Raw genomic sequence first — 214,148 nt, 5'->3', positions numbered from 1 at the left:
TTTCCTTACATCATTCTCTTCCCATATCACTTATTTGGGAACAAGTAGGAAAATCATCAGCTACAGCGTCGTGGACTTTTTAGAATCCATAACTCCTAGAACCAATGCCTCCGGACGATGGGACTGGAAGGACAGGACTAGTTTGAGGAAAATGTGGGGAGACAACCAGATGAAGGGTAAGCATTAAGGGTTTGTGAGACAGGAGCCAGGACAATGGAGGTTTGTTTTCATTTCTTTGGGTTTTCCAGCCCTCCCTCCATGCCCTGGGAACATCATTCGACAAGATAAAGGCAAGACAGAACAAGAGGCCTGAGGTATCAATTACTTTATTATTCTGCAGGGACAGCCCCAGGGCCCAGGGCTCTGCTACTCTTTGTGGATGTCTTCGTGGGCGGCCACACCCACCTTTATCACCAGTATGAGGAACTCCTCGAAGTTAATTGCACCATCACTATTGACGTCCAACTCTTTGAACCAGGTATCTGCATCCTTTTTCTGTCAAGATGAAGGAGAAAGAAGCCGGAGTGTAAAGACCTTGGCAAAAGCCGAGCCATGGCTGTCTACATAGGGTGGTGTGGGGGACCAGGGACCCAGGGCTTCATCAGCCAGGCAGAAAACCCCGACCGCACCCAGCCCCCTCCTCACCTTCATGTAGCGAGGACACTCTGTCTCTAACAATTTCTTCAAGTCATCCCTGTAGAGGGCGTGGTAATTCCCCTTCTCCAGGGAGTACTTGTGGTAAACATCAATGAGGGAGTTCATGGCACTCTCCAGTTCCGTCAGCATGGTGCCCAAGGATCTGTTCCACCTGGAACACGGGGCACATTGGAAATCCCAGGATGGGGGTGGTGCCTCTGCCCCCAGCAGAGTGAAGACTGGAGGGATACTCATTACCCCAAGTAACGGCTTTGTCCTGGCCTGCACCATTCAAAGAGCTAAGCCCAGTGGGTGGCTATGGGTTTCCGAAGGCTACGATGGAAAGGGGTGTGGGAGGGGAAGGGTCCACACACACACAGTGCCTGCCAACTCTCCCTGTGCCCTCAGCCAAACAACAGTGTTAGAGGACCCGGCTCTGTCTTTAGCCCTGTCTCACCGTCTTCCTCCAGGAGCTCTGGATCTTGCTCCAGACTTCCCTGAGCTTTCTCTCCCCTCTCTGCTCCACTTCCAGCCTTCCCCACTGGGGGCCCAGCCCCAAAGCATGGGGCAGACTCAGGCAGTCCTACTTACCAGGTCTCCCCGAAACAGAGTTGACAGAGGACATGCAGGGTTCAGTGTCGGCTCCCTTTTATAGCAAGTCAGGCTTTGGCCAGCTGCCATGGCCCTAGGTCGTGCAGAGACAGCTCCTCCCTTCCCAAGTTGCCACAGTCTCTGGTTTCCCAACCAGATGAATGGGGCAATCACTGCACAGAATGAAAATTTCTGATGGGACATGGAGGGGTAGGAAAGGTGGAAGGAGGAAGGCATTTGCCAGGCAGTAATGCCCAGAAGGAGAAACCAGGCAAAGACCATGGAGAAGACTGCTTTGGTGAGAGCCACTGGCATCATCTGGCTTGGCCAACCAGGATGCCCACTCTTGAGTCCTCCTCACCATTGCTGCTGCTAATCCCATGCACTGAAGCCTATCCGTGCGTCTCTGAAACGGAGCTGAGTTGAAAGCATCATTTTGAGCGTTTGCGTAAATAAGCACATTTCTGCATGGCTTTCATCAGATCCTTGGAAGGGTCCAAAGGCCCCTAAAAGGTTAAGAAGACTTGTCCTAGCTGCTGGATTTTAGTAGAGAAAGCTGGGCTATTTCTACAATGGCTGTTGTTTGTGTGTGGTTGGACTCTGTGGGACATGTGCTGCTGTATCAGGCTCTCTCCCGCAGCCCACACCCCTACCCAGCTCTCTTGCTCCGGAAGCTGGGGGTGCACTGTGCCCTGGGACATGGAGGCTGGCTTGGGGTCCTTCTGCATGCAGGAGGGACTGCGTAAACACGGCAGGGACGCTTCAGCCCTTCCTGGCGGGAGTGTGAGCCTCTGACCCCAGAAGTCTGGGCTGAAGAGGAACCCAACTCTGTGGGGGTCAGCTGGGGAAGAGGGGGTTCTTTGGAGAAGTCAGAAGTGCTTTGTGGCCAAGGGGAGAAGAGGAGGTGGCCAATTCCCCCAGGATTTCAGGAGGAGCAAGTACTCCCTTCCCCCAACAAGATACCACTCAGATTAACTGGCTTCCAGTGCTCAAGATTTGTGGTGTATCTCTATTGTTACAAAACACGAGAGTCTCCGTACATGCCTATCAGAAAGGCAGTGCACAGAACCCACCTAGTCTGTGACAGGGAAGCAGACACCCAGGAGGGTGAAGCAGTTCACCCAGAGTTTCCCAGTGCACAAGTGTCAGGGCCCAGAGCATCATGAGCCAGAACATGACCTGACAAGTACATGACTCTGCTGAGAAAACTCTCTTCTCTGCCTCATTCCTGCATTCAACAGATGCTTACCTGTGCCTCTGCAGGATGTAGGCCATCATCGCCTCCTGGGGGAAGTGGATGGGATTAGCTTCCTTCTCCTTCATGTTTCCACAGCCCTTTGGGCTTCATTAGATCATGACCTTTATAGCTGTGTGACTTTGAGCCAATTACCCTCTCCTTGCCTTAGTTACCTCAATTATTCAGAAGAGATTAAAAATAGAGTCTACCTGCAACCCACAGAATGGGAGAAGATATTTGCAAATCATACATCTGATAAGGGATTAGTATCCAGAATATATAAAGAACTCCTACAACTCAACAACAAAATTATCCCAATTGAAAAATGGGCAAGGGACTTGAATAGACCTTTCTCCAAAGAGGATATACAATTAAGCAAATGAAAAGATGCTCCATATCACTAATTATTATGGAAATCAAATCAAAACCACAGTGAGTTATCACCTCAGACTCATGAGATCGGGTGCTATCAACAAAAAGCAGAAATTGGGACGCTTGTACACTGTTGGTGGGAACGTAAAATGGTGCAGCTGCTTTGGAAAACAGTGTGATGGTTCCTCAAAAAGTTAGAAACAATTACTATATGATCCAGTAATTCCACCTCTGGGTCTATATCCAAAATAATTGAAAGCAGGGTCTCAAATAGATATTTGTACATCCATGTTCACTGCAGCATTATTCACAGTAGCTGAAATGTAGAAACAACCCAAGTGTCCATCCAAGGATGAATGAATGAATAGAATGTGGTATATTCACATAATGGAATATTATCAGCCTTTAAAAAGGAAGGAAACTCTGACACTTGCTACAACACAGATGAATCTTGAAGACATCATGCTACGTGAAATAGACCAGTCACCAAAAGACAACTACCATTTGATTCCACTTACATGAGGTCCCTAGGGTAGTCAAATTCGTAGAGACAGAAAGTAGAACGGTGGGTGTCAGGCCTGGGGGAGGGATAATGGAGAGTTAGTGTCTGTTGGGTCTAGGGTTTCAGCTGCAAGATGAAAAGATTCTGGAGATCAGTTGCCCGGCAACGCGAATGTAGTTAACACAGCTGAACGCTTAGATGGTGAATTTTGTGTTATATATTTTTTGCCACAATTAAAAATTTAAAACTTTTTAAATGCTTCCACCCAAAAAATAAATAGAATCTACCTTACATGTTCTTGTAAGGATTAATTATAGATGAAAAATATTTCAGATTTGTGAACTTTTCTTAATATGTATTATACTTTAATAAAAAGTTTACACAAAGAACGTGTGAAGTACTTAGGGCAGTACAGAGTACCCGAGCGAGTGAGCACTGGGTGAGCGTGTACCCTGACGACTGCCCTGTGAGTGCCTGACTGTCCAGCCAGACTGTGAGCCCTCGAGGAACCAGGCTGGACCTTCCATCTCTGCCTCCCCAGGACCCAGCACAGTGCCTGGCAGACACAGTAACAGCAACAACGATCAGTAATAAGAACAAGTAATAGCAAACCAACATGGAGCGGGCTTCCACCATGTGCCAGGAACTGTTGTAAGCGCTATACCTATGTCAACCCGCTTAGTACTCACTATAACCCGAGAGGTAGGTGTTGTCATAATCCCCATTTTACAGATGAGGGACTGAGGCCCACAGAGAGACACAGCAAAGTGGCTTTTCTGAGACTCTCCTTAGGATTTGTTCATCAACCTGGGATGGGGCTCCTGCCGACCTGTCTCAATGGGGGTGAGGATGAGGTTGACGCAGATGACATCATCCCAGACCCCTGACCCTTCAAGAGATGCCTCCCTCAGGACGCCTGGATCACTCAGTTGGTTAAGCGTCTGCCTTCAGTTCAGGTCATGATCCCAGGGTCCCGGGATGGAGTCCCACAACGGGCTCCCTGCTCAGCGGGGAGCCTGACTCTCCCTCTGCTGCTAACCCCACTTCTGCTGGTGCTTGCTCTCTCTCTCTTTCACAAATAAATAAAATCGTTTAAAAAGAGAGTGAGAGGGGTGCCTGGGTGGCGCAGTCGTTAAGCGTCTGCCTTTGGCTCAGGGCGTGATCCCGGCGTTCCAGGATCGAGCCCCACATCAGGCTCCTCCGCTATGAGCCTGCTTCTTCCTCTCCCACTCCCCCTGCTTGTGTTCCCTCTCTCACTGGCTGTCTCTGTCAAATAAATAAATAAAATCTTTAAAAAAAATAAAAATAAAAGGAGAGTGAGAGAGAGATGCCTCCCTTGAAGTCAGTCCCCTGAGAACACTCCCAGTGGAGACAGCTTTCTTTATCCAGAAATTAAGAAAACCATGCCCCAGGTCCAATGGGGCAGACCCAAGGCAGACATAAGCCACGACCTCCTCCTAGCATCACGTGCTTATCAGTGGAACTTGCTGACCAGCGAGACCCTGAAAGTTGCCCCAGAGTTGCTCTCCCTGGACCAACAGCCCCGGGGCTTCAGGGAGAGCAGCCACCAGGCTGAGCGACCTGGCAGAAGAAGGTGTCAAGAATTGGGTAAGCCCATCAGGGAACAGGCAGAGCCTGTAATCAGACCGAAGGACATGGGGAAACCCAGGGGGAGCGGAACCTTACAGGAAGGAGTTCAGGCCTGGGTGTGTGTCCCAATAGCCCAACCAAGCCTGTGCCTGAGGCTGAGGAAATGAGGACACAGCAGCAGAGCCAGTGTAGAAACCCCTGCCCCCACCCCAGGAAAGGGCAGGAGATCTAGGCTGAGCCGCACCCTTAGCACTCAGGGTCTGTGGAACCCAGCAGTCCAGTGAGACAGGCAGGAGGACTCTTCCCTTGGGCCTGGGGAGGTAGGTAGCCTGGCTCACCCGGCCATCCATGCCTCTGGTCGTGACTAAGAGGCCCAGAGGAAGCAGCGCAGACTGGGGAATCGGATTCCAACACACAAGGCCCAACCCACAGGTGCAGCAGGACATGCACCTCCGAGGAGCAGTGCCGACCCGTGGAGCTCGCAGGAAGGTCCCGCGGGAGATGGCACGGAGCGTCAAGCACTGGCAGGTTGGCAAATGTGCAAGGGGTGCCAGCGGCAGGCCAGGCCCAGGGAGCAGGGGGGGCAACACGGTGCTTCAGAGCTTCACTGGTCAGAAACAAAGGCCCCGGTTCAGACCACAGGGCACTGCCCCTCCTGTGGCATTCAGACCCAGCTGCGGGAGGGAACCAAACCAAGTCCTGTAAATGACCCCCCCCAGGTCATTGGCATAGGGGCAGTGATGGTTGCCCATTGTTCTTGGAAAACTCTTCATTGCTATCACAATACACTCAGGGCGTGGGTTCCCAGACAACCCTCTGAGAAGAAACCCACCACGATGGGCCCTACCAGGCCCTAAAGGCAGAGAAGACTGACCCAGAGAGATGCCGTATCAGATTCCCGGGCTCCCAGGGAGAGAGAGAAAACCAAACATGGAGACGGGCAGGGGCAGGTCCCTGCTGGGAGGGGTCAGAGACCTCAGGAGGGCTTGGGTGGTGAGTCACAGTAGCCCCAAGGGGAGTAATGCCCTCTTCAGTCTCTATTAGTAAAACCCAGACCCAACCCTTCTCCCCTCCCGGAAGCCCTCCCTGATTGACAGTAGCCTCGGTTCCACCCATCCCTCTCACCACACAGGCCAGAATGTTGCCCTTTGCCCTGACTTAGCGTGTGCAAAATGCACCTCACAACCTCTGCTCTCAGACTGGCTCTGACACCAGCCAGCCTACGCCAATTACACACGTGACCCTGCCGGGGTCTCAGGCCCAAGCCTCCTTTGTATACTTTGTACACTGATTCCTTGGCTCTCCTCAGCGTGGGCCCCTGTCTGGCGTGCATTCGTCCTCCCGGCCCCCGTCGCTCGTGCACGTGCATAGCCTGAGTGGTCAGAACATCACAGGTGAAACCCGTCTTCCATGTCAGAGAGCCGGTTCCCCAAGAGAAGAGACGCCCCCTCAGACTGGGGCTCCCGGAGTCTGGGGGCCGTGTCCCCCCCAGACAGGGGCTGGACTGGGTGAGCCCCCAGGGAGCAGCAAAGCTCCTCTCCGGACCCTCAGCGGATACCCAGAACCATGAATAAGGAATTCCCAGCACATCTGTGGGATTGCTTTATTCTCTTCCCTCACAGCTGTGCGTTGCACACGCGTGTGCCCAGAGCCCTGCAGCCGCGCGGGGGCAGGTGCGGGCGGAGGCCCCCTAGTGCAGGCTGTGCCGGGTGCAGTAGCTGGCGCACAGCTGCCGGCGGTACAGCAGGTGGTAGTGCGTCAGCAGCCGCCCCAGCACCAACAGGAACTCCTCGAAGCCGATCTGGTTGTCCTTGTTCTTGTCTGCAGCCCGGAACAGCTCCGAGACGTAGTAGGGCTCCTTCCGGCCCTGAGGAGGGGCAGGGGGTCGGTCACCTGCCCAGGCCCCCAACCCCACAGCCCGTGGCCGGGCCTCTGCCACCTTGCAGGACTCAGCCACTCCCTCAGGCAGAGGCCAGGACACCGCACGGGGCAGAATCAGGCTCCGAGGGGGAGATGTGGCGGGTACGCCTACAGCTAGACCTGGGGCTGCGTGGGCACGGCTGGCCCGCTGCTCTGGCAGCGCTGAGTGGCCTGGTGCCTCCTGACACATCTGTCCACCATTGGTGGCTGCTTAAGCCTGTCTTCCCAGCTGTGCTGAGAGCTAGCCAGCAGTGACAGCCTGGCCCAGGGGCTTCTGGACGGAAGGCCGTGCCCCCTCCTTCACACTGGCAGCTGCCCAGGGCACAGCCCACCTGCCCCTCTGGCCTGCATCCCCAGTACTGTTGCAGGGACACCAAGGAGGGGGACCGATGCCTGCATGCTATGCTGCCCAGGGATTGTTTGTGACACCGAGCCTGTGGCACCTGCGCAAAGTGCAGAAGGAGGGGAAAGTCAAGGTCATGGGCGCTGGCACCATCCCGCACGTCCCAGAGCAGGCGACCGGGAGGGCCGAGGGTCAGGGATGCTACGGGGGAGGAACAAAAACACTTGAGATGGAAGGGACAGCCAGAAAGAAGGCCAGGGTCAGCATGCAGCCCAGGGAGGAGAAGGCACGGGCGGGGTCATGGCAGGAGCCCCAGGCAGGGCCTCAGAGCCGGTTTCGGCAGGATTTGGCAGATGAGTGTGGGGACCCAGACTGGAGTCCTCTGAAAGCCTCCGGGGAAGAAAGTTGTTGCATGGTCAGCAGCTGGGGGCCTGGAGGGTGGCCCTCATCCCTGTGGGCCGATTTGCAACATGTTTCCCCCCACTGCCCACCACCATTAATTCACCTGATCTTATCTCCTCCGCAAAACTGGTTTATCTGAGACCCTGGGGCTTCCTGCGTGGGCAGGCTCTCCCTAGCTCCCCTCAGCTCAGCCCCCCTGGCCCAGGCTGCTATCTGTCTGCCCTGTGCCTGCTGTCTGTCCCTAAGGGCCCTGTTCCCCGGGCCGGGCTGTGAGCCCCAAAGAGCAGGGTCTAGCCATCCTTGCCTAGCCCCACGCTACAGGTGATTGACCCTGAAAAGAAAGTCACCCTGGTCCCCTCTGTCACCCTCAAGACGACACTCCAGTAAGCTAAGGACAAAGCTCTCCTCTGATGTTTCCCAAAGGTAGGTAAGGGAACAGGCCAGGTGAAGGAGGAGGTGCTCCTGGAAGGGGGTGACCTCCAGTCAGGGCACGGACCTGAAGCCCTCTGGAGGTCATGGTCCAGAGACCCCCTCAGGCATAGCACTGAGGGCAGAGGGCAGCACCCCAGACATTTCTGCCAGCCTTGCAGTCCCCAAGGTGCCTGGTAATTATAGGGCCTGATAATGGAGAAGATATGCAGGTCTGAGGCGGTTTCTGAGCTCCCAAACTGGTCCAAGAACCTCTCTTAGCCCTTCAGGCGGCAGCTAGAAGGGGACACTGCCTGTCCTACCCACCTGACTTCTGCCCAAACTGTTCTCACCCAGGCACAGTGACAGGAAGGTTTGTACTGGTCCCAGGAGAGTGGGCCTGGGGCTAAAAGGGTAGGCTTGGGGCAGGATCGCTGACTGAACTGGGCTGAGCATAGAGGGAAGACTTAGGACCTATTCTCTCAGGAAACAGGATGAGCAGAGGAATAAACAGGTTGGAGTCAGGACTAAGTCTCAGGGATGAGCTACACTGGGGCTGCAGTGGGGCCCGGCAGGGAGTTTCAGGAGAGGAAAGGAGGAGAAATAAAGCTGGGCCAGATCCACCCTCCCTCTGCCACAGTCCCTCCTGTCCCAACTCCCTCTCCCCTCCTCACTTAAGTAGGAATTCTCTTGGGAGATAGCTCCCCATACCTACACCCTCACCACTCGCTTCCAACCCCACAACCCACCCTATACTTCACCCCCACCTGACCCCAGACCCCACACACCAGGCTCTCCATGAAGCGGGGTACATTGTCCAGAAGCAGAGCCTTCAACTCCTCCAGGGACAGGGTCTCCACATCCCCCTCCCGGGCCGCGTACTGACAGTAGCAGCGGATGATTTGGAAGAGGGATTCCTCCACTGGCGTGTGTGTCATGGCGGCTGGGCCCTGGCCGGGACAGGAAGCAACTCGAGAAGTGTCACTGGAGCACCTGGGGACAGTGGTGAAGCTGAGGGGAGAGCAGCACCTTGGCTAGGCCAACCCACAGCAGATGGGCGCTTCCTCCAAGAACCTTCTGCCCTCTTGTTCAGCCCACCTTCCCGCACCTTGTCTCAGGTCCCCTCCCTACACTCCATCTGACCCCTTGCAAACATGGCTCAGAGGCCCTGCCCTACAAGACTGCTTTGCTGTGAGCGCTCTGGACAGGGCTCTGGCCCTTCCCGGAGACCATGGGCTTCCTGAGGACAGGAGATGTGCTCTCTGCTCCTAGACCCTACTCTCAACCTAAGAGACACCAGAAATCAAGAATAAGAAGAATCCAGACTCCTTGGTGCAAGACAGCACTTTCCAAAGGAAATACTTTTAAACCCTTGAGAAGTCAAGATCCCTACTACTAGACTACTTCATACCACAAATGTCATATTGAAATAATTAAGCCACCCAGAAACCCCAACCCTGCTCAAGTGCTGTTTTCCTTTTTCAATCGAATGTACAGACAACACAAAGCTGCCCACCTTGTCCTGACCACTGCCTCGCTGCATGACCCTCTAAAGGAGTCTACTTGCCATTCATACGGTCCCTGCAGTCCTGAGTTGGGCTGGCCAGCTTTGGGGCAAACAGGGGCACCTACAGCCTCTTGTGGTCGCCCCACAGCACCAACCCCAGTGCTCTGCACACAGATGAAGTGCTGATGTCCCCACCTCCTCCTCCCCACATCCTGCAGAGATGAGATCCCTGTTTTCAGGAGGCAGGGTTACCCTATCAGCTCAGCAGTCTCCTCCAAATTCTGTACAGGTAAGAATCATAGCAACTGCTGGTTCCGACTCTATGGAGCCAGCCGAGCACTGGATAAAGCCTTTTATACAGAGTATAAATGTAATGTAATGTAATCCTCATAGTGACCTTATAAGGTAGACATTATCTCCCCATTTTCCTGAGGAAGAAATGAAATCCAGAGAGGTTAAGTAAATTTCCCAGAATCACACAAATGCTCCACCTGGAGCTAGATTCGAACCAACTGGGAGACCACAATTACCCTACTGGGACATCCATCACAGCACACATTCTCAAGAACAGGTAAGCCGCCCACCTCCGCTTTCTTGGATCTGCACAGACTCAGCACTCTCCCCCCACCTCCACTACTCTCAGAAGTGCTGACCTGTGCTGTTGGGACAAGGTTGCTCCAAATCCACAGTGCTGGCCTATGGTTTGTCCTAGAGATTCCCCAGCGCTCAGGCAGGAGGTATTGGTGCAAGCAGGGGCCCAACCACCAGGTCCTACATCCTGCCCATCCTTGGTGCTTCTAATTACGGCAGCCAGTGTCGTGACTCTTCACAGGTTCTCCAGGAGCACGACCCACCGAGCCTTAATTGCACTCCTGAGATGACATCACATGACACTTGCTTCCTACAATTAACTCAACCAGTTTCAGGGACCCACCTTCCCTCAGAGCCTGATCTGAAGCATCTCAGAACCGCAGGACGTCACACTGTCCGTCTCCCTACCTCTGAGTTCATCCTCCCAGCTCCAGGGGTTGGGTGGGGTCAGACCCACAAAGTAAATACATCTTCCTCCAATGTCCTCCCTCAATTACTGAGCCCCCAGACTCTATACTCACAAAGCACATTAATTCATCCAACAAATATTTCTGGAGTCCCCACAGTGTGCGAGGACCTCGTTAAGGAATGTGAGTATGACGTGGGGTCAGCTCATAGGGTGGGGATGAGTGGAGGGGACAGCATTGCCCACTGGCACGATCTGTGAACACTACTGGCTTGGTGGCATGAACAGGGTACGCTGGTGCCCAGCAAGGAACACTTTCTACCTGGAGAAGAGTTGAAGATTTCCTTAGGGAGATGATATTTGAGTTGGAACTTGAAGAAAGGGTTAATTGCAGGGAGAAGCCTGGAGAAGGCTGGAGAGGCAGGAAGGAGACAGAGCATGAATGGGCCTGTGTGCCAAGCCAGGGCTGCACTTTATCCCAAGCACAGAAAGAAGCTGAAAGAGGGTTTTAATGGACTGGGTGATGGGCGGGATGTGAGAAAGAAGTGGTAGGAATAGCTTTGTTGTAAGAAAATAACTAACGGCAATTGTAAGTGACCCTACCCTGAGCGCGCCCCTTATCTCAGGCCAGCTCAGCCCTGAGTCTCCCCTGGTAGAGGCCACACGGGCTAGTGAGTACATCTCCCAGAAGGGGGCGCCAAAGGACAGGTAATTGAATCCCTGAATGTTGGCGGGAGGTTAGGGGAAGACCTAAACCAAAGACTTTTTCAGTTTGCAGGGTGAGCCTTCATCTACCAGACATAGTGATTTCTCCAGGAAATAAGTGGCTCACCAATACACATTTATGTTTCCAGAATAAAAACAGAGCTCAAATTTCTAAAATGTAACACAATTTGGCAATGCCAATCTACAGTCACAGAGATTTTTATTGAATACCTTTAATTTAGCCATCACTGTCCTGGGAATAAATTCACAAGAAAATAATTAAACAGATATTCAAAAGCAATAGGTAGTAAAATGTTCACCACTGCATTTTCTGTAGCCAAGAAACAAAAATAAAAATAAAAACCTTGAAACCACCTAATTAACAAATTTGATATACCAACATGTCCTTGGACCATCACTGGATAATGATCTGTCGTTCAAAAGGAACTCCACTTTTAACCCATACTTGTTTGGGGGGAGGAGCCCATACTGCACCCCTCTTCACCCTGACTTCTGCCCAACCTGGACAAAACAACTCCCTACACCGTCCCAATGCACAATGATGACCTCCTTCCCCAGCTCTGCTATGATCACTCTTCTCGCTTAATGCTAGACTGTGGGCAGCTTCCCACCCACTTCATCAAGGCTAGCCTGATTTTTTATGAATGCCTAGTGATTATTTGTTTGCATGTATCAAAAATTATTTGATTAATCCATTACTGGAAGACATTTAAACTACTTTAAATTTCTACATTTCAACCAACTCTTCCTTAATATTGACATTTCTTAAGAATTTTGCCATCTATGTTAGGTGCTGGAGAGAAGGGGGACAGAAATGGATTTACACCCCCTTCCCCAGCCAGAGCTGCCCCTCGTGTGCACTGAACCCCAACCCCAGACCAGAGCTGCCACCCACCTTCCAAATGCAAGCCCCTGAACCCCCAGCTCCATAGCTGCCCCCCCCCACACCCACGTCTAGACACAGGTGTGACTGCTACACCACGTACAGCTATATGCAGACCCATGAGAGGTCCTCTTAGCCATGACTTCCTTCTCTAGGGGAAAAGAACAGGAGTACGCCAACAACTTTCCCCACCCTAATCTAAAAGTCAATAGACACCTTTACGGTGTTACATTAATTTGTATATGTCCATATATTTACCTTTACCTATGAGATTTATGCTTTCCTGTGCTTCCACATTGCTTTTTCATGAGTTTTCATTTCAATTTTAAGAAATGTCTTAGGCATTTCTTGTAAGTCTAATGATGAGCTCCCTGTTTTGTCCGGAAAACAAAAAAGAAAAACCCAGGACCTATGGCTGCATGGGTGAGTTCTACCAAACATTCAAAGAAGAATTAATACCAATGCTTCTTAAACTCTTAAAAAAAAAAAAAAATAGAAGAGGAACACTTCCAAACTCATTTAATGAGGCCAACATCTCCAGATACCAAAACTAGGCAAAGACACTACAAGAAAGAACTACAGGCCAATAGCCTTGATGAACATACATGCAAAAATCCTTAACAAAATCCTAGCAAACTGAATTCGGCTGCACATTAAATGGATCATACACCATGACTAAGTGGGATTTATCCCAGGGATTCAAGGACAGTTCAATATATGGAAATTGAAGTTATAACATGTAAACATAATGAAAGAAAAAATACATAATTATCTGAATAGATGCAGAAAAGGCAGTTGACAAAGTTCAACACCCTTTCCCAATTAAAACTCAACAAAATAAGTACAGAAGGACCTTAACACCATATATGAAAAACTTCTAAGTAACTTCATAATCAATGGGGGAAGCAAACTGAAAGCTTTCCTTCCAGGATCTAGCACAAGCCGAAGGTGTCCACTCTTGCCACTTCTTTTAAACATGATATTGAAACTCCTGGTAGAGAAATTAGACAAGAAAAAGAAATAAAAGGCTTCCATAGAGAAGAAGAAATAAATTTATCTCTATTTGCAGATGACATGATCATACAAAGAAAACTCTGAAGACTAAACAACAATAAACATATTATAAATAATAAACAAATTCAATAAGGTTGTAGGATACAAAATAAACATGCAAAATCAATGTATTTTACACAAACAACAAACTATCCAAAAGATAAATTTTTAAAAAAACTCATTCACAATAGCAAGAAACAGAACAAAATGCATAGGAAATAACTTACTCAAAGAGTTGAAAGACCTTCACACTGAACATTATGAAAATATTGATGAAGGAAATTTTAAAAGACACAGATAAATGGAAAAACACCCTATGTCCATAGATATTAACAATTAATACTGTTAAAGTGTCCATACCAAATGATCTACAGATTCAATGCAATCCCTATCAAAATCCCAATGGCATTTCTTATGGAAATAGAAAACAATGCTAAAATTCATATGGAACCACAAAAGACCCTGAATAGCCAAAGCAATCTTGGGCAAAAAGAACAAAGCTAGGGGTATCACACTTGCTGATTTCACAACTCATTACAAAACTATGGTAATCAAAACAGTATGGTACTGGCATAAAAACAGAAATGAAGACCAATGGAATAGCATAGAGAACCCAGAAATAAGTCCACACGTACGTAGGTCAACCAATCTTTGACAAGAGTGCTGAAATGAGAAAAGGGTAGTCTCTTCAGTAAATGGTGTTGGGAAAACTGGATGCAGAAGAATGAAGTTGGACCCTGATCCCACATCGTACACAAAAATCAACTCAAAATGGAGTAAAGACTTGAATATAAGACCTGAAACCATGAAACTACTAGAGAAGAACATAGGAAAAAAGCTTCCTGACATTGGTCTGAGCAATAATTTTTTTGGATGTGGAGACCAAAATCACAGCCAACAAAAGCAAAAATAGACAAATGGGATTACCTTAAATTAGACGCTCTGCACGGCAAAGGAGACGTCCAACGAAGTGAAAAGGCAAACAACAGAATAGGAGAAAATATTTGCAAACCATATATTTGATATCCAAAATATATAAGGAAGGCATACAACTCGATAACAAAACAAAAAATATTTTTTAATTTAATTTTTTTTATAATCCAACAAAAATATTTTTAATGGGCAAAAAATCGGAACAGACATTTCTCAAAAGAAGACATACAATGGGACACCTGGGTGGCTCAGTGGGTTAAGCATCTTCCTTTGGCTTGGGTCATGATCCCAGGGTCCTGGGATGTCAGGTTCCCTGCTCAGTGGGGAGTCTGTTTCTCCCTCTCCCTCTACCCCTCCTCCCACTCGTGCGCATGCATGCGGGCGCCCTCTCTCTCTCTCTCTCAAATAAATAAATAAAATCTTTAAAGAAGAAGAAGAGGAAGGAGAAGGAGACACACAAATAGCCAACAGGTAAGTGAAAACATGTTCAACTTCACTAATCAAAACCACAAGGATATATCATCTCATACCTGTTAGAATGGCTATATTCAGAAAGACAATAAATAACAAATGTTGGCAAGGATATGGAGAAAAGTGAATACCTGTATACTGTTGGTAGGAATGTAAACTGGTAAAGCATTATGGAAAATAGTATGGAGGGTCTTCAAAAAACTAAAAATAGAACTACCTTATGATCCCACAATCCCACTTCTGGGTATACATCCAAAAGAGATGAAATCAGGATCTCAAAGAAATAATCTGCCCTCCTATGTTCATTTCAACATGATTTGAAAATAGCCAAGATATGGAAAAAACCTAAATGCCCATTGGAGAACAAATGGATAAAGAAAATGTGGCACGCATATTCAATGGAATATTATTAGCCAAAAAAGAAGGAAATCCTGCCATTTTCAACGTGGGTGAACCTGGAGGACATTATGCGAAGTGAAATAAGGCGGACACAGAAAGACAAACACTGCATGATCTCACTATACATGGAATCTAAAGAAGTCGAACTCATAGAAATAGTAGAAAAGTGTTACCAGGGGCTGCAGGGAGGGGGAAATGGGGAAATGTTGGTCAAGGGTTACCAAGTTGCAGGGGCGCCTGGGTGGCACAGCAGTTAAGCGTCTGCCTTCGGCTCAGGGAGTGATCCCGGTGTTATGGGATCGATCCCCACATCAGGCTCCTCCGCTATGAGCCTGTTTCTTCCTCTCCCACTCCCCCTGCTTGTGTTCCCTCTCTCGCTGGCTGTCTCTATCTCTGTCGAATAAATAAATAAAATCTTTAAAAAAAAAAAAGGGTTACCAAGTTTCAGTTATGCAAAATGAATAAATTCTGAAGCTCTAATGTAAAACGACGTGACCATACTTAATACTTTCTTGTATACTTGAAATTTGCTAAAGGAGTAGATTGTAAGTGTTCTCACCACACAAAAAATGTAATTATATAAGGTGACTAGTATGTTAATTAGCTTGAATGTGGTCATTATTTCACAATGTCTTACGTATATCACATCATCAAATTGTACACCTTAAATATATGCAGTTATTAACAGTCAAATATTTCTCAACTTAAAAGAAGAACAACACCTTATCTTCTAGAAGATTATGTTCTGGAGGGGGAAGTAGACACCTAGACAAAACTCTAGGTAGTGTGCTTAGAAAAGAACCACAGGCTTAGTGCCAAGCAGACATCCCCACAGCAGCCAGGGCACAGTCCTAGCCTTCACCGCTGTCCAGTTGTGAAAACCGGTCATTGAAAGTGACACCTTGCCATGGCCGCAAGCCACCACAGCAAAGAACTCGCTCTCTAGTTAGCTCGAGAAAGACTCACTCAAAACTGGCCCTGAAGCCCAAGACCTCAACAGAATATGGGGGGGGGGGGTTCAAACAATTATTTTAAAAAGTAAAGAAATATGGCCACTTTGACACCAAAGATGATGAGTCAGGTTATAATGGTTAAATACTGAGGCTCCATTTGGGATTTTTACCAGTTCTCATCAGTGTTTATCTATTTTCTATTTTATAGACCCATTTTTTAAAAAGATTTTATTTATTTATTTGACAGAGGGGGACACAGCCAGCGAGAGAGGGAACACAAGCAGGGGGAGTGGGAGAGGAAGAAGCAGGCTCATAGCGGAGGAGCCTGATGTGGGGCTCGATCCCAAAACGCCAGGATCATACCCTGAGCTGAACGCAGACACTTTAACAACTGAGCCACGCAGGGGCCCCTTATAGACCCGTTTTATCTTTACAGTTAGAACCAACTGATATTGTAGTCGATGGCCTCGTTGGTATCTGGAACTACTAGTGATGGTCTATGGTTGAGAGGGGTTACTAGATGCTTTAGAACACTTAGGGAGAATGTTTGAGATGAAAGAGAAAGGGTGGGGGCGCCTGGGTGGCACAGCGGTTGAGCGTCCGCCTTCGGCTCAGGGCGTGATCCCGGCGTTATGGGATCGAGCCCCACATCAGGCTCCTCCGCTATGAGCCTGCTTCTTCCTCTCCCACTCCCCCTGCTTGTGTTCCCTCTCTCGCTGGCTGTCTCTATCCTGTCGAATAAATAAATAAAAATCTTTAAAAAAAAAAAAAAAGAAAGAGAAAGGGTGACATTATTGCATTTTCTGAGTAACTTAATTTCTTTGCCATGTAGAAAATTAGAAGAGTATCGGCGTTTGGAAAGAGCCTGGACTGCTTCTGTCGGGTGGGGAGGCTTCTGGAAACTGAGGAGATTACTAAATATATAGAAATAACTAAATGAGCACTTCCTCTGTGTGGAGCACAGACTTCACACCTACCCATTCATCTCACCTGCCTAAGGGCTGCTGATAAACAGCCCAAGAAACAACTTGAGGAATATGCTCGAGGCAACAAACTACTAAATGCAGAGGTGCAGTTCATACCTCGGCTGTCTGCCTCCATGGCACCTGTTTCTTTTCTCCTTTCTTAACAGCTCTATTGAGATTATCATTGACGTATAAAAATTACATATATTTAAGGTGTACAACTAGGTTTGATAAATGTGTACATTGTGAAATGATCACCACTATTGAGCCAATTAATATATCCATCACTTCATATCATTACCAGTGTGTGTGTGTGTGTGTGTGTGTGTGTGTGTGTGTGTGTGTGTGTGTGTTGGGAGGATTTAAGATTTATCCTTTCAGCAGACGACAGTTCTGTCAACTCTCATCACCATGTTGTACATGAACCATGTTATCTTGCCTCTGAATAACCGCGGACCCGGCCGGGGGAGGACTCCTACAACTTGAAAAGATTGCTGATACAAGGGCACACACAGGTGGGAGCCAGGCTGATACGTTCAAGAGGCGGAGGGGAGACGGCATAAAGTAAAGGAAGCAGAGAGAGAGGTAGGAGCTGGGGTACCTTTGTGAAGGGAGCAGAGGCCAGACCAAGAAAGACTTTGCAAATGTGCAGTTTCCTCTAAATGGGATGGGAAGCTATTAAAAGATACGCCGTGTTCATGAACCGGAAGACTCTGCTATTGCAAAGCTGTCAGTTCTCCCCGAAGTTACCCATAGATGCAGGACAATCCCTATCAAAACCCCTGCCAGGATTTTTGTGGAAATTGACAAGCTGATTCTAAAAAGTATATGGAATTCAAAAGGCTAAGAACAGCGGATGATTATGAAGCAGAGTTGGAGGAGTCACAGTGCTAGACGGTAGGGTTTATTACAACAGCTACCACAGGGGCTGAGGGCAGGCCACAGAGACAAGAGCAACACACCCCGGAGCCAGAGCCTGCCAATCACCATGCCTCTTGGCATCCCACCACCCACTAAACTAGGTGCTCACATCTCTGGTCTGCAGTGGATGGTCAGAACGGAACCAGAATCCCGGGAGACCTCTCCTCCCCACTCAGGGGCTGATATCAACGTGCAGTGGCGTCCAAGGCTCCACAATGAACGGGACATAATGTCAGGGACCTGCTCTGCCCAGACCTCGGTATGAAAACATCAATGAACTACACTGATTTTAACAGAAAGCAAGCAGGCAGCGGCACCTTCCTCTTGCTCCAATCCCTGGATACAAAGTTTCAAGATGGAAGAGAGAGAGAGAAGAATGATTGGTTGGAGAACAGAGGCTCTGGCAGCAGATGGGCGGAAAGCAAAGGGGCTTTGGCACAGGCTGCTATTATCAGCCTGGGCAAAAGCACTTGAAGGACAGGACTGCTGGCCTTCAGTTTGGGGACTTAAATCAAAACACAGAATAAAAAAGGCAACCTATGGAATGGGAGAAGATATTTGCAAATGACATATTTGATAAAGGGTTATTATCCAAAATATACAAAGAACTTACACAACTCAACACCCAAAAACCAAATAATCCAATTTAAAAATAGGCAGAAGAAATAAACAGACATTTCTCTAAAGAAGACATGCAACAGACACATGAAAACACGCTCAGCACCACCCTCATCAGGGAAATGCAAGTCAAAACTACAATGAGACATCACCTCACACCTGCCAGAATGGCTAAAACCAAGAACACAAGAAACGGCAAGTGCTGGCGAGGACGAGGAGAGAAAGGAGCCTTCATGCACCGTTGGTGGGAATGCAGACTAGCGCAGCCACTGTGGAAAACAGCATGGAGGCTCCTCAAAAAGTTAAAAATAGAACTACCCTACAATCTAGTAATCACACTATTGGGTATTCACCCAAAGCATACGAAGACACTAATTCAAAGGGATACATGCACCCCGATGTTTATAGCAGCAGTATTTACAACAGCCAAGTTATGGCAGCAGCCCAAGTGTCCGCGAACTGGTGAACAGATAGAGAAGGTGTGGTGTGTACTCGAGGAATATTACTGAGCCATACCAAAGAATGAAATCTTGCCATTTGCAATGACCTGGATGGAGCTAGAGAGTATGGTGCTAAGTGAGATAAGCCAGTCAGAGAAAGACAAACACCACACGGTTTCACTCATATGTGGAATTTAAGAACCAAAACAAATGGGCAAAGAGGGAAAAAAAGAGAGAGGGGGGCAAACCAAGAAACAGACGCTTAACTACAGAAACACAGAAAACACGGTGATGTTTCTCCCCAGACGGGAGGAGGTGGGGAGATGGGGGAAAACGGGTGAGGAGGACGAAGGGGAGCACTTGGCCTGCTGAGCACCAGGTGATGTATGGAAGGGCTGAATCACTACATTGTACACCTGAAACTAATATAACACTGTATGTTAACTATACTAAATTTAAAATTAAATTGAGGGGCGCCTGGGTGGCACAGAGGTTAAGCGTCTGCCTTCGGCTCAGGGCGTGATCCCGGCGTTATGGGATCGAGCCCCACGTCAGGCTCCTCCGCTATGAGCCTGCTTCTTCCTCTCCCACTCCCCCTGCTTGTGTTCCCTCTCTCGCTGGCTGTCTCTATCTCTGTCGAATAAATAAATAAAATCTTTAAAAAAAAATTAAATTAAATTAAATTAAAATTTCAAAAAAAAAAAAAAAAGAAAACACACCAAAAAACAAAAAATATAACCGATCGGTTTTTACTCTGTCCCATGCCACTCCACCCCCACCCACCAGAGTGAATGATTCAGAGGTGTGTGTTCCTCGGAGCTGGAAGATAACAGAAAATATATCATTGGTTTCTGCTCCCAGTGCTTGGCACAAGCTCCTGAAACCCTTGTCATTTCCTGGGTGATGAGAGCGCTAGGAACATCTTTTGTTCTAATATTTGGTCTTTGACCCCAGTCCCCGACACCGTGCTCTCGAAAACCTTGTAATTTCCCGGATGACAGGGGCGCCTTTTGTTCTAACGAAGGGCATCTGGGTGGGCGCCTGGATGGCTCCCAGGTGAGGGCTGGTCATCAGTCAGATCAAGGGTTGATCGGAAGCTTGAAACTTTCACTCTTCATCCCCATCCTCCAGACAGGGGAGAGGGGCTGGAAATGGAGTTAAGGATCCGTCAAGCCTATGTGACGGGGCCTCCGTAAAATCCAAAAAATATGGGTGCAGGAGCTTCCAGGTTGGGGGACAGTTAGAGGGACTGGGACAGGGGCGTGCCTGGACGGAGCATGAAAACTCCACGGCCCTTCCCACCTACTTCACCCAACACATCTCTTCCACCTGGATATTCATCTGTATCTTTATCATTGCCTTTAATAAAGGGCAAATGTAAGTGTTTCCCTAAGTTCTGTGAGCTGCTCTAGCAAATTAGTCAAATTCAAAGTGTAGGAGTTCAGGGGAAACTCCGATTTGCAGCCAACTTGGACAGAAATTGTGAGTAACCCAGGGGCCTACTATTTGTGATTGGCATCCGAAGTGGAGGTGGGGGGCAGTGTGGTGGGACTGAGCCCTTAACCTGTGGGATCTGATGCTGTCTCCAGGTCGGTAGTGTCAGAATTGAGTTAAATTGTAAGACACCCAGCTGGTGTCACAGAGAGTTGCTGAGTGTGGGGTTTCCCCACACTCTTGGTGACCAGAAGTGTCAGAAGTAGAGTGTGCTGTGTGAGTGTGGTAGTCATGAGAGAGTAAAGAAGGTGAGCAGGAAGGGAACCCACAGCAGGGAAGAACTGGGGTTTCTGATTCAGGAGGCAGGATTATGGGTTTTACAAATTTAGCTCACCTGAGAAGGAATGCCAGGAAAATAAAAAACTCTCTATAGTTTTAGGGGTGCATTTATGATTTCTATTGTGTTACTTCTCCTCTTAGAGGCACATGAAGAGAGGCTTTCAGAAGCAGCAGCTGAACCCAGAAAGGTGAGTCTAGAGGGGAAAATTGGGGACACTGAGTGGCTCAGTCGGGTAAGCATCTGCCTTTGGCTCAGGTCATGGATTACTGACTAATAATGATTGTTAACATCTCTACCCCTCGTTGCACTTTCCAAAGCACGCTCACACACATCACCTCACTTATTGCTCAGAACGACCCGGGACATAAGAGCCATTGTCCCTGTTTTACATCTAAGGTAACTGTGGCTCAAGGGGCAGGTGATGTGAGCAAATTTGTAACAACGTACAAACCCCTCTATCTGTGGTTTCGCCTTCCCTAGTTCTAGTTACGCACTGTCAGCCACATTCACGTAACTGTTATTACGCTTGTTGCCACAATTATTCTATTTCATTGTTATTCTTGTTAATGTCTTACTAATTTTTAAATTGGTATAAATTAGTGCCTAATTTATAAATTAAGCTTTACCATAGGGAGGTATAGGGCACTGCTGTAGTGTATATAGGGTATCATAGTGTATCTGTGGTTTCAGGCATCCACCGTGGGTCTTCGGCCACATGCCCCATGGATGAGTGGGGGTTACTCAAGAATAAATGTCATTGCTACGCAGGAACCTGGTCATCCGACCCCTACCCTGGATGCAGTCTAACACCTGCTGGATGCTGGGGAAGGTGGGAAATGCTTAGCAGCCTGATGGTGTTGGCCAACTGGGGTCCTTAAGCAAACAGGGTCATGGGTCCTGCCCCCTCCTGCCCCACTGCCAGCCAGGCCCCGTTAGACCCCTCCTCACCCCCAGTCGATGGGAAGGGGCGGGGAGGGGGGTGGAAACCCTCCTTCACCATCTTCTCCAAGCCAGATTTGTCCGTGACATCTGAATCTCCCAGGTTTTAGAGGTAGGCTGGATGGCCGTCAACATCTCTCTTCACTGTTTGTCTTCTTTGTTTTCCAGTAAAGCTGCAGGAAGGAAGATGATCACCCAGCTTTACCTTCCCATGTGTGAGACTGGGGAACTGGCCCAGGCTGGGATGGTGTGAGGGCAGAGCCACGGAGAGGGGTGGTGGGCAGGGCTGAATGGCCCTGAGAGGATTGGGTATTCCTTGGGTCCAGGTAGAGTTCAGGGAAGGGAATAAAGTTTTGAGGAGAGGGCGGGGAAAGTTCCGGAGATTCCAAGGACTGGGAGGAGACGTGTGAGCAGAAGTTGGTGGGCTGTGCAGGGTAGTGTGAGGTCCTAGAGTTTGACGGACCCTGAATTCAAGGTGCAGGGAAAGATAACAGTCAAACCTTATGTCCGTTAGCACTGAGAGCAGGGCTAACACTCCCCGTCAAAAACACTGCCAAAAAGAAAGGCACAGAGCTCTGTGTCCCTGAGTCTGACAGAAAGAAGAGAGTAGAGCCCCATCAGCACAGAGCTGCCACAGGCCAACAGTCACCTTCCAAGGGGAAGCCTTCGCCCTCCACATTCTGTGTGACCTCCCAGGCCTCTGGGCTCAGGTCTGCTGTGGGCTCCCAGAAAGGCACCAAAGAGCTCAGTCAATCCTGCATGTTTATAATATTCCCTGGCCCCCAGCCTCAGGACCCCCATTATTTAGGGCACCTTCTGAGGCCCAGCCAGAAGAGCCCTCCGGAGCCCACTGAAGTTCTCAAGGTCAGGGGATGCAAGGGAAGCCAGAGGATAATGAGGCATTCGCTCTTGGGACTTGTAGGCTGGACTGTCCTTTTCCAGACCTACACAGGGTGAGGCCAGAATAGTGATGAGTAGGAGTCCCGGGGCTGGGACAAGGGGGATATTACAAACATGCAGGCATTGGCTGTGAGCCCCCCTGGTGTCTCTGAGCATCTTGAAGAGACCAGAGCCCCGAACGCCAGGGGATGCCACAAACCACGGATTAAGTAGGATTCAGGGCTGAAAAGATAGAGAAGGCTCTGGAAACCCTACACTTGGATCTGTCCTCAGTTGCCTATAAAGACATTCTCCCCGGTAGTTCTGTGAATCTCTCTGGATGTCACAGAGCCACCAAAAGTTGGGGAACAGGGGCGCCTGGGTGGCACAGTGGTTAAGCGTCTGCCTTCGGCTCAGGGCGTGATCCCAGCGTTATGGGATCGAGCCCCACATCAGGCTCTTCTGCTATGAGCCTGCTTCTTCCTCTCCCACTCCCCCTGCTTGTGTTCCCTCTCTCACTGGCTGTCTCTATCTCTGTCGAATAAATAAATAAAATCTTTAAAAAAAAAAAAAAGTTGGGGAACAAACGACATGAGAGATTTTCTAGTCCAGCCCCTCAGAAGATGCTGAAGCCTGGAGGAAGAAAAGAAATTACTCCCTCCTGACTCCTGGCCCAGGGTGCTTCCCTGGGGAGAGCAGAAGGCAAACCTGGGGCACCATGCCTTTAATCTGGAAGAAGCAAAGAGGCCAACGGGCAGCCACCAGACCCCGAGGAAGAAGCGGGGAAGAAGGGACACATGAGAGGTGCACATGGGGTGAAGAATAGTCCCTTTTATGGTTCTCGCAGCTGGGCCTGTCCCATCGACTGCCCATGTGACACTGCTCTGGGTGGGGACTCACACCCAGGACTCTGCCCAACCCCGGCCCCCCTGGGAGCCCTGTGGGGCTGGACTGGCAGATGGTGACAGAGGGAAGGTACATGGCTGCTGTGCCCCAGGAAAGAGAGTATTTGGGGATTTGCAGGTGGAACCAGAGTCTTTGATTACATATCCAGTGACTCATTTGATTAACTTTCATTCACAGTCAACAGTGTAAGAGTTCCTGCCTGCATGCCAGGTGGTATGCTAAAAGCTTTGAATGCATTATCTCATTGAATCCTCAGGAAAACACCTGTGTGGTAGGTATCATTATCCCATTTCACAGATGTGGAGCCAAGGGCTTAGATAAATTTCCCAAAAGTACCCTCCTGGTAAATGGCAAAGCCAGGATTCTACCCCAAGTCCTGCTGACTCTGAAGGCTGGCTTCCAGAACTCTGCGGGACTCTCAAGTCTGTCCATCACTAGGCTGAGTGAGCGGGATCACCCCAAGGCCTGCCCCACAGGAGCCACCATCCAGGGCAGATGCTGTGCACACAGACGTGTGGCCAGGAGCGTGACAGCAGAGCCACCAGGGCTCTGACAAAGGCAGGGCCCGGGGCCTCGATCCTGGCTGCTCTGTGGACTCCACGGCTCAAGCAGCAGGGTGGGGCTCCTGTGGTCTCTGTAGCGTGGCCCTCACACTCCTGTCGGTCACAGGCCGAGCCACAGGAAACAGCTGCAAAGGGAGCGCTTGTGCATTCTGAGGAAAACCCCTTTGACTGGAGCATCTTGCCAGATCCTCTCCCCAGAGGCCCAGAAAGGTAACTGGTATGTCCGCCTCACTCTACAGCGAAAGGAACAGGGGACAAGAAACACGTTGGCTGGGCCAGAGTCACAGAGTCAGGGGTCAGGACCAGGAGTCCCAGCTCCCAGTGAACATCATTATTGCTTGGGCACAGAGCCCCACAGGGTTCTGGATCATGCCAGGAGAACGATGTCTCCCAGTCACCCATGGGAACTGCAGAATCGCTGGGTTCAACTACCTGCTCTGTGCTATGAGTCAACCCCCAAGTAAGGGGAGCCTAGAGTATTCAGTGAGCACCCACGCAAGCACCCTGAATCTCCTCAGAACTGCTGCTCATGCCCCCCTGGGGCCCTTTCTATTCCCCCTAAACTGCTCTGCCCGGCTCTCGGGGTCTATCAGGAGCACTGGGGGAATCTGTGATATCAAGGCTTCCTGGCTCTACTCTTCTTCCAACTGCCCCTCAACACACACACACACACACACACACACACACACACACACACACACACCCTCTGCCTCACACACGTGCACACATGAACACAAACCCACCCTGAATATATCTGCATTTTGTTCTTCGGAAACATCTCCGCGTCCTCTGCACGGCCTCCAATCTCCCCTCCTCCAGTCAGACCCTCCCTCTGCAGGGTTTCCAAATGATTTTATTCCACGATATTTTCTGCAAATAAAATTGTATGCAGGAGCTAGAGATATTGCTAACGTTAAAAATAAAACCTAAAGAATAAAAATCAAAAATATTTCACCAGCGAAAGATGCACTTATCTGGGAACAGCAGAGGTGGCAATCGTGAACAAGCAAGCTACAGCAAAACCCAAGGCAGGTCTGCAGAACTGAGGAGAGAACTGCTCATTTAGAAGAAATGGGGGGGTTAGGACCGACCCTTGTAAAAAGTCCACGTAAAATAGGGATTTCTCACTGGCAGGGTTGTGAGAGTCTCTCTCTGGCTGGGCTGTGGCCGTCTCTCTCTGGCTGGGCTGTGGCAGTCTCTCTCTGGCTGGGCTGTGGCAGTCTCTGGTTGGGCTGTGACAGTCTCTGGCTGGGCTGTGGCAGTCTCTCAGTGTCTGGGCTGTGGCAGTCTCTGGCTGAGCTGTGACAGTCTCTGGCTGGGTTGTGACAGTCTCTCCCTGGCTGGGCTGTGACAGTCTCTGGCTGGCTGGGCTGTTGCGGGGTGGGGGAAGAGGGAGATGGAATCTTCTTCATCCTGTAGAGATAATGAAGTAGTTTCTACCTACAAAGTGCAAGGGACCAGGAGCGTGCTGGGGGTAAGAGCTCCCCCTGCCGGCCTTCCAACTCCGTGCTGAAGGAGATACCTGGTTATGAATTTTCACGATATCGGACTGTAAAATGAGAGGTGCTTTGGGACAGGGTGGGAATGGAGCCCACCACAGCAGCCCCCAAAGCACTTCCCAAACATCCTGGTTCAAGCCAACTCTAGCCCCAGGCTACTGTGGGTCTCTTCTCTGTGCCTCAGTGTCCTCATCAGTAAAAGGGAGTGACAAGAGTAGTATGGGCGTCCTCTGGTGTAAAGATTAAAGTTTATGTGTCATTAAAGATTATGTTCTTAAAGAATAAAAGTTCAGTCGAGTAAATTTGAAGATCTAATTGGCTTTATTAGGGGATTCATGAATCAAGCAGCAGTTGAACAAAATGGAAGGTTTTTAAAGGAAAGTTGTGGGGCAAGGAAATTATTAGGAAAAGAAAAGAAAGGATTGTCTCAAGCCAGGTTATCTTTGGGGGGGAACGGTTAATGTTATGGTGACAGGAGTACCTTTTATTCTAAGGAGGCAAATCTGGGTGGGCACTTGAATTGTTCCCAGGTGGGGGTCGGTCACCAGTAAGACCAAGTGCTGATTAGAAGCTTGAAACTTTTACTCTCCACTAACCACATGGTCAGTCGACCATAGAGTTTCAGTAAAAATTCTGGACACTCAAGACTTGGTTGAGCTTCCCTTGTTGGCAAAGTATATTGTCCAAGAGTATTGCCACACATCGTTGTCTGGAGAGTAACGGTCTCCATGACTCCAGGGGAAGCCCCATGCTTGGACCTTTCCTGAACTCTGCCCTATAGGATTTCCTATGTGGATGATTGTAATACATTTCCTTTCCCTGTGATAAACTGTAACCATGAGTATAAGAGCTTCCACTGAGTTCCATGAGTCCCTCCAGTGAATTATCAAAGTTCAGGATGGTGTCAGAGACCCACAAACTTGCAGTTGAAGTGAGGGAAGTCTTGTGAATTGTGTTCCTTCTAACTCTGAAGCAGCCAGAAGGATATTGGGGAATATATATAATCAAAAGAAATCAAGAATAGGTAAGCAGAAGGCTGAAATCAGCCACTCAATGGAAAGGTACTATGTCTTGCCCAGTTTCCACTGGGCCAGTTCTCAGACCCAGAAACCATCAATTGAAATAGAGACTTGGCCCCATCAAGAAAAGCCCTGTAACACCACAGCAAGTAGATATAGTAATGATTCCCACAGTCTCTTCCCAGAGGGACCTGTGACCATTTATTCCCGCCTGAGCACTAGGACTCCCTGTGCCAGTACTCCAGCAGGCAAAATAGGCATAACTTTATTGGAAGGGTAGTTGATCCTGATCCCCATATGGGACGGCCACTAAATAACCGGGGCAGGTGGAATCTTTCTGGCCCTCAGGTGATCCACTGGGATATCTGTTGTTATTCCTACGTCCAGTTTTAACTGTAAATAGGTAAATAACAGCAACCAAAGCCTGATAAGGACATGGGAGCCAGGAGCCCTCATCTCTTAGAAATGACAGTCTGGGTCACCCCACCAGGCAAGCCACCTAGACTAGCAGAAGCGCTGGTCCCTGGGAAGGAAATCTGGAAAGGACAGAGGAAGATGATGAGTGTCACTTGTGGCCCTAGTAACAACAAAGGCAGTGAGGGCTGCAGTAACCCACAAACCCTCCTCTCATAAATCGCCCAGAAATCATAGCTGACTGGAACCGGACAAGCTGTTCCTAGATGGGACGAACTTCATGTGAGAACCAGACGGATTTGAGTGCATACAAGGGGCGGACTGCAGCAGATGCTCTGGTCCCCCACCCGCTCAGCAAGGTGGGCAGAGGAACGCCTGGTTCCAGGTGCTGTTACCTGGCCAGTGTGCCCATGGCCCAGCTCCTGTCAGCGTTGGCTGCTAATAGGACACAACTGCTCCTTCCCCTAAGACTTGCTCTTGCTCCAAAGGAGCCTCCAGGCCCAGGAGTGCCTAGAAGGCTCTGCCTCCCCTGAAGTGGCCTGTAGTCAGTGGGTAACTGACACAGGGGTACAAAAGGTGAGCCTCTTTGCCTCAAGGGGGGACAACTCTAGGGCTCCATTCGTGCCCAGAGTCCCCCCCAAGCTGAAGCTGATCTTTCTGTAGCTTCTTCCCGTCCCCCGCTGCCCCCTCACTTCCCTCAATAAATCACTCACACAGATCCCCACCTTAGTCTCTACTTCTGGGAAATCTGTCCCCAGACTGTGAACTCGCTCCGTATATGTGCCCCTGGTAAGATAGGAAGGGCTATGTGAGTCAAGTCTGCTCCCTCTGTGGGTCAGGAAGGGGTGAGAGTCTATAGGGAAGGAAGACATCTGATGGCAGCAGGACATGAGCCTCAAGGACGCGATGAGGTGTGAGGAATAATGGGGAAATGGTCTGAGAATGAGCAGCTGGCTCTGTCCCCTGGCTTGAAGGCTTTGAAGAACTTAAAACTGGGAAGAATTAGCAAATCCCAATGGAGAGGCCACAAGAAAATGGGCGTTTTTCTGGGAAGGAGCAGCCACTGCACTGTATTCATATCTACCTCTTTTTCTCCACAGCACCTGACTCAGGAACAAGCATCACCAACTGTCTGCTGCCTGCCCCTTCCTCTGGCGCGTGACTGTTGCCCAACGCATCAGTGACAACCCGACATATAGACCTGAACCCAGTAGACTTGTTACTAGTTTCATGTGTGTTACGAGGACTCCCAGTAGCCCTCCTGTGCGTCCCCAGCACCCAGCTGGATGTGCAGCACTTAGCAGACCACATCTGAGAGCAAGATGACAGTGTCTGCTCACACTGACCCAAACATGCAGACACAGGAGCAAGGGCACATGGCAGGGCTCCAGCCACAGCAGAGAGGTCTAGTGCTCAGGCCCCTGCTGTCCATCTCTCGGTCTAGAGAACAAGCAGGAGTTGCAGTCTGCACTCTCAACAAGCTGAGCAGAACACCTGGTTCCAGAGCAGGGAGGCACACGTGAACCTCGAGATCCAACAGAAAGGGTGACCCAAGCAGGTCTCAGGGCACTGGGGGGAGCGCTCTGGGACTAGGCATCTGCTACAGAGAAACTCTGGTGGGAAATCTACAAAGCAGGTAACCGACAGTTGCCTACTCTAAGATACTCACTGTCAGAGAAAAGGAGAAAGGAATGCAAGTTTCTGGTGGAAACGGGCACTTTATTGTTTCTTGGGGTCTCTGGAGGCCTCAGGCAGGACTGGTCACTGGCTTCCCGTAGAACAGGAGGCTGCTCCGTGGCTCTGTTTGTGGAAGTCCATGGTTATTTCCCCCAGCAAGGATAAAAACTTGGAAAACTCAATCTTCTTATCCCCATTCTTGCCCTTTTTCTCAAAGATATTGGCCCAGTAAGCTGTGCCCTTTTTGTCCTGTGGGGAGGAAAATACAAACAAGACAAATCCCGTCACACATGAGATTTGGGCTAGAGGAAAAGAGGCGCCCTGTAGTGGGGACCTGGCAAGAGCATGTGGGGGACAGGAGCACTGTAAGCAGAGCCACGATCCTGGGGCTGTTCCCTGGAGACCCCTGGATGAGAAACCCCCAGTGGGCATCACTGGGATTCTGAGCAGTCTGTGCCACTAGCGACACTGGTGAGGGGGCGAGGGGACCTTCATCAGCCCCAGACCCCCCACTGTCCGCACTCTCCTCCAGGGCCCAGGGCAGGCTGACCTTTGTTTCCTTATGCTTCTACTCTCCCCCCATTCGACTCCTTTCCCACCCAAACTTGGAAGTTCTGGGTTCCCTTCCCTCAGGGCCCAGCTGTCTGCTACATTTTGTTCCTAAGTTCCCCGCGTTCTAATAGCACGATAAAACCCTGTGTAGAATAAACTTAGCCTAATGTAAAGGGTTATGCTCATGTCAACAAAGTTATGATTTCCACTGAGTTCCATCGTGATGAGGCTCCACCCTAACCAGAAGAATGAGTCCGCTGGAGGAAGGAATTATGTTTACCGGAAGGACTATCTGCTACCCCTGAAATCACAGTAGTTCAACTGATCATCTGTTGGGAACCCTTCGTATCTATACCACATGTTGCTATTTTTAAATTATTTCCACTTACATAATCTCATTTATTCTCACACTAGCCAAGAAAAGGAAAGTCTATCATACCCTCTTTAGATGGGAAGAAAGGGAATATCAGAGCGTGTGTAACTCGTCCGGAGTCACGCAGCAGGGAAGCCCCAGTGGCAGGACAGGAGTCCAGGGCTTCTGAGCCCAAGCTCCAGACACCTTGTCCTACATGCTTTGTCTCCCCAAAGGGTGGCCCTGTCTGGGGCTGGAAGGGAGCGATCAACGAGGCAGAATCAGGCTCAAGATCATCCAAAAACAAAAAGCAAAACAAGAGTCCTCGAATATGTCAGAACCCACGGGACTTGCCCGCCCATCGCAGCCCCTCCACACACATATTAAGGCCTCTCCCTGCCCCAGACAAGCCAGACCCCGACTCACACAGGCGCTGAGGAACTTGGGGAAATCCTCCTGGAGCGTCTTCAGCAATGCCGGCTTGTCCGTGGTGTCATGGTGCCTGGTGTCATTGTGAAACAGCTCGAGGATGCCCACCACGAACTTCTCAGCTCGTGTGCTGCTCATCTTGGCTTTCGAAAAGCTGCCGGAAAGAAAGAATCTGACTCTTTTTTCCTTCCCCGGGTGAGGAGGGTCTCTCTGTTTAGGATGATGGGATGGGAACTGGGGAGAAAGTGAAGAAGGCCCAGGTGGAGCAGAAGAAACTATTTCTCTATGTGGTGGGACACGTGGCTCAAAAGGAGGGTGAGACCATGTTTGGGGCTGGGCCACACAGGTCAGGGTCCAAGAGGAGATGAAGGAGAACACAGAAGTCCAGTTGTGGGTAGAGCCACAGACTGGGGAAGCAGGGAGGCAGGGGTCAACCACCTAGAAGGGTGGTGCCCTGAGCCAAACACAGCATTTGGGTGACCTCACACTTCAAACAGCACCAAATGCATCTCCTCCAGCATCAACATCGGGGTGAGAGTCATGGGGGAGAACCGTGTCACTGTTGATCTGTCTTGGACCCTCCTGGGCTGCTTTGGGAATAAGACCCCCTGGAGGCCCACCATGACCTGCATGAAATGGGCTGTGGGGGCTCCAGGGCATGAGTGTGAGCAGAGGAACACAGCACTGTCCTGAGCCCCAGTGGAGGTTTTCCTGGACCATCCCTGGGAGCAAGAAAGAGGGACTATGGAACAGAGTCAGCCTCAGATTTAAAATACACAGAAAGACCTGCCCTGGTGGTTCTTAGGTGGAATGGGAGGAGGTGGGCTCCTGGAGATCATCTGTTGTTGAGGATGACCTGCCCTTTGACCTTGCTGCTGTCTGGACCTCCAAGGTTAGACCATGTTTAAATAAAGAGAAGGTCTGACTTCCTGAAGCAGGTTCTCCTGCCAACAGTCAGAGGTCTGGGCTGGATGGGACCCCAAGCCAGAGAAATTGGACTGTGTGGCCTTCACATTCCAGAATTACCAAAGCACCAAAGAAATAACCTTAGCTCATACAGGTGAGCATCTAATACAAACCCCCATCAACTCCTGATGTGGGAGAAAGATGCAGGAGAAAGCTGTTATGTCACTAAGGAATGGTCCAAGACAGGAGCTGAGCCCTATACCCAGACAGTCCCCAGGACGGAGTGGAAGTGGGAGGGCTTTGTCCATGCAAGAGCAGGACATCTCACCAAGGCAATCAGGAGTGGGGGTCTCGGGCCTGAGGTTAGGAGAACCTTCATGGCTTTGGCAGGGGCACCCACTCTTCCCCAAAATTGGGGTGCAGAGTGGGTCTCCACCAACCCAGGACATCAAGAGAGGAAGGAAGACAAGGAAGAGAGGGAGAGTCATGTCCTCAGTTCCCCCTGGGGATGTCTCCACAAGAGTTGTCACAGAGAAGCCAAAAGGAACCGGGGGAGTGTTTGGCCCAGCTGCCTTGTGCAGACAAAAACCTCAAGCCAGGGGGAGGCCACACAGGCCCTCTGGTGGCCACGCTACTACTGGACCCAGGCTCCTGAGTGCTCTCCCACAGCTGCTTTCCCTGTTCCCACAGGCCCTGAGCACTCCTTCTAGAAAAGGCAAAGAATGGGGTGCCTGGGTGGCTCAGTTGTTAAGCGTCTGCCTTCAGCTCAGGGCCTGATCCCCGGGTCTTGGGATCGAGCCCCACATCGGGCTCCCTGCTCCACTGGGAAGCCTGCTTCTTCCTCTCCCACTCCTCCTGCTTGTGTTCCCTCTCTCAATGCCTGTCTCTCTCTCTCTGTCAAATAAATAAATAAAATCTTTAAAAAAAAAAAAAGGAAAGAAAAGAAAAGAAAGAAAAGAAAAGAAAGAAAAGAAAAGAAAGAAAAGAAAAGAAAAGAAAAGAAAAGAAAAGAAAAGAAAAGAAAAGAAAAGAAAAAGAAAAGGCAAAGAAGCAAGTGCAGACTTACCAGAGCTGAGGAGGTGTCACTGAGGAGAAGGATGAGTGAGATGTGTGCACCCAGGCAAAGACTGGTCCCTTTATGGGGCTCAGCCTGGCTCTTCCCAGGGGCTGGGGGCCCTGGGGCCATATTTGCTATCTGCATCCTGGAGCATTGACCCACTCAGATGGGTGGGACATACCCGGGAGGGTGTGTTCAGCATTTTGCAGAATCCCAGGCCATCAGGTCTTGTGCCTCCCAAGGGACCTCCCACAGAGCCTCTCCTGCCCCCGAATTGATCTGGGGCTGGGAGGCCAACGGGATATGTCACAGCAGGACAGAAAACAGGGTGGAATTTCAGACTCTGGAGGCAGCATGGTTTGTATTTGCTCATCACCCGTCCTTCTACAGATTTGCTCTGACAGCTAACACTAATGACCACCACTACTTATTGAGCCCTTAAATGTGTCAGGCATTAAGGTACCTGCTGTACCCACCTTCCTCCTTAACCCTTACCACTCTATAAGGTAGGTCAGTCAAATTCACAAAATACACAGACAAGAGAAAGACAAGGGAAGAATCTGAAAGCAGCAAGAGAAAAAAAGTCCTTAACCTACGAGGAAAGACAGATCAGATTTGCAGCAGATCTGTCCACAGAAACTTGACAGGCCAGACGAAAGTGGCAGGATACAGTCAATGTGCTGAATGGGGAAAATATGCAGCCAAGAATACTTGATCCAGAAAGACTGTCATTCAGAATAAAAGGAGAGATAAACAATTCTCCAGACAAACAAAAACTACAGGAGTTTATGACCACTAAACCAGCCCTACAAGAAATATTAAAGGGGACTCTCTTCGGGGCCGGGGTGGCAGGGGGGAGACCAAAAGCAACAAAGATAAGAAAGGAACAGAGAAAATCACCAGAAACACCAAATTTACAGGCAATACAATAGCACTAAATTCATATCTAGCAATAATCACTCTGAATGTAAATGGACTAAACGCTTCAATCAAAAGATATAAGGTATCAGAACGGATTAAAAAAAAAAACAATACCCATCTATAGGCTGCTTATAAGAGACTCATTTTAGACCTAAAGACACCTGGCAGATTGAAAGTGAGGGGATGGAGAACGTCCATCATGCTAAAGGACAACCAAAAGAAAGCCAGGATAGGGGCACCTGGGTGGCACAGTGCTTAAGCGTCTGCCTTCGGCTCAGGGCGTGATCCCAGCGTTCTGGGATCGAGCCCCACATCAGGCTCCTCCGCTGGGAGCCTGCTTCTTCCTCTCCCATTCCCCCTGCTTGTGTTCCCTCTCTCACTGGCTGTCTCTATCTCTGTCAAATAAATAAATAAAATCTTAAAAAAAAAAAAAGAAAGAAAGCCAGGATAGCCGTACTTATATCAGACAAGCTAGACTTTAAAGACTGTAACAAGAGATGAAGAAGGGCATTATATCAAAATTAAGAGGTCTATCCATCAAGAATATCTAACAATTGTAAATATTTATGCCCCCAACTTGGGAGCAACCAAATATATAAATCAACCCCCCCCCCAAAAAAAAACTTTAAGATCATACCCTGGGAGCACCTGGCTGCCTCAGTCAGTAGAGCCTGGGACTCTTGGTCTCAGGATTGTGAGTTCGAGACCCAAGTTGGGTGTAGAGATTACTTAAAAATAAAATCTTCAAAAAAAAAAATCATACTCTCAAAGCAAACAAAAAGATTTGCTATTTATTTGGGTTTGTTTAATTTTTTTTAAAGATTTTATTTATTTATTTGACAGAGACAGCCAGCGAGAGAGGGAACACAAGCAGGGGGAGTGGGAGAGGAAGAAGCAGGCTCCCAGCGGAGGAGCCTGATGTGGGGCTCGATCCCAGAACGCTGAGATCACGCCCTGAGCTAAAGGCAGACGCTTAACGACTCCGCCACCCAGGCACCCGTTTTATTATTTTTTTTAATCCGTGTTCCCGTTCCCCTTCACTACTGTGGAGAAGTAGAAGCTTAAGGACAAGCCTGTTTATTTAGCAGGTGGGCTGTGCACGTTTGTAAACTCACTTCAGCCTCCAGAGCTCCCCAGAAATGTGGGGCTGAGCCTGGCCAAAGCAGCTCCTCCTTTGGTGGAAGGGGAGGGGGTCTTCACCTGCTGAGACAGCTCCTCCTCCCTCTTTGCACCAAGGTCTTCTCGCCCCCAAAGAGGGGAAGAGGCTCAAACTCTAAATGTCTTTGCAAACTCCCTTCCTTTCATTGACTCACTCACGCAGGTGCGTCTTAGACAAAGTTGAGTTGCTTTCCGCAGGGATTGATTGCTGGAGGCAAAAGATCCCCCTGCTGACATTCCCTGGGCGAGCAAATCCTGTCTCCCTCTTCATAAGAAGAGCTCCCTGAGAGCCAGAGCCCAGGGTCCCATCAACACAGGCCCCTCCCCAAGGGTTCAAGAGCACCAATGCCATTCTCCTCCCAGCATCCTGCTCTCTGCCCACACGAGGGCGCACGTTCCACGTCCCAAACCTCCCGCCACTGTAGGCGGGGAAGGTACTTTGCCAGAGGAAGTTCAATAGAGCCAACCAAAGCTTGGACAAGGCTCTTCAGCCTGGGAGCAGGGAGCCCTGGGTCTCTCCTGCTTCCCATCAGTGCCTGCGGGGCAGGAGGGGCAACCAGAGGAACTGGTTGCCCTTTCTCTACTGTTCTCTCTTCACAGCCCCATGGAGAAGGAAGACAATTCCACAAAGTTGGACCCCCAGGAAGTGGGGAAGAAAGACGGGAAGGAGGATATGGTCTCCTTCTGAGGTCCCCAGAACCTACAGAGGAGCTTGCCTGGCTCAGACTAGGCCTGGAGGGGAGAGAACAGTGACAAATGCCCCATTGCCCTGAGATACAGGTTATCCCAATGCCCCGCACCCTAAAACCACAAATGCAAACAGTGGATTCCGACAGTAATTCAATTAGTCATCCTCCCTGATGGGGGCTGAGAGCCAGGCTTGGTTCCCATGAAATAACTGGGGTGATTCATTCTGAGGCTGCAGGGATGGGCCAGCTCAATACTGACCGAAAGGCTTGAAGCTATGGTTGGCCCAGCCCCAGGGACCCCACCCTGCCCCCATCATGAGCACCCCATGAGTCTCACTTTCCTGCAGCTGCCAGCTACTCAGACCGCCACCCCCAACACAAAATACAGAGATAGACTCCTAAAGTAGGCCCCCCACCTTCGACTGGGCCATGGACAGCTGCTGTGGACTCAGCCCTACAGCAGCCTCAGAACACTCTCCAACCAGGCTTTGGGCATGCCAGGTGTGCCCTCTCTGCCTCCACTTCACGGCAGGAAGAAAGTGGACCCACCCCGCCCCGCGGCCCTTCTGTCAGCACAGCTAGAGCAAAACAGTTGTCTTCAGGGACCCTGCCGATGATGTGGGAAACATAGGCAGAAGGAGATGTAAATACAATTAAACGCCCTCATCGTCTGCAGCCCGTTGACAAAATACTTGAGGCAGGCAGAGTGTAACCTTCCTCCAGGAAGCTCCCAACTGTCTTAATGTAAATGCATTGCTAGAGGGAAAAACCTTAGCTAGACAATAGCAAGGCCTCTAGTATCCTGAGAGTCTGCTCTAGCAGACTTGAACATCCTTCTGGAACTTCCCTCATCGTTACTTCCCCAACCCAAAGGTATATAATCTGTTGCTCCTCACAATCCCAGGACAGCCAGCTTTCTGCCCACAGGTCCTGTCCGTGTGCTATAAGAAAACCACCTTTTTGCACCAAAGACATTCAAGAATTCTTTCTCAGCCATCGGCTACGGCCCTCACCAACCTCACCAACATTCAAAAACATCACCAGGACCATCTCTGCCCCACTCTGGACCCATCACAGCCTGGCTCAGGCACCATTTCCTTCCCCACCCCCATCCCAGAACCCTCCTTCCAGGGGACCACGTGAGCCTTCCCTAAGATGCCTTTGTCCCAGGCAAGACACTTTCCTAATTCCTGTAAAGGCACCTTAGGAGCTTGCAGCTGCCTGTCAGTGTTGCCCCAGGCGTGGGGCTCCGCTGAGTCACTCCCAGAGGTGACCACGAGCAAAGTCTGACGGCTGTGCCCCAACAAGAAGAGGAGGGAACAGAAATCACTAGGAAGCCAGGACACGGAGGCAGACTTGACCAAAAAAAGATATTTATTGAACAATTACCCACCACTGGATTTTACTTGGGCAGGCCCGATAGAGGGTGTCTCCACCTTTCCGATTTATTTTCAGCCCTTCAGGGCATCATTGTAGATCAGAGCCAAGGCCCCCAGGAAGGTGACATATTCCTGGAAGTTCACCACCTGGTCCTTGTTCCGGTCCAGGTCGTCCATCAGCTTTGCAATGTCAGCATCCTGCAGCTTCTAACATGTCAGAATGGGAAATACAGACTCAATGTGATGAGAACCTAGGGTTCTCTCCCTTTCCCCCTCCAGGCCGCCCTCCCTCTTACAAGTGGCTCTGCTCGCTCCTTGTCACTTGGGTTCACTCGGCTTTACCTCTCCGCCCCGGCTCCTCACTCGGGGAGAGTACTAGGCTGAGAGTATCGGGAATTGACCGATGGTCCCAGCAAGCTAGTGGACTCGGGCCCCAGGAGGTGGATAATTGTGAGTCAGACGCACCTGGCCCCTCTCCCTCTCCTCATCCTGCTTCTAAAGGGCAGAGGAAGAGGGGCCTTACTCACGGGGCCAATGGTGAGCTCTTTCTGGATCAGCTCCTTCAGCTCCTTCTTGCTCAAGGTGTTCTTGTCACCTTCCCTGCCCGAGTACTTATGGAAAATGGCCACGAGGAGGCCAATAGCCTGATCCAGGGGGCACGCCATGGCTGGGCACTGGGCTCAGAGCTGGGAGTAGAAAGGCTGGTCAGTGCCGAAGGGCCTCCCCACCCACCCACATTCACATTCCCCAAGAGCTCTGTCCCCACCCGCATCTGTGGCACCATCAGGAGTCAGCCCAGGGCTGGAGGGGGAGGGAGAGGCAGACCTGAAGGCCCAGGGGAGAGAGGTGGTCAAGGAGCAAATAGGACCACAGCTGAGAGCTAGCCTCCAGGGGCTCCAGAAGTTGGGGAGTATGAGGGGGCCCGCACGCAGAGGGCGCTGACACACTCGGGGCACACCTCCCGCAGCCCGGGGTACACTCGGGGGAGCCACCCGCCGGCCGGGGGCCGATTCACCTCGGGGCGGGCGGCCCCAGGAGCCCGGCGGCCCCGCAAGGACTCACCGCTTGGCCGGGAGAGCGTCCAGGGACCGGCGGGGCGGTGGCCAGCGCGCCTTTTAGCCGCCGCGGAGCGGAGGCCGGGCGAGCCAGAGCCCACCCCTCCCGCTGCCGGGCCCCCAACCCCGCCCCGCATGCCCCCCCAGCCAACTTCCCCCCCAGGCCAGCCCCACCCGACCTCGCCCCGCCCTCAGGCCCGCCCCGTCCTGGCCCGCTGGGCGCCCGCGCCCTCACTACACACCCTGGGGGCCCCCAGCCCTCGTGCCTCCTGCCCCGGGCTGTTCCGGGTTCCCGGGTTGGAACGGGGATCCCAGGGGAGACCTCTGCAAGCCAGTGACGTCGAGCTCCCGGCCAGCTCCCTGGCCCAGGGTGGGGGCGGGGGGTGTCCCCAGAGGGTGTTCAGGGTCAACCCTAGATGAAAGAGGGGGAGCAGCCAGTGGTCTATAGGATACGATTTAAAAGACATCTGGAACACCCACCCCTCAGCAAAAACAAATTCCCACCACCACCCTCACAACCCTTCCTCCCCAGCCGCACCCCTCCCTCTCCCTCTCTCTCCCTCCCCACCCACACCCCCACACCCCAGCCTGGAATTCCGCCTGCGGCCTCTTTCCCAGCACTGTGCACACTCGCGCTTGTCTTAGTTTGTACCCTCCAGTGAAAAGGTTTTCCAGACCTTTGACTGAGAAAGGATTTTCATAGGGGGAAGTGGAGACAGCAGGAAGCACTGGACCCCACAGGTGACTGGGGTGGGGTGGGTAGAGCTAGCTGTCTCGGGGGCAATGGGGGAGAGGGAAAGGGGGCTGGCATGGGGTGTTGTCAGGGTGGCCTCCTGTGGCCTCAGACGGGCTTGGGGCTTGTCCACCACTGCCCTCAGAAGCCTCCCGTAGCTCCCTCATTGCCTGTGCTCAGTCAAAGCACTTCCTCTTAGCTTTCTCTGGGAGGCAAGTGAAAGCCTGGCCCAACTTCCCCATTTTCTGGAAGGGCAAAACTAAACCCAGTAAGCTCTGTGACATCCACACTGAAGAAGGGCAGGAAGTGGGGTGGAAGCCCAGGGCCCTAACTCCCAGAGGCTCTCAACCCACTCAAGGAGAAGTTCTGCCTTGCCCCACCCACCCCCAGGCGAGGTGGACAAGGCATCTTCAAAACCAGCCAGGAATGGAAAATCTTTATTTCCCCCCTGGAAGGGAAGGCTGAAGCAGGGAGCGCAGAAGGGAGAGAAGGGCAAGGGTCCAGAGAGCTGCAGAGACCAGGGGGAAGGGGCTAAGCCCTGGTCATTTACTGTCCTCCAGGAAGAAGTCGTTGTAGGCCATGCACAGCGTGGTCAGGAACACCGAGTACTCCTTGAAGTCGATCTCCTGGTCACTGTTCTTGTCCAAGCTCTTCATCAGGACGTCGATGCTGCTCTCCTTCATCTTCTTCAAGGGCCCAGCAAGAGGGACAAGTCAGCCACCCCACCTAGCCCTGCCTTACCCCTGCACAGTGCCACCCACGCCCTGGAAAGGCAGCCTCAGCTGGGTCAGCTATACTCTGAGCCTCTCGATGCCCAGCATCTCCCCCAGCCCACGCCCAGCGTGGGGCCCGGCACCTGCAGTGCCCTGACTGGTGACTCTAAGCAGGTGTCCGTAGGAAAGCTGGTGCAGCCGCCCCTTTCCCCTGCACTTTCCACTGTTCGAGGAAATAATCATCTAGATGTTATGCAATGTCCAACAGAACCGCCTTGGCAACTGTGGGGCACTGAGCGTGATCCAGACTTCTTCTGTCCTTACAGAGGCTAGTTGAGAACTGACCCAGACAACACGCCATGAGAGCAGTATGTCAGAGCCCAGAAGCCACCACAGCCTTCCCTTCCTGGGACAGCTTACAGCACAGCTGTATGGCGGGGAGGCCCTAGCTCAGTCATACTCTGTCTGTCCCCTGCTCTCCCAGCCCAGCACCACCAAGAAGATGGAAACAGGGCCCTCAGGGGGAACCATGTTCTGCCCTCCCCTCCTCACTGCCCTCAGCTCCCACTTTTCCACAGAAGGCAGTTGTCAGGACAAATGGAGATGGATACAGCCTCTGTGTGATGTGGTCCTTGCCCCCAGTCTGGGCTCCTGTTAAAAGTCAGGCCTTCCCCAGGGCCTCTGTCCCCCTATAATTAACCCCTAGGGGATCTGCTGCCCCTCCCTTTGCCCTCATTAACTCCAGGATGCAGAGAGCCTGGCAGGAAAACCAGAGGGCAGGCTTGGTGAAACCCATACCCGCTCCAGTCTGCTGCCCAAAGAGAGGTTCTCTCTGGGGAGGCCCACCAAGGTTCACAATGTGACTGGAGAGGCCCCATGACTGGATTTTCAAGAAAAAGGAAGGACTCAACCTCTTACTAGCTGGGTGTCTTTAGACAAGTTAGATAATGTTTCTGAGCCTCTGTTTTTTTGAACTGTAAAAACAATATAATTTCCTCATAGGCCTTCCCCTCAGTCAGCTGCCTCCCACCTTCTCCGTTTGGCAAGAAGCAGTCTGTCTCCTTCCAGCCTTGTGTTCACAAACTACCAGAATGATCCTTTTTGTCCCCATGTCATTGCCAGCTGAGAGCCCTGGGTGTACCAGGCATACAGGTGAAGCCCCTGCCCTTGAGCTGGGCACAGCTCGAGCTGGGCACCCTGGTGCCTTGTCCCCCACGGTTCCTTACACAGGCTCTTCCATGGCTGCGTGGGCCTGGCTTCTACACAGAAGGCTCCCTGACCTCTAAACCTGCACGTGGCTGTAATTCACCGTCTGGATGCTGCCCTTCCTCCTTCCCGGGGAAACCCAACTCATCCCCCATCACAGAGGTCTCGCATCTGAAGAAGATGTCCACCTTCTTCACTAGGTCTCTGTCAGGTCCTTTTGGCCATCCCGCTCCTGGCTGAGGCCAGAGCACTCAAAGGGCGGATGTGAGTCCCCTGTGCTGGGCCTCTACAGATGCAGAACCGGGGCTTCCTACCTCACAGAAGGGGAGCCCCTGACAGTGGTGTGGTGCTTGCTCTATTTTCCTCCTCCCCCATGGTGTACTCAGGCTTTGGGGTGGGGGTGACCGTCACCTACCTCTCCGAGACACAGCTCCTTCGTGATTAGCTCCTTTAGTTCCCTCCTGCTCAGGGTCAGTTTGCTGCCTTCTCTCCCCGAATATTTATGGAAGGTGGTGACCATAGTGGCCAGGGCCTTCTCAAGAGGTGTCTCCATCAGTGCCTGGCTCTGGAGGGGTAGGGGGAGGGAGGGTCACCATCCCCGGGAAACCAGACCTTCTGCTTCCCCTATCATTAGCCCAGCCCAAGGCTCTCTCTCAAGGACCAGGAACTAGAACCCAGGATGAAACAGAAGCTACCAACAAGTGGCCCCAAATGTGCCAGAACAGGTTGTAGTAAGACCCAAGGCAAATGTGGAACAGCCAGAGCCATGAGACCAGCCAGCCCCCAAAGGAGCTCTCCCCTGCTTAGGAGATGCTGGAAAAGGGCTCTAGGGGCAGATGACAAGATGACCTCCCCGAAAGATGAACTGGTGGCAAATGATGGAGCCAAGAAAGGGCCTCTGGCCCATCCAACTTGGGCACTCATTTCCCAGAGGCAGCCCTCACCCTAATCACCCTCCTTTGCCCAGGTGCCTGAATCACTTGATAGCAGGGAGTGTCCCATTATAGAAATGGAGGGCAGGGCAAAGAGAGAGTCCAGGGTTTGGAGGGGAACGGGCCTGGAACTGGGAGATAAGGTCTCAGCAAGAAACACGGCAGAGGTTGCTGGACTTGTCCAGCTGGTCTCAGTCTCTGGCCCAGAGAACTGCACACAACTGACACCAAGAGGGGTGGGCCTATCGAAATCCCCAGGACCCCTGTGAGAGCTGGATCCAGAGGTTGGGTTTGAATGTGGCCCTCCACGTCCATCAGCACAGCCACACCCACCCAAGGGAAGAGGCAGCTCCCATGACTCAGACTTGAAAACCACTTCCCCTTAGGAAGGGGGCAACACCCAAGAAACTTGGGGGCTCCAGGTTAATCTGCATGGAGTCCAGAACAAGAAGGAAAAAGCCGCTGGCTCTCACTTTCAGCCCAAAGCCCACCTTGTGATTCTTGAACTGGATCTGTCATTCACCTCTCACCACCTCAAAACCTCAGCATCACCACCACACACACTCCAGGAGACCCAGCCAGGACCACAGGGGAGGGAAGGGCCTCTGGGCGTCTCCAACAGCATCCTGGCTGGTTCTAATCACAACCCCATGCCCAGAACCACTTCTCAAAAATTCTGATAATCACAGCTCCACACTCTGCCCTCCTTCCTGAGTGTATCCCCTCTCATGACGGTGGAGGTCCCCAAGGCTTGTCACAGTCTGGCCTTATATCACCTCATTTGCCCCACCGTATAGATGAGCAGGGAAGTGAGAAGGAAGGACTCACCAGGGAAGGAGCCAGCAGACAACCCACACAGCAGAAACAGGCTCCCTCCCACCACTCCTTGTCTTTATTCCCTTGCTCTGGTCCCCAGGAAACCAGGGGAGGGAAAGAGCCAATGAGAAGGGCAGGGACCTGAGAAGGCCCAAGTCAGAGCCTCCCGGGATGGAACTGGGGATAAACCCCTCTGCCAATCTTGCCTTTCTTGTTTCCAAACAGAGGAGAAGGGGGCACATTGAATTCATTGTGGCACACACATCTTCAGTTTCAGAAGCTTTATTTTCCCAACCAAAAACCAGCACTCAATCTGATGGGACAACAGGATGGAAGAGAAACCAGCCGCCCTGGAAAAAAGACCCAGGAAATGTGGGCCAAACACAGGGTCTTTCCTCACACCCTAGGCCACTCTCCACACTGGGGCCCTCCCATCCATGCCAAGAGCAGAGCAAACACACCCTGAGATGGGAATCCATGAGGGAAGATGTTTCCGGCCAAGGGCATGGAAGTCAAGGTCAAGATCGTTAGCAAGTATGGAGCCTCAGGTTTTTAAAGGGCTTTTAAATTAGTGATTTCTTCTAAGCTTCATTCATCTTCGTGGGAAAGAAGTGTCAGAAACTTCGAAAGGAAGCCTGGGAATAAGGGACCGGAACGGGCCCAGGAAGGGTAGGGCCAGGTGATGGGGTAGAGGTCACGGACTGGGGAAGCTGGCTCAGAGTGCAGGAAGGAGTGGGACAGGGGACAGGGAAATCCGCCTGAACCCCAGGAGACACATTGTTCTACCACCAACCAGTTCAAGCATGAGAACAGAGCTGAGTCAGGGGCTTGCACCTGTGGGTGCTGCAGCCCCACCTGGCCTGCTTGGACACTCCCCCCTGCTCCCACTCTGCCCCACCCCCCGCTGGCAAGGCTGGAGAGGCAGCAGGGACTGGTCGCTGAGCAACAGGAGTTTCCGAGGCAGAGTGATGCAGGAGCAGTCCCTGGGGGAGGGCACTCCCTTAGAAGATGGGCGCCAGGGGCCAGACAGAGGGGGAGGAGCCAGGCTTTTTCCTGGACCAAAATCCTACCCAGGCCTCTGCAGTCACACTCGGAGGGAACATCTGAGTCACCTGTCCCACTGCTCTGAACTTGAGAGGAAAACAGGATGTAATGAGAAGGAAGGGAGAAAGCTTGAAAGGTCAAGGGGACCAAACCCCCTGCTGCTGGGCACCACCTTTACTCACCTCCTTGTTAAAGGCCCCCACACCACCGGGCCTGGCCTGACAATCTAACTTCTTATCACCCACCAGCCTTTAACCTGAAGGGATATGACATCATGCCCGATATTTTCTGGGGGAAGAAAAATCTCAATTTCATTTATCAGATCATGTGTCTGGAATTTCATCTCCAAAATTATGGCCATCTCCCTCACTTCTACCCCAGCTACTATCCTCCACTCAGCCCTTTGAGGTCCTTTTGTCCTTCTCTGAAGGACCATGACCCTAACTGATAAGAGCCCTCATCCCAGGGTCTCTGGGGCAGGGACAAAGGTTGAGAGGGTGATAATCTCAGGCTGCTGCAATGGTGTGGCCCCCTCCCACACGGCCTCCCTGACCTAACATGGACAGGATGGACTCATCCATCCTGGGTTGGAAATCAGGGCACTGGAATGGGCCCGCAGGGCAGGGCTCTCCTAATTCAGCTCCCTGCCCCAGGGCACCCAAACTCCATTCCAGACCCCAGCCAGGAGCAGATGCGAACTTCAATCCCTCCAAAGGCAAGGCTGAGGTGGGAGGGATGAGTCTGCTGTCAAAGACCCCACAGCTGGGGCGTTCCAAGCCTTTGGGGGTTCTTTTCCCTTCCCTCAAGCCCCATCAGTCACCTCCATCATGCACACACACAGTCTTCCATTCACCCCTTCCCCCTTCACTAGTGTGCTCTCCACAAAACTGCTGCCCACTGCCTACGCTCCCTACCCCCACGCGTCCCTCAGCCCCCACCCCAGACCCAGAGTCTCTCAGACCATCAGCCTCAAAGCTTCCAAGAATCTTTATTGAACTTGGTCCACATTGCGCACACATCTGGTGGAGTCAGGGTGAGGTCCTGTGCCCCCTACCAACAGGTAAGCTTCCCCCCCACACCCACACGGGGGCCTTCACTTCTTCCGGGGCTGCTTATCGGGGAACCCTTCAAAGAACTCATTGCACATCATGGCGACACAGGACAGGAAGACACAGTACTCCTGGAAGTCCACCTCGTTGTCCTTGTTGCTGTCCAAGTTGCTCATTAGCTTCTGGAAGGCAGCTTCATCCGTCCTTTTCTGCAGGGAAGAGGCTACAGGTCGAACCACAAAGTCTGGCGATGGAGCCAAGACTAGACCAGGTTTCCGTCTCCAGATGGGAGCTCAGGAAGGCACAGCCAGTCCCTGGGGGCCTGGCCGGGGGGCCCTGCTTTGGAACCCCAGCTCTCAGGGGCTAAGGTGGGGCCACAGAATTCACCCCAAGGGGTGAGGAAGCCTGAGTACCCGCTCACAGCTGGAGAAGGGGACCACAGTGCCTTCCCCCAAGGTTGTTCCAAGAATCCAAGTAGACAATGGTCATGAAGGTAACATATAAACTGCGTATAGTTTGATATAAATGGGAGCTGTGAATGCTCAGGGGGTAGGCCTGTGTCTCCATAACTATTTCTTCACAGCCACAGAGACTCAAAAATTATTCGTGGCTGGACCGATGGCAACATCCCGGCTTGTGGATCACAGCTTTGCACTTTCACTACCCTAGGAAGTTCCTTAGCCTCTCTGAACTTTTGTTCCCCTTCAGTTAAGTTGTGCGAAGCACCTGGCAGGGTCTGGCCTGCGCCCCACCTGTTCGTGCCCAGCCCTCTTCCTGCTGGGCTCCAGGAAATGAGTGCAGTTGCTCACTGTGTTTCCAACCAGAGCAAGCCCTCTGCCCGGACGTCCCCATCTCGGTGACGGATGCCGGCTGCAGGTACGGCTCTGCCGAAGCACTGGTGCCTGCCCCCTAGCCAGGCCTTGCCCCTCCTCTGCGGAGAAGGGGGCACACAGGGGCATACTCCCAGGCAGTAGCGACTTACCCCCAAGAAGCTGGGCAGCTCCCGGGTCAGCAGCTCCTTTAGCTCTGACCTGTTGAGCTTGAACTTGTCACCCTCCTTGCCCGAGTACTTGTGGAAGGTGGACACCATCACATCCAGAGCCTTCTCCAGGGGGCATGCCATGGTGACCGTCAGGATCTGAGGACAGGGTCCCGAGACACCCTTATCTTCCCCAGCCCCACCCTCAGAATGCCCCACCCCACTCCCATCCCTCAGGGACCACTTGGTGAGACTCTGCTCTCACCAGAGGGGGACCCCAGAAATGTGGGGGCTCAGCTCCTGGTGGGAAGTGTGAGCTTCGGGTCACCAACACTGGCCAGGACCGTGGCAGAAGCCCTGGATTGCAGGCAGCCTCGCTCAGGCTGGGCCTCACCAACTGTCCTCCCCCAGTGCTCCCACGACCACAGCAGCCCCGCCCTGCCCCATTCTCCCCCTCGCAGGGCTGCTGGAGCTCTGCCCAGGGGCCTGCAGCGGAAAAAACCAGCGGCCTAGCCCTGGAGTAGGGAGGGGCAGGGTGAGGTGGCAGAGGCAGGGATACAAGGGAGGGGTGGGGAGGCAAGCTCCCTTTGGCTGGGCTGCTGGCAGCGGAGCAGAGGCCCCTAGGACACAACCAGACAAAAGGCCAGGTGCCTTCAGTTTGCTTCCCACACCCGAGTGTGCACACACAGGCTTGTGCAACCCAGCAAACACAAGCCAATGTGCAGAACCACAGGTCACACACACAGCAACACACACACAGCAACAGCGTGTGCAAAGCCCAGCATCTCAGTACCACCCAGCTAGGTCAAATCCAGCCACCTGCACACTTCCTATTTTGTCGTTTTTTTTTTCTTGCACGTGCATGCATGCAGGCTTGCATGCACGCGCGCACGCACACACACACACCTCACCCCACCCCAGGGCCTCCACATCAGAATCTCACGCTGGACCCAGTTAGCACATCTGGCCTCCACTAGCCGCTCCTTCCTCTGCCCCGAGCCTGACACCCCTTGTGTGCTAGTCAGGAGACCACGACTCACCAGGCCAAGAGGGAGCGCAAGATGAGGAAAGAGGGTGCGAAGAGAGGAAGAGTGGGGAAAACTCAGCGGTCTGTCCTATTTATACTCTGGCCAGGCCCTGCCCATAGCAGGGGTTGGGGAAGAGTGAGAGACAGTCCTCCTGTGGGCCCCTCCACCAGCCCAGCTGGAAACCCAGCTTTCTGCCCTGGGTAGGCACACTGGACAAGGGGAGAGCCCACACAGGCAGGGGTCTCAGGGGGGGTGGGCACTCTCCAGTGGGCACAGCTCAGCCTGAATTCTAGGGAGCTAGAGGAAGTCTGTGCCTTGGGAATGGGGAACAGGGAGGAAGTGGTCCCACTGGGTAGCTAGAAAAGGGGATACAGGGGAGGTGAGTGATGGGTGAGAAACACCCCCGGAAATGCTCGTGGCTGGCTTAGTCAGTAAAGCATGCGACTCTTGATCTCTGGATTGTGAGTTCAAGCCCCACATTGGGCATGGAGCCTACTTAAAAAATAATGTAAAATAAAATCTTGAAAAAAAGAAATTGCCCTGGAAATGTGGCTGCCCAGGCACTAAGGACGGGACCCCAGGCTCAGTGTTGTGATACAGCTTTCGCTGCCTTTTCCCCTCCCTAAAGGGAGCTCTGCTATGCGGAGTGAGGTCCGGGGCAGGAGCTGGGGTCTGGAGGAGGAGCAGACCAACGCCCACAGTTGATGCTAGGACCACCCCAGGCATATCAGTGGACAAAGGTCCTGGGTGCAGCAGTGATGGAGTAGGGAGTAGGAGTCAAGTGTGGGGCTCCGGGATGGGCAGCAGGGTACCCGGAGGACTGGGGAGAGGGAGGGTATCAGGAGGCGGTATCTAGAGTTGGGATAGTATTAGATCGAATGCAGATTGGGGTGGAAAGTTAGAGGAGAAATGGCACAAAATGGGCAAGGCAGGGATCAGGGTCACCTTCTCAGAGTGAGGTATGAGCTCAGGTTGACTGAGGATCAGAGGAGGGGGGCTAAGGCCCTCAGCTGGTTATGGCTTCAGGGATGGGGTCTGGCTCAAGGTGTCCCCTTCCCCCTCCAATGCAGGGCACCACTCCCTGGCCAGGAGCAATACCCTAGTCAGACCTCAGACACCCTAATCCCATTAGTTCTGCTCTCTGGGCTCCCACAGCTAGGCCAACAAGCCCGCCGCACCCCTACACCCCACCCTCCTCCTCAGAACAGCCTTGCTGAGGACTGAGCACCATCTGAAGGGAATCTCTGGCTGCCCTGGTGTCCTCCTTGACGGCCCAGCGGAGCTTCTTCTTCAAAGACCCCAGAGAGAGAACGAGACAGAGCCCCCCAAAGCCCCCAGACGCGGTGCTCGTATTGACCCCACCCCTCCCGTTGGAGGTGGAGACCGTATGTTTCTGCTGGGTTGACACTGCCCTCAGCCCCTTGCTCTCCAGCACTAAAGCCCAAAGAGGAGGGAAGACTCTGCCCCAAGACCCAGACTATCCTCTCAAAAGAAGCAAGCCAAACCGAGGGACACCAGTTCTTTATTAGGAGTTAAATGGGCCCCTCCCCATCATGGTCTCCCTCGTGCACGGCTCTGCTGGGCCTTGGCACCCTCCCCCCCCCCCACGGCCAGGGAGGCGGAGCTGGCTGCTCTGTGCATCTTCCAGCTGTGACCCGGGGAGGGCCCCTCACATCTGTCTCCGGCCTCGGGTAGACCTGGCCCACCTATCAGGTCCTGCCCCAGCAGACCCTGCCGGTGGGAGCAGAGCCTACTGGGAGCAGGGGGGCTCAGGGGGACAGTCCTTGAAGTAGTCGTGACAGTAGGTGCAGAGGCAGGCGAGGGAGCGCACGTACTCCACGAAGTCCACCTCGCAGTCCTTGTTGGTGTCCAGGACACTCATGAATTTATTGTAGTCACACTCTCGCAGCTCCGTCTGTGCAGGGGAGGGGGAGGGGCGGGTTGAGGGGGGAGCGTGCCCCTTCCCACCCTACCCTCCTGGGCGGTCCATGCCTCCTGCGCCCTTCTGGGGGCCAGCCTCAGCCTGCCTGTTCTGGTCATTCGCCCATGTCCGTGCCCCTGAGCCCTCCCACTGCTTGCTGAGTGCCTACTATGTGCTGCCATTCGTCCTCCCAGTAGCCCTGCGTGCCAGCAGGTGTGGCGACTCTCCTTCTGCTCTCGCAGATGAGGACACCGGGCCTCCTGCCATGTCCACTCCCTTTCTGGTGTCCCCTCCTCACAGCCTCGCCTGTACCCCACTTGCTCAGAGCTTGTGCCCAGCTCTGTCTGCAGACTCCAGGCAGTTCCTCCCTGCAGACTGGCCGCCCAGGTGCTCACCGGGGTCCAGGTGGGCAGCTCCTTCTGCAGCAGCTCCTTGAGCTCTGCCTGGCAGAGCCTGTGCTTGTCCCCGCAGCGCCCGGAATATTCCTGGAAGGTGCACACGATGGCAGCCACCGCCTGCTCCAGAGGCCGGGCCATCCTCACTGTCAGAGAACAAGGGTGTGAGACTCATGCCAGAGGCCCAGGGCGTCTCCCAGGGACTGCTCCCAGAACTTAGTCTCCCGGCTTTTGGCCCCACAAGCTCCCCCTCCTCTGAGCAGCCCTCCCTAACCACTCCAGCCCCTTCTAATTTATTTCCCTACTACCCCATCGTTATTTTCCTGGACGGAGGTTTTCTTTCCCTAACATCATTGCAAACTCCTCAGGGAGGGTGCCCCACCCCCCAACTACACCCCCACACTGGGGATCCTTGAGGACTTCCCGTCTACCTTCTCTCATCCCTGACACCCGGGAAGGGCTCAATCCCACTCTGCACCACCATGAGATCCAGCCTCCTGACCTTTAGGACCCAAACTCCTTCTGTAGGAAATAGCACAAGGAGACCCTTGCCCTGTGCCCCCCATCCTCAGGCCCTTGGAGAAGCTGGGCATTCTCAGGGAGGGGTCAGATATGAGAGGAACCCCCACCACCTCACCACCCCCACCCATCCCTTCTCCCGCGAACTGTGACTGGGATCCCCTGTGCATCGAACTAGCCACGCAACCTCAGATGAGCCATTGACACTGGGTGTCGGGGGTCTTATCTGTAAGCTGGGGTTCATTCCACCTCTCAGGCCTACTCAGGGACCTGAACCGGCAGTCCACAGAGAGAGACGGCTCAGGTATTTACCAGTCTGAGATTCGCCCCACCTGAAGCTGTCCCCCTGCGCCCTAGGGTCTTGAGATAGAAGGCTCTGCGTAAGAATGCCTGTTCTGTCGGAGGGTCAGGCTTTCCTGGAAGTGCCCGCCTCCCCCCAACCCCACCGCCTTGGGGGAGGATGCCTCCAGCCTGGGGAAACCTGGAGGCAGTGGGAAGGCAGTATCGCCCTCTGAGTCCACGGCCTTGTTCCCCCAGGGGACAGGAGTGCGCAGCAAGGCGGCCAGGCCAAGGCTCTCTCCGATTCCCCTCTGCTGGGCCCTGTGGAGCAGAAGGCCGGCAGGGCTGGGGACAGGGCCGATGGGGAAAAGCAGTGCCTGCGGTCTCTTTGTGACAGCCCAGCGTTGGAGCAAGTTGTCTGAGGTCCCAGTAGAGGAAAGGGCCACACACTCAGGGAATAAGTCACCTCCGAGGTGCTCAGCGGCCTTTCCGGGCTCCTGCCCTGCGGTGGCTTTTTCAGAAGCTGGGTGCCTGGAGACTGGAGAGAATCCTCTCTTCCCTTGAAGCCCCCACCCCTGCCAGACCTCAGCACTGCACACCCCTAACCCAAACTTCCAGACAACCCTTCACTGTACAAAGGACCCCTGAGCCCACCATTTCTGACTTCCCTCAGAAGGGAAGTGGTGGAGACAGCCAGAGAGCTCATGGTACCTTGACTTCCCTGGCCAGTCCCTGCTGTGCTCAGCCCTCCGCCCCCATCCCCAGACCCTGAGCTAACCCAACTCCCAATCCAGGGCAGAACCCAAGCAGCCGGCGCTCACCACTGGTGTTGGTTTCAGCTGTAGGAGGCTGGAGACAGAGCATCTCTATTTATGCCTCTCGATGAAGGAAGGGGACAATTATGGGGGCCCAAGTAGGTCAAGCTGAGGATGCCCCCAGGGGCTTCCCTGCCTCCTTCCCTGGCGGCCCTTATTATAGGCCCCAGCGGCCCACCTACCCATGCATACATCAAAGGCCCATTCGGGGCCACAGACACAACCCCCTTATTGCCTGCCCCCAGAGCTGGGAACTGGGCACAGCAACCCCCCATCCCCTTCCAGCCCAGCTGGTAGAGACAGGCCAATCCATCACGTCCACCCCCACCTCTTCATTCTAGAAGCACATAGAGCTTCACCCCTAGAGAACCCCTGTACCAGAGGGGATCTTGGAGAGCATCTGTGAGCCCCCATTTGCAGGTGAGAACACTGAGGTCTGAGACATCCTCCCTGCTTGACCAGGTCAATGGTTCTTGGTCACTTTGGGCTGTGGACTGCTCTAACCCCTGAGGAGACCACCTGCAGGTGTCCAAAAGAATAGGAGGAAGGCAAGCCGCTCCGGGGGCCCTTCCACAGTCAGGCTGACTTCTCTGCCGCCTGCACCCCACTGCCCTAAGCGCTGTGAGTGGGCTGCAGCCCCTGCGTCTTCCCCATGCATGCAGCCCCAACCTCTGTGTCCTGTCCTCTGCTCCTTGAAGTCTGATGGGATGGGGGCTGGGTTTCCTCTGGCTTTTAGCTGGAGTATACAGCCCTTTGGGGCCCCAGCATTATGGGGGCTCTCCCCCTTGTCTCCCCTCCTCAATGAGTCCTGGGCTTCAGCTTCTGTCTTCCTCACTTCACAGAACATGAAAGCTAAAGGACGTTTTGGCTCAGCACGGCCAATGCTCTCAGGGCATGAGGGGCCCTGGTGTCCTGCTCACCTCCTGGAGTTGCTTTTCTCTTAGATTTTGGTCTCCTCATTCCTTACTGCCCTGTGAGCTCCTCATTGCTTTGAAACATGTTTTTTAATTCTTCCCAGCATTTTTTGTTGTTTTTAGTGGGGACAGGCAGAGACCACCATAATACCAGAAGTGGAAACCCCTCCATATCACTATGACTCTATTCCCTCTGTCATGCCACCCAGCCTGAGAGACCCTTCCCCATTTCATAGCAGGGTAACCCAAGCCCCAGCAGAGTATGTGGAAAGGGGAAGAGGAGGTCAACACCCAGGCCTCTGAGGAAGCCTGTTGCTGGTGGAGGCAGCCAAAGAGCTCATGGTACCTTGACCCCACTCCCTCCCTTGCACCCAAATCTTGCCTCTGCATCATCTCCATGAGGACTCAGCCCCCATGGGTGAGGGGAGCGAGCAGGGGGCGGGTAGGGAGAGGAGAGCTGTGATTAGCCCTGTTTTATAGGCAAGGTTACAAGGAAGAGGGGACAGAAGCGGGGGCCAGCAGTTACTTCAGTTCTAAGCCAAGCACCTGTTCCGGCCTGTGATTTCATGGCCCTGCTACCAGCCACCTCCCTGCCACAGGTCACCCCACCGTCTGGGCCTCACTTCCCTCATCTGTCAATGATCAGGGATAATAATGGTGACCACTTCATAGGGTTGCTGTGGGGTTTAGACGAGTTAATATATATAAAGCTCACACATAAATAGTGCCCGGCACGTAGTAAGGTCATAAACGTTAGCTGAGAGGTAGGTAACTTGTCCGAGGTTGCACAACTAATAAGTGACCGGCCTAAGAACCACTCATTATTCCTGTAGATATTTAAAGGCAACCGTCCGAGGCCTTGCGGGCATAGTCATAAGCAAGACACATGAGTCCGGCTCTGTGGAGATGACCACCTAGTGGGGGACACAGGGGTGACAAATAAATGGGTCCTAGGCTGGCGTGTCAGTGCCGGCCAGAGCCACAGAGCGGGGCCAGGGAAAGAGGGTGGTGGCGGGCTGCTACTGTACGTGGAGGTCTGGGGAGTGGCAGGCCGCTTCTCAGAGGTCCCTCACACTCCTCGTGCGCCTTTCCAGAAGGATGCTGCCCTTTTGTCTGCGTGCTGCGGGGTGGGGGCAGGGGCTCACCCAGGAGAGACAGGCACTTTGGGGTTGGAGGACCGTCATGGGAAGAGCCTTCACCGGACCTCCACTGCAAGCTCCGCCACCCTCTTGCCGCCTGACCTCGAACTCATCCTGTGCCTTGTTTGGGCCTTAATTTCCTTGCCTCCAAACTCAGTTTGGAAGATTCCTTCCCTGAGACCCCCACGAGAAGGTGTTTTATGTCACTCACTGTTACAGCCTTCCAGACCACTGAGACCCCCCAGTGGAGGCGGCAAGGAGGGAGGAGTTGGAGGGAGGGAACAAGGCCCTCCTCACCAGGTCATTTTGTGCGGCCTGCTTTGGCCTCCACATGGGGCGCAGGTAAAGCTGCAACCCCTCCTCCCTTGCTTCCCCAAGTTCTTGCCGTGACGGGAATCTGCCTCCTGTGGGAAGGCCTTCCCAAGCAGTTGCCCTGAATCCCCGTTTCTAAGGTGGTTCCAGATGGACCTCACACTGACGGTCCCTCGAGGCCAGTCAGGGCCGCCCCCCTCCTTTCGCACCCTGTGCTGTCCGCTGCCTACTCCTGCTCCTCTCCCCTCGGGCTCTCATCAGAGTCCCCTTGCCGCGGGTGCCGGGGCTGACTGCTGAGGTTCGCCCCGCGTCTGGAAGGTGAGGCTGTCTCCCTGGCCTGTGGATGTGAGGGTGGGAGCGGATGCAGTCTGACTTGGCGGGGCTTCCACACTACTGACCCCCCCTCGCCTGCCCCTCTCCCTCTCCTTCCTGCCCCTCCTCTCCCCACTGCCCCCACCGTCACTACCATGACCTTTGAAAGGCTCCTGGGAAGCTGTGTTGCCGTCTGAAGGTCAGTGTCTTGTTCTGCACCTCAGGGAGAGATAAAATGAAGTGTCCTAGAGCACCTGGACGTTCACGTGCTTGTTCCAAAGGGACCTGGGCCCAGGGGTCAGGGTGAGCACCCCCAATCCCATAGCCCCATGGGGCCAATGACTGCTGTGAGACTGATCCGCCTTCCTTCTCATCATCTAAACCCCATAAGGGGAGGTGAGGAGGGGTATTTGATTACTGGGGCTGGAGCCAGGGAGGCCTTTGCTGAGAGAGGGTCTGAACTGAGACCAAGGAGAGCCTGTGGAGTTTAGAATGCTAATTCTTTCGATGGCTGAGCCAGTTGTGCCCATTTCCCAGAGGGGATCGGTGAGTCAGTGGAGAGCTCATGTGACCCGAAGACAGGAGCACAGGGAGCCCTAGTTCAGTCCTTCCCCCGTCTCGGAAACCACCTTTGACATCAGTGTCTCCTCTCTTGGGGGTTAATAGGCTGCCGAGGGTGGACGCTAAAGAGCAAAGGCCAAGGGGACAGCAGGGCATGATGGGAGGGGTGACGGTCCTGAGGAGGGCCTCCCAGCCGCAGCTCCAGGAGGAGGAAGAAGCAACCTGGCCAACACTCTTTTGAGTGCCGTTTTCTGGACTCTTCTGCTCTCTGCCTCAGCAGAGATTTTGTGGGAGGACTGTTACGACCGGCTAGGTAAGTCGGTGTTTGTTAGTCTGTCAAATGCTCAGAAGGAAAAGAAATTAGCCCCATTCAGGAGCGCTTGGGTGGCTCAGTCAGTTGGGTGTCTGCCTTCAGCTCAGGTCATTATCCCAGGGTCCTGGGATCGAGCATTGGGCTCCCTGCTCAACAGGGAGTCTGCTTCTCCCTCTCCCTCTGCTGCTTGCCCTGCTTGTATGATCTCTCTCTCTCTGTCAAAAATATATATCTTTTTAAATTAGTCCCATTCAGTGCCCAGTCAGTTGAGGCCAGTCTCCACCAGCCAAAACAGTCCAAGAATGGGGAGCTGAGCCCCAGCCGAAGCCAGGATCCATTGTGAGCAACCAGACCGCCAGCAAGTGAGCTGGGTTTCCCCGTGATTCATCAAGAGACCAAGAACATCTGGACTCTGCTCACCCAGGCCACCTTCCCTTCCCGCAAAGCCTAAGGGTTTGGAGGTGACCAGGAGAAGACGAGGAAGGCCCAGACTGCTCCTCCGTATCTCATGTCCCATAGAGGTGAGGGTTTTTCTTTCTTTCTTTTTTTTTTTTAAGATTTTATTTTATTTATTTATTTGACAGAGAGAGAGAGACAGCAAGAGAGGGAACACAATCAGGGGGAGTGGGAGAGGGAGAAGCAGGCTCCCCACAGAGTGGGGAGCCCGACATGGGGCTCGATTCCGGAACCCTGGGATCATGACCTGAGCCGAAGGCAGACACTTAATGACTGAGCCCCCCAGGCACCCCGAGGTGAGGGGTTTTCTTACAGACCTGGGTCAAGTCCCAACACGCCTCCTTATTCAACCTCTCCCAGCCCCTGTTTCCTCCTCCGTGAACGGCAGTTACCACCAGCTCACCCATCATCCAATCCATCCAATCGTTCTGAGGATTCAAGAAGTCACTGCTCCAACAGGCCCAGCAGAGAGCCGGGACAGAGGGAGACATCCAGCAGCGGCAGATGCTGCTTCCTCCCCGTTCTCTCATCTGGGAAGAGGGTCTAACGATAGAGCCTCTCCAGGGAACCCAGAGGCCACGGTGACAACTGCATGAGCGTTGCTGTGAGAGCTGCTTTGGGCATGTCAGTGTACCACCACTCCCTGACCTATTGTTTCCTGGCCATGTCAGCTACAGGACACTGGGGAGGTGGGCTTCTCTCATTGCTTGGCCTGCCCAGCCTGCCTTTCCAGCGGCAGATGTGCGGTTAAGGAGAACAGTGAGAACAAGCAGGTTCTGCAGGCACCTCACACTCGGGTCCTGTCCATGTCTGGGGAGCTCCAGTCTGAGGGGCTCTCGAGGTGGTTGCCAAGCATCAGAGTTTCCCAGGGAAGTAAGAAAAGTGAGAAAACAATTCAGGAAAACACTGTCTATTGCTTGTCTACTATCCATCCCCTCTTGCCTTATTATTAAAACCCATTTTAGGGGCGCCTGGGTGCTCAGTAGGTTGAGTGGTCAGCTCTTGGTCTCAGCTCAGGTCATGATCTCAGGGTCCTGAGATCGAGCCCCGCATTGGGCTCTGTGCTCAGTGCAGGGTCAGCTTGTCCCTCTCCCCCAAACTCTGCTCCACCCTCTGTTCCTGCACACACGCGTTTGCGCGCTCTCTCTCTTTCTGTCTCAAATACATAAATAGGGGCGCCTGGGTGGCACAGCAGTTAAGCGTCTGCCTTCGGCTCAGGGCGTGATCCCAGCGTTATGGGATCGAGCCCCACGTCAGGCTCCTCCGCTATGAGCCTGCTTCTCCCTCTCCCACTCCCCCTGCTTGTGTTCCCTCTCTTGCTGGCTGTCTCTATCTCTGTCTAATAAATAAATAAAATCTTTTAAAAAAATACATAAATAAATAGAATCTTAAAAAGTTTTTTTCTTTCAAAGTATCAACGTGCCCAGGTAAAAATACTTTGTTGCAGCTAGGACCAGCCATATTACACCCTCAAGACCAAGGAGATGCAAGTGGAAATCCCTGGAGGGAGTACTTTTTGCATAATAAAAAGGGAAAGTCTGACGGAAAGCTTTTTGCACCTTCCAGACTGGAACACGGACAGTGAAACCTGGAGATAGAGCAGCCATGCTGTGATCATGAAGCAGCATGCATGAGGGGAAGCATGTATATTATAGGTTCCAGAGTAAAAAAAAATTGAAAAAGCACTTGGTGTCATATGGCATCTCTGCACCCCTGAACCAACCCCGAACTGCCCACCCAGACTTCTTGTTATGTAAGACAGTTAAAGACCATGGAAATAACCTTATCTGCAACTCATAGCTGAGTATATTTCAAACTGGTAGAGAATTTTACATCTGAAAGTGGAGTCCTCAAATAAAAGAAACTAAAACATACAATTGGCTAAGTGGAAGAGGGGAGGCAGCAAGATAGGAAAGCCAAAAACGTCCAGTCTGGAAAGCCAAGGAAGGACCATTGCTATGAAATGATAAAATATTTGGTTGAACTGTCCATTGATGTATCTTGGGTTGCAGGCCAAACAGAGCCCTAAATGTGATGATAGAGGAGGTGGTAGGAAAAGTTTAGAAAGTTAGCATGAGCTGGCTCCTTGCACTTGGGGGTTGCTACTATTACAAAAACCAAGCAGGTGCCATTGGCTTTGGGACCAGGTACTAAGTGCAGCTAGAAGGACCGCAAGGAGGTTAGCAGTAATAATATGGAGGGCAGTGAGGAAATTGTTACTGAAGGCTGAAGAAAAGGTGACCCCCAGTATACAGTCGTGGAATGTCTGGGAACATTACAGTCAATGGTAATAGGAAAATAGAAAGAGTACGTAAGAACTCATGGATCCGGCTCAAGAGATGTTTAGACAGAATACTGAAAGTGCCTACTTCTTCTGACACCCATGATAAAATATGAGAAGAAAGAGATGACCTAGGAAGGAACTGCTCAGGTTTTTTAGAGGCAATATAGAGGGCCCAGAACAGTCTTTACCGCCAGCACATGGCTCTCAAACTAACAAATGGCTTCAGGGCGAAGGTCACATCTAGGGCCTTGCCAACAGAGGGGAACTAGGGATAAAAACAAAGTCAAAGGTAGAGACTTGGAAAGATTTAAGGACAAGTGTCACAGATCTTCTCAGATAAACAAGTTGGCTTCTAATAATTTTAGAAGTGTGCCTCTCAGATGCTTTCTGACAAGAGGGCCTGTCTCCCAGCTCCCTGATTCTCAGTCTAAGGTAGGGAGGGGCCAGTCTCAGAGAGATTTGTAAGTGTGGCATTTGTCTAATTAAGTGAATTATAAGTTGATGCACAGGAAGCCCACAACATTTTTTTTAGATTTTTTTTAAGATTTTATTTATTTATTTATTTATTTGAAAGAGAGAGAGCCCACAACATTTTTAAAGGAATTACATAATCTTGGGCTGAAAGGGATAGAGACAGTTCAAACAAAAAAAAAGCTTTGGGTTGTCAACTTCCTTTGGGCAAGGGACAGCTGAGAAAGCTACAAACACAGACATTTCTTACGGAAAATAGTGAAAAAGAATGAAACCAACATCCTAGATTGTGGACCCAAGAGGAACAATTTATAGGGAGCAGAACTGGGCCCTAATCAAGAATCTGGTGGCATGGGGCGCCTGGGTGGCACAGCGGTTAAGCGTCTGCCTTCGGCTCAGGGCGTGATCCCGGCGTTCTGGGATCGAGCCCCACATCAGGCTCCTCTGCTATGAGCCTGCTTCTTCCTCTCCCACTCCCCCTGCCTGTGTTCCCTCTCTCGCTGGCTGTCTCTGTCTCTGTCAAATAAATAAATAAAATCTTTAAAAAAAAAAAAAAAAAGAATCTGGCGGCATGTGTCTGACCCAATTTCAGATTTGCTATGGACCAAAGACACTTTGTATGTTATGCTATGCTCACCACATGTGCACCTACCATCTGTCACCACACAACGCTATTACAACACCGTTATTATATCCCCGTGCTGTGCCTTTCATTCCTATGACTTATTCATTTAATAACCAGAAGCCCATAATTCCCACTCCCTTTCACCCATTTGCCTATCCCCCCATCTCCCTTCCCTGTTTATTTTCTGTATTTACGGGTCTCTCTCTGTTTGTTTGTTTGTTCATTTGTTTTGTTTTTCTAGGTTCCACGTATAAGTGAAATCATACATTTGTCCTTCCCTGACGGACCTATTTCACTTAGCATAATACCCTCTAGGTCCACCCATGTTGTCACCAATAGTATGACTTCATTCTTTTTTATGGCTGAGTAATATTCTCTCTGGTGTGTGAGATATGTGTGTATAGCACATCTTCGCTGACCATTCATCGATGGATGGACACGGGTTGTTTGCATATCTTGGCTATTGTAAATAATGCTGCATTAAAATAGGGGTGCATGTATCTTTTTCAGGTAAGTGTTTTCCTTTTCTTTGGATTCATAACCAGGAGTGAAATTACTGAATCGTATGCTAGTTCTATTTTAATTTCTTGAACAACTTCCATACTTTTTTCCACCACAACCCCTTTTTGACTAGGAGTGTTTATTACCTGTCTGGCTCGTCTTTGTGCATTGAGTGTATCATTCGTAGATCTTCGGGCCAAGGGAATTGTTCTTGAGCAGCTGTACTCAGTGACACCCAGACTGGGGCCTGACATAGATAACAAGACCCTGGACCTCATGTCAATGCCTTAACAGGGCGAGACATGGTGGGTGCTGGGAAGGAGGTGGCTGCATTCTGCACTTGGTTGCTAGAAGTCAGATTGTGGTATACAGTCTCCAAAGATGGTCACTGTCAATGCTGTGCCCCTGGTCCCCACAGAAAAGATGGAGGCTAATTCTCTTCCCCTTGAACGTGGGCCAGCCTAATGACTTGCTTGATCATGAGAATGCAACAGAAGTGATGTTCTTGGATTTCTGAGATCAATCCCTTAAGATTTAAGCCTCACAGCCCCCATTGGGACCTCTTGGAATGCTCACTTGGGGCCACTCCCTATCAGAACCTAGCTGCCATGCTCTGAGAAGCCCAGGCTACATAAAGAGGTCGGGGTAGGCATTCCCGATGATAACGCCGGCTGACCTCCCAACTTAGAACTGGCGCCAGTTGCCAGGCATACTGAGTAAGCTACCTTGGAAGTTGAATTGATTTGAACTTTCAGATGACTCCAGCTCCAACATCCGTCTGCAACCGCATGAGAAATCCCAAATGAGAACCCCATTGACCGATTGCAGTCTCCTTGCAGAAATTAGCAGATAATAAATGTGTTTAAATTGTTGGGTGGTTTGTAATGCAACGATAGGTAACCAGAACAGCATCTCTAAGTCACTGAACCAAACCTGAGTTGCATATCTCAGACTTATTTTATAAGGCATTTAAATCCCAATGTAGTTACGCCATTCTTAGTCGGGTTTCCTGTGCCTTACAACTGAATACATTCCTAACTGGTAGAGAATTTGGTAACTAGAAGTGGAATCCGTTAAAGAGAGAGGGAGAGAGAGAGAACCTAACATGTGTAATTAATTGAAGAGGGAAAAGAACAAAATATGACGACCTCACCTTTGCCGGCTGGAAAATCAGTGACCTTGTCAGGAGGTGGCAAAGCGTTAGGTCAGGCTGTCACCTGATTGACCATAGGGTGCAGAACAGATGGCAAACTCGTTATAAGTTTGGGGAAAATGGTAGAAAATAATCAGGATGCTGATATGAACTAGCGCCTGGCAGCTTTCAGCAGAGACCAACAGGAGAAGAATGAACTCAGACTAGAGCCCATCTGAAAGCAGGTATCAAAAGAAATATAACTTTGCTAAAACAGGGCCACTGCCTGTGGCCTGCAACCTGATACGAAGTCTTTAATGAGGAGGTCTGCTGGGTTGGCTAGACTGCCTTCTGTCTCTTGAGCAGGTCCAAGTACAGCTCATTGCTCTCGCGGTATTGAACATCCAGGTCTGTCCTTCACTCTGAGCATAGCCTTCCTTCTTTGTTGGAATTTTCGCTTTTTATGAAATGACAGTGATGGTGGATAGTATTTGCCATTTTTAATATCTTTATTTGGCAAAAAAAAAAAGAAGAAGAAGAAGTTAGCAAACTATCTCAAATTTTTACTGGTATTTGAAATCCCAAAGTCCAGGACTTAAGGCACAGCTCTGGCCTTGGGGAGGTTTCCAGAAGAAGAGTCAGGGCCCAGAGGGAGTGGAATCTAAGGAGGCTGTCATCTTCCGGGACCCTAACTGAGCCAGCTAGGGCGTGGGGCACCACTGAGCAATTAAAATATGATCAACGGAAAATTTTATTCATTACGAAAAGGATAGTTAGAGTCCTCGTGGGTCCAGGAGGCCCATGGCAGAGCAAGAGTTCTGCTTCAGGGCGCATCTGAGGAGTCCTGGAAGAATTCATTGCACATGATAGTGACCAGGGCCAGGAAAACAGCATACTCTTGGAAGTCCACCTGCTGGTCACTGTTCTCATCCAGATCACCCATCAGCTTCTTTAGGCCCTCCTCATCGACCTTCTCCTGAAAGTGAGAGAGAATGGCTCAGCAGGCTGCTCTCCACCCACCCCCACACCGAGCACACACCTACTGGTCAGAGCCCAGCCCTCTCTCCGCACTGGGCAGTGGGTAAGTGGTGGGCAGGGAGCTCCTGGGAGCTTCAAAGAGGCCCTGTGAGTGAGGACAGGTAGATGTTCACTGGGTAGGGTCTCCAGCTCTCCCTGCTGGGAAGGAGGAGCACCCGGCTACTCCCTGAGCCCAGCAAGGTGGGCTCACTACCCCCACTTTGCTGATGAAGAAACTAAAAATTTCTGAATTCAGGAAAAGGCAAACTTTTTAATACCAGCCAAAATGAAGCCAAATTAGAAAAGCTTAACCAAAAAAAAATTTTAAAGGTATGAAGGACATGCCCCATGAGTTCAAAGCCTGAACCTGACTTTGAATTCTTCAGACTCAATATGGGGCAGGTGAGGGGCAAACTGAAAGTTGGCTGCATTTTTCTGCCCACTGTCCCAGTGCACATGTGTTAGTTGGGCTTTTCTCTCCCTACATACTTTCTTAGTTTGACATATAACATGGAAACTAAGCGAGAGCTGTGTGCTCTTGGGCCGGTCACTTCCCCTCTCTGGGCTTTGGTTTGCTCAACTCAGTGAGGGGATTGGACAGATGGACACTGAGGGCCCTGACAGCCATCCACCCTCTGGAGAGCCGCAGGGACAGCAGTGACAGGGCACTCACACATGGGTGGGCCTCAGCCCCCTCTGTGAGGCTGCGCCCTGGGTCTGCATCAGCCGGCACCCCCCACGCACCCCCACGCCAGCCAGCCCCACTCACCCCAACAAAGCTGGGCAGCTCCTTGTGCAGAAGTGCCTTCATCTCGCCCTTACTCAGCTTGAACTTGTCACCCTCTTGGCCAGAGTACTTGTGGAAGGTGGTGACCATCACAGCCAGCGCCTGCTCCAGGGGACTGGACATCTTGGATCTAGGGCCACAGGGGTGGTAGGTGACGGAGACACTTCAGCCAGCCCACAGGACACTCTGGCCTTGTGCCCCAAAGTGCCTCTCCAAACCCCTCTCTGCATCTCCCCTGAGACTTTTCCTCCCTGAGGAGTCATCTCCCATAGACGAGGGACCCCTAAGGCCAGAGGAATTGCCCTTGGGCAAGTATGTTTCCACCACTGGACTAAGGACTCTCAGAGGCTAGCGGTGGGTCTTCCCTCATCCTAGAAACCTCTGAGCTGGGAGCGGGGTGGTGCTGTCTCTAACAGACGGGGCACAGGTAAAGGCCACTGAACAAACCTCCCCACCAGGAAGGACCCTACTGGGATTGGTACTAAAGGAATGACTGTGCCCTGGAAACAGTAGGACAGAACTCAGAGCCCATCTTTGGCTCTGCCTCTGAGAATGCTCTGAGCAGCCCCGGGAGGCTTAGCGGGGAGTCTTGGGGTGAGGTCCCAGTACCTGGTGTCAGTGGCACATAAAGTCCTGGGCCCATCCTGCTAGTTCTGCCTTCTCCAGGGGGAGGAGGAGGGAAGGGGCAGAGGGCAGGGCCCCGGGCAGGCCCACGCACTTGAGATGACTGGCTCCTGCCCCTTAGTCCTGTTAGAATCCAGGACTTTGGAACAACAACCACCAAACAAACTCAAGGCTCTCCTTAAAGCGTCACCCTCCACACCTCCTATTCCTAGGCCTAGGCCCCCAAGAAGGGTCTCTAGACTGAGATGCCCACACTGTGAGACCCAAGAGAAGGCCTCAGAGCAACCCCTAAACTGAGACCTCACACAGGAGCCTGGAAAAAACCCTCAGTTGGATGCTTCACACAAGGTCCCCCAAAGGGAGAGACCCAGAATGAGGAAACTACGGAGACAAAGATTAAGACAGAAGAATAAGGCAGAGACCCACAGGGTCCCCCCAACTAGCCCTCAGCAAGACAGAGGCACTCACCAGACCAGATGACAGAGAGGCTCTGGAAGGAAAGCAAAGGGCCCGGTGCCCGCACTGGGGTTTATATGCCTGCCCCACTGGCCCCCAACCTGGCATTTTAAGAAATCAAACCTGCCCTAACCTGATCCCGCCAAAGCCTGGCCTCCTGCCACCCCCACCCACTCCCTGCCAGCCCCCTCCCTCCCAGAGACTGCCGGCTCCCCCAGCGGCTGGAAGGCCCCACCTAGCCACGGAGGGGAGCAGGAGGTATCATGGAGAAGGGGTGGCCTGGGCCCAAGGTGAGGGGCGGTAGCCCCTGTTTGTGGGCCTAGAGTCTCATGCCAGGCTTTGCTTATATGACACATACTTGAGAACCACAGCTCACTTGTGAGTCAGAGGATGCAGGCACCCAGGGACTTCCCAGGCCTCTGTGTGTGTGTGTGTGTGTGTGTGTGTGTGTGTGCGCGCGCGCTAGCTGACTTTAGAGACTCACTGGGGGGAAGCTTCCTAGCTGGCAGCAGAATTCCTCTTGGTAAGATAATGAGGGAAACAGGTGCCCAAAAACACCTTGAGAGGCTCCTGTGGGTAGGAAGGCGTCTGGAAGGAGGCAGGGCAGTGGTGAGAGACAGCAGTGGCTCTGCTCACCCTACGGTCAGGGTGAATGAGTCAGTGTGGACTGTAGGAAGCCCCCGGAGGTTCAAAACAGAGAAAGGAAGGCTTGGGGAGTGGGCAAGTGAGGAGGGGCTGGACAGCTTCCCAGGTGGAGGCCAGGGCTGGGGCAAGCTGCAGCCATGGCCCTCATCACCTCATCCCTCCAGGCTCCTCCCCATACCCAGAGAAAGGCCAACACCGCAGCCATTCAGGACCGAGCCCAGGGGCGGGGTTTTCATAGAAGAGCAGGCTTCGTGCTGCCCCCTCCCAGGCGCCCCTGCCTCCCGCTCTTTGTCTGCCCTCACCAGCCTGGGCACCGCCCTTCCTGCCCGCCAAGCTCCCCTCCCCCTTCCAGATGTCCAGCGGCTTCTCTCCCCTCCCCCAACGCCCCAGTCCTAGGTGACTCACCCACTGTTCCCGGCCCAGATGCCCAGGCAGTGACTCAGCGGCACCCGCCTCCTCCCTGAAGGCCAGAGCAGCACTTGGAAACCCCAGCCCAGCCTGGGAGGAGAGGGTGCTGGCGTGGAGACCCTTCGTGGTCCCCCTCCCTGGGAGCTTTGAGTTAGACACCTCAGAGGAGCTGGACTGAGAACTGACAGCGTCAGATGGAAGCCAGGCTGCTCTCTCCTGCTGTCACCGCAGGACTCGGGCAGCCTGAACAGTGCAGGTGGAGTCCGGCCTTGGAGCCCACGGTGTCCCCTCCTTTCCAAGGCACATGGACCCCTCATGCCACCGCTCCTATCAAACCCTACTTCAAGTAGAGCTTGAGATACAAACCCTTCACCCTGAGGGTAAAGCCCAAGGGGTGCAATGCCTTGCCTTTCGAAGCACTTCTTCCATTTTGCCTCCAGACTCGAGGGAAGGCCTCTCGGGCTCCGATATCGCAGTGGTGCCCACGGCTGCTCCACAAAGCCTGGCAGCGAGGTGCTCGGGCTCTGGCCCCCACCTGCTTTCCAACCGCCTCTACACATACCCTAGCTGCCTGGCTCACAGCGCCTCGAGCACACCACACATGCACCTGGAGCGCCGAGACCCACTGCTTGTGCGGACCCCTGCTCCCCACATCCCCTCCTGCTGAAATCCCAACTGTCCTTCGAAGGCCGGGTCAATGCCACAGATCCCATGGAGCCTGCCCCAGGCCCAGCCAGGTTCCACCTCTACCTGCTCTGCCCCGTACAAGGGCTCCCGTTGTCCTTGGGCACTAGAGTGTCTGCCCTGGGCTAAGTCATTCCAGCGCCTGTCTTCTCTTGCCCTCACCCCCACACGGTGAGCTCACCCGGCAGGTACTGGGTCTTACTCATTTCTGCATGAACGAAGGGTCTCCCACACCCCGCGCCAACCATTGTTTATGGCTACTGAGTGCACTGGGGGCCCTGGGACAGTGTTTAGGGGCCAAGGGACCTTCTAGCCTCCCAAACCACAACACGGGTTCTGTTACCAAATCATGACTTCTCCACATCCCAGGAGTGGCACTTAGACACGGGGCTGGAAAACAGCTTCCGGAAGCCGCAAACCCCTGAGGAAACACCCGCTCCAGCCCTGGGGCCCAGGGAGGGAGGGAGCTGAGCGAGTACCCCAGCAGCCGATGGAGAGCGCGGAAACTGGGAGAAAAGGTCAGAGAGCCGCAGAAACAGGACTGTGAAGGCAGTGAGGGAGCGGAGGGAGAGCCACTGATTACCAGGGGCAGCACCGGGAGACCCGGCCCTCATTGGGAACTGAGGCCCGGATGGTGCCCGTCGAGTGGCCATATTCCTGGGACTGGTGAAAATCACATTAACTTGCCAGTAACTCACAGTGTGAGCTGAACAACGCCCTCCCAGTCAGCGGAACAGGAGGGTTGGACAGAATGAACCCAGCATCCAATCCTGGTCCACATTCTCCACTTGGCCATGAAGGCAGAGAAGCCAGGGCACAGCTGGGCCGTGGGCACGTCCCTGGCAGTGACTCTGCCCATACCCAGCGTGAGAAGGGGGCACGGCTCTCCGTCCACCCCGCTGCTGGGGCCGGAGGCCTGCGGCCCAGGTGGCTCCTGCCCCCTGGTGGTTGAGCCCTGTGGTTGCCGGCTGGTCCCCCCCCCCCCCCCCCCACGTCCTCCCTACTGCCTTTCCCGGTCCCCAGCCCTGGACCCGCCCTGCGCCTGACTCAGGAAGGAGGCAGTGCTGACTCACCTCCAAGGGGCCTTCCCACACCCACACCTCACACCTGCCTGACACATAAGGTGTTTCCTGGACAGTCCCTTGCTGAGCGGCTCAAGCAGACTTCTGAGATGGAAGCTGATGTCTAGAAGCTGTTAAGAGCCTTAAGGGCAGGGGCAGGAGGGAGCAAGGTGGCTGAAGTGAGCGACTGAAACTGCCAAGCTCTGCCCACACACCTCTTTCCCCAGGGCAATTCGGCAGAAAGAGAAATGGCCCCAGTGTTGGGGCCCTAGGCTGACGCCCTCACCATGCAACCCCGGCCAGTTGCACCGCACCCTTGACTTTGCACTTTTCACCACAAGGACTCCTTTTATTAGTCGTCTACCCCCCCCCCCAGGTATGCTTTGAAATATTTTCTCTTTTTTTTAAGATTTTATTTATTTATTTGAGAGAGTGAGCGAGCAAGAGAGAGAACACAAGCTGGGGGTTGTGGGCAAAGGGAGAGGGAGAAGCAGACTCCCTGCCGAGCAGGGAGCCCAGCTTGGGGCTCGATCCCAGGACCCCGGGATTAGACGCTTAACCAACTGAGCCACGCAGGCGCCCCACTTTGAAATATTTTCTCGTAACAAGCTGCATGAAATAATTGATCTAACTATTCCCTGAGAGCATGATCAGTGCAAGAAAACCTGATGATGTCACCCTGCAACGAGCCATGCGTTCCCAGTGCTGGAGGGCGACGAGGCCAGCATTACGGAGCATCTTCTCTGTGCTGGGTGATTTCTGTATATTGTTCCATTTAATTTACACAACTATCCCAGGAAGTTGGTACAACCTCACCCCACTTTACAGAGGAGGAAATCGAGGCTCAGGCAAGTTTGCTCAAGTTCACACAGTTAACGAGGCATGACAAACATAGGTAGTCACAATGGTAAACCGCCTCTCGAAGCCCCAATCCCTGCAAATCCCTGAGAGCTCTAACCTTCCCACTCAGGCCATGACGCTCTGCCATTCTCTCCCCACACCCACACCTGGGCTCTTGGACTCATTTCTCAGCCTCACCAGTGCCTGGGGGAGCATCTCCTCCATGGGCTCTGCTCAACCACCATCCCCTTTCCTCTTGCCTTCCAACTGCATCTTGGCCTGCATTTAAAGCAGGCTTAAAAGGAACCTTCCTCGATCTTCCACCTCCCTTAGTACCCCTCTCTGCCACAAATAACACCATTATCCACCTCCTGACCCAACCAGAAACTCGGCTGTCCTCCTGCCTCCTGCTTCCCCATCACTGCCCTCCACCTGCCTTCTCAATACCGCTCATCTCGGCCATACCGCCTGAGCTTCTGCCGCGTCCCTGTGCTCCGGGGTGCTTGTAAACACAGCTGGACTCTTCTCCCACCTTAACCTTGCCCCCCTCCGACCCCTCCTCAGCTCTGCCATGGGAGTGGTCTTCCTAAACCCAGATCTGAGCATGTCAGATCTCAGTCACCGCCACGTCTCATTACTTGGAGGAGAAGGCTGCCAAGCATGACGCACGTTCCCAGGCACCAACCTCACTGACGCGCAGGCCACGGCCTCGCATGCCTCAAAACCCCTACCTAAGCCATTTGTTCTCTCTGAGAGCCCTTCCTCCGTTTGTTCCCTATTGATCTCCTAATCACCCTTAAACACAGACCATCTCCTTTGTGCCGCACCCTGAAGCTACTCCCCAGCCCCCCACATGCTAGAGCACACACACACACGTGGTTAGGTGCTCCTTCTATGTACCTCACTAGCCCCCTGCCCTACAACAGCAACTCTCATGAGACTATTTCCTTATGTGTCTCCCCCGCTAGACTGGGCTGCTGAGAAATGAACACCGAGTATTGTTCACTCCCAGTGTCCCCAGTGCCTGACACAGAGCAGGTGTTTGGCAAATGGCCAGCGCTGTCCCTCATCACCACCATGCTCCCCCCTCCCTTCAACACCACGTTTCCAAACCAGGCTCAACCCCCACCCCAAACCTTCTAGAAGCTGACTTGCTACCATTGCATCCACCCAACTCTCTCCAGCATCACCAGATGCTTCCTTCTTGCCCGTGCCAGTGTGCGGAGGAGGCAATTTAACACCCCACTCCCCAGAAGGGCTTCTGGGGGGGCGGAGCCCTTCCACTCCTCTTTCTGTCAACAAGGAAGAGGTGAGAGTCCACGCTATGGTTCTCTCTCAACCAGCTGGCTGCACCCTCCTCACCTCCCCGGTGAGCCCACGCCCCGGGGGCAGGGGGCAGTGGGCAGCTGCTGTCTGTGATAAGGCAGGGAAGGTCAGTTTGGGAAGCAGCAGGAGAAGAACACACCGTTAACTAGGGTCATTCCTCAAGGGATGTGGTCCGGAACAAACCACTCCTTGTACCCCCGACCTCCCTCCGCCCTTCCAGCATCCAGGTCCTCGTGAAGAAAGCAGGCCAGCCCCTGGGCCTGCTGGGCTTCAGGTCTGGGGACTTGCTTCCCCTAACCCACACCTCATTACAGAGCCCTGTACTTCCTGAGGTCTGTTGTCCGACTCAGAAGCCTGAGACACTCCCCCCGCCCTGCAGGTGCCTCACGGCCTTGCTCAGTCTGGAGGCCCCCTGCTGTCCCAGCAAGCACCCAGGCCTGGGTAGCAGGTTTCTACCATTAGCCAGAATGGAGGTTCTAAGGATGGAAGATGTCATTTGGTAAGACCGGTGCCAACGGGAATCAACATAAGGCAGAAAGAATAGCCGTCTTCCCAGAAACACCCAACATGAGAGATGCATTCTGATGTGCTTTGATAAACCCAAGGAACTTCCCAAATCTCAGAAAGGGACTAAGGGCAGCTTCAAGAAAAGAAAGTTGACTCAGGAAGGTGAGCAGTGATTTAAAAAATTAAAGGGTGGGGGCGCCTGGGTAGCATAGCAGTTAAGCGTCTGCCTTCGGCTCAGGGCGTGATCCCGGCATTCTGGGATCGAGCCCCACATCAGGCTCCTCCGCTGGGAGCCTGCTTCTTCCTCTCCCACTCCCCCTGCTTGTGTTCCCTCTCTCGCTGGCTGTCTCTATCTCCGTCGAATAAATAAATAAAATCTTTAAAAAAAAAATTAAAGGGTGAAGATAACATAATAAAAAAATTTTTTTTAATAAAAAAATACAGGGTGTTGCTCATGAGGAAGTGGTTTAAAGAGATGTTTTAAGAGATCGATGTGTAATACTAGGAAATGGTGACAGCAGAGAAGAAGGATTCTGGGTTTTAACCTTGACCTCACCACATTCTCATTCTATCAGTCAGGATCTTCCAGCTGTAAGAAGCTCCACACAACTGACTGAAGCAAAGAAGGGAATGTGTTGTGTTACCTAACTGGGAATCTCACTGAGATAATTCAAAGGATCAATGAACCATAGCCTTGGGGCTAGAAAGGGGAACTCAACACCATCCATCCATTCATCCATCCATCCATCCCTCCATCCATCCAAGCATCTGTCCATCCTTGTCTCATCACTGTTCATCTCTCTGCATGCTGTATTTACTCTTACCACAGCAGGAACAAGGAACATGGCCATGGGCTGTCCTAGCTTTGTAAACCCAGTGCCCATCTATCCCAGGAAGAGCCCTGATTAGCTCTACTTGTTTCACACACTCAACCATGAACCAATCCCTGTGTCCAGGGAGTCAGGGCACTATGACTGGCCATGTGGGTCAGGTTCCCAGTCCTATGGTCAAGGGACTCTTACCAGAAGAAGGAAGCTATCACAGTCACTACACTAGCCATATGACCTTACAGATGGTCCTTAATCTCCCCCTAAACATCAGTTTCCTCTTCTGTATTGTGAGGATGCTATCGCCCCCCCCCCCCCCGCAGATCAAATGAGATGATACACGTAAAGCATAGAGTGAGGACTCGGTGAATGTTTTAGATTAAGCAGTAGAAGAAACCATGACATCCAGTAAGAACCAACTTCATTGCCGAGATGGGGTTGTCTGACCTCTCAGCAACATGAAAGTATAATCAAACTCCATACAGCCCCCCAAACACAAGAACAATAATTTATTCCTGGTTTCCTTGTCAATATTTATTTGTCCTTTGACGCTTCATTTGGTCATCTGCTAGTATCAGATGTCAACAGTTTAGGAAAAAATAATAAAGTAAATCTTCAAATTGAGAAAAACCTGTTCATTTGCTTGATTCTTTCTCCTAGCTTGGAAATGGTCATATTTGCCCATTATAATTGGTAAAACAGCCAGGTCTGGCTTAAAAATAGTGGAGCTCTGTGACAGCCTAACCTGATCCAGTTCAATGCCTTCCTATGCCCTGTGTCATAGACAAGGAGATTGATTCCATGCATAGGGGTAGACACTCACACCACCACGCCAGCTTACTCATGTGACCTGCTAAGATCATCCACTTCCGTGTACCCTGGCTCTCTATCCACCAACCAGCCTCTGGTTTGCATCTGGAGTCTCAAAGGGACTTTCCTCCTGGGAAGAAATTGAGCTGATTTCTGGAATGTCTGGGTTTGCCACGCAGTCATAAGAATGAAGAAGAATTAATCTCTCAGAACAAGATCATCACGAAGTGAAGTGATCAAGAATGCCTTTCTGGGGGCGCCTGGGTGGCGCAGTCGTTAAGTGTCTGCCTTCGGCTCAGGGCGTGATCCTGGCATTCCGGGATCGAGTCCCACATCGGGCTCCTCCGCTGGGAGCCTGCTTCTTCCTCTCCCACTCCCCTGCTGTGTTCCCTCTCTCGCTGGCTGTCTCTCTGTCACATAAATAAATAAAATCTTAAAAAAAAAAAAAAAAGAGTGCCTTTCTGAACCTGCGCAGCTTTGGGCTAGATAAACATCTGCTCTTAAGAAGGAGAGAGGGCAGCAGGCCAGTAGGAGGGAAGAAACTAAAGTTTACTGAATGCTTACTCTTTGTAGACATTGTTTTAAGCACAATGCGTACCCCATCTAATTCAATCCTCCCAACCACCCTGTAATGTGGGCAACGTCTATGACTAATGGATCAGGAAACAGAAGCTCAGGAAATTGGGTATAGAGCCAGGATTTGAACTCAGGAGCCCTGCTGCTGAGCACCACTCCTCAGTCACCCTCCCTGCCACCTCTCCACCCCAAGTTCCTGCCCTGGCCACTTCCTGGTTCCTCTTCCTATCCCTATGCCTACTGGTGGGGCTGTCATTAGTCTCTACCCTTTTCTCTTGCTTGCTTCCAGTTATCCCTTTTCTGTCTCCCCCTCTTTCTCATAGCATCATCATCTTTCAGTTTAGACAGCTCCTAAAATGAAAGGGTTTGAATCTGCACTCAGGCAGCCTCACCAGCCCAGCCCCAGGCTCTGGCTGCTATCCCAGGTGTCCCAGCCCCAACGTGAGCGTCGTCTCTGCTTGCTCTGCAGAACTTTAGGCCCAGCCAGGCAGCCTTGCCAATCACAGGGGCTGCCAGGCTTTCCTGGGGAGCCCTGCCTCGCCAACCCTTCCTCTCTGTGCCCAAAGCTGCTGCCTCGTCCCGGCTGTCCTGAGGCAGCAAGTCCCTGACCAGTCTCTTCCTGGACTCCCTTCTTCATCATTCTGATCACAGCTGTCCACTCTGTCACTCACTCGCTCGAAAACCTTCTGAGTCTCACTACTAACCACCACATTTTTTTAAAGAGTTATTTATTTATTTTAGAGCGAGAGAGAGAATGAGCGGGGGGGAGGGGGACAGAAAGAGAGAGCATCCAAAGCAGGCCCCCCACTGAGTGCAGAGCCCAATGCAGGGCTTGATCTCAAGACCCTGAGATCACGACCAGAGCCAAAACCAAGAGAAGGACGCTTAACTGACTGTGCCACCCAGGTGCCCCAACCACCACATCATTTAAACTCTTCAGCGTGGCTCTCAGGGATCCGACTCTCCAGCTCTTCCTTTATGCACGCAGTCAGCAAGTATTTATTCAGTAGTGACACTGCACTAGGCCCTAGGGATACACTGGTGAGCAAGACAGGCACAGCCCTCGCCCTGGTGGAGCATGTAATCAAATGGGGAAGACGGGACATAAATGTAAAGTACAGGCAGTAGTAAGGCTATGAACAAAAAAGAACAGGTATAATGACGGAATCGTCACCTGGGCAGGTGGTCAGGGAAGGACTCACTAAGGAAGAGGTCTGAAGGATGAGGAGTCGCCCACACAGGGAGCGGTGGGTATGTTCCAGGCATGGCCCAGGGGTGGGAAGGAGTTTGCGGTGTCAAAGGAGAAAAGAGCAGTGTGGGTGGACCATGGATGGTGAGGGTGAGAAGGGCATGAGATGGAATTAGGAAGGTCAGGAGGGGTCAAATAGTGCAGGGCATTGTAAGGCCGGTGTAAGGAGTTTGGATTTCATTCTAATACAACAGGAAGCCATTGGAAGAGGGCGGGAGATGCCTGGCTGGCTCAGTCAGAAGAGTACGACCCCAACTCGGGGTCATGAGTTCAAGCTCCACGCTGGGCACAGAGACTACTTAAATAATTTTCTAGGGGCGCCTGGGTGGCACAGCAGTTAAGCGTCTGCCTTCGGCTCAGGGCGTGATCCCAGCGTTATGGGATCGAGCCCCACATCAGGCTCCTCCACTATGAGCCTGCTTCTTCCTCTCCCACTCCCCCTGCTTGTGTTCCCTCTCTCGCTGGCTGTCTCTATCTCTGTTGAATAAATAAATAAAATCTTTAAAAAAAATAATTTTCTAGGGGTGTGTGGGTGGTGTAGTCAGCTAAGCGTCCAACTCTTGATTTTGGCTCAGGTCATGATCTCAGGGTCGTGAGATCAAGCCCCGTGTTGGGCTCCATGCTCAGCAGGGACTCTGCTTGCCCCTCTTCCTCCCCCTCTGCCAGTCCATCCCCCACCCCCACTCTCTCTCACTCTCTCTCTCTCAAATAAATAAATAAATAAAATCTTTTAAAATAATAATAATTTTTTTACAAAGATGATTCTGGGGAATTCTCAGTGAAAGATGGCAAAGTAAAGGTATTTTTTGCGTCTCCACTTCAGAGCCTCACTAAGAATAAGCAAACACAACAAAATGTAAAGAGAAGAAAAGACCATGTTCAGTGAAACTTGTATAACTCCAAGCCACGAATCACGACAGGCACCTGCCAAATGTAGTTACGTGTGGATCTAAGCAAGGGCATTACATGAAAGCAGAAACATGCTGCCCAAACCCTTGGGTATGACACCCCCTTGAAGAGGTATCCCGTGTTCCTCTGACTGAAGCAGTGATATTGCGGTTGACAACAGGCTGAGGAGAGGTTTCCCCAGAGACCTAGTTTGACACCTCAGGACAGCAGGGAAGGGGTACCTTAAGAAGAAACCATGCTGGGATAACCTTCCTATCGCTTTGTGACATGGCCTTTTAGTCAAGGATGAAGCCAGCTGGAGCAGGACAACATGCAGAGAATGTCAGACTGTATGCTGCCACGTTGTACTGTGACATGACCCCATTTCCCAAATGCCAAACCCTGAGAGGAGATGTGCCCCTCCACACACCCTCAGGTACCGTCTGAACCCACTACACTCCCACCCCATTCTACAGCACACCACCCCTCAGGCGATAACCAGCTCATTCAAAGTAAATAATAATCAAAAAGGATCATCTCAGGGCGCCTGGGTGGCTCAGTCAGTTAAGCATCTGTCTTCGGCTCTGGTCATGATCCCAGGGTCCTGGGATCAAGACCTGCATTGGGCTCCCTGCTTGGCGGAGAGCCTGCTTCTCCCTCTCCCACTCCCCCTGCTTCTCCCTCTGCCTGCTTGTGCTCTCTCTCTCTCTGTCAAATTAATAAATAAATAAAATATTAAAAAAAAAAGAAGGATCATCCCTTTTTTTTTAAGATTTTATTTTTAAGTAATGTCTATACCCAACATAGGGCTGGAGCTTACACCCTGGGATCAAGAGTCCCATCCTCCACCAACTAAGCCCGCCAGGCGTCCCAGAGAGGATCATCTTTTAAAAAATTCATATAACACAACCTCTTTCTTAAAAATAAGTTTTAAAAAGACATATGAAGGGGGTACCTAGGAGGCTCAGTCAGTTAAGTGTCTGACTCTTGGTTTCGACTCAGGTCAGGGTCTCGGGTCATGGGATCCAGCCCCATGGCAGGCTCCAACTCAGAGGGAGTCTGCTGGAGATTCTCTCTCTCCCTCTGCCCATCCCCCCCCCCACAGAAGCATGCACTCGCTCGCTCGCTCTCTCTTTCTCTAAAATTAATAAATAAATCAATAAATATTTTTAAAAAGAGAGAGAGAGATACAAAGCTTCAGAGAAAAGATACGGCAAAAGAAGGTGGAGAGGGGAGAATTAGAAGAATTCGGAAACAATATAAAAGGGAAAGATTAAAACATCACAGGGGGGGCACCTGGGGGGCTCAGTCAGTTAAGTATCTGCCTTTGGCTCAGGTCATGATCCCAGAGTGCTGGGATCCAGCCCCATGTCAGGCTCCCTGCTCAGTGGGGAGCCTGCTTCTCCCTCTCCCTCTGCAGCTCCCCCTGCTTGTGCGCTCTCTCTCTCTGTCTGATGAGTAAATAAAGTCTTTTTTAAAATAATAATAAAACAGTCACAAATGAATAAATAAAATATTTTTTAAAAATATGAAGGAGGGACGCCTGGGTGGCTCAGTGAGTTAAGCATCTGCCTTTGGCTCAGGTCATGATCCCAGGGGCCTGGGATAGAGTCCCACATCAGGCTCCCTGCTCAGTGGGAAGCCTGCTGCTCCCTCTGCCTGCTGCTCCCCTGCTTGTGCTCTCTCGCTCTCTCTCTGTGTCAAATAAATAAATAAAATCTTTTTAAAAATTTAAAAATTAAAAAAAATAAAACAGAGATGTTTCTATGGGCAAGTTTATCAAATAATCAAGAAAAAAAAAACTTACACAAATTTACATTTCCAGAACATAGAAAATGAGGAAATACTGTCCAACTTTATGTGGCAGATATGCATAACCTTTATGGTAAAGACTACCGGTTGTCCTATTACCTATTCTCCTCTTGCTTCCCGTAGCAAAAGAACCCTTACTTTTAATTTCAAATAAGGGCCACACTCCCCAGCCTGCCTCATAGCTAGGGGTAGCCACATGACTAAGCTCCGGCCAAGAGAAGAAGACAGATGTATGCAACTTCTGATTCATGCCCTTTATGGCAAAGAACATGCCATTCTTTCATGCTGCTGCTTAGAAAGATGAGCAATTAGGACCATGCAAACAGGGACAGCTGAGCAGAACCACCAGACCAGCCTGAGACCACCAACCTCCAGACAGCACATGACAAAGAAATAAACTTCCTCCTCCTCCAAGCCACTGCTATTTGTAGTGTCTGTTACACACAGCCAAATCTATGTACTGAGTAGGTCACCCTAGATACCAGAAATGTATCATGTAAGAAAGGAAAATTGAAGGCCATCTCAATTGTGCTTAAAGATGCAAAACTACTATTAGCAAATGGAATCTGGTATTATACTTCAAAAAATACAACATGACTAAGTTGAGTTTATGTCATGAATGCAGGGATGGTTTAACATTAGAAAATACATTAATGGGCACCTGGGTGGCTCAGTCGGTTGAGTGTCTGCCTTCAGCTCAAGTCATGATCTCAGGGTCCTGAGATGGAGCTCCGAGTTGGGCTCCTTGCTCAGCAGGAAGCCTGCTTCTCCCTCTCCCTCTGACTGCCACTCCCCCTGCTTGTGCTCTCTCTTTCTCTATCTCTGTCAAATAAATAAATAAAATCTTCCAAAAAAAAAAAAAAAGAAGTGTTAATATCAGGATAATAGGGTTCCCCAAAGAGATGGGTGAAAGAGGGAGAGGAGAAAACAGTTGAAGAAACAGCAGTGACAAATTTCTCAGAATTTCAGATGAAAGACTCAGAGTGCAAAATGGGGTAACTGAGAGGGAAACTCATCCAGATTCATTATATGGAAGTCTAAGAACATCAAAGTCAGATAAAATTCTGAACACCTCCAAAAGCAATGCACATGGACAAGAATCAAATTGACATCAGACTTCTCAGCAGAAACACTAGACACAAGAAGACAAAGTAGCAAATGTTTTTAAATACTGAAAGAAACCGTGCCTATAGCCAGAGTCACTCAAATGTGAAGGTATAAAAAAATATCGTCAGATACAGTAGGCGGCAGGTTTACCACACAAAGACCTACATTAAAAACACTTGGGCGTGGGGGGCGCCTGACAGGTGCGGTCAGCTAAGCATCCAAATCTTGATTTCGGCTCAGGTCATGGTCTCAGGTTCATGAGATTGAGCCCCACGTCAGGCTCCATGCTCGGCACAGAGTCTGCTTGAGATTCTCTCTTCCTCTCCTTCTACCCCTCCCCCCCCCACCCCCCATCATGCTCTCTCTCTCTCTCAAATAAATAAATAAAACTTAAAAACAAACACTCTGAGAGAAGGTACTCAAATAAGAAGAGAAATAAACCCAAGAGAAATAAATCAGGATGATTCCTGAGATATGAGAAGCAAAATTGGCGAAATATAATAAAACTGATTATCTAGGGGCTCCTGGGTGGCTCAGTCTAAGTGTCTGCTTTTGGCTCGGGTCATGATCCCAGGGTCCTGGAACTGAGTCCCACATCGGGCTCCCTGCTTGCCAGGGAGTTTTTCTCCCTCTCCCTCTTCGTACAGCTCCCCCTGCTTGTGCTCTCTCTCTGTCAAATAAATAAATAAAATCTTTAAAAAATATATCAGGGAAGTAATTTTGATATTTGATAAAGGAGAATTCAAGATGAAAAAAAGAGGCAAATAGAAGCATAATACAAGAAAATATAAATATCATAAATACAAAAGGACCAATAATACAGCCTCAAAATATAAAAAGCAACAACTATCAAACCTTTTGGAAGAAGTAAATAAATAATGGTTAGAGATTTTAACACACTCTTCTCAGAAACTGAATGATCAAGGAGATAAGAATAGAGATGTCTGAATAATCTTATTGATAAATTCAAGTTACTGGCAAATACAGACTTCTACACCCAAGAAAGAGAAAATACACATTCTTTTCTAACACGTGGCGCACGTAATATTGACTATGCTCTAGGACACTGGGGAAGTCTCAATAAATCCCAAAGAACCATTAGTATATGGACTATATAATTATAATTACGCTTTCTTACTCTTATGTAATACAAATTTCTAATCTATTAAAAATTTCTAATCTATCTAATCTAAAAACATCTATTAGATGTTTTAAAAGAAGGAGAAAAAAACTGAAATAGTCCTAATGTCTATCAACAGGTGTATGGGTAAATAAATGAGAGCATATTCAAACATTGAACGATAGTGAAAATTAATGAACTCCATCAATACGGATAAATCTCTTATTTAAGCAAGAAAAGAATTTGCAGAAGAACATATACATTATGATATCACGTAAAGTGCAAAAGCATTCGATACTAAATAACACATTGCTTAGGAATTTATACATATGTGACCAAAATTAATTTTTTCAATTGAGGGAATCATAAACACACAATTCAAGATGGTGGCTACGGCTATCGAGGGGGCCAGTGCAATATAGGGTTGCACATGGAGGCCTTTAACTAGATCTGTCAGTTTTATATGTTTTATTTTAAGTGATCTGAAGCAAATATTTTTTAAATGGTCAACTTCAACAAAACTTAGAGTTCGATATTGTGCTATTTTCTATACTTTTCTGTACACTTGAAATGTTTCACTATTAAAATAGTAGGAAAAGAAAAAGACAGGGGAAAAAAGGGAAGAGAGAGCATCCATGCAGAAAAAGCAAGCCACACAGAAGGTAGGAAAACCCAGTTTGCCTGAGACTTTCCCACGGCCTCGCAAGGGCACTGCCAGTGGGGCTGTCTCCACGGCTCAGAGAGAATGCCAAGCAGCAGCGACCTCAAGCTGAAAGAACTCGGGGCACAAAAGCCCAGAGCCCTTTGAAATTCCACCAACCAAAGGAATCAAATAAAGGCCGCGGGGACGAAGCCGCCGTGCCAAAACGTCTGTGTGCGAGCACTGGACTCAGAGTGAAGACTAAGCCCGCGCTGGAGATCGCCGGCACAAAACAGCGCGCAAACACCGTCCACATCCGCATTTTAAATTAACTAGTGTAACCATCAGAAATGGGTAGATTGGGGCGGATTGGGGACTCTCCTTCCAGCAGAGTCCAAAGATGTTGTCTCAAATGAAAATGTGGCAGTTCTGTTTTAATCTCTAAAATCTTTTACAAATTAATATTTCTCATGATGAAAAATATTTATCTGAAGTTCCTTCGGTCTTTCCGTTTGACATTTTTCCCTTCTGTCATCTCCGAGTAAAACGTAAATAATACTTTTTATTATAAATAACGTGTGCCATGGTCCATTTTTGTGGCTTTTTCCCTGCAAGTCCCTCTCGCAGTCTTCCTGGCTGTATGTATCGTGAGAGAGCCAAACGGTGCTTACCCAGCGCTCGTGCTTATTTCTGGGGGTGGATCGTGATGGCTCTGCTGCGTCAGCCTTCGCTGCATTGCTTAATCTCTTGTTGTTGCTGTTGGGCTAACGGATATGGGTCGGGGACACTCTAAGAAAGAACCAGAAAAGATGAAACTAGCAGTTGTTTCTGAGAAGAGGCTGAAGCAGGACCAGTGGGGAGCAGGAGACTGGCCCTCGTGGGGTGGGAGTGGTGGGGTCTGACATGATGGGAGGAGCATTAGAGAGGGAAAGTAGCACAGAGACTGGAAACTGATTTTTGAGGTAGAACTTGCTGATGAACTGGCTATGGGGAGTGAGGGGAGGAAGACGTCCAGAATTGACCTGAGGTCCTGAGTAGATGGTGGCACCATTACTATGTGGGGGCTAGTGTGGATTTTAAGGGAAAACCAGGAGTTTGTTTTTGGACTTGGTCGGTTTCAGATCCTGCGAGACATACTGCACCCTTTCTGTGCGCTGGGCCCTGAGGACGTCCCCAGAGGACAGGACAGACAGTGCGACCTTCCCTCCTGGTGTTTGGCTGGTGGTGAGGAAAAGCTAGACAGCATGAGGGAAGCACACGGTATTTCAGAAGGTACAAGGGTGAGGCAGGGGGGAAGGCCAGAAGGAGGAAGAGCCTGCAGGGAGGCTCGATTTAAAGGAAAGTGGCCACCGGGCTCTGCAGGAACAGCCACATTAAAGCAAAGGCCTCAAGTGGAAGAGGTGGGTCGCAGGGAAGAATGCGGTGAGGCGGGAGGCAGTTTCCAAGGCTAGCGAGGGCCTCAGAGCCACTGGAAGACTTTGCCTTTCACTCTGAGGCAAATGGGGAGCCACTGGGAGATTTTGAGCCTAAGAGGGAAATGATCTGATTGACATTTTAAAAGAATCCCTCTGGCTGCTGTAGGAGTATGTAAGATGAAGATGTAATGCAGTCATCCCCCCACCTGTGCGGGGTGTTTCCAGACCCCCAAGGGATGGCCGAAACTGCCATATAGAGTAACCGACCCCATACATACTGTTCTCTCCTAGACACGCATAATTTACGGTAAAGGCTAATTTACGAACCAGGATCAGTAAGAGATGAACGTGGCGCCATGAAGGAGGTGGATGACGTGGACACGGGACCCACCACGAGGCTGCCACTGACCTTCTGAACACACACATTTTGGACATGAGTTGAGCACAGGTAAGGGGGACTGCTGTTTACGTCCCTCTAAAGGGGCAGGTGGAGATGCTGGGAAATAATTAGAAAACGACTACAGGGGCACCTGAGTGGCTCAGTTGGTGAAGTGGCTCAGTTGGTGAAGTGTCTTCCGTTGGCTCAGGTCATGATCCCAGGGTCCTGGGATTGAGCCCCACATCAGGCTCCCTGCTCAGCCTGGAGCCTGCTTCTCCCTCTCCCTCTGCCTGCCACTCCCCCTGCTTGTGCTCTCTCTGTGTCAAACAAATAAATAAAATCTTTAAAAAAAAATGGCCAAGTGAGAGATGACAGGGTTCCGATGGATGTGGCAGCAGTGGTGGGGGAGAGATGCCAGTGATTCTGAACGTGTTTTGAAGGTAGAACTGGCAAGATTTGAAGACAGACTAGATGTGCTATGTGAGGTATGAAAGGGGGCAAGAACACTGCATGCTTCTGTCCTGAGAAGCCAGGAGAACAGGGGAGCAGGGGAGGGGCAGGAGGAGTGTAGAGGGAGGCCGTCAGGCGTGCGCATTTGGACATGGGAAGCTTGAGCTGCCGTTTAGACAGGCCTCTTCTCTTCTTGTTCCAGCTCGACCCCTTGGCTAGCTCGTGAGTACCCAGCCCCTTACGGCTCCCACACCCCGCTCCCAGAACTCACAGTTCCTCCTCTCTGCTTAAGGCTTTCTTTATATGCCACATGAGTTCCTGTTTGTTTGCTGATGGTGCATCCCCAGCCAGGTGGACCACACGCTCCATGAAGGCAGAGCAGGAGAGCGCCTGGCGCACAGTGGGCACGCAATACGTACGCACTGGCCACATGAATGAGTCTCCGCTGTCGCCACCCCCGTTCAGGAGACAATCGCAGTGAAGAGCAGCAGCCCGGTTTCAGGCCACCTGGGTGCCACGGCTTGCCAGTTCTAGGGTCTTCAGCAAGTTGTGTAGCTTCTCTGTGCCTTGGTTTCCTCATCTGCAAAATGGAGATAACAGAACGACTAACTTCATTGGGTTGTGGGGATTAGGGGTTAGTGCATGCAAAATACTCAGAACACCTGGATGGCACGGGAGGTTGGGCACCCAATTCTTGGTTTCCACTCAGGTCATGATCTCAGGGTCATGAGATCCAGCCCTGCGTGGGGCTCTGCACTCAGCACGGAGTCTGCTTGGGACTCCCTCCCCCTCTGCCCCTGCCCCCACACACACACACACTCTCTCTCTCCCTCTCTTTCTCAAAACAACAAATAATCTTAAAAAAATAAATAGAACAGCGCCTGGTATAGAGTAAGTACTTGGTAAAATTCAGCTGTTATTTGCTATTGCTTGTTAAAAATTACCTCCTCACTGGTCTCCCTGCATCCACTCTGCCCTTCTTCTCTCAACCGTTTCCATATTGCAGACTGAGATTATTCAAAATGCAACTCTGATCACATCACATGCACAAGTGCACACACACGCATACTCACATTGCTCAAAAACACCATTCAGGAGCACCTGGGTGGCTCAGGCGGGTAAGTGTCTGCCTCTTGATTTCCACTGGGATCGTGATCTCAGGGTGGTAAGATCAAGCCCCAGGTCGATCTCTGTGCACCACGTGGCGTCTGCTTGGGATTCTCTCTCTCCCTCTCCTTCTGCCCTTCCCACCTCTAAAAAAAAACCCCATTCAGTGGTTACCAGTCTTTACCATGCCCCTCAAGTCCTGCCCGCCTCTCCAGCCTCACCTTTCATCTCTGTCCACCTTGTCCTTGAGCTTCAGCCACACCCACTTTCCCTCCGAAACTCGGGCTCACCAGGCTCCCTCTTGCCTCCGGGCCTTTGCACGTCGGGGAAGCCATTCTCCCTCGGCTCCGCCTTTTCCTGTCCTGCCCATCTTGCACATCTCAGCCCCAGCATGGCTTCCACAAAGGTGTTCCCCAATCCTAGACTAAGTTACATTTCTTTGTTAGAAATCACCACAAGCGTGGGGCACCTGAGGGGCTCAGCCAGTTAAGCATCTGCCTCAGGTCATGATCCTGGGGTCCTGGGATAGAGCCCCACGTCGGGTTCCCTGCTCAGCGGGGAGCCTGCTTCTCCCTCTGCCGGCCGCTCCCCCTGCTTGTGCTCTCTCTCTGTCAAATAAATAAATAAAATCTTTAAAGAAAAAATATTACCACAAATGTGATGCTTCAAAAGTTACCCCACTTGTAATTATCCATTTGTTTGTGTGATCATGTGGTTATTTGCTGTCCTCCCCTCTACACTGAAAGCCCAGTAAGATCAGGAAACATATATGTTCTTACTGTTTTTGTGGCAACATCTACCTTGTCTGGCACATGCAAGTACTATATTCTGAATGAATGAATGAATGAATGAATGAATGAGTCTGCCGCACAAGCAACTGTACAGGGTCCATAAGGGGGCACTCTTGGCCTCATAGTTACTGGAGCCCAGCCACTGACTTTGGACCGTCCACACAGTTAGTGAAAGACCTCTGGGCTGCAGGTACACGGTGACCAGCGTGTGTCCTGTCACCACACAAGCCTCCATGTCTTCATCTGTAAAATGTGGATCATGATTCCTACATCACAGGGTTGTCAGGACGACCAAATGAGCCTAGGGTTAGATAGTGGTTTTTTAAACTTTTAATGTGAAACAAGGTGAAAAGTTGTTTAGTTTTTCAACAGGAACTTTGAATCTAAATGGAAAGAAAAACCAAATATACCGGAAGTACATAGGCTGACACAGGCAGTTTCAGGCCCCTTACCCCAACGAGACACTTAAGGCAGGTTCTCACCCTGGACAGTGACAAGTCGGGCTACAGATAGGCTTGATGGGAACGATTTGTTGGGACCACCTCAGTGTCACGTGGTTTAGACACAAGGCCAGGCCACTGTGAGACCCTAGACAGACCCATCTCCGCCCAACTCCGGGGCCCTCAAAGAAACCCGCTTCTGCCCCCCTCCCCAGGGCAGCTCAGGTCCTGCTCAGGCTGTGTCCTGCAGTCCCTGGACCTCTGGGTGAGGGAGGAAGCACTCCCCAAACCCAGCCCACCCCCCTACCCCACCCCAACCCACCTCAGCCTGACACTCCCTGGGGAGCCTCCCCCCCGAGCTGTCTGCCCCTGCAGTGGCTGCTCTCGCCCTCGGGGCCTCGCTGGCTGTCCAATCCCCCACTGTCCTTGAGGTTCTCTGGCCTCCACGGAAGCTCAGCGTCCACTTCAGAGCTCTGGAGTGTTTTAGACCTGGAGAAACAGGCCTCTAGCTGGGGTCACACACATAATTTCCCCACCAGCTATCCTGAAGTCTGGGGGGGAGTGGTCTCCAGACACAAGTCACGGGCAGTGAAGGAAGCATAGCCCCTTCTCTCAACGAAGCAAGAGTAGGTCCTGAGGAACAGGGGTGGGATTGGCCCCCAGAACCCAGGCTCTGACACGGAGATAACAGTTCCCTCCCTCCCAGTTTTCCTCTCCGTTTGGAAGGAAGGATGGAAATACTAAGGGGGTGGGAGGGAACAGGCACAGCACAGAAAGTGGGAAATGACCGAGGAGCCAGTTGTTGGAAGAGAAGAGGCAGGAAGGGCTGTTCTATTCTAAACTGCCTAGGGTTGGGGCGCCTGGGGGGCTCAGTCAGTTGAGCGTCTGCCTTTGGCTCAGGTTGTGATTTTGGGGTCCTGGGATGGAGCCCCACATCAGGCTCCCTGCTCAGGGGGAGTCTGCTTCTCCCTCTGCCTCTGCTACTCTCTCTCTCTCTCTGTGTCAGGTAAATAAATAAAATCTTTTTTAAAAATTGCCTAGGGTTATTCATGCCAAAACCTTGGGCTTCGACTCACAGCACACCTGACCATCTCTTCTCCCAGAGGCCCTGTGCCCCTGTCCCTGCCCAGTAGGTCTGCCGTCTCCTGCCTCCAGGACAGCTCAGCCCACCTCCCCTCCAGAGCTTCCTCAAGCAGCACACACTGCACACCCCACCCCAGGCGGCACTCTTCCTGGAGCAGCCATCTGTCTTCGTGGGCTTCACCTCTGTGCTACCTACAAAATTCTGAAAAACTATGCACTCCAGCATGTACTTTAAGTCGACAGCTAAAATTGTTTTGTCATCAGTTTAAATCACTACAGAGGTATTTCTGATGTTGTGACCTTTTTTATTTTATTTTTTTGAAGTAGGCTCCATACCCAGAGTGAAGCCTAACGGCGGATCTTAAACTCACGACCCTGAGATCAAGACCTGAGCTGAGATCCCCCAGGTGCCCCTAGATGTTGTAACATTTTTTAAAATTTTCTTTTAAAGATTGTGTTTATTGGGGCGCCTGGGTGGCACAGTGGTTGGGCGTCTGCCTTCGGCTCAGGGCGTGATCCTGGCATTATGGGATCGAGCCCCACATCAGGCTCTTCTGCTATGAGCCTGCTTCTTCCTCTCCCACTCCCCCTGCTTGTGTTCCCTCTCTCGCTGGCTGTCTCTACCTCTGTCGAATAAATAAATAAAATCTTTAAAAAAAAAATAAATAAAGATTGTGTTTATTTACTTGTCAGAGAGAGAGAGCACAAGCAGGGGGAGCAGCAGAGGGAGAGGGAGAAGCAGGCTCCCCGCTGAGCAGGGAGCCCGATGAGGGGCTCAATCCCAGGACCCTGGGATCACGACCTGGTCTGAAGACAGACACTTCACCAACTGAGCCACCCAGGTGGCTGTAATGTTGTAACATTTTTAAATAAAACCATTAAGACTGGTTTATCTTCTTTTTTTTTTTTTAAGATTCATTTATTTGAGGCGGGGGGAGACAGAGAGAAAGCACTTCGTAGGGGGGAGAGAGAGATCAGCAAGCTGGGGGGAGGGACAGAGGGAGAGGGAAATGCTGAATGTGGAGCCTGACATAGGGGCTGGATCCCATGACCCCAAGACCATGACCTGAGCCAGATGCTCAACCGACTGAGCCACCCAGGCGCCCCCATTAAGGCTGTTTTAAATGTGTGTTCAGTGAAGTCTAAACCTCACAGCAGTTTGATACCATCCCTTGTCTCTCTCTACACACAGACTAGAACAACTAGACAGAGGGTCAGTAAGGACACGGACACTTGGACAGCACTACACACCAGTGGACCATCAGACACACACAGACTACTCCACACGACAGCAGCAGGACACACATTCTTCTCAAGCGCACACAGAACATTCTTCAGGGCAGATCACATGTTAGGCCAAAAACAAGTCTTAAAAAAGTTAAGAAGATTGGAATCATACCAAATGTCTTTTCTAATCACAGTGGAATGAAACTAGAAATCAATAGCAATGGGAAATCAAGAAAATTCAAAAATATGTAGAAACTGAGCCACCAATGGACCAAAGAAAAAATCACAAGGGAAATTAGAAACTGCCTCGAGACAGATAAAATGAAAACACAGGGACACCTGGCTGCCTCAGTCAGTAGACCACGCGACTCTTGATCTCGGAGTGGTGAGCTCAAGCCCCACGTTGGGCATAGGGATTGCTTTAAAAAAATTTAGAATGAAAATAAAAAATAACGGGGCCCCTGGGTGGCTCCGTTGGTTGGGCATCTGCCTTCAGCTCAAGTCATGATCTCAGAGTCCCGGAATCAAGACCCATGTCAGGCTCCCTGCTCATTGGGAACCTACTTCTCCCTTTCCTCCCCACTCATGCTCCCTCACTCTATCTCTCTCTTAAATAAATAAATATATATTTTTTAAAATAAAAATAGAAAGGGGCACCTGGGCGGCTCAGTCACTTAAGTGTCTGCCTCTTGATCTTGGCTCAGGTCTTGATCTCAGGGTTGTAAGTTCAAGTCCCGCACTAAGTTCTACACGGGGCGTGGAGCCTACTCTAATAATTGGTAATAATAATAATTAATAATAATAATCATAAAATAAAAATGAAAACACAGCACACCAAACCATGGGATGCAGGAAAAAGCAACGCCAAGAGGGAAGTTTACAGCAGGAAGCATCGACATTAAAAAAGAAGAAAGAGGATTTGTAAGGCAGTGAAAATACTCTGCATCATATTATAATGATGGATATATGTCCTTACACGTTTGTCCAAACCCATAGAAGGCACAACAGCGACAGTGAACCGAAACGTAAACTGCGGACTTTGTGTGGTCGTGAGATGTCAGTGGAGCTCCGTCAGTTCTAACAAGCACAGCTCTGACCCAGGATCTCACTAATGGGGGAAGCTGTGTGTGGGTGGGTTCAGTTTTGCTGAACATAAAAGTACTCTAAAAAAAATCAAGTCTTAACAAGAATAAAAAATAAAAAGAAATAATTTCAAAGAAAAATAAACGAGGGGTGCCTGGATGGCTCAGGTAGTTAAGCGTCTGCCTTGGGTTCAGGTCATGACCCAAGGTCCTGAGATCGAGTCCTGTGTCGGGATCCCTGCTCAGTGGAAGCCTGCTTCTCCCCCTCCCTCTGCCTGCCGCTCTCCCCCTGCTTGTGCTCTCTCTCTCTGTCAAATAAATAAATAAAATCTTTTTAAAAAAATCCTCAACAAAATACTAGCAAATTGAATTCAATAGCACATTAAAAGACCTATACACTATGACCAAATGGGACTTATCCCCAGGACACAAGGAAAGTTCCACATAAAAAAGCAATAAACAGGGTCACCTGGGTGGCTCAGTCAGTTGCACGTCTGCCTTGAGCTTGGGTCATGATCCCAGGGTCCTGGGACCGAGCCCCCCATTGGGCTCCCTGCTCAGTGGGGAGTGTGCTTCTCCCTCTCCCTCTGCCTGCCACTCCCCCTACTTGTGCTCTCTCTCTGTGTCAAATAAATAAATAAAATCTAAAAAAAAAAGCAATAAACATAACACACAACGTTAACAGAATAAAAGAAAAAAACACATGCTCATCATAATTGATGTAGAAAAAACATTTGACAAAATTCAACACCCTTTCATGATAAACACCCAACGAACTAGGAAAAGAAGGAACATACCTCAACACAGTAAAGGCCGTATGTGAAAACCCACAGCTAACATCAGACTCAACAGTGAAAAAGTGAGAGCTTTTCCTCTAAGACCAGGGCCAGGACATCCCCTCTCATCACTTCTGTTCAACAAAGTTCTGGAAGTTCCAGCCACAGTAAGTAGGCAATGAAAAGAAATAAAAGACATCTAAATGGGAAAGGAAGAAGTAAAGTTACTTCTGTTTCCAGGCCACATGATCTTATACGTATAAAACCCTAAAGAAACTAATAAATTCAGCAAAGTTGCAGGCAGAGAATCAACACTCAAAAATCTGTTGTGTTTCTATTCACTAGCACTGAACCGTCCAAAGAGGAAATTAAGAAAATAATATCATTTACAGCAGCATCAAAAATCATAATATAATTAGGAATTAACCAAGCAGCCCAAAGACTCGTCTGCTGAAAGCTACAGAACACACTGCTGAAAGGAAGAAGAGATGAATAGAAAGAAGCCCTATGTTCATGGATCGGAAGACTTCGTATTGTCGAAATGCCAGTCTTACCCAAAGTGATCTACAGATTAAATGCGAGCCCTATCAAAATCGTAAAGGCGGGGGGTTTTTTTATGTTTTTGTTTGCAGAAATAGAAAAAAAAAAACTATCCTAAATTTCATATGGAATCGCAAAGGAACCCCAGGTAGCCAAAAAATTCTTGAGGAAGAGGAACAAAGCTAGAGGCCTCATACATTCTGTTTCAAAACATATCACAAAACTACAGTAATCAAAACAGTATGGAAGTGGCATAAAGACAGACGTATAGACCAACGGAATGGAACGAAGAGCCCAAAACTAAAGCCTCACTTATATGGCCAAATGATTTTCCACAAGGGTGCCGAGACTACACAATGGGGAAGGGCAGTCTCTTCAACAAATGGTACTAGGAAAACTGGACATCCACATGTAGAGAATGAAGTAGGACCCAGACCTTACACCACAAACAAGAATTAATGCAAAATGGGTTAAAATCCTAAACAGAAGACCTGAAACCATAAAACTAGAAGAGGACACAGGGGGAAATCTTCATGACATTGTAATGCGCGATGATTTCTCGAATATGACACCAAAAGCAGCTAGCTAACAAAAGCAAAAATAGACAAATGGGACTACATCAGACTTCAAAACTTCTGCAGAGCAGAGGAAACAACAGGGTGAAAACGTAGCCTACAAGAGGCGAGAAATACTTGCAAACCATACGTTGGACAAGAGGTTAATATTAAGAGTACATAAAGGGGCACCCAGCTGTTTCAGTCGTTGGCGCGTGCAACTCTTCATCTCAGGGTTGTGAGTTCAAGCCCCACACTGGGTGTAGCGATTACTTAAAAAAAAAGTTTTAAAATTTAAACAATAAAATTTTTTAAAAATCTTTAAAAAAATAATACATAAAGAACTGCTACAACCCAATATTAACAACAAGGCACAAATCACCCAATTTAAAAACGAGCAAATAAGGACGCCTGAATGACTCAGTTGGTTACGCGTCTCTTGACCTCAGCTCAGGTCATGATCTCAGGGTTGTGAGTTCAAGCCCCATGTTGGGCTCCACGCCCAGCATGGAGCCTACTCAAAAAACAAAACAAAACAAAAAAAAAAGAGTAAATGGACATTGAATAGACATTTATGCAAAGCAGATATGCAAACGGTTCACAGCACATGAAAAGGTGCTCAACATCAGGGGAATGCAAATCAAAACCACTAGCTATGACCTCACACCTGTTAGGATGGCCACTATCAAAACAACAGAACACAGCAAGTGTTGGCAAGAATGTGGAGAAATCCAAACCCTCGTGCGCTGTCAGTGGGAAAGCAAACTGGTGCAGCCGCTGTGGAGGTTCCGCAAAAATTTAAAAATAGAACTACGAGCAATCCCGCTTCTGCGTGTATCTCGAAAGCACTGAAAATAGAATCTTGAAGAGATGTTAGTGCTCCCAAGAAGTGGAAGCAAATTACAGGTCTGCCAACAGGTGAATGACACAGAAAATGCGGTATACATAGAATGGAATATTATCCAGCCTTTTTTTTTTTTTTTAAGATTTTATTTATTCATTTGACAGAGAGAGAGAGACAGCCAGGGAGAGAGGGAACACAAGCAGGGGGAGTGGGAGAGGAAGAAGCGGGCTTCCCGCTGAGCAGGGAGCCCGATGCGGGGCTCGATCGCAGGATCCTGGGATCATGACCTGAGCCAAAGGCAGACACCTAATGACTGAGCCACCCAGGCGCCCCTTATCCAGCCTTTAAAAAGAAGGAAATGGTGTTGTATGCAACAAGAGGGATAAATCGTGAACAGCATATCACTTGATATAAGCCAACCCTAAGACAAATACGGCATGATTCCACTTATCTGAGAATCTAAAGTCATCAAACTCATAGAAACACACAGAAGAGTGGTTGCCCGGGGCTGAGGGGTCTGCTGTTTGATGGATACAGGGTCTCAGTCATGCAAGATGAAAAAGTTTTCGAGATCTGCGGTACGACAAAGTACATGTAGGTAACAACCATAATACACACTCAGAAGTTCTTGGGGGGGGCCGCCTGGGGGGCTCAGTCGGATAAGCGTCTGCCTTCGGCTCAGGTCATGATCCCAGGGTCTTGGGATCCAGCCAGCATCGGGCTCCCTGCTCAGCGGGGAGCCTGCCTCTCCCTCTGTGCTCTCTCTCTGCCCCAACCCTGCTTGTTCTCTCTCTCTCGAATAAATAAAATCTTGGGAAAAAAAAAAAAGGTGTTGAGGGTAAAATTATGTTACATGTTTTTTACCACAATTAGAGAGAGAGAGACGACCCCCCCCCAAGAAAAATGTGAGCAGGCTCGCCCCCACTTAAGGCAGCACAGTGACCCTCAGGACAGGCACAGGGTAACTGGGGCGGGGTTACTGTGAAGGGGCGTTGAGGAAGGAGACTGCTCGCCACCGTGACTACAGGTCTGTCCTGAGCAGATGATCTTAAAAGCTTGAGGATCTGTAAATGGGGTTCGATAAAACCGTCTGTGCCTGTGCACCTTCTGAAAAATCTGGAACTTTGGGGTACACGACCCCAGGTTCGAAACCCCTGATCTGGAGCCCGCCGGCTGGGTTTCCTGCCTTTCTGCTGGTCTACCAGAGGGCCAGGGTGCAGGGGCTCACTCAGGGCAAGAACAGGGAGAAGCCAGCATTGTCCCCCTCACAGTTCGGCTCTGGCCTCCCACATCCCTTTCCTTCACCCCTACCTTCCCGTCCCACGAACTTCTCTGGGTATTGGAAGAATCTGATGATGAGGACTCAGGACGTCAGCACTGCTCATGAGTCAAGCCAGAGGGCTGCGGCTGCTCTCTCAGGGAACTGGAAAGGGGCCTAACGGGACGCACTGTGTGCCCAGAAGTGGAATAGGAGTCTGAGTGGGGGCTCGGAGGGACCAGGGATGGTGACACATGGCTTTCGGCACTTCACGGAGCCGGGTGGGGATTGCTGCTGGCCCAGGGCTAACAGCACCTGCCAGGACGCAGGCATTCTGGCTTCTTTCTGTGGTGAGATTCCCCCTTGCCTCAGGGCCCAGGGCAAAGACCACCAAGGAATGAGGAGGTTCCAGGGAGCAGAAAGGCTTTAATGAGCGTCACAACGGGACTGGGTGAGGGGTACAGACTCCAAATCCAGCCTTCACTGCCATCGCTTCAGTGAGTAGGAGAGTGGGGGCCCAGCCCTGCTCAGCTGTTCCCTGACCCAGAGGCAGCTGGAGGGGAGTCCCTGGGAATCTTCTCCACCCAGCAAAAGGGCTGAGAGAAAGGGGAGAGGTCTGCTGCTGCTGCCAGGAGCAGGAAGACCTCAAGCAGCAAGCTGACCTCCAGAGGTCAGGAGAGACCCGGAATCAGGCAGAACATCAGACGTTGGAAGGGTTGATGGGCTAAGCAGGCGAGGAAACCCCTGGGATCCCCAAACAGCACTGAAAACTCAGAGGGGGCCCCACAGCCTAATGGCTCCAGGGACTAAGACCCCTAGGGAGTCACCCCCAGACTGAGACATCACAAAGGGGCCCTTTCCCCCGTTCAGCAACGGCCAGCAGAAGGTCTGGAGGGAGACGCGAGGATGGGGCCTGGGAGGGTAGAGGAGGCGGAGGGGAGCCTGGGAAGTGCACCAGGGACTGGGCGGCGGGCAGCGCCATGATGGGATGGTGGGAGGGGTCCTTTAGCTGCTGTTCTGCTGCTCCTGTTGGCGGACAAGGTTGGCAATGGGGCTGGTGATGCCTCCTATCAAGGTCCAGTACTCATCGAAGCTGATGCGCCCATCGTGGTTGGCATCCAGGCTCTGGATGAGCTTGTCAGCAGCCTTCCGGTTTCCCGTGTCCTGGAGACAAATGGGGGTCAGCAGTGTGGAAGGCGGTGGCCCCACCGAGCCCCAGGCAGGACTGTTGGCTCCCCTGGGAAGATGCAAACCAAGCCCTCCCTGGTCAGGTCTGGGTACCCTGAGAGGACAGGGGCCGGGAAGGGGGGTGCGCTGAGACCCTGGTTTGGGGGGTCCCTCTGAAAAGACAGAACCACAGTGAGGGAGGTACCATGTGAGGACAAGGGCTTGGGGGGCTGGGGGGAAGACAAGGCCCTCGGGTGGGTAGACCTCACCGTCAGCATATGGTTGAGCTCCTTCTGAAGCATCTTCCGGAAGCTACTCTTGCTGATCTTGTTCTTGACCAGGCTGTGTTTAGACACGTATTTGTAGAAGTTTTCCACCAGGACCACGACCGCCCTCTCCAGCTCCGTGTAGCTGTCTGCCATCTCACCGCCTCACTCCTCGGGGGACCTGGGCACCATGAACAGGGGAGGTGAGGAGACCCCACAGTCCGAAACCCCTGCGGCCCCCTGGGCCCCCAGGCTGGCAGGTCCTCCACAGGAGGGATGAGGCGGGGGAAAGGGGGGGCACCAGGCTGGGCCTGGAATGGGAGCTGTGTGGTTGCTGTAATCCAGACGCTCACCAGCCCAACCGCCCCAGCAGGTCCCCCAGCAGGTTCACCAGGCCCTGCCCCAGCCCCAGGCACTGGGCCTGTCGGAGTCCCAGTGAGATCAGGAGGGTCCCGTGGGAAGGGGTAGAGTAAGTGCCCATCCCTAACCCTCTCCACACCTGACCCACCCAGGGCCTCTGCCCCTGCAGCAAGCACAGCTGGAGACTGCTAGTAGGAGCCAAAGGGGCTGGGAGGCCAGAAGCCATATCCCCCCAGCAGCAGGATTGGTGGAGACCCTAGCCCGGGCAACAAAGTAAGGGGGCAGGGATCTAGGCCCTCACCAGTCCCTTCAGCCAGGCATCAGGACAGTGACTGCAGGAGCCCAGGGAGGGTTGCCCCTCTCTGGGAAAGGATGATGTCCTTATCCATTGAGTCAGACTTTCTGCAGACCCCCAGCCACACCCTGCTAGGCTGCTCTCCCTCATATCCACCCCAAAATACACAGAAGGACCCAAAGACCCTCCACCCCGTTACCTAAGAAGGAGCTAGGCCTGGTTCTGCCCCAGCTGGAGACAGAGCTGCAGCCAGTCAGAGGCCACATGCATCACCCCCTCACCCCAGGACAAAAGGCACTCACAGTCCAGCGGATACAGCCTTCTGAATAACAGGATATGAGGGGAACAGGCGGGCCTACTCTGTGAGTCGCCGCCCATGCCCAGAGCCCCCCCAAGTGAACCCAGGCAAATGAGCGTCCCTTCCCGCCCCCAAGTTCAGGAATGAGCTACAGCCACCCTGCCCACTGGGTCCTGGCAAGGGAAGGTGGACACAGCCACCATCCCATCCTGAGCGTCCTGTAGCCCAAGTTGGATGAGAGGTCTCCCTGGCCAGGTCTCACCACAGCCCTATCCCCTGCCCTTGGCACCCTGCCTCCCCGGCTCCCAGACTCCCAGGCGCCATTGGCAGGGGCTACCATCTCTTCTGGGGTCAGGTCTCCCCAGATACCCGGCATTCCTTGAGGCAAGGATAGAGTTTCTTACATGCAGCCATTGTGTTTTCTGAACCAAAGAGCATGACTCATAGACTTTAGGACCATTTAAAACCCTGGGTACATAAGGTCCCTGCTTTTAATTTCTGCACCCCCCTCACCTGCATCATCTGGCCCAGGGGCTCACAGGTACTTGAGGTACAGGTTCCATAAATAGTCTATCTCCTTCCAGCCCTGGTACCAGGTATCCAAAGCCCCTGACCACCCTTCTAAGATATTTCCCTTACGAAACTCTTTATGAAGGAAGGATGTGACCCAGAGGGACTAGGCCCTAACAGAGAGAGGAAGGGGGGTTGAGACAGAGGAGTGTCTCTGACCAGGGATCCTGCCTTCTGTCCCTGCCTCGCCCACCTGACCACTCTGGTCTGTGGCTAGAGGATGGAGAATGGAACTGGGACTACAGGAAACCACATTCTTTCCCCATGCTCTTTGTTTAGTAAGTGTGTGACTGGGGCACCTGGGTGGTTCAGTCAATGAAGCATCTGCCTTCAGCTCAGGTCATGATCCCAGGGTCCTGGGATTGAGCCCCATGTCTGGCTCCCTGCTCAGAGGAGAGTCTGCTTCTCCCTCTCCTGCTCCCCCTGCTTCTGCTCCCTCTTCCTCTCTCTCTCTCTCTGTCAAATAAATAAATAAAATCTTTAAAAAAAAAAAAAGGTGTGTGACTGTGAGGTCCAATGTTTCCACCTTTGTAAGACTTTCACACAAACACCCTAACACTCACAAATGAGGAGGGAGAAAAGTTTCGATCCACAGACGGCCGCTCTGCTGCCCCGGAGTGGGGAGTGGCCCAGGCCCATGGCCAGCATTCCTGGGGATGCTGAAAGCTGTACCCACCTCAGCAAGGACTGTGCCAAGCCTACTCCCAACCAAGCTTTGGGAGTAGGAAGAGAGCTCAGAGACCCCCCCAAACCTTAACCAGTCCAGAACTCGTTCCCTAAGTGAGGAACCCTGTGGGCACTAGTCAGGGAGAGGAAAGAGGCAGAAGTCAGCTTCGGGGTGCTGTGCCTCTGCCCTCCCCCTGGCCCACCCACCCTTCACCACCTTTCTTAGAGTCTCGTTTCTTGGACTCCTCCTGCCCTTCCTCGATACCACGTCCCAGCCCCTACCTGGCCAGACACAGCTGAGCACCTGGGACAGTCCGTGCGTGCCTCAGCAGCCCTGGTTTCCGGTCCCCACTAGTCCACCCCCACCTTCTAGTCAAACGGGAAGGCTGGAGATAGCCACCTGGAGAAGCGCTTCGCTGAAGCTTTTTCTGAAGGAGGGTATCAGAGTGGGATAGTCAGGTGTCGTTACCCCCTCCTCCCTCCCTTCCCTGGGGGCCAGGAGGCAGGCTCCACCACCACACCCACTCACAGGCACCTGCTCCTCCCACCTGTCCCATTCAGCCACCAGCCAAGGTGGAGTCAGGCTGGAGGGACAAGCTGTCCCATCAGCCCCTCCTAGGAAGGGCTGGCAAGAGGTGGGTCCAGGCCTGAGAGCCGGCGGGGGGGGGGGGGGGGGGGGGGGGGGGGACACATGTACGTCAGAGCCCTCCCAAAAAGTAGGAGTGGGGGGACCACTTGTCCTCCAAAGGGCCCTCTCACCCAGAGCCCCCAAGCCTCCCCCACCCTTATCCTGGTCCCTTCCTTGGCTGATTCATTCTTGAGCAACCAAGAGGCCCCACCCCCATCCCCGCCCACCTCAGTCCCGCCTTCTGACTTCTCCCAGAGCCTATGGGCACTCTGACACTTGCCCATGGGCCCTGGCCACAGCAGCCCTGCCTCCCACCCCCAGGGTCTAGGCCTCACCCCTCCAAGGACCTCCTAACCACCCCCAGTCCCCTTCAGTCTCGAGCCCTGAACAATCACCACACACAATCCACCCTCTCTTCCCACCTCACGTACTCTTCTTCAGTCTCGGATGGTCTCCAGGTGTCGGGAGACGTCCCTGAACTTCTATGCCTCCTGGTCACCGTCCCCTCTAGAGCCTGGTCCCCTCTCAAGCCTGAATTTGGCCTTTCCTGTGTCCCTTCCATACACCTCAAATTCGTTTACTCATTTCTCATCACTTATTCCCTTCTTCCTCCATCAACTCATTTGTTCACTCATTCATTCACATGCTGGTTCTCTTGTTCGCTCACTCATTCATTTCCTTCTTCATTCATTCCTGCCCCAAGTGCCTTCAGCACACAGGGAAGGTGGGATCCAGACCGGCGGGTAACTTGTCACTCTATTTACAAGGCCGTTTCAAATGAGTGTCTCCAGCCTCAACGGCCCCATTCTGTGCTCCATCTTCTCACTCCTTTCCCGGGTCCAGAGGCTAATGTCTGACACGAGTGCCCCTGCCTCACCCTCCCCACCCTCTCAGGACTCCCCGCATCTAGTTCACACACCCGTACCCAGAGCCCCCACGCACCGTCCACCCACTTCTGCTTCAGAGCATGTCTCTGGAGGAAGAAGCCCGCTCCTCTGGAGCATGTTGCAGGCGAGTGGAGCTGGACTATGGTGCGGACACTCACACCCCCCGCTCCTGGTCTCACCAGCAGCCAGAGAGCTCTCTACTAGTTGGCAAGGAAGGCCGAGCCCGGCCCACCACCGCTTCTAGCTCTCCCTCTCGAAGCACCCCTGCCCTCACCCCGACCCCGCAGGGCTGGGCACGGGAAGGGCCCAACAGTGCAGGTGGCTCCGCCGCGCAGAGCCGGTCAAGCCGCAACCTGCCTGGGTCCTGAAGTGGAAGCAAGCCACCTCAGAGCCTGCCTCCTCCGCTCAGGCTCTCGGGCCCGTGGGGCCCTTCCTGGTCCCTCCTGGACCCCGTCACCCCGTCACCTCTCCCAGGACACAGCTCCCAGAGCCTGGTGAGGCCTGTGTCCAGGTCTGGCCACCTTCCCAACCCCCAGCCCCACGCATTTGTCCTTCTTCTGTGAAGGGAGGACCGGAGCAGCTGCGACAAAGCTCCTGAGCACTCTGCCTTGTGGCACAGGCCCTGGAGAAGAGCCCCGTCAGCCTCTGGGCTGGGGCCGGGGTCTCCCCACCCCATTCACTGCTCTGGAGGCCTCTCCAGCCCCCAGCCCCACCAGAAGTCTCCATTCCCAAGGCAGCCTGTGGGAAAATTAACAATTAACCGAACCTTCCTGCCCCGTCTCCAGCAGGCCCCCTCCCCAGGCTCCCTTCCCTGCCCCTTCTCCTGGCCCCAAACGCTCGCAGGGCCTCTCCAACAGCCGCAGACCTCCCAGGATGGGCTGGGGGTGCTCACCTGCCTCCTCGGACTGCCTCCTCTCCAGCAGGGCTCTGGGGCCTGGGCTCTGGCACTGCCAAGCAGCTCCCCCCGCTCAGCTCGGCCAGGACTCCTCCCCGCTCGCTCCCAGAATCTGTCCCACTCCCTCCAGCCGTGCCTGGCTGAGCGGGCTCGGTGGGGAGGTAGTGACTGAGCTCCCTCTTGACTTAGCCCTGGGTTGGGCCCTTGTTAAAGGGATACACACCTTTTTTAACACCCCTCCACCCCCACCCCAAAGGGAGTGGTGGAAGCTGGCACCCCCCCCAACTCCACCCTCCTCACCCTGCAGCGCCTGAGCAGAAGGAATCTAGTCAGAGAAGAAGGAAAGGGAAGGGCTGTCACCTGCCTGATCACCTGGGTCACTGGGAGCCCAGTCTCAGGGTCTCCCAACAGACAAGTTCAGTGAGCATTCCAGGCCAGCCTGGCTGGCCACAGAAACTTCTGTGCTATTAGGGTTTCAGGAGTAGTGCCTGATTTCTGTGGGCCCCAGGCAGAAGGCAGCGGCAGAGCCTGGCCCCTGGTCTTCCGACTCCCATTCCGACCACCAGGAGCTGACACCCATTCCTAGGAGCTGTCATGCGCAACAGAGGACTCTTCTGGGAACACCCCTCATGCTTTCCCCAGGACACCCAAGGGAATTGGCCAGGTGACAGCACAAACCCCAACAGCAGAGACTTCAGCTCTGGGCACTTGCTCTGAGTCAGGCTCTTTGCTAAGGACTTTTGTGATGTGTCCATTATCCTCCTAACAAATCTGTGAGAGATATGGAGACCCCATTTTACAAATGAGGAAACTGACACTCTGGGAGCATGCCCAAAGCTCCAGAGATAATCAGCGGCAGAGCTGGGTGCAAACCCAGGCTGCTCCGCCTGTTTCTCAGCCCTGCCTTTCCCTTGCTGCCTGTCAGCCAGGCTCAAGCACACCTGGGTTTATAACCTTTTCCCCAGGTGAGCACACGTGGCCTCCTCTCCTGTCAGAGGACCAGCCCCTTGGCAAAGAGAAGCCTATCCTTCAGAGAGAACCGGGTCTCCCAGTTTTGGGGCCTGGTACCCATCCTCAAGCCAAATCCATGGGGAAAAGTGAGTCCCCATTCACTCCACTGCAACCACCGCAGCCCCACATGTCCCATGCCACCAAGGACTCTGCCATTCACCCCAAACCACCCATGGACCGGGGGGGTGGGGTGTCCAGTCAAGACAACATCTTTCACTTTTTCCATTTTTTTATTAATCAAATAATACAAAACAACCATCATTCTTTAAATGCCCAAGCACCCAGCTGGTCCTCTCCCAAAGTCACACCCCCTCAGCCTCTCCCGCAGCCTGCTCTCTCTTCCCCTGCCCTAGCCCAGAGACAGTCCTGGGAGGAGGCTGGGGCAGAGCGGGAGCCAGGAAGGCGTAGCACTGGACAGACAGCTACTGTTTGGGTTGGGGAAGAGGTTAGGAAGGGTAGGTTCTCAGAGACCCTTTTTAGTACCAAATACCAGCCTCATTCCCAGCCCCCTTCTTCAAATCATTTCCAGTAGCCCACCTCCTCTCTGCCCTTCCCCCAACCAAATTATTTGGCCCTTACACCATCCTTATCCCTCTAGCATCTCGCCACATCCATCCCTGGCCCCACCCACCCCCTGAGCCTCCCTCTGGTGGGGACTCCTGGACCCCTTAGCTCCATGGGGGTCCCAGGGATGAAATGCACAGAGAGCCCCGGAAAGGGTCACTGAGGACTTGACCCTTGCAGAGGTGAGGCAGGTGCAGACTGGGGAATCGTGTGGTGGTGGCGGACAGGACTTTTATTTCTAGGCCCCAACATCCCCCCAAGAATTCCAGGAGAAGGTTCTTAGCTGGCCCGGACAGGGCTCTCCAACTTCACACTCCTGGCTGCTTCTCCAATCAGCTCCCAGAAACTCCCAAATTCCAGCTTAGAGTCGTTACAGCTGCCCAAGTTGGCGATTTTCTCTTCCAGCCCACAGTTGCTCTGAGGGAGGGGAGATACCACCGCTCAGCCGGCAGGGCCTCCGATTGTCCTGCCCCACCCTGCCCAGGGGCAGGAAGCAGGACCTGGGCCTACCTGGCACTGGCAAGGGGAAGGGCTAGGGCTTGCTAGGGCCTGGGGCCGTGGCAGTATGGGTGGGGTCTCGGAGACCTTGCCAGGGAAGTCAGGGTGCTGCCTGGGGCGGGGCCCACTCAGTACCGGCATGAGGTGGGGCAGCTGCTGGGTGACCAGGTCCTGCAGTTCGGCGGGGGTCAGCGTCTCCTTCCCACCCTCCACAGAGTACTGGTGGAAGTTCTTGATGAGGGTCTCGATGGCCCTCTCCACGTCGCTGAATTCCTGAGCATCCTGAAGGCGGGGACATCACCCATGTCAGGGAGGCTCCACACACCCACCCACACCCTACCTCCCCAAGCCCCCCAAGGCCAACAGGGTAGAAGACAGCTGGAAGGCACGGGGGCTCCCACACACTCCAAAGCCCAGCATCTAGAGCCCCTTGCCCCCACTGGCCTCTGCCCTAAGCCATAGGCCGAGCAAGGCTTCCTCCCTGTCACTCGCAGCCCCCACTCAGGATGGGCCCTAGCCTGAGGCGCAGACACCTCTTCCCAGGAGAGCTCCTTGGGTGGACACATCACCCTGTGTGGACACCAGAGAGGAATTTGGGTCTTCTGGGCAAGGTCTAGGGTACAAGGCAAGGCCAAGGAAAGGGGACAGAAGTCAGTGGGGACACAGACCCTCAGGGTGGAGGAGAGGAGCATGGGAACAGAAAGGCCAGGTGTGAATGGGCCCACCTCAGCATTGGCTGACCGACACTGTCCCATGGTGCCCGGTGCGCTTGTCCTGGTGAGAGTTGTGTCGTCCTACAGCTGGCCCCAAGGGAGCTGACGGCTCATGATCTGCCTAGAGAAGGAGGGAGACGGAGGGGAGGGGAGGGCAGGGCTCAGCATTTCTTTCCCAACTATCCCCTCTCGCTGTACCCCAGACATTCTGTGCCTCACTCAGGAGGTCAGACCCAACTCCACACAAGGCCCGGTCCCTGAGAAGGATCCAGGCAGGAGCTAAGGTCACAGCCCCCAGACCCACCCATCTAGAGGGAATCTTTGGGCCTCACCCTGGATCAATCCCCCACTTCTTCCCACCACTCACCTCTGCTACACACACACACACACACACCCCAGCCTCCAAGACCTGGCTCCCAGCCCTTCCTCTGGCAGGCTAGGGTAGGATAGCCAAGTGTTGCCCTTTGGACAGGGGGCAGCCGATTTAGGTGAGAAGCCCTGAGTCTCCTTACCTGCTGGGACCGCTGGGACAGGATGCTAGGAGTCTAGGAGTCGGCTCACCTGAGCTCAGCTCTTATACCTGGGGGCAGGGAGGGAAGGCAGGGGGCTGGGCCTCCTCGCTAAGCCACCCCTGCTATTACTGTCGTCTGGGCTGTGAGCCAGCTGTGTGGGCCCCACCCTCCATTGGCCAGAGCTCCAAGAGCCCGCCCACCCTGCCACTGGAGAAAACCACGAGGCTAGGGCTGGATTACCCCTGGCCCCAGACCAGCAGGCAGAGTCAAGGCAAGAGAAAGGGAAGGGAAGAGTGGGGACTTGGCAACACTTCGGGGTCAAGCCTGGGAGGAAAATCCTGGAGGAATTGTAGGGCAGGAAAGTGGAGGGGCTTTGAGTCAATAACCAGGAAAGAAGGAGAATCAGAAGCTGATAGAGGCAGGGCTTGTGTCCAGAGGGAATGAGGGGCATGTGAGTTGAGACAGGTCCCAAAGTACAAGGACCACTCTGTACCTTGCTGTGTCACACACACGCACTCACACTCCTCCCACCAGGGCCAGTTTGGGTAGTGACACTCAAACCTGCAGTCCCCATGGCTGAGAGGTGGGAAAGGAGCCACAGAAGGGCAGCCTGGTAGAGGGGGCCGGAATGAGTGTTGTCCCAACTCCCCTTCCGCTCCCCTCAGCCAGCACACATGCGTGAGAGAGACCCAGATGGGTTTCCTGGCAGTTAACAACCTCTCCAAACAGGTTGGGCTGCCTACTCCTCCCTCCCTCAGAACCCCAGGCCTTCCCTAACCACCTTCCCCAATCCAGTGTCCAGGAAGCCTAGAATGACCCCAGTGGACCTCCTCACCTGATGGGGAGGGGGAAGGGAGAAGGGCCGGCGAGTTGGTGTGGGTCAAGGCAAAGATGGGGTGGGGCCCAAAGCCTGAACTCTGAGGTCGGGATCCCAAGCCTCTCCCAGCCCCTCTCTGTGTCTCCTAGGGCTCCCCTGTACCTCTGGAATTGTCTCCATGAAAAGGCCCTCCCAAGAGTGTCTCATCATCCTGTGTTCCTCTGAGGGGCTCAATCTGAGGGCTTCTCCCAGACTGCCTCAAACTTGGATCCCTCTGAGGGGCTCAATCTGAGGGCTTCTCCCAGACTGCCTCAAACTTGGATCCCTCTGAGGAGTCTCAGTCTGGCGGACCCTCCTAGGGTCTCTCGCTGTGGGGAAGCCCCCTGTGAGATCCCCTCTGGAATGTCTTCAGCCACACAACCCCTCAAGGAGTCCCAGCCTGGGGCTCCTTCTGGAGTCTCTTGGTCTGAGGGCACTCAGATGGAAGGTTCAATGTAGGATCCTTTTTGGTGTGTGGTAGGGAGGTTGTCTCAGCCTAAATGGAGTAATGGACACCAGACCCCAGCCGTGACAGCAGCTAGAGGCCTCACCCACTGGGCTGCCCTGCCTCTGCTCCCTCTGGTGGCTGGCAGTGCAAACCATATGCCCCTCAAGCCAAGAAGGATGGAGAGAGGGGCACCACCCCCCATCCCACAGTCTTCATACCAGAACCTTGTGTCCATTCTTCTGCTTCACCCCTGCTATGCAAGGAGGAGGGAGAGGAGGGCCTAGTGTTTCCCAGCTGCCCATCCAGAGAGAATCCTAGTTCATCACAGACATTATGGAACATCAACCCAGTTTCACCTATTCTTGTCTTTGTGAGCTCAGCCTTTCCAAAATCTGTCTCCTCATCTCTAATACAGGATTTAAAAATAGCACCTCTCTGGAAGGAAGTGGGCAGGGGGTGGGCTAAACGGGGGACAGGCAGGATGGAGAGCACCTGTTGTGATGAGCACTGGGTGGTGTATGCAAGTGGTGAATCACTGAAGTTTACTCCTGAAATCAATACCACACTATATGTTAACTAACTAAAATTTAAATAAAAATGTGAAAATAAAAGTACCTCCCTCAAAGTGCTGAGAGAATTAACTAACTTAACACAGGAAAAGTGTTTAGTACTGTGCTCGGCACACAGCAAGCCCTCAACACGAGTTTCCTGCTGTCATTATCATCACGACACAAACCCCAGGAATGAGAAAAGTGGGAGCTGTGACCATGCCCCTGAGTCCCAGGAGGCACCTGGCAGAATAGGACTCACTGCACCTGCCCCGGAGACCTGCTCCCTTCCTTCCATATCCTCGCCCACCGGCTACTCACTTATTGAGCACCTACCCTGTACAAGACCTGGTGCGAGATGCTGCAGAATTCAAAGACGACTAACATTCCTGGTCCTTAAAGAGCTCATAATTTTTTTTAGTATTTATTTATTTATTTGACAGAGAGCACAAGCAGGGGGAGCTGCAGAGGGAGAGGGAGAGGGAGAAGCAGTCTCCCCGCTGAGCAGGGAGCCCAACACAGAGCTCGATCCCAGGAACCCCGAGATCATGACCTGAGCCGAAGGCGTAGACGCTTAACCGACTGAGCCCCTCAGGCGCCCCAAGACCTCATAATTCTTGGATCTACTCTCGGGTCGGCACAGAAATTTCCCACTGCCTACTCTCAAAAGAAGAAAGAGGGGTAGGGTGGGAAGAAGAGGCTTTATTTGGGGGGAGTGGGGTTCTGCCTGGCCAGCACCCCCCAGCACCATCCTGGTCAGAGGCTTTACTTCTTCCGGATCTCCAGGGCCCTCTCCTTCCGGATCTCCTTGGCCAGCTCCCCTATCAGTCTCCAGTACTCGTGGAACTTGAGCTCGGAGTCCTGATTCACATCCAAGCTCTTCATCTTCTCATCTAAGGAGCCCACATCCTGAGGAGACACCAAAGGAAAGGGTGGGGTTAGAAGTGAGAGTTCTCAAGACAGGGAGAGAGGAAGGAACTGCTAATCTCCATTCTCTTCATGAAGGACAGCGCTGCCATGCTGTCGGCAATGACAACCTCTCCAAACTGGTCGGTCCGACGGTGGCGGCAGAAGGAGGCAGGGGACCTGACTTGTAGTGTTTGCCAGTGTGTAAATACTCCCACCGTGGCTGATAATGAACCACAAACATGGTGCCCCTGAACTCAGAGCTAAAGAGATGCACACAGTGGGCTCCTGCCTACAGGTAAGGTGGGCTCCAGCACACCACTGCACCTGCGGTTTGCTCAAGGATGCTCGGGGAGCCCGTGTAGCCATGGACCCACTCTGGCCATCCTCAGAGCCTTCTCAGGCCACCTTCCTCCTTCACAGAAAGCTGGACAAATTCACAACCCTAAGCTGCTCATTTGCATAACTCCAGTGTAGTCTCTTTTTTGCCAGTAGCCTGGTTGATCAGAGGAATGGCAAAGACATGGGGTATCTGATTTTGTCCTTGACAAAGTCTCTCATGACAGGCCTGTGAAATCAAAGGATACTGTAAACTGGACCCATGATCAAAGGATCTGTTACTAGACAAACAATCACAACCAAAACATAATCTATGGAACAACGGAGCAATGTCCAGCTAGAGAAGGGTGCCGCGGGCAGAGCCCCATGCCCAATATTTGAGTCAACCTTGCACGAAGGCAGAGAAGGCACGCCGGATCCACAGAGGGGGCAAAGCTAAAGCTAACTCATAGAAAAGCTAAGCAAGGCTTTTGTAAAAGCCACAATCGTGTTTGCTTTCTTTTTAAGATTTTATATATTTACTTGAAAGAGAGAGAGAGCAAGCACAAGTTGGGGGAGAGGCAGAGGGAGAAGCAGACTCCCGCTGAGCAGGGATTCCCAATGTGGGGTTCGAACCCAGGACCCCGGGATCATGACCTGAGCCAAAAGCAGACACTTAACTGACTGAGCCACCCAGGTGCCCCCACAATCATGCTTCATTGTAAAACACTGTAAGCATCGTCAGCGGAAGGCAAAGATGCCCAGCGTAACATTATATGGGGAGGGGAGAAAACACAATTAATCAAGAGAAAGAAATAAAAGGTGTAAGTACTAGGAAAGAAGCAAATTCACCTCTTACTGTATTAGCAATTATATATTGCATACCTAGGAAAAACCAAGAGTGATAATGACTAACCTTTCAACAATCGTAAGCACTTAATAGTGCTGACTGTTCCGAGGCTTCTGCTAAACACAGGACATGCCTTACTCCATTTAACTTCATAATCTGCTGGCACGACGGGGACCTTGCCCACCTTGTTCACCACTGTAATCCCAGTGCCAGGAAGAATGTCTGGCACATAGCAGATGCTTGTTTATCACTGTAACCCAAAGCCTAGGACGGTGTCAGGACAGGACATAGCAGGTGCTCAATAAATACTGACTGACTAAATACAGGACCAATCCAACAAGGAAGGTATTATTATGAGTCTATTTCACAGATAAGAAATTAAGGCTCAGAAAGAGTAAATGACCAGGGATGACAAGCTAGAATCTGCATTTGAACCTAGATTTTTTGACTCAAAGCTTATGCTCTTATCTACTACTCTGCATTCCCCCCCCAAAAAAAACCTATTAGAAATTGTAAGCGTCTGGTTACAATATTAACACACAAACCCAATGCTTTTTAGTTGTATGAATATTAACCAGTCAGAAAGTATAAGAAAGATCCTGTTTAAAATAGTAACAATGGGGGCACCTGGGTGGCTCAGTCGGTTAAGCATCTGCCTTCAGCTCAGGTCATGACCTCAGGGTCTTGGGATCAAGCCCCACATCAGGCTCCCTGCTCGGCAGAGAGCCTGCTTCTCCCTCTGCCTCTGCCCTTCCCCCTGCTTGTGCTCTCTCTCCCTCTCTCTCTCTCCTCTCTCTCTCTCGATCTCTGTCAAATGAATAAAATCTTAAAAAAAAAATAGTAACAAATGAAATAAAGCACTTAGTCATAAATTAAGAAATCTATTAAGCTTTCGTGAAGAAAAATGAACTGAAGAATATGAGAAAACATGAATAGAAAAATGTACCTTTTTTGGGGGAGAAACACTCAATAGCATAAAGATGTCAATTTTCCCTGAAATATAATTTTATATGATCCTAATTAAATATCTACAGGATTCTTTTTTTTTAAGTTTTATTTAATTTTACTTTTTTTTAGTAACCTGTATACCCAACGTGGGGCTCAAACTCACAACCCTGAGTTCAAGAGTCACACGCTCTTCTGACTAAGCCACCCAGGCATCCCTCTACAGGGTTCTGTTTAACATGATTCAATGTTTCTAAAATTCCTGAGAAACAAACTGTGAGATCCACCAAAAATTCTGAAAAATAAGAATAATAAGAGAGAACCAACCCTACAGGTAACTAAGGCATATTAAAACTACAGTAATTAAATAAAATTGTTACTCAATAAATAATAAACAGATTAATGAAACACAATAAAGAGACCCAAAATACATATGGGAATTGAATAAGTAATAGAGGTGGTATTTCACATCAGCAGGAATATTTTAATAATAACATAAATTGGTTTTTTTAATATATTAAACTGAGGAAGACCTTTCCAAACTTGGAATAAAACACAGAAGCCATTCACTAAAAGTCTGATAGATCTAACTACATAAAAATTTTTTATATTCTGCATGGCAAAAACTACTAAAAATCAAGTCAAAGGACAAACACAGGACAAGTTAGGAGAAAATGTCTGCAATACGTAATAGTCAAAAGGCAAATTTCCTTATTATATAAAGAGCTATAGTAAATCAATATGAAAATCTCTCGAATAAGAGAAATAAGCAAGCAGTTCACAGAGGATTATACACGTCCATCAAAAAAAATTTTAATGTGCCATTTCATTGAGAATTAAAGAAGTGTAAATCAGAAAAAAGTATCATTTTCACACATTAGATTAGCAAAAACCAAGTCTGATAAGACCTGATTCGGGCAAGGACGCAGGGAAACAGGCTTTGTATTCAGTGTTGGCCTTGCAACCTTGCTGGGGAGGCAAACTGGCAATATCCATAAAAATGAAAAATACACATGCCTTTTGACCTAATATTTCTTTTTTTTTTTTTTAAGATTTTATTTATTTATTTGACAGAGACAGCCAGCGAGAGAGGGAACACAAGCAGGGGGAGTGGGAGAGGAAGAAGCAGGCTCCCAGCGGAGGAGCCTGATGTGGGGCTCGATCCCATAACGCCGGGATCACGCCCTGAGCCGAAGGCAGATGCTTAACCGCTGTGCCACCCAGGCGCCCCCCGACCTAATATTTCTACTGCCACACATTTACCCTAGATATTTTCCTCAAGTATGTAAAGATACATAAACAAGAATGTTTGCGAAAGAGAGAAAATGGATATGAAAAACATTCTTCGATAGAAACTTAGCTACATAAATTTGTTAACCTATATACCATATGTATACTGCATCATCTTCTTAAAATAGGAAGTATCCTATACGCATGGTTCCACCTTTTGTTAAGATTTTATTTGTTTATTTGACAGAGAGCATACGCACATGCACGGAAGCAGGGGGAGCAGCAGAGGGAGAGGGAGAAGCAGGCTCCCCGCGGAGCAGGAGCCCCCAGCAGGGGCTGGACCCCAGGACCCCGGGATCATGACCCGAGCTGAAGGCAGACACTCAACCGACTGAACCACCCAGGCGCCCCATGGTTCCATTTTTAAAAAGGTATTTGTAGAACAGTCGGTAAGATGCATTTATTCATTCACGCGCTCAAGAATTCTTACTCTTTTTTCAAACTTTTTTTGTTTTACAGTTTCACTCACTCGATACCTGCTGTAAGTGCTGGAGATAAAACAGTGAGCAGACCGCTTCCCTTCGTGGGGTTCACATTCTTGGTGACATGCAAGTGTGTACGGAAGTAGGTTGTGATGGGAGTGCTGTGGAAGAAACTAAAGGGGGTAAAGGAATAGAGGACAAGGGAGGTGATCTTCGCATTCTGAGGTGAAGGAAGGCAATGCTGAGGATTTGCCATTTGGGCAGAAATCTGAGTTCAGTGAGGAGCAAGCCTAGCCAATACCTAAGAAGTGGGCATTTTGGACCAGGAGAGCAAGTAAGGTTCAGTGTCTTTGCTGCATTTGAGTTTTGCTATAGAGGGGAGCAGAGACGCAAGACACAGCTGGAGCGAGGTGTAGAGCCAAGAGAGAGGGTTGGTTTTTTTCTTTTTTTAAGATGGGAGATATTACAGTATATTGGGAAACTGATCAGAACAATCCAGTGGAGAAGGAAAATTGATGATGCAAGAGAAAGCAGGAGGAACTGCAAGAGTCCAGATTTTAAGTGGTGAGGAAGCGCGGAGTCAGGCAGCAGAGGAGGGACTGCCTCGGGGCAGAGACGGATGCTTCAGGCAACAGGCAGGCAGGGCAAATGCTGCTCTTCTTAGATCTGGGGAGACAGTACATAGGAGTTTCCTAATTGCTCTTATTTTCTCTGAGAAAATTTCTCAGTGAGAGGGAGAATGTGGAAAGAGGGACTGGAGTTTGAGGAGAGAGGAAAAGTTGTAAAATTATCAGCTCAAAGAGCTGGTAAATGAACCAAACTGGGAAATGGGGCAGACTGGCAGGCTGTGCCAAGGACCCCCTTGGAGTTTGTGGTCACAGACTTAAGGAGAGACAAGTCAACACTGTGTATCAACTTCAATAAGAAAAATAATAACAATAAAAATAATAAAGTGGGACGAGTCAAGACGACAGCACCTTCTTCTGCGGCCAGATGCAGCCATTGTCACAAGTGCAGAGGCAGAATGGTCCTTGGATTGATTGATTGCGTTGCTGGGTTTTTTTCTTGAGAATGGAAATTTTTGCTTTATTTTGGATCTGAGAAAGAATGGTAGATTTAATCCTCAAGTTAATGGAGGTGGAATATTGGACTTAACCTGGGTTGAGATTCTGTCAACCAGCACAGGGAGAAACAGAATCCAGGGAGTTGAGGGACTGATTGCGTTGCCGAGCCTTAGAACCCAGCTGAGTGAGAAGAGAACTGAGGACGCGAGGGGATAACACGGGAGAGAACACGTGACAGGGTCAGGACATGGATGGTCCCCATGGAGTCAAGGCAATACCAGAGTGGAGAAACCGAACTGGAAAGGCAGGAAGTGATACTCAGGGAAAAGGAGGCTTGAAACTGAGATTTCGCAGGTGGTACATCAATTTGGTAATGACAAGATCTGAAGCAAGAACAGAGGAGTGGGCTGCTCAGAAGCAGGACAGACTCTCTGCAAGCGAGGGTTTGAAGAAGTTGAGAGCCCCAGGTGTTGGATGAATTTTCTGCGCGCAGACTGAGGACCCCTACGAAAGCAGTGATGAGAAACAGTAAGGCAGGAGCTGAGCTTATAAGGAATGCAAGAAGAAGGGGGGCAGGCTCCAAGGAGCTGTGCATTGTAGGAAGAAGTAACTAAGATCTGGAAGTAGTGACAAAAAGCTAAGAGATCACCTTCTGCATTTCCAGGCCCGGAGGGAGTTGGATTTGGAGGAAAAACCAGTTACTATGTGGCAAGGCTACAGGGAGACTTAAGACTCCATGGGAGTCTCTCGAGTCTCCTGAGAGAAGAAGGGAAAAGTCTGAGAAGTCTAAGAATGCAGGGGATTTTGCAGATGATAGATTGAGTTTCCAATACTTGTTTGTGTGGGGTTTTTTTTTTAATCCATATCCACACACTTTTCACTTGCCTGTCAATTCTCAGAAAGGATATAAAAGAAACTGTTAACAGCCTGGTACGATCGGGCAGCTCGGAGGGGATGAACTCTGAACTCCTGCTCTGTCCGGCAAGCAGGAGAGGAGGAATGACGTTGTCTGGCACATGACTGAGCGGACTCCCAGAGGGGGTGAGAAGTAGTCAAAGATTACTTACAGCTGCTTCCTTCACTGAGGTTCTGTCGCTCCATGAACTGGGCTACGTTTTTCTTTTGACATACCCCTTTCTACAACTGGGCCTCCGTTTCTATACGTGTCAAGTGAGGAGTTTGGGCTGTGTTTTCTCGTGGCCTCCTTCTAGTGCTGATGGTCTGCAGCTCTCTGGAAGCCACTCTGGGCCCACTCCCATGCTGGGGAGATGAGACCAGAGAGGCACAGAGCAGACACAAACACCCAACAGCACTGCCTGAGGGGAGCACAGAGCCCAGTAACACACCTGCACTCTCACCAACACCTGTCACCAAGCCACATGCATAGTCACCCACGCCCTTCTCCACCACACAGCTGGGCTCATACTACTGTGCCCAGAAACACCACCTCACATCCACAGTGTCCCGCAGCCGCTGCGCTCCAGAATCTCAGGCCCAGAGACCCCCACCTACCTTGAGCAAGTGAGGCAACTGCTGCGTGGCCAGCTCCCTAAACTCACTGACGCTGAGGCTGCCCTTCCGGCCTTCCTGCCCTGCAAAGGTGAAGAAGGTGGTGACCACTGTCTCGATGGCCATCTCCAGCTCAGTCAGTGGCTCTGCTGCCATCAGGACTCCTGGGGCTGTAGGACAGGGAAGGAGAGGAAGGGAGAATCAGAATAGACCAGAGTGCCCCCGCCCTGGCACTGCCACCTCAGGTCCCTGCCTGGAAGAAGCATTATGGGGAAGGAAGGAGGGGACAGGGATGGAACCTGGGGCACCAGGCAACAGCAGCTCGGTGCAGGTGGGGGAAGGGGTGTTTGCTTCCCGAAACCCCATCCTCTCCAGGTCTGAGCCTGGTGGTCCTTTCCAAGCCTCGGTGTCTTAGGGACCCCTCTGTGGTGGTCCTTCGGTCTGGAGACCCCTCTGACAGGAGGCACTTGGGAGCGGCCCCTCCGCGGCCTTCGGTCCCAAGGGCCCATTCTTGGAGGCTCATCCGGCCCCAGGGGATCATGAGGTTGCTTGTCCCCGAAGCTTGTTTGTGCAGGGACCCCGCCCGCCCACACGCGCCGGGCCGCCCCTCCCAGCGGAGAAGCCGGGGTCAGACAAACTGCCGGCTGCGGTCGGCCTGCGGTCAGGCGGCAGAGACCCGGGGCGGCCGGCTCAGGGTCGAGCCCGCTCCTCCCGCCCCTTCCCGCCGCACCCCTCCACGAGGACAGCGGCCGAGACCCCCAACCTCCCGAACCCCAGTCCGAGCTGGCTCGGGGAGGCGCCCGGGGCGGAGGGAGGGGAGGGGAGGGAAGGCCGGGGGACTCACCGCCGCCGGGGGCGGTGGGCGGTGAGTGCAGGAGCCTGGGGGCAGGAGCGAGCAGAGCCCCAGCCCCGCCCGAAGGTGTCCAGCTTCGGCCTGGATGCCGGAGGAAGCAGACCGCCCAGGCCCGCCTCTCGCCCGCCTCCTGCCCCCCAGCATCCGGGCGGGGCGCCCGGGTCCCCCCGCCCGGCCCGGCCCACGCGCGCCCCTCTGCGGGGGGGGGGGGGGCGGGAAGGCGCCTCCGGGGCAGACCCCCTCCGGGCACCGGGAGCCTGCCGCCCCGGTCCGCTCTGCATCCCAGCGGCCAGCGAGGGAGCCCTGCCCGGGAGTTAGTCCGAGAAGCACCGCAGACAGGCCCTCGGAATGAGACCCTGAAAAGCACCCTGCAGCCCAAGACCCCCAAGAGGCTCCCACACACAGAGGGGGGTCCCGCTGAGACCTCAGCGGAGGAGGACGTCCCGGAGTGAAATCTCTCAGCGGGGTGTCAGACTACAACTCCCCAGTGAGACTCCCAAGATTAAGGGATTCACTGAGAGGTCCCCCCCACTGAGACCCCTCAGCAGAGACCCTTCCCCCTTCCTGCCAGTGCTGGGTGCGGGTGGGGCAAAGCCTCTCCGTGTCCCTCCCAGGACCTTTCCCACCTCCCTTCCTCCTGGGCCTTGCCTGCTGGGGCTCAGCAGGGAGGGGGGAGGCAACTGAGGCTGGACAAGAGGACACAGGGCAGCCTGTTCTAGCCCAGGAGACAGAGGGCGCCTCTGTCCACTCCTGGCCCCTTGCCCCACTGGGTGTCTGTCTGTGAAGGGGTGGAGCCGGTGGGAAGGGGGGTCAGTGGGGGAAGGACTGAAGACAGGTCTCACCACACAGCTCCCCCCCGCTACATTTGCAGACTCTCATCTGTCTGTCCAGAACCAGCTCCTGCCTCAGGTCCAGGCTGACAGTGAGTACCGTGGGCCATCTGTGCTAGGTCTCTGCGGTGGCCAGCTTGGGGGAAAGGGGACTTCGGCGGGGCTCCAAAAGTCTGGGAACAATAGCATCGTGCTGCACTGAGGGTCTGGGAGGAGTTCGAGTGACAGCAGTTTGGGATTTGGGGGAGACAAGGTTTGGACAGTAGTGTAGGGAAACAAGAGAAGGTCAGAGGGAGGTCTGTGGTGTTCCTCCGAGAAAGAAGAAGCCAGTGGGGAGCCCAGCCACCAAGCTTCCAGGAGATCAAGCCCTCCTCCCACAGAGCCCTCAGGGTACCCTCCCGAGGCTCCCTCAATCTCCCAGGTGCTGAGGAAGGGAACCAGCTCCCACCTTGCTTTCAGCTGGGTAAGACTAAGAAAACAAATGGAACTGTTGCTTCTGTCCCCACCCCCACCACCACCCAGTGTTGCCAAGAGCTCAGGTCCCAAGGAAGTCTGGGGGTGGCAGAGCATGGACCATATGAGATCAAGAGGAGGGGGCATTAGGGTACTGTACCCACTCCCAACTCTCCTTTCACGTGCCCTTCCCTTTCTCCTCCCTTTCTTGGCCCAGACTTCCAGACTCCTCTTTCCTTCAAGTCTTTCCCTTTGTTTTCCTGTCTGCCCCATTCCTGACGAAGTCCTCTCCAAACGGCTGCTCAAGGGCTCCAGGCAACGTCTAAGTGCCCCTCCTGGATGGAACCAATAATGGAGCCACCAACAGCCCTTCCTCACAAACACCCTTATCCCTTCCATCAGCCCCGGCTTGGGTTCCATCTCCCCATGTCTCTGTGACAACAGCTTCTCATGTCCAGAGTTCAGGTGACACTCACAAGGTTCCCATTGTAAAGGTGGAATGTCATTTGATCAGGGCCCATTGTTCGGCCCCCCAGGCCTGGGGAAGGACAAGGACACCTGATCTAAGACACCTGAGCTGTCCCCTGAGGCTGTGGAGGGGATAACCATCCCAAGGCCAAAAGAGAGAGGCCTGCTGGCTTGGCAGTCCCCTCTCCTCAACAAACCCCTCCATTTTTCTCTTCTTCTCTCCAGCCCCTTGAATTCAGAGGACATCCTCAGCCTTTTATCTCCAACACATATCAGACCCATTCTCTCACTGCCACTGTCCTCACATCATCCAGGCTGGGCCTAGGCGGGGGAGTGGGCAGCGGCAGGGACAAGGCCCCAGAGCTCTCCTCTCCCCCTCGCTGGGAGCCCTGGCTCTGGGGAAAGGCTCGGTCATTCCTTTCACCCTTCCCACCATCACCCAATGGAAGGCCTGATTCTGCAGAGAAGTAAGAGGAACCACACTAGAGGTAACGGAGGTGTACCCCAGGGAAGCTGAAGTGACCTGTTCAGGAGAGAGCAGAGTTGAAGGACCAAAAGAGGCCCCAGTCTGCTGACGGGAAGCTCAGAGGCAGTTCAATCCCCCTCCCCAGGAAGCCTTGGGCCAGCCACTCTGGCTGCCACTCTCTCCATCAGGCTGGCTGAGGGCACCAGACTGACTCCTTGCTACGGGTAGACAGCAGAGTCACGGCTCTGGAGAATGCAGCCCTCCATGCTCAGCAGCAGAGCTTAGCTGTGCTAGGCAGGCAAGGCAGGGTAAAAATAGAGTCAGCGGAAGCTTGGCAGGGTCCTGTGACCATCCCCGCCTGCCTGCCCCACCCTCCTCAGTGTCCACCCAGGCAGCCAGGAGCCTGCAGAGTCCACTGCAGGCCTCTAGAGCCAGCCCGGCTTCAGCTGCTCTACCTCCATGGCCCCAATTCCTGACTCCCTCTGGCTGGGCTATGGATTGAGCGACACAGAGAACAAGCCTGGATTTAGGCCTGTTTGGGTTCCCACATCATAAAGTCTCAGCGAGAGACAAACTGCAATGTGGCTCTGGTCTCATGGCGATTTCAGGTGAGGGACCAGGGCCAGGTCTGAGGGCTCCCCTCTCCCCAACCCCAGATACCCTGAGCATGGTGCCCAACTTACTTCCATGGTGGGGGGCGGGTAGGTGAGCTGCGCGATGGGCTCTGAGCTGGAGACAGCGATGGAGACGCTCATCAATGTGTTCCATGCCCACTCGGGCAAGGAGGGAGACAAGTACAAGCTGAGCAAGAAGGAGCTAAAAGAGCTGCTGCAGACTGAGCTCTCCGGCTTCCTGGACGTGAGCACAGAGTGGGGGTACAGGGTGGAATGGGTGAGGGGTGGAGGAACAACCGGGGACCTCTCTACCATCTTCCTACCCCACCCCAGCTCAGTCAAATCATTTTCTTCTCTCAGACTTCTCTCCTGGATTTTTCTGGGCTCCCCTACTTCTCCTGGTTCAAGACAAAAATACCCTAATTTGTTAATCACCTGTTAAGTGCCAGGACCCATGCAGATGCATCATTAAAGAAGGCTCACAGTCTAGAAGGGAAAGACTGACACACGAAAGTGAACTATGAACACCAGGAAGTGACCTGTTCAGGAGAGAGCAGAGTTGAAGGACCAAAAGAGGCCCCAGTCTGCTGACGGGAAGCTCAGAGGCAGTTCGATCCCCCTCCCCAGGAAGCCTTGGGCCAGCCACTTAGGAACTACCCAGAGCTTTAACAGGATTGCCGGGAAGGACGTTGGACAGCGGACAGCGCTAACCTAACTGAAGTGGGCTTCTCCAAAGAGGTGGCACTCGAGCCGTGCATTTCCATTGGAATATTATTAGGGTCAGTGTAGACATTTTAGGAGGTATCTGCATGAACAAAAGCCTGGAAGAAAGAACATGGAGCACGCTCAGTAGTTTTGACCAGACTGAAGGATGCAGAAAAGTAGGCTGCAAATGCTGACAGGGGCCCTATAATAAAGAAGCCAGTAGAAAGTACACAAGCTTTGAGGTTTCACCAGGCCTGGGCTCCAGTTCTGACCCTGCCGCTTTCCAGCTGTGTGACTTGGGCACATGATTAGGCACCAACTGTTAATTTACTTATTCTCTAGTATGGGAATAATGAAACCTAACTCATACTATATGTGTTAGAATTAACAGTTTTACAAGCCAATCCCTGTAAAGCTTCTGTAGGCACTCGACACATGGTAATCGATGCTGTTATTACTTGGCCTTGTTAAGGGGTTTATTCTGTAGGTGACAGGAGGCCACAAGTGTTAGTTTTAAGGAGGGCCTCACAACAGTCCCATAATTAGCTGTAGTTCTGCCTCTTGCTCATCGCTGCCTCCTTCCTCCCACTCGACCATCCCCTTGCCCCTGATTCAGTACTATTCATTTCCCTATATACCCACCCCTCCATCTCCTCCCTCCACAGGCCCAGAAGGATGCAGATGCTGTGGACAAGGTGATGAAAGAGCTAGACGAGAATGGAGATGGGGAAGTGGACTTCCAGGAGTATGTGGTGCTGGTGGCTGCTCTCACAGTGGCCTGTAACAACTTTTTCTGGGAGAACAGTTGAGCAGACAGCCCCAGTGGGCAGCGCCCTTCCCCTTCCCCCTGCTTCCCCCTCACCCCACTTTTCCTTCCCTACACTCCTACCCTTGTCCACCCTCCACCAAGGGCGCAAGAGTAGTGGGCCAAGCCTGCAACTCATCTTTCATTAAAGGCTCTTCTCTGACCAGCTGCTGTCTGTCTCCTTTGGGGTCTGGAACTGAGTGAGAAAGTCAAGGTTCCTCACTCCCAATTCAGGAATGCTCAAGGCCCAGAAAAGTAGGTGTTCAAAGTTCCAGCTGCAAAGACAGAAGAATTTCCCTTCAGTCTGCAAAGAATATTTAATGAGGACCTACCATGTGCTGGATATTGTGTAGGAACTGGGGGTGTAGCGGTGCACAAAACAAACACGACCCTTACCCTCACACAGGTAAAGTCCAGTAAAGACGCCAGACCATTAAACACGCACATACAGACCCACGCACACACAAATTCTAGGAAGAAAACGCAAGGATCGTGGTGCACGTGTATGCAGAAGGGTTGAAGATGTGTTCATTCACTCATTCCTCAAACATCTGAGTATTTTTATGCGTACCCAGGTATAAGAAAAATCCTCTGTAGGTCTGCATCAAAACGCACATGACTTGCAGATGGGGAGGACATGGAAGGGGGAGCAGGGACACAAAGACACCCCCATAGGGATTTAACAATATTCAGGACGAGAAAAATAGGCACAGGCATTGGTGACTGGCGCAGGACCAGTCACCCAGGCCTTGGCTGGGGCGTCTAGGGCTTTCCACAACTCGGAGAGAGCCCGCGTCCAGCATCGGGGCCCAGGTCCTAGGGAAGAAGCACCGAGGCAAATCCAGCGTACAGAGCTGTAGATGGTCGCCCTTAGCCTGGGCGGGGCGCCGCGAGGAAAGACAAACATCTTTCTCCCCGAGATCGAAATGTTCTCTGCGGTCCAGGTTACAACCACCCTGTCTAGACCGAGAACATCCACGAGCACTAACCGCGCGCACTGGCCACGCCCCCCCGCGGGCGGGGCGGAGTGTAACGCAGCCCCCACCTTTGCTAAGGCCCCGCCTTCTCCCTAGGGCTCCGCCCCAAACCCCGCGCAGGCGTAGCGCTCGTCTTCTCCCCCACCCAGCTGTGCGCGGATCTGACGTCTGACGTAATTGCGTCGACGCCATTTTAGCCGGTCCCACTCGGCTCTGGGCGTGTCGGCCATTTTGTTTTGGGCACCAAGCGGGAGGAGGAGGCGGCGGCGGCGGCTGTGGTGGCACCGACGCAGGGCAGGAAAGGGCAGTCCGGGCGAGCAGGCGCACCGGCCGACCAGACAGCCGGCCGGCAACAACGAGCTAACCTAGCAACCTACCGCTTACACCTTTGACCAACCGCCCACCAAGTCAACTCAGGTTCCGCCGGGCCCCGGCCCGCGCGCCGCAGCCGTGGTGGCAGCCCCGGGAGGCGCCCTGGCGTCCGTTTCCTTCGGTGCGTTTCCGTGGCGAGGGGGAGTGGCGGGGCGGCACGGCGGGCTCCGGGGGGCGGAGCCGGCGGCGGCGGCGGGGCGGCGGGCCTGACGGGGATGTGGCGGCGTCCGGGTGGGGTCCTCCGGTCGCCCGGCGCTCGCCGAGGCCTCCCCCTCGGTGGTGGCGCCGAAAGTCGCTTTTGACATGGTCCTGCCTGCATCTCGTGTCTCGGTCAGGGGCCCTCGGTGCTGGCTGCGCGGGAGGAGCCGCGGGCCTTCGTCCCGCCCCCTCGGCTGACCCGCAGGCCTCGCCGCGGAGATTGGGGTTCGCTTGGGGGAGGGGTGGATCCGGGTGTCCGTGTGTTTTTGAAAACCCCTCGCAGCCAAGGCTGAAAAGGACGACTCCGAATTACAGGCCAGGTCTGCCATTTTAGGGTTAGGGTAGGTGTTTTCGGCCCTGCGGCCTAGAAGTCGGTTAGTTTGCGGTAACGGTGCTATGAACGTAGGTACCCAGACGGGGTTTAGTGGGACCTTCAGTAGTCACCGATACAGGCCTTTTGTTTTCATTCATTGCTGGGCCGGGCGTTCGATGCCTGTAGAAACGAGGGGTCCTTGCTCTGATTTGCTCATTCTGCTTATTGTCCTTTGTAGATTCTCGGGATTTGAAGATGGCTGCACAGTCAGCGCCGAAAGTTGTGCTAAAAAGCACCACCAAGATGTCTCTAAATGAGCGGTGAGGCAGCCAACAGCAACTTCAGCTCGTTCATAAGAAAACATTACTTAACTTGGCCCTGGGGTCCAATGCACAAAAACCAGTTTTAAACTAAATACCAACAGAAGGCTACAGACCTCTGTTCTTAGTTGCATCTTATGTGGTACGCAAAACAAATTGGGCGGTTGTTTCAAAACCCCTTATCAGTAGATTTTTATGTTAAGCTGTCTGAAATATTTGTCTGGTGGGATGTATTTTAAAAAAGACTCCTCACACCCTCCCTCTTCTTCACATTTTTTTACATTGATACAGGGGTGGTGCAGCGCGGTAGCATGGTACCTTGGCTGCAGTAGGCTTGCTGCCCAGTCCAAGGCCAGCAGTGTTGTGTCTGGCCTGTAAGAGGCAGGTAGCAAGCTGTGAATATGTCCGAAGGCCCTTGAATGCCATTCTTGGGCCTTGTAAGAGGCACTTGCTTTGCTCCATTTCTCTTTCTTTCAATTCTGCTTTTAGTTTGTTTTTGTGTTAGATTCTTTTGCAGTTAAGTGTTTTTCTTTTTTGCGCCATTAAGCTTATTTGACAGGAATAACAGAGGAGTGTCTTCACAAGCTGTTAAGTGATGAAAGTAATCTGATTTTCTCAGAAGTAATCACTTGGAGTTAGGAAAAGTAGTCATTTAAAACTAAGAAGAGTTAAGGTACTTAAAGCAGTTTCTATCTCTGAGAGCTCTTTATTGAGAGCCTTTGACCAGTGATTTTATTTAGTTGATGTTAGACCCCTAAAAGATTCACTTGATATTTTTGCCTTTTCTGAAGCATATGTGCTTCTTACCTCTTAGGGTGTGATATACCGATTCTCCATATTTACATGTTAGTAAGTGAACAAATACATCAGAAAGTAAGACACACTCGTGTAATTTACGTGGGTGTGCTATTTCCACGGGCTGTGAAGGTGCTCCAGTCCTTCCTTATATTTGCCCTACAACGCACCCTCAGTTTCCCCCAAGATTTTGGCTTTCTTTGTTTGTCTTTGAAACTACATTTTCTGTCTTTTGTTGTCATCATATCTGCTTACTGCGTGTTTTTCATACTTTCCACCTCTTAAAAGCCATTACCTGAGCCCTTGTTACCACTTTTGATTGAATGTGCTGCACTTAGCTGCGTTTCTAAGTTTCTGATTCTTGCAAGTTTGTGGAAGCAGAGGAGTCTTTAACCCACATCAGCCTTGATCTAAGTGTACCACTTTACTTAAAGTTCGTGGGATCTGGAGCTCCTGGTCTAGCAAGCCATGAAAATGCCAATAAATGTTTTGTAATAAAGCTTTTATTTAAACATCCATTCTGTTCGACCTTGAAGCTTTACTAATATGCTGAAGAACAAACAGCCGATGCCAGTGAATATTCGGGCTTCGATGCAGCAACAACAGCAGCTAGCCAGTGCCAGAAACAGAAGACTGGCCCAGCAGATGGAGAATAGACCCTCTGTCCAGGCAGCATTAAAACTTAAGCAGGTGAGAGGATGGGTCTTAATGCTCCAGAAGCAGCTGGTGATCTCTATCAGACAGTCCACTGAGGCTGTCAGGACGTGAAGGATGATTGCAAGGTGGCTCAGGGCAAAAGCAGAAACTTCTCTGGAGGAAAGAGAAGTTCAGAGAATTCCCATTTTAGCAGGTACCAATAAGTAACTTTTTGTTGTCTTTCTCTTTTAGGTAGCTTGCCATCAATGTAGCCTGTTTCTCTGTTATTGTCAATGAGTATTAATCTCTTTTTTTCCTGATCCTTTGCCCGTAAAGTAGATTCACTGGAGTTTACCACAAAGAAATTTTGGATGACCTTCGGAAAATCCTTTATTTATTCCGTGTTAAATGCCTTAAAAATGAGGGAAATAATTTTATTCTTTCTCCCCCAGCGCAGGAAACCTGAACAGCCTTAGCCAGAGATTTCCAGTGCTAAAATACAGAAAGAGTAGGGTGATCTTCATCTCCACAACACCTAAGTTTTGTCAGTAAAATAGAGTGAGAGCATTGAATAATTAATTTAAGAATTAGTGTGTTCTCTTTCAAACTTCCAGTAAGAGATAATCCTTCTTCAGACCTGAAATAAAACCTGCTCTTTATTATCCATAGACTTTATATGCAAGTCCGGACAGTGGCTGTGGAAGGATATGTCCAAGCTGTGGCTGGGCGTCTGGAGGGCGATGCCATGCAACTGTAAGGACTTTAACTGGTAGCACTGCATGGCTGTGCATAAATTCAGCAGTTAAATATAACACCCTCCCACCCCCACCCTGAACTGTTGGGCTCACTGACCAAAAATAAACAAGGCCTTCTGCTTCAGCTACCTTAAGCCTTGGAGTTCTGTATTTGTCCCTGACTCTGGAAAGCAGTAAAAAGGGCCCCATCATTTTCCAAGAGTAGCTGTTATAAATTGCTGAGGATAAGTCTCTGACACGTCATTCCAAAGGACCTTTCTAGAAGAAGCTTTCAATATAGGCTGGGTAGAAAGTAGCCTCTGGAGTGGAACTGCCTGATAGAACTTTCCACAGTGAAGGAAGTACTCTCTATCTGTTCTCCAGATAATGGTAGCCACTATCCATGAGTGACTATTGAGCACTCAGAATGTGGCTAGTGTGATTGAGGAGCTTTTAAAATTTTATTTACTTGTAATTTAAATAGCCACATGTGGCTAGTGGCTACCTTAGCATACAGCACAGCTCTAGAGTGAAAACTAGATGGTATCGTGACATCTTTAAGCTTGCCAACTGCGTTAGAGACCACTGTTGCTGGCAACAAAGGATTAGGAGGGGAGAACTGAGCACTGTGCATTCTTCTCTGAAGCCTGGATTTTGGGAGAATATACTCAGGATCATCGAACAGAAGGGATTTGTAGAAGGAAGTTCTGACCTAATTGTGTGCTGTCAGGGGAGTAATGCGACAGGCCTTTAAGGTTGGTTATGCGAAGACGCATAATGTTCAGAGCCTGTCCCTCTGATCGGAAGCAGTTTATTCTCTTGTGCTAGAAAGCTAATAATAATAACTCACAGCATGTGGTTGCAAAAAAAAAAAAAAAAAGTCACTGGTAGCCAATTACAGGTGAAGCCTGGGGATACACAGAGTTTATTTTCATTCATATTGACTGATGACTTTATAGGAAAATGGGTTTGCTGGGGCCTTGATTGTGTTCAAGGCTACACAGTCACCTTTTCCTTTGAAGCAATTTAATTCGCTGAGATGTGGTCTTAATAGTTTCTCTTTGAGGGACAGATTATTGAAAATCTCCATTAGTGGAATATCCTTAATACGGCCCTGAGTTTTGTGATTGTAGGTCACCTGTCTAAATTCTAACGCAAGTTAGCTTTCTCTCTGGAAATATATTTGAGTGTTTTGAATTAAAGGTTATTGTACTGGCTTAATGGAGCTCTTTGCAAGGAGAGACGTGGAATGAATAGTGATTTAAGAAATGTAAGGAAAGGAGGTTTGACTTTTTTGTGTTTATTTACATCTTAAGGTAAAAAGTGGACCGTCTGGAGATAGATACTCAGAGGAAAAATGGAACACACTGGACTCTTTGACTGAAAAATCAGATCTTGTTTTTAAGTGACAAGAATTCAAATGAACTTATAATTTAAAATATTTCCCAGAGTGTGATGAACTTCCTATGGTGTTTGAGTAAGCCTTTGAAGACAGTGGTAGTCCTTGGGCAAGTATGATCAAATCGTATCATTGTCAACCTGTGGTTCAAAAACAGCAGAATCCAGGATTCGAAACGGAGTCCTTACTAAAACCTAAGTTCCAAGGAGTGGTGTATGGCTTCTGTAGCCAAACTAGTGAGGTAATTTGTATTGATGCCAATGTCACGGGACCGTATTTAGCTTTCGTAATGGCTCTGGATCAGAATTCTGCTTTTTATATACCATGTCCTGAGGCAAAGGCTAGTTTCTGGTTTAGGATCTTTGTGACCCGTACGGCAGGTTTATCTCCCTACACACAGCCATCTCACTTGCTTCTTTTTCTCTGCACTGTGAGTTGTTGAATCCCGCCGGAATGCTTTTTTGATCTCAATCCCCCAACACCTTTTCTTCCAGAAGAGCTTAAAGCAGCGCCTGGGTAAGAGTAACATCCAGGCACGGTTAGGCCGACCCATAGGGACCCTGGCCAGGGGAGCAATCGGAGGACGAGGCCTGCCCATAATCCAGAGAGGCTTACCCCGAGGAGGACTACGTGGGGGACGTGCCACCAGAACCCTGCTTAGGGGCGGGATGTCGCTCCGAGGTCAGTGCCGTGTACCTGATAATTACCGGGCCTACCCCTCCCTTTTCTCTTGGGCTGCTTATGGACATATTTGTTTTAACATCTTGAAGCTTGAATTTGTATTAATATAATTAATAACTTTTGAAATCACATATTTTTAATAGTGCTGCATGTCTTTTCTCGATACCATTCCCTTTCTGATAATGTGCAATGGTGAGAGGCTATGACCTGCGTAATGACAGGTAATTCATGTCATCTCCATTCCGTCTAAACACCCTGCTGCTGCTTGAATCAAAGCACATGCAAGTTCTAGAAATAAGTCAGATCTAAGAAATATTTGGTCCCTTGGCCTGTATCTTAACGAACCATCTCTTTGCTAGTGAAACACACAGTTATATTTGGAAAAGAGAAGACAAGTTGACCCATAGCTACATGTTACATTTTGGGCACTGTTACACTGTTCCCTGTGTTGTTCTTGTCCCTTGTAAGAATGTATTGAGAGCAGGAACCCTGTCATTTATTTTTAAATCTACCGTAATGCTAGGCACTTAACTGATTATTCAATAGATATTTATTGTATGTACTTACTAATTGATTTAATTCCCAGCTTTTTCCAAAAATGGGTTTGTGGTCAGATTTGTTGAATTGATTGAATAAAGAGCAGTTTGATCTGTTCACACTTGCTGTACAGCTTGCCCCACCCAACCTAAAAATTAACTGAATTAACTCTCATTTAACCCTCACCGCCTTCCTTTGGTTAGAGTCTACTTTGTCTCTCTTGGATTTACCTGCATATACATTGTATGCCTCCTCTCCAAGGTCAAAACCTGCTCCGAGGTGGACGAGCCGTAGCTCCCCGAATGGGCTTAAGAAGAGGTGGTGTTCGAGGTCGTGGAGGTCCTGGGAGAGGGGGCCTAGGGCGTGGAGCTATGGGTCGTGGCGGAATCGGTGGTAGAGGTTAGTCAGCTACCAACTTCAGAGAATAGCTCCCCCTTATTTCTCTCCCTTCAAAACTCAGAGCCACCTTCCTGCACAGCTTCAAGTCATAGACAGGCTTATTTGTTTGTCTTGTTTTGTTTTTTGAAACTGGCTTATTTTCTAAATTCACATGCTGGTAGTGCAAAAAGTCTGTCATGGGTTGTCTAAGAGCCAGTCAGGTACATGTCAGAGCCAGATTATATTCAGTCTTTTTCCAGGTTCCTTGACATTTAAATCGTATTGTTAAAATGACAGGATGGTCAGTTTGAGGTTTTACCTTTCTCTGTCCCTGCCCCACCACCACCACACACCCCATCCCATAGCTCAGAACCCCACTTTGAGTGTAAGAATAAAGAAGAGGGAGATGTACAGAAGTACAGAAATAAAGCTGAGTTAAAAAGGATGATGAGATTGGAGCTGGATATTGACTTTGAAGCCAAGTAAAGTTAAGGTAAAGTTGTGTCTACAGGAAATCAGAGATGACATTTTTTTTTTTAATCAAGGTAGAAAGCAAGAAGGTACCGAGTCAGTTAACTGACAGACTCTTGTTGATAATGTTACCTTTGAGACTTAGTGATACTTGTCTTGTGACCTCATGACCCAGATGGAAAAGAATTTAATGGTGTTGCTGTCGTTAATCCAAATTTCATGGGAGTTTTCTGATTTTAGAACTTAGTGGAAAACTCTCAACAACACCTGTCCAGGGGGTAGAAAATCTATTCCTGTAGCCCTGTGTATATCTGCTTTGGTCCTTTTATTAGTGTGTGGCGGGTCTTCCATAATTTATGACCTTGAAGTTGCCAAAGGATAATAACTCAGGAAATCTGATAGCCAAGGACTTGTTTTCTTCTCTCCCATTATATTGTTGGCTTAATAAGTGAAGTACAGCTAGTTTGGGTTTCAGGATGAAATAGCACATTTCCAAATTATCTCGACCTGGTTTCTGAGAGAGCATCACAGGGCTGGGGGAGTCTAAAGTAGCTTTTCAGAAAGCTGCATAAGTTTTATTACATGAATTGAAACCGCCTCTCAGATCACCAGAATTATAAGGTGACTAGATTCTGAGATAGAATTGGCTGGGACTACTCTAAATATATTCCCTGTATTCTCACTTTGTTTCTATGTCATGATAATTCCTCAGTCTCCCGATGTGGACTCAGCTCATTAGGTTTAATAAGTTTGAGGAGAGATGAGCTAATTTTCCAGAAAGATCTTCAGTTTAAAAACTTACTTTAAAAACTGTCTAGCCCTACACCCCCGTTCTCTGTGCCCTTGTTACTTCCTCCCTTTCTTACTAAGTGGGGTTATCTATAATGTATTTTAATTATGAACTTACAGCGGGTCTCAGACTTGAGATATTTTCTTTGTTTTAGGAGAGGTTAAGATTGTCAGTTATTTTCCCTTTGTCAAGAGAATAAGTCTTTAGCAGTTAGAGATGAGCATGTAAACAGGGATTCATTATGTGTGCTTTCCATGTGTTGCTTTCTACCCAGTGTGTTTCCTGTTTTTCCAGATTTCTCCTCTTTGCCCTGCCCTTTCAGCCTTTCTCAGCTAGGCCCCGCTGCTCTGAGGGGCATTTGCCATAACACCCATTAAACCTACTTGTAACTGTCTCCTTTTTTTCCCCTTGGGCCAGGTCGGGGTATGATAGGTCGGGGAAGAGGGGGCTTTGGAGGTCGAGGCCGAGGCCGTGGACGAGGGAGAGGTGCCCTCACTCGCCCTGTACTGACCAAGGAGCAGCTGGACAACCAGTTGGATGCGTACATGTCGAAAACAAAAGGACACCTGGATGCCGAGTTGGATGCCTACATGGCACAAACAGACCCAGAAACCAATGAGTGAAATCTGCCCACCGTTCTGTGAGAGACTCTTGTTCAGAAGTCACCACATCTGTAAATAACCTCGAGATAACAGACGGAGAAGCAACCCGATTGATGCTGGAAGGACCTGTCGCGATAGGCTGCGGACTGACTCGCCGCCAGTGTGTGCATTTAGTGTGTTCCTTTTACTTTTTTGATACTGTGTTGTATGAAACCCTTTTTTCCTCTGACTTGGGATTTGTTTTGTTGTGTTGGGGTCCGTCCCCCCCCATCGCTCTGACTTCTCTTTGAATGTGAATGTGGTGGCCTTGTGGCTGGTGTTCCCTCATCCCACCTGTGCCTCCCTTCATCTGTCATATGCTCTGATGTTCTAACATTTCCTCTCGTCATCTCTGTGTCCCCGTGCAAAAAGCTCTAGAAAGAGCCCATCAGTGTTCCTTCCTGATGCCTAGGTTTCTGAGAGATGGTTTAGTTCTACATGATCTTTAATAGCCTCTTAGAAGTGTTTAGAAAACATGGAGCTCAAAAATGAGTTCTGCCACATTGATACATTAGTGTAGTAAATTAGGGACACTGACATCGCCACAGGGCCACATAACAGGTTACACGGAGCACTTCTGATTTGATTAAACTTACTTCTGTGTACACTGACACCACATAACGAGTGTGCTGGGTTGGGTGTCTGCACTTTCTACCCTGAAATGAGATGTATAAACTTTGCTCTTGGCTTTTATCATGTCCAAAGAGCTATTGGGTTGTCTTACACCTGCAGTAGAGAGGAAATTGCAGTTTGGTTTGGCAGATGCTTCAGAGAGAGGGACAGAATGATGGCAGATACCTTTTACCAGTCAGAAGATACCCGTGCTGGAATGCTATTGTCCTTACATTCATCCCAGACCAGTCCTGGCCTTCTCCATTGACTTTGTTTGGCCCTCTTATTTCCCTTTGAAGGTTTCAGTTCAACCATATTGTGTCAACTGTTCAGTTTTCAGTAGAATCTTGTATTTCTGGTTCATCATAACAAGAAATCGTTCTCAAATCTAGTCAGGACTTTTTCTTTTGTTGGGTTCCTTGAAATGCTATCGTCACTATAACAATATCTTGACCTTCCCCTTGTGGAATTCAGAGTCCTTTTCTTCATAGGTGTATTAAAATCAGGGTGGGGGGCAGGCAGAGATGGGGCTTTGAGCCAGAAAGTGAAGAATTTGCCCTCTGAGTAAGCCTGGCAAAGAGGAGACTAATCACACAGAGTAATGTTCTGGCCCGTTGGGCCCATAGGAAGCTCCAGCGTAATGATCTTTGGCAATATTCTGGGCCCTGGCACTGGTTTCTCTTTTCCCCTGTGCTGTGGGAAAGAACCACCTCCAACCAAACCAGTTGCCAGATACATGGTACCCTAAATTGTTTGGTGGTGTGTGTGGCATGCTGGGAAGGAATTTGGTTAAGACGGCCTGGACTTGAATCCTATCTGTATGATTGGGCTTAGCCTCTGGATTGATTGTGAGGCAAGCGGTTTAGTGCTGAGAAAAGTGACATTGAAAAGACCAGGTGGTGGTAGAGGACAGAACCATGCTTTCTAAAAAGCCACCTGATCTGGTTTCTGTGCTATAATCACTTGTCTATTAAAAATGGAATATGAGGCCATGTGATTGGAAGGGGTTTTTATTTGGGCAAGGCCAGTTGTAAGGATAGTCCCTTAGGTAGACTGCAGACTCTGGTCAGCCCCCAAGACTTGTTTGTTTTTGTTTTTTTTTTTTTAAGATTTTATTTATTTATTTGACAAAGATAGAGACAGCCAGCGAGAGAGGGAACACAAGCAGGGGGAGTGGGAGAGGAAGAAGCAGGCTCATAGCGGAGGAGCCTGATGTGGGGCTTGATCCCATAACGCCAGGATCACACCCTGAGCCGAAGGCAGACGCTTAACTGCGCCACCCAGGCCCCCAGCCCCCAAGACTTGTGAGGGAGGTGCTGTTTGGCAATGGACCATGTACCCTTTGCAAACACATGACTGGTTACAACAGGCACTTGCCAGGACACCTTTGGGAAGAAGGAAAGGAAAGTGCGTGGTGAGTAGGTCCCTCACCCTCTAAACTCAGCTTCGGATGACCCATCTCTCTTAGGTTATTCCCCAGTCCTCTCCCTGAGTGGCAGGTGCATGCCCCCAAATTGGACATTCATTTTAGAGCACAAGCGGGGGTGGAGAACCCCAAGCACACACCCCACGGTGGAGCCCAATGCCAGCCTCCGATTCCAGGACCCTGAGATTACGACCTGAGCTGAAACCGAGTTGGAGGCGTAACCAACTGAGCCACCCAGGTGCCCCGATCTGGTGGCTTTTGAACCACTTCCCTTGCCCCACCCCCAACCCCCACCTTTAATCCACTGAGATCCTCTTAAGATTTACAGAGGGTTTTGAGGCCTATGTGAGGAAAAGAATATGGCCCGGTGGAGGGGAGGGGGCTGCAATGCCCCACACACCTCTATACCCATGTCACCCCTTCTTTTACTTGCAGATAGCCCCACATACTTTGGGCAAGGTTTCAGGTTAAAAAAATGTTGAGGGAGTTGGGAAATGGGAGAGCAGGACACTGGAATGGTGGCATTGAGCTTCACCGCACTGCCCTCCAGTTCATTGAAGGAATTCACTTGGGAGGTTGATTTCAGGACAGAGTCCTGAATGTTTCCACCCCCTGGGCAAGAGAAGGGGGTTGCTCTGCTGAGTGCTGAGTGTGGTTCAGCTTCTCCCTCATAGGGCAGCCTCGTCTAGCCCAGACACACATCCCCTGTCCCAGGGTTCTTCCAGCCCCACTGTCCTGCTCCTTTTGCCCATCAGGAGGACCTGCCCCATGTCCTCTACACGCATCTCTTACATGGGCCCAACCTGCAGTGGGGTGAGCTAATAAGACCAGGTTGGGGCTGCCATTTTCAGCATCTGTGTGAATCTGTGAACCCTGAAGCAGTTGGAGGGCGGAGGGCTGCTTTGAAGGTCCCAGTGGACCCTCCACTATAACCGTCCTACCTCATGAAGGAGTTCATTCCCAGTGGTGGGCACAAGGAACACCCGTACCAGCCTCAGGCCCTCCAGGCCTCCCTGCTGCTCACTGCAGTTTTCAGCATGTCCTGAGCCCTGTGCCCACTTCTGCCACCCTCGGTCCCAGCTGAGTGTCCAGGGTAGAGGAGACAAGGAGATCGAGCCCAGTTTCTGGGTCAGCCTTTCACTCATTCAACCACCATCTGCCAAGGGCTTGCCAAGCAGACACTGACAAGGTGTGGTTTGTTAGGAGGGTTAGGGCCCCAGCTGGCTCAGTGGAACGTGTGACTCTTGATCTCAGGGTTGTAAGTTCAAGCCCCACTTTGGGTGTAGAGATTATTTTTTAAAAAATTTTAAAAGGGAGTCTTGGGACTGCAGAGAAGAAATTGGTGAGCTGGACTGTGAAAGTCAAGGGACAGTTTGGGGTGCCTGGGTGGTTCAGTGGGTTAAGCATCTGACTTTTTTTTTTTTTTTTTAAGATTTTATTTATTTGACAGCGCAAGCAGGGGGAGTGGCAGGCAGAGGGAGAAGCAGGCTCTCTGCTGAGCAGGGAGCCTGATGCGGGGCTCAATCCCAGAACCCTGAAATCATGATCCCAGCCGAAGACAGACGCCTAACTGACTGAGCTACCCAGGTGCCCCAAGCATCTGACTTTTGATCTCAGCGCAGGTCTCAATCAGGATGCTGCGTTCAAGCCCCGCATTGGGCTCCACTCTGGGCCTGGAGCCTACTTAAAAGTCAAGGGTAAGTTTGACAGAGAAGGAGGAAGAATCTCCCAAGTACAGGGAACAACAAATGTAAAGGTACAGAGGCCTAAATGTGCGTTGCCTGCTGGGGAGTGAGTGTTCAGTGGGCCTCCAAGCTAGGGTGGGAGACACACCTGACAAGATCAGGTACCCCAGAGCCTGTCTGCTAAAGAGCTTGGGCTTCATGCTTCGGGTGGTGGGGAGTCACTGAGGATTTTCAAGGCAGCCCATGGGGTGATAGCACAGAATGCTGGTGGGAGGTGCAGACGGGTTAGCAGGAGCAATGGCGGAGGCTGGGAGATCCTCAGGGCTGTTGGGTTAGTGCAATCACCGGAGTGGGCCTGAACCTGGGTAGTGGCAGGGTGTCTGGGGAGAAGCCCACACCCTCAGCAGTTTCCACGCTATCTGTTGTCTGGGTGTGTGTCAAATGCGAGAAGGCAGTTGGGGCAGCGTGAGCAAGCTGCCAGAAGTAGGGCGTGTGTGACTCCCTGTCCCCCCGTGATGACCCCATGACGTCTGATCTGGAACCAATGGCAGCGTTGCTGCCCGCCATCCAGTCCAGTCTCCGTCATGCCTCCCACTCCCCAAAGTTCCAGGCCTCCAGGCCAGAGGGGCTGGCTGAGGATAGGGCCCCTGCCTCTGTAAGCCCAAACAGCAGCACCTTCCTCCCCTCCTGGGGCTTCCTGGAGTCTCATCACATAGCTCCAGCAGCAGGGCTATGCTCGGACCAGCACTGTAAGTGGGGCCTGAGAGGCTGGGACCTGGAACGAGGTCCTGGCTTGGCCTCTGTATCCCCTCCTCTTCCCATGGGCTGTCCCATCCATCCCTCTGAAGCCCGATACCTTTCCCACTGATTCCCCAGGCAATGTGGGAAGAGCAAGTGTGCCCTGGCCTCCATTTCCCTGGGCTCTGGGGACCTCTTAAGGATTCACTCCCTCCCCACAAACACAAAGTTGCCGCAATGGGGCTGTATCATCTGATTTCTGACCCAGGACCATCTTCAGACACCATCTCCAGCCTCTTAATAGGAATCTCCACGCCCCCAGGCTCCTGATACTCTATCTCCCATTTTTACCTGGTCATGCCAGCAGGAGAGATGTTCCAGGTGCCACCTGGCTGCCCTATACTCCTGCCTGGGTGGGCTCTCCAACCTGCACTGCACCCTGACCAGTGAGGGCCCTGACTGACCACATGGTCTAGGTGCAAAGGACAGCAGGACAGGGGGACCCCTGAGGGTGGAGACAGAGGCCGGGACAGCTCTAGGGCATGTGATGGTGATAGCAGTCCTCAGTCATGGCCCGTTTACTGTGTAGGGCAGGCTGGCCCACAGGCCTGGTGTAGATAAGGCCCCAGGAAACCTCTTTAAAAGATTCACTTGATTCTCTATTTAGGTTCGATTTATTGGATTTCTTTACCCTTTAGTGTAAGATGACTATCGGCTTAAGATTTAAACATATCCATGGTGTGATCGTGTGGCTTATAATAAGAGATGTATTTAGCTCGCCTGGGTAGCTCAGCTGGTTAAGCTCCCGCCTTCCACTCCCGTCATGATCCCAGCCAGCGTCCTGGGATCCAGCCCAGCATTGGACTGGGAGGGAGGGGCGAAGGAAGGAAGGAAGGAAGGAAGGAAGGAAGGACAGAAGGAAGGAAGGAAGGAAGGAAGGAAGGAAGGAAGGAAGGAAGGAAGGAAGGAAGGACAGAAGGAAGGAAGGAAGGAAGGAAGGAAGGAAGGAAGGAAGGAAGGAGGGATGAAAGAAATCCTTATTTAGTCTGGTCCTGGCACAGAACTCCTAAAACCTGGAAAATTCCTGTGATGCAAGAGCAATAAAGGGCCTTTTGTTGTGTTAATGTTGACTTTCCAAAATCCTCTAGTAGCGAAGGATGGAGGCTGGTTGCTAGGGGAACCAACCCCGTGTTGGGGGGGTTAGAACTTCAGTCCCACCCACCTCCCCAACCTCCCGGGGACAAGGGCTAGAGTTTCAATCCGTCACCAGTGGCTAAGGAAGCAATCGTGCCTGGGTAAGAAAGGATGGGGTTCGGGGAGCCTCATGGTTGGTGGGCACATGGAGATTTGGGGAGAGTGGTGCACCTGGAAGGCTTGGAAGCTCTGTGCTCCTTCCCCCACATGTTTACCCTCTGCATCTCTTCCAGCTGGCTGTTCCTGAGTTCTGTTCTTTCATAATAAACCGGCATTGTAGTAAGGAAGATGCTTCTCTGTGATCCGAGAGCCACTGTAGCAAATTAACTGAACCCAAGGAGGGCTGGTGGGAATCTCCCATCTATACTCGGTCAGCCAGAAGCACAGGTGACAAGCTGGGCTTGCAACTGGTGTTTGAAGGGGGGCGGCCATCAGGTACTTAACGTGTGGGATCTGATGCTATCTCCGGGGAGATAATGCCAGAATTGAGTTGAATTCTCAGAACCCAAAAGACACAGGGTTGGGAGGTACGCACAGTTGAAAAGCTATCTGGAAGTCTTAGGTGAAATGAGTTTTTCTAAAATGCCCTAAACCTTTATCCTTTGCATTTTAACCTCTTAAATTCTGCTTAAAACTGTTTAACGCACAGGCCCAAATGAAGTCACTTGCGCCAAGTCACCAAACCTGGGCTTCATACCAAACCTAACTGCAGTTTCAACCTCCCCCAGAAACGTAGTCTTATCAGTCAGGAATTTTCTGGTCAGCACCAATAAGGCAATTTGTCACAAGGGCCCTCTCCAAGGAAGGTGAGGTTGTCTGCGGGATAAGACCCCTCTGCCTTTCCCCCAAGGGAAGGTGACCTTGCCTGGAGCAATCCTTTCCTTTCTTTTACTAATTTTTTGCCCCACCCTCCTTCCTACAAAACCCTTCCATTTTGTGCAACTCCTCAGTGTTCCCCTCTCCTTGCTTGATTTGTGAATTACTTAATAAAGCCAATTAGATCTCGATTTATTTAGTTGAATTTTGTTTTTTAACAGGTTTTACAAAAACTCTGAAATTTGGTAACAGCTTGAAGGCCAGTGCTGGCTCTATTCATTCTTTAAATGTTATCAAATTCCAGGCATCATGGCACAAGTTCTTCAGTGAAGAAACCCCATCCCCCCTGCTTGCACTCTGTAACATAGCAGTGGCCCTCCAGTTCTTGGCTTTTCCATAGAGGCTGTAGGAGATGTAGGTCGTAAGAAGTGCCCTGTTCTCGGGGGCACCTGGGTGGCTCAATCCGTTAAACGTCTGCCTTCGGCTCAGATCAGAATCCCAGGGTCCTGGGATCAAGCCCCATGTTGTCAGGTTCCCTACTGGGGGGGGGGGGGCTGCTTCTCCCTCTCTCTCTCTGCCCCTCTCCCTGCTCATGTGCACTCTCTCTCTCAAATAAATTTTTAAAAAAAGAAAAGAAAACCTGTCCGCTCTCCTCGGTTACCTGAGCGGTGCTTGGGTTGACCTGCCCCGTCCCTGCTGGTCCTGAGGCGGCTCTGCAAGGAGGAGCTGTGCGGGCTCAGGTGGTAAACCCCACCAGGCCCTTTGCCCAGCAGGCTAGATGGGTGGGACAGGGGGGTGGTCAGAGTTTTCAGAGGGTCCCACTTGGGGGAGGGGAGACTACAACTGGGAAGGGGGCCCTGAGAGTCAGGCCCAGGTAAGGGACAGGGATTTCCTCATCCTCCCAGTTTCTGTGAGTTCAGAACTTGGTTTAGGGACACCTAAATGCTTCAATGGCAGAGCCTAAGAGGGCAGCACTGGGATGGGTGTGGAAAGGAGTAGAGGAAACAGTGAGGCCTGAGATTCCAGCCTTTTTTTTTTCCCAACTGGTGCTTCTAGAGAGTTGCTGTCCCCACATGTCCCATGGGTGGGCTCCCTGGTCAGACCCTGATCTGGTTAGACTCCAGGACTCCTGCTTATCACAAAGGAGTCAGAAGCCGAAGGTGGAGCGCTGGCCTTGGCAGAGCTGAGGAGCGTGAGAAGGCCCCAGAGACCTGCCCTTTTATCTTTCTAGTTTTCCCCCCATCTCCTCTCTCCTCTGTGGTTGCTACCTGGCTTTCCCCTTAGAGGATGTGCTTTCAGTTTGTTAAAGAGCAAAAACTCCAATGAGTAAATTTGAAGATCTAATTGGCTTTATTAAGTAATTCACAAATCAAGCAAGGAGAGGGGAACACTGAGGAGTTGCACAAAATGGAAGGGTTTTGTAGGAAGGAGGGTGGGGCAAAAACATAATAGTAAAAGAAAGGAAAGGATTGCTCCAGGCAAGGTCACCTTCCCTTGGGGGAAAGGCAGAGGGGGGGTCCTTTCCTGCAAATGACCTCGCCTTCCTTGGGGAGGGGTGGGGAGATGGAGAGGGCCCTTGTGACAAACTGCCTTATTGGTGCTGACCAGAAAATTCCTGACTGACCAGTTAAGACTACATTGCTGGGGGAGGCTGAAACTGCAATTAGGTTTGGCATAAAGCCCAGATCTGCTGACTTGGCCTGACATCAGTGACCCCATCTTGGGTTGTTGGTTTTCTTTCAACAGACCCTTGCCTGGTCTCTCTTACAGAGGTATCCAAGAAACTATGGAAAGATGAATTCTAAAGTCCCTTTCTGGAAAAAAAATAAAATCTTTCAGGGGTGCCTGGCTGACTCAGTTGGTGGAGCATGAGACTCTCGATCTCCGGGTGGTGAGTTCAAGACCCACGTTGGAGGTAGAGTGTACTTTAAAAATAAATAAATAAATAGAGGCACCTTGGTGGCTCAGTTAAGTGTCTGCCTTCGCTCAGGTCATGATCCCAGGGTCCTGGGATCCAGTTCTGCTCAGCGGGGAGCCTGCTTCTCCCTCTGCCTGCCACTCCCTATGCTTGTGCTCTCTGTCAAATAAATAAATAAAATCTTAAAAACAAAACAAAAAACACTTCCTCTTTTATTCCTGAAGATGAAGCTCAAGGCCGAACATTCTGGTGCCATTTATCTCGGGGGACCCCTTTGCCCTCAGGAGAAATTCTACATGCACCTTACCCGACGGTGTAAAGTCACAGGACTGCGAGCCGCTGGAACACTCTAGAGCTTAAGAGACTGTACTTTGTGTTGAGAATTAAACAAGACATGTAAACTCTGGAAAGCAATGAAAAACACAAAACTAAGGAAACTTTTTGAAGGAATGAAAATATGGAAACATATGTAGGTTTTAAATGTTGCTTTACTGTGGCAAACTACACATAACATTTACCACTTCAACTATTTTTAAGTGTACAGTTAAGTGACATTAAGTAAATTCACATTACCGTGTCATCATTACTCATCTCTAGAACTTTTTAGTCATCCCATACTGAAACTCTGCCCATTAAACAGTAATTCCCCGGGCAACCCTGTTCTGATAGAGACCTAGACCACATTTCATCTCCATGAATTTGACTGCTCTAATAACCAGACATAATCTGTCCTTCTGCTCCGCTTATTTCACTCAGCATAGTCTCCAAGCCTCATCCACATGGTGGCATGTATCAGAATTTCATTCCCTTTTAAGACAATAATATTCCTATGAAGTTTTGTAGACACTATAGTGACATTAAAAAGTACTCTCTCAAAGTCAGAAATACGAGACTACATATATTATAAATACAATCTGGTTAGCACGGGAGGGCGAAGCGCAACCGGCGAGACAAGCATTTTTCACCTTTGCAGAACACCAAAGATAACCGCCCCCAAAATAGCGCCTCCCAGCCCCGCGGAGGTCTGGAGACGCCCCCCAAACACCGCCTCTCCGGGGGCCTCCGAGGAACTGCAGCTCGGCTCCGCCCGGCCCGGCCCGCCCCCGGTCGCTGAGACTCTGGGTCCAGTCGGCAGCTCCCGGGCGTCCCCTGGTGGCGCACTTCAGCGCGACTCCAGTTCCCGGCGGCCCGCGCGGCACGCTCCCGGCGGAAGGGCTGCTCGTGATGGCGGCGGCTGGTTCCGCCGCTGTGTCCGGGGCAGGGACGCCAGTGGCGGGTCCCGCAGGCCGCGACCTCTTCGCCGAGGGGCTTCTCGAGTTCCTGCGACCCGCTGTGCAGCAGCTGGACTCTCACGTCCACGCGGTCAGGTCCGAGAGAGAGGGGCGAGGCGGGGCCGCTCCTCGGGGGAGAGCGGACCTGTGCCGGAAGGGGCGGGGCCTGTGCCGGAAGGGGCGGCCGGCCGGGTGGGTGAGCTGGAAGCCGGGCGTAGTAGGCCTTTCTCCCGGCATTTGGGGGATCCCTGGGGGAGTGGGGTTTTCGAGTCCCATTAACTAACAGTGTGTGCCTCTTACCTCTTTGCAGAGAGAGCCAGGTAGAGCTACGAGAACAAATTGACAACCTAGCTACTGGTGAGTAAGCACCCCGTAGACCAGCGACCCTGCAACGCACTTTTAGGGCCTCATGTTTAGCGGAGCTCGGCGTACGTTTCGGTCGTTTGCTTGCAGGGCTGCAGGGCTGCAGTGGATTCCTGCTTTCATGAGTTTTTAGTGGCCGGCCCATGCGAGTGCAGGCGTGTTTGCATCCTTCACCAGCCTGCTCTTCCTACGAACATGAAGGGAACCATTAGGTGTTAGCTGCTCCTTCCTTCCATCCCCCAGAACTATGCCGAATCAATGAGGATCAGAAAGTGGCCCTGGACCTCGACCCCTACGTGAAGAAGCTACTTAATGCCCGGCGGCGGGTTGTCTTGGTCAACAACATTCTACAGAATGCGCAGGTAAAATAATTCCCCGCCAGCAGTGATTCTTTACAGGTCCTCAGGGACATCCCGAAGTCCCCAGTGCACTGAAAGAAAGGGAGTTGTCAGCTAGTGTCGGGCGTAATAGAACTTTGTATTCAGTACATTCTTAAATTCCTTAGAAGACTGACATTGAGACGGAACAAGCCCAAGGTATCTTCCCGCAACTAGTCGACAGGGAGTGCTGAAGCCTTTCAAAAAGTTATGATTCCATATCTTGTCTTGTAGGAACGGCTGAGGCGACTAAACCACAGCGTGGCCAAGGAAACAGCCCGCAGGAGGGCAATGCTCGATTCCGGAGTTTACCCTCCTGGTTCCCCCAGCAAGTAACAGGCCAAGAGATGGGACCCGTATGTGGCCTCAGAGTAGCACAAGTACTGTTCCGCAGCTGCCTCGTTTCCTCCGGGACTCCCTGTAGACCTTGGAATATCAAAAAGGCAGCCCAGCTGTTTCTGTTTGAAGCACTTAAGTCTTACCCGTTTATATGGGGGCCCAAAGAAACCTGTGTACAGCAGGACTAATGATCCCAAAGGATTTATTATGGCTCTTGCTTCCAAGAATGAGCTGAGGCCTCTACACACTCAAGACCCAACTCCTCTACCTTCAGGCCTAGTTCTGTTCTTCTGTTGCATGTCCGCTACTTGTGACTTTGTGTACAGAGGATTTGGAGAAGAGGGCAAAGTCAAGGTAATGACTCCTATCTACCTTTTGTTGATTGCACTTGGCTTGAATATAGTAGCAGTACTGCTAGAACCATTTAATTCAATAAATGCTTAAACGGTGTTCTAGTTTACTCTGGTAAATGGAAAGGTTCCAAGAGTCTTTGTACTTTAATTCAAATATAGCTTCAAATTGTGATCTAGTGTTTACAATGAAAAGACTCAAGTATCATTTTCACTGAGAGTACAGAAAGCAAAAAAGGTTGTCAGATGCCAAGGAAAAACAAGACCAGGAGCCCTACTAGGAAGTACTTTAATAATTTTTCTTAGAAAAAAAAAAAAAAAATCCAGACATTACAGTTCACAACATTTCAACAACAAAGTACTGGTTGAGAGAGGTTTCCAGGAACTGGGTTCTCTGAAGTCTTAGGAAGAAAAGCTCGTCTCCTGCTTCACTATAGATGAATGGCATAGGTCATAAAAGGGAGACTTCTGGCTACTAAGCCAATGAGAACCTAGTGGAATGACACTTCTTCTATAGAGTTTATTTTCCTTCCTGTCTCCCTTATCCCTCAGAAGTGCCACCACATAAAGCCTGGTAGCAGTTAGCTTAGGCTGCAGTCTTCCCCCTGGACAAGAAAGGCGGCGAAGAGAAAGGAAAGTCACTCCTGAGTCTCCATGCTTTCCTCTTCCTCTCCTTGAGGCGGTTCTTCTGTATTCTCTTCCTCTTCCTCTCCTTCCTTCTTCTCTGGTGGCTTCTCATAAGCCTTTTCTGAAGGTGTCACTATCACCCCATCCCAGGTAGATATTTCAGAAGCAAGATCTAAAAAGAAAAGTGATTTCAGGCCAAGTAGCCCAGCATACAAGTCATGACCTACACAGTAGAAATATTAAGACATCTGAGTAGTGCAGTGCTTCTTTGCAGACCACAGAGCAGCATAAAAAACCCTGACCCACAGGGATCACTCACAGCTGGCATCACCCTCCTGGCCAAGAATCTTCCGAAAACCACCATGTGAGAGGATTCGGACCAGAGTCTGAGCTGTGTAGCATACCATGTCCTAAAGGAGAGCAAAGTGAGGGTAAACTAGCAGGATGGATTAAAGAAACTTATCTGATGAACATTCTCATAAAAATAAAAATGAAGATAACTTTAATTTCAAGACCAAAGTCTGTGAGAACCCCTAAATCCGGACCCCTAAAGACCACATTCCCTTTGCCTTCTGAGCTGGGAGTATTCAAGAGTGGGGCACAACAGACCATATCAAAGCTGTCCCAATACCTGTTGTTCCAGAGTCATGACTGTGTGTACTCTGAAGTTGCCACTCTCACAGGGGTCAGTGATACCCACTGACCCTGGAAGGAACAGTCCTGCAGCCAGAATCTGTAAGCAACGCCTGAAACACACAAGAACATTACAAGAACACAAAAGGCCACTTACATCCAGCCCCAAACCCAAAGCAGCATGTCATACCTGTATGCCACGTTTAGGGCCAAAGGCTGTCTGGTGGGATTGTTCATCACAGCATAGTGCCCCTGAAAAATAAACAATCTGGTAGGTGTGCCGTAAACTTGGCATGTCTAGCCAAACAAACTTCAAACCATCAAAGAGAAAACTGGTTATCAAGGCCTAGCTACAATGTTCAGAAGCAATTCTGAAATGGCTGTTCATTCAGTAACTTCCTTCTGTTACTGAAATGACACCAGTAACAAAAAGGCATAGGAGCAGAGGCGCCTGAGTGGCGCAGTCGTTATGCGTCTGCCTTTGGCTCAGGGCGTGATCCCGGCGTTATGGGGTCGAGCCCCACATCAGGCTCCTCCGCTGGGAGCCTGCTTCTTCCTCTCCCACTCCCCCTGCCTGTGTTCCCTCTCTCGCTGGCTGTCTCTATCTCTGTTAAATAAATTAATAAAATCTTAAAAAAAAAAAAAAAGGCATAGGAGCAGCCAATTACTCATTCAAATGAATACTCCAAAAGCCCAAGGAAGTAATAAACCTTGAGTATTTACTGGATTACTTGCCCACCATGAAATTTATTTTCAGCTTCACCAAACTTCAGACCCTGATAGGTTTCAAAATAACTACTATTAAATAGCGATGAACAGGAACTCCCAATTGCCCTTCTTACGAGTAGGTCAAGGATCCAGGGTGTGAGGGGCTCAAAGCCAGGAAAACGAATCCTCAGGTCTTTCAGCAGTCTGATGAGAACTTTAACTCTGAAGGTAAGAGGGACCCAGAGATTAAAGGTAATAAGATCATGTATTTCTATCCCTGAAGTACAGAGCTGATGCTATTTCCAAAACTACACATTCTGTTTCAATCTAAATTTGTTTACTTGAGGTTAAACCCCCTCCACACACACACACCAAAAAACAACCCTGACAAATTATAACCAAAAAAGTTCTAACAGAGGAAGTATGGGGGATCCAGCTACTCACTGTTAATTAGAAGGATTAAATTATTTTAACTCAAATAGTGAGTGACTCACGTGGACTGAGAAGCATTTTCCTCAAACCAACGGGCATGTCTGATGGCTGCTAAGGCGCTCTGTAACACTTTGATATCCACTAGAAAACAAGCACAACAGGCCACGATGAAACACTCCATTAAGCAATTCAACCTGGTTGCTATAGCCCACGAACTCGGAAGGAAGACAGGGTAACTTCCTAATTTCTTAAACCACCCCATGTTCCTTGTATCAGAAAATCATTCACCCAAAAATCCCTATTCCTCCCCCAAATCAAATCTATAAGCATGCAAGATCCACCGCTTTCTCCAAAAGCCTACCCCCCTCCATAAATATTTCCTCAGTACTTAAGTCCTCCCCTCCAGTTGCTTTCTTAGCCATCCCATGTGACAATTTCACTAGCAAGCTGGTAAAACTCTCCAAATTACAGAGGAAGACAGCTAAGTCTGGCTGTCAGCTTAGGTTCAGAAGGTTTCATGTGGAACAGCAACAAGCTAATAAGTAAACTCAACAGCAACCTTATACCATGTTTTGATTTCCCCCCCAACTATCCCAGCAATAGAAAAAAAACTAACAATGGAGTTCTGGGTCCAGTTTTCGGAGATTGGGTGGCACTGTTGTAATGAGAATCTTCACTGTAGCATCAGAAGAACTGATCTCAAAGCCAGTTTCATTGGTCAGCATGGTCAAAACTGAAAGAAAATCAAAAACTGTAACTTTCCCATTTCCTTTAGATGACCAGAGGTAAATCTACAGTGGGAGTAGGGGAACAGATGGGTTTTTAAAAAAAGCTAGAGTCCAGTGGTGCCTGGGTACCTCAGTCCACTGGGTGTCTGACTGTCGGTTTTGGCTCGGGTCCTAATGTCAGGGTCGTGAGATCAAGCCCCATGTTGGCCCTGCACTGGGCGCAGAGTCTGTTTGTCCCTTTCCCTCCCCCTCTGCCCCTTCTTCCCTGCGACCGAGTACTCTTATCTCTCTAATAAATAAAATCTTAAAAAAATATATTCAGATGGGCTCCTCGGTGGCGCAGTCGTTAAGCGTTTGCCTTCAGGTCAGGGCGTGATCCCAGCGTTCTGGGATCGAGCCCCACATCAGGCTCCTCCGCTGGGAGCCTGCTTCTTCCTCTCCCACTCCCCCTGCCTGTGTTCTCTCTCTCGCTGGCTGTCTGTCTCTGTCACATAAATAAATAAAATCTTAAATATATAGGGGCGCCTGGGTGGCATAGCGGTTAAGCATCTGCCTTCGGCTCAGGGCGTGATCCCGGCGTTGTGGGATCGAGCCCCGCATCAGGCTCCTCTGCTATGAGCCTGCTTCTCCCACTCCCCCTGCTTGTGTTCCCTCTCTCGCTGGCTGTCTCTATCTCTGTCGAATAAATAAATAAAATCTTTAAAAAAAAAAAAAAAAATCTTAAATATATATATATATTCAGAGTCCAGGATGAGGGTTCAGAATGCAATTTTAAAAGTAACAGAGAGGGGCGCCTGGGTGGCTCAGTTGTTAAGCATCTGCCTTCGGCTCAGGTCCGGCTCCCTGCTCATCAGGAAGCCTGCTTCTCCCTCTTCCACTCCCCCTGCTTGTATTCCCTATTTCACTGTCTCTGTCAAATAAATAAATAAAATCTTTAAAAATTAAATAAAAGTAAAGAGATGGGGCACCTGGCTGGCTCAGTGGATAGAGCATGGGACTCTTGATCTCTGGGTTGTAAGTTCAAGCCCCATGTTGGGTATAGAGATTACTTAAATTTAAGAAAATAAAAAGTAGGCGTGTTTGGGTGGCTCAGTTGGTTACACATCAGACTTGATTTTAGCTCGGGTCATGATCTCAGGGTTGTGGGATTGAGGCCTGCATCTGACTCTGCATTCAGCGTGCAGTCTGCTTGTCCCTCTTCCTCTGCTCCAACCTGATCTCTAAGTAGATAAAATCCTTAAAAAAAAAAAAAAAAGTAGGCACTTGGGTGGCTTAGTTGGTTAAGCATCTGCCTTTGGCTCAGGTCATGATCCCAGAGTCCTGGGATCAAGCCCCATATCGGGCTCCCTGCTCAGAAGGAAGTCTGCTTCTCCCTCTCCCTCTGGTGCTCCCCCTACTTCTGCACGCTGTCTCCCTCTCTTGCTCTGTAAAATAAATAAATAAAATATTTGAGAAAATTTAAAAAAACAAGTGTCCTGACTGAAAAAAAAAAAAAAAAAGGTAAATAAAAGTAAAGGAGATGAACAGGATTTTAAACACTGGAGATCACTGCTAAAAACTTCCCCAACATAAAACTCTTCATTCACTCTTCCTCCTAGCCTGACGTGACTTTGTTAAAAGTGTACTTGTAATTATGCACCTAGCTCCTATGACCATTAAATACATGTTCAGCAACAAACTCAAACCTTCAGAAGGATCCTGCGCTCTTAGGCTTTCCACAACTTTGTTCCCTAGGGCAGCAACAGCTTCCACTAGATTAAGAGAAAAGGAAACAATGAACATTATAATTATTTAAAGACTTTCTGTACATCTCTACACTACTCCACCCTCCGATTTCTGCCCCACATGCAAGCCTGGAGCAACGGCAAGCAAGAATAAACACTTTTACAAGGGGAAAACTAACACGTGAACACAGAAACTCGAAGGCTCAGGGAACAGGATACCTCCTATACCCATACCCCCCCCTTTTTTTTAAATAGTAGTGGCACTAATGCCATTTTGGGCTGGATAATTCTTTGAAGGTTGGAGGATAGAATATATCCTGAGCACTGTAGGATGCTTAGCGGTATTCCTGATCTCTAATCCTTTGATGCCAGTAGCCCAAACTGTCTGCAGACACTGCCAAATATCCCGTGGAAGACAAAAATCACCAAACGAGAAACACTGCCCTTTAGTAACTAACCATACAGTCTATCAGATACATGGTCCAGACTTTGTCCCTTCTTACCCCAACACACGTTAAAAAAAATAAATTTCCCATTTGTCTTCTAAACCACCTTACTCACCAGAAATTTGGGCTTTAGGGGCACCTGGGGGGCTCAGTTGGTTAAGTGGCTACCTTCGGCTCAGGTTATAATCTCATGGGCCCTGGGATCGAGCCCTGCATCGGACTTCCTCCTCAGTGAGGAGTCTGCTTCTCTCTCTGCCTCTCCCTGCCAACCCCTCCCCCAATCCCGCCACTCATGCTCTTGTTCTCTAATAAATAAAATCAAGGACAGAAAAGGAAAGGACAGGAAAGGACAGAGGAAAAGGGAAGGGGAAGGAGAAGGAGAGAAGAGGAGAGGAAAAAAGAGAAAAGAGAAAAGGAAGGAAGAGAAAGAAAAATTTGAGCTTTAAAGATCCCTATGCCTCAAACTCAACTTTCTGCTCCTGTGGCCAGAAACAGGTGCACTCACATGTTGGTAGAATCTTTAGGATTACCACCAGGTCAGCTACGTTGTGTCCTGTAGTCATTGTTCCCTTTTTATATGATCCCACCTGTCGGACTTCTTCAATTTGCTGTTGGAAAGGGATTTCAGGGGGAGAAAAATGTAGAAGTGAAAAAGACTGTCTAGGGGAGCCTGGGTGCCTGCTGGTTAAGCATCTGTGTCTGACTTCGGCTGGGGTGGTGTTCTCAGGGTCCTGGGATCTGTCTGCATCAGGCTCCCCACTCAGCAGAGATTCTGCTTATCCCTCTGCCCCCCCCAACCCCCACACCCCCGCTTGTGTTCATGTGCACACGTGCTCTCTCAAATAAATAAAACCTTGGGGGGGGAAAAAAGACTGTCTAGTTCCTCTCAGAAGTCAATTACAACACAATTATTACCCAAATTAAGAAGTAGCAGAAGTCAAATCATATCCCAAAACAACCACATGAAAAGCCTAATACGTTATGGCTAGCTGATAACACTGATAGAAGTCCTGTCCCTAAGATCTCCACTACAAAGGAATTCCACTGTACTTTCCTTCCCATTTTAGGCTTGGCTTTGGAGAATAAGTAACTGAAGAATTAAGATATGGGCGCCAAGGAAATGCTACCCACACTACCAGAGCTGCCCTTTCCTATGAATAATCATTAAAAACTCACCACTTCAAATGTCCCTGGAGCCACAATCAAATTGTCAATCACATTGTTTATTTTCGTCACCAAAGAAAGGATAGACGCCTGAAAAACAGCAGGAAACAAAAATACCCTAGGGGAGCCTGGGTGGCGCAGTCGTTATTAAGCGTCTGCCTTCGGCTCAGGGGCATATGGGATTGAGCCCCACATCAGGCTCCTCTGCTGGGAGCCTGCTTCTTCCTCTCCCACTCCCCCTACTTGTGTTCCCTCTCTCGCTGGCTGTCTCTATCTCTGTCAAATAAATAAATAAAATCTTTAAAAAAAAAATACCCTAAAGTGAAAAATTATAAGCAACTTCTCAGAGTTTGAGTATTTTCGCCTAATCCCTTCTATACAATCTGAATCAGTATCTACATAGGGCTTTGAAAACACTCTTTCTGGCCTTGAATATGAGAGAGGAGAGTAAGTTTTTGACCCAAAAATAGGTCCCCCAATAAAGATATAAATGCATATGTAATCTGTTTTTATAATCCACCAGGCACACTCCCTCCACCCACAGTGAGAAGTCTAAACTTCTGTGGAGTTCAGATTCTCGGAACAGTAACCTCACCAGGAGTTAGTCACTTCTCTAGCTTTCTTAGAGAAAGCTCAGGAAGAGAGCCAAAAGAATATACCTGTTCAGCAGAATTAGGAGCAAGGTCCTGATTCCTCTTCAACAAGGCCTCACTGAAGGAACTTTCATCAGGGGCTGGCTTGACCCGGGGGAAGGCCATTTCACACTACAGCAGAAAGAAACAATGATATACTATTTATCAAAAGTACTATATAGGAGAGATCATTTTCTCCACTGCCACAACAGAAACAACTGAAAATAGAAAATTCTATACTTGTTTTTACTCCTTAAGATATTCAAATCAGGGGGGCGCCTGGGCGGCTCAGTCAGTGAAACATCAGCTTCAGCTCAGTCATGATCCCAGAGTCCTGAGATGGAGTCCCTCATCAGGCTCCCTGCTCAGCCGGGAGTCTGCTTCTCCCTCTGCCTTTCCCCTTGGCTTGTGCTCTTTCTCACTCTCTCTCTCTCCAATAAATATTTTTATTTAAATCTTAAAAAAAGAAAAAGATATTCAAACCAGGATACCTGCGGGAAGGACTAGCCATAATTTAAGCTCTCGCTGGTTTTACATTAACAGATAAACCAGAGACACGGTTAATTCTTCAGAACAAAGATTACAATCCTGTTACTGTCAATAGCAGCCGAAGAATTATTTTCCCCACCGTGTTCACACGCAGCTGACTCAAAACCCCAGCTCCGTTCACTGACCCCTTTTTGGACCGGTACCGCTATTCGACCTCACTACCAGGGAGATGCTGGGTTCCAGGAAACTACAAGGGAGCAGCGGTGAACAGGAGCCAAGGTACTCACCAAATAGAAATCGAACGGAATGTGTGGCACAAAGGGCCTGAACCTAAAACAAGAAAAACAATCCAAATGACTCCTCAGAAAAACCGAACTGCTTGGCATCATGAGGCCGACGTGGTTGGGCAGGAGCGCACGAAGGGAGAGGCTCCCAAACCACGGCCGGACCTCGCAAGAGCGGGCAGCCGCAGTCCCCTACACGCGGCGTCCACGGCTGACCGAGGGACCCGGCACTCACCCTCCTCCGGGGCCTCCTCGGGAACCAAAGCGCCCGCCGCGACCTCGGCCTCTGTCGCCCCTAGAAAGGCAGAGTTTCCGCTCGTTCTGACGGCGGAAGGCACCTCCACGGCGCTGCACTTCCGCTCGCAGGGGCCCCGCTCCCACCGCCCCTCCTCATTCCCAGTACCCCGCTTCCAACACCGCGCCCACCCCGGGAGCCCGGGACGCGGCAGCCCCGCACGCCTCACAGACCAGAGCGGCCGCTCCTGGATCCGCCGGAGGGGTAAACCCTGGGTGCCCCGGCGCCGCCATACGCCGTCCAGACGCGCCCCCGGCGCCCGTCTGCCCGGCCTGCCGCGGCCCCCGCCCGCCGCCCTCCGGCCTCCGGCAGCCCCCGGACACGCGGCCCGTTCCGGGACTCGGTTCCCGTCGGCCTACTCCCCCAAAGTTTTCGCGCGAGTACGGTAGCCCGGTCCAGAACACCCCACTGCCCTTACCTCATGGCGCCCTAAAACCCGAACAATGGAGTCCACACCAACCGCCCCTCTCCTCAGAGAAGCAGACACCCGAGACGCGGCTTGTCGGCGCGTCCCAACAAACTCTGGCGCGATTGGCCCTCGCCCTACCCCGCCGCTAGTGCCCATTGGTTTACTTTGGCAGAGCGGCCTGAGAGCCAATAAGAAACGCCTGCTGTGTCAGAAATTAGCCAATAAGAACAGATTTAACAGTAGCGACGATTTTTTTTTTTTTTTAAACAGACACTAGATGGCACGATAGAGAGAAGGCTTCATAGAGCTTTCTTTAGGAATTAGGAGAAGTCGTTTTTCTTAAGTAGCAGAGTGGCGCAGCGGAAGCGTGCTGGGCCCATAACCCAGAGGTCGATGGATCGAAACCATCCTCTGCTATGAGGTGTTTTCTTCCCTCTGCTTATTTCAAGTGCTCATAACCCCCCTCTCTTTCCTCCCTGGAAATGCAAACCTCAGAACCGTTTTTGCCATCGGCAAGTGAAGGGACTAGGAAGGCACTTAAGGCAACACTACAACCCTGGGTGGAATTCACCGAAGGCTGGAGAAGCGGACTATACTGATTGAATCAGAAGGAAAAGCACTGATGATGACGGACTAGAAGAGAAACTAAGGCAGCCCTTGAAAGAGAGTTCAGAAAAAGCGAGCAGAGGAAGCGGAGAGGACCCGCCAGCGCCCGCGCCAGGTCGCAGCTCCCCTCGCAGACCCGCCCCTCTGCGGCAGGCGGCTCCTTGCGCGCCTGCGCAGGCGCTGTCCCCAGCTTTGGGATGGCGCCGGCTGCAGCGCTGCTTTTGTGCCTCCTGAGTCCTTTTTCTCGGGCTTCTCGCCTTCTTTTGGGCTGATTATGTTTTATTTCCTTCCCCGCCTCTCTTAATTGGAGGTTACGCACTTTTTCTACTCTTTCAGTGGTTACTCTAAAAATTACAACATGCGGTAGCAGCTCTTTTTGCCCACGGGTCCCTATGTTTTAATTAAATCACCGTTTTGCATCAATCAGTCAATCAATCAATTGATTAAAATAAAATAAAAATTACGACATGCATCCTTGATTTAGTAAGGTCTAATTGTGTGCAATACTTTTGCCCTCCTGGTGAAAAATGCAGGGATAACTTAGTTGCTTTTACCACCAGTACTCCCCCCAGAATTATATGCTACTGCTGCTGTGTAATTCTTCTAAGGACTTCACTGTTGTATAATTTATTACAGCAAAATGCACAGATATTAAGCTTTCATCTCGATTAATTTTGAGTAATGTATTCCCTCCATGTAACCATCACCCAGATTAAGATAAAGAACATTATCACCTCAGAAAGTTCGCTCTTGACCCTTTACCCGGCCCCTAGAGGCATTCATGATGCTGATTCCTGTGAGCATAGATTAGGTTTGTCTGTTCTTGAACTTCATATAAACGGACTCACACTGTACGTACTCTTCTTTCATTTAGTTTCTCTTGCTTGACATGTTTCAAGATTCTTCCACATTTTTGCATTTATCAGCAATTTGTCGATTTTTATTTATGAGTAGCATTCCCATTACATAATTATATCCACTCTCCTGTTGAGCCATTCTCCAACTGGCTGGGACACACAGGAACACATTTGGGTTGTTTCCACTTAGGAGCCATTATGAATAAAGCTGCTAGAACATTTTTGTAGAAGATTTGTGTGGCCAGATGCATTTGTTTCTCTTGGTAGGTATACATGTGTACATTATTTAAATTCTGTATATATTTTCTTTCTTTCCTTCTTTCTTTTTGAAAGTAAGCTCTACGTCTAACGTGGGGCTCAAACTGACTAACCTGAGATCAAGAATCAGGGCTTTCTGGGCTGAGCCAGCCAGGTGCCCCTTTCACCTTTGTTTTTGAAGGACATTTTCTCTGGATAAGGAACTCTAGCTTGTAAGTTATTTTCCTTCAGCACATTTACCATATTATTTTACTATCTTTGGCTTTCATTTTTGCTGTGAAAAAAATTTTTTTGCCAACCTAATGGTTGCTCCTTTGAAGGTAATCAATCCTCTTTTTTTCTATTTTAAAGATTTTGCCTTTGATTTAATTTCCCGCTTTTTCACCTTGATGGGTCGAAATATGTACGTTTTTAATCTTACTTGAGGTTTGTTGAACTTCTTGACTCTGTGGGGCTTTTTCTCCCCCCTCCTTCCTGGGCTCCACATTTTTTCACAGTATCCTTTCTGTCTCTAACACTCTCATGTTTTTCATTCTTGTTTAATCTGTGCTTTATTCTGGGTCGCTTCTTCATTCTTTCTTCCAACTCTTCAGTTGAGTCTGACTTACTCTTAAACCTATTGATTAATTCTTGTTTTTTTAATATTTTGGGGTGTGAATTTTCTATTTACTTCTGATTTACCTGACTCCAAGGCTTCCCCTGGCAGTGAAGCTTTCAGGATCTTAACCCCAAAGCGGAAGATGGTTTGCCAGGTTTCTCACCTCTGGGGACATTTTGTCTCACTTGCCCCACATATTCTGCCACCAGTTCGCATCTGCAAATGACTCCAGGGTAAAAGCAGTCCTACTGCTGGCCTCGCCTCTATGCTTTCCTGTCTTTCGTGTTCTCAACACCGGTTAATTCCTCACTGTCTTATTAGTGCTTTGAGTTTTTAAAGTATTTCCTCCAACATTTTTAGTTGTCTTCAGCTCAGAGATTGGGCAAATTGTTCAGTCCCCCATTGTTGAAAGAGGGGCTCAATGACTAAAGTAGGTGTAGTCATTTGAGTGTAGTCATTTCTCCTGAGCTCCACTCCACTAATCCAATGGCCCCCCTGAACACCCCCACTTGGGGCTCCACAGGCACCTCACACCCAATAAACTAAAATGGTTATCACCCCCCCCAAATCTGCTTCTTCAGCTCTTCAGCAAATGGGTCAATGTCACCTAAACTTCAATTATTTGTATATTGTCTTCTCTTCTTGAAGACCAATTGATTCTACCTATAAAACATCTCTCTATAGTCAACAATATTATGCACTTAAAAAGTTGTTGGGGGGGGGGGGAGTGCCTGGGTGGCTCAGTCAATTCCTTAGGCTCAGGTCATGATCGCAGGGTCCTGGCATTGGGCTCCTGCTCAGTGGGGAGTCTGCTTCTCCCTCTGCCCCTTCCCCTGCTCATTTTTTCTCTCTCTCTCGCTTACTCTCTCAAATAAATAAAATCTCAAAAAAAAAAAAAAAAAAAAAAAAGAGGGGCACCTGGCTGGCTCAGTTGGTAGCACATGAGACTCTTGGTCTTGGAAACGTGAGTTTGAGCCCCAAGCTGGGGACAGTTTACTTAAAAAAATAAATAAAGGGGGCATTAAAAATTTTTTAAGAGGGTAGATCTCATGTTAAGTGTTCTTAACACACACACACACACACACACACACACACACACACACACGAAAGGACAGAAGGAAACATTTGGAGGTGATGGGTATGTTTATTACCTTGATATTGTGGTGATGGTTTCACAGGTGTATGCATATGTCCAAACTCATCAATTGTATAAATTAAATATGTACAGTTTATGCCGTATCAATTATACCTCAATAAAACTAGTTTTTTTAAAAAGTCCCCTCCCCCCAAAAAAAGTTGCCCAATCTCCTATCTACCTCTATTAGCCTCTGGAGCACCCCATACAGGACAAAGACTTTATGCCTATCACACAAAAGCTTTCAAGACCTGCCCTCTGCTGCCTCCTCTTGCCTCTTCTCAGTCATTCTTTTTTTTTTTTTTTTTTTTCATTTGTCAGAGAGAGAGAGCACAAGCAGGGGGAGCCACAGGCAGAGAGGGAGAAGCAGGCTCCCCGCTAAGCAAGGACCCTTGCTTGATCCCAGGACTCTGGGGTCATGACCTGAGCCGAAGGCACCCAGGTGCCCCTCTCTTCCGTCATTCCTACACGTTACATCATAGATCAGGATTGAAAATATAAACTCCTACAGCAGCCAGGCAGGTGGAGCAAATGAGTGAACAGGGTGGGTAGGAACTGTGATGGACTAGATTCATCTCAAGGAAGGGATGCAGGACTTACCTATTGCCAGCTCTCTGATATTTCAAGACAAGTCAGAAATCCAAATATTCATGTGCCATCTGCTGATTTTATTTATTTACTTATTTATTAAGTAAGCTCTATGCCCAATTTGGGGCTTGAACTCAGGACAGAGATCAAAGAGTCCCACCTGGGGTGACTGGGTGGCTCCGTGGGTTGAGCATGGACTCTTCATTTCAGATCAGGTCATGATCTGGGGGTCCTGGGGTTGAGCCCTGTGAGGGGCTCCGTGCTCAGTGGAGAATCTGCTTGAGGTTCTCTCTCTCCCTCTGCCCTTCCCCACCCGGTTCTTTTTCTGGGTCTCTCTAATAAATAAATCTTTAAAATTTTAAAAAGAAAAGAGTCCCACCCTCTGCTGACTGAGCCAGCCTCATCTGCTGATTTTTAAGTGTAGGCAATTAAGTCAAATATAGAGAAAGAGAATGCAGGCAACAAACCATTCCTGCCATCTGCAGTTGGTCCGAGGGCTACTATTTGTTCTAGACCATAAGAAAAAATGGTCCTAAAATTCTCCAAAAATTCCTGATATAGGAAATATACTTCAGTATTCTGCTCTTTCTGCACACCTTGCTCCTCATTCTACTCTTGCTGAATTATTTCTCTTTGGAGATTTTCCTGGCCACAAAGCAAGCGGAAGTCCCATCTGGGCCTCTTAACAATTTACCCATCTTTCCGTTGTGGTCCTCAATCAGATTACACTATGGCTATTTGTCGCAAGCAGAGCTCCTCCAAGGCACGACTATACATATATTTTACCTTCATGCCCTCAGCATTTAGCCGAGGCAGCAGGTCCGTTTGCTGAAGGAGAGTTTGCGGGTGTTGGGCTCAGTCCAGGAGCAGAATCGGAGAGGGTGGCGGCGTCAGTGACCCCTGCTGGCCACGAGAGGGCAGACTGATTCCACAGCGGGAGCAGAATCGGAGAGGGTGGCGGCGTCAGTGACCCCTGCTGGCCACGAGAGGGCAGACTGATTCCACAGCGGGGGATGAGGCTGGCGGTCAAGGACCCCCAAACCCTCTCCCCAGTGGACGCCTCCACCGGTCATTTCCAACACCGTCTCCCACCGTCACCGCAAATCCCATTTTAACAATCCCCCTCAACCCGAAACAAACTCACACTCACCTTACGGGAGTGGCCCCGAGGTCCCCACTCCTCCTCCCCACCGCAGCCACCGCACACTCTTCTCCCCCTTCCGATAACATTTGGGAACTAAAGGGTTAACTTCGCCCTTCCACTGGGTCCATTTTCTCCATTTTTCTGCTCAATCTGGAAGCGGGGGGGGGGGGGGCGTCCTGGATGGACTGGGTCACGGGGACCATGGGCTCACCCACTTTAACGCCCTTCCAGAAACCCGCCGCCCTCCCGTCCACCCCTAGAACACACACTTCCGTACACTCACACCTTTTCTTGCCAAGATCCCAAACCAGCACAGCTCTCTTCCCCAAACAGAACCAGGTAGGGGGAGGGACGAGGTGGGGCGCGAAAGGGCCCCCGCGGCCCCCACACGCTTCTCTCTTGGTCCTGCTCGCGATCCCAGCGACCCTTCTGCGGGCGCCGCTCTCAGAGGAGGAACGCGAGGAGGGTCTCAGGGGAGGGGAAAGCGCGCGGGCTGGGGCGCGGGCACGTCCGCGACTTCGGGGCGGGGACGAAGGGGTTAAAGATCCAGGGTTGGCTCTCCAGTCGCCGAGTCTGGGAGGGGAAGCAGCAGGAGGAAGGACTCGGCGCTTGGCTCAGGACCTCCCCTGTCCCCCCCGGACGGCCGGGGACTTGGGCCGGCCGGACGCCCCTGCTGGCACCCTCCCGGGGCAGGCGCTCACGCGCGCACACAAACACTCCACTCCCCTTCCCTCCCTCGCGCCCTCTCCCATCCTTCTCCCCCCAACGCTTGCTCCTTCTAACACACACGCACCCGCGCGCTGTCGCCCACGCTCGTCCTCCGAGCCCCAGCTCTCCGCCACCAGCGCCCACCTGCCCGGCAGCGCCTGCCGCGCGCCCCGTGCGCAGCCGACACCGAGCGACGCAGCTGGAGGGGGCAGCGTGCCCTGGGGTGGGCGCGCCCGATGCCCGCGACCCGCCGCTGAGCTGGAGGCGGCCGAAGAGGCCAGGGTGGGAGCGCTCGCCCGCGAAGCTGCCCGCTGAAGCCATGCTGCGCCCCGGCCGCCCCGCCGGCGCCCTCCCGGTCCTGCTCCTACTGCCGTTGCTGCCGATGCCCCCGGGGAGCCACGCGGGCAACCTGACGGTGGCCGTGGTGCTGCCGCTGGCCAACACCTCATACCCGTGGTCGTGGGCGCGCGTGGGACCGGCCGTGGAGCTGGCCCTGGCCGGGGTGAGAGCGCGACCCGACTTGCTGCCCGGCTGGACGGTGCGCACGGTTCTGGGCAGCAGCGAGAACGCGCTGGGCGTCTGCTCGGACACCGCCGCGCCCCTGGCCGCCGTGGACCTCAAGTGGGAGCACAGCCCCGCGGTGTTCCTGGGCCCCGGCTGCGTGTACGCGGCCGCGCCGGTGGGGCGCTTCACAGCGCACTGGCGGGTGCCGCTGCTGACCGCCGGCGCCCCGGCGCTGGGCTTCGGGGCCAAGGACGAGTACGCACTGACCACCCGCGCGGGGCCCAGCCACGCCAAGCTGGGCGACTTGGTGGCGGCGCTGCACCGACGGCTGGGCTGGGAGCGCCGAGCGCTGGTGCTCTACGCCTACCGGCCCGGCGACGACCAGCCCTGCTTCTTCGTGGTGGAAGGGCTGTACATGCGCGTGCGCGACCGCCTCAACATCACAGTGGACCACCTGGAGTTCGCCGAGGGCGACCTGGACCACTACGCCCTGCTGCTGCGAACCGTGAGGCGCAAAGGCCGAGGTGAGGGGGCGGCCCGGGCCGGTCTTCCGCCAGCGCCGCGCGATCCCTCATTCCCCAGTCAGCCGCGGCCCGAGGCTCCATTTCCCTCTCTTCCTCTACGCGCTCTCTCCGCGGTCCTGCGCTCCCCCGCTGCCCCAGTCCCCCACTTGCTTCCCACCGCTCCCTCCGGCAGAAAATGCCTGCTGTCACCTGACACTTAGTAGGTCCCCGGCTTAGGGCCCAGCCCTTCTTTTTTCCTCCATTTTCGCTCGCCTCCCAGCAGCCTCCCCCCTCCATCTTCTCCTGCACACTCCCTCTCCTCATCCCGTCCCCTCTCCAGCTGGCCCGCCTCCTCCTGTCCCTCCCCAGCCGACCCCACCTTCCCCACCTTTGGCCCCGCTTCGCTTGCTCTCGCTATCTCTGCTCCTTCCACCACCCCCGCCCACCAACTCCTGCCAGCCCTCCCCACCTTTCTTCTGCCGCGGCCTAGACCAGCGTAGAGTCTGTGAACTTCCTGCCCTGAGTTCCTCCTTCCCACTCCACCAGGATCTAGGCTTCTCTCTCTTTCTGACCATCCCCCTTCCTCCCCAGTTATCTACATATGCAGCTCTCCAGATGCGTTCAGAACTCTGATGCTTTTGGCCATGGAAGATGGTCTAAGTGGGGAGGACTACGTGTTCTTCCACCTGGACCTCTTTGGACAAAGCCTGCAAGGTGCACATGGCGTTGCTCCCCACAGGCCCTGGGAGAGAGGGGATGGGCAGGATATCAGTGCCCACCAGGCCTTTCAGGTAAGTGTCTAGGCTGTAAGCCCAGGCTGTGGGACGCTGAGCTGGTGGCACCTAGTTCCTGGGCACTGGGTTCCTCAGGGTCTGAAGGGATTTCGGAAAAGAGGCTCTTGATTGCTCAGGGAGGCAGGGGAGGAAGGGCAGGAGGGGTGAGGGCTGTGTAGAGGGTTAGGAGACTTCAGAGGTGGGAGCCTAATAGATGAGCGAATGGGCTTGAGGTGCGAGAAGGTTCCAGTACCACAGACTTACAGAACTTAAGAAGTCATCCCATTGGGTCCCCCGCTTTGGAGCTGGCAGCCCCTCACACATGACATAGAGCCTGTCCACTTTGACCTTGAGCTAAGCAGAGATGCACTGGGGGAGGTGGGCCCCAGATCAGCTCCCAGCTCTCCCCTCTCCACTGACCCCTTCCTCAGGCTGCCAAAATCATTACATATAAAGAGCCGGATAACCCTGAGTACTTGGAATTTCTGCAGCAGCTAAAACACTTGGCCCATGAGCAGTTCAACTTCACCATGGAGGATGGCCTGGTAGGAGGGGTTCTGGGACCTTCCAGCAAGGACATCCAGCCCCCACTCCCACCCCAACTCCGTGGCCCTCTGCGGGTGGCCGGCCTGTCCTCTCAGCCATCTCTGTATGCCTAGGCCTCCCAGGCTTCCCCTTCGCCCAGTTCCCACATTCTCCTGATGACCAAGGTGGACGCTGACAAGTTGTTTAGCCTCCGAAACTCAGGTCCTCATCAGTAAAATGAGGATGACGTGTCTTGCCCTATCTGCCTAGCAGGATTCAGAATCAGAGGTCTTTGTGGAGGCATCTTATAAGTGGTAAAATCTCTGTCCTGCGGGGGTGTTTTCTCCGACCATCCTCCAAGCTCCCAGTGCCCTCCATTTCCTACTCCACGATGCCCCACTCAGCACCCCTCGTACATCCCACCTCAGCCAAGCTCTGCTCGCCCCTGCAGGTGAACACCATCCCAGCATCCTTCCATGATGGGCTCCTGCTCTATGTCCAGGCAGTGACAGAGACTCTGGCACATGGGGGAACTGTCACAGATGGGGAGGCCATCACTCAGAGGATGTGGAACCGAAGCTTCCAAGGTCAGGGCCTGGAGGTGACAGAGATAGGCTACCTTGGGGTGCCTCAAGCAGGAGGCCATGAGAAGCCTCTTACCCTGCCGCTGAGGGGGTCACTCACCCATGCCTGTCCTTCCCTCTCTTATGTAAGGAAGCTCCACATCTTCCCTTGGGCCTCCTTCCCCATTTCCCTAGCTCCCTCAAGAAGTTCTGCTAAGTGGGGCGCCTGGGTGGCTCAGTCGGTGAAGCGGTGAAGCATCTGCTTTGGGCTCAGGTCATGATCCCAGGGGCCTGGGATGGGTCCTGCCTCCAGCTCCCTGCTCAGCAGGGACCCTGCTTCTCCCTCTTCCTCAGCCCCTCCCCCTCTGCTCATGCTCTGTCTCTCGCTTTCTCTCTCTCAAATAAATAAGTAAAATCCTAAAAAAAAAAAAAGTCCTCCTAAGTGCCCAACTTCAGTCATTCCTACTGCTGCAATGTATGTCCCTTTTGTTATTATATATGTTATTAATACTTTGTTACTATTGTATATGTTTGGCAAGAAAAGAAGATCAAGGGGTAGAGAGAAGGTGGGGGAGTGTGCTGAACTTTACTTTCTCAAAACAGCCATCTTCCTCCATGCCCCAGGTGTGACAGGATACCTGAAAATGGACAGCAATGGAGATCGGGAGACCGACTTCTCCCTCTGGGATATGCACCCTGAGACTGGCACTTTCAGGGTAAGGTTGTACCCCAGAAGACAATGCCAGCCGGTAATGACATCTTGTCCTCCTGCCTTCCCCCGTAGTCCTGCCAGGGCATCTCTGCTCTGTAGTCACCCCTACCGTGCTTGGTCACTTTTGGAGAGCCCTGGATAAAAGAGACCCAGCTCTGGTCTGGGGGAGCAACCAGAATGACAGGGACCCACAGGCATTACCCTTGGGGAACCACATGTCTGAGGAGGGAGCACGGTCCTACCCTCAGGAAGTCCCATGTCTCCTAAGAGAGGCTGGACTGTCTCTCGGCAGAGACAGGCTAACTTGGGGGCTGTACGGCTCTTTAAGTTCAGTCAGGAACAGGAAGGAATTGGGGCCACAAGCACTAAGGAGCAGATCATTTAGGGAAGACTTCCTGGAGAAGGGATACATGGATTAGGCCTGGGAATGTGGACTGAGAACATTGCCTTTTCCTGTTTTCTACGTGCTTCAGTCCAAGATTATAAACTCCCTGAATGTCAAGTTGGGGTTCTACATGGAGTTTTCTTTATAAAGCCAAGTTTTTCCAAGTCTAGCGACATGGGTATGAGGGCCCTCTGCATCCGGTCACAGCAGGGGCTGGCTAAATTGTTGATGGCAGCCCAGATACAGGCCCTGTAAGCAGACGTGGGGTGGGTGTGAGGCAGCCCTCCACCCCTGCACAGGGGGTGTCACCCCAGGCCTTGCCCACCTACCACCCCTGCCCTCCCATAGGTCGTTCTGAACTACAATGGGACTTCCCAGGAGCTGGTGGCCGTGCCAGGGCGCAAACTGAGCTGGCCCCTGGGGTACCCACCTCCTGACATCCCCAAATGCGGCTTTGACAACGAGGACCCAGCTTGCAACCAAGGTGACTGCTTCTTGCCTTCCGGGCCTCCGTTCTGGAGATGCTCTACCTTTTCCCCTGCTTCAGGACTCAAATAGGTGCTTCTCTCCCACACTGAGGGTTTTCTGGAGAGATGACTCCTTTTTCCTCCCTTCCCTTCTTCCTTCCATCTTCCTAGTTCACTGATGAACTATGAGAAGTTTTCTCCTCCTGCTCTCTAACCAAAATCTCTCTTGCTTGAACTTGGACTCGTGCAGATCACTTTTCCACCCTGGAAGTGCTGGCTTTGGTGGGCAGCCTCTCCCTGCTCAGCATTCTGACTGTCTCCTTCTTCATATACAGGTGAGTCTTGGGATGAGGGTGGAGAGTGAGGCTTGGAGGCCTGGAAAACTAGCAGAGGGAGTAGCAGGGACATGGAGGGAAGGGGGAGGGGGAGGGACAGTGGAGGAAGGCCACGGGAGATGGGGAGGGAGGGAGGCTAAAAAGCCTTAGGACACAGGGAGGAGAGAAGGAGGGCCAGGAAGGGCCTGGGACACCCGAGAAGAGCAGAGCAGTTGGGCATCACAGGCGTGTGGGTTCTGGCCTGGGGGCTGGTCTCTCCTCCCTTCCAGCTCGTGCAGACCTGTTGGGGAATGATGGTTCAAACCCTGTGGCACTGGGCCCAGTCACTTGAGTAGGGGTGATAAACACTGCTTTATACCGGGTGCTGAACCCGGAGTGGAGGAGGGAGGTAAGGAGCCGCACTCCTGGCTTCCAGTGGGAGGCGGAAATGAAACGCAGACATTACTAGCAGAGGGATCAGTGCTGGTTGAGCCTAGACTATGCCTCAGGCGCTGCCACGCAGTATTTCTTTTCATTCTTATAACAATGCTTTGAAATAAATGTCGAGGTCGCCAGTCCCCAAATCAGGACACTTGGACATGAGGACAAGAGCCTCAGAGACATGAAGTGACTGCCCAAGGTCCCCATGAGGCAGGCAGGACTTCACCCATACCTCCTGACTCTCAGCTGACAGGAGACGTCTCAGCACCTGCAGTGGTCCCAGGGCTCAGAGGAGGGGCTGCTAAGCTGTCCTGCCTGGGGTCAGGGGTTCAGACATGGGTTCAGGTGGAGGTTTCATGCCCCAGGAAGATGCAGCTGGAGAAGGAGCTGGCCTCAGAGCTGTGGCGGGTGCGCTGGGAGGACGTGCAGCCCAGTAGCCTTGAGAGGCACCTCCGGAGTGCAGGCAGCCGGCTGACCCTGAGTGGGGTAAGAACGCTGGCAAGGGGAGGGGTCGGGGAGGGCTGGGCGTGGGGGTCGGGGCAGAGGGCAAGGTTCCAGTCCCAGCTCTGCCCTCACTTGCTGTGTGACCCCGGGGTGAGTCCCATTGCCCCCTGAGAGTACCTCAGACAGTGATTATGCCCACAGAGCCCCCTTCACAGGAGGGTTTCAAAGTTCAGAAATGGTATCTGTGAAAATACATTTTAAAAAGAAATAAATAGGAGCACCTGGGTGGCTCAGTCAGTTAAGCATCTGCCTTGGGCTCAGGTCATGATCCCAGGGTCCTGGGATCGAGTCCCACATCGGGCTCCCTGCTTGGAAGAGAGCCTGCTTCTCCCTTTCCCTCTGCCACTCCCCCTGCTCGTGCTCTCTCACTGTCTTTCTGTCAAATAATTAAATAAAATCTTTGGGGCACCTAGATGGCTCAGATGGTTAAGCATCTGCCTTGGGCTCAGGTCATGATCCCAGGGTCCTGGGATCGAGTCCTACATTCTCCCTCTCCCTCTGCTGATCCCCCTGCTTGTGCGCTCTCTCTCTCTCTCTCTCTGTCAAATAAATAAATAAAATCTTTAAAAAATATAAATAAATAAATAAATAAATAAATAAATAAAATAAAGTCTAGAAAGAAAGAAAGAAAAGAAAAGGATTTTATGATGTGGAATGAGAAGCAGGCTGACCCAGAGATAAGGCCGGCCAGAGCTACGGCCACCTGGATGGAGGGCGGCACCCATGTTGGGGCTCCAAGGCTGACCACCCCTCCTGCTCTCCATCCCTCCAGAGAGGCTCCAATTATGGCTCCCTGCTAACCACAGAGGGCCAGTTCCAAGTGTTTGCCAAGACGGCGTATTATAAGGTGGGCCGGGGGAAAGACTGCCATCCTTGGAGCAGGGCAGACCTCTGGGGCGGAGCGTGGGGCATGGGGTGCAGGGCGCAGGGCGGTCCCAGAGTGGGCTGCAGGAGCGGTTGGAGTCCCCACCACTGGGCTATCTCAGTGACATCCTCCGTTCCTTGCCCAGGGCAACCTCGTGGCTGTGAAACGTGTGAATCGTAAACGCATCGAGCTGACACGAAAAGTCCTGTTTGAACTGAAGCATGTAATGTGGGGGAGTGAGGCAGTAGCCTGGGGGAGAGTCTCGGGGACATGGGAAGGTTATGGGAGGACTATACGGTACCCCAGGGAAGGGATGGACCCTTGCATATTGTGCACGGGAGAGTGTCCTAAATGGGGGAAGAGACGAGTAGAGGTATCCTGGTGGGGGTCCTTGAGGGGCTGTATTGGATGCCCCTGAGTGAGGGGTGGAGGGATTAAGAGCAGGGAGCAGATTCTGGGGGAGGGTTTTTTTAGAATATGGTTGGGAATCGCCAGCGTCCTGGACTGTCTTCAGAGGGAATAGGGCATTAAGTACACCGAGGGGTCCCTGAGGTGGGGGTGGGGGGCACTGTTGAGGAGCGAGGTCTCTGTCGGGCTCCTGATACCGGCTCCCACCTACAGATGCGGGATGTACAGAATGAACACCTGACCAGGTTTGTGGGTGCCTGTACTGACCCCCCCAACATCTGTATCCTCACAGAGTACTGTCCCCGTGGGAGCTTGCAGGTGAGGGGACAAGGGGTGTGAGGAGATCTGGGTCTAGCCCTGCTTCTGTCTCCCACTGGCCACATGACCCCAGGCAAGCTTCTCCCTCTTTCGGACTTTTATTTGCCCCATCTGTAAAATGGGGGAGGGAGGCAGCTGCACTAGAGTAAATCCAAGGCTTTGTCCTGTTCTGCTGGTTTATGTCAGTAGGCCTCTGCACACCCCCTGGAGTCCCCAGGGTACATGCCCGACTCTCATTGCCCAGCAGGACATTCTGGAGAATGAGAGCATCACCTTAGACTGGATGTTCCGGTACTCTCTCACCAATGACATCGTCAAGGTGGGATGTGGGGGGGAGGGGCCAGGCATGCTTCTCCCCAGCCCCTGTAGGTCCCACTAAAACCAAGACCTCTGCCTCCCCAACTTTCCCAGGGTATGCTGTTCCTCCATAATGGGGCCATTTGCTCCCATGGCAACCTCAAGTCATCCAACTGCGTGGTAGACGGGCGCTTCGTGCTCAAGATCACAGACTTCGGGCTGGAGAGCTTCAGGGACCCAGAACCAGAGCAAGGCCACACCCTCTATGCCAGTGAGCCCAAGACCCCCCCTTCCAAGCACAGCCCAGCAGGGGGACGGATGCCTGGCTTCTCAAGCGCTTGGCACGCCTTTCCCGATTCCTGGTTCAGTTCATTCACCAGTGGAAAGGGGAGCCTGACACAGTGGTCTCCAGGCTTCGTCCGTAGAACTCCAGATCACTCCAGCCACATCTTTTAGGACCTTGTTTCCCCCGCCCCTTAGCTTTAGGGCCCTTCGCCCCATGACTCCTGACCTCTGACCTGCAGAAAAGTTGTGGACAGCCCCTGAGCTCCTGCGAATGGCCTCCCCTCCTGCCCGGGGCTCCCAGGCAGGTGACGTGTACAGCTTTGGGATCATCCTTCAGGAGATTGCCCTAAGGAGCGGTGTCTTCCATGTGGAAGGTTTGGACCTCAGCCCCAAAGGTGAGAGAACCGTGCTGTCCCCCAGCCTGCCACAGTTGCAGCTAAAGCCAGCCCCAGGGTGAGGGACCCCTGGAAACACCACCACACCGGCCCCCTGGAGTGGGGCTCTAAAACCAGCCTTTGTTCCACGGCTGCCTGGGGACCTTCCCTGTTCCCAGCCTGGTCCTGGACCTCCCCACAGTCTCTCCCTGGCCTCCCCTCAGCCACTCTTCCCCCACCACAGAGATTGTGGAGCGAGTGACTCGGGGGGAGCAGCCCCCCTTCCGGCCCTCCCTGGCCCTGCAGAGTCACCTGGAGGAGCTGGGCCAGCTGATGCAGCGGTGCTGGGCCGAGGAGCCGCAGGAGCGGCCGCCCTTCCAGCAGATTCGCCTGATGCTTCGCAAGTTCAACAGGTTGCTCCCAGCCCCCCCGCCCCCCACAGCCACCCTGGTCCCGCAGTTAAGTCTTCTCCCGGCAGTGGCAGAGAGAGCCGGCTTCAGCCCACACAGCCTCACAGCCCCCTTTTGTGAGTGCTGCACGACCCGGCTGTCCCATCGGTCCCCACCTCTCATACCCCTCCCCCCAGCAACACTGCTCCCCCCCACTGGCCCCTTAAGTGGTGCAGAGCCAATGGAGCACACGCTCCCGGCCTCCCAGCCCTCCACAGGGGCTCCCACCCCGGCCCTTGGACCTCCCTGCCGCAGTATGCCCCACACACCCCTCCACACCGCGCTGTGACAGCCTGTGTGCCCACCCTCTGTCCTTGCTTGACCCCTGCCCATCTCCACCTCTTCTGCCTCCTCCTGACTTGCTTGTGTTCAACAAAGATGAACAAAGTAGCCGGTATCTCTCTCTCCAGCTCAGGGCCTGTCTCTGGGGTCTCAGAGCTGGACGGAACTTTCCTCCTACCCTTTCCCCTGCCAAGCCCACCCTGCCATGCTCCCCAACCCCAACCCTCTGCAGTTGGGGGATGGGCTGACGTGAAGCCTGGGAAGGGTGAGTGCCAGGGTGGGCACTTCCCCTCCCTCACCTCGCCCGCCCCGGCCTCAGGGAAAACAGCAGCAACATCCTGGACAACCTGCTGTCCCGCATGGAGCAGTACGCCAACAACCTGGAGGAACTGGTGGAGGAGCGGACCCAGGCCTACCTGGAGGAGAAGCGCAAAGCCGAGGCCCTGCTCTACCAGATTCTGCCTCAGTGAGTACCCGCGTCTGCTGACGCCCGGCCACCCTGGCCCGGCCCCATCTCATGCTCTGATCCTGCCCCTGTCCCGACCCCACAGCTCCGTGGCCGAGCAGCTGAAGCGTGGGGAGACGGTCCAGGCTGAAGCCTTTGACAGTGTCACTATCTACTTCAGTGACATCGTGGGCTTCACAGCCCTGTCAGCAGAGAGCACGCCCATGCAGGTGAGTCCAGGTGCAGCCCAGGCAGGTGTGCTTGGCCAGGCAACTCCACCGGCCCGGCCTGCCTGCTGGTTCCACTTTTCGCACTCGAGCCCAGCCGGGGGCCCTTCCTCCCTACCCGCCTTGGCTTCTCCTCCCTCGCAGGTGGTGACCCTGCTCAATGACCTGTACACTTGCTTCGATGCCGTCATAGACAACTTCGATGTGTACAAGGTGAGGGTGAGCGTGGGGTGAACAGGTCGTGATGGTGATGGGCGGGGCTGAGGAGGTGAAGGGCAGAATGCCGTAGAGTCTTAAGGGAGGAGACCGTGAGACATGGGCAGAGACTGTTACCTGGCACCCCAGGAACGGGCACAGCAACGACTCGGGATGGGGTGAGGCTGAGGCTGAGGGTGAGGGTTAGCATACGTGCGGGGCGGCACAGCAAAGAGGCGCTTGCCGTGCTCACGCCCTGCATTCTGGTGGGCCCCACAGGTGGAGACCATCGGTGACGCCTACATGGTGGTGTCCGGGCTCCCTGTGCGGAATGGGCTGCTGCACGCCCGCGAGGTGGCCCGCATGGCCCTGGCGCTGCTGGACGCAGTGCGCTCCTTTCGCATCCGCCATCGGCCCCAGGAGGAGCTACGCTTGCGAATCGGCATCCACACAGGTGAGGGAGCCCTAAGGTCTAGAGCTGTCCCCAGGCCCAGCTGCTCCTCCCCGCCACCCCCAGCGCGCGCGCGCGCGCGCGCACACACACACACACACACACACACACACACACCTACCTGGATTCCCAGAGGCATCAGGTCCCACCTCTTGACTCTCCGGGAACACGCCGGTCCTGCCCAGCAATCACCGTCCATTCCTCCCACCTACCATTCTTAACACCCCTGCCGCCTGTCGCTGATGGGCCTCCACTCCCTCCAGGACCCGTGTGTGCCGGTGTGGTAGGGCTGAAGATGCCCCGTTACTGTCTCTTTGGAGACACGGTCAACACCGCCTCCAGGATGGAGTCCAACGGAGAAGGTAAAGTGGCTGCCCGGGGCAGGCTGCGGCGAGAAGAGCCCCTCAGGCAGACACCCGCCCAGTGCACTGGCACCCAGCCCTTACCCCTCCCAGCCTCCTCTTCGGCGCGGGCACAACACCTCCAGTCCAATCAGAGATCCAGCCCCCTGCTGCCACATGGTTGAACGTCTTTCCAGGCAAATGTCCAACAGTTCCCCAAGGGTAGGCTACCCTTCGTGCAAGTTCAAGAGAGGTGTGGGGAATACCAGGTCAGGAGTAAGAGCCTAGACCTGACCTCGAAGTCGGGGTGCATCTCCTCCCCTAGCCTCGGTTCCCTCAGCCATAAAATGAGTGTTGAGTTAAACAAGGGTCACAACCACCACTTACAGATGCTTCCTGTGTGCCAGGTTCTGTCTAAATACTTTATGAGCATTAAATTTAATTCTCGTAACAAGGCCTTGAGGTAGAAACCATCACTATCAGCATTTTACAGACTAGGAAAAGGAGGCACAGAGTTTAGACTACTTCCCCAACAAGTGTCTGAACTGGGATTCACTAGACAGGGCAGGATCTAAAGTCTGAACCACTATGCTACACTGTCAGAAGCCTGCTGACATTCTAGAATGCTGTCCAGTAGAATTTTCTGCGACGATGAAGATATTCTGTCATCTGTGCTGTCCATTGTCGTAGCAGCAGTGTCCATTGTCCCAGGAGGGTATTGATCACTTGAAATGTGGTTGTGCAGGGTGCCTGGGTGGCTCAGTTGAGCATCTGATGCTTGATTTCAGCTCAGGTCCCGATCTCAGGGTCGTGGCATCGAGACCGGAGTCAGTCTCCATGCTCAGATGGGAGTCTGCTGGAGATTCTCTCTGCCCCTCCCCAAGCTCATGCACTCACTGTCTCTCTTTCTCAAAAAAAATAAAGCTTCTTATTTTGTTTAAATTTTATTGATTTGTCTGAAAGAGAGAGAGCCCAAGCAGGGGGAGTGGCAGGCAGAGCAGCAGAGGGAGAAGAAGGCTCCCCGCTGAGCAGGGAGCCCAATGCGGGACCTGATCCCAGGACCCGGGATCATGACCCGAGCCAAAGGCAGTCACTTAACCGACTGAGCCACCCAGGCGTCCCATAAATAAATAAATCTTAAAAAAAAAAAAAAAATTGTGGTCAGAGCAACTGAGGCACTGAATTTTTAACTATTTAGTTTTAATTATTTTTTTCTAAGGTTTTATTTATTTGAGAAAGAGAGGGAGAGTGAGAGCACAAGAGAGAGAGAACCAGCAGGAGGAGAGGCAGAGGGAGAGGAAAAAGCAAACTCTCCTCTGAGCATGGAGCCCGATGTGGGACTTGATCCCAGGACCCTGAGATCATGACCTGAGCCGAAGGCAGCTGCTTAACTGACTGAGCCACTCTGGCGCCCTAATTATTATTATTATTATTTTAAAGATTTTATTTATTTATTTGAGAGAGAGACAGAGAGAGACTGAATGGGGTGAGGGGCAGAGGGAGAAGCAGACTCCCTGAAGAGTAGGGAGCCTGACATGGGACTCAATCCCAGGACTCTGAGACTGTGACCTGAGCCAAAGGCAGACACCTAACCAACTTAGCCACCCAGGCACCCCCAATTATTATTTTTTAAAAACTAGGCTCCATGCCCAGTGTGGAGCCCAATGCAGGGCTTGAACTCACAACCCTGAGATCATGGCCTGAGCTGAAATCAAGAGTTGGACACTTAGCTGACTAAGCCACCAGGCACCCCTAGTTTTAATTAATTTAAATTTAAATAGCCACAGGTGACTAGTGGCTACCGTGTTGGACAGCACAGTTCTTGAATTCTAAGGGAGAGGCCAGACTCCACATGGAGGGGGGGGACTCTGAATTAAGAGGGTCTCTAGGCCAAAAAGAAAGGAGAGAGAGCATCCTTCTACCCCTGCAGTTCCCAATCTCCCCTGCTCCCATTGCTTGCATCCCCCACCTTCCCTTCTTCTCCCTTATCCTTCCCAGCCCTGAAGATCCACTTGTCTTCTGAGACCAAGGCTGTCCTGGAAGAGTTTGGTGGTTTTGAGCTGGAGCTTCGAGGAGATATAGAAATGAAGGTAGAGAAGGAAGCCCCTGCCCTCACCATCCCTTGGAGTCCCGGAAGGGTTATCTTCCCCCAGGCCCCTTCTCAAGCAGCCAACCCCACTCCCATCCCTAAGCCTCTCTCATTTGGGAAGTGGGTAGGTGTGCTACTCCCCACCCCAAGGGCCTCTTCTTTTTCACTCCAGGGCAAAGGCAAAGTTCGGACCTACTGGCTCCTTGGGGAGCGGGGGAGTAGCACTCGAGGTTGACCTGCCTCCCCTCCTGGCTTTCCACACCTCCCTTCCCTGTGCCAGAGGTAACAGAGAGGTGCCAGACCTCGGCCTCACCCACAGCAGCCCTGCCATTGCCAAAGGATCGGAGAAGTAGTTTGAACAACTCAAATGTGCTAACCCCAGTGGAGACACCAAATATGACCTTTGAAGGAGGACTGGTGCTGGGGAGAACTTGGAGTTCATGGAACTGACCAAAGCACACAGTCATGCCCAGTGGCACACACATAGACACGTGTACCCACTCTCCATCCTGACTCAAGCCAGGCTAGGGTGTGGACTCTTGGATCCTCTCCCTCCCACTCCCTCAACCTTGCTACACTGTGACTCCTATGGGGAGGGGGAAGAGCCACCTTAGAGGTAATAGGAAAAGGGACTATAGGAGAATCCAGGGGATGAGGGGAATCCATATCGAGGCCTAGCCCACATGGGCCACAAACACCCCTGAGTCCCCCTCTGTCCCCAAATTAGATACAGGGCACAGGGGAGAGGGTCAGCTTAGAGGGGTTGTGGGCCTGTGTGTCTTGATTCTCTTGTGAGCAGAATCCATTAACGTCTTTATTCTAGTGAATGCCTCTGGAAGGAGAGTGGGTTGCCAGAAAACACAGCCATGTTCCCCACCCTCTACTCTCAAGCTGGAAATGCAGTATCTGCAAAAGGCCTCAGTCCCCCCTTCAGCTACCTGACAGCCTGTGACTTCCCCCAGCAGTGCTGACACTTCTGGTCTAAGGACCTGTTTACACCCTTCAGAGTTATTGAGGGCCTCAAAGAGTTTTTATGTGGCTTAAATCTATCCATATATACCATATTAGAAATGAAAACAAGTCCTTATTCATTTAAATAACTATAATAAACCAATCACATGTTAATTTTATTTTGCTGCTTTATCAAGGACATTCTTATGAAAAACTGGCTTTTTAAATTTTAATTGTTTTTTACTGCCGATGTGTGGTAATGAAGAATACAAGGACTCCTTCAGTGTCACTGCCTTGGTTTATGCCAAGACACCAGCTGTTGGCCCCCCTTGCCTTCCTACCATCAATGTACCTGTCAAGTCATGAAGGCAAATCATGTATTAGTACGGTTACTCAAAGTATGTTGACTTCATCCATCCCCTGAAAGGGTTTTGGGGACTCCCAGGGTCCGTGGACCACAGCAGTTTGAGAACTGCTATAGTGCCCAATGCCGGGGCGGCCTGGGAGCCAGGAAGGAAGGATGGAGCCTCTCCTACCTCGGCTGAGATTTGGATTGTCCCCCTGCCCCTCCACTCCCCTGCCAGTGTAGACGAATGGGAGTGATAGTTTGCAAAATGACTCTCGGCTGGCCCTGCTCCAGCCCCCCACCCTAAGCCCTTCCTGAGCAGGCGGGCAGGAATGCGAATGAATGCGGGGGAGAGGTGGCTGCAGCCTCACCTCCCCCACGGGGAAAGAAAGTGCCAGACATTTCTTCAGTGCCATCCATCAAGCGCAGACAGGCCCCTCCTCCGACCTCCCTGCGCCTCTTCCCGCAGTGCACGCCCAGCGGGACCTGGAGGTGGGGCGGGCCGCCTGCGGGGCCGCGCGGTCGGAGCCGAAGAGGGGCAAGCAGTCCTCCCTCCAGGGCGGGGACTCCTCTTGCGGTTCAGCGCCCCCAGCCCACGGCTGAGACGGAGAGCGCAGCCGCCCCCTCGCCCTCCGCCTCGGGGGTGGGGGGACGGTTGCCCGGGCGACCACGCGCGCCGGATCCGCCGCGGCGGGCTGCAGGGGGTGGGCGGGGGTGTCCGCGAGGCGGGCTCCGGGGGAGGCTGGGAGCGCCGCGCGCCCGCGGACTGCGTCGGAGACAATTGCAGGAAGTGGCCGGTCAGATCCTTCCGGGGCAGCCCGGCTCCAGCGCGGACGCTCGAGGGGAGGGGGCCGCGGCGGGGTCGCGAGGACAGGCGCGGGCCGCCGGGGACGGCTGCAGCTCCAGAGCTTTCCGTGGGGCCGAGGACACTTCCTTCTGGAGGAAGGCCCCGGGTCCGGGAAGAGCTGGGAAAGCCATTGCCGAGGGGAGGGGGCTGCGGGGAGCGGGGCCTCCGCCCACGGGAGGCCGGCTTCCCGGGCTGTCCCGCCGAGCGGGGCTGGGGGTGCGGGGCAGCAGCAGGGTTTCCCTGGAGGAGGATCGCAGTGAAAACAACAGTCATCGTTGGCATCCCGCTCAGCCTGGCGGGTGACAAAGGCTCGCGCACGGTGAGCTCAGCGGCCACGTGACGCCGCCGGGAAGGGGGCAGGAGGGCCCAGCTGAGGTCCAGCTGTGGGGCAGGGGGGCCGGCCCAAGCGGCCCGGGACTGGAAGATGAAATAGAGCTGGCGGAAGGCACTTAGCCTCTCCCCACCCCCTCTTTTCTCTACGTCAAAGACCTTGGGTAATTTACGTGTCATAACAATACTTTTAGTAATAATCATATCTTTTTTCAATGATTTATCCTTTTCAGGACAGATCTATGGAATCTAGCAGCGTAGGTCAGTTTTGCAGTCTGAAAGTCATTTTTTAATTAAACTGCCGGAGTTGTAAGACTGTAAAAATAAATTAATTAACCATAAAACAAAACAAAACAAAACAAAAAAAACACCTAATGCTGTCCAGGGAAATGTAATCTCTTTGAGTTGGAACAAAAGTAAGATTCTGGCCGAGGTGTTTACCATCAAGGTGAAGGGTTGAGATACTGATGAATTTAGTGTTGCACAAGGCAGAGGCCACAGGAAGAGACGTGGTGGGAGTCAGGAACCCACTCGACAGGTAGTGCTAACCCAAGGTCTGTGAGGGGCTCCGGATAGGAAGAAGCCCCACCCGGCCAGTTCCCCATCACACTCCACACTCCTGGCACCAATGATGAGTGGGTGGGCTGCTTGCCCTTTAAGAACCTTTCCACAGCAAACAAAGATTCCACAGTCCTGTACACCTGTCAATCAGTGTGACACCCCTTCTGGACATGATGCAACTATCTTGCTACTGCTCTCTGCCTTTGGCTGTCAAATGTGGACTGCATATGGCATACCTTGGCAGTTGGTAGGTCGTATGATCAGCTCAGCTTTCTTGTCTCAGCCCACCAAACTCCCAGCAGGCTAGAACCATGCCAAAATACCACATAGATCTCAGTATTCAGAGCTGGAGCAATTTCAAACCTCTATCAAGTGAGAGGCAGCCTCATGTTGGTTAAGAGGCGAACTCGAGACAGCCTGCCTGGATTCAGATCCCAGCTCTGTCCCTCATGAGCCATAAAACCTCAGGCAAAATCTTCAACACAGGAATGATCATAATAAGACCAGCTCATGGGGCTGCGTTGAAGATTACATGAGTTAATTCCATTACATGCTTGGAAGGCTGACTGGCAGGTAATAGAAACTAAGTGTTTGCTAGTGTTAGGAAGAGTCTACATTATGCAAACCATAGTGTTAGATGTAAGGGGTTCTTGATGTCCGAAGAACATTTGGAAGTGAAATGCAGCACATAATTAGACCCCTCCATGAGAGGTACTAATGAGATCTAGAAATGTGAGAGAAGAAAAACTAGAGATTATACAGTCCAACTGCCTACCCTGGGCCAGCATCCTTAAAATATCTGGCTTTTCTTTCATGTTCTATTGGAAAACTTTCAGGGACTTGGAACTGAGACCATTCTATTTTTGAACAACTGTAATTAGAATAATCTTACTGGTATAAGAAGATGAAGATACTTCAGTTGTCAGAATTTCTTCTGAAGGAATCTTTTTTTTTTTTTTTTTTTATGGACAAGGGGGCTTGCCCTTTCAACTACCATCTAAGGAAGGTGCATCTTACTAAGTTGGGGAGTCCTTTGTTTTGATAAGTTTGAAGCCAAGTTTGTTTTCGTTTTTGTTTTTGAAGATTGTATTTATTTGAGAGCGAGAGAGCACAAGCAGGGGGAGCTGCAGAGGGAGAGGGAGAAGCAGGCTCCCCGCTAAGCAGGGAGCCCCACGTGGGGCTCCATCCCAGGACCCTAGGATCATGACCTGAGCTAAAGGCAGATGCTTAATGGACTGAGCCATCCAGGTGCTCTGCAGCTGGGTTTTTATATAAATTATGAAGCTCAGGATGAACTAAACCTGTTTGTGTGGTAGTTGAGAGAATAGCAAGAGTAGAGGTAGTTGAGTAGCTGAACTGGGACTTTGAAAGCCAGATATATCTAATAGAGACTTAAAAAAAAAAAGACTAATGACTATGTCGTTTACCAGAAATGACACACACTTACACAAAGAAGTACAGAGAAGAAATGAAAATCACTTAAAATCCTGCCACTGAGGTAGTCGTTTGACGAGTATCATTCCCATGTGAATGCTAAGTTATTTGATGGAGGTATTTAATATAGACTTTCTTTACATTAAAAAAAAAAAAAAGGCCATCTGCCTGTCACCTTTTCCACTGGTCCTAGCACTGCCCTTCCTACCTCTCGTCCAACAACAGCACCCACTCCCACTCTGCCCTCCCATGCTGGAGTCTCAGCAACATAACTTCACTAGTTTCTTTTAAAGATTTTTCCAAGATGTGGCTGCAAACTCTCTACTGTTCTGGGTGAGCTCCTGTGGGCTCACCTTAGTTTGTCAACGTCCCTTTGACAACCTGCCAACCTGTCTGGAGGGAAAGCATTCAGGTGCAGTCCGAGTAGTACAGAAAGGCAACTGTCCCCTCCCTGCATTTATCACACAATGGGCTATCACGGAACCTGTGGCCTCACAGCAACCGCAACCAGTCCCTCCAACCCCACCGTTTTTCTCACATTACTGCTGTTAATCCAAATCTCGCTCACCCTGTTTTGTGTTAAATTTTAAAGTGATAAATACCCATTTTACTAAAACTTTCATATAGGAAATGGGAAAGAAGAGGGTTACGTCACACAGAGCACCGTATTTCTATTTAAAAACACCACTGGGGGGACTGGGTAGCTCAATGGGTCGTCTGCCTTTGGCTTAGGTCTTTGTCCTGGGATCGAACCCCACGTCGGGCTCCCTGCTCTGCTGGGAGCCAGCTTCTTCCTCTCCCACTCCCCCTGCTTGTGTTCCCTCTCTCGCTGGCTGTCTCTCTCTGTCAAATAAATAAATAAAATCTTTAAAAAAACAAACAAAACCAACCGACCAAAGAAATACACAGTGGGTATGTGAATATGTTTATACACATTTGAAAAAGTAGAGGGTATACCCATCTCACGACCCTGAGGTCAGGACCTAAATGGAAACTGAGAGTCGGTCGCGCATCGCACTGCGACACCCAGGCGCCCCTGAATTTTGTTTTTTAAAGGTGCCATCAGCTTTTTGTAGTTCATTACAGTAAAAATGCTTTCATTTATCCATAACTCCTTTCTTTTGTTCTTGACCTTGACCTTAAAAAGTAATGTGTTGGGGGCGCCTGGGTGGCTCAGTTGGTTAAGCATCTGCCTTCAGGTCATGATCCTGAGGTCCTGAGATTGAGCCCCCAATCGGGCTCTGCTCAGCGGGAAGCCTGCTTCTCCCCTCCCCTGCCTGCCGCCATGCCTGCTTCTGCTCTGTCAAATGAATAAACAAAATCTTCAAACAAACAAACAAACACAACTGACAACTCCTCTGTACCTCAGTTTTATTATCTGTAAAGCAGAGAAGATAATACTACTTAAATCAAGGTGTAAATGAATTAAAACATGAAGTATTGGAATGCCAGGCATGTAGCAAGCTCTTGATAAATATAGTTGCCATCTTATTCAAATGTATATAAGAAGAAAAAAAAGTAGAAAAAGGGGCACCTGGCTGGCTCAGTCTGTGGAGCATGTGACTCTTGATCTTGGCTTCTAAGTTCAAGTCCCACGTTGGGTGCAGAGCTTACTTAATTTTTAAAAAAGGTATATAAAAGTAGAGCTTATTTTCTGACTAAAGTAGTAGAGAAAGGGAGATATGCTTTCCTACTATTATATACATATTTTGTTTTGGTTTTTTAAGATTTTATTTTTAAGTAATCCCTACACCCAACATGGGCTTTAACTTAAGACCCTGAGATCAAGAGTTGCGCGATCCACAGACTGAGCCAGCCAGGCGCCCCAAAATATTGTTTGACTACTACAAACGTTTCTAACGAAAGTGTTCAATATGAAACTGCACACGACCTAATTTTTATATTGTCATGAAATATGATGAGGGAGCAGATGGCTAGCTGAAGACAAAGCATAAGCAGACACCCTGCAACCTCCCTCACCCCCCACTCCTGGGTGGGACATGTGTGACATTCTTCCAGGAGTCTCCCAACTATCTTAACGTTAATGCCTTGCTAGAGGGGGAAACAACCTTAACTTGACAATGGCAAGGCCCCCAGCATCTTATAGGTCCTCTTTAGTAGTATCCTGAGGTTTTTCTTTCACATATGAAAATCCTTTTGAAACCTCCCTTTTCCTGTTTCCCCCAACTCTGAGTATATAGACAGCCACTCATAGAAACCCTGGGTGCAGCAGTTCTTTCTGCCCATGGGTCCTGTCCCTGTGCTTTAATAAAACCAACATTTTGCACCAAAGACGTCTCAAGAATTCTTTGTTGGTCATCCGCTCCAGACCTCACCTACCAAACCTCACCTATATGCCAAAACCACATCAGTGACTACTCAGGGAGCTCAGAGATCCCAGAATTTATATAGATTTTTAAAGTTTATTTATTTATCTAGGTTATCTCTACACCCAATGTGGGGCTGGAACTCAACCCTGAGATCAAGAGTCACATGCTCCCCCATTTGAGCCAGCCAGGCGCCCCCCCAAAACATATTTTGAATAAGGTATTTTTCTTTTCTAAACTCTATTAACTTATTGAAGTAAGGATGCCTGGGTGGCTCGGTCAGTTAAGCATCTGCCTTTGGCTCAAGTCATGACCCCAGGGTCCTGGATTGAGTCCGGCATCAGCTCCCTGCTCAGTGGGGAGCCTGCTTCTCCTTCTGCTGTGTACGCTCTTTCTATCTCTGACAAATAAATAAAATCTTTAAAAAAAATTTATTTTTGTAATCTCTACACTCAGCATGGGGCTCGGACTCATGACCCCGAGACCAGTAGTTGCATGAGCTTCCGACGGAGTCAGCCAGGTATTTTTGAGTAAGGTACTTTTTAAAGAAGTACTACATTTACATGGTGCCTGCTTTCTTTCTTTCTTTCTCTCTCTCTCTCTCTCTTTCTTTCACAGAGACAGCCAGCGAGAGAGGGAACATAAGCACGGGGAGTGGGAGAGGAAGAAGCAGGCTCCCAGCAGAAGAGCCTGATGTGGGGCTCGATCCCATAACACCAGGATCACACCTGGGCCAAAGGCAGACGCTTAACGACTGCGCTACCCAGGCGCCCCTACATGGTGCTTAATTTAAAAACCACCAAAATGATGAGGGAGCAGAAGGCAAGCTGAGGACAAAGCACAAGCTGACACCCCGGACCCCCCCAGCCCCACCACCGTGGGATACATGTGACATTCCTCAGGCCCTCCTGGCTGCCCTAAAGCTAGGGGAAGAAAAATAAATGGTTAACTGATAAAGATCACAGTCCTGCAGGAAATGAGTCTCCTTCAGTTTAGAAATGTCTTAGTGATATAGAAGGAAAAAGCATTCTTATCAATAGCCTAATTTCCAGAGATCCATAGACTCAATTTCCTGGAGCCCTAACATCACCCTCCCCTCCATTGTGATGTGGAAAACAAAGGTAAAAGGAAATGCAGGTAAAATTAAATTTCCTTTTAACCTGCAGCCATTGACAAGGACGTGTGATAGGAAGAGTATAATATTCCTCCAGGAAACTCCCAACTGTCTTAATGGTAATACTTTACTAGAGAGAAAAACAACTTCAGCTTGACAATGGCCAAGGCCTCCAGTATCTTGAAAGTCTTCTTTAGCATATCGAAGTCCTTTTGGACATCTCCCTTTTCCTTACTTTCCCCAACTCCCAAGTATATCGTCAGCCATTCCTCACAACTCCAATGCAGCTGCTCTTTCTGCCCATGGGCCTTGTCCCCGTGCTTTATTAAAATCACCTTTTTTGCACCAACGACATCACAAGAATTCTTTCTTGGCCATGGGCTCTGGATCTCACCAACATCCCCAAACTCATCAAAAACATATACAGTAAAAACTTTCTCTCCCACCCCATCTCCCAGGCAGCCAGTCTCCTACCCAAAGACAGCAAATATTACTGGGGTTTTGTGTATGCTTCCAGAGATAGTCTCTGCATTTACAAATATGGGTGTATACTTCCCCAGTTACCACTTTTAAAAACCCACACACAGAGAAGCATGAACATAGTGTTTTAAACCTAACTTTTGTTCACCTAATGTATCTTTGTGCTTCCAGTGACCCACAGTAACGTTATTGTGATGACAAGTACGGATTCTTCAGAGACTAATGCAGAGCTGTGCGCCTACAAGGAATCCAAAGCAGTTCAAATAGGACTCGACTTTCTGAGCTGTAAGGGTAGAGGTCGGCCAGTTCGCTTTGTTTTACAGGCAGGATAATTTACAGAATGTCAAAATCACTTGCCTAAGATCTTACAGTTAATATATACAATAAAGTAACGAATGAGAGTCCACTTCAAGGATCATCCACATCATTTCAATGCACGTGCATAGATAGTTAGAATTAAGCCATAACAAGTGTAGAAATAAATAGAATCCCCTGTGGTGTTAACCAATTTGTACAACTTGTTTAAAAAGTAATCTCACACCCGTTAGTCCATGTAATCCTCTGGTAGGTAACCCTTGTGTGCATCTTACAGAGAGCAGAACAGCAGGGATATGGGTTTTCTTCTGTCTTTGGATCTGTGTAAGGCAATCCTAAGTGCTCCTGAGGAAATGGAAAATGCTGTCGGGCCAAGAAGCATTACTGCACTCGGGCTACACCGCGCTCGCAATATTCGGGGCGGGCCTCCCTGGGCTGTGGTTAAGAAACGACCTCAGTGACAGGGGTCAGACCCAGGTACTCAGCGCAAGGATGGAGATGGTTCCGTCGCTCAGCAACCGGGCTAGTGCGGGCACGACTCTAGGGATCTGGGCCGCCCGAGTGGATCCATGCACTGGTTTTTGCGGCGGCGGCCGGCAAGCGCGTGCGCACACGCTTGCTTGTGCGATGCACGCTCAGCTCTGGGAGCTGGCTCCGTGCCACCTGACGGTCTCTGCCCTGGGGTTGCTTAAGGGCAAGGGTTAGGCGACGCTCCCCCGCTCTGTACCGCCAGCTCGCGGCCAGGCCTCCGGGTTTCCTAGGCCAGGCGAGGACGGGGCAGAAGCTCCCGCATCCACCCACGCTCCAAAACGATGGGGAAGGAGGGAGGAGGCCGGCGCCGCGCACGCGCGCCAGGGCACGCCCGTAAGCGCGCGCAGGCGCAGCCTCCCCTTCCTGATCGCCTCGCGCTCCCTCCCCTCTCCGGGAAGTCTTCCCGTCCCGACACCCCCGAGAGCAACGGGGAAGGCGATTGGGCATTCTGGTTGTCCATCAGGCCGGTCTCACTGCCATTGGCAGCCGGGGAAAAGGCAGGCCGGCCGTCGTCGGCCAGAGCCTGCGAGGCTCCGCGCCATCGCGGAAGACGCGATTGGCGGAGGCCGGGCCCGCGGCCGCTCGCTTCCGGTCCCCGCGAGCCCTCCCCGCTACCGCCGCCGCCGCCGCCGCCACCGCCGCCCTCAGCCTCCCCGCCCCCCGCCCTTCCACCATGGCCGCGTCTGTGTGGTGTGGGGAGAAGCTGGTCCTCCGTGTCCTCCTGTAGCGCGCACTGCCTCAACCTCACCCCTAGGGGCCGGATCCAAAGGAACCTCGCTCCCCAGCCCTTCGGGCCCCAGCCAGGAAGGTTTCCTAGCCCCTGCTTCAGGGGCAGGACTCCTCTTACCCCCACCTCCGGAGGCAGAAACTTAGGGTTTTTTCTGCTTCTCTTAGGGTCAGCAGCCAGAAAGGGCTCCCTTTCCACTTGAGGGGCGGAAGCCTCTCCTGCCCTGCCCGGGGGTGCAGACCCACACCCCGGCACACCCGGGAGCTGGCGGCCTTTCCGCAGCACTGCCACTCCAGACACGGGACCTAGAGGGCCGTCCGCCTTCGTGTCCTCCACAGGAGCGGCCTTTCGGAGAGAAGGGCGGGGCGGACAGCACGGGGACCCTTCCCGACCCCACTCGTCCCTCTCGCTCCCAGGCTGTGGCAACCCGGAGTTCGTCATTTCTAGGACTTCCCGCCCGTCCACCCCCTGGCCTCTTCCCGTCTCTTGGCTGTAGCCATGGAGTTACAGAAGGGAAAGGGGGCAGCAGCAGCAGCTGCTTCGGGAGCAGCGGGAGGTGGAGGAGGAGCGGGAGCAGGAGCCCCAGGAGGGGGGAGGCTGCTACTTTCAACCAGTTTGGATGCCAAGGATGAGTTAGAGGAGGTAGGTGTGGGGGGTGGGGAAGGGAGTTAAGAAACGGGGCTGAGGAGGGTGCCGGAGCGGGAACGGGGCGGGGGTCGGGGAGGAGGCCTTCAGGGGTTTTCTGAGGCAACACGAGCACCGCTCCAGACTTCCTGCTCCAGAAGGAAGGAGCGCGGGCCAACTTCCTGGACAGGTTGTCATAGCAACAGCAGCCACTAGGATGAGGATGGGTGGGGGGGTGTTGAGGAGGAAGGGAAGCAACGTCCAGCTCTGTCGAATTCATTTTTGACGTTCCTTTGCACGCAGAGACCACATGTATTCTTCATACCCGTCCTGCTTCAGACGGGATCCTGTGTTGAGTTGACAAGTACGGGGTGTGTATCGGGGTCTGGGGGGTGACGGGAGTCCGCAGCAGGCTTCACAGCCTCCCGTGAGGTAGCGCACGGACTTCAGCGGACGGCGATGTGCACTGGGCATTTGGGATGTGAAGACCCAAGAAACAGTGCTGTTTAGTTAGGGTACCATCAACGACAGCAGTGGGGTGTTAGGGGACTGTCCTTCAGAAGCTGGTAGCACACACACGAGGGTGCTGAGAAAGAGGGTCGAGTGAAGTCACGCTGGGTAGCTGACCTTCTGCTCCCCCACTTGTTGCCCTCTTGTCCCTGACAGTGCGGAGTGCTGCTATTCAGATACAGACTCAGTTAGGAATAGGAGACCCAGAACTGAGACGTGACTGCCGAACTGTTTGTAAGACCTAATGCATTCAACTCCGTGGTTATCCGGGGACAGAAGGAGCACAAGAACAGGCTCTGGCTCTTCCCTGACCATCTCCCTACCTTTTCTTTCTTTCTTTCTTTCTTTCTTTCTTTCTTTCTTTCTTTCTTTCTCTTTCTTTCTTTCTTTCTTTTTCTTTTTCTTTTTCTTTCTTTCTTTTTCTCTTTCTTTCTTTTTCTCTTTCTTTCTTTTTTTTTTTTTAAGATTTTATTTATTTATTTATTTGACAGCACAAGCAGGGGGAGCGGCAGGGAGAGGGAGAAGCAGACTCCCCGCTGGCTCGATCCCAGGACCCTGGGATCATGACCTGAGCCGAAGGCAGATGCTTAACAACTGAGCTACCCAGGTGTCCCCGTTTCCCTGCTTCTAACTTTGTCACTGCCCTTTATCAGGTAGTAGAGGGTGGGCAGGCAGATAGGTGGGATTCATAGTTTAGATTTGAAAAAAATGTTGGTTCAGATACAAAATGATGGAACGTATATGCAGAAATGAACTTTGCAAATCACGGTGGCTGGATATAACTTTGCAGATCATCCATTGGCAGATGTCTGCTCACAGGCTGGTTTTCCATCCTGCTTCACCCCCATAATTCTGTGTGCATTTAGAGAAATCAAAGTTTTTCTGCTGTTGTTTTTATCAGCTAAGGTAGAGACAATTAGGAAAATAAACAATGCTACTAAAAATAATGTATTCCCAAAACAAATAAAAATGATTGTAGGATTGCCTGGCACTTTGAATTATCCACTTCTTAAGAGATGGCCACTGTCATTTGTTGAATTCAAAGTATTTGTTGAGCCCAGTGTTCTGGTACTGCAGCTCTAGAATTGTAGAAAGAAAATGGTTGACTGCCTTTGATTCCTTCACCAGTTTGGGTGGAGGGGGAAAGCCTCCAAGTGTGGGACAAAAATCTGTTTATTCCCCACCCCGATTGCTAGAGGGTTCATCCTGCCTCTGCTGATTTGTCCTACAGCGTAGTACAGCGCCCTGTTCTGAACAGTGACGTGTTTGCTAGCGGACTCAGTGATATGGCAGGAGGGGACCATAAAAGAGAGGAAGCATTTATTTTTTTGCTTTTTTGGACTGATAGTGAACTTTCAACTGTTTCCAGAGAGAAGGGGGAGGGATGGTCTCTCTCTCTTTCTCTCTCTCTTTTCCTCCTATCCTTCCTGGTGTAGATGTTTCCCAGCATGTCTTGGCTCCCCCTTTTCCTCCTTTGGCCTTTATCCTTTGCATTTGAATTTTCCATGTTTTTAACCCATATGTATGGTTCCCACTGGACCAGCGTGTCCCTAAGGGCAAGACTTACTGGCTTCTTCCTCTGGGTCTCCCCACAGGGCTCTGCATACAGAAGTTATCAAAACCTGCCGTTGACGGACTGGTCTCTGTTTGTTCTGGTGTGGTATTTTCCATCACAGGCCTACCTATTGCCCAGGAACACAGAGGTAGCTTCCTAACCTTATATGCTTTCCGTGTGCACAGTCTCATAGGAAAATAGGATGAGGGAGACCCAAGTCTGCTTTGCAGAGCTTATCATCTGAAGACTGAGCATACGCACAAGGAAGGTGAAAAAAAGCACCCCAGAAACCTGTTGTGAAGAGGCTGGGGTCTTTACAGCTGCGTGTGATGAGGAAAGGCCCCTTAGAGTCCTGGAGTATGAAACACTGCTGAAGAGCATCCCAGCCAGGAGATGTGACTCTTACCCAAGGGAGCATTTGTTGTATCCTTTCTTCTCTTTGGCTCTGTTTCTCTCTTTAAAGGGGAAATTCTTGCCCATCCCATTCCAATTTGGGGAATGAGATAAAAATAGTGCCAGAGATCGGAGGCGTTTAGAAATACAGCTCCTAGTCTCCGGGTCCACAGCTCCCGCTCATTCCTTGCTGGGAATGACCTGGTCTACTTTGAAGTCAGGCTGAAAGCAGGAACTGTGGCTCAAACAAGTCAGAACTTCCTCTTAAGCTATGGACAGGTCTTATGGTTGCATTGGGTGGAAGTACATCCCTTTCAGGTTTTCTCCAAGGGATAATTCATACCTTGTCTCTGAAATATCTCCAGAGAACAGGCTTTGAGCCATCTCTAATTTTTTCCCCTGAAATCCTCATTGCACTTACAAGTGACTCTTGGCTGTAGAGTACTTGGAACCCAGCTTATTCAGTAACTCCTTATTAATGTGGGCTTTTGGGGATTTTGTAGGTTGGAACATACCTTCTTTTCCTGAAGACAGTGGAATGTGCTCTTTCAGGGCCACTGACTTCCCATAAGAGAGCCGTATTTAATATCTATTTTTACCAGACTGTATGTTCACCTGTCTGAGGGAGCAGAAACTGGGAGGTTAGAGGGATTTCTCTGACTTCAGTCCCAAGCTTCAGATATATACTGGTCACCTGGAAGGCCTTCCCCTACTCTGCCCCTGCTCCATCTACTGCTGCTGTCATGGAGACCATCGTCAGGTAATCTTGGTATTAGAAAAGTTATTTCAGAAGCTCCTAGAGATGGCAAATATTTATTCAGCTCTCAGAGGTGCTGTCATAGAGGGCTTACTCTGAACAGAGCCATTCTGCCAGTAATTGTTGGCAACTGCATGTATGATTCCATGTTTACTAAGGGCCTCTGGGGACTGGGGGGGTGGAAGAGGGGTACTGCTACTTGATTGTCGGGATTTGACCTCCTACAGTCCTTTTGATGGGATGTGGTCCTCTGTCGCTCTGAACGATTTGTAATTTCTTCTCCCATCCCTGTTTGGAAAAGTGATTTCTGTAGTTTGGGAAGAACAGCATCTTTTACATTTCTGTTGCCTGGAAAGGACTGGCCCTCACATTTCTTTCCTCATCACTTTTATCCGTGCATCCAAATTCTGGACTCGCCGACTTCCTACATCCTTAGCTGGGCCTCCCTGTTCCAAGAGGCCACTTTTGTTCTTGGCTGGGCAGTGACCCATAGAACTGACTCAAGCCTCTGAGTGGAGCTTAGACTATCAGGGAGGGGCCTAGAGAAACCTGGTTCTGTCCAAGGTCTCTGTGTGTTACATCATGGCCAGAAACTTGGCCATTCCATAGGCTGATCCTTGTTGCATAAGCATCTTGGTGCAGGGTCCAACAGTCAGGCCTCCTCCCACCTCCTGTACCCATCCTTTCCTCTTCTCCCCTAGAAGGCAGAACTTTACAGAGGGTAATTAGGAGAGGAAGCTTTTCAGCCTGGTCCCCGACTTACCCGTGTCCTATAGTAGGAGGGCTCAGTTTTCAGGAATCTTCAAGGACATGCCATTAGAAGTAGTAACAGGAGATGTTGGGGAGTAGTCCGGTCTTCATAAATTGGGTTGTGCAGTTGCTGAGCTTTTTCACAAAGGGAATAGATTATAATTTAACTGAGGCTCTATGCTAGGTGTTTTCACATATGTTATCTTGTGTAATCCTCAGAGCAACCTTGTGATATTTCTCTCTTTTTTTAAACAAGCAGGGTTTTAAAAAAAAAAATAATTTTGTGAGAGAGAGAGAGCCGCGCAAGCATGAGTGCGGGAGGGGCAGAGGGAGTGGAAGAGAGAATCTCAAGCAGACTCCCCACTGAGTGCAGAGCCTGATGTGGGGCTCAGTGCCACGACCCTGAGATGATGATCTGAGCTGAAACTGAGTCGGATACCCAACCAGCTGAAAAAACCCAGGCGCCCCTATTTCTGTTTTTCAGATAAGAAAAACCAGGGTTTAGAGAGGCTAAGGAACTCGCCCAAGATGAGCTTAAGGCTAGCAGGTGGGGCGGTGGGGAGGATCCTTCTATCCCGTGCTTGTCAGTGTGCTCATTAGCTACCTGCTGTTTGACCTCTCACATCTCTGTTGATTCATCAGAGACTTCTTTGTTTGAGTAGGAAGTAATATCTAGAATTTTGGGGTGCTGTGCTGCTGCTTGTTCACCTGGGCTGGGCAAGCGGGACATAGCTACTGGAGGAACGGATTCTCCAATCACTGATAGCTATCTTGGGTTAGAGAGGGATACGATTTAAAAAGGGAAAATCCAGCCTGATGTTTTTCCTTCCCTCTCCTTCTCATGTGGGAGCTGGACTAGGTAGTGCTGGGTCTCACAGCTCAGCTTTCATGTGATCTCACAGCTCCTTTTCACAAGTACACAGGTGCTGTCTGTTAGGGCTGAGTGTACTGATCTGACCTAATTTGGAGGCTAGTCAGACCTGATGGGCAGTGAAGTTGTAATACCTTCAAATCTGAATGGCTTTGGGCCTAATAGAGGTCAGAGTTTTGTGGCTGTGGGAGCTCCTTGCCCTAACACAGTTCTCTGTGCCGCCCTAGCTAGACTCCTGGTCGGGGATGGATATAGGCAACCTTAGGATGATGGTGAAGGGAGACACAGGATTATCTTTCATTCCTACACCTCTTTTCCATTGTCCTTATTCATGGGTTCCTCTCAACATTGCGGTAGAACCTCTTCTCAGCAAGACGTTTTGTAATGAACTGTAGGGTTAGGAGGAAGTAAATTGCCTGCCTGTGTCCATTTTGCCAAGCATCACCATCACTGGAAACTGGGAATTGGTTTTCCTTAAATAGTTTTGGGGTTAGTCCTAAAGATAAAATTTTAAAAGACTCAGGAAGTAGTGTAGGTGGTGATAATGGAGAGGCTCACTGATTTAATATGAGATACATTTGTCCATTTCTTCTCAATATTTTGTATTAAATGTTTCTTTGGAACAGGGACCGGTGACTAATAAGATCTCCTTAGAATATTGAGCACATGTCATGTTAAAGTTGGCCTTTGAAACTAGAGTGCCTCTTGGGTGGACTTTATTGCAACTGTCCCCACCTTTGTTTGTCCAGAGGCTCAGGCAGTTTGGCCTTTTGTTCTCCTTTTCTTTCCTCACACTCATTTTTTTAAATTTGTTTTTAACTTTTTGGGGGGACATTTCTTTTTTTGTTTGTTTGTTTTGTTTAAGATTTTATTTATTTGACAGAGCAAGAGAGCCACAAGTAGGGGGAATGGCAGAGGGAGAGGGAGAAGCAGGCTTCCCCTTAGCAGGGAGCCCAACGCAGGGCTCGATCCCAGAATCCTGGGGTCCGGACCCGAGCCAAAGGCAGACGCCCAACTGACTGAGCCACTCAGGCGCCCCCGGGGGACATTTCTAACATAAAAAGCAGGGAGAATAGTACACTTGCCCTGGAACCATCACTTCGCTTCAGTACTTAAGAGTCCATGGCACTCTTGTTTGATCTCCCCCTAGTCTCTGGATTATTTTGAAACAAATTGAAGATAACTCATTTCATCTGCAGATACTTCATATGTATGTCTATGAGGGAAGGATTTTTTTAACATAGCCATGATGTAATACCTAAAAATACTAGTAGTAATTCCTTAATGTAATAAAATATTCATTGTTCAAATTGATTGTCTCATAAGTTCTTTTTATAACTGGTTTATTCAAATCAGTGCTCAGACAAGCACCACATGTTGTATTTGATTGATAGGATTCTTTAATTTTTTTTTTTTTTAAGATTTATTTATCCATTTTAGGGAGAGAGAGCAGCCGGGGCGGGGGTGGGGGCAGGAAGAGTCTTAAGCAGAGTCCTCACTGAGCATGAAGCCCGAGGCAGGGCTCAATCCCACACCTGAGTTGAAACCAAGAGTTGGGTCCTCAACCAGCTGTGCCACCCAGGCACCCCATTATGTTTCTTTAACTTTTTTTTAAAAAAGATTTTACGTAGAGAGCACAAGTGGGGTTAGGGGCAGAGGGAGAGGGAGAAGAGGGAGAAGCAGACTCTCTGATGAGCAGGGAGCCTGCCACAGGCCTCCATCCCAGGGCCCTGGGATCATGACCTGAGCTGAGGACAGACGCTTAACCCACTGAGCCACCCCGGTGCCTCAATGTTTCTTTAATTTTTAACAGATTTTATTTTATTTATTTTTAAAAGATTTTATTCATTTATTTGTCAGAGAGAGAGAGAGACCGTGCACAAGCAGAGGGAGAGGCAGGCTCCCCGCTGAGCATGGAGCCCAATGCCAGACTCAGTCCCAGGACCCTGGGATCATGACCCAAGCTGAAGGCAGATGCTTAACCGACTGAGCCACCAAGGCATCCCTAACAGCTTTTTATTTTAAAATTATTTCAAGCTTAGAGAAATGTAATACATGGAACTTTCATATACTCTTCACCCAGATTCCCCAGTTACTAACAGTATTTCTCTGTACACACATTGTTTTAAACTTTTGAGAGTAAGTTGCAGCCATGAGGGTTTAAATACTTCATTGTGGGGGCACCTGGGTGGCTCAGTCGGTTAAGCGGCTCCTTTCAGCTGGGGTCATGGTCCCGGGGTCCTGGGATTGAGCCCGACATTGGGCTCCCTGCTCAGCGGGGAGTCTGCTTCTCCCCTGCCTGCTGTTCCCTGTGCTTGTGCTTATTCTCCCCGCCCTTCTGTGTCAAATAAATACATTTTTTAAAAATCTTAAAAAAAAGCAACAACACACCAAACTTCATTGTGTATTTCCTAAGAACAAAGATCTTCAGTTACATAACTGCTGCTGTGTTGTCAAGATTGGAACATTTAACATCAATATGCTACTGTTACAGAGCATACGCAGATTTTACCAGTTGTCCCAATAATGTCCATATAGCAGTCCAGGATCTCCAGGTGAGTTTAGGTGCACTCTCTCTCTTTAACCCGAAGCAGATTCTTAATCCTTCTTTGTTTTTCATGACCTTGGACAGATCAGTTATTTTGTAGGAGATCTCTCAAATTGGATTGTCTGAAATTTCTTCCGTGATTAGATTGAGATTATTCATTTTTTGGCCAGAAAACCATACATGTGCTGTTAGAGCCTTTTCGGTGCACCCTGTTGAGGTGTGCGTGTCAGGAGTCAGGTTGTCTTCTTATTGGGGATATTAATTTCGATCACTTGGTTAAGGTGGTATCCTCCAGAGTTTCCTGCAGTTATTCTTTTCCCTTTGTGATGGAGTATTTTGAACCCACATGAATATCCTCTTGTGCAGTTTCACCTCTGGTTTAGTAGCCATTGATGATATTTGCCTGAATCATTTTTTGCTCCGGTTGTCCCTTATGCATTTATTAGTTGGCATTCCACTCTAAGGGAGAGCTTTCCCTTCTCCTTTGTTTGTGTGTGTACCTGTTAGCATGGATTCTTATTTTATTCAGTGGGTTATAATCTTTTTTTTCCCCCCAGTAAGCTCTACACCCAACATGGGCTTGAATTTATGACCCCGAGATCAAGAGTCACATACTCTAATGACTGAGCCCCCCCCAATGGGGTATAATCTTAAGCCTCTTTTAATACATGGGTTTCCCCCTCCCTGCTTTTTTCCCTTGTGATTTGTATGTGAAAGAATCAGGTTACCTGTCATGGTTTCCACCCTCTGGACTTAGCTGATTATATCCTTGTGTAACTTGTAAACTGGTAGTTAGATCTAGTTTCAAATTTCTTGAAAACTTTTTTGGGGTCAGAAATACTTTGCAAGTGGTGGTGTGACACACTCTGAACTTTTTCTCACCCTTTCACAGAGGTTAGAAAGATGCATGAGCATTGTGACATCGATGACTACTGGTGTCTCAGAGAGGGAGGCCAATGATGCCCTCAATGCTCACGTGAGTATTATGCCCTCCCGCATCCACCCGTGCTGCTTTGGAAGCTTTGAGATGTGATCCAAAAGATAGACGGACTTAAGTGGCTGGGAATTAGGGGCCTAAAGCGAATATCTTGGCTTCCTGAACCAGGCTTCCCAGCTCCTCTCTCTGTCTCACTGTGGGAATCCAGCTCTTGGAGCTTAGGCATATTTAAGTCACAACTTTTAAAAATAACCCTTAGTTCTGTAGTCACTTTTTTTCTTTGCAAGTTATTCTCACATATTTGATCCTTTACGTTTCCTTTTTTTTTGGAGCGGGGGGCAGAGGGAGGGAGAGACTCTTAAGCAGGCTCCATGCCCAGTGCAGAGTCCAATGCAGGGACTCTGTCTCACAACCCTGAGATCAGGACCAAATCAAGAGTCAGAGCCAAAATTAGGAGTCTGATGCTTAATCGACAGAGCCAGCCAGGTGCCCCATGATCCTTTATATTTCCTAATCTGTGAGATTGAAAGGATTTTAAATAGTTAGTACATGTAAAGGTCTTAGAGTAATTCCAGGCACATAATAAATGTTTAGTGAGTTCTTTTTTACTAGTAGTTTATTATTTTTATTGTGTCTTCACCTTACAAATACCACAGGTTCAGTGATTTGCCCAAGGTCTTGACTTGATATGTATGCTCATTACCCCGTGAATGGCTCTGTAGTGCTCTCCCTCCTAAGGCTGTTAAGGTCTGGTAAAGGTGGTACTGTTTTGTGTTCTTTGTTTTTGTTTTTTTAAGTTTTCTTTTCCCTATAAAGATTTATTTATTTATTTTGAGAGAGAAAGAGAGCATGCACACATATGAGTGGGGGGAGGGGCAGAGGGAGAGAATTTTTCAAGCAGACTCCCCCCTGAGCGTGGAGCCTGATGCGGCTTCATTTCAGGACCCATGAGATTGTGACCTGAGCCAAAACCAAGAGTGGGATGCTCAACTGACTGAGCCACCCAGGCGCCCTTGAAGATTTTATTTTTTTAATTTTTAAAAAGATTTTTATTTATTTGTCAGAGAGAGAAAGAGTGAGCGCACAAGCAGGGGAGCAGCAGGCAGAGGGAGAGGGAGAAGCAGGCTCCCCAATGAGCAGAGAGCCTGATGCGGGGCTTGATCCCGGGACCCTGGATAGTGACCTGAGCTGAAAGCAGATGCTTCACTGACTTAACCACCCAGGCGTCCCCCAAAGATTTTATTTTTAAGTAATCTCTACACCCAATGTGGAGATCGGACCCACAACCCCAAGATCAAGAGTTGCACACTCCACTGACTTAGCCAGCCAGGTGCCCCTTTTTTTTCCATTTTAAACACTCTTTAGGTCCAAACACTCTTTCGCACCTGGGTGGCTCAGTTGGCTGGGCGGCTGCCCTTGGCTCAGGTCGTGATCCCTGGGTCCTGGGAGCGAGTTTCTCATCGGGCTCCCTGCTCCCCAGGAGCCTGCTTCTCCCTCTCCCTCTGCCTGTCGCTCCCCCTGCTTGTGCTCGCTCTCTCTGTCAAATAAATAAAATATTAAAAATAAATAAATAAACACTCTTTATATTTTCTGCTTCTGGCCTGCATCAAGCCTTGGAGAAAACAGTACGGTCTCTTGTTTCCCTCCACCTCTCTCCTGAAACAGATGCTTCATCACTTTCAGGAGAAGAAGGAAATCATCAGATAGAAGAGTTTATGATTGTCCTTTGCAGGTTATTCAGGAGTCCCCAGTTTTCTGGGAGAAACTGTACTCAAGAACTTTCCTCCTGGGAATGACAACTAATTTTTTCCTTCCTTATGTCCCAGGTATGCAAAGGGCCCCCCCAGCATGAGGAAATCTGCCTGGGCCTATTTACCCTTGTCCTTACTGAACCTGCCCAAGCCCAGAAGGTAAGACTCCCTGCTCTGGACCCACAAACTCTCCTCAGATAGTCTGAGGATACGGTGGAACTCAGGTGTTAGCTGGCATAGTGCCAAACCCGTTGACCAGAACTGGATCACCTTGTTGTCCAGATATGCTTAAAACTCCCTTTTTACTCCCAATGAATTGGTCATTCTCTGACTCAGATCCTTTCTCTATCTAGATTCTGAACCTAAAGGGCAAGAAAAGCATTTGTGGGAACGGAAAAGCATTTGAAGAGTTGTACATTGTAGATTGATGGGTCAAGGTTGTGAGAGTCGGGATTTAATCCAGAGAAGAGAAGAGAACAAGTACAACCAAGTCCATGACCTGTAGTTTGCAGGTTCTGTCACTGGCAAGTGAATAGAAAATAGGCCTAACGTTGTAGCGCGTAGGATTTAACAGCTTAATGCTGATGACTGATGCAGCAATAGTGTAGTGACCAAAAGAACCCTGGAACCCACTGGAGCCAGACTTGCTCAGGAATACTGTATCAGAACTAGTCTGGGGTCTTCACAGCCGGGAGAGTGTCCTTTATGTGGAATGGTTAAAATCCCTCACTCCTTGTGAGGGATCGGGAAGGGTGATCTCTTTGGATTCTGCTCTTTCCGTACTAAAGCAGCAAACTTCTGTCTTTTGCCTCTCCAGATTTCCCTTTTCCAGCAGTTCTGTGTCCTTGGAGTCTTGGGGTGATGGTTTAGAAGTATATGTCTGTTTTCTGGCATTAACTCTATGACACTAACAGAGAGGAGCTTGGAGTGGGGAAATTCAGTATTCTTACTGGTCCTTCCTTGAACAAGTATGGAAGGAAACACATGCTGGGTGCCCAGCTCTGTGTTGGGCTCTATGCATACAAGATCTCATTTAATCCTCTCAAAATGTTGATGGCTTTGTCCCCTCTTTCCAAACTGCTCCCAGTTTACCTATAAGATAACTGGAGGTCAGAGACATTATCATTTGTTCAAGGAGAACCAAAGAAAATCATCCCCAGGGACGAGGACAGGATGCCCATGCCCCCTGGCATAGCTTGAATTAACCTTGGGAAGGATCTGTGGGCACGGCAACCTGACGTGTTTGTACTCCTCTGATGCCAACTGGAGTAGTGTCCAGGTTGAGGGTAGGTGGTAGAGCAGCACGTATTCGCAGGTCCTTGGTGTCCCAGGCCATTTCTGGGCTGGGACCTTGTTGAGTTAACTTGGCATTTCATTTTCATACTGGATTTATCACCGAGATCCTTGAAGACAAATGAACGTCTCCAATTTGGTGCTGTTAAACAGCAATATGACCCAGTCTAGCCACTCCATTTAAAAGAAATTGTTGGCAAAGACGGGTGGAGGGGTTGGGATTAAGGTTTCGTTTTCTCTTGTGTAGGTTTTTAGAAATACAGTTAAAATCGTGTGTAGTCACTTCAGTGCAGATTTGTCCAGTCTGCTGGCTTCGTTTGTTTCAGGTGGGATCTGAATCAGCTAGTAAATCAGTAAACCTCGTGAAGGGGGCAGGGTATGTGTGGTATTTCTAGGTCTTGTCTAGCCTGGCAGTGAAAGGCCGTAGCATTCTGCATTGTAAATGCTTATTAAGTCATGAATTTGGCCATCCAGACATGGCAAGGGACTAGAGCACTTTGTTTTTTTGCCCTGGGACAGCCCCATTAGGGTGGCCCAGGCCCATGCTTTGGACCTCATAGCTGGTTGACAGCTGCACCAGGATTGTATTCACATGCTAGCTGTTTCCAAGTGAATCCCCTCCCTGGAGTGTATGAGGCTGACGGGCCCCTGTCAGGGCTCTTAAGACAAAGCAGTGGAGTCGGGGGGTGGAAGACAACTGAGGGTTAAGCCACGGAGGAGCTGGCATTGAGAGACTTCGAGCCAGGTCAGAGTATGAGGAGAATTAGGGACATGTCTCTGAGGTGCTTTGATCCTTCTTCCTGAAGGGGTGATTATCTTGTGAAACCCTTCTGTCCTGCAGAAGTTTCAGGTAGGAGTTTACTGGTGAGGACTGATTCTGATGCATTGTTTTAGGCTTCAGCTTAAAACAGGGGGAGTGTTTTCTAAGGGTTTGTTTGGGGTTGATTCTGTCTCTAGACCAGAAACCTCAGAATGGAGGGGAGATCTGGTTCCTAGATCTTCTCAGGCCGAGAGGTGGGAGCAGGGGTGGTGGAGAGGGTGGTAGTGGGAACAGTCTTCGCACGTTACAAACCTGCGCTGGGAAAGCAGGAGCTAGAGAGCCTCAGTCTGTGCTGCCGGCAGGTTCAGACGTCAGGCCCAGCTCCCTGGGGCTTCTTGGTGCAGTGAGAGCGGGCTGAACGAGTGCACACGGTGACGGACAGAGCAGGAGGGGTTTTGGTGGATGAGCGGAGTGTGCGTGGGGTGGGTTTTGTTCTGGTTGTACCTTCTTAACCTTTATCTGCCATCCTGGCAGCTCTTAAGTTTATAGTTTTTGAGTTTGTTTATTTCCTATTTGATGTCTGAGCTGAGTAGCTGGGAGCAGGCCGGTTTGGGGGACTGTGGGGCTGTAGGAGGCTAGGTGGGCAGGCTCCAGCAGTTAGTAGATAGAGGTGATAGTAAAAGGTCTACCATCAGTGAGAAGGTTCCTTTTCATCGAAGAGTCAGGGACCCAGGCCTTGGCAGTGATTGATCATGAGGTTAGGCCCAGGCTGGAGTACCGCCACTGCTAGCAGTTGGGGCAGAAGCACTACCTCCCTGCCGTCCGGCCACCTTTCCTTCCTTTTGAGACTCTCTGCTTCTCTTCTGTGTTCCCCACTGAGTTTTGTTTTTGTTTTCCGCAACTGCTTCTCTTTCAAGCCAGTCAGAAAACTGGCACGGACGTTGGTGAGATAACTGGCAGCATCAAGATGGGGTGCTCTGGTGCTCCCTGCACGTGTTAGCAGCAGTGTGGTTGATAAGGTCCCACATGGCACGTAGAATTAGGCAGACAGTCTCTGCTTTCTTCCTCTGTCCCCTGTGTCTCCTGAGAGACTTGTCCTCCTTCCCTGCCCTGGGTCTGTTGTGCATTTCTGCTTTTGATTGAACAGACAGGGCTCCTTTCTGGTGAGTCTGGTCTCTGTCTTTGTCCTGACATCGATTTTCCTTCTGCTTCTGCCTCCCTCCTCTTCTCTGCCCATCCTCTCAGTCATACTTCCAGGGGAGGCTCCCGGGCTGAGCCGCCATGTACTGACTGGCTTACTGTCAGTGCTTCACGGGCACCCTTGTACCTTCCTCATTCCCTTGCTTGTACTTTGTGCTCTCAAATGGAGTCAGAGGATAATCAGATCCAGATCCTCCTTTGGGTATGAAGAGTTCATGGCACGGGAGGGATCTCTAAGGGCTAGTGTTTTTATTAGATCATTCATTTGACTTAGGGCAGTAGAGGCAAGAGGAAGTAACAGTAGTTAAACTCTCAGGAGTCCCTCCTTAACACCGAGGCCAGAGAGTAGGAGCACGTCTCTTCTGAACACTTAGGACGAAAGCGCTCAGGAATATGATCGTCTCAGAGCCACCTTCAGTCCCCATCTCCCTCCCCGGCAGCCTCTTCTCCTTGTAGCTATTTCTAGCACTGGTAAAGAGGTGTTAAGAGCATGGGATCTAGAATGGGACTGCCTGGACTTGGATTCTGGTTCTTCCTCTGTCTCTTCAGTGACCTGGGACAAGTTACTTTACCTTCTTACACCTGTTCCTTCATGTGTAGGAATAAAGATAATAATTACCGGTACCTATTTCAGAGGGTTGTTGCGGGATTCAAATGCAGCCATATGTATAATGGTGCACAACACAATGCGTTTTAGCTTAGCATAAGTGCTACCACTTATTGTTGATGCCACTGGCTTTCCGAGGTGGTGGGGTGATACCCACCTAATTTTTACCCTTTGTGCTGAGACCCTGACATCATGGAGCTCAGCAGGCCAGTGAGGCCTCCCAAGGCATTCCTCCAGGAGTCTAGTCTCTAGAGAGCCAGGGTGAGAACACTCTCAGGGGAAGATTGGCATGCCCTCCATCGCCTCTCCCAGGGTTGGGTATGCTTAAGGACCCCTCCTTTTTGAGTGCTTGGCAGAAGCAAAGGGCAGCCCAGAGAAAAGAAGAATGATGTTTAGTTAAGGAAGTTCAGTTTTGTCCTGTCCCTTCTTTCTGGGGCCCTGGTCCCTTATCCCCTTCCCTAACACTCCTAGCCCTTTGCTTCATCTGGCTGAGTCAATACAGGTCTAAAAAGCTCTTTGGGGTCCTTTCTAGTCTGTTCAACCAGACCCAATCTGCAGTGACCTTTCCCCAGCAGATGAAAAGCAGATGGCCTCCACCTGGTTTTGCTCAGCTTGTGGCATGAAACAGTGGGACAGTTTTTAAGAAGGGAGGTAGGGGACAAGGAGCCTTTCTTAGGCTTTTCTGCCTTAGCGAGTAGCTCCATTCCTTCTCCCCACCGTGTGTGACAGGGCCAGGGATGGGTTTGGAATGGAGGAGCCCTGTGGAAGACAGCATCCAGAGTGGAAGGTCTTTCATTGCCACTTGAATCCCATGGGTGGAATTTAAGGGGAAGAGGGGAGCCTGTCCTCAGCTGGCTGCTCACAACCCTTGCTTCTCGCAGTGTTACCGGGACTTGGCGCTGGTGAGTCGTGATGGCATGAATATTGTCCTGAATAAGATCAACCAGATACTCATGGAGAAGTACCTAAAGTTGCAGGATACCTGCCGTACTCAGGTAAGGCCAGGAAAAGAGAGATCCAGCTCAGAGACATAGTAGATGATGGACTCTCTTTCCTAAAGGGAAGGGAAGGAGAAATCGGGGGTAACACACCCCTACGTTTGTACACCTAAACTATAATGTGGTTGGATTCACCCCTTCCTCAGATTTAGAGGCCCTTCCCTTTATCTGTCTTTTCTTCTCTCTTTTAGTTGGTGTGGTTGGTACGGGAACTAGTGAAGAGTGGGGTTCTGGGAGCCGATGGTGTTTGCATGACATTCATGAAGCAGATTGCTGGTAAGTTTGATGGCAAGAGCATAAAGAGGAAGGGAGAAGAGGCCAAAGGCTAGATGCGGGCAATGGAGAAGGATTAAGTGCCTGGGGGTCTCCATTCCTGGGTTGTCTCAAGTCTTTCCTCTGAGACAGGCCTCTTCTGGCAGAAAGAAATGGAAAAGTCCCATGGGGTCTTTTAGAGCAATACGTCTGCCTTGCTTTCCTTCCTGCCAAACTCAGGGCCTGACGTAGAATAGTTGGCCTGTTTTAGCTAGTCCTCACTCTGGGGTTTCATGGCATGTTGGATCTGGAAGGACCTGGAAGGACTGGGAAGAGAAGTGAGGGCAGATAATTTGTTCCCATCACATTATGCTTTCAGAAACCCAGATATCTTCCTGGGCTCCACCCCCGTGTTCTGAACACTTGCTTCCAAATATTTATGACATCTGATGGGAACCAGTTTGAGGGAGGAGCTGTGTCACAGAAGAGACCCTGACATTTAGGTTTTGTTATCTCCTTGGCATCAGTGACATCTGTCTGAGCCACTAAATATCCAAGAGGCCTGCCTGTGCTACCTCTTCTGCTGAGATCACGTGTGTTTGTGTAAGACTGACTCTGCTTCTTTGTCTCACCATTCCCATTGGTTCTTTGCTTCCTCTTTGGGAATTTCTGTAACACTGGTGCTCCTGTGTTGATGTGCGTGAACCTTACTCTGTGTGATATCTGACTATGTGAACATTGACTGTTTAAATTAGGGCCGGAGCAGGCATAATGTTGTGCCGGCTCTTTTACCTCCTGGCAGCTCCTTCCCAGTTTGGTCCTCAGTCTCCTCTTCTCATCCTCAGACTTTGGTCTGCCATCACCACAAGTTACTTCTGCCCAGGAAGTTCCATAGCAAGCACGAAAGACCATGGTACCTGGAAGCAAGAAGCCCTTGCCCGTCATGAGCCTGACTTGGGACTTGGGATACTGTAGTGCTGCAGTGCCACTGTCCCTGATGACCTGCACGTCGGGCCCTATTTGAGATGCCACCCTTTCTTCCCGCCAGGGGCTCTTCATGTCTCTGTCTCACACATTCCCTTTCAAGGGTCAGAATATTCCTACTACAACCCCCAGTCTATGGAAAGACCCCCAGCTCTGGTTTCTGGAAAAGTCTAGAACTTCCCTTCCTTTCTCTGAGGACACAAAGGGGAAACTTTAAAGCCTGACTGAACAGAAGGCAGTTTTTCCAACACTCAGAACCTCCATGACAGGATAGCAGTTAGGGATGAGAAGCAGGGTGGGTGAAGAAATGTGTTGGGTTAGCTGAGTCACTGATCAGAACCATTCTCATTCTGTTTTCTCCCCTTTGAAATCAGGTGGAGATGTTACTGCAAAAAATATCTGGTTGGCAGAGAGTGTCCTGGATATCCTGACGGAGCAGAGGTAGAGTCTGCCATGACAGGAGCAAGTGTGGGTGTTGGGGTTTGAGGACTGATAGGTGGTCTGAGAACACCTGGGGTTAGAACGGGTGAGGTGGGGGAGGGAGAGGCAAGTGAAGGAATTAACGCCATGGTCTGGCCCAGAGGGATGAAGGGGTGGGAAAGAAGGTCTTTGCTAAAATATTTCAGAGCCCAGGAAAAACTGGTTTCATCTGATAAGGGTTTATTTTTGATCCAGACCTCCTTGGAATGTTTATCTTTGGGGGGAGATGGGGGAGAATGAGCTCAGCAGAGTGGGGCCAGCCAACCGCTCCGGCCTGTCAGGTGCCCCTTTTCTCCCTTCGGAGGCTCTCCACCCAAACCGTGCTCTCCTGAAGTGGCGGGGGGAGCGGGGGCAGCGGGGGGAGGTGGAGGACACAGGCCTGGGAATACGGCTCAAACTTGAGGGCTGGGAGGCTGCAGTGGTAGAAGGCGTAAGGGGCACATTGGGCTTCTGGCTACTTCTTTACTTTCCCGTCAAGGTAAAGGACCAGAAGTTTTATGAGGGCTGTGCCACGTCTGCACTTGTTTGGGGTGAGGCCTTCTCTTGGACCAGTGGCCTTGCACTTCCATTGCTTGACTTCTGCGTCTCTTTCTGTGCGAGGCCACCGCAGGAGTCAGATGATTGAAAGGGCTCATAGTGTCCATATTTCCTGTGGTTCAGAAGGACAGACCACCTCCCTTGTTCACACTTGTTCTGGTCCCGGGCCAAGCTGAGGGCTGGGTCAGGTGCCTCGCAGCGCCACCTAGTGCCCCGGGCACGGCTTGCGGCTGGGGCTGTGACCCTTCTTGCGCTGGTGCCACCGCACAGCCCGTGAGTTCCCAGCTGTGTCTTGCTGGGTCTCTGCCTTTCTGGTGCCCTGGGTTGATGGTTTCACTTTCTCTTTCTCTTCATTATCGCATCCCAGGATTCAGATACATTCATCACCTCTGTTCACAATCTTCCTGAAAACATTTTTCTCATTTTGTTTCTGGTGCCAAATACCTCCTGTTCCTGTGCTGTAGAGCTGAATTTTCCTCATTTGGGGAGTTAGAGCAGTCTCTGTATACATGTGTCAGATAACTGCCCTACGTTTTCTCCTGCCCTCCAGAAACTCAAATCCTTTGGTGCAAGTGAGTCCCTGGATGTTTAAGACTATCTTCTACAGCCTCTCTCTCTCTCCCCCCTCCCAAGTGTTTCTAGGGCCTGGAATTAACAGGGAGCGGGGAGGGGGGGGCTTCCCCAGTGTCCTTGGCTACTGTGTTCATTCTGTGAAAGGAAAAGACCAGAGTCTTTTAATTAGGTGGCTTGAGCACTTTTCCGGAATCAGGATGTTGCCTGGTTGGATTAATTAAACTCGGCTTATTCCTCTGGTTCCTTGCTTTCCAGCAGGGGTGCCAAAGCCCTTAGAACCACTTGCTTGGGGGACATAGCTCCCCACTTTGGCACTTTGAAGCAGCATTTGAGTTTTTGTCATCTCTTCACTATCTTGTTAGCTTTATTTTTATTTATTTTTTTAAAAGATTTTATTTATTTATTTATTTGAGATAAAGGGCACAAGAGCAGAGGGAGAAGCCGGCTCCCCGCTGAGCAGGGAGTGGATGTAGGGCTTGAACCCAGGACCCCGGGATCATGACCTGAGCCAAAGGCAGGCACTTAACTGACTGAGCCACCCAGGTGCCCCTTAGCTTTATTTATTTATTTATTATTTTATTTTTTTTAGAGATTTTATTTATTTATTTGACAGAGAGAGACAGCGAGAGAGGGAACACCAGCAAGGGGAGTGTGAGAGGGAGAAGCAGGCTTCCCGCTGAGCAGGGAGCCCGATGTGGGGCTCTGGGATCCTGACCTGAGCCGAAGGCAGACGCTTAACGAACTGAGCCACCCAGGCACCCCAACTATTTGTATTTCTTATTTTATTATATTTATTTTATTTTTGAAAAGTTTTTATTTATTTGACAGAAATGGAGAGAGAGAGAGTGCACAAGCAGGGGGAGTGGCAGGCAGCGTGGTTCCCACTGAGCAGGGAGCCCGACTCGGAATCATGACCTGAGCCGAAGGCAGACATTTAACTGACTGAGCCACCCAGGAGCCCCTATTTTTTAAAAAGATTATTTATTTATTTATGTATTTGTGTATTTATTTGACAGAGAGCAAACACAAATAGGGGGAGCAGCAGGCAGAAGGAGAGGGAGAGGCAGGCTCCACAGGCTTTCCGAGAAGCAGGAAGCCCGATGTGGGGCTCGATCCCAGGACCCCAGGATCGTGATCTGAGCCGAAAGCAGACGCTCAACCGACTGAGCCACCCAGGCGCCCCCTTTTATTTTATTTTTTAAGTAAGCTCTACACCCAACGTGGGTCTTGAACTTAAAACCCTGAGATCAAGAGTGGCACGTGCTTCCAACTGAGCCAGCCAGGCACCCCCTCTACTCTTCTTTTTTTTCCAAATGGTTTTATTTTTTTAAAGATTTTATTTATTTATTAGAGGGAACACACGTGCACATGAGAAAGCACGAGCAGGGTAGAGAGAGAAGGAGAAGCAGACTCCCCACTGAGCAGGGAGCCCGACGTGGGGCTCGATTTCAGGAACTCCGGGATCATGACTTGAGCCGAAGGCAGACGCCCAACCTACTGAACCACCCAGGCGCCCCCCCTCCGCCCACCTTCTACTCTTTTTAAAACAGCAGAGAACACACAGTTCATTCATTATCCCCTTTTCTCCCAGGAAAGTTCTAAAACTTCTGGGAAAATAAGGTTGCCATCCAAAATCATGTTCTTCTCTTCAGACTGTGATTTAGGGCAAGTACCTCATTGTCTGGGAGTGGGAGCAGTGGCCAGAGAGCGAGCCAGGGAAAGGCATATAGCATGGTGGGCCACTAACGGTAGGCACGATGGAAGGGCTGACACAGTGTGTCCTAAAACCTCCAGGGTCCTCAGAGGGTCTTAACCCCTGACAGACCTCATTCCACGCTGTTGGAACTGCTGACTTAGGGTTGCCTCGAGAACCTCTTTCCCCCATTCTCTGAGCTGGAGAGGAGCTATGGTGTATTCTCTGTCCCTAGTACTTCACGTGGTGCTTGGCACATGGTAGGCACTCAATAAATGTTTGAATAGTGAACCAACGAACAGTTACTTTATTGGAAGCTAAGTAGTTATGTAGAAAAGAGAGATTGCTTTCATTCAGTGCTTATCTTTATTGGGCACCTGGTAGAGCAGAAGGAAGTGGTTGCTACCTTAGCTGACTGACAGTCCAAGATAGGTAATGAGCAGGCAGTCAAGGAATCAAAGCCCCTCCTCCCAGTGCTAATAGTCAGACATTGCTGAGGCCCCAGAGCCACGTGTGGGAGCGAACTGGGAGAGTGAGCCGGCCTGGACGGAGCGCAGGTGCCAGGTGCCCACCCTCCCCCACGCCCTTCCGCAGGGAGTGGGTGCTGAAGAGCAGCATCCTCATTGCCATGGCTGTTTACACATACCTCCGCCTCATCGTCGACCACCACGGGACTGCCCAGCTCCAGGCCCTGCGGCAGAAGGAGGTGGACTTCTGCATGTCACTGCTCCGGGAACGGGTGAGGATGAAAACGGTGTGGGCAAGTGAAACCCGGGATGGGACACCTGTGTACGTTTTGTGAGGTGACCTAGGCCAAGCGATGTCATTTTGGAGAGAGAGCGGTGGCTCAAGGCCTGGTGTTTTTTCATCATTCTGAGACAGGAAGGGGGAGGCGGGAAGTCCGTGCAGAGTAGCCCTGGCTCCTAGAAGTGGTGCTGCCTGTTGCTTCATAGACACTGTGGCTCACCACAGACGTAAGCTGCCACCATTCTGTCATCTTCCCCACCTTCCCACCTGGGTGATGGCTGTGGTCCAGTGGGACTGTGAATTGTCTACTGTCACATCTCCCGAGAGAGATCTCAGAGCTCTGGTCTCTGCTGTGGTAGCCACTCCCCATATGTGGCAATTTAAATTAAAGTTAATTAAAATCAAAGTTTAATAATTCCGTTAGTTGACTTAGCCGCATTTCAAGTGCTCATTAGCCACGTGTGGCTAATGGTTATTCTTTTGGACAGCACAGAGATGGAGAGCATTTCCATTATCACAGATTCAGATTGTTCTGTTGGACCAGGGGGGTTGGAGAAAGGTATCTGGGGCACAGCTTGCCAGTCCTGTCCTTTTGGAATGGTTTCTCTCGATCTGGGTCACAACCATTCTGGGAGGGGAGGGGAATAGATTCACGTGGAAGTCAGCAGGGCTTCAGTAGTTTCCAATAACCTGTCCTCCTGAAGTCAATCCCCGGCTTCCAGCTCTCTTCCCCTTTGGCTCTGGAAGAACCCTTCTTGTTCCTTGGACCCTCTTTCCTTCCTTCCTTAGAACAAGCTGCTCCTTAGTCCTCCCTGCAGCAGGTAAACAGTCTATGTCTTTCTTCTCTCTCCTGTCCCTCCTCCCCTCATCAAGTTCATGGACTGTTTGATGATTGGCCGGGACCTCGTAAGACTACTTCAGAATGTTGCTAGGATACCAGAATTTGAACTGCTTTGGAAAGATATTATCCATAACCCTCAGGCCTTAAGTCCTCAGTTCACAGGTAAGTAAGGACCAGGACATCCTGCCCTTGGGAGTTGGGAGGTCAGTGTATGTGTGCTGAGTGAATCCAGAGGTAGAGGCTGGAGGGTAAGAAGCTTGGCACAGGGCAGGCTCTGCCAAGTACAGCTGACTGTGGGAGTGGCAGAGGTATGGAATAATTCATGTGGTTACCAGACAGCCCCTGCTTGGCAGACTCCAGCTGCCATCGCTCCTAAGAGAAACTGAGGCAGAGCTGTGATCATCTTCCTCCTCCCCCTGCAGCTCTTTTGCTCGGGAGGTGAGCTGATGACCAGCTTCCAGCCTCACTGGGTCCATCAGGGAGTCAGAGGTCAGCTCGTGAGACTGAGTCAGCAGAGGGGCTGGGGTTAGCCTTGTAAGACGATGCCTCTCCCTGGGAGCAGTCTTGCCTCTGAATTCCAAGGATCCAGTGTAGCCAAAATTATCTTCAAGGAAGGGAGTCTCTGTGTGCCTCTCCCTGACAAGGTCGTTTTGATAGCTGTCTCCCCTTCCCCGGGTCCCCACCCCACCTCCAGCACGCATGTGTGTTTATGTAGATTGCGTGTGTGCATGTCCATGGGTGTGCACACGGAAACAGTTGTCTAGGCCCTGGAGAGTCAGGAAGGAGAGGAAAGTCCTGGTTCTCCCTTATATCCTTTTGCTCTTATATTGAACATGTGTTGAGTTGTTTTGAGTGCTTACTGTGTGCTAGACACATGTATGTTAACTCATTTAATCCTCAGGACAACCCTGTAAGATGGATATTTTACTTTCCACATTTACAGATAAAGAAAATGAGGTTCAAGGAGATTAAGTAATTTGCCCAAGGCCACACAGCTAGTGAGTGTCAGAGGCAGGATTTGGATCCAGGTCTGTCTGACTCCAGAGCCCGTGCCTATACCACAGCACCACAATGATCCCAGGACCCAGGGATGGGACCGTCAGGAGCAGGAAGAGAGGCTAGGGTTTCCCCTGTTTTCCCCTAACTTTCCCACATGTTGCCAACCGGAATAATGTGAGTAGGGGGCTCTGGATGGCCAGGAGCAGAAGAGAAGTAATCTGTCTGGGTCCTGGGGATGGTGGTTGGTTGGAGCAGAACATGCAGATGCTGGTTAGAACCCTTGCTTGTATCTGTGCTTGACCTCTCTTGGTCTTGTCTTAGAATTTCCCCAAAAGCAAGACCACTGGCCATCAGAATTTGGCCCAGGTTCCCCACCTGCCTTCTCTCCTTCTGGTCCTCAGGCTTCTCTCTTTTCTTTTCCCTTACACACTTGGTTCAGGTATCCTGCAGCTGCTTCAGTCAAGAACATCCCGAAAGTTCCTAGCATGTCGTCTAACCCCAGACATGGAGACTAAGCTCCTCTTCATGACCTCCCGGGTAAGCTAACCTTTTGCAGCAGGAACAGAAGCTGCAGGTTGGCTGGGCTTCTTCCTCCAGCCTGCAGATACCTTACCACTGAGTGCTGACTGGCAGAGTGGTGGTCAGGTGGGTACCCAGTCTACCTGGCATTGGGCAGGGTGCTACGAGCTGGGAAGACAGGGCTAGTAGAAGAGGTGCATCCAGTTGGAGCTCTTGCGAAACTTGCAGTCTGTCTAAAACAGTCGTTAAACCAGTAGTTATACACAAATAATGTAATTTACAAGTGTGAAATGTGCTGTAAGAGGGCAGAGTGAGGGTTCATTCTTGGAAACGCAGTGTTCCTCTGGCTGCATGTGAGTTCTCAGGAGGAGAGCTACGGCCTGTTGGTCTCCAGACATGGCTGAGTTGTAGCAGAATTGCTTGAACAATGTGTTAAAAATACATCTTCCTGGACCCTAGTCTCCCAGATAATCTGATTGAGGAATCTGTGTTTTCAACAGAGTTTTCAGGCAACAGCTCCTCTACAGCCAGTCTGGGGTTGGGAAGCCACTGGCCTAGTCCACTTTTCATTTTCCTGAGTCATCCAGGAGAGGCGTCCAGATCTGTGCCACCCCATGTGAAAGCCGCTAGCCATGGTTGCAACTGAAATTAGTAAAAGCTAGGGGCACCTGGCTGGCCCAGTCTGCGGGGAGTGTGACTCTTGATCTCGGGGTCGTGAGTTTAAGCCCCACGTTGGGTGTAGAGATGACTTAACAAAATCTTCAAAAAAAAATTGTGGGAGGGGACTCCTGGGTGGGTCCGTTGGTAAAGCTTCTGCCTTTGGCTCGTGTCATGATCCCAGGGTCCTGGGATCGAGTCCCATATCTGGCTCCTTGCGCACTGGGGAGCCTGCTTCTCCCTCTGCCTCTCTCCTTGCTCGTGCTCTCTCTCTGACAAATGAATAAAATCTTTAAAAAAACTTTTTTAAATAAATAAATTAGTTAAAGCTAGGTAAAATTAAAAATTCAGTATCTCATTGCATTAGCTACATTTTAAGTGCTCAGTAGGCACCATCATTGCAGAAAGTTCTACTGGACAGTGTTGGTCTAGATGTGTCTTTGAGAGAGAGTGCACGCGTGAGAGAGAGCACGAGCAGGGGGAGGGGCAGAGGGAGAGGCAGACTCCCTGCTGAGCAGGGAGCCTGACCCGGCTCCATCCTGGGGCTCCGGGATCATGACCTGAGCCAAAGGCAGGCGCTTAACCGACTGAGCCACCCAGGCACCCCTGTATCTTTCTTTTTATTCCTTCTACTCTCTGTTTTGGTTGAATCTGGGGAGTAGAAGAGGAGAACACCGGATCTCTCCTCTTACTCAGTGTTGCTACTGTACCACTTTAGAGTGTGACTGGGGGAAGGAGTTGCTGCAAGAAGATGTGGAGATTCTGTGTACCTGGGACAGTGACCCCGTAGGTCACCGAGCGTCAGAAAGCTCTCCGTCAGTGCCAAGTGGCAAACAGGCTCCATTCTTGTTCTCGAGCAACACTCCTTGTCGGCCGCAAGGGGCTCGAGAAGATAAAAAAAGATGATGCTTAGAACTGGAGCCTCGGTGACCAGAACAGGAGAAAGGAGACAAAAATGGGCTGTAATCACTGTTGGGGCAAATGTTTAGGACAGGAGGTGGGTGCCAGGAGTGAAGGCACCCCGGCACAAGAGGTGAGTCCGGAAGAGTCTCGGCGCTTTTTTCAGTCAAGGAAGATTTAAATCAGGAAGTCTTCCTAAAGGAGGAGAACTCGAGAAGAAAGTGAGTTAATGAATGAATGGAGGGAAGAGATTGAGGTCTGGGTCAGGCCTGGTGTTGAATGGTGCTCATTTTCCTCTGCCCAGAGACCCCGCCCTTCCTTCCGCCTTTCTCTCCAACGCCCCCTTCCTCCAGGTGCGGTTTGGTCAACAAAAGCGTTACCAGGATTGGTTCCAGCGCCAGTACCTGTCAACCCCGGACAGTCAGTCCCTGCGGTGTGATCTCATTCGCTACATCTGTGGGGTTGTCCACCCTTCTAACGAAGTGCTGAGTTCAGATATCTTGCCCCGGTGGGCCATCATTGGCTGGCTTCTGACAACATGCACGGTGAGGGGCTGGGCTGTGGGGCAGAGGCGCTCAGGTGGTGAAGGATCCTCTTCCCTTGGGTTTCCCCTGTTTGCATGCTTCTTCCTGACTGTGGGCTTCCTGACCCCAACGGGCTGTTCCTTCACTTTCTTCCTGCTGAATGTCTCCTCCGCCTTCGTCCCGTGTCCATCTGTGTCTCTCCAAGTGGACTGCGCTCATTATTTCCCTTCAGGCTTTGGGGTTGAACAGGTCCATCTCTGCCTTTACTGCCGACCCTCAAGTCCAGATATCTCAGGCCTCCCTGTCTTTCCTTTTAGCTCCCGGAACCATGTATGGTTATTCTTCTGAATGGATCCTCCCTTAGATTCAGGGCTTGTGTTCCTTAGACCCTCACTTGGCAGCCTTTTGGCATCAGCTTTGGATACTAATGCAAACATAGGGCTCCATAGCGTAGCCATGTCTTTCCCAGCATTCTTCTCCCTGTCGCTTGGGTGGGAAACTCCAAATTGTCTGCTCTCTGGCCTCTACTTGCCTTTTGACGTCCCCTGTGTGACTGGGTCCTTGGAATGTGCTGATTCAAACACAAGGACAGGCTGTTCCTAGGGGGTCTTGCAGTCAAAAATGTGCCTGGGGAGCCCAGCAAGGGCAGCCTGGGGGCTGGTCTGAGTGTGTGTCAGCTAGGTCCCTGGCTCCTTTTCTAGGATCAGGGATGTGTTCTTCTGGATGTATGAGAGCCCAGGTCAATCCCTGGCCCCTTGGTTGGTGAGAAGATGGCCACTTGTACTCATATGCAGACTTATATGCCCTTCACCCCGGTGGGGGGGGGTCCACCTGTCTCACTAGGAACTGAATTTATTTCATAGATGGGCAGTTGTGTGGGCCCTGGAGTCTGCCTTGGGCTTCTGAAGGGAAGGGAGCTGGTTGATGAAACCCGCCCTCCTTTCTCATCTCTCTTCTAGTCAAATGTCGCTGCCTCCAATGCCAAGCTGGCTTTGTTTTACGACTGGCTGTTCTTTAGCCCAGACAAGGATAGCATTATGAACATAGGTACGTAACCGGGACCGGGCAACACCACCCCCGTCTCCCAAGCCCCTGCCTAGCCTCGGTGACAGTGGTCATAAATCTCAGGGCAGCGTGGGGGAAGGCAGCGTATCTAGTAGCAATTCCATTGTTCCTCACCAGTGCTCCCTTGATGTAGAAGGAAGATTGTTTTTGTGAGGCCAAGCGCTCACTCCCTCCCCTTTGCCCTAGAAGCTTATGCTTGGGCTTCCGGTGGGGAGGGCCTAGGCACAGGGCTGTGGCACACCCTGCTTTTCCTCTCCTACCACCTCCATCCTCCAAGCTACATGCTGGGGACAAGGGGGGTGAGGGGCTAGGAGCTATTTGGGGGGTTGTCTGCTTTTGGTTCTGCTCAGTGGGAATAGGAGGGTAGGGGTACAGCTTTCTCCCGAACAATTCATACATATCGATGCCTTGTTTCATGGAGCTGAGAACAGATTGTCTGATGTGGGGGCCCTTTCATTCCACCTTCCCCAGAACCGGCCATCCTGGTCATGCACCACTCCATGAAGCCACACCCAGCCATCACTGCCACACTCCTGGACTTCATGTGCCGCGTAAGTGTGTGTCCCTGTAGCCTTATAGCCCGCAAGTAGGTCTTCCCAGTGCTCTTCATCGTGGGAGCAGCTAACCCCCCGGTTAGTGAATGCGCCCCTTCCGTATTCCCGCCATCTTCCGTGGGATCTTTCCACGTCTTTCCTTGACCTCAGGGATAATGACTTAAGGTAGATTGCAGTCTTTCTGAGAAGCAGCCAGGTCTAGGAAGAATTAACCATTTTAGCAACCTGAAATGGTAAAGAACATTCCAGATCTTTCTGCAGCCATACTCTCCAGTGCCTCCTGATCAAAACTGAAGCAGCTTTTTAGCTCTAGTTCAGCAGAACGTTCTGTGTTGTGTGCTCATTCTTGGCTTCCTTTCTTCCCTTCCAGATCATTCCCAACTTCTATCCACCTTTGGAGGGCCATGTGCGACAGGGTGTGTTCTCCTCCCTCAACCACATTGTGGAGAAACGGGTCTTGGCGTAAGAACTTTATGTGTCTGTAAGCAGGCGGGAGGGGCTGTTTCCTCCTGTGTCACTAGGTCAGGCACGTTCAGATACTGTCATGCCACTGCTGCCACCCTTTTTTCTTGACTGCTATAGAAAGTACTGGCTCTGCCTCAAACTGCTGAGAATATGTCCTCTTGATGCTTAGAGAAATGTCTGTCTGGCCTTCGTATTCCAAGGGTCTGAGTGTGGCCCAGCTCTACTGGTTGGGCATAGAGCTGTCTCCAACTGTAGTGAGGAGCTCTGATGTGACCTTCATTCGTGTTCCCCTCCAGGCATTTGGCTCCCCTATTTGACAACCCTAAATTGGATAAGGAGCTTCGGGCAATGCTGAGGGAGAAGTTTCCTGAGTTCTGTAGTTCGCCCAGCCCACCGGTGGAAGGTATGGGGCCTTCCCATTCTATCACCTGTTTGAGAAGAGGCATGGAGACACCGAGGGCTCTCAGCCTGGAGCCCCATGTATGTCGCCTCGGGGCGGTTCTCCACCTCTGTGACTGTCCATTTCAGGCTTTTGTTCTGCGCTTTCTCTTTAATGAGTTTTTGTATTGTCTTCCTTGGTTCTCCCTCTCCTTCTGATCTTACCTGACTTTGACCTCTCTTGTTCCTCAGCTCCTGTGTCTTCTCTCGGTAGCCTCCCTTCCACAGGGAAGGCTTTCATGGGATGTGTGTTTGCCTCACTGTAACTTCATGCAACTCTTGCCTCTTCCCATCCCCGGACCCTGGGCCCTAATGGGAGGTGGTCATGCTGGGTCTCAAGTCTTGCTCCCAGTTATACACAGACACCCTTTTTTGTTTTGGGGTAAGGCTTAAGCCAAGCAGAACTTCCCAACTTGGTTCTAAAATGAAGAGCACTGGGGACTGTCCCTGGTCTTACCTACTTGCCGATCCGATCTGAGCATAGCATAGCAAGCATTTCCTATACCATTCTTACTCCTGGCAGAATTGCCCTGCAAATCGTGGAAGGTTGTGAGGACAAGATGTCTGTCCTTCCAGGGTCGGTAATCCACCTGCCCCCCAGCCCAGAGTGTTGGGCATGTCAGGTCACAGGAGGCCATCAAATGCCTTGTCTCTTTCCTCCCAAGTCAAACTTGAGGAGCCAGTTTCCGTGGAGATGGACAACCACATGTCAGACAAGGATGAAGGTTGCTATGACAACGCGGAGGCAGCCTTCAGTGACGATGAGGAGGACCTCAGCAGCAGAGGTGGGCACAATAGCGAAGGGGCTCCGGGTGGCATCAGCCCTCAGAGGACCAGGTGGCAGGAGCGGCCTCTCTGTTGCCGTGCCCCCTGAGTTAGTTCCATTAGCAGGTTACTGGATGGGACTCCAGGGCACAGAGCCCTGCCCTCAGCCCTGAAGCAGGAGGGCGAGAAGGAGGAGTGGCCCCTGCCTTTGTGTGCTGCTAAGGCTGGGTGTGCCCACATCCAGGGCACATGCTCCAGGCACTCTGCACACCTGGTGTGTGGGGCTGACCCTGTGACTGGTGTCTGGGCAAATGACCGCTTTCCTGAATCATTCCCTTCAGGAAAGAAGAGAGAGTTTCGCTTCCACCCTATCAAGGAGACAGTTGTGGAGGAGCCGGTAGATATCACCCCTTATCTTGATCAACTGGATGAGTCCCTAAGAGACAAAGTGCTCCAGCTCCAGAAGGGGAGGTGGGTGCAGCTCCTGTCCTCAGCCTCCGGAGGCTCGGCCCCAGGCGCTCCCCCTGCTACCCGGTGGGATGGTGGGGAGTATGGAGAGGGAGTAGAAGCTCCTTCTGCTGTTTGGGTTGGGGGGTATGGGCTGGAGGAAGGGCAGCCTCGTTCCCCAGCACACGGTTCTCACTCTGTAGGTTCTGAGGACAAGAGTCTCTGAGAACCAAAGCAGGATGATGGGGATTTCCCTTCTCTTAGGGCCTCTGCCCGGAGAGTAGCAAATTCTGCCCTAAAGCCTCCCCGACCGAAGCCCGGATTCACACAGAGCTCCTTTGTTTTGTCTGTGCGTGAGGGTGCTTTGTTGGGTGTGGATCCTGCCCTCTGCTGTCATTTACGTCCCTGAGATTTCCTCTCAATTCTGCACTACAGTGACACCGAGGCCCAGTGTGAGGTCATGCAGGAAATCGTGGACCAGGTCCTAGAGGTAAGGAAATCCCACCCTCTTGAGGAAGCAGCCCAGCCCACCCAGCGCAGAGCTCCCCCCACCCAGGCAGCTGACTCCTTCCCATCCCTCAGATGGGTCCCCTCTGGTGGTGCAGGGGTTTGTTAATCCTGGAGGTAGAAGCAGAATGAGTGCAGAAGCTCTGGGACGTGGGGGCAGTAGGGCCCGGGTCACATGGTGATACCCACTCACTTGTCTCACCACCCAGGAAGACTTTGACTCGGAGCAGCTGTCTGTCCTTGCTTCCTGCCTACAGGAGCTCTTCAAGGCCCACTTTCGAGGAGAAGTGTTGCCTGAGGAGATCACCGAGGAGTAAGGCTTATCTTTTTCTGACCCCTCCTCCTACCCACCAGCTTCTGGAAGCCAGACGTATGCTTAGAGCCCTAGTCCAGGAGGCATCTTGCTGTAGACTTGAGAGAAATAATTTTCCCTTGTTATTTTATTTTTTTGTGATTTTATTTTCAAGCATTCTGTACACCCAGGGTGGGACTTGAACTCGGACCCCGAGATCAAGAGTCACACACTCCACCGACTGAGCCAGCCAGGCACCCCGCTCTTTACTTGTTTTTATTCTCACGTGTGCTGATTCACTTAAACAAGGATTCATTTTTGTCTCTGAATGCAGAGCGTGGGGCAGTGACCAGCGCCCCTTTTCTGTGTGCCCAGCCCTTGCTGCTGTAGGTGGTATTGGACCCTTGCCAGGACCCTTCCAGAAGGGCAGGAATCTCGCTTTCTTTTTCTTTTCTTTTCTTTTTTTTTTTTTTAGATTTTATTTTTAAGCAATCTCTACACCCAATGTGGGGGCTCGAACCCTCAACCCCAAGATCAAGAGTTCTGTGTTCCTCCAGCTAAGCCAGCCAGGAGCCCCAGGAATCTCATTGTCAATGACAGTCACTACCCAGACTGTGGTGTATGTTAGGAATCTGTCTTCTCTGGGGCAGCAGGAAGTTGACCTTTGGTTTGGAAAGGAGCAGGCTGGCATCTAGCCTCCATAGTGTCTGCCTGCAGCCCATCTTCTCCACTCATGTGGACTCTGAGATGTCACCCTTCTCTTGCAGGTCCCTGGAGGAGTCTGTGGGAAAGCCTCTCTACCTAATATTTAGGTAAGGATCCAGCTGTAGGAGACACTGCTGGGCCATCCATCCTTCCTCTCAGCAGTCCTACACTTCTGTCCTAGGGGAATGGGACTCCCTTTCCAGAGGGGAGGGATATGCAGTGGGCAGACAGCTCATGCCGCCACAGGAGAGTCTGCTCTGTGTCCAGCTCTGCTCCCTTCCTCCCATCTCCCACCTCCAGGAACCTGTGCCAGATGCAGGAAGACAACAGCAGCTTCTCTCTGCTTCTGGATCTTCTCTCCGAGCTGTATCAAAAACAGCCCAAGATCGGCTACCACCTGCTGTACTACCTGAGGGCCAGGTAGGTGTGGTCCGCACATTGGAGAAGGTGTCCTGGAGAGCCTTTCCTACGTGTTGTTTCTTTTAAATAACAGCTTTAAAACGACAGTTCAGTGGTTTAGAGTACATTCCCAAAGTTGTACAATTGTTGCTGCTGGTTAATTTAGAACATTTTCATCACCTGCAAGAGAAACCATGTCCCAATTAGCAGTCACCTCCCCATTGTCCCTTTCACCCCACCACTGTCAACCACGGATCTGCTTTCTGTCTTTATAGATTTACTTATTCTGTATCTTCCGTATGAATGGAATTATACAACGTGTGGTTTCTCGTGACTGGCTTTCGTCATTTAGTGTAATGTTTTCGAGGTTTATCCCCACTGTAGCTTGTGTCAGGACTTCCTTCCTTTTTATGGCCAAGTAATACTCCGCTGTCTAGATATGCCACAGTTTGTTTACCCGTTCACCCAGCGATGGGCATTTGATTTGTTTGCACTCTTGGCTGTTGGGAAAAGAGCTGCTGTGCACATTCACATGCAGATTTTCAGCTGGACACAGGTTTTCCGTTTTCTTGGGTATATACCTCAGAGTTGAATGCCGGTCAAACAGGAACTCCATCTCTGACTTGGTGAGGAACAGCCAAACTACTTTCCAGAGTGACTATGGCCAGTTTTCATTGCCAGCCGCCATGTGTGACGCTGCTGACGCTTTCCCGTGCTTCCCAACACCTGTTACCGCACAGCTTTTTCATCACAACCATCCTAACGGCTTTGTGGTTTTGACTTGCATTTTCCTGATGGCTAATGATATTGAGCAGCTTTTCATGTGCTTGTCATTGGCCATTTGCGTATTTTCTTTGGAGAAATGTCTGTTCAGATCCTCTCCTGTTTTGTTTTTTGTTTTTTTAATATTTATCTATTAGAGTGTGCGCAGGGGGGACAAGTACAGGCCTAGGAAGAGAGAGTCTTAAGCAGACTCCACGCTGAGCACAGAGCCTGACGAGAGGCTTGATCCCACCACCCAGAGATCACAACCTGAGCCGAAACCAGGAGTCGGATGCTTAACCAACTGAGCCACCTAGGTGCCCCTCCTCGCCTGTTTTTTAATTGGGGTTATCCATCTTTTTCTTGTTGATTCTTAAGATTTTTTTTTAATATATCCTGGATACAAGTCCTTTATGAAACATAAGGTTTGCAAATATTTTCTCATTCTGCAGGTTGTCTTTTCACTTCTTGATGATCCTTTGAAACACAGAAGTTTTACATTTTGAAGAGTCCAATTTATTTTTTCTCTGTCACTTGTGCTTTTGGTGTCATGTAGATTTTCTCCTGTGTTTTCTTCTAGGAGTTGTATGGTTTCAGTTCTTGTATTTAGGCCTGTAACCCCTTTTGAGTTGTTTCGCACGTGGTGTGAGGTGGGGGCCTCCATGTGTTGTTGCCGTCCTGGCTCAGAGCCCAGAAAGCAGGAGAGCGAGCTTTCTAGCCTGCGCTGAGCCCCCTCCTGTGTTTGCCTCTCACCAGTTAGCTGGTTCACTGACTGCAGTCGGCGCCCAGTCTGGAGCACTGGGGAGGATGCGGAGAGAAAAAAAGCGTGTCCTGGTTTCCATAAGTTACCAAGCTCTTCCGGAAGCCAGGGGAAAGCCATGAGACTGATTAGCCCAGAGCAACAGGGGCAGCAAAGGGATTGCAGAGGAGGGCCTGTTTAGAGGATGCCTGAGGCTGGATGCTGGGGTTGGCTGCTGGCTGAGGCCCAACTGCTCTTGCAGCAAAGCCGCTGCTGGGAAGATGAACCTGTACGAGTCGTTTGCCCAGGCCACGCAGCTGGGCGATCTGCACACCTGCTTAATGATGGACATGAAGGCCTGCCAGGAAGACGACGTGCGGCTGCTGTGCCACCTGACACCCTCCATCTATACAGAGGTCAGTGTCTCTGGTGGAATTCCGCTGGGACGGGGCAGCTGTGCAGGCCGGGCTCACGAGACTGTGCATCTCCGCATACAGCCCCTGCTGGCTGCGGCAGGCTGTTTTTTCCAGCACCACACCTGCCCCCCCCCCCGCGCCCATTAAAGGTTAAAAAATGTCTAAAACCCCCCGAATTCCTATCCTGTGCTTTGTGGTATGAGTTGGGGTCTGAGCGTCTACATTTGGGTTCTCAGCTTTGGCCCCATCCTCTGGACCCAGGACAGGCCCCCAGCCAAACCCGCGTGCACACGTTGCAGGCCCTCTTGCCATCTGATGGCTCACCCTCGGTTTCTGTCGTGGTTCCTGAAAACCAGGGCCTTTGTGGTGGAGACTCAGCTTTCGTTTCCCTCGTTCACTCACTGTCTTCTCTAGGAACTGGGACATCAGAGGGGTATCAGCTCTTCCTCCTCTTGGTGCGAGTTCCCGGGAACAGGGAAATCAGGGCACAGGGCGTGGGCACGACAGGAGGAACTGTGATCTCAGCCAAAATCTGCAGGGGGAGGGGTGCCCATGCCCAGTTTCCTCCTCTGCTCCCTCCCTGGTAAACTGGCCTCCCCAAGAAGGGGTCCTGCCTGCCTCTTGCGCAGCCCATACATGCACACTCTGTACCTTCTCTTCTTTGGCTGAGGGTTGGTACAGGTTGGATTTTTTTACTGCCGGGGATGCACGTGCTTGTGTTGTAGTTGTTGTTGTTTTACTGCCGCCAGACAGCACTCACCAGTCATGGCCAGTCCTTTCTGGCTCTAGCTTCATCTCTGGAGAGTTCCCCATTCCTTTCCTGAGACACACATACCCGTCTGTGGGCACACAAGTAGCAAATTTGGGTTCTGGAAGAGTTAGAGTCCCACCTGCACAGCTGTTGGATCTTTGTTTAGATATTTGTGTTAGGACCCACGTCTGGCTAACGCAGCCACCAGCTGAGCGTGTGGGAAGAACGGGGAGTGGGTCATGAGGTCCCAAGTCAAGGGACGCACCCTGGACTCCTGCCCCAGCTTCCCTCTTTTTCTGTCCAGTTTCCAGATGAGACCTTGCGGAGCGGCGAGCTGCTGAACATGATTGTGGCTGTTATTGACTCTGCACAGGTGCACAAGGGCCTGGCATCCTGGGAGGCCTGGGCAGCAGGGCACCCCCCCCCCGCCCCCACACGTGTGTGCACTTCAGGCCTGGGGGCTGGAAGGGAAATGGATCCCCAGGGAGGCAGGCAGGGCTCATTCTCTCCTGCACACTCCAGTTCCACATGGAAAGAGAGGATGAAAATGCTCAGGCCATTGACCTTCCCACCATGTGCAGGGCCCCGGGAGGCTGCAGCTTTGCTTGTGCGTTGTTCTCATGCTGAACCGAGGCCCCATTTCTGCTCCTCCTCTCCACTCACTTGCCCTTCTTCCTTCATTCTTTTTTCTTTGCCTTTCTCCTACTCACACCTCTGTGCCAGGGCTCAGCCTCTCAGGGCCCTTCCCTCCTCCTCAGGCACAGGCTGGTCAGGGCCCAAACTAGGGCCAGGTAGACAAGTTGCCCATTTTCCCTCTGCTGTTAGGGCATGGAAACCACTTTAATGGTTTTCTTTAACTATTCTGCCCCAAAGAGGCCTTCCCCCGTCCTTCACCAGCCCCTGCACCCTTCAGAGACCTCCCCATGCCTTTGAACTAGGTTTTCCCTCCCTCCGGTTTTTTCCGCGTGTGAGCCCTCCTGTTTCTCCTTCCACATTGGCTTCCTGGCTTCTTTTAGAACCAATGGGTCTTGCCTTCTTCCTCCTCCTCTTCCTCAGCTCCAGGAGCTGGTCTGCCACGTGATGATGGGGAACCTGGTCATGTTTCGAAAGGACTCTGTCCTCAACATACTCAGTAAGTGAGCAGACCCTGCAGGCACCCCGGGGGCGGGGGGGGATAAAGACGTGTGGCAGCCCTGGGTTTTGGGTTTTTTTTTTTAAGAATTTATTTATTTCTTTGACAGACAGGGAGAGAGGGAACACAAGCAGGGGGAGTGGGAGAGGGAGAAGCAGGGTTCCCGCTGAGCAGGGAGCCCGATGCGGGGCCCGATCCCAGGACCCTGGGATCATGTCCTGAGCCGAAGGCAGACGCTTAATGACAGCCACCCAGAAACCCCAGGCCTGGATGTTTTCTGATAGTAGCAGAACTGGCTTGGGTTGAGAATGGGCTAGACCGTCACTCTGCCCTGCTCCGTGGTCTTGGGCAGTGTCTCTGGTTCTTGCTTAAGCTCAGGGCTGGTGGGACTACAGAAGTGATGTGAAGTCTTTGAGGATAATGCTTTGTGTGGAAAGGGAGAATATCTGTCGTCTCAGTGTCATCAGTGACCTCACCCGTGTACCTCCCCTGCTCGGGGGCTGCTAGTCAGAGGATTAGCCCTGTGCTGTGTGTGAAGGAGAGAGCACGTGCACGAGCACACCCCCTCTGTCTCCTGCAGTCCAGAGCCTGGACTGGGAGACCTTTGAGCAGTACTGCGCCTGGCAGCTCTTCCTGGCCCACAACATCCCCCTGGAGACCATAATCCCCATCCTGCAGCACCTCAAGTACAAAGGTGAGTCGGGCAGCAGGCAGGGAGCATTGAGGGAAAGACCCCCAGGTCCCTCTGGGGCAGGGCTGAGGCCCCTCGGCTTGGGTATGAGCAGACTCACTGCTGCCCCTCCCGGCGAAGTATGGAAGGCCAGACTCCGTGCTCAGTCACATAGGCTCTTCAGAGGAGTCCTGCAGGCAGGCCCACTCCGAGCCAGGCACGAGGTGGGGCTCAGGCTGCTCGGGATTTTCTAGAAGCAAGGGATTGTTCTTCCTTGCTTCTTCAAGTGGCTGTTGATTGGGGGATGGGAGAGGTACCAGGATTCTTCCTGGAATTCTACAACCCTCTTAGCAGCCTCTGCCCTCCCCCACAGAGCACCCAGAGGCCCTGTCTTGCCTGCTGCTTCAGCTCCGAAGAGAGAAGTGAGTTCTGCTTCTGGGGACTCTAGCTCCCAGTCACAGCACACCAAGAGATAGCATCGGTGAATGGCTCCCAGCTGCTCCTTTAGGAGGCTGGCCATGCTTTTTCCTACTGTAGACATCTGCTTCTTCTGCTGTCCCCTAAAATGATTTACAAACAAGCAGCTCCCCTGGGATCTGGGCTTCCTCTCGACTTTAAGCCCCTGCCCACCAGGAGCTGCTCTGGGAGGAGGGGTGGGGGGTGGGGACCGGACATCCCGGTTTCCTGCTCCCCACCCCTACTCTGCTGAGGCCACCCTGGGCTAACCCTGGAGGAGGCTAGGCTGGGTTGGAGTACAGGGGTGGGGCCTGGAGGGGGAGCCAGCAGAGCCGGCAGAGGCCCCTCCACCCTCCAGCACGGGCACTTTCCCAACAACCCAGATAAGTAGGGCAGCAGCTGTGTGTCTTTTCCTTCCTACCTTCTTGCCTTCCTTCCACCTTTTCTGCTCTCTTGCCTGAGAGACTGGAAGTGGTACAGAATATCCCAGAGGAAGTGGGCAGCTTGGGGGCTGGCAGGCCACGGTGTGGTCCCTTACCTCCCTGGCCCATTTCCTGACTGTTCTGGGCAAGGTGGCAGAGATTTGGTGAGCCGCTTCCCCAGTATGGGTGCCGGCTGCTGGTACTGCAGAGACCCTTGGCCCAGGGGAAGAGGGAGAGGGTGTGAGAGCAGGAAGCTGCCTCAACTCGGGTGGGGAGGGGGGGTGAGGTTTGGGGAGTGAGTAGGTGGGCGAGTCGAGAGCATCCTGAGGCCAGCTGTGTGAGCAGGGTGCCCTGTGCCCTGTCACCCCCAGACCCAGCGAGGAGATGGTGAAGATGGTGTTGAGCAGGCCCTGCCACCCCGACGACCAGTTCACCACCAGCATCCTGCGGCACTGGTGCATGAAGCATGACGAGCTGCTGGCCGAGCACATCAAGTCGCTGCTCATCAAGAACAACAGCCTACCTCGCAAGAGGCAGAGGTGGGAGCAAGAGCGAGGGGGCACGTGGGCCCTGTGGAGGGCTGCCCCCTGTCCACAGGCCGGCCGGGGCGGTTCCTTCCTGGTTAGTGGGTGACACCTAGTGGTCTGAAGCTACATATGGTGTATGGGCCCACTCTGGCCCCTTCCCCGTCTTTCCCTGGTGCCTGGTGGCTGGTCCCTGGTCCACTGCACCCTTCCCCATATGGGCTGTGTCTGTCTTCAGGAGGGGCCCTGGTGGGGAGGGTGTCCCGCACTCCTGGAGCCCTCCCCTCGAGCTCACACTCCGGCTGTGTGACTTCCCTGCAGCCTGAGGAGCTCCAGCAGCAAGCTGGCGCAGCTGACTCTGGAGCAGATCCTGGAGCACTTGGACAGCCTGCGTCTCAACCTGACCAACACCAAGCAGAACTGTATGCATTGCAGACCCGTGGCTCAGGCCAGCCCTAGAAGGGTGGGGGCAGGGCCAGGAGAGTTGAGTGAGTTCCTGGACCTCTCACTGTCCTTCCTTCCCTGCTCTCCCTCCTCCTCCCTCTAGTTTTTAGCCAGACCCCGATTCTCCAGGCTCTGCAGCACGTGCAGGCAAGCTGTGATGAGGCCCACAAGATGAAGTAAGGCCTTGGGGAAGCAGTGGGAGCGGCCTGCCGGACAGAGAAGAGGCTGGGAGGAGTGTGCTGAGGGCGGGTTCTTTCCCTCAGGTTCAGCGATCTCTTCTCCCTGGCTGAGGAATACGAGGACTCGTCCACCAAGCCACCCAAGAGCCGGAGAAAAGCAGCTCTGTCCAGTCCCCGCAGTCGAAAGAATGCCACACAGCCCCCCAATGCTGAGGAAGAGTCAGGCTCCAGCAGCGCCTCGGTAAGAGCCCTCACCTCTGGGCTCAGCAACTCTGGGAGTGGTGGGGCTGGAGCCAGTAGCTGCTCAGGCTAAGGACCGCCCCCCCATCTCTTCCAGGAGGAAGAAGACACAAAACCGAAGCCTACCAAGAGGAAACGGAAAGGGTCCTCTGCAGTGGGGTCTGACAGTGACTGAGACCCTGGATTCCCCATCCCACCCCCAGTTGGACTGCCCTCCCCTCCTTGGTGAATCAAAGGTTAATAAGGGCTGGGGAGGTAGTGGGGAGACCCCCCTCCCCCTGCCCAAGGCTCACCTGGTGGGAAAGACAAGCTGCCCCCTTTGGCTCAGCCTGAGAAGCTGCCATGCAGCCCCAGCCCCTGCTCCCTCCTGTCCAGGGCTCCAGCCCCATCACACTGCTGTTCCCACCGACTTGGGTCCCACTGAAGTCAGACGCTGTGTGAAATCTGGGCTGGTGCAGGTCCTCAGCCCCTGCCCCTCCCCAGCCTCCCAAAGAGAAGAGAAATGGCAGATGGGGCTGCTGGTCCGAAAGGCCAGGATGGGAGTGAGGACAGTGTGTGGATGCCCCTTCCCGTATTCCCCATCAGGCCTTGACCTCCTCCTCGCAGGCATTTTATAGTTGCTCTCCATCCTCCCGTGTGAAATGGGCATTTCATCAGTGATGTGGTCCAGCTGCCTGCCTGTTCCTCGACATGGGGCAGGTGCGGGGGCATAGGAATTCAGGCAGGGACAGAGCGGAGAGGGAGGCCAGAGCCCCTGGGACTCCCGGAGAGAGACAGTTTTCACAGAACTGTCAGTTGCCCTATTTCCTCGGTTCTGTCTTTTTTGTTTTGTTTTTTGGCAGAGATAATCGCGTTTTAAAAGTTTTTAAATGACAATAAAACAAGCCAGAACCTCTTTTGTGCTGGAGTTGCTGGCCCAGGTGCTCTTACCCTGTGCGCCTAACCGGATGTCTCCACTCCCTGGTGGCCTGAGAACTTCCCTTTTCCCTTCCTGCACACCCCCTTGTCTGGAGTGGGAGGGGCTTTTTGCTGCCCCCCACCTGCCCAGCTTTCCTGCTGCCACTGGGGCTGTGCACCAGGCACTGACCTGTCCGGGCAACCATCTCCCTTTAAGTTGAACTCTGTTCCTCCCTACTTCTCTCAAGAAACTAGAGGCTTCCAAAGTGAGTGAGTGTCCACTTCAGTAGATCTGTGTGCTTACCAACTGCTGGAGGACTGCTTAGGGGTGGAGGATAACCCCAATTCGGATTCTGATGGACAGAAGTGGGCCTGGTGGGAAGAGTTCAGATACCAGCGAGAGGGAACCCTCTTTGTTCCACAGCCTGGCCACTTGCCGCCCCCTGTGTCCCAGCGGAAAAGAATCCCCTAGGCTGCAAGGGAGGCTGGGTGGGCTACCGAGGAGGAAGAAGCGAGGTCTGGGCGGAGGACAGACTGGCTCCTGCAGAATCCAGTGTCCTCTTCCTCAAAGCTGCTGTTCCTTTACAAGTCGAAGTCGCGGGAGGCCTCTTCTTCCTCTCCCCTTCCCGTTCCCTCTGCCCCAATTAAAAGCAGGATGGAAAGCATTCGCTGGCTGGCCCCAATTATTGTGCCCTTGCCCAGAGGGAGGGGCCTCCGCTTTCGCCCCTCCAGAACTTTGGCTGGCTGGGTCCCCACCCATCCCCTGGGGCTGCTGCTGCCGTGGGGGGGGGGGGGAGGGGCACGGGTCTGGCAATCGGGCCGGGACTTGCAGCGCCAAACGGGGCAGGGGCCGAGTTCTCCGGCCAGTTTTGGGGGAGAGCAGTGGCATCTTCAGGCCGGGACGTCACAGTTCAGCCAGATGCCAGAAGCGACCTTGGGGAGAAAAACCTGAACCGGGACCTGGGAGGGTGTGGGCTGTCAGCAGTCTGGGAAGGAGCCCGCACAGGGCGGAGCCCGGCTGCAGGGAGGGCCGAGAGTGCGGGGCCGCCCCCCACGCACTCCCGGCCTCGGCTCCCAGCCCGTGGAGAACGGGGTGGGGAGAGCTGGGTGGGAAGGGGCGTGCGCTAGCGCACGCGCTCTCCCGGGAGGGAGAGGTCTCCGAGCAAAAGCGAGCGGCCCCAGTTTTCGGAAGGGAGCCTCTGGGCCGAGCTAAGGACCAGGGCACCATGGCCGCCCTCCTGCTGCTGCCCCTGCTGCCGCTGCTGCTTCTGCCGCTGCTGCTACTGCTTCGGAAACTGCACCTCTGGCCGGGGCTGCGCTGGCTCGCCGCGGACTTGGCCTTCGCGGTGCGCGCCCTACGCTGCAAACGGGCTCTTCGAGCGCGCGCCCTGGCTGCGGCCGCCGCCGACCCGAGGGGCCCCGAGGGGGGCTGCAGCCTGGCCTGGCGCCTCGCGCAACTGGCCCGGCAGCGCCCTGCACACATCTTCCTCATTCACGGAGCGCGACGCTTCAGCTACGCGGAGGCCGAGCGCGAGAGCAACCGGGCTGCGCGCGCTTTTTTGCGCGCGCGGGGCTGGGACGCGGGGCCCGGCGGCGCAGAGGACGAGCGGGCCGCGGGAGTTGCCGGCGCCGCGGCCCCTCTGGAACCCGGGGCCACCGTGGCGCTGCTCCTGCCCGCCTGCCCAGAGTTCCTGTGGCTCTGGTTCGGGCTAGCCAAGGCCGGCCTGCGCACAGCCTTTGTGCCCGCCGCCCTGCGCCGGGGACCCCTCCTGCACTGCCTCCGCAGCTGCGGCGCGCGCGCGCTGGTGCTGGCGCCAGGTGAGGCTGGAGCGCGCGGCCAGCGGGGCGGGGCCGGCTTCGGGAAGCGGCGCGTTGGGGGCCGCAGAGAAGGGGCGGGACTCGGAAGGAGGCCGAGCTACCTCGCGGGGGTTCGGAAAGGGTGCTTGGGGATTTGAGTCTTTGGGTTTGCGAAGGGAGGGAGCTGGTTCTTTGGTTCCCAGAACGGTAATGGGATGTTCATACCCTTCTCCTCGCCCAAGAGCAGAGGTGGTGGGGAGGGGCGAGGGGCGAGGGGCGTGCAAATAGGCTGTGGGGTGAAGAATTCTGGGTCGCCAAGGTGTGCCTTGCCACCCCATCCAGAGTTCCTGGAGTCCCTGGAGCCTGACCTGCCAGCCCTGAGAGCCATGGGGCTCCGTCTGTGGGCTGCAGGCCCTGAAACCCATCCTGCTGGAATCAGCGATTTGCTGGCCGAGGCCTCCGCTGAAGTGGATGAACCAGTGCCTGGGTACCTGTCTGCCCCCCAGAGCATAATGGACACGTGCCTGTATATCTTCACTTCTGGCACCACGGGTGAGCCCTGGACTTACGTGCCAGAAATTAGGCAGAGGAAGGCAAGGGGCTGGGAACAGGAACTATGGCCTCAGTTTCCAGGCCACCCCTCCAAAGCCTCCCGGCCCCTCCACCCTGGTCCTGATGATCAAACTCATTTCTCCACCTGCCTGAACTTCCCACATTTCCAGGACAGCTCAGCCTCCCTTCTCAGCTTCAGCCTTGCCTCTGCCTCTCTGTTGGAAACCCAGCAGGGGCAGGGGGAGGCAGGGCCTGAAGCTCACGCCCTTCCCGCCCCCACAGGCCTCCCCAAGGCTGCTCGGATCAGTCATCTGAAGATTCTGCAGTGCCAGGCGTTCTACGAGCTGTGTGGTGCCCACCAGGAGGATGTGATCTACCTCGCCCTCCCACTCTACCACATGTCCGGCTCCCTGTTGGGCATCGTGGGCTGTCTAGGCATTGGTCAGTCTCCCCAATTCCCACCCCAGTCCTCCCCTCACCTTTAGTCCTCCAGCAGATGTTTTTCCTAGCAAACGTTTATTAAGTCCCGACTGTGGTATGCTCACCTGGGGATGCTTCCTGAGTCCTTCGGGCTAGAGAGTCCAGAGGAAGGAGGCAGCAGGGGCCTGCAATCCAAGAGTTCCCGGGACCGTGGAGCAGCATCGCCTGCACGACCTGCAGACTGGCTGGGGAGGCTGGATCGTTCTCAGGACTCCAGACTCCAAGGGCGGGGTGGGGACGGGCTGTGGATGTCAGCCCAGGAAGAAGCAAATGGAGAAGAACGTTGGGACCTGGGGGCAGGGTACAGAGCATGGACTGTGTGGGGATAGGAAGTAGAGAAAGGGCACCGTCCTCTCTGTGGCACGGGTGGGAAAGGAAGAGGGCCAAGTTGGCCTGCCGTTGAATGTCACAGCAGGGCCTTCTGGGGAACTACACACTACAGCGAGGGCTAGTATCTGGGAAGGAGGGGGTCGAGCACCCCTCACAGCCCTAACCTCACCTTCCTTCCCCCCTCCCTCCCCACTTCTGGCAGGGGCCACAGTGGTGCTGAAGTCCAAGTTCTCGGCTGGTCAGTTCTGGGAGGACTGCCAGCAGCACAGGGTGACAGTGTTCCAGTACATCGGGGAATTATGCCGATACCTTGTCAACCAGCCCCCGGTGCGTGGGCACAGGTCCTGGACAGAGCTGCCAAGGCAGGGAGATGGGCGCTTCATGGGAAACACTGAGACAGTTGTGTGGGCGTTGGAAGAGAATGGCAGGGTGGGGTGAGGAGCCTGGGTTGATAGGACGTCTGAGTGGGGTCCCAGTGGACGGGCTTCAGGGGAGTGGGAAACAGGACCTCGTTTGGGGGAGCTGGCGTCTTGGCGTTGAACCTTCTGCCCATCTCTCCTCATCTCAGAGCAAGGCAGAGCACGGACATAAGGTCCGGCTGGCAGTGGGTAGTGGGCTGCGTCCAGACACCTGGGAGCGTTTTGTGCGGCGCTTTGGGCCCCTGCAGGTGTTAGAGACCTACGGACTAACAGAGGGCAACGTTGCCACTTTCAACTACACAGGACAGCTGGGTGCTGTGGGACGTGCTTCCTGGCTTTACAAGGTGAGAGAGGAATGGGAAAGAAACTGGGGATCCCATGAAAGGTGGGGGCCGGCAGGGAGGGGGCTCATGCAACTGAAATGACCCAGTGCCTGGGTCTCCCTTCCCCCAGCATGTCTTCCCCTTCTCTTTGATTCGCTATGATGTCACCACAGGGGAGCCGATTAGGGACACCCAGGGGCACTGTGTGGCCACATGTCCAGGTTCGTGCTCAGGTGGGGTGGGTGGGGTGGTGCAGCTGGCAGAGGAGGATTGGGACTGGACAGTGGGGTGAGGGGCAGGGGGCTCTGGGTGAGGAGGGTAGCCACCCCTGACCCCATTGACTCTGCCAGGTGAGCCAGGGCTGCTGGTGGCCCCAGTAAGCCAGCAGTCCCCGTTCCTGGGCTACGCTGGGGGGCCAGAGCTGGGCCGGGGAAAGCTGCTGAAGAATGTCTTCCAACCTGGGGATGTTTTCTTCAACACTGGGGACCTTCTGGTCTGCGATGACCAGGGTTTTCTCCGCTTCCACGATCGTACCGGAGACACATTCAGGTACCTGTCCGTGACTTTGAGTCCTTTCCCAGACATCCAGTGTCTGTGACCCAAAGCCCCTAAACCTAACTTCCTAACTCGCACCCAAACCCAGCCCCTCATCTAACCTCTCCTGTCAGAGCTCCGGGACACTTCTGCCCCCACCCGCCCCTAAGGCCCAGGATCTCTGCCCTCTTGCAGGTGGAAAGGGGAGAACGTGGCCACAACTGAGGTGGCGGAGGCTTTGGAGTCCCTGGATTTTCTGCAGGAGGTGAACGTCTACGGAGTCACCGTGCCAGGTGCCAAGACATGGGAGGTGGGAGGCAGCCAGCCTGCTGCCCTGACCTGGTATTACTTGGGCCCAGGGAACATGAAGCTGGAGGGTGGTCCACCACAGCAGCTGACCTTTCCCCCTCATCACCAGGGCACGAAGGCCGAGCTGGAATGGCAGCCCTGGTTCTGCGTGCCCCCCACTCTTTGGACCTTGTGCAACTCTACGCCCGTGTTTCTGAGAACTTGCCGCCGTATGCCTGGCCTCGATTCCTAAGGCTCCAGGTAATCAGCCGCTCCTGCTCCACCCCTCCCTTTGTGTCTGAGGCAGTTGGTGGCTCCCAGACCCCACACAGGGTCCTCGCGAAATACTCTCCATGAGGAGCAAGAACAGCTCCTTCCCAGACATGCACTCCTGTGCCCCCCTTCATTCCCTCTGCCCTCCTCCAGGCTTGCCTCCTTCTCTTCCCTGTCACCCTGTCCCCTAGACTCTGACCTCATACCTTCTTTTCCCTGCCCCTTGACAAAATTCAGGTGACTCACCTGAACCACCTGGGCAGAATACGCCTTCCTTCAACATCTTTTGGTGCTCCCCCCCTCAGGAGTCTCTGGCCACCACAGAGACCTTCAAGCAGCAGAAGGTGCGGATGGCAAAGGAGGGCTTTGACCCAAGCGCACTGTCTGACCCCCTCTACGTTCTGGACCAGGCTGGGGGTGCCTACCTGCCCCTCACAGCTGCCCGGTACAGTGCCCTCCTGGCTGGGGACCTTCGCATCTGAGAGCCCCGCGTGCTCAGGTGCCAAGGGAGCAACTTTGTGGGTTGGGGGCACGGCAGGCGCACCGGGGGCTGTCGGGACCTTTTTTATACCAGATTTGGAATCGTTGTTTTGTAATAAACGGGGCCAGAGCCAGTCTGGCTGTCTTTCCGATCTGTGATTTCGGTCTCCCCTGTCTGTGGAACTGCTCTTTCCTGGCCCAGAGCCACACATACCTGTGCCCCGACTTTACGTGGCCCGAGCTCCTCGTCTGCACCGCAGTGTTTTTCCTCTCAGGTGACCCAGTGTGATCCTTGTCCTTGGAGAGCCCCTGGTGGTGGATGTCTGTCTGTGCTGTGTGTGCCCACCCGAGCTTCATGCCCCGAGCACCGGGCAGCTCTGTCGGGGGAGCCGTGGGATTTGAGGGCTTGACCAAATGGCACAGGTGGACAGAGGCACAGAAATGCTGCCCCCCGTGGCCAGCCAGCCCATCCCCACAAAGGCTGAACGGGAGAAGAGTCAACCAGGCAAAACAAAGGTTTGATTTTGAGGAAGAGGATACTCTAGACGCCCTTCTTCCCTCACAGCCTCTGATAAAGCTAGTCAATGAGGGGGAAAGGATGGGGCCACGCAGCACCCCCCGCTCAGATGTTTCTAATTTTACCTAATCTTAGTCCTACATTCTCAGAGTAGCAACCCAGGTTGGGGCCCCCCAGGCTCTGAGGCGACTTTGAAGGCTTTCCTGGGAGCAAGGCTCACAGTACATTTGTGCATGTGGCAGCAGGAAGAATGGGGGAATCAAAAGGAAAAAGGCCTGTCCTTAGCCTCCAAGTGAAGCATCAAAAAAGTTCATCATCTAGGGGCGCCTGGGTGGTACAGTGGTTAAGCGTCTGCCTTCGGCTCAGGGCGTGATCCCGGAGTCCTGGGATCGATCCCCACATCAGGCTCCTCTGCTGTGAGCCTGCTTCTTCCTCTCCCACTCCCCCTGCTTGTGTTCCCTCTCTCGCTGGCTGTCTCTCTCTCTGTCACATAAATAAATAAAATCTTTTAAAAAAAAAAAAGTTCATCATCTAAAAAATAAAACTAAAGTCCTGCCTGTTGGGGTGCCTGGCTGGCTCAGTCAGTGGAACACTGGACACTTCATCTTGGGGTTGTGGGTTCGACCCCCACAGTGAGTGTAGAGATTACTTAAAAA

The 214,148-nt window shown here is 51.6% G+C and overlaps 18 protein-coding genes and 1 non-coding gene across 49 annotated transcripts; 7 read left to right on the top strand and 12 right to left on the bottom strand.

Annotated features, from left to right (window-relative positions):
- Nucleotides 1–317: 317 nt before the first annotated feature.
- On the bottom strand, nucleotides 318–1,281 carry S100A8 (S100 calcium binding protein A8). Its single transcript, XM_026485044.4, has 3 exons — nucleotides 1,228–1,281; nucleotides 646–808; nucleotides 318–495 (listed from the first exon to the last, which is right to left on the bottom strand). The coding sequence occupies exons 2-3, from the start codon at nucleotides 784–786 to the stop codon at nucleotides 367–369; spliced, it is 270 nt and encodes an 89-aa protein (XP_026340829.1). The 5' UTR covers nucleotides 787–808; nucleotides 1,228–1,281; the 3' UTR covers nucleotides 318–366.
- A 5,318-nt stretch (nucleotides 1,282–6,599) lies between these two features.
- Nucleotides 6,600–10,314, bottom strand: LOC113245194 (protein S100-A15A-like). The gene is made up of 3 exons (XM_026485080.2): nucleotides 10,162–10,314; nucleotides 8,790–8,994; nucleotides 6,600–6,795 (listed from the first exon to the last, which is right to left on the bottom strand). The coding sequence occupies exons 2-3, from the start codon at nucleotides 8,937–8,939 to the stop codon at nucleotides 6,619–6,621; spliced, it is 327 nt and encodes a 108-aa protein (XP_026340865.1). The 5' UTR covers nucleotides 8,940–8,994; nucleotides 10,162–10,314; the 3' UTR covers nucleotides 6,600–6,618.
- Nucleotides 10,315–24,968: 14,654 nt separating this feature from the next.
- Nucleotides 24,969–31,016, bottom strand: S100A7 (S100 calcium binding protein A7). Of its 2 annotated transcripts, XR_008960418.1 has the most exons (3): nucleotides 29,868–31,016; nucleotides 28,530–28,786; nucleotides 24,969–25,341 (listed from the first exon to the last, which is right to left on the bottom strand). XR_008960418.1 is itself a non-coding variant. In XM_057315211.1 (2 exons), the coding sequence occupies exons 1-2, from the start codon at nucleotides 30,006–30,008 to the stop codon at nucleotides 28,622–28,624; spliced, it is 306 nt and encodes a 101-aa protein (XP_057171194.1). In that variant the 5' UTR covers nucleotides 30,009–31,016; the 3' UTR covers nucleotides 28,415–28,621. The 2 variants fall into 2 exon arrangements, 1 of the variants encoding a protein (XP_057171194.1); XM_057315211.1 differs by lacking the exon at nucleotides 24,969–25,341 and having other exon boundaries at nucleotides 28,415–28,786.
- Nucleotides 31,017–35,957: 4,941 nt separating this feature from the next.
- S100A6 (S100 calcium binding protein A6) lies at nucleotides 35,958–37,158 on the bottom strand. Its single transcript, XM_026485404.4, has 3 exons — nucleotides 37,043–37,158; nucleotides 36,508–36,666; nucleotides 35,958–36,187 (listed from the first exon to the last, which is right to left on the bottom strand). Exons 2-3 carry the CDS (start codon nucleotides 36,643–36,645, stop codon nucleotides 36,053–36,055), a joined length of 273 nt encoding a protein of 90 aa, XP_026341189.1. The 5' UTR covers nucleotides 36,646–36,666; nucleotides 37,043–37,158; the 3' UTR covers nucleotides 35,958–36,052.
- Nucleotides 37,159–38,168: 1,010 nt separating this feature from the next.
- Nucleotides 38,169–42,270, bottom strand: S100A5 (S100 calcium binding protein A5). Its single transcript, XM_026485042.4, has 3 exons — nucleotides 41,448–42,270; nucleotides 40,103–40,252; nucleotides 38,169–38,454 (listed from the first exon to the last, which is right to left on the bottom strand). The coding sequence occupies exons 2-3, from the start codon at nucleotides 40,238–40,240 to the stop codon at nucleotides 38,311–38,313; spliced, it is 282 nt and encodes a 93-aa protein (XP_026340827.1). The 5' UTR covers nucleotides 40,241–40,252; nucleotides 41,448–42,270; the 3' UTR covers nucleotides 38,169–38,310.
- Nucleotides 42,271–43,448: 1,178 nt separating this feature from the next.
- S100A4 (S100 calcium binding protein A4) lies at nucleotides 43,449–45,656 on the bottom strand. 3 transcript variants are annotated; one of them, XM_026485402.4, is made up of 3 exons: nucleotides 45,548–45,656; nucleotides 44,511–44,666; nucleotides 43,449–43,737 (listed from the first exon to the last, which is right to left on the bottom strand). In XM_026485402.4, exons 2-3 carry the CDS (start codon nucleotides 44,649–44,651, stop codon nucleotides 43,573–43,575), a joined length of 306 nt encoding a protein of 101 aa, XP_026341187.1. In that variant the 5' UTR covers nucleotides 44,652–44,666; nucleotides 45,548–45,656; the 3' UTR covers nucleotides 43,449–43,572. The 3 variants fall into 3 exon arrangements, with proteins under 3 accessions (XP_026341187.1, XP_026341188.1, XP_057171469.1); XM_026485403.4 differs by lacking the exon at nucleotides 45,548–45,656 and adding an exon at nucleotides 44,773–45,518; XM_057315486.1 differs by lacking the exon at nucleotides 45,548–45,656 and having other exon boundaries at nucleotides 44,511–44,686.
- A 1,397-nt stretch (nucleotides 45,657–47,053) lies between these two features.
- S100A3 (S100 calcium binding protein A3) lies at nucleotides 47,054–49,483 on the bottom strand. The gene is made up of 3 exons (XM_026485082.4): nucleotides 49,471–49,483; nucleotides 47,852–47,997; nucleotides 47,054–47,450 (listed from the first exon to the last, which is right to left on the bottom strand). The coding sequence occupies exons 2-3, from the start codon at nucleotides 47,990–47,992 to the stop codon at nucleotides 47,286–47,288; spliced, it is 306 nt and encodes a 101-aa protein (XP_026340867.1). The 5' UTR covers nucleotides 47,993–47,997; nucleotides 49,471–49,483; the 3' UTR covers nucleotides 47,054–47,285.
- Nucleotides 49,484–58,995: 9,512 nt separating this feature from the next.
- On the bottom strand, nucleotides 58,996–63,916 carry S100A2 (S100 calcium binding protein A2). Of its 5 annotated transcripts, none has more exons than XM_026485390.4 (3): nucleotides 63,804–63,916; nucleotides 60,271–60,418; nucleotides 58,996–59,460 (listed from the first exon to the last, which is right to left on the bottom strand). In XM_026485390.4, the coding sequence occupies exons 1-3, from the start codon at nucleotides 63,899–63,901 to the stop codon at nucleotides 59,308–59,310; spliced, it is 399 nt and encodes a 132-aa protein (XP_026341175.2). In that variant the 5' UTR covers nucleotides 63,902–63,916; the 3' UTR covers nucleotides 58,996–59,307. The 5 variants fall into 5 exon arrangements, with proteins under 5 accessions (XP_026341175.2, XP_026341174.1, XP_057171155.1 ...); XM_026485389.4 differs by lacking the exon at nucleotides 63,804–63,916 and adding an exon at nucleotides 62,419–62,490; XM_057315172.1 differs by lacking the exon at nucleotides 63,804–63,916 and adding an exon at nucleotides 61,604–61,705.
- Nucleotides 63,917–88,220: 24,304 nt separating this feature from the next.
- S100A16 (S100 calcium binding protein A16) lies at nucleotides 88,221–94,097 on the bottom strand. Of its 3 annotated transcripts, none has more exons than XM_026485387.4 (3): nucleotides 93,844–94,097; nucleotides 89,251–89,428; nucleotides 88,221–88,978 (listed from the first exon to the last, which is right to left on the bottom strand). In XM_026485387.4, exons 2-3 carry the CDS (start codon nucleotides 89,401–89,403, stop codon nucleotides 88,820–88,822), a joined length of 312 nt encoding a protein of 103 aa, XP_026341172.1. In that variant the 5' UTR covers nucleotides 89,404–89,428; nucleotides 93,844–94,097; the 3' UTR covers nucleotides 88,221–88,819. The 3 variants fall into 3 exon arrangements, with proteins under 3 accessions (XP_026341172.1, XP_057171443.1, XP_026341173.1); XM_057315460.1 differs by lacking the exon at nucleotides 93,844–94,097 and adding an exon at nucleotides 90,205–90,228; XM_026485388.4 differs by lacking the exon at nucleotides 93,844–94,097 and adding an exon at nucleotides 90,102–90,210.
- Nucleotides 94,098–95,075: 978 nt separating this feature from the next.
- On the bottom strand, nucleotides 95,076–97,230 carry S100A14 (S100 calcium binding protein A14). Its single transcript, XM_026485386.4, has 4 exons — nucleotides 97,145–97,230; nucleotides 96,645–96,753; nucleotides 96,055–96,201; nucleotides 95,076–95,838 (listed from the first exon to the last, which is right to left on the bottom strand). Exons 2-4 carry the CDS (start codon nucleotides 96,672–96,674, stop codon nucleotides 95,701–95,703), a joined length of 315 nt encoding a protein of 104 aa, XP_026341171.1. The 5' UTR covers nucleotides 96,675–96,753; nucleotides 97,145–97,230; the 3' UTR covers nucleotides 95,076–95,700.
- Nucleotides 97,231–99,404: 2,174 nt separating this feature from the next.
- Nucleotides 99,405–112,943, bottom strand: S100A13 (S100 calcium binding protein A13). 3 transcript variants are annotated; one of them, XM_026485383.4, is made up of 3 exons: nucleotides 112,849–112,943; nucleotides 106,304–106,470; nucleotides 99,405–99,905 (listed from the first exon to the last, which is right to left on the bottom strand). In XM_026485383.4, the coding sequence occupies exons 2-3, from the start codon at nucleotides 106,454–106,456 to the stop codon at nucleotides 99,762–99,764; spliced, it is 297 nt and encodes a 98-aa protein (XP_026341168.1). In that variant the 5' UTR covers nucleotides 106,457–106,470; nucleotides 112,849–112,943; the 3' UTR covers nucleotides 99,405–99,761. The 3 variants fall into 3 exon arrangements, with proteins under 3 accessions (XP_026341168.1, XP_044235155.1, XP_026341167.1); XM_044379220.3 differs by lacking the exon at nucleotides 112,849–112,943 and adding an exon at nucleotides 107,802–107,820; XM_026485382.4 differs by lacking the exon at nucleotides 112,849–112,943 and adding an exon at nucleotides 107,145–107,259.
- On the top strand, nucleotides 107,950–111,660 carry S100A1 (S100 calcium binding protein A1). Its single transcript, XM_026485384.4, has 3 exons — nucleotides 107,950–108,075; nucleotides 110,076–110,228; nucleotides 111,355–111,660. The coding sequence occupies exons 2-3, from the start codon at nucleotides 110,088–110,090 to the stop codon at nucleotides 111,496–111,498; spliced, it is 285 nt and encodes a 94-aa protein (XP_026341169.1). The 5' UTR covers nucleotides 107,950–108,075; nucleotides 110,076–110,087; the 3' UTR covers nucleotides 111,499–111,660.
- On the top strand, nucleotides 112,864–121,739 carry CHTOP (chromatin target of PRMT1). 16 transcript variants are annotated; one of them, XM_026485376.4, is made up of 7 exons: nucleotides 112,864–112,964; nucleotides 113,593–113,674; nucleotides 115,006–115,159; nucleotides 115,775–115,858; nucleotides 117,736–117,919; nucleotides 118,718–118,855; nucleotides 120,513–121,739. In XM_026485376.4, exons 2-7 carry the CDS (start codon nucleotides 113,610–113,612, stop codon nucleotides 120,716–120,718), a joined length of 831 nt encoding a protein of 276 aa, XP_026341161.1. In that variant the 5' UTR covers nucleotides 112,864–112,964; nucleotides 113,593–113,609; the 3' UTR covers nucleotides 120,719–121,739. The 16 variants fall into 16 exon arrangements, with proteins under 16 accessions (XP_026341161.1, XP_026341156.1, XP_026341163.1 ...); XM_026485371.4 differs by having other exon boundaries at nucleotides 117,733–117,919; XM_048225376.2 differs by lacking the exon at nucleotides 112,864–112,964 and adding an exon at nucleotides 113,040–113,266.
- An 8,571-nt stretch (nucleotides 121,740–130,310) lies between these two features.
- Nucleotides 130,311–132,204, top strand: SNAPIN (SNAP associated protein). Its single transcript, XM_026485370.4, has 4 exons — nucleotides 130,311–130,492; nucleotides 130,707–130,753; nucleotides 131,003–131,121; nucleotides 131,371–132,204. Exons 1-4 carry the CDS (start codon nucleotides 130,350–130,352, stop codon nucleotides 131,470–131,472), a joined length of 411 nt encoding a protein of 136 aa, XP_026341155.1. The 5' UTR covers nucleotides 130,311–130,349; the 3' UTR covers nucleotides 131,473–132,204.
- Nucleotides 132,099–140,520, bottom strand: ILF2 (interleukin enhancer binding factor 2). The gene is made up of 14 exons (XM_026485369.4): nucleotides 140,406–140,520; nucleotides 139,928–139,987; nucleotides 139,696–139,738; nucleotides 138,947–139,051; nucleotides 138,300–138,377; nucleotides 137,629–137,731; nucleotides 136,639–136,704; nucleotides 134,842–134,958; nucleotides 134,288–134,366; nucleotides 133,928–134,015; nucleotides 133,276–133,337; nucleotides 133,084–133,198; nucleotides 132,772–132,862; nucleotides 132,099–132,624 (listed from the first exon to the last, which is right to left on the bottom strand). The coding sequence occupies exons 1-14, from the start codon at nucleotides 140,408–140,410 to the stop codon at nucleotides 132,464–132,466; spliced, it is 1,173 nt and encodes a 390-aa protein (XP_026341154.1). The 5' UTR covers nucleotides 140,411–140,520; the 3' UTR covers nucleotides 132,099–132,463.
- A 221-nt stretch (nucleotides 140,521–140,741) lies between these two features.
- On the top strand, nucleotides 140,742–140,813 carry TRNAM-CAU (transfer RNA methionine (anticodon CAU)). Its single transcript has one exon. It is a non-coding gene; the product is annotated as a tRNA-Met (tRNA).
- A 5,337-nt stretch (nucleotides 140,814–146,150) lies between these two features.
- On the top strand, nucleotides 146,151–160,137 carry NPR1 (natriuretic peptide receptor 1). 2 transcript variants are annotated; one of them, XM_057315379.1, is made up of 22 exons: nucleotides 146,151–147,318; nucleotides 147,889–148,088; nucleotides 148,502–148,615; nucleotides 149,047–149,182; nucleotides 149,783–149,874; nucleotides 150,604–150,739; nucleotides 150,973–151,057; nucleotides 151,843–151,963; nucleotides 152,754–152,828; nucleotides 152,992–153,069; nucleotides 153,547–153,572; nucleotides 153,759–153,891; nucleotides 153,984–154,140; nucleotides 154,394–154,549; nucleotides 154,773–154,941; nucleotides 155,579–155,725; nucleotides 155,811–155,934; nucleotides 156,076–156,144; nucleotides 156,406–156,580; nucleotides 156,841–156,939; nucleotides 158,917–159,008; nucleotides 159,180–160,137. In XM_057315379.1, the coding sequence occupies exons 1-22, from the start codon at nucleotides 146,610–146,612 to the stop codon at nucleotides 159,240–159,242; spliced, it is 3,156 nt and encodes a 1,051-aa protein (XP_057171362.1). In that variant the 5' UTR covers nucleotides 146,151–146,609; the 3' UTR covers nucleotides 159,243–160,137. The 2 variants fall into 2 exon arrangements, with proteins under 2 accessions (XP_057171362.1, XP_026341153.1); XM_026485368.4 differs by having other exon boundaries at nucleotides 146,152–147,318; nucleotides 153,468–153,572; nucleotides 153,820–153,891.
- Nucleotides 160,138–168,766: 8,629 nt separating this feature from the next.
- INTS3 (integrator complex subunit 3) lies at nucleotides 168,767–207,497 on the top strand. 4 transcript variants are annotated; one of them, XM_044379060.3, is made up of 32 exons: nucleotides 168,795–169,051; nucleotides 169,387–169,612; nucleotides 171,700–171,807; nucleotides 177,871–177,954; nucleotides 179,742–179,825; nucleotides 184,408–184,521; nucleotides 184,716–184,800; nucleotides 186,135–186,201; nucleotides 189,638–189,782; nucleotides 190,664–190,793; nucleotides 192,070–192,167; nucleotides 194,060–194,251; nucleotides 195,190–195,277; nucleotides 195,767–195,846; nucleotides 196,220–196,311; nucleotides 196,611–196,717; nucleotides 197,418–197,537; nucleotides 197,859–197,988; nucleotides 198,400–198,454; nucleotides 198,681–198,784; nucleotides 199,531–199,575; nucleotides 199,769–199,888; nucleotides 201,631–201,784; nucleotides 202,840–202,908; nucleotides 203,592–203,667; nucleotides 204,248–204,361; nucleotides 204,711–204,759; nucleotides 205,587–205,754; nucleotides 206,061–206,161; nucleotides 206,287–206,359; nucleotides 206,447–206,603; nucleotides 206,700–207,497. In XM_044379060.3, the coding sequence occupies exons 2-32, from the start codon at nucleotides 169,469–169,471 to the stop codon at nucleotides 206,775–206,777; spliced, it is 3,231 nt and encodes a 1,076-aa protein (XP_044234995.1). In that variant the 5' UTR covers nucleotides 168,795–169,051; nucleotides 169,387–169,468; the 3' UTR covers nucleotides 206,778–207,497. The 4 variants fall into 4 exon arrangements, with proteins under 4 accessions (XP_026341148.1, XP_044234995.1, XP_026341146.1 ...); XM_026485361.4 differs by having other exon boundaries at nucleotides 168,795–169,612; XM_048225384.2 differs by lacking the exon at nucleotides 171,700–171,807 and having other exon boundaries at nucleotides 168,797–169,051.
- An 836-nt stretch (nucleotides 207,498–208,333) lies between these two features.
- Nucleotides 208,334–213,134, top strand: SLC27A3 (solute carrier family 27 member 3). Its single transcript, XM_026485366.4, has 10 exons — nucleotides 208,334–209,317; nucleotides 209,639–209,848; nucleotides 210,131–210,289; nucleotides 210,861–210,985; nucleotides 211,227–211,421; nucleotides 211,531–211,621; nucleotides 211,751–211,949; nucleotides 212,130–212,227; nucleotides 212,353–212,483; nucleotides 212,801–213,134. The coding sequence occupies exons 1-10, from the start codon at nucleotides 208,726–208,728 to the stop codon at nucleotides 212,975–212,977; spliced, it is 1,977 nt and encodes a 658-aa protein (XP_026341151.2). The 5' UTR covers nucleotides 208,334–208,725; the 3' UTR covers nucleotides 212,978–213,134.
- Nucleotides 213,135–214,148: the final 1,014 nt, after the last annotated feature.

The sequence above is a fragment of the Ursus arctos genome, unplaced genomic scaffold, assembly GCF_023065955.2.
Source record: "Ursus arctos isolate Adak ecotype North America unplaced genomic scaffold, UrsArc2.0 scaffold_2, whole genome shotgun sequence".
In the NCBI taxonomy this organism is placed as follows: Eukaryota; Metazoa; Chordata; class Mammalia; order Carnivora; family Ursidae; genus Ursus; species Ursus arctos.
Note: the sequence above shows the minus strand (reverse complement) of the source record. Positions and strands in the feature narration are given on the sequence as shown.

Bases quoted from the DNA above. Each gene is read 5' to 3' on its own strand.
- INTS3 (XM_044379060.3), top strand. From the start codon at position 169,469: ATGGAGTTACAGAAGGGAAAGGGGGCAGCAGCAGCAGCTGCTTCGGGA. The intron at 171,808-177,870 runs GTAGCTTCCTAA...ACCCTTTCACAG, and splicing joins TATTGCCCAGGAACACAGAG to AGGTTAGAAAGATGCATGAG. The intron at 206,162-206,286 runs GTATGCATTGCA...TCCTCCCTCTAG, and splicing joins GACCAACACCAAGCAGAACT to TTTTTAGCCAGACCCCGATT.
- S100A3 (XM_026485082.4), bottom strand. From the start codon at position 47,992: ATGGCCCGGCCTCTGGAGCAGGCGGTGGCTGCCATCGTGTGCACCTTC. The intron at 47,451-47,851 runs GTGAGCACCTGG...TCCCCTGCACAG, and splicing joins AGCTGCCCACCTGGACCCCG to ACGGAGCTGCGAGAGTGTGA.
- LOC113245194 (XM_026485080.2), bottom strand. From the start codon at position 8,939: ATGACACACACGCCAGTGGAGGAATCCCTCTTCCAAATCATCCGCTGC. The intron at 6,796-8,789 runs GTGTGTGGGGTC...GCCCCTCCTCAG, and splicing joins CCCGCTTCATGGAGAGCCTG to GGCCGGAAGGAGCCCTACTA.
- ILF2 (XM_026485369.4), bottom strand. The intron at 134,016-134,287 runs GTGAGTCACTCA...TCTTACCTTCAG, and splicing joins GAAAATGCTTCTCAGTCCAC to AGTTAAAGTTCTCATCAGAC. The intron at 133,338-133,927 runs GTAAGAAGGGCA...TTTATTTTTCAG, and splicing joins CCTGGATCCTTGACCTACTC to GGGCACTATGCTGTGATGAA.
- SLC27A3 (XM_026485366.4), top strand. From the start codon at position 208,726: ATGGCCGCCCTCCTGCTGCTGCCCCTGCTGCCGCTGCTGCTTCTGCCG. The intron at 211,950-212,129 runs GTACCTGTCCGT...GCCCTCTTGCAG, and splicing joins CGTACCGGAGACACATTCAG to GTGGAAAGGGGAGAACGTGG. The intron at 212,228-212,352 runs GTGCCAAGACAT...CCTCATCACCAG, and splicing joins CTACGGAGTCACCGTGCCAG to GGCACGAAGGCCGAGCTGGA.
- S100A14 (XM_026485386.4), bottom strand. From the start codon at position 96,674: ATGGGACAGTGTCGGTCAGCCAATGCTGAG. The intron at 96,202-96,644 runs GTGGGCCCATTC...CCCCGCCTTCAG, and splicing joins GTCGGTCAGCCAATGCTGAG to GATGCTCAGGAATTCAGCGA. The intron at 95,839-96,054 runs GTACTGAGTGGG...CCCCTCCCTCAG, and splicing joins AGCTGCCCCACCTCATGCCG to AGCAACTGTGGGCTGGAAGA.
- CHTOP (XM_026485371.4), top strand. From the start codon at position 113,610: ATGGCTGCACAGTCAGCGCCGAAAGTTGTGCTAAAAAGCACCACCAAG. The intron at 115,160-115,774 runs GTGAGAGGATGG...TATTATCCATAG, and splicing joins CAGCATTAAAACTTAAGCAG to ACTTTATATGCAAGTCCGGA. The intron at 117,920-118,717 runs GTCAGTGCCGTG...CTCCTCTCCAAG, and splicing joins GGGCGGGATGTCGCTCCGAG to GTCAAAACCTGCTCCGAGGT.
- S100A4 (XM_026485402.4), bottom strand. From the start codon at position 44,651: ATGGCATGCCCCCTGGAGAAGGCTCTGGATGTGATGGTGTCCACCTTC. The intron at 43,738-44,510 runs GTAAGTCGCTAC...TCTTCCCTGCAG, and splicing joins AGCTGCCCAGCTTCTTGGGG to AAAAGGACGGATGAAGCTGC.
- S100A16 (XM_026485387.4), bottom strand. From the start codon at position 89,403: ATGGCAGACAGCTACACGGAGCTGGAGAGGGCGGTCGTGGTCCTGGTG. The intron at 88,979-89,250 runs GTGAGGTCTACC...ATTTGTCTCCAG, and splicing joins AGCTCAACCATATGCTGACG to GACACGGGAAACCGGAAGGC.
- S100A6 (XM_026485404.4), bottom strand. From the start codon at position 36,645: ATGGCGTGCCCCCTGGATCAGGCTATTGGCCTCCTCGTGGCCATTTTC. The intron at 36,188-36,507 runs GTGAGTAAGGCC...CTGACATGTTAG, and splicing joins AAGAGCTCACCATTGGCCCC to AAGCTGCAGGATGCTGACAT.
- S100A7 (XM_057315211.1), bottom strand. From the start codon at position 30,008: ATGAGCAGCACACGAGCTGAGAAGTTCGTGGTGGGCATCCTCGAGCTG. The intron at 28,787-29,867 runs GTGAGTCGGGGT...TCCTCCCCACAG, and splicing joins CCAAGTTCCTCAGCGCCTGT to GACAAAAAGGGCACAGCTTA.
- SNAPIN (XM_026485370.4), top strand. From the start codon at position 130,350: ATGGCGGCGGCTGGTTCCGCCGCTGTGTCCGGGGCAGGGACGCCAGTG. The intron at 130,754-131,002 runs GTGAGTAAGCAC...TCCATCCCCCAG, and splicing joins AATTGACAACCTAGCTACTG to AACTATGCCGAATCAATGAG. The intron at 131,122-131,370 runs GTAAAATAATTC...CTTGTCTTGTAG, and splicing joins ACATTCTACAGAATGCGCAG to GAACGGCTGAGGCGACTAAA.
- S100A2 (XM_026485390.4), bottom strand. From the start codon at position 63,901: ATGGCCAAGTGGAGAATGTGGACCAGGATTGGATGCTGGGTTCATTCT. The intron at 60,419-63,803 runs GTGAGTTACTGG...CTGTGGCCCTAG, and splicing joins GGCGTTGTTCAGCTCACACT to ATCCAAGATGTCCAGTCCCC. The intron at 59,461-60,270 runs GTGAGTGGGGCT...TCTCACTTTCAG, and splicing joins AGCTGCCCAGCTTTGTTGGG to GAGAAGGTCGATGAGGAGGG.
- S100A13 (XM_026485383.4), bottom strand. From the start codon at position 106,456: ATGGCAGCAGAGCCACTGACTGAGCTGGAGATGGCCATCGAGACAGTG. The intron at 99,906-106,303 runs GTAGGTGGGGGT...GTGTCTCCTCAG, and splicing joins AGTTGCCTCACTTGCTCAAG to GATGTGGGCTCCTTAGATGA.
- S100A8 (XM_026485044.4), bottom strand. From the start codon at position 786: ATGCTGACGGAACTGGAGAGTGCCATGAACTCCCTCATTGATGTTTAC. The intron at 496-645 runs GTGAGGAGGGGG...TCATCTTGACAG, and splicing joins AGTGTCCTCGCTACATGAAG to AAAAAGGATGCAGATACCTG.
- NPR1 (XM_026485368.4), top strand. From the start codon at position 146,610: ATGCTGCGCCCCGGCCGCCCCGCCGGCGCCCTCCCGGTCCTGCTCCTA. The intron at 149,183-149,782 runs GTCAGGGCCTGG...TCCATGCCCCAG, and splicing joins GTGGAACCGAAGCTTCCAAG to GTGTGACAGGATACCTGAAA. The intron at 156,145-156,405 runs GTGAGGGTGAGC...TGGGCCCCACAG, and splicing joins ACAACTTCGATGTGTACAAG to GTGGAGACCATCGGTGACGC.
- S100A1 (XM_026485384.4), top strand. From the start codon at position 110,088: ATGGGCTCTGAGCTGGAGACAGCGATGGAGACGCTCATCAATGTGTTC. The intron at 110,229-111,354 runs GTGAGCACAGAG...CTCCCTCCACAG, and splicing joins AGCTCTCCGGCTTCCTGGAC to GCCCAGAAGGATGCAGATGC.
- S100A5 (XM_026485042.4), bottom strand. From the start codon at position 40,240: ATGGAGACACCTCTTGAGAAGGCCCTGGCCACTATGGTCACCACCTTC. The intron at 38,455-40,102 runs GTAGGTGACGGT...GGGCCCTTGAAG, and splicing joins AGGAGCTGTGTCTCGGAGAG to AAGATGAAGGAGAGCAGCAT.